General features: G+C 50.7%; 7 protein-coding genes and 1 long non-coding RNA gene across 9 annotated transcripts; 2 read left to right on the top strand and 6 right to left on the bottom strand.

Moving 5' to 3' along the window:
- Window positions 1-9,481: 9,481 nt before the first annotated feature.
- LOC142023747 (CMRF35-like molecule 3) lies at window positions 9,482-11,573 on the bottom strand. Its single transcript, XM_075015021.1, has 2 exons — window positions 11,174-11,573; window positions 9,482-9,606 (listed from the first exon to the last, which is right to left on the bottom strand). Exons 1-2 carry the CDS (start codon window positions 11,571-11,573, stop codon window positions 9,482-9,484), a joined length of 525 nt encoding a protein of 174 aa, XP_074871122.1.
- Window positions 11,574-15,284: 3,711 nt separating this feature from the next.
- Window positions 15,285-29,334, bottom strand: LOC142023746 (CMRF35-like molecule 5). Its single transcript, XM_075015019.1, has 7 exons — window positions 29,295-29,334; window positions 26,905-27,228; window positions 25,566-25,695; window positions 23,947-24,056; window positions 18,522-18,574; window positions 16,494-16,622; window positions 15,285-15,437 (listed from the first exon to the last, which is right to left on the bottom strand). Exons 1-7 carry the CDS (start codon window positions 29,332-29,334, stop codon window positions 15,285-15,287), a joined length of 939 nt encoding a protein of 312 aa, XP_074871120.1.
- Window positions 29,335-37,990: 8,656 nt separating this feature from the next.
- On the bottom strand, window positions 37,991-41,398 carry LOC142023745 (CMRF35-like molecule 2). Its single transcript, XM_075015018.1, has 4 exons — window positions 41,359-41,398; window positions 40,172-40,507; window positions 38,857-39,001; window positions 37,991-38,117 (listed from the first exon to the last, which is right to left on the bottom strand). Exons 1-4 carry the CDS (start codon window positions 41,396-41,398, stop codon window positions 37,991-37,993), a joined length of 648 nt encoding a protein of 215 aa, XP_074871119.1.
- A 24,212-nt stretch (window positions 41,399-65,610) lies between these two features.
- On the bottom strand, window positions 65,611-81,713 carry LOC142023744 (CMRF35-like molecule 7). The gene is made up of 5 exons (XM_075015017.1): window positions 81,674-81,713; window positions 79,504-79,824; window positions 68,955-69,004; window positions 66,789-66,926; window positions 65,611-66,458 (listed from the first exon to the last, which is right to left on the bottom strand). The coding sequence occupies exons 1-5, from the start codon at window positions 81,711-81,713 to the stop codon at window positions 66,309-66,311; spliced, it is 699 nt and encodes a 232-aa protein (XP_074871118.1). The 3' UTR covers window positions 65,611-66,308.
- Window positions 81,714-92,061: 10,348 nt separating this feature from the next.
- LOC142023609 (uncharacterized) lies at window positions 92,062-94,706 on the bottom strand. The gene is made up of 4 exons (XR_012648268.1): window positions 93,977-94,706; window positions 93,571-93,782; window positions 92,956-93,302; window positions 92,062-92,798 (listed from the first exon to the last, which is right to left on the bottom strand). It is a non-coding gene; the product is annotated as an uncharacterized LOC142023609 (long non-coding RNA).
- Window positions 94,707-116,708: 22,002 nt separating this feature from the next.
- On the top strand, window positions 116,709-189,630 carry RAB37 (RAB37, member RAS oncogene family). Of its 2 annotated transcripts, XM_075014428.1 has the most exons (10): window positions 163,992-164,134; window positions 171,932-172,042; window positions 177,292-177,333; window positions 178,498-178,564; window positions 178,713-178,765; window positions 180,383-180,448; window positions 181,692-181,748; window positions 183,090-183,166; window positions 184,386-184,487; window positions 185,469-189,630. In XM_075014428.1, the coding sequence occupies exons 1-10, from the start codon at window positions 164,018-164,020 to the stop codon at window positions 185,476-185,478; spliced, it is 702 nt and encodes a 233-aa protein (XP_074870529.1). In that variant the 5' UTR covers window positions 163,992-164,017; the 3' UTR covers window positions 185,479-189,630. The 2 variants fall into 2 exon arrangements, with proteins under 2 accessions (XP_074870530.1, XP_074870529.1); XM_075014429.1 differs by lacking the exons at window positions 163,992-164,134; window positions 171,932-172,042; window positions 185,469-189,630 and adding exons at window positions 116,709-116,812; window positions 152,432-152,542 and having other exon boundaries at window positions 184,386-184,628.
- On the bottom strand, window positions 137,125-147,840 carry LOC142023730 (CMRF35-like molecule 1). Its single transcript, XM_075014996.1, has 7 exons — window positions 147,792-147,840; window positions 147,046-147,393; window positions 144,532-144,625; window positions 143,203-143,315; window positions 139,057-139,094; window positions 138,297-138,437; window positions 137,125-137,220 (listed from the first exon to the last, which is right to left on the bottom strand). Exons 1-7 carry the CDS (start codon window positions 147,838-147,840, stop codon window positions 137,125-137,127), a joined length of 879 nt encoding a protein of 292 aa, XP_074871097.1.
- Window positions 189,631-195,201: 5,571 nt separating the features above from the next.
- NHERF1 (NHERF family PDZ scaffold protein 1) lies at window positions 195,202-235,831 on the top strand. The gene is made up of 6 exons (XM_075014588.1): window positions 195,202-195,853; window positions 220,670-220,831; window positions 223,761-223,914; window positions 228,560-228,600; window positions 232,060-232,158; window positions 232,703-235,831. Exons 1-6 carry the CDS (start codon window positions 195,395-195,397, stop codon window positions 232,868-232,870), a joined length of 1,083 nt encoding a protein of 360 aa, XP_074870689.1. The 5' UTR covers window positions 195,202-195,394; the 3' UTR covers window positions 232,871-235,831.
- Window positions 235,832-281,916: the final 46,085 nt, after the last annotated feature.

The following is a 281,916-nucleotide window of genomic DNA, read 5'->3' as shown; positions in this document are numbered from 1 at the left end:
AAATGCCTGTGTGGCATAACAGGAGCTGCTGCAAATCTGGACACCCAGTAGCACCTGCCTTCTCCCTGACAGAGCATCCCAGGAAATATGAGGGAGCAAATGCTTCATGGGCACCCAGAGAGAGACTGTAGGGCAGTCCGGTTGTCCCCCTGCGGGCTGGGAGGTCTTTGGTAACCGACTGCAGGTTGGTGCATTACATCTGTGTCTGTACCAACAGGTGATCTCTGCAAAAAACCTCCTATTGAATGAACAGCTACGTAAGCGACATGGCGCCATGCAAATGATACAGGCCCCATCTCAGACACAGGCACTTTGGCAAACATACACAATCCCAGTCCCTGGGGCAGTGCCTGAGCTTCTGGCAGGCTCACTGGAAGCTTCCAGGACCATTCCTGGAATCCCTCTGCCCCTCTCAGCAGCCGCTTTCCAATCACACACACAGGTGCCCAAGAAAGAACAAGCCTGGCCACTTCTGTTGGTGCACACAGAGTTCATTGCCTTCTTACCTCTGAAAAGCAGCCAGCCCAGAAGTGGGAAAACCCTCATTGTTCTGCCTTTTTCCCTCGGCTGGTGAGACTTTGATTGCAGGTCAACGTACCTCCAGGAAAATCTTTTGTGTGTTCCCCAAAAGCCCAGGGATGGTTTCTGCTGTTTGCAGTGAAACTGATGTTCTCTAACTTGTTCTTTTTATCGCAAGGGTTCCCCTTATCTCCGCTGTCTCACTTCCTTCAGAAAGGACGAATAGGAAACTGGCCCATGTCCTACGGAGTGTCTTTGAGGCGATTCGGTGCCTGGTGGTTTCAGTGCTCTTGTTAGGGCATCCTGCTCGTGTTCTGGGATACTTGCACCAGGGAACATGACCTGTTAAGGTCTGGCTGGGCCCAGAGCAATCAGGCCTCAGTTCCACCTGGACTTCATTGCTGGTCCAGCTGTAACCCCTCTCCCTCACATCCATGTGGAGCGGTGGAGCGGTTCTGCCGCCTCATTCCAAAGGTCCCTGTACGTTAATGGATTGAAAATGAACATGAGAACCATTACGGTAACTGCCGCGCTAAGTCTGCACCAAATCTTGTGCGCAGGGGGCCAAGTGAGGCGTCTGTGGGAAGCTGGTGAGTCACTGAACCGGTTTATGCTGCTCATATGTTTGTATCATTTTTGTATGTGACAGTGTAAATACTGGCTCTGTAGTTGAAGTTAGTTCTGGAAGGACACAAAGGAGCCCAGGCCGCCTGCTGTGAAAGAATTCCTAGCCAGGTGAAGCTGTAGGTAACAGAGAAAGGGCCTCATCAGCCGCCAATCCCTATCTCAGGAACTTAGTGGAGTCCTCTGGCTTGTTGCCAATGGCAGAATGCCCCAAAACAGGATGGCCAGGTGCCCCAATCAAGTGGTTCTCCATTGTGTGCATGATCACAGGCAGGGGTTTCCCTCCACATGGACAAGAGTGTAAAGGGGACCCTGGCAGTTACCATTTTGTCTGCAGTCTGCCGTCTTCATCTTGTCTCCAACCTCCAGGCTGCCGTTTGCAGGAACACCTCTGCTATGAGTGGACTGCTGAGCCATCCCGATAAAGGACATATTCCAGAGACTATTAAGATGGCAGCAGATGGAATAGGCTGCATGCCTGCATCAAAGAATTACGATTTATGTATGTAATTTAACCACTTTAACTGTTTTCTTTCTTTCTTTTTTTCTTTCTTGCTTTCAATAAACCTTTAGGCTGCGTCTACGCTAGCCCCCTCCTTTCGGAAGGGGATAGGAAGAAGGCACTTTCAAAGTCTAGGGGGTCCTTTCAAAAGGTCCTACATCTACACAGGTGGCACGTGATTCAAAAGTGGCACTTTTGAATTGTGCATGGCTGCCATTATGCTAATGAGGCACTGCATATTCATGGGAGCGCCTCATTAGCATCTTCCCAACTTGCTCATTACCATGCCCCTTCCGAAAGGAGAGGGCTGGTGTAGATGTAGCGTTAGATTTTAGATTCTAAAGGACTGGCACAACGTGCTGTCTTGAGTAAGATCTAAATTATATATTGTCCTGGGGATGTGGCTGATCCCTCTGGGAACTGGAAAGACCTTTGTGGATTTGGTGAGATTGATTTTCATCTGTGTAAGGAAGGATACTGGTAGGGGCACCAGGGAACCTAGAGAGCCTGAGGGATTTGCTTGTATAACTGCCTGCTGGCCAGGAAGGCCACAGAGGTGCTCTTTGTGACTGGTTTGGCTTGTCCTATGTGCAGGAAGCCTAGGCTGGGCTGTAAGTGGCCTGGTTTTAAGCAATGTGCTCAGGATTGGCTCTCTTAGCAGTGCCTGGGATACCTCTGCATATAATAAGCCCAGAGCTCCAGCTGCCACTGCTGCTAAAGTAGCGGGCTCCTTTGTTCTGCTAGACCCAAGGGCAACTGCCTCTAATAGCCGCCCCCCCATCTGTGGGGCTGTGCAAACCACCGCAGGCTGGAGATCGTTGACACTTCTCTTTTCCTGCAAGAAGTCCAGGGAAGAGATGAAAGCTGGTGGCGTTTGCCTGGTGTGTCAGTGACAAGTTTTGAATCACGGGAAGGATTCACCTCTGCGCAGACGCTGCTGAGTCCACAGGGCCTGGGTCGAACAAGCTCTGTGTCTGTAACGTGGATTTGTTCAGTGTCAGGTTGGGCTCAAGAGTGACGCAGGCTGGGAGAGATGAGGGGGAGGAGACAGGGCTGCAAGGCAGGTCAGGGAGCTTGGGTGGCTTGTGCGTCCAAGCCTTGTCCTTGCGGATAACGTGTTGCGCCCCGGAGAGGACTTTGTCTTCAGTCCTCCTAGCAGGAGAGAAAGACAGATGCACTGGGGGTGAGGAGGGAGTGGTGTTGGAACAAACTGTGCTGAAGAGGGAGATAATGTGTCCAAGTTTAGGTACCCAGCAACTCTGACCCAGTTGAGCAAATATATGATCAAGCCCCAGTAAATTCACCTCCAGGTGCTGAATGGCCCCAGTAGCTGGGCCAGCCAGTGCACTGTCAACCCTCTGACTCTGGTTTTCTCCTTTCTGCTCCTTATTCCTGGGACCGCTGACAGGCCCCTGCTCTGGGGTGGTGCTTTAGCACACACTGTACTGTGGTAATAGAGCTTCCAAGAAACTCCTCTGGAGTCTGGTACACCGTGCCAGCCCTTTGACAGGCAGGGAAGCCTGGCTTCCTTCTTTCTTGGGATCTTTAGAAGTGTTCCATGGTATCTAAGTAAACTTTGGAGGAGAAGGAAGAGGAAATACAGAACTCAGTATAGCAGGTGCCTGGTAGCATTCCCCATAATCAGGGATGCACCTGGGATTTTGTTAAAATGGCCTGTTTTAATATACACATAAGTGTATGTATGTGTGTGCGTGAAAGAGAGAGAATTTCAATGCTTGGTTTCCAGCCTAGAGCTGAATATTTTGTGGACAGCGTAAGTGAAATCATTCAAGTGGTTTTCGAGGTGCACAAAGTAAACTTATCAACCCTCTTGGAGATATACATAGGATGATTCACTGGGCACTGTTCCCTTTCATACTTTGCAACCACCCTGACCCCTCTTCTCACACCCCCAACCTTTCCGAAGAACAAAAAAAATTTATGACGAATGGATTGTTTTCACTCAGAACTGATTTCACATGTGGTAAATTTCCAGTTGCCTGCCATGGACCACAAATCCCAGTGCTTATTTAATACCTTCACTTGCATCTACTATAAATAGGAAGGCTGGAACATAGAAAACTTCCTCTCTGGAGAACCAGATTCTGCCCTCAAATTTTTAGTCTCCTGAAAAATCTTGTAAGTGCCAGAGGTGAAGGCCTTTCTCCCATGCAACTTTTCATCACTGCAAGGATGTATCTGGGGCTTTTTGAGCGCGGATGGAGAAGTTGGCAGAGCTTGTAAACTGAGGAAGGCCAGCAATTTCAGTGTGTTTCTGGGGTTTCCCAAAAAGCCCATGTTCTTGTCGCTGGTGAAAAGGATCCAAAGCAAAACAAGCAAAATGGCTGGGTGACGATTGCTTCCTGTGAAGGCCTTTGAGAAATGAGATTGCTCCATAATAGCACCAGGACTTTCAAAATTTCATTTGATTTTTACAATTTCATATGAAACCCTTGTGGCTGAGTGATCCGGCCTTTACTCTGATATCTTGGACTCCCTCAGCTGCTTCATTTCCTTTGTTGGAGGCTCTTAGCATCATTTGCCTGTGATAAGAATAGAGTTTCTTTTAATAACAGTCGCATTTCCTGTTATGTTCTGCATCATACCACGTTGGTCAGTGGAAACGGAGAGGCACATAATGCAGGGACCCTATCCATTAGCGGTTCCCTGAAATGCTTTGCTGACAACCACAGAGTCAAAACTTCTTCTCCAGCCAGGTTACTCATCTCTTCTGTGGTGCAGAGCCTTGCCAGTGGAACCTGTGCATTGCTGGCCTGTGACTCCTACTGCGCAGTGAACTGCTTTCAGTCATCCAATAGCAACTGTTTTGGCAGGTCTTTGCTAGGGCAAGCAGGATAGCTTCACTCTTTCCTTGAGCAGTCACAGTTGTCTGGGACCTCGCAGGCCGGGTCGACTCCCAACAGGGCATGACACAATATCTGGTATATTTCGAGTGTTACTTTGGTTATATGTGCACACCAGCCATGGAGGAGACATAAACTCAGCAACCCCCTTTGTTGGACTTTTCAGCCCTACAACAGTGCCTGGCTTACAGGGAGCCAATCAGAAGTAGACCAAGGCAGAGAACAATTCTGCTGCTGTTCACGTGTGTGGACACAACTGAGGGTGAGCTTCTGGGTCTGGTTAGAGAAGCTTGGGGCTGTAAGCAAAGAAACAATCTCCTACAGGATGAACCTCTCTCAACCAGCACCCTCGAGACCTGACAGGTTCTGGAAGAGAGAATTTGCCAAACCGCGGGAGGTCAATATTGTCTAGTGCATTATCGACACTTCCACTGCTTGCTGGACTCTTAGTGGCAGTGAAGCAGAAAAGGACGTGGGGATTACAGCAGATGAGAGGCTCGATATGAGTTACCAGTGTGCCCTTGCAGTCAAGAAGGCTAACGGCATATTGGGGTGCATTAGGAGAAGCATTTGCAGGGGATCTAGAAAAGTTATTATTCCCTTCTACTCGGCACCGGTGAAGCCACATATGGAGTATTGCATCTATTTTTGGACCCCCAGTATAGAAAGGATGTGGACACATTGGCATGGGTTCAGTGGAGGGCAAAGAAAATGCTTAAGGGGTTGGGGCACATAAGCTATGAGGAGAGGCCGAGGGATTTGGGCTTATTTAGTTTGCAGAAGAGAAGACTGAGGGGCAATTTGATAGCAGCTTTCAGCTTCCTGAAAGGGGGCTCTAAAGAGGCTGGACAGAGGCTGTTCTCAGTGGTGGCAGACAAAAGAACAAGGACCAATGGCCTGAAGTTACAGAGCGGAAGGTGTAGGTTGGATATTAGGAAAAACTATTTCCCCAGTAGGGTGGTGAAGCACTGGAATGCGTTGCCTGGAGAGGTGGTGAAATCTTCATCCCTGGAGGTTTTTCAGTCTTGTCTTGACGCAGTCATGACTGGGATGACTTAGTGGGGTTGATCCTGCTTGAAGCAGGGGGCTGGACTAGATGAGCTCCTGAGGACCCTTCCAGCCCTAGGATTCTATGATTCTACGAAGACATATAGAGGTCAATTACAGCTAAATAACAGCACAGGACACTGAGAGCCAGGGCTGGCGGCTGTAAACAAATTTTATGGGACCACGGGAAACTTGGCCACACCCTTGATAAGTGGTCATCCAGCTAATTAAACTCATGCCACATTACAGATGTAGCCGGACAAAAGAGACTGGGGAGGTAGCATCAGGGCCATGAGGGAGGATGTTCCAGCCTTTCAGAGCTGTACCTCCCATAGAGTCTTATAAGTTACAAGCTCTGCCAACGCTGCTTACAGAGTGGGGCATTAGAAGGTAGGTGTGATGGTGGGTTGGCAGGTATGGCAATGGCATAGCACAGAGGTGGCCAATAATTTTTGTTGGAGGGCCCATTCCAAGATTTTGGTATGTGGTCAAGGGCCACACTTTTCTATGGAGGAGGTGCAGAGGGAGGTTGAGTGCAGAAGGGAGCTCGGGGGCTGGGGTGCAGGAGAGGGTGTGGCGTCTGAGAGGGCATTTGGATGAAGGGGAGGATTGTGACCTGGGGTGGGTGCAGGATCTGGGAGGGGCAATGGGTGCTGGAGAAGATCCTGGCCTGGGGTCGGGGTGTATGAGGTGGGGCAGGAACTGGGAGGGAGCTGTGATTTGAAGCTAGGGGATGCAGATGGGTTGGGCAGTGAGCTGGGGCAGGGAGTTGGAGTGTGGGAGGGGGTTGCATGCCAGATGCAGGCAGTGGCTGGGAGGTGCTTACAGAGGTGGCTGCTGGCCTGCAGCCCTGCAGGACCCTCAGGCAGGCTCCCTGCCTGCAGCAGCCCCAGGCCGTTCAAAGGAGCCAGATGCTGGAACAATGTGTCTCTCTGTGCTGTGTGCCCCTGGCGAGGAGAGACTTTACGTGCTGCCCCCAGCTGGCCAATGGGAGCAAAGAGGATTGTGCTGGGGGTGGGACCAGAAAGTGAGATCTCCCACCCCCCGCTCATGGTTCCTAGAGGCACAGGGCCCCAGCAGGCAGCTGCTTTGAGTGGACTGGTACTGTGGCAATCGGTGAGGCTGCCTGAGGGGCCTAGTGGGCTGAGGTCCGGATATGGCCCATGGGCCATATTTTGCCTACCCCAGCATAGTGTGGTATTAGAAGGTATTCTATACTGTATTGGATATAGTGAGGTATTGAAAGGTATCAGCTAGGGAATAATACATGTATGGTATTGTTGCATTTTGAAAGCTATTCAATGTATGTATTGAAAACCCACTGACTCCAGTGAGATTAAACCAGGTTGTAGATTTAATTCTTTTTCTGTACTGCTGCAAACATGTCAAATAGCTTATATTGTTCCAGAAGTCCTCAGCAGCCTCTAATTAGTCTTTGTTCTTGCACGCTGGCGTAACTAAAATGAAAACGAAAAGAGAATTGCAAGGCTGAGTCAGGAAGCAGAAAGCATGAAGTGGCAAGTAATTTACAACTCTCCCCCCCCGCACACAGTTTGCTTGGATGCCTGGTTCCTGCCCTGCCACATTCCCTGCTGTTCCAGTTGAGAGCGCCTGTGTAGCTTTTGTGAGCCTGGCTGCACAGCTCTGGCTGTCTCACGCCTGCCACCTCTCTGCCAGTGGTAAGACTTTCTTCTGTCTGTGCAAAATCAAAAGACACTTTCTGAGAAATCTATGAACTCCTGCAGCTTCTGCCCGAGATGTTGGGTCAGTGAGTTCTCCTCAGAGTCCCTCAGCCTCTGACGTACTGAATTAAAATCTGTTGGTCTCCTGGGAGGCCGGCGGGTCCAAGAGTTACGTGACTTGGGGGGGGGCATCTGGGGGGGGCATCTGGGGGGGGGGCTGCAAAGCCAGGAGCTAATGTGGGACAGGGGGAGGGTATTTGGGAGAGGTGGAGCAGTGAGGTCAGAGGTGTTGGGGTGTATGGGTGAAGGGTTGGGGGAGCAGTTGGAACCAGACAGGGGAGATAGAGTATGGAGGATGAGTCTGGTTCATAGTGGGGTTACAGGGCAGTGAGCATGTGGAGGAGGCCAGGGCAGCAATATTCATGTTTGCCCAGGGCACCGTTTTCTTTAAGGTTGGTTTTGAGTGAAAATTAATGGTGCTGGCTTGTTGGGAGACACGGGAGGAGTTGGAATTTATTTCTAAACTTCCAAACCTTAATAACACAATCAACTGGCATCTGATTAAAAATTATTCTCCCATGACTTCAACTTGTTCAATCAGTGTGTGTGCGGCATTTGCAAATATATTCATTAGGCCTTGGGACTGTATGATGTTTTTTACTAGCTCTTCTGAAAAGGACAGTCTGTGATTTGATTTAATAACATACTCATTATTAGCTTTGCAAGGTGGCAAAAAGACAGCTTAGGTTGGAAGTTTTTTATGCGAAGAAGCGGAATCACCAACACCAGCTACACAAGTAATTCCACCTGACTCTTCTGAAGTTCACAATTTTGTGTACAGCAGCAATGGGTTTTACCACAATAGTGTGAAGGGTTAGGGTTAGGGTTAGGGTTAGGATTGTGTTTAGGGGTATATTTATTCACAAGACTAATTCTGGCACTTTATTCTGAGATGGTAGTGAGAATACATCAATGTTCCCTCTATTTTTTCCATTCAACTGTGGAATAAAGTTTGTTATGCGCACTGAAGCATGTACCGATGTGCACCACTGGTAGAAAAACATGCTGCCAGCTGTGGGCACTCTGCTAATGAACTGGGTGACACCCAACTCTCTCCTGGGTAGCTGTCCAAATGCTCAGATTACGGAACGCTGACACACCTCAAAGAAGCACATGACGGGATGCACAAGAATTTCTGCGAGTGCTCTGTTTTTTAAAAGCGTCGGAGCCAGCAACGTACAAATTGCTCTTAGTGCTAGCTGTATATTAGGAGAACTTTCTGAAGATTTTTGATGTACACCCAAAGCACACGATCAAAGTTTTCTTCATGTGTACCTCCCTTTTTTAACAGTCTCCATCTGCTATCACATAGTATTGTAAAACATGACATCAAAAGTAGTGCTGGAAACCAAAACTCCTGTCTCATTAGTACTGCCCGGAGTCCTGCTGCATACCACCAGAACCTTTTAATTGTGCACCCTGGCTCTCAGCAGTTACCAGTTGCCACTGAGATGAGCGAAGGCCATGTGACTGGAAGGCTGGAGGTGGTAGCTGCCACCCAGTATGGACTGGGGCAGAGCAGGGGTGAAGTGGTGCCAGGATTCTCATGCAAGAGCTCTGGGAATGGATCCAGAAAAGGCTTAGCTTGCAGGGAGGCTTAGGAAGGAGCTGGTGGAAGAGACCTGAGGAAGGGCTGGGTTAGAAGTCCAAGAGAAGGGTCAACTGGGCAAGGTATGAGATGGACCTGTGGGGCAGGGCAGAGCAGACAGCTGTCTCATTAGTTAGCTCAGTGCGAGGGGAGGGACCAGGCTCCTGGGTAGAAAGGTGAAGGGTTATTTGTTCATCTAGAGGAGAAAAAGCTCTGGAGGATCCTGCACAGGGGCTGAAGGTATAGGTGAGCCTGAGAACAGGGCTGTAGATTTCTGGGCCCAGTGAAAGCAGTGCACAATTCTAAGGTTTGGATTTTTCCAGTGGTCAGAGCCCGAAAAGGAAGGAAATTAGTTTTAGTCCAGAAGTCACCAGCCTCATGGGCTTGTAGACTTCTGTGAAGGAGCTAGAGGGGGAAGTGAAGCATGAAGCACTGCATGCCCGGCCATGCCCATCCTCTTGCATTTAATTTGATCTCCTGCCTACCACAGGCCATATCTCTTCACCCAGTAATTCCTGCACCGCTGGGCTGAACCAGAGCACGCCTAACAGAGCAGCCAGTTTACTGTGAGCCATGAGTAGTCAGCTGGAAGGGGTCAGCCCACAGTTTGGAAGTTGGTGGCAGTTCTCACCACATCTGCTGGCTGCATCTCCCTGGAGCTCCTCTTGTCACGCATGTTCATCCAGATCCCTGAGCAGACAATGCAAAGCAAGAATGGAACTTTTGAGAGGACCAGGGACCAGAAATAAATGGTGTAGAGATGGCAGCTGTGTGAGGAGAAATACAGGCAGCTCAGTGCATGAGATCAAACCCATTCCATCAAAGCACACCTGTATCTCGCAGTGTTCGCAAAGCTTCACTCCTGAGCAAAGGGACGCAGGGACTCAGCACTGTCCCTCCATGGGAACCAGCCATTTATTTACCCACACGTAGAGGGAACCAACTAGGCCTGAATTTACTGGTCCCAGCCAGGAGCTCGCAGGTATTTCTGCATCAGCTATTGCCAGGTGACCACCCAGTCCACCCAGAAATCCATATTCTCACTGCAGGGGATGGGGCAGTGTGTTTGTTTTGCTAATGATTGTATGGCTCAAAGAACCTGTAGAGGTAGTAAAGCGGGGAAGGACTCTCAGCTTCCTTTTCTCTGGAAGGATGACAAATAGTTTTAAACGTCCCCCAGGAGCGGTACTGAGGGATTCCTGGCAGTGTCATTTTAACAAATCAGGCTCCATTAAGATAATTTGGGTTGGGTTTTCTATTTTAGTGACACAGTCATCGTGATCTGCAGAGATGCAATAGATTCCCCTCAGTGGAAGGAAGAGCTATCCCTGAACGTGCCATGAATAGTCATAAGAATGAAGCCTGCAGACCTTTGGGAATCCAGATCTGATCCCGAGGTGGAGTTACTGCTCGGATGTGCGGGATTCAGCCTCCCCGAGTTCGGTGCAGAAGAAAAAGCTAGAAATGGAAACAGAAGCTCAGCAGAATAGGAAAATTAAGTTGGATGTGGGTATGGAATCCTCAGTATGCCGTCAGCTTTCACTTCCTACTTCTGTAGCACCTTCTGTCCCAGACCTAGACGGTCCTTCCAACCACTAGTCTTACCCACACAGCACTCCTGAAGATAATAAGGGGGTGAGGATGAAGACCACCAAAGCCCTGGGCACCGACAAGCAGCGTCCTTAGGAAAGCTGAGGCTGCCCAGCAGGGGGATCCTAGCACAGGGCTAGGGGGCTGCAAGCTGCTTCAGAATTAGTTGCTGCAGGGCACCTAAGCACCCAATGTGGGCAGAATAGGCAAAGGGGCTAGTTGGCCTGCAGGTCAGAATCTGTGCCCCCTGCAGGCAAAGGCAATGCGTGGTCAGGGGATGCACAGGGGCCCACATGCACCCCCCCAGGTTTCTGACCCCTTCCACTTACCATCAGTGCGCTCCCCTCCCGCAGAGCAGCACGGTCCTAGAACAGCAAGAGCTTCCTAACTCCTGCTACTCGCAGGAGTGGTGGGCACAGCCCCGCACTCACTGGAGGTGGCCGGGTGCTTCTGCAGGAAGAGGTGGGCGGGGGCGGGGGGGCAAAGCCATTCCAGGGCACTGGGCGCATAGAAGGATAAGGGAAAGTTGAGTCAGGAGTGTCCGGCCTCAGTCCGTAGTGGCTGCACCTCCCTCCCCTGGCTGAAGTGAGACTTCCCTCCAGCTTTCTCCTTCCTGCAGAGGTGGTTGTTGCCTTAACAGAGAAAACTAGTTTCTCCCTCTCTCCTCGGCTTCGCTCCCAGCTCCTTCATCCCTTACCAGAAGCAGAGCAGAACAGAGACTTGCCTTTTGCATCTGGAAGAACCGTGATGTTAACAAGGGAAGTAGGATCATTCCCACCTTTATTGATTCCACACCAGTAGGTCCCAGGATCTTCCAGGGTCAGGTTCCCCATGGTCACAGTGAATGTGCTCAGGGTGTGATTGTCTCGGATGGAGACTCTGCCTGATTTCACCTCGGCCTCCATCCCTGCCGTCTCAGCAACTTTGGAGCATGTGCTCCAACCTGCTCCTCTGCACCAGTACTTCTTATACGTCTGATATCCTTCCCGGTACTGGCACGGCACAGACACCGACCCACCCAGGGCCCCTCTCACCTCCCCAGGGGTGATGAGTACAGGGGCAGCCAGTGCAGAGAAACAAGCTGAAAAACAAAGCATAATCCATCGGTTTTCCTTCCAATGAAAGGCAAAGGATACAGGGCAGCACCTCAAGTGACTCCTCTCTCTTAGTGCACGTCCTTCATCTCGCTCTGTATTTTAGAGAGCGTTTGCCTGTCTGCGCTACGTTTGTTTGAGAACTCCTCTGAAACCATAAGGACTACGGCCATGAAATTTGGTTTGCAACTTCCTCTGACCTGACCTTAAACCAAGCTCAGGGTTCGGCAGTGCCTGGAAAGCGGGGCGGGGTGGATAGCCCATGGAAAGGGAGGGGTGCTGAGAGGACGGACCACGTACCTCAGACTCACCTCCAGAGGCAGCAAATGCAGGGAACAGCAATTCTGCAGAGCAACCACTGGGGGCAGCTGCAGAGGGAACATGGGGCTACATGGGGACAGGGTTCTCCACCCTGCCAGCCACCCGCTAGGAAGTGCCCCCTTCCCGCCCTGCATCTGTTCCCCAAGGGACCACCCCTCTCCTCTGGACACAGGGGCCAGGAACCTCGGCCTGCCCTGTGCCTCCCAACCCAGAGTATGGCCCCGTCCATGCTAGGGCCGGGAACCCCAACCTCAAACTGCCCGGCTGGCCCCGACCTCCCCACCCCGCTGCCTCCCCAGAGCTGGGCCTTGTGCTGTGGCCTGGCATCTCCGGCTTCCTTGATCCCCTGGAATTGAGGCCAGGCTCAGGCTCAGGCTCAGCCTGTCTCCCCTTTCCCCTGGCTCGCCCCTGGGGCAGGCCCAGAACTGTGGCTTGGCCCAGCCCCCCACCTCTGAGGCTAGAGCTGGACCTAACACCCTGCCACCCCCCACCCGCCGCCCCCAGCCAAGTCCCAACCTGCCCAGCCTCCCTGCCCCTTGGGAGTCCAGGCCATGACCCAGTCATGGCCTCAGGGCAGAGGCCAGACAGGCTGCTGAGGTCTGACCTGCCCCGCACCCCGTGATGGGGGGGCGCTGGGAGCCATGGCCTGACCACCCTAGAGGTAGGCGGGGTGCTGGGAGCTGCAGCCTCCCCAGCTCTCCTTGCCCCTGAGGACAGGTGTGTGTGTGGGGGTGGGAGCCATGGCCTGACCTGGCCCGCTCCCACCCAGGGACAGGCAGGGGGACTGGGAGACGTGACCCAAATTGCCCCCCCCAGGACAAGTGGGGGGGGTGCAGGAGCCATGCTGCCTGATCTGCCCCCCCGCCCCCGCCGGGACAGATGGATCTGCGAGGTGTGGCCTGACCTAGCCTCCCCTGGGGTGAAGTGAGGGGCGGTCAGGGGTCCATGGTCCCAACCAGCTCCCCAACTCCAAAACAGGGGCAGGGACAGGAGCTGTGGCATGACCCAACCCCCATGTGGACAAGCCGGTGGGAAGGGCGGGTCTGGGAGCCAGGGGCAGGTTTTGGGATCCAGAGCCTGACCTGACCCGGCAATCTGAGCACAGGTGGGCAGGCCAGGAGCCTCAGTCTGTACCTCCCCTCCCCCACCAAAGAACAGGCATGGTGGGGCTGGGAGCAGGAAAAAGCCCCACACAACCGCCGGTAAGTGGTGTACATCAGAGTGCAGAACGCACCAGAGGAACCGTTACTGTGAACTAGATCAGCTGTTTCTCAACCAACAGCACAAGTACCCTTGAGGGATCCCAACTCCTCTAGAGATCTGCCCAGGCTACAGAACAACACTGGTAAAGTCAGTACAGACAAGAAGTTCATTCGGACAGTGACTTGTTCCTACCGCTTCATGTGCCTTACGCTGAAATGTCAGCACACCCACCCCTTGTTTAAAGAGGACTTTACTTATGAGCACTCGCTGAGTTGAGGGACATGTATACCCACTTATGTTCACTAAATGAGTGAACTTCCCCTGCTAATATGAGCAAGCCATTTCAAAACTGACTTTACATATGGGTTTGAAATAGGTTTTGAAAATATCAACATGAAAATGTTTCAGTTGACCTGCAACAGTTTTTGTTTGCAAAAATTCAGTTCTAATAAATGATAAGAATTCAGAAATTTGTGCCTGTCAGAGACAGAGACGTGGGTACCTCTAAGACATTCAAATTCTGGGACAATGGAAACACAGCATCAGAGCAAACCACCGTGGTTCTTTTTTTTTTTGGCATGTATATGGTACAGAAGGAATTGAGCTGATCACTTATTAAGTATTAAAATCTTTTTACATTTTGTGACAATATTTTTCCTGCACATATTGACATCTTTAATAACCTTTCCTCTTCATTTCATTTATTATCACACACTCCAGCTGCTGATCCTAGCTGACAATACACAAATGTCGACAGTCTCCGAATCCCTCCCTTCTCTAACGCCTGAGAGAAGAGATGGGCTTTTACTGGCAGGACGTTTGACTGTTTTTGAGTAAGAAAGGACTGAATTCCAGGGCGAAGGGCCCTTCATAAACACCCTGCCAGAAGCTCCATCTTTAAACAAAGGCCACCGTGAGTATGGGAAGAGTGCAACTGTCTGGGAGGCAGCCTGTCTCTTTCTCCATGACTCCAGTCGAGTTGCACCTATTTATGCAATCTGTAAATCTGGCTCTTTGCTCAACACCTCTGTACCCTGTTTCGTATGTTCATCGCATCTCCTGTCTCACCAGCATGAGTTCACTGGGAAATTTTGATACAAACTAATTGTGAAGACTCAGACACCGCAGAGCATGGGACACAGAGACAAATGCCTGTAAGAACGTCTCAATCCTGGCAGTGTGGAAATGCAGCTTAGTGCAGGCTGCCTTTTATTGGCCTGTCGGCACTACCAAAGCAGTTGAGCTGAGCACTTACTACAGATACAGTTGGACATGAGCCCTTTCCCATTGGAGAGGATCCAGGAGAGGACAGTCAAACGGCTTAGGGGGCTGGAGCACATGACCTATGAGTAGCGGCTGAGGGATTTGTGCTTATTTAGGTTGCAGAAGAGAAGAGCGATGAGTGATTTGATAGCAGCCTTCAACTTTCTAAAGGGGGGATCTAGAGTGGATGGAGAGAGGCAGTTCTCGGTGACGGATGGCAGAACAAGGAGCAGTGATCTCAAGTTACAGAGGGGGAGGTCTAGGTTGGATATTCGGAAAATCTGTTTCACCAGGAGGGTGGCGAAGCCCTGGAATGTGTTAGCTAGAGAAGTAGTGGAATCTCCAACCCTAGAGGTTTTTGAGTCCTGGCTTGACAAAGCCTTGGCTGGGATGATATAGTTGGGGTTGATCCTGCTTTGGGCAGGGGGCTAGACTCAATGACCTCCTGAGGTCTCTTTCATCCCTAGGATTCTTTGACTTTATGATTAATGTTGTCCCTGTTATCCTCTTATTGAGTCATCCCAAGGAACTCTGTCCAGAAGAGAGAAAAGAGGTATTTTTTATTAGCATTTGTCTAACTTTAAGGCAGCAACAGCCTGCTAGGCAGAAACGTTGGAGTGTGCCAGACCTGCAGAACCATACAAGTTCCTTCTCGAAATGATGCCAGTCATTCTGGTGAAGCCACCTGGAATTTGTTCTGTTTCAAGTTTATGGGAACAAGCTGCACTGAGTGGTATGTAAATCTGAAAATATGGGAATGGGACACAATCAGCAGCAATGCTAGCATCTCAGTACAGTGGGGCCTGGCGTAATAGGAAGAGCGGAGGAACAGGAATCTGAACGGTTCTAGGTAACTGTGGGGAAAATGAGAACAAGCTGCAAAAAAGTCCAACAGTCAGAGAGAGAATGTTCCAAGAAAGTTGAGCTTCACCCAGCAGCTTTCTTCTTGTGTGGTGTTTGACGATGAGATGGGGCTGTCCTATTGCACGCTGTTGGTGTCATGTTGGCATAGATAGCCTGCAGCTGTGAGGCTGGACGTGTCAGCACGTCACAAACAACCTCTTCTGTTGATCCTGAAGCCTGAAACAAAAGCACCATGAATTAGAGCAGTGGCGAGCAAAGTATTTATGTCAGGCCCCACTTTTCATCTCCGCAGTTAGCAGGGTCCCCAACCTGTCTAATGTAATCTAAACCGATGGAAATTTTGGTTATGTTCGTATGAAAAAAAACCAAAAAACCTTTCAGCACCTGTAAGAAAATAAGTGTGTAGAATATAAAAACTTTATGAATCATTATAGAAATGTGAATACACAGACACAAAAACAGTAACATAGTTCAATGTTTTTGATGAGATGGATGAGCCTGAGACCCAGCAGCCGATCGTGCTGCGCCCCTCTTACAAAATTTCATGCCCCTCCCGTGAGAAGACCAGCCCCCCACTTTGTGCACCTCTGAATTAGAGGATGCAGATTATTTTCAAGCGGTTGCGGGATCCAATGAAGAATGATCTCCACGAATTCTGTTGCACTTTCCTGTACAGTTCATTAAGACAGAGGCAAAGGCTTTGTGCAGGAAGGGCCAGAGGGGTGAATTTGTTCATAGATTCTTTTAATTACTTAATTACTCCATTAGCCATTGGGAAAATGTCTCTCTTCTGTAGAAAATAAAGATGAGCCCAAATATTTTTGCCATTCTTTAGTTTTCTGTGGAAAACGTGGACTTGTCAGCCAAAAAAATCTGTTTTTCGTTTTCATCAACAAACACCAAAACCAATTGCAGTTCAAAACTGTCCCACACTGCAAAATATTTTGCTTTTTAGAGATCTCTTTTTCCAATGAAAAGTCATAGAATCCTAGGGCTGGAAAGGACCTGAGGAGGTCATCTAATCCAGCCCCCTGCTTCAAAAAGGATCAACCCCAACCAAGTCATCCCAGCCAGGACCAAATCGAGACATTGTGAGGGCCCTGATGCTATGGACATTTTTGTTGCTGAAAACCCAATTTTCTGTGGAAAAGACACTGATGGAAAACATCAGACCAGCTTTAGCCCCTGCTCTGGCCTTGTGAAGAATTCCCCTGCTAGTCTCTTGTGCCAATAGCGCTCAGCGAGTAGGAGCAATCATTGGCATCTTCCTACCTGGAGCTCATTGTCATAGATGGTCTCCTCCGCTCCTGTGTGAGGTGTCTCCTCCAGGGTTTTGCAGACAGCTGCCTCACTACAGGGGGCAGGATCACTTGTGTCGTAGAACTGCATGTTTCCAGGTACCTAGAACAGACATGTGAGGTGTTGAGACCAAACGCTGAACCTTCCTTCCCAAAGCGCCACATGGGGGAGCTGTAGGGCTAGAGAGTGGGGAAACGATTTTTCCTCTGCACCTTTGTTGGAATTATGGAGGTAACACGCACATCTCATAGGGCTGGAATGGGACCTCGGCAGGTCATCAAGTCCAGTCCCCTGCCCTCTTAGCAGGACCAAGCACCATCCCTGACAGATTCTTTTTAATCTATTTGCCCCAGACCCCTAAATGGCCCCCTCAAGGATGGAGCTCACAACCCTGGGTTTAGCAGGCCAGTGCTCAAACCAATTATGGCCCCTAAATGCATCACTGGGGTACTGAGTCTGACGCTGGAGGCATTAAAAGTCTGACAATGGTGGCGCCGGAAGAGTTTTGATAGAGGAGGTGTTGAGAGCCGTTGAACCAAGCTGTAAACCCTGTATAGGCTGGAAACTGCTCCAAGCCAGGGGTGCTGCAGCCACTCCTGCACCGCTAGCTCCAGTGGCTACGAACATCAGCACTTGTGTTCAGGGCCAAGCCGAGGCACACGCAGAGCCCACAGCTGCATGGGGCACCACTTTGCCTCATAATGAGGAGTGGCCTAGGCTGCACTCGGAGATACACTCCAATCCCCAGGCTTCTGCTCTGCCTCCCAGCTGCAGCAGCCCAATCCCTCTGTCCGGACCTTGCCTGCTGCACCTCCCACCACCCGGCCCCAGCAGCTGAATCCCCCACCCCGTGGCTTTGGTGGCCCCCTGCTTTGCCTCCCAGCCCCCAGCTCTGTCGGGCTGCATTGCTCTTCCTTCTGCCTGATTCCCCCCACCAGCCTTCCTGTCCCGCTCCTGCCTCCACTTCCCTCACCCCACAGAACTGCTGCCCAGCTCCCTGGTTGGGGAGTGGGGATACAGGTGCTTGGTCTGCGCAGGTCACCCAATATCATAAGGACAGACAGTCCTGCTTACGCTACAACCATAACTCTACTAATGGCGGACTGGCCACTAGGAGGAGAGACTGTTACACATGGTACCATAGGTGACATCGGCAGTTACTTCAGCACAGGGGAGACACTTGCTTTGCAGGGCTGATAGGCCGTTATAGGCTGGAGACTGACTTGTTAAGCATCAGTACAATGGAAAGGGACCTAGGGGTTATGGTGGATGAAAGGCTGGATATGAGTGAACAGTGGGCCCTTGTAGCCAAGAAGGCTAACGGCATATCAGGGTGCATTAGGAGGAGCATTGTGAGCAGATCTAGAGAAGTGGTTGTTCTCCTCTATTTGGCACTGGTGAGGCCACATCTGGAATATTGTGTCCAGTTTTGGGCCCCCCAGTATAAAAAGGATGTGGATGTGCTGGAGCAGCTCCAGCAGAGGGCAACAAAAATGATTAAGGGGCTGGAGCACATGACCCATGAGGAGAGGCTGAGGGATTTGGGCTTATTTAGTTTACAGACGAGAAGACTGAGGGGTGATTTAATAGCAGCCTTCAACTTCCTGAAAGGGGGCTCTAAAGAAGATGACGGAACAAGGAGCAATGGTCTCAAGTTGCAGAGGGAGAGGAGTAGGTTGGATATTATAAAAAACTACTTTACCAGGAGGGTTGTGAAGCATTGGAATGTGTTGCCTAGAGAGGTGGTGGATTCTCCATCCCTTGAGGTTTTTAAGTTCTGGTTTGACAAGGTCCTGGCTGAGATGACTTAGTTGGGATTGATCCTGCCTGAAGCAGGGGGCTGGACTAGATGACTTCCTGAGGTCCCTTCCAGCCCTATGTTTTCTATGATATTTAGATCAGTCAGAACCAGCTGCCCAATACCGTAATGCTGCTTTTTTCAGTTTTTGAGCAACATATGAAATATTTTAAACTCAGGCACCTGCCACAGGTCTGCCTTACCGGTAGATAGGGATGGGTGTCCTTTTCCCATTGTCCAAGTGCTCCTTGAAGGGCTGAAATAACCAGAAAGAGACAGTGTCAAAATGAAGTCATGCCATTTTTATGTATGGCTAGGTGTTTCCAAGGTCCTCAGCACACCAGTATCTGGGAACCTCAGTGCAAAGGCAGGTAAATGAATATGTCCTCAGAAAATGCACAGTGCTTAGCAGTTTCCATCCTCGAGAGGCTCTCTGAGAATGAATTTGTCAAACACCACACTGGGTGACCCACTGAACTTGAACGCCCCAGTGGTGCTAACATGGACTCAGCCCAGTAGGGCTAAATGAACCAGGTGAACCTCCCACTATGAACGCTACAGGAAGAAGTACTGCAGAAAGGGATCTAGGGGTCATAATGGACCAGATGCTAAATATGAGTCAACAGTGTGACAGTGTTGCAAGAAAAGCAAACTCAGTTCTGGGATGCATGAACAGGAGAGCTGTGAGAAAGACACAAGAAGTGATTCTGCTCTGCTCTGCACTGATCAGGCCTCAGCCGGAGTACGGTGTCCAGTTCTGGGCACTACATTTCAGGAATGATGTGGAGAAATTGGAGAGGGTCCAGAGAAGAGTAACTAAAATGATTAAAGGTCTAGAGAACATGAGCTATAAGAAGATTAAAAGAACTGGGTTTGTTTAGTTTGGAAAAGAGAAGGCCAAGAGGGGACAAGATAGCAGCTTTCAAGTATCAGAAAGGGTATTATGATGGGGAGGGAGAAAAATTATTTCTCTTAGCCTCTGGCAAGAGGACAAGAAGCGATGGGCTTCAGTTGTAGCAATGGAGGTTTAGATTGGAATTAGGAAAAATTTCCTGTCAGGGTGGGTAAATACTGGAATAAATTGCCTAGGTTGGTGATAGAATCTCCACCATTGGAGATATTTAAGAATGGGTTGGTTAAATATCTAACAGGGACGATCTAGATGGTGCCTGGTCCTGCCACAAGGGCAGGTGACTGGACTCGATGACCTTTCAACATCCCTTCCACTTCTACTATTCTCTATCTAGGTCTCTGGATCCTAGACCCACAGGGATGTATGTGCAAAGTGGAAACATTCACTCTACAGTGTGTTTATCCTTCCCTCTTTCCTACTATCAAGAGGTTAGGACTGTGTGGACATGTTTGGTAAAGAGAGAACAGAGCCACTCAATGTGACCTATGGAGGACTTCCCGTGGTTAAGTACAGCAGAAACTGCCCTCAGCTTTACAAGGGACAATCATTATACCCAGCTTTGGGAGCATTGAGCTGGTCATGCTGCTCGAGGACAGTCAGCTGCCACCCACAATGCAGTGATGTTATGACAAGGTGGCCTCAGACCAGAGTTGTCTCTCGTTTTTCCTCTGTCAAGGCTGGGCCACACTGACACTCTGAGTGCAGAAGGTTGGGGTGCGCATGAACCTTAAAAAATTCTATAGTCTTCTTCTTGAAAGTTTCCCAGGGTCACAGGCTCATTGACGTTTGGAGGCAGCTGCCATTACCTAAGTGAGAAAACCCTCCTTTAAAACCCAGGAAGACACACGTGGGATGTCTCCCTGTGGGGTAACCCCAAGCTCTTACCCCTCCCTTAGGAGAGAGCTTGGAAAGAGGAGAAAAGCCAACTCAATTGCTGTTAGCTGAGCCTTCAGTCTTAGGCATGCATTTACCCAGACCTTTCTCCAGGCCACAGGAATCAAATAGCTGCCTTAGAAAAGGTGATTTATTAACAAAAACAAAAAGATATACAGTAGGGCTAAAGCAGACTCGGTTGCTAGGTGTTACAGAGCAACTAATCAAGGTAGGTTAAAGCACAGAGAATTACTTCTCTGGGATTCAGGTTAAAATTTACATTGTATACAGGCGTACAGCAGCCAGCCTGAGAAGTCCTGCACCAAACCAAAAATAAAAAAAAATAGCCTGATTGCATCTGACTAAACATTTTGGCTGCGTCTACGCTACGTTCCCCTTTCGAAAGGGGAATGCACATGAGGGAAATAGAAAATGCAGATGAAGTGCTGATTTAGAAATCTTGTGCATTATTTACCTGATTTTGCACAGCTCTCGCTTCCAAAAGAGACTGCTTTCAAAACAAAAACAGCAGTGTAGAGAGGGTTCTTTCGAACAAAAACCCCGTCTTTGAAAGAAACCTTTTTCTTGAGAAAAGGAGGGTTAGGGTTCTTTTTCAAAAATGGGGTTTTTGTTCGAAAGAACCCCGTCTACACTGCTGTTTTTGTTTTGAAAGCAATCTCTTTTGGAAGCGAGATTGTGCGAGATTATGCAAATGAAGTGTGTGATTTGTAAATCAGTGCTTCATTTGCATTTTTGATTTCCCTCATTTGCATTCACCTTTCGAAAGAGGACTGTAGTGTAGACAAACCTTCCTTTCTATTTACCTATCTGCTGCCCAGATTTCCTTGTGGCCTGGATATTTACTGAATCCTCAAAGCCTGGCTCAGGCTTAAAACGTTGGTCTCTCCCCTTTGGCCACATGAAAGAAAGATCCTCAGCAGGTAACGGCTTCAATGCAGAAATTTCCCTTCTCTCTTCCCATTGGCTTACCTGGCTACTTGCTGATAGAGAACCCACTATCTCTGGGTTTAACCCTTTAGAGGCATTAATTCATGGCACACACACCTGCCCCAAATTACAGTCAGTGCTGAAATGTTGGACCATACTGGCTGTAATTTCCTTCTTGAGGTTTAAGAGAAAACATAGTTAATGATACTTGTGCAGCCTTCAACAGTGCTATGGACTATATGAAGAACCAACAAAATATGCTCACACAGTCCCTCATATATAGGAAGAATCTTTAGCTGAGTTGGGAAAACCCTTTAGGGAGAGTGCATCAGCCACTTTTTTAGAAGCTCCTGAAATGTATTGTATGTCAAAATCAAAGCCCCCTTCTTGCTTCCCATTAGCTCACCTGGCTCCTTGCCAACAGAGAACCTACTACCTCTGGGTTTACAGGTTTTCATTTGAGGCCACCCATGGACAGAATAAAGTTTGTTATGTGCACCAAGGCATGTGCACCACCAACAGAAACACATGCTGCCCAGTGTGGGTGGCTTTGGGTGCTCTGCTAATCATCTGGCAGCACGGTAATCCCCCAAGATACGCGCATTTGAAAAGCATGTATCTCATGTTTGTGTGACAGAGGGGTGGGGGGGCAGTGTCATGTGGTGGGCAGGGATACCCGCAGCCCTGCAGCTGGAAGCCACTGGGCAGTGCCCAGCCAGCAGAGCCAGCCGTGGGGTCCCTGGCAAGGGGGGCGAGGGCCCCCCACTGTCCCTCAGCTGGGAAAGGGCTGAGCTCCCATGAGATGGTCAGTTTCCCAAGTCCCACAAGTGGCTGGGAGATGGGAACCAAGTGCAGCCTGGCTCATGGCTCCCTGCCTCTTGGGGAAACCCAGGAAACTGACCAGCTCATGGCTGATCAGTTTCCCAGGTCCCACCAGTGCTGGTGAGCCATAAACCAGACTGCCTCTTGGTGTCCAGATCCCCATTGCTTGCAGGAACCAGGAAGCTGACCATCTCATGAGCTGGTCAGTTTCTCAGGTCCTGCAAGCAGCAGGGAGACTGGAACCAGGCTGCCCCCTTGTTCCTGGCTCCCCACCACTCTGGGAGCCAGGAAACTCACCAGCCCTGGTGGGTCGGTCAGTTTCCCTGCTCCTGCAAGCCTAGGGGAGCTAGGAACCAGACTGAAGTCTGGTTCCCAGCTCCCCTTGACTTTGTGCAAAAATTTGAGTTACACAGGGGTTGCAGGAATGCAACCCCTGCATAACTCAAGGGTTTACCGCATTCGAATTGCTCCAGGACAGCTGCCCAAGGGCTCAGCTTACAGAGAACACTGCCTCAGACTGTGTACTTGTAACTAGTCTGGGATTCAAATAAAAGGTCTTGGGAGGGTGACTAGAATGAACGTGGGCACAGTGAAATGGGGGAGTGCCCTAATATAAACCCCACCAACATAGTCTAGTTGCTTCCATAGAGGTTTAATATTTTTTTAAATAAGATGCAAGATAAACAGACATGAGACCATCTGTGTGTGGACACAAGGCGTTTTCTGCCAGAACAAAGTGAAGTTAGATGGGTACAGCTTCTGCTTCTTGTGTATGTGATACAAGGCAGGGTAGGAAAAATCATCAACTTTCCTTTTCCTTTCTAAATAGCTGCAGCGTTCCCTCTTAACTGGTGCCAGAGCTGGTAAAAGAGAGCTCCAGGGTTTTGCCCCCATGTATGGGGCTCCTTACAGTCCAGCTGTTGGTCATTGAAATTAGAAGGAAAGATCAGTGTCACCCGTTAAAAGGGAACCTTGCAGAGGCTCTTCTGGGAAGAAAGGAATTGGTCTATTTGTTTTCAGCTGGCTCAGCCGTTGCTAATAAAGTCAGCCATTTAGTGAGTCCCACAGTGGAGAGCTCCAGGCAGTACAGGCCTTTGGAAGTACTGGAAGACTTGTGGCAGCAACTGGGAAACAAGCTTGTGGCTCATCATCAGATGAGTAAGTGATCCCCCTTGCTGGGTTTCTCCATTGGTTTCTTGGGTTTTGTGTTGGGATGTGTGCACTTCAGTAAACTGTGGACTTCTTAGGTATAAACAACTCACCTTGCCCAGTTGGTCTGTGCTGGGTGACTAGGCTTTGATTGGGGCTGGCGATTCTCGGAGTTTGAGCCAGGGGATCCTGTAATTTTTTTATGTATGTTTAGATGTTTCTAAGGCCCTTGGCCCACTGATACCTGGGTACTTTGATACACGGTCAGGTAAATGAAGCTGTGCTCAGAAAAAGGCACAACGCTTATTGACTTCCATTGTCTAAGACAATGGTTCTCAACCTCTTCACTAATGTGGCCCCCAAACCATTTGCGGATGCCTATCAAAGCCAATTCTAGCTGCTATGTGTGTGTCATTAAATGAAAAAGGAAACAACAGCAGAGATTTTTGGACAGCAATGAATGTTATTGGGAGGTATTTAATTTTAAAATAATTAACTAACTTTTCAATTGATTAAAAACATATTTTCTATGGTCAGTTTTCTTACTTTTTCACGGGCCTCCTGCAATACCCCCATGGACCCCCTGGGGTCTGAAGGCACCAGGCTGGGAACCACGGGTCTAAGAATATTTTTTGAGAATGAGTTGGTTAAACACTGGGCTGTGTAACCCACCAAGCTTGGGTGACCTGGTGGTGCTAACATGGACTCAGCTGCCTTTCAGTTTTTGCATGCTCTCTCTGCGTGAGGGGATGCTGGGATGGGGCTGTTTGTGACAAGATGCATGTGGTATACTTAGACTGTTTCCTGTGGCTATACTGGGTGGAAGGAGCCTTGTGGGTCAGATAAGTGAAACTGAACATTCAGGCTGCACTGGCTGAGGAGTGGAATGACTCATTGCTGGGGAAAATGACCGTTTTTTTTACCTTTGTTTCTTCTCATTGACGTCCATCTAAGCACTACACCAGTGAGACAAACCAGAAGCAGAACCAGCAGCAGGCATGGTGTCAGGATATGGAGGACAGGGTTTCCTGTGCTAAAAGCAAGCAGAAAAGAGCCTCTGTTTCCACCTTGCTTTAAAGTTTCAGTTTTAGAGAGCATTCTAAGCCAAGAGTTCATGGCCTTTGACTGAGAGGTAGGAGCATTACCCCCATTTCACAGACAGAGGAACTGAAGTTTAGTGATTATCACCAGTGTGTGAAAGTGAGCTAGTGGAGGTGCTGGGGACAGAACATGGATCTCCTAACTTCCCCACTGTGCAATGACAGAGCAAGTCCCTTGAGTTTAGCAACCGGCTGAGTTTAGAATTAAAACTTAATTGCCCGAAGAAGATGGGGAGGAGGCATTTATATTCTAATACTGGATTCAGATCAGAACTGAGCAGCTAGCAATGTGTGCGCTATGTCTGGTGTCTAGAAAACCTGCAAACGTGGATTGCCCCTAGCCTCAGACCTAGGAATCAGGTGTTGAGGATGGATCCTCTGCTTTCATTTAAAAAAAAATCTCCAGCCTTCGTGGCTGCCAAGGAAAGCTTGACTGGACTGTAACTGGTGAGAGATCTGGACTGCCCTATGCACCTCAATGAAGATCTCTTCTCCAGAACTGCTCTGCAGTGCCCTGCCTACCATGGGCTCCCTAGCGTGGAGCTGTGCATGCTTCAGGAGAAGAGAGCTGTGAGTCTCCCCTGGAGCAGTTGCAACCTACAATGCTGTTCCTCTTGCCTACCTATGGGGAAGGTGACTTCTCTTGCCACCTTGATTCTCCCAAGGGGAGGGGATAAGTGGAGTTCTATGCCCCTTCCCTTGCTGCTCCAACCCAAGGTGTTCCAGGGACAGGTGGGAAGGGGCCAGGCAGCTATGGGATCCAGTGTTGTGGTGTCAATGGAGCTCCGATTGCTTTAATTTAGCTCTGACTTCAGCGCTACTGCTTCAGACCAAAGAGAGGAATTAATGCGTCTCCATTTGGTGCTGCCTTCTGGGTGGCATCTGTCCTAGCATTGGAGTCTGTCGGAGCTGAGCTTGTCTCTAAGCACTATGGGTATTTTCCACAGGGATGGGCCTGCCCTCAGAGGACTATGTAGAAACCTTGACTCTGCCAGACCACTCTGTGAAACAGGGCCTTGTCCCCGTGTCTTCTCTCTCTGCCCTTCAGTCAGGGCTGTAGGTCTCAAACTCTTAAGAGCCACCATGTTTCAACTTGCCACCAGAATGCAAAGTTGTCCTTTGACAGAGGACTCCAGTCCTGAGATCTGACTGGTTCCCTGCTTTTACCTAAATGAGATACAGGCTAATTTTCCAAGTTTCAGCCTGCCTCCCTGGGCTAACAGCTCCTGGTACCTGACTCAGCCAGCCTGACCTGGCACCTGCCTTGAGCCTGGGCTTCTTGTCTTTCTTGGAGTCTGGTCTCTTGGTAACCCCAGACTCTTAGGCTAGAGGGAAGACTAGGTGAAATCTGGGTCTCCTGACTTCCAGACCTGGCCTGGTTCCACTTGTCAAACTGCCCTGGTCCTGGCCATTGTCCCTCTAGAATGTGCCTGGGCACTCACCCTTCAGGAGGGTTGCTATTGTTGACCATGGAAGTGGGTTCAGCTGCTTCAGAGGCAGTCCATGTGAAAGATGCAGTGGAGGCAGCATTAACTGATGGCTCTCTTTCTGGTGCAGGTGAGGTAGGAACGGCTATAAACATAAAGACTTAATAGCATTAACGGCGCTCTGAGATTCATTTTTGCAGAATGTTTTTTGGCTTCATATTCAGCCTTTGTTTTTAGGATATCGAACACTCTGGACCATGACTAGCGGTGGTACCTAGTTCTTGCATATCAGAGATGTCTGGCACTTGGTTTTAAGACTGTGCTAGACTTATGTCTCCTGGGTTATTTCTCATAGGCTGAAACTGCAAATAGACGTTAAGGCTTTAGAAAGCTGAAGCTTGGTTTCCTGTGCGGTAATCACCTCTCTGTTCCATCGCACAAATGTAGCATTAACGACCTGCTGGCCAAGCATGCAAAGCTCTAGTTAACTTGAAATGGGAGTTTTGACTCCTAGCACAAACATCACAACTCTGGGCAGATACAGCCAAGTTTTTCGCTATGCGTGTGTAAGGCCGACAGAGGGAATGAACCTGAGATCTTAAGGCTAAAGCCATATGCTCCAGCCCAGGCTCTAGAGCAGAAACTTCTCTCCCTCATCAGTGGTGTCAGTGCTTCTGGAGTTACACGTGCATAACTGAGACATTCTGTTTTATAAATATTGTTACTTTGCTCTCTGCCAGGAATCTCTGGATCTCCTCTCCTCATGACATCCCAACTGAAGTCTGTATTCTCGTCTCGCGTTCCTCTGGCACTGATTTATACTGGAACATGCAAATTGTCCTAGCAGATCAAACCAGTGGTCCATATAGACATGCCTCTGACACTGGCTACTACTTAGAGGATGGGGCAAAAGTCTCCTAAGTGGGGAATGATCTGCCCACGGGGGACGCTTCACCCACCTCCCCTCAGTTGGTGTTTGCCCTGAAGCATGAGGGTTTGTATTACATCCCTTTTACGCTTCTCTTCAGCTTAAGCCTGGTCGAAACAGAAAGTTGAACTGACTTAACGATGTGTGACTTTAAAGCAGTTTAGTTAAACTGGTACAACGGTGTGCTTGGATGCTGTTTGGGCACTCTTAGAACCCAGGTTTACATTTTTTTTTCATTTATCCATTTAGCTTGCATCTTCAGACTGTTCTACATACAAATGTGCTCTGTAATAAATTATACCTGGCTACAATTCCCATCCCCTTGTTCTAGCACGACTCTGTGTGCAGGCACTTTACAATAAGCTTCCTTTAGTCAAATTTGACATAAGCCAGTGAAAATCAAAGAAAAATCATGCAGGGACTTACCTGGAAGAACATTCACTTGCACAGAGAACATGAGATCGAATACTGGCCTGTCTATCCCACACCAGTAAGTCCCAGAATCTCCTTCGGTGACATTTCTCATGGTCACTAGGAACATGCAGAAAGTGTGAATGTCTCTGATGGAAACTCTGTCACTCTTCATAGCTTCTGATCCTGTCCTAACAACTGTGAGGCAGGATGGCCGTGATGTTCCTCTGCACCAGTATTTAATATAATTCTCATAGCCTTTGCCGTACCAACACTGTACATTGAGCTCTCCACCCACGGGTCCTCTTGCCTCCTGAGGCCCAGTCAAAGCCCAACATCCTACAAAAAAAATCCGGAAAGAAATGGAAATAAGAATGATCCTAGTGGGTCAGATCAATGGTCCCTCTGTCGTGCTTTGGATAGTGGTCAATGCTGAGTGCTTCATAGGGTAATGAACAAACTATGTGGTTATAAACGGCCCAGCAAGTTTGGGCTTGAAATTTCTGATGGCTAGAAACCACCAAAAGACTGAAATTCTAGAACAGCCTTCTAAGGGGATCAGAGGGGCATGAAACCTGACTTACTTTCAGACTGAGACTGTTCATGTTATGGAGGGAATGAAACTGGCTACATGCTGTTCCAGGCAATCTGTGACAGCTATTAGCATGCGTTGTCGACGGCTGGAGAGGGGACACCAGTTGGAGAGGGCTGAGAATTACCACAATGAATTTTTTCCCAGGTGTCCGTCTAGTGGATCTTGCCCACTTACTCCAGGTCTAACTGATTACTCAGAGGTGAGGTTGGGAAGGGTCTGAGTGGCAGAGACACTGGGACTTTCCACTTTCCTGTGCAGAGGGGACACCGATCTCTTGTAGGTTTAAACTAGTGACTGGTGGATTCTCTGTAATTAGGAATCCTTCAATAACTTAGCATGGGTGGGCGGGGTTCTGTGGCCTGCACGTGGCAGGTCACAGAACGACACGATCACTTTCTTCTGGCCGTAGTCGGCCTGGCTCTCAAAGAGAGAGGTTTTTTTTTTGACTGATCCATTCTGCCAGCCTAGGCCAGCTTCTGGCAGTCAGATTTAGGGACACCCAAAGTATTGGGCAGCATCTCTGCCCATCTTGGCTGATAGCAGTAGCTGCACCTGTCCTCCATGAACTCATCTAATTCTTTGAGGAAAATCCTAGTTATCTTTTAGGCCTTCACAACATCCCCTAGCAGTTAGCGCCACAGGTTGACCTGTGCATTGTGTGAAGAAGTATTAACTTGTTGTAAGACAGTTGTCTGTTAATTTCATTGAGTGACCCCAGGTTCTTGCGTGTTTGTATAAAGGAGCACATAATCGTTCCCTGTTCACATCTTCCCCACTGTCATCTCCTTCCTGAGCTGCACAGTCCCAATCTTTTGAATCTCTCCTTGTACAGAAGCTGATCCTTTTTGTTGCTGTTGTTGCCCTTCTCTGTCCTTTCCAAATTATAACACCTGGTATGAGACAGGGTGATCAGATCTGCAAACAGTATTCAGGGGGAGAGTACCAGGGATTGATACAATGGCATTAAGCCATTTTCTGGCTTATTGCCTGTCCCTTTCCTAAAGGTTCCTCACATTCGGCTTGCTTTATTGACTGCTACTGCAGAGTGAGCAGCTGTTTTCAGAGAACTCTCGCAACAGCTGAGATTTCTTTTTTCCTAGATCCTTTTTAGATCCCATCATTCTGTATATACAGTTAAGATTATTTTCCAATGTACATTAACTAGCATTTGTCCACATTTTTGAATTTTTTTTCCCTCCAGTCACCAAGTTTTGTGAGATCTATTTATAATGCTTCACAGTATGCTTTGGATGTAACTATCCTGAATAGTTTTATATCCCCTGCAAATTTTGCTATCTCCCTATTTACCCTTTTATCCAGGTTATTTCTGAAGATGTTGACCAGCACTGATTCCAGTACTAATCCCAGCTCCACTGTAAACTCATCACGTAATAAATTTATTTTGTTAGTCTTTAAAGTGCTACACGACTGCTTTTTTTTCTTTCTTTGTTCCCGCCAGAGTTGTGTTTGCAAAGTTACTTAAGCAGTATTGAAAACGTTACCTTAACGCTTCTGCTGTTAGATTAACAACAGGTTCCAAGCAGATTCTGCAGTTTGGTTTTCTACCTGGAGACTGATTCCTGGGATTAGTCTTTAGCCCAAATTTTCACACTTGTATTCCTAAAATTAGGCATCTACCCAAGGGCTTAAGTTGGGTATGGAGGATTGAATTGGCTTCCCCCGCCCCTACAATCTTCCTAGTAACGTTCTGCTCCTACCAATATTGATGAGGAAAACGCACATTGATTTCTGGGCAGAATTCTTAGGCCTTTGCCCTCATTCCACTGATTTGAAAAGAATTCTTCCTCACCTGGAAAAACGATCCAGCTCCAACCAGGAAAACGTCTCATTGTCCTGGCTCCTTCTCCAGGCACCAGAACGCTAACTGTAAAGTAATGTGGTCTGCAATGAGATGAGTTTTTTTCCCTGTGGTTCTAGGGCACCCAGGGCTACCTTTCTCCTCCAACAGGCTAACATAAAAGTGTGACGCCTTATGGGAAAGTTATTTATTTTTTATTAGATTTCCTGATTCTTAACTGCTTCACTTCCTTTTGAGGCATGGCTGCTGTTCGCTCTGCTCTTTGTGGTTGTGTTATTTTTGGGGAGTGTCTCATCATCCATTTTTAAACTTCTGTTTATATTTTCTTCAGAGGCTATCAGGCCAGGTTTTGAACTGCGTTCTGGTTTTGTAATAGAATATTAAATGATGCCCCCCAAGTATGACCAGTAACTGTGTAGGGGGCTTACATTGGGCTAAAATAAGATTATCATCGATCCTATTCTACATAGGAGTCAAGAGTGTAGCATGGTCATTTTAATAAGAATAATTAAAATAAAAAATTAAAAGCAAGTGCTCCTGGATGCATTAGCAGGCATATAGAAAGCAAGACCCATTTTTTTTTCTGCTGTACTGTGCATTGAGTAGACCTCAGCTGTCCTTTTCTGGGTGCCATCTTTCAGGAAAGAAGTGTACGAATTGGAGAAGAGCAACAAAGCCAGAACCATCTACTCTTATCCTCACAGATTAGATGAGAAGCAATGGGCTTAATTGCAGCAAGGGCCATTTAGGCTGGACTTCAAGAAAAGTCTTTCTCCGCATGGTTAACTGTAACCCGCTTGCCACCTGGGTGTGATTCAGTGTCCAAAGTAGTAGCGCCTAGAACAATTACACAGCAAAAGGATGTCTCCTTTACAGCCCGAGCTGAGAGGCACCGGGCTTTTAGCTGAAACTGAAGAAGCTCCAGAGATACCCTGCTCAAGTCTGCCTGTGGTTACATAACCACGGGGTGAAAAATTGCCTAGGGAAGTTGTGGAATCTCCATCATTTGGGATTTTTAAGAGCAGGTTAGCCAAACACCTGTCAGGGGTTTGTAGATAATATGTAGGCCTGTCATCAGGCCCACTGACCAGAGGGAGGTGGCTGTGGGGCAAGGGAAGCAACTGCGGTGCTACAGGTCTGCTTGTTTATCAAGCTACAGACAAACACGACTACCCCTCTGTGCCTTATCTATTGACCTGTAAATGTGAAAAAGGTAATCAACACAATCATGGACCCATTCAAATGCTTGGACGGCTTGTTTTTACTAGCACACTGTAGACTTCACTGTGCTGTGTAAGAATCAACAAAGAATGAAGATAACCATGGACATCCAGAACAACACGAAGTCCTGTGGCACCTTTTATAGCATAACCTTATAGATACTAATCTGTTACTCTATAAGGTGCCACAGGACTTCTTGTTCTAGAAGATAGACTAACACAGCTACCTCTCTGAGACATGGACATCCCAAAACCAATGGGAGGAGGTGGCCCCACTGAGTAGGGTCAAGTTATGGTTGAGTTGGCTTACATGATTGCTAGAGAGGCTGGTGTCCTGGTAGTTACTGATCTGGTTCAATTTTAGCTGAGCTGTACTTTTTGCACTGAACCTTTTAAGTGAGCGTTTTAAATGGACTTAAAGAGGGTAGGAAAGGTGTTCACAAGTGAGTCCTTGGCCAACCAGTAAGCCTGGGAAGCAACTGGAGCATAAGCCCCTGAACATTATTAGGTGGTGGGGAGGGGGAATCTTTCTTCCTCATTGCTGTTTAAGTGTTCAGATTTTTAATTCTAAAATGCATCTTTCCAACACCTGGCTGGGATGACTTAGTTGGGGTTGATCCTGCTTGAAGCAGGGGGCTGGACTAGATGACCTCCTGAGGTCCCTTCCAGCTCTAGGATTCTATGATCACCAAGGAAAGAACCAAAAAAACCCCCAAGAGTTTCTTTTTTCACCTTACTTGTTGAAAGTGCAAAGGTGAATCCCTCAATAGGAGTCAGTCTTGAAAATTTTGTCTGCTTAAAGTTTTGATGGTCTAAGAGGGGTAGCTGTGCTTAATCTGTAGTTCACAAACTGCAAGTAATCCTGTAGTACCTCTTTTAGAAACTAAGAAATGTTTTAGGTTGAGTTTTTTGTGGGGTAGACCCAGGACTGCTTGTTTTGATGGCCAGTGTTTGCATTTTTGCATGTTTAAATAGAATTTTTCTCATTTTTTTCCCTTGTAACCCATTAAATTTGGACAGTTTAGTGACTCTTCACCAAGCTCCTCTCTGAGCCTTCTGTCCATGTGCAGTGAAAGCAGCAAATCTAACAATAAAACTCCATTGATTCCCTCCCACCCGACCTTACAAATATTTATTTCAGCTTGTCACTCATTGCCCCACACACAACATCCAGTCTTGCACCGAAATCCATAGTTATGGAAGCTCTAGGAGGGACGGCAGTTTTGGTTATTGGAAGGTATTAGTGATTTGAATTTATCTATTAGATGTGCAGAGAATGTTTTTTAAAAACCCCTCCTCTCTGGAGTTCTAGGTGCCTTTGCCATATATTCAACTGGTACAAACGAGTTAGGGCACTAGACCGCTTTTGAAATTATGGTGGAAGTGTCTCTCTCTCCCCCACTGGCCTGTGCAGATTCTGGTTCCCATTCTGGTCTCTGACACTGGGTTTACATCAGTCTAGCTTGATGGATTTCACTGGAGCTGTTCCACATCCTCATTTGTGGGAGGGGAGAATCCCAATCACTGGGCAGCTGGGTAGATACCCAGCTCTACAGTCTGTTAACTTCTGGTTTCAGCTCATCAGAACCAGCAGAAGCCAACAGTTATTGGGTGCTTAGCACCCAGTGCTGGTTGCTTTTTTTTTCTATACCCACTGTGGCGGGACTGCTTCTGTGTGTGCCTCTCTGAACCACTCAGCAGGTCTAAGTGGTAACCTATGGAGGTCTCCTCATTTATAGGCCAGGGAATGAAACGAGACTAGAAGTCATCAGCTGCAGTATAAAAACCCCCATGGTGGAGGTTCTGGCCATGTTCATCTGGCACCAGCTTCTTGGAGTCTCTTGTTCTCTACGCTCTCCCATGGCGCAGCAAAGAATACGCAGAGGAAATTAGTCTTCAGGAGTAGCGGTATCTAGGGAGCTGGCATAGATCAGGCTGGGTTTGGAGAGTGGGACTGACCTATGTGATGCATTCAATCTTTCCATGTTGACCCAAGACTCTTGACTTCTTTTCAAATAGGTCCTCCTGTACCCCATTATCACCATGTAGACAGAGGAGGAGGGCCAGGAACAGCAAATGTTGGCCTCTAACCCTGCCCTCCCCCATCTTGAGACATGTTTGGACTCTGCTTTGCTGTGAGGATATCACTTTGCTTGGAGCACAGCCACACTAACGGGAATTAAAATCACTCTGTATTATCCCACACCAGTGAGTCCCAGGGAGCCCAAGTCCTTCTCTTTTCTGGGATGAATTCAGAACAAAACCAGGAGAATCACCATCATCTCTTATTCCCTCAGCAGGTGAATCTCTTGGTACAAAAACCTGGTTGCTCCACAATAGTGCAGGTGTAACTCACACACCTATGCGTGGGTCACTGTCCCCTGTAGTGGCACCTAGGCCACTTAAGCTGTGTCTACACGTGCACGCTACTTCGAAGTAGCGGCACTAACTTCGAAATAGCGCCCGTCGCGGCTACACGCGTCAGGCGCTATTTCGAAGTTAACTTCGACGTTAGGCGGCGAGACGTTGAAGTCGCTAACCTCATGAGGGGATCGGAATAGCGCCCTACTTCGACGTTCAACGTCGAAGTAGGGACCGTGTAGACGATCCGCATCCCGCAACGTCGAAATTGTGGGGTCCTCCATGGCAGCCATCAGCTGGGGGGTTGAGAGACGCTGTCTCTCCAGCCCGTGTGGGGCTCTATGGTCACTGTGTGCAGCAGCCCTTAGCCCAGGGCTTCTGGCTGCTGCTGCTGCAGCGGGGGATTCATGCTGCATGCACAGGGTCTGCAACTCATTGTCGGCTCTGTGTATCTTGTGCTGTTTAGTGCAAGTGTGTCTGGGAGGGGCCCTTTAAGGGAGCGGCTGGCTGTTAAGTCCGCCCTGTGATCCTGTCTGCAGCTGTGCCTGGCACCCTTATTTCGATGTGTGCTACTGTGGCGTGTAGACGTTCCCTCGCTGCGCCTATTTCGATGTGGTGCTGCGCAACGTCGATGTTGAACATCGACGTTGCCAGCCCTGGAGGACGTGTAGACGTTATTCATCGAAATAGCCTATTTCGATGTCGCCACATCGAAATAGGCTACTTCGATGTAGGCTTCACGTGTAGACGTAGCCTTACAGAGAGACTCTCTGCAGCCTTAGTTAAGAGCCAGCTGGCTTTTAGCTCAAACTGTAGAGGTTCCTGCACTAAGCTCTGGAGGTCCCAGGTTCCATTCCACCTCAAAGTGGTTACACAGGGAACTTCTTTCTTTTGCCACCCTTGAAAATGAAACCCTCACGCCCACAGACAGTTTCCAGAGTTCTCCCCTGCCTCGCTGAGTGTGATCATAAGGGTCTCTGGAAAAATTGGGTATCTGCAGAGGTTTATGGCCATGGGGGTGGGGGTAACACCATTGACGTAGATGCACAGGTACAAACCCCATATTGCCAAACTCTAGTGTTCAAAAAATTAATGTCAGGACCCTACAAATTAAGTGTGAGCGACCTGGACATCCAATGTTGTCAGCTGAGGGTGGTACAGAGTGACATGTCCAGCAAATCCCTGATCACAAACAGGCATATTTCCCCTGAGATCACCATCTTCTAGGTTTCACCCAAGGGGTGTCTGTGCCAAACCCTAAAAACTCTGCAGTTGTTGTGATTATTGCGGGATGGACGTACCAGGAACAGCTTAAGACCCGGTAATGTGTAGAATGTTGAGTTCCAAAACTGCTGGAGGTGTCAGTGGCCCCCTGCGTCCAGGTGGCTTTCAGAGCTTGCTGCATAGAGGGAGGACAACGGATGTCTTCTTCTGTCTCAGTCCAGCCATGCAGTCACATAAGAGGCAAGATACAGACTTGGGTCTTTAAAAAGCACAAAAGAACTTAAGACGATGGCTCGGGGACTGTTGTAGGCAAAAAGTTACCAAGCACCTGGGGTATGAAAGGGGGCTCTCTAGAACTGGATACGAGGGTGAAGGAGGACACAAGGTGGTAGCCACTATAGAGGACACACTTGGCCACAATGAGCGTCTCCTGAAAGGTGGATGCAAGCAAGGGCTGTTCTGAGGGGTTGCAGAGCCTGGGCAACCCCCATGCAGGCTCCTTCTGCTCCAGCCCCACACTCCGCCCGTCTAGCTGGGGAATTACTGGGGGCTGGGCAGCAGCAGGGGTTGCACTGCACACCTCCCACCCCGCCATTCATCACAGCAGTGGGAGCTGGCATGGCCTGGTTCACTCCGCTACCCTGCTGCAGGAGAAGTCAAGCAGAGAGGCTTGGGCGTGCCCTTCAATATCAGCTTTGCTGGTTGCTGCAAAGGCCCTCAACAATCAGAATGTCCACCTTGGTCCTCTGCTTACTTTAAATAGAAGCAGGGACCCCATCAGGACACCCAGAGCTCTACCAGTCAGAGCCCAGGGCTGAAGTCCATTGTCCGAATTAAAAACAACAAGAAGGCCTGTGGCACCTTAGAGACCAACAGATATTTTAAAGACCTGCTTCATCAGATGCAGCTTATGCTCCAAAATGTTAATCTACAGGGAGCCACAGGACTTCTTGTTGGTTTGAAGATTAAGACTGTCGGCTTCATCTCTGATATTTATCAGGATTGAGCTTCAAGTTCTGAGACTGTGAACAGATCACTGGGGAGTGACGCAGCGCCCACACAGGGTTCTTGCCAGCTCTGTGGCTGCGAGCGGTTTTGCAGCATAGGTAAACCACTTTTACTGCAGAAGGATTACTTATGTGAGAGTCTTGTAAAACACTGCACAGGGGTGAATATCTGCAGGGTTGGCCCAGTTCTGCACAGCTTGTTTTTATTGGTGGGGATTCCCCTCTGTGGTTTCCTTCTGCACCAACACTTACCAGATTCACTGATTTGGTGTTTGTTTTTTTAAATATATTTTGCAACTATGGTTCCTTTTTTAAAATGATTTGCTGTTCTCCAGAAATACTGAGCCACTGTTGAGGTTTATGTTCCTCATTCAGAGCCCAGGAGCTTTGGCAGTGAAGATTCCCCTGGTCCTCAACAGTTTCAATATCTCCTCACTTTTCCTTTGCTCAAAAGCTATTGCAGCCTGTAGCTGTGATAACTGTCTCCACCCTAGCCTGGGTTCACAGTAAACCAGCTGTCTCACCTGGGCCACTATCTTTAAAGGGACTTTCCAGAGACTGAACTTCTTTAGATACTCCTCTTGGCATTGATTACCTAGTTATTAGCCACAGTGAAATCCAAATCTGCTCATCCACCAGCTCTGCTTCCTATTGCTCAAATTCTAGAGGCTGTCTTCAAAACCAATTTTCAGGTGGGTTTCCCATGTCCCAATCCCTGTCCCTATTGACACCAGTTAGTTGCTTTTGGAGCCCCCTATTCCTTGGCCTTTTCAGCACATCCAGTGTGATTATGTCTGAATTGGGTTCAGCTATTCCAGTGTGTTTGCAAATGAACAGTCAACAGCCAAACTCCAGTTGTTGGGTGCCCAGGTCTCAACAAAAACTGTGGGGCTGCACATTGTACCTCCAACCTTTGCCTAGCACAGGGTTCTCCTGCTTTCCAACCTGAGAGAGGAGCTCTGGCACTCTGTCTTGGCCTGCTTTAGCCATTAAAAGGACAACTATTATAAATCTTCCACAGAGGCAGCATTTAACTTAGTGGCTTCCTGTAATATTTGCATTATTGATGAATTTCCTTTATGTTCACTTACATTATTTTCCACAGTTGTTCCAATCTTGTCCTCCACTCTAGAATCTCGTCCTCCACCCTACGTGTTAAACACAAAGTTGCACATACAGGGCTGGTGGTAATCCACTTCCTCTTCTGGTGCACTGCTTCAAGGACAGATTCACATTCTGGGCTAAACCCAGAGCCAGCTGGAGTCTCTTTGGCCTTCTTTGGATCGTCTTGACCTGCAAGCCCACCTGAGCATCTATAAACTGACCCATTGCCAATATCCCGGCAGGCCCCCAGTGCTAGCTGAGTATATCAGGACGCATGTCTCTGCAGGCCCTCCACCAGTTCTTGTGGGGTTACTTCATTCCCTCTTCTGTCTCTGAGCTGTGTCCTGGCCAGCTCCAAAGTTCATGTCAAGGGCTTGTGCCAGGTCTGGAGAACTCGGTCTCTTATTTGGGGGGTATCTTCTGCAACACCATCAGAGCTGGGCCACCCAACTGGGCTGCTAAATCACCCACTCCCCTGTCTTCAGGCCAGCTATTCATTGTAACTCTGGTGTTGAACTGAGGCCAGACCTGGGACCCACAGAGACAGGGACCCACAGGACCCCGTCCCGCAAGGATGTGGAGAAAATAGTTTATGAGAGGAGAAAGTCAGGCCCCCGCTGCCAACTTGGGCTGTGCTCGGAGCTGGGGGGATGCTGCCATTTGCCGATTCCAACCCATTCCTAAGCTAGGAGAGGGATAATTCTTGAGCTGCACCAAAACACAGACATCACCAGTTGCTGTAGGCCAAGCATTTTGTGTTTGGATTCTTTGTTTGTACCTGTCAGGGTCGGCGTTCCCTGCAAGCTCAGCACTTGGGCAGCTGCCCAGGAGAGATTCAAGTGCTGCCCAGCTGATTAGCAGAGCATCCACGCTGGGGCAGCATGTGTCTTTTTTTTTAAATTGGTGGTGCATATTGACACATGCCTCAGTGCATGGAAGAAAATTTCTTCCAGCCATGGGCAGAATGAATTAGAGGGATCCCTGTTCAGGCTGCTGAGTCTGTGTGAATGCCTGACAGATGCAGAGCAGTGTGGTTGCAAATATGGAAACCTCCTTACTCCTCATGGCTCTGTACTGAGGCCTTGGGTCAAAGGCCCAGCGAGCGCAGCCCTGCTGTTGGAGGGTGGGCTCTGGATAGTTGTGCAGGAGACCTGGGGGATTCAGCAGAGTTGTTATATTACCCCCTCAGGGCAACTGCCCCCCTTCCCATCCTCTGCCCCTAATTGGCAGACCTGGAGCCTGGAGTTTCAAAGGCGGCTGGAGCTCTGGGCCTCTCTGAAGTGCCACAGCTGTGCGGCTGGGGGTAAGGAAAGGGGGGGGAGGGACAGCGTTGCGGTCCGGGTGTCGCTAAGCGCTGACCACCCGAGGCCCTGCTCCTTTGGGGATGTGGAGCCAGGCACCCCTCCCACCCTGCCCTAGGGCCCTGGTGACTTTTGGCCTTGCTGTGCCTCAGTCACAGGTGGATGCCAGGGCTGGAGAATGGGTGGACCATTGGCTTTGCCTCCCACAATGCACTGGGCAGCAACGCTGACGAGGCACCAGAGGAAGTGCGCTGGGCCAGGTGCAGACCCTGCGCCTTATGCCCCACCTCCAGAAGACCTGGCGGTAGGAGCAGTTGCAGGCTCCCTCCCAGATTGTTCTAGGGCCACGTTAACAACTCACTGCCCCATACCCTGTGGGTCTAGTGAAGCTGTGGCAGCCCTGGCGATCAGGACAGGACAGGGAGCCACCTAGTGAAACCTGCCGGGTGTGAATGTGAGAGACGCTCACCTTATGTGTCTGACACCGTCTCCCTGGAGTTTCTCCTGTACTGTTTACTCACCCAGATCACAACACAGATGATGTACAGGAGGCTGGGGATGACCAGGAACAAGGAATAGAGGGGGTGGGGTTGGAATCTATGCAGTAGAAATACAACAGAGACAATAAAGCTCAGAAGGCTTGATAGGTTCCTCCTGTTAAAATGTTCTCTGCCTGCTCTTGGGGCAAAGGTGCAAACCAAGTTTGACTGGGGAGAAGGAGTGCCCAGGGCCTCAGCACCCTGCCCTGGTACCAGAGCCCAGCACCCACCTGCGGGAGTCATTCATTCAGTCAACAGCAGGCTGATGTAACTGGGCTCAGTCCCTGTCCAGGGCTCCGCTGCATCTTGAGCTGCCAATGACCCTCCTGTGAATCCAGCCCTTTGGGGTGTCACAGAAAAACCAACACTGCTTTTATCAGTAGGATGTCACCACCTGTGGTGCCACCTCTGGGCACCGGGAACTGAGGTGGGAGTCGCGTTTTGTGATCCCTCTTTCTCTGAGCTGCCCATTGGGGTCTGAACTGGGGTGTGGTGTGTGTGTGTGGGTGTGTGTGGGTGCGTGCGCGCATGCACGCTGTGGAGGAGACAATAACAGAGCTGCTTTCAATAGGAGCATGTAAAGGGAGCTGGGTCTCTGCACCAACAAAATACTTTGGGGAGCCAACGGAATGGGAGATCTCCCTGGCATTCACTGGCTGGTACAGATGAGATGCTGCAGAAAGCCTGAGTGGGTGGCATGGGGTAGGAGGGAGCTGAAGGATCTTACACACAACAGTTAACTCTGTGGGGTGGGGCAGGAGCCATAGACTGGCTGGAGGGTGGGCTGTGGTACGCACTGTTCTTGGATGTCCCTGCTCTCCAAGGAGCCATTCCTAGTGGGTGCAAAGGGGCTGGACAGGTAACTTCCAGGGGTGGTGTTGGTGAATGCTGGCTGGTCTGTTGCTTGTGGTGCGTTTTCTGTGGGGATTGACAGAAGAACAGCTGCAGGTAAAAGCAGAAATTCAACACAGTTAGCAATACAACCTGCCCCCCGTGCCCACACACAATGCCACCTCCTGGCCTCCCAAAAGGAGCCTTCAGGCTCGATCCTTATCGAGCAGGTTTGTCACACCTCTGACAAGCCCCAGTGAGCCAGGCCAGCACCCCCCATTCCCCCCCACACACAACAGCAGCCCCAGAAGCAGAGACCACTGATCAGGGAGAGTAGAGCAGAGACTTGATGGCCTTAGACTTCACTCTCCCTGGTCGTTGGTCTCTGCTTCTGGGAAGTCTCTGCTCTACCACCCTCCAGAGCCTTCACTGTCCCTTACTGGGGTGTCTGTACCTCGGGGCTTGCACCCCTCAGCTGAGGACGCATGCCCCAGGCTTCTGAGACCTTCCAGCCATTCATCTTGGTTGAGTCCTCACTTGTGAGGCCAACAGAACCAAGTCATCAGCAGTAGGGATTGAACCTGCGACCTTAGAGGCTAAATAGCAGGTTCATGAGCGAAAAGGCAGGGGGCCTCACAGCTCAGGCCGTAGAGCAGACTTCATTGTTCCTTGTCAGAAGCTTCCATTCCTCTGGGGTTACACATTGTAATCTCAGCAGTGGGGTGATGGTTGTGTGGGTCCCAGGAAGGGGGGAGGTAATGCCTTTTACTGCACCAACTTCTGTTTGAGCAAGACCAGCTCTTGATCTGTAGAGCTCTCCCTCAGCTCTGGGAAAGGTGCTGTGGATCTGAACTGAGACAAGTTGGTCCTCTCCTTTTACATGCTCTGGGTCTCTCTCCCCCAGTTGTCACACTCCTGACACACTCACCCCTTTGGGAATGACTCCCCATTCCCTTTCCCTTCTGCCCTGACTCTTGGGCTGAGGCTGGGGTGGGGGTTGAGCTTAGTTCTGAGGGTTTGATGGCCATAGTGAGTCCTGCTGTGTGAAGGGTGCGGGGAGGCTGGAGAAGAGGAGTGAATTTACCTGTCTATAATTAGATGGCAGTTCTAGCATCCCTGGTCCCTGCAGCTGATGCCCTTTGAAGGAGGCAGCAGCAGGGTCTGACTCTTCCATGTTAAAGGATTATCTTCAGAGCTACAGATGACTCCTGTCCCCACTCTCTCCCTCCTCCAGCTCCCCATCTCCCATCATTGCCTTGGGGGAGTAGAGGCAGGATTTACCTGGGGAGACGATGACTTTGACAGAGTCCCTGGGATTAGGGTGGCCAATCCTGGCGACCCCACAGAGAGAAGTCCCTTCTTCTGCCAGCGTCAGGTTCTCCAGGGTTACTGTGATCACCCGCTGGGTGTGATTGTCACAGAGGGAGACTTTTCCCCACTTCTCCTCATCCTCCGACCCTGTGCTCTCAAAGATGAGGTGACTGTAACACAGCACAACCTTGTGTCTGCAACAGAATTTCGGCTGTACCTCATTGCCTGCCCCATACTGGCAATGCACAGACACCAACCCTCCTGGCAAGCCATGCTCTGCCCCAGGGCCTGTCACTGCCCAGCAGCCTGCAAGAGCCAGAGCCAGAGAGAGAAACGCAGAATCTTTCTAGCTGGGGACAGCAATGAAATTCAGCCAGTGCTGGGGAGCAGCGGGACTGTGGAGGATGCCTGAGCCTGTGTGTGCAGCAGGAGGGGCGGAGCTGGGCGAATTGACAGGGTCCTGCGGGGCCTTGGTGGGGTGAGGGTGACTTTAACTCAAGGGAGAACTTGCTGGAACCCTGCAGGGGCAGGGATTGCAGCTTGTCATTATTACTGGAAGCAGCAGCCTCCAGCCACACAGGTAGCTCTTCTTTGCCTTTATCTTCACTACTGTCCAGTGCAGGGCAGGACACACTGCAACTACCAGAAACTGCAGACATTTAGAAGACATTTAGGGGTAAATTACAGCTAAGTAACAGCACAGAGCACTGAGAGCCAGGACTGGTGGATGGAAACAAACTTTATGGGACTGTGTGAAATTTGGCCACACCCATGATGAGTGGTCATCGGGCTAACTAAATTCATGCTGGATTACAGAGGTTCAACCTGCACCACAAGCCTAGAACCCACAGTCTGTTCTCCTCCAACAGCTTTCTGAAGCTAGGTTTCAAATCTTCCCTGCCCGGTTGATAAGTTTAGCCTCCCATAGGCTGTAACCCTGGCAGGAGCTTATCTGGGGCTTTCCAGCTCCGCCGGTGAAGCTGGCACAGCCACTTATGCTATAATACAATTGTTCAGCTCTTATGGTGCGGGCACATGCCTTGATTTTTTTTTTTTTTAGACTGAAACAGATGAACCCGGCTACGTCTCTGAAAAGGGCCAAGTGTCACAAGGCACTTCCAGCCATCCACACGGAGCACTCCACCCCGCCTTCTCACCTGGGACAAGAATCAAAATCAAAACAGGGCCAGTCTTCATAGTCTGGGTTTCCTCTGCATTTGACTCTCTCCCTGGGAAAATCTGGTTTCTCCAAGCCCTCTGGGACCTCCTCCGTTCAGGCCAGTGGAAGAAGCAGCCTGGAGATGCACTGACGAGTGCAGCAATGTGAAGTTTCTCGCTCAGCTGCTCGCTTCCCGTGGGAGAGGCGGGCGTTTCAGTAGGGAAGGAAGTTGTGTGGTGTCCATTCTCACAGGCTGTGTTTGGGGGGAAGGAAGGGAAAGGAACAGCACAAAATGTGGCCTCTAACAGAGGCTGGTGGAGAAGACTCTAGCCCCAGAATACACGGCTCAGAGGATGGTAGTGCTCTGAAAAATGTTAATTCCTATGCAGCCTAAGGGTGGGGCTCACCCTGAGCCTATGATACCTGTGCCAGCTGAGGGGCCTGGGCTCCAGGCAATGTCAGTGCAGGGTAGATGTGGGCTCAGGCTGCAGCCCAAGCACTGGGCCCCTCCCACCCTTCAGGCTGTAGAACCATGGCTCCAGGCCAAGCTGGAACCCCTACTTAGCTGTTACAGATGCTTAGCCTGGGCCCTGAGAGCCCAAATTTGCTGGCACAGACCAGCTGCAGGATTTTAATTGCAGTGCACACCCCGGCTCTCCTCCTGTGGGTCATTTGTGGCCCAATCAGGACACAGCTGTGGGTTCCATGACATCCTCCGGGTCATAGCGATAGCTTATCTATTGCGTGGATGTGGTCCCCACAACGTACTGGTTGAGAAGTGCTGATGTAAACCTGCCAGATGAGGGTTCAGCTGTTGGGGTGCCTCCATCACTAAGGGTGCATCTACACTTGCATTGCTCTTTTGAAAGAGGTATGCAAATGAGGTATCAATTTGCGTATTTGGCACCTTATTTGCATATTCTAATTTCGAAAGAGCTTCTTTCGAAAGAAGAAAGCCCGTGTAGATGCTGCTCTTTCGAAAGTAAACCTCATCTTTGAAAGACTCCTTCTTTCGAAAGAGCAGCATCTACACGGGCTTTCTTCTTTTGAAATTGGAATAGGCAAATGAGGTGCCAAATATGCAAATTGATACCTCATTTGCATATCTCTTTCAAAAGAGGAATGCAAGTGTAGACACACCCTAATTGTTGCATGGGGCAGCCCTGATGTTTGCCCCCCAACTTCTCCCATTCAAAATCAAGCACAGGTCTGCAACAACCTTGAGGTTAGCTTTAAAATCTCAAGTACTGTAGTTTATTGAAGGATCCCTTGTTGGGGTTCATTTTTTTCGTATTCTATTGTTTTGAAACCTGACAGTACATACAGGTGGCTCATCTTTTCCAAATGTTCTCTGCTGCCAGGTGCCTGGAAACATCCATTTTCTTTCTCTAAGGGTGGTACCCAGAGGCACTGAGGCCTCATACTAGGGCGAGTGAAGTCCCTGCTCTACAGCCTTAGCTGAGAGCTAGGGAGCCTGTAGCTCATGTGGTAGAGCACAGGACTTTAGCTCCTCTGATCTCAGGTTCAGTCCCTCGTGCTGGCAACCTGGGTCTGTCAGTGTTACAGAAGGAATCCTAGAACACTAGGACCAGAAGGGATCTCAAGAGGCCATTGAGTCCTGCCCCAATGGCAGGACCAAGTACTGTCTAAACCATCCCTGATAGACATCTATCTAGCCTGTTCTTAAATATCTCCAGTGATGGAGATTCCACAACCTCCCTTGGCAATTTATTCCATGGTTTGACCACCCTGACACTGAGGAACTTTTTCCTAATGTCCAACCTAAACCTCCCTTGCTGCAGTTTAAGCTGGTTGCCTCTTGTTCTATCCTCAGAGGCCAAGAAGAACAAGTTTTCTCCTTCCTCCTTATGACTCCCTTTTAGATACCTGAAAACCGCTATCATGTCTCCCCTCAATCTTCTCTTTTCCAAACTAAACAAGCCCAAATCTTTCAACCTTTTTTCATAGGTCACATTCTCTAGACCTTTAATCATTCTTGTTGCTCTTCTCTGGACCCTCTCTAGTTTCTCCACATCTTTTTTGAACTGAGGTGCCCAGAACTGGACACAATGCTCCAGCTGAGGCCTAACCAGCGCAGAGTGGAGCGGAAGAATGACTTCTCGTGTCTTGTTCACAACACACCTGTTAATGCATCCCAGAATCATGTTTGCTTTTTTTGCAACAACATCACACCGTTGACTCATATTTAGCTTGTGGTCCACTATAATCCCTAGATCCCTTTCTGCTGTAGTCGTTCCTAGACAGTCTCTCCCCATTCTGTATGTGTGAAACTGATTGTTCCTTCCTAAGTGGAGCACTTTGCATTTGTCCTTATTAAACTTCATCCTGTTTACCTCAGACCATTTCTCCAATTTATCCAGATCATTTTGAATTATGACCCTATCCTCCAAAGTAGTCGCAACACCTCCCAACTTGGTATCATCTGCAACCTTAATAAGTGTACTTTCTATGCCAATATCTAAATCATTGATGAAGACATTGAACAGAACCGATCCTAACACAGACCCCTGCGGGACCCCACTTTTTATACTTTTCCAGCAGGATTGAGAACCATTAAGAACTACTCTCTGGGTACGGTTATCCAGCCAGTTATGCACCCACCTTGTAGTAGCCTCATCTAAATTGTATTTGCCTAGTTTTTTGATAAGAATATCATGAGAGACCGTATCAAATGCTTTACTAAAGTCTAGGTATACCACATCTACCACTTCTCCCCTATCCACAAGGCTTGTTATCCTATCAAAGAAAGCTATCAGATTAGTTTGACACGATTTATTCTTTACAAATCCATGCTGGCTGTTTCCTATCACCTTACCACCTTCCAAGTGCTTGCAGATGAAAAAAATCCTGTCTCCTTTGAGCTGGAATTGAACCAGTGACCTAAGGATTCCCCCAGACACTTCCACTAGAGTCCTCTGCTCTGCCAGCTGAGCTATTGAAGGGACATACAGTAGGAGGTATCATCATGTACATCATCCCAGACTGATGGTCACCTAACCTGCCCCAAAGAACTTGAAAGCTATCATCATGAAATATACTTGAGGCCCCTACAAGGGCTGAACTCACCACTCTTGGTTTACAAGGTCAATATGCTAGCCACCAAGCTATTCCCCACTCAGCTACTCCCTATAAGCCTAAGAATCCAGGAGCTGGGCCTTTAGCATTGAACACTTTGAGACACACATAGAGAATTAGTAACATTGCTGGCAGCTGAGTGGAGCTGGTGGGATCAGGGAACTGGTGGGTGGCAGAGCTTGCAGAGGAAGAAAGGGGCTCTTGTGGGTCAAAGGGGGAGAAGGAGCAGTCCCCCTCTTCTGAAGCATCATCACTTGCAAGGTGGGGTTACTGAAGGTGCTGGAGGGTGGGTGATACTAGGACCTGTAGTGGTGCACAGGGTGGAGATGAGGCCTGGAATGAAAGGCTGGAAAGCAGAAGGGGAAAACATGGGAACAGTGACTGGGAGACTGGATTGTACCACAATGCTTCTTTCCTTCCTAAAGGGGTGTGTGTGTGTGTATGTGTGTGTGTGAGAGAGAGAGGATGAAGTATCTCTGAGTCCAACTGAGACATGAACTGACTCAGGTAAAGTAACAGGTGTGCAGGGAAAACAATGAGTGTCTCCAGCTGGAATGAGGAGAAATCAGCCCAGTGAAGGGCAGATGCTTCATCCTCAAATACCTCTTTCTTGCTCACGAGTTTTTCTTTCTCCTCCAAAGCCCTTTGCCTCCCTCTAGGCCAGTCCCCCATTCCTGACAGGCTTTGTAGATCTTGCAGCTTTTCTGAAAACCTTCATTTTTCTTGCCTGGTGTTTCACTGCCTTTTGCTCTGATCTCTCCATCACATGCTTTATTTACCTGAACATCCTTAGGTAGGGCTGCCTGCAGTTCCTGTTGACAGTGGTTTGCCATTTGTGGCCCATGGGGAGTTGAGAGCAGCCTTATTTATAGCTGCTCAGGTAAATCAAGTGTTTGGGGTCCTGCCCGTTGTGAGCTGTGTCTACCCCTGCACCGTTTATTATCTGCCCCTGCTCCAAGACTGTAACTGCTTGATTCCCATGGGAACTCAGCTTGACTCCCAATTCATCAGTCACATTTCTTTATTGGCATAAAATCAGGCTCAAGGGCAGATGGAGGGTATAGGCTATACCACACCTGCCCTGTACCAGATCATGCATCAGCTTATGTATGCACTATAGTAAACATTGCTTGCAGCATGTGAACAGCTCATGATCTAGACACTGGCTACAAAAATTAGGGAACAAATAAAAAAACGTGTGATCTGATGTGTTAACGAGCAATCACCTGGCTTGCAATCCTGCTGTCTCTTTCCTCCTGGTTGCATCGCTTACATATTTACAAGTCTCTTCTCGTTTCAGGCTTTGTTCATGCCCTTGCCCAGAACAGACTGACATGGTCTACAAGTCGGTGTGTGACAACTCTGGTTAGTGCAACACACCCCTAATTTAACATAAAGAAATAACTATAAAATATTTTATCTAAAACCTTTATTGAGGGCTCCAGGTGCATTTGCCCTAAAATGAAAGTACAACCAGTCGTACAAATGAAAATAAACACAGCCGCCTCCTCAGATCTAGAGAGGTATTAAAAAGAATATGGGACTAGTAGGTATCTGTGCGAACTGTGCATTGTCCTAGCGAGCGGGTGGGGCTGGAGCAGCAAACAGGTGCACCGGATCCGAGCTGTGTGGAGATCTGTCTCTCTATCCAGCTGAGCCTGTTTTCTTTCATAAATGCCTTCGCTTTAGGAAAAACTGTCAATCCATTTAGAGTTAGGCCAACCCATGATGCGCAAGTCCCAGCTCTTGAAAGCCCCGCCTCCTGAGAAACGACAGGGCCTTTGCCGTAGCAACAGATCTGGGACAGCTGGGATGGAGGGAGGGAAGGAATTCCCCAGGAGAACACCTGATGGCTGTTCCCCCAAGTGACCTGGTATCATTATGAATAGGAAGAGTGCACCTGATTCCAGGGCAGCCTCTGTCCTTGCTGGCTCTGACCATGTATTTGGGTAAGTGATTAAGAAGTTGGGGTGCTGAGTTGCATCCGCCATTTACTGCTGTAAGGGTTCCTCACTGCCCCCTAGTGCTTGGACCATGCCCCGGGACTGAGTCAGGCCCAGCAGACAGAGTTCTGGTGGATGAAAGGCTGGATATGAGTGAACAGTGGGCCTTTGTAGCCAAGAAGGCTAATGGCATATTAGGGTGCATTAGAAAGAGCACTGCAAGCAGATCTAGAGAGATGGTTGTTCCCTCTATTCGGCACTGGTGAGGGTTAGGAATATTGTGTCCAGTTTTGGGCCCCCCCAGTATAAAAAGGATGTGGATGTGCTGGAGCAGGTTCAGTGGAGGGCAACAAAAATAATTAAGGGGCTGGAGCACAAGACCTATGAGGAGAGGCTGAGGGATTTGGGCTTATTTAGTTTACAGAAGAGAAGACTGTCTGGTGATTTGATAGCAGCCTTCAGCTCACTGAAAGGGGGCTCTAAAAGGGATGGAGAGATACCGTTCTTAGTGGTGACAGATGGCAGAAGGAGGAGCAATGGCCTGAAGTTACAGAAGGAGAGGAGTAGGTTGGATATTAGGAAAAACTACTTCACCAGGAGGGTAGGGAAGCATTGGAATGCATTGCCTAGAGAGGTGGTGGATTCTCCATCTCTAGAGGTTAAGCCCTGGCTGGACAATGTGCTGGCTGGGATGACTTGGTTGGGGTTGATCCTGCTTGAAGCAGGGGGCTGGACTAGATGACCTCCTGAGGTCCCTTCCAGCCCTATGATTCTATGAACTTTGTACCAGGAACTGGTACCCTGCATGAGGAGCTGGTGGCTGGGATCCTGCAGCCAGGCCAGTTGGCCAGTGTTACCCTGATGCTGTCAGCACAGCCCCTGGGCATGGGGCTTGAGGCCAAACAGGATGTGGAGCCCCTGGACAGCAGCAGGTCCAGCGGCAAGGTCCCTGGGAGGCTGGGACACCAGACAGCAGCAGTGCCTAGCGGGGTTGTCGAAAACCTGAGGGAGCTACAGCACCCTCCGCACCTCCATTTTCCACACCTAGCTGGATGTGCCACTTGAAATGCTCCACACCAGTGACAGATCTGGCAGTTCACGCCACCCCAATGCAGCGGGGAGAGCGGACGAGACATTGTAACTTGGCCCGTCAGTCTCTACCTCCCAGGGAGCTCACAGCCCCAGACTTGCCTTACTGTAAAGCTGGTGCTCAAGAGAGGGCTGAGAAGCGTATGAGTGACAATACCAGAGGGACCCAGTGAGAGTCTCTCTCTCCGTGCAGCTCCGCTGGTACCATATGCTCGCCCAGGTTGCAGCACAGACTATGCCCAGGAGGATGAGACCCTTCGATCTGACCAGGAGCAGGACAAGGAGGGTGACTCTGTGCAGTTGAAACACAATAGAAACACTAAAGCTCTGTAGATTTGACCAGATGCCTCCCAATAAATCATTGTGGAGTGGCTCTTTGGCTGAATGTGTGCCCAGAGCAGGTGCAAAACACAGCCCAACCCCTCTCCCTTCTCTTGTAGGGCACTCCAGCACCCTCCTAGGCATTCATTCACCCAGTTATACAATCCAATGTGAGGGGACCAGACTGGCCCTGGCCAGGGCTACTTTGCTCTAGAATTGCCATTTCCCTACATATGGCTTCAGCCCCACGAGACCTCCGGGTTCTTGCTGATAAAAGCAACATTTGTTTTTCTGTGAGACCTTAACGCCGCTGCTGTAACCACTCGTGGTGGCTCTGGAGATGGCTCTTGCCAGGGCATTGGGAGACGTGAGCAGAACGATGCGGGGCAGGAGCAGTGGCACTTGCCGTGTGAGAGTGGTGTGTGTGCTCATGGAGAAACTGGATTCAGGCTTTGTCTGGGAAGGTGAATCTAGCAGCCATGTTGCTTGTGGCATCCCTTCAGTTGGGCCTGGGGGAGGAACATGTGCAGATAAATGTAGAGAGACAGCCCATCTGGCAGATCAACCCAGCCTGAGGTTTGGCACAAGCCCTTCCAGAACCTTCACACTTAGTCCTGATCTATAGCCATCTTCTCAGCTACCTGTAGCATTTTGTAGGGTGGGTGTCCCTGCTCTTGAGGACTGAGAACTTTATCTTCGCTCTAAGTCTAGGCATGCTGCTTACGCACGTGGGGCTAACGTTGCCAACTCACATGGTACCATTATCTAACAACTCATGTTGCATTACCAATACACGCACGCTCCCTCTCAGGGGCGTCTTCTGGTTTTGAAAGCTCTAATGTGGTAACCCGAATGTGAGTTTTAACAAAGAGCTGGCGGCACCGAAGGCCTCTGTGTCATGGGCCGGGTTCCTGTTTCTTGGGGCAGGTTTCCGTAAGGAAGTGTCAAAAAGTTTCTTCAGCAGGAGACAAAACAAATATTTGCTGCCAGCGGCTGCACCCTTCCCCCATCCCCACAATATTTGCAACAGCGCCAATGCCTCCTGCTGTTCTGCCAAGGGCCTTCTGCACCCCCGGCCTCCTGGTCACTCTTCCCCTTCTTAAGCATTGTCCCTCTGCCTCTCCCCTTGCCCGTAGATGTGTTTTCCCTCCCGCCCTTTGATTCAGGCAGCCACTGGCGAGGCGCTTAACCCCGGGGCCTCAGCTGCGGGGTAATCAGCTGCTGCCTGGAGCACTGCAAGGCTTGGCAGGGGTCAAGTGATGCTGAGCAAAGGACATTGTGGGGCACAGCAGAGGGGCTGTATGGCCCATGTGTAGCAGGACCGTCTCCGACCCCTCTCAGCTCCGGGCTGGGCTCCTGAGCAGAGAGGGAGTTGTGGGGTTTAACATACTTGGGTTCTAGCACATCTGTTCTTATAGATGCCACATCCCCCTTCTACCTCCCTAGGGCATCTCCCACCATACCAGGCCCTGGCAGCCTGATGCTGGGGGTGGTGGTGGGGAATATAGGCTGGGATTTAGCTGGGGAGAGGACGACTTCCACAGTGTGCCTGAGGTCAAGCCAAGTCCTTGTTACCCTGCAGACGTAGGTGCCGGCGTCTGCCAGTGTCAGGTTCTCCACAGTTGCAGTGAATGTGCGCTGGGTGGGGTTGCCTCAGATGGAGACTCTGCCCTGCTTCACCTCGGCCTCTGACCCTGTGGTCTCAACTATGTGACCCTGGTAACAGGACCAATATCTGGTCCGGCACCAGAACTTTGAATAACCCTCATAACCCATCTTGTACTGGCACTGCAGAGCCACCGACCCGCCCACAGGGCCATGCACTGTCCCAGGGCCTGTCATACCCACCATGGTCCAGCAACCTGCAAGAGACAGTGGGACATGGGGCCACATCCTTGCTTCCAGCAGCAATGCCATGGCCCAAAGCCCAAAAAGGGGGGGTGGGTAATTGTGGGTGATATGTCAGTTTTGGGCTGGGGGTGGGGCAATATGTGCAGCCTCTGGGTTTCCATGGTCACCTCTTCACAACCCTGACTTCTTCAACCCATGCAAAGGCCTCAAGAGCAAGTGACACTCTCCCAGGTCTGCCTGGGAGCAGGAGAACGGAGCAGAGTGGCCAGCCAGAGCGTGTGGGCCGCTGGGCTCTCAGTAGATGAATAAATACGTAAAAAAGAGGGGCCTGCAAATTAGGCTTGATTCTCATTGACTCTCATGCCCCTTGGCATCACTCTGGCAGTGCGAGGAGGTGTAAAGGCCATTTCCAGCTAATCTGTTTTCCAGTAGGAACATTTCCTGCAGCAAACCTGTTTCACCACAATGTGGCTTTTCTGGTTGGGACAATTGAACGTGACTTGTTTCGAAATGAAACCTTTGTTTTCATTCTGACCTGAAATGTCAACTAGTTCTCCATTTCCCGTTCATATTTTCGGGTCCTCCCCCACCCCTTTCTTTGTTCAGGTAATGCCCAACATGCAAGAGGCTAGAGAGCTTGTTCTTATAAACCTGACTAGTTCAACACTTTCAGTTGCCGAAAGACAGTTTGGAAGGTGTTATCAGCCAGAAGTAGTTCACTTGATCTAACATAATAGCTGCAAATGCTGGTCTAGACAAGGGATCAGAAAAGAGCAACTGTCCTGCAAGGTTTGCCCCCAGGCTTCCTTTTAAGCACAGGGGCATTCTTGTTGGTTTCACTGGAACTCAGGCTTGGATGGGATTCGCCATGTTCTTAAAATGAAGCACATGAAAATGTTTCCTAGATGAGGCCCGAAATTTGTATTTTTGGTTCGTTTTTGTTACAATTTATTTTATTTTAAAAGGGAGCCTTTGAAAGTTGCTTGAAAGATACTTTAACAATAAGCATCAGAGAGGGAGCCGAGTTAGTCTGTATCTTCGAGAACAACAAGAAGTCCTGTGGCACCTTATAGACTAACAGATATTTTGGAGTATCAGCTTTCGTGGGCAGACTATGCTCCAAAATATGGTAGTCTGTAAGGTGCCACACGACTTGTTGGTGCTTAACAATAAGGACTCAGCAAGTAAGCAGACAAAATACAACTTAAGACTACTTGTGCCATAGTTCCTGATAGAAGGTTTCAGTAGGGCTCAGAGTATGCTGTCCCCTCCTGCTTTCACATTCAGAGCTGGTGAAAGTCTGTTGTGAATAATATTTGTTACAAATGCTAGAATTTTTCCTCAAGTGATGGTAATTTTCTGAAAAACTCTCTTCTTTTGAGCTCAAATTTCCTTACTTTGTCTTCTCAGAAAACTTTCTCAGCAGCCACATTTCTGTGCTGCAATCTTTCCTATCCTGCCTAGTTTGTGCATTCCATCACTTAGGAATTAGAATAATGGCAAAAGTATACCTGAGCCTTTCTGGTAATTAAGCTGGTAAAGTTTGCAACCTGTGCAAATCCAATACTTTCAGTGTATTTCTGGTGATCTACAAAGAACCCGTGTCGTTCTCACCTGCAAAAAGAATCCAAAGTAAAATAGGGAAAATTCTCATGGTCTTCCTTCTCTCAGCAGATGTATCTCTTCTCCTAAAAATCTGGTTTCCAAGTGTTAAACTTCAAAGTGCCGGCTTGCGTGTAGCCACGGCTAACCTGCCGGCACTTCAAAGTTTGCTGCTTCGAAGTTGCCGTGGAGGAGAATTAGCTTAATGAAGTGCTGCATAGGCACCGCAGCATTCGTTAATAATCTCCCGACACCCAACTTCCCATGCTCCCTTCGAAGTTGGGAGCTAGTGTAGACACGGCCTCTGCATTCAGGAGATTCAGGGACAGCCTCTGTCACTGGTGGCTCTGACACAGTGCTTGGTCTGTATGTAGTGGAGTTACACCAGGCATGGGTTTGGCCCCAGGCTTCCCAGCATGTTCTGCATACAATAAGGTTTTTTCACTTGTTTTTCACAGAAGAACTTTTGTCTTACTGGCAAGACTGTTATTCCTGGGGGGCTTTTTCGTTGTTCCTCAGGTGAAAAGAAAGTAGATACTCCGGTGTGGGAAACACAGACAGGCACTGCCAGCAGACTCCATCCTCTGGGAACCTGGGGGAAATGGCTTCACTTGAAGGAAGAAAAGCAGGCCCTTAGAGTGAAATACTTTGCTAAAAAACCAATCTTCTTCTGCTAGTGCCGATCCAGGAGTAAGTGCTCTAAAAGAGGTAATTTGTCAGCTGTAAAAAAAAAAAACAGAAGCCACCATGAGGGAGACATGAACCATTTGAGAGTTGTAGCTCTTTCCTCACACCTGCCGCACAAGTAAGTCCAGTTCTAAGAATCCCTGAGCAGGCCCTAGAGCAGTGATGAAAGCTCCCTCATCACACACAGACGCATCCCAGTTACATGTAAGGGTTCAGGTTAATTCACAGCCCAGCTCATGCTGCAGAGGGGCATAAGGCGGCACAACCCTGGTAGCCATGCAGCAGAGGAAGCCGATTCAGCAGAGCACAGGTAGGAGTTAAGAGTTGGGATTGGCTGGATCACTGGCTCCCCTTCCCACAACGAACCTGATGGCACAGCGGTGCTGATGTGCCCCATTTATAGACCTGGCAATAGGCTTCGTTTCAGAGGGAGTGGGGAGCGTGGAAGGGACCTTGTGACTTGGACAGTCCAGAGCAAGGCCACAACTCACAGTCCCAAACTCAGCTCACCATCAAGCTGTGAATGAGCCCTTGATAGTCAAGAGAGGAGTGAGACGTGTAAGTGTTGAATGCTCTCACCGTGTCTATCTGGCACCATCCCCCTGAAGCTTCTCCAGTACCGTGCCCTCACCCAGGTGGCAGCACAGACAAAGGCCAGGAAGATGAGAACCTTCAACCCGATCAGGAGCAGGACAAGGATGATGACTCTGTGCAGTTGAAATGCAATAGAAAGACTAAAGCTCTGGAGAATTGACCAGATGCCTTCCCATAAATCATTCCAGGGTGACTCTCGGGCTGAACCTGTGCCCAGAGTCTCATTGCAGAAGACACAAAACACAGAGCCCAGCTCCCCTCCGTGCTGTTATATGGAACTCCAGCACCTGCCTAGGGCATTCATTCACCCTCTTATTCAATCCTATGTGACCGGACACAGACAGTCCCTGGCCAGGGCTACTCTGCATCTAGAATTGCCATTTCCCTACACATGGCTCCAGCCCCAGAAGACCTCCAGGTTCTTGCTGCTAAAAGCAACATTTGTTTTTCCATGAGACGTTAACGCTGGCGCTGTCACTACTCGTGGGCTATGTCTACACCGGAGGGTTTTGTCGGCAAGACTGGGGTTTTGTCAACAAAATCTGCAGTGTCCAGATTCTCAAGATGTTCTGTTGGCTGTAGGTCAACAGAACATAGCTCTTTTCTTAACAGCTGTACCGTGCTCACCACCAGGAAGAATGCTTGTGTTGACAGAGATCTGTTTACAGAAAGCCAACCTGAATGTCCGGGAGGTCTTCTGTCGACAGATATGGCTTCTGGGACACGGGGCAGCCCTGTCTGCTGTGCCTCCGGTTGGCCATTTTGTCAAGAGAGCAGCTGGTCAGTCTGACTGCTCTGCCAACAGAGCAGATTGCTCTTGCGATCTGCTTGGAAATGTGTCCGTGATCTGTTGACAGAAGTTTTGTCAGAAGATAACTTCCAACAAAAACTTCTGTCGGCAAATCACTCTACTCTAGCCATGGCCTTGGTGGCTCTGGAAATGGCTCTTGTCAGCGTGTCGGAAGAAGTGACCAGAGCGACATGGGGTGGAAGCATTAGCACTCACCGTGTAGGAGTGGTGTGTTTGCTTTCGGGGAAGTTGGATTCGGTCATTGTTGGAGAACATGAACCTGGATCCTTTGTAGTCCCTGCAGTTGGGAATGGGGTAGGAACAGCTGTAAATAAAAACAGAAAATCCCTCTGCTCAGCAGATCAACCCAGCATGATGCTCAGCACAAGTCTGAGCTGTCCTAGAACCTTCACACAATCCTGGTCTATATTACTCTCCAGCCTTTCCTTTCTAGCCACCTGTAGCATTTTGCAGGGTGGAGTGTTCCTGTTCCTGAGGACTGAGAGCTTTGTCTTCTCCCTAAGTCTGGGCATGCTGTGCAGGCATGTGGGGTAAACACCGTCAAAATAACGAATGTGCATCTCATTAGGTGGGCTTCAAAAGGATGGCTGCAGGCTGCATTGTCCGCTGGGCCAGCATCACTCACTCCATGCACAGAGCGGTAGCCCTATGCGGCTGTATCTTAAGAAAACCAAACAGCAGCCGTGTAGCAATTTAAAAAGTACCAAAATAATTCTCAGGGTAGACACACTTCTTCCGATCTGAAGAAATTATTTTGGTAGCTTTTAAAGGGCGACATGACTGCTTTTCTGTTTTGTCACGGCATTCAGTTTAAAGTCTAGCGCAGGGATCAGCAACGTGACATTTTGCAAAGGGGCCGCAGCCCGATCAGCTGCTGGGTCTCGGGCTCGATTATCTCTTTAAAAATGCTGAACTGTCACTGATTTTATGTGTGTGTTTTCACATTTAAAGGCTGATTAATAAGGGCTTTAACATGCTACAGACTTAATTTCTTGCACTTGCCAAAAGGGTTTTTTTTTTCCGTATCAACATACCTGACATGTCCGTCAGTGTGGATTACGTCACGTGGATTGGAGTGGGGGAGGGGTGTGCCAAAAGGGGGCCCGAAGTAAAAAGTTTGCCACTTCCTGGACATTCCCTCCCCACTGCTGTTGGCGCTGCCTTTTATCCACCTCCTCCGAATACTTGGGGTACCTGGCTATGGCAAACGGGGGGCAGGAGATGTGTATGGGGTCTGTCAGCTCCCACTCCTCCTGCTGTTCTGCCAAGGACCTTCTCCACCCTGGTCCTCCAGCTCTCTCTGCCTCACACCCCTTCTTGGTTACTGTCCCTCTTCCTGTCCCCCATCGCTCCCCCGTTCTGCTCTCTTTGGGGAAAACACTTAACCTTCCCTTGGCTCCAGTTAGCTGTTTTCCCAAACAGGGGTTGTGGGGCTTGATAGGGTCCAGGTGGTGCTGAGCAAAGGGTGATGAGGACCACAGCAAAGAGGCTCAGTGGTTGGTGGCTGCAGGGGCCAGCACCTTCCCTATGACCCCTCTTGGCTCTGGCCCAGGCCCCTGAGCTGAGTGGGCTGTGGGGCTTGGTATCCCCTAAGTTACAACAGATCTGCCTGCCTAGATCCCCCATTTGTCTTCTACTGCCCCAGGGCCCCTCCAACCCCAGTAACCCCTGACTCTGGTGGGGGGCAGTGCAGGAATTTACCTGAGGAGACAATGACTTCCACAGTGTGCCTGAGGTCAAGCCCAGTCCGTGTTACCCCGCAGAGGTAAGTGCCGGCATCTGCCAGTGTCAGGTTCTCCACAGTCACAGTGAATGCGCGCTGGGTGCGATTGTCTTGGATGGAGACTCTGCCCTGCTTCACCTCGGCCTCCGACTCTGTGATGTCCACTCTGTGACCATTGGAACAAAGTCAAATTCCAAGCCAAGTTCCTAACCAAGGTATAGACCGGCACCAGAACTTTGAATAACCCTCATAGCCCATCTCATACTGGCACCGCACAGCCACCGACCCTCCAAGGGGGCTGAGCACTGCTCCGGGACCCGTCAGACCTGCCACTGTCCTGCAGCCTGCAAGAGATAGAGAGAGTGAGACACGGGCTGTAGCCAGACAACCCCGCCAGCTTCTCCTCTCACTGTAACTACTTCAAAGCACAGATGTGCTGAGTCGCTGAGATCATGGGAAGCACAGAAGAATAGACCAAGGGGACGAGCAGGCTGTTCCTGGAGCCGGAGGCCTCGGGTTACCCTTGAACAGTACTGATAGTGATACTCCCACATAATGTTCCAGGAGAGGAATCCTACGCCTGTGTGAAAAGAATGGTCTGTCTTAATGATTCGGCTAACATTTGGCGATCTTCACCTAACAAATGCAAATTCATCTAGTAACCATCTTTTGAGACTGGCGACACTGAGACGTGCCAGCGCAAGTGGTGTTAAGGAAGTTGTGTATGTGACCCAAGGGGTATAAAGTAGGGCCTAGCAGAAGACATGAGCTGAGCTGCAATTGCCTGACCCGCTGGTCAGAACGGGCCTTTGCCTCCTGAGGTAAGGGGACGCCCTCCTTGTACTCTTCTTCCCGAGGGATTGAGTGACAGACGCTGGCAACGCTGGAGTCGGATGATGCAGGGGTGAGAATTATATCTGCTATGTATTGTTGTGCGTGCATTTAATAGGTTAAGTGTCGCTGTTGTTGTGAACTTACAGGTAATTTAGGTTATTAAACTTAACTTTAGTTACCTCTCCTACATGCTAAACTTTTCACTGTAATATATCATAGTAACCATTACGCTAAGCCTGACTCCTCCAGTGATTGCATCGAGCCGTACACAACCAAAGAGCCCTAGCTGGCTTCTGGCTAATTAACCCCTTAGGGTTGGTGGTGCTAGTGTGCTGGAAACTGGGAGTTGAGTTTGGCCGCCTGCTCTGGCTGCTCGCTGCGAAGGGACAGACTGTCCTAGCAGTTAAAGACTTGGATGTAAAAGGGACTCCTTCTGGCACTAAGTACTACCCCGATCAGCCACCCCGTTAGTGTCGGCTAACACGGGTCCCTGCTTTTGGCTGCCAGCAGCAATACTATGCCCCCAAAACCCCAGATAGGGCAGAGGATAATTGTGGGTGATGCTTCAGTATTTGGGGAATGGTTGGTGTGGAGGGGGCAGTGTTGGCAGCATCTGGTCACCTGTCCAAAAATCATGATTCTCATTGACTTCCCTGCCATCTGGCACCGCTCTGGCAGCACACAAGGCTCTGAGGGAAGGCAGGGGTTTCACTGCAGTAGTTGGATTTTTCTGGTGGGAACAATTGATGTAGAATCATAGAATCCTAGGGCTGGAAGGGACCTCAGGAGGCCATCGGGTCCATTCCCCTGCCTAAATCAAGATCAGCCCCAACTAAATCATCCCAGCCGGGACTCTGTCAAGGCAGGACTTTAAAACCTCTAGGAATGGAGATGTCTAGGGATGTCTTCAAGGCTGAAGCCCAGTTAAATCCCCTCTCAATCAAATTTTACTTGTCTGTTGTCATATCTGCTAGTTGTCAAGTTGGCCACAGAGTCTCCAAGGAAAACAGGGAAGGCAAGGGCAGAATGTTTCATGAAAGCCAAGCAGGATTTGTTCTGCAATTCCTTTCAGATCCTCTTTACACATACTAAGTTGAATCGACTAGTTCAATTTCCAATGGACTTTTTAAAATGAAACATTTGTTTTCATTTTGACCTAGTTTCTCTTTGATTGGGGTTTCCATTTCAGGTTCATATTTTGGGTTCCTTCCCACTTTCTTCTCCAAGAAAATGCCCAACATGATACAGCCTGGAGAGCTCATTTCTATAAACCTGTTCAGCACTTCATAGAATACAGGTTGGAAGGTGTTAATTAGGCACAGCTAGCCTGCATGAGCTAACATAAGGTTTATAAGTGCCCTGTTTGCTCAGTCCCTGACTAACGACTGAGCCATAGACTGTTGAAGATTCTGCTGCTTCCACTACTTGTCCTCCCATGGAGCTGGAGGGCGAGGAACCAGGCCGCTGACCCACTACAGGGAGATTAAGTGTAGTCATATCAATGTGTAATCACAAGGCTTGAGTAAGACTAAGATTTAGTCATGGGTATTTTGAGTAAAATACAAGCAATAAAAATTCACACCCCAGGACCTGCCCATGACTTATACTGAAAATACGTGTGATTCAATGTTGGGGGTGGCGCTTGATTATGGGGAGGGGACTGCTGGTTGGTGAGGACTTGGGGCCACTGCTAAGGGTGCACCTGGGGCCAGTGATGCCATTGGCTGGGGGCTGTGGTCTACAGCTGCTCTGATAGACTGCCCATGAGTCACTGCTGGGAGCTGCTCTGACCAGTCAGGTGCCATGACTGTTCCAGCTAGCCAGCCAGGAACTGCTGCAGCCAGTCAGCTGAGGACCACAGCTGCTCTGATGCTGGGGACTGCTTCCCAGGGCCTTGGACTGTGGCTGCTCCACCAGCCAGCTGGGGATCACTGCCCAGGCAGTGGACCATGGCTACTTCAGCCACCCTGGGACCACTGCTAGGGGCCAGTGGAGCAGTGGCTGGTGTAGCTGCTGCAGCAGTAGCAGTCCTGGAGGCCACCAGAGCATCTGACCTCAGAGCCAACAGCTTGGGTGGCCCTGAGGTCAGCTTCACTGGTGCCTACAGAAGCCATGGAGGTTGTGTAAAGTCCTGGAATCCCTGATTTCCACAAATTGTATGGCAGACACAGAGCCCTAGTTAGGAGTGCTGCCTCCTCAAAATCGTTAGCCTGGCTTAAAAAAACCACGAGATTTAAAAAGAAATTGTGGGTGATTTTTTTGCCTTTGGATTTGGAATCTGTAGGTTGCACATGGATCATGTTTTCAAGCTTTTCCTCAACAGTTATGTTGGCCAGAAACATATTTTAAATAAAAGCTGAAACTCTCCAAAATCACAGGTATCTAGGAGCTGGTGCCTTAAGGAGAAACACCCAATATTGGAAGCATTGCAACAAAACCACAAGAAAGAGCAACAATGCAGCCCCCTTAGTATGGACATGGTATGTCAGTGCAAGCTGTGTCTACATCAGGGGTTTGCTCTCTTGAGCTCATTCCTTGTGGCCCTCACCCTGGATCTACAGTTTGATCTTTGTTCTGTGCTGCCTCAGACAAAGGGTCTTCGAAAACCGGGACATCTAGGTTATTCCAATGCTACTGTATGCATGTGAAACCTGGACAACATGCAAGCGTCATTTGAAGGAACTTCGACAATATCATCGATACTGAGTCAGGAGAATCCTAAATATCTCTTGGGAGGATGGGCGCATAAATACTAGTGTCTTGGGTGAGTCAAACATGACCAGCATTGAAGTCATTATCATTCATCAATCATGTCATTGGACTGGTCACAAATGATCACACAAGACTAATGTTCACAACCAGAACTGGTCCTGAATGTCCCCATTGGCCAGGCAGATTGAAGCAGTGTACATCTATGCACTCACTTGGCTAGTTCCTGCTATCATGTGATGCCTCACAATGCATGAGGTTAGGATATCCCTCTTCTTGCAGAATTTATCTTGCGTACGATGTTGTCCCACAGAAAGTCTGAATAGCTTTAAACTTTGCAATCTGCTGCTTTTTGCAAACATTCTGTGAAGGATGCTCAGGCTCTACAGAAGGCTGAAGGCCACATGTTCCCTCTGCATCCAATCAAAGCGCCACTACGGTTCTATCAGCACACCCACAAATTCTAGGTACTCTGGCATAGTTAGCAAAACTATTGTATCCTGGGAGATCGTCTTGGTTATGACAGTCTTGCTACCCCCAGAGATGAAGGAGAGCCACTCATGCAGCCCACTCACTAGAGTAGGGTGCCTCTCATCTCTTTAAAGTGATGAAAGCCATTTTCTATAGAAAGAAAAAACCCACATACTATAGACTTATGTATGACTAGCACATGGGAGCGATCCCTGTAGTCAAGGTTACAATACAACTTTTATCAGAGCTTCCAGTTTTCATATGCTCATGGGGAGATTTCATCTTACAGGAACACTACCAGACTGGACGGGACCAACAGCTGATATTGTATCTCCAACAATAACAAGAGCCACATGACTTAGAGAAAAGTGCAAGAACCCTACAATATTCAGATCTGGGCCAATTTGCCCTCCATATAAGTCTCTCCTAATCTCTAATAGCTCATCTTTACCTGATCTAAAGCTAGAACCATGCAGTTTAATTTCCCTTCCAAAATTTTGTTGGTAGTAATTATGGTAACTGGATATTCTCAACAGCCATGGAAATATCTAATCGCTTTTAGCATCTGGCTACATTCTTAGCTTCACTTTTGGTTGCAAATAACAGTGGTTGCAAATGCTGGCAATTTTATCATCAAATAATTGTAATGAGTATTTCTTTTCTGTTACTTGGGTGGCACTGCTGAGAACTTTCTGGAAAAATTCTCCTTTTTGGCTGAAATGTTTCTTGCTTTGTCTTCCTAGGAAACTTTCTCTGCGGCCACAGTCTGTGCTGAAATCTTTCCTGTTGTGCCCATTTGGCAAGTTCCATCTCTTGTGAGTTAGAACCAGAGTAAAAACATATGTGAACCTTTCTGGTGAAGCTGGCAAAGCTGGTGACCTGTCCAAGCCCAATACTTTCATTGCCTTTCTGGTGAGCTACAAAAACCCCAAGCCATTCTCACCTGGATAAAGAATCCAAAGTAAAACAGGCAGAAGCCTCATGGTTTTGGTTCTCTCAGCGTGTGACTCGTTCCTTCAGAAAAATCTGATTTCTTCAAGAATTCAGTCATTTGTTCCCATTTGTCTTTCTTTTATGGGAGTTGAAAATAAACACCCCAGACTCACTGACCAATGATATGGCATGAAGTTTTTGTAGCTCTCAGCAGCTCCACGTTCCGTTGAAAAGACTAGTGAGTCACTGCAGAAAAAAGTTGCATAATGTAAGTTTTCTGGTGATTGGTGTTTGTGTCTTTTCTTGAAAAAAAAAAAAAAAAAGGTATGTTTAAAGGAAATGTCTCTGTCACCCAGGATGAGAGAAAAGCTGGGCTGCACTGCCCAGAATGTGAAGGCATCGGAAAGGTTTTATTGACTGCTACAGAGTTTGCCCATGCTGAATTTTAGGGGCTGAAATAGTTACAGCAATTATAGTTGAACTGGTGCAAACCTAGTATTGCCAATTTCAAGCACTGAAAAGTCATTAAAAAACAACACATTTGGGGATTTTTGTATTTGTGTTTGGGTTTAGGATGTTTAGGGGATATTGGGGTAATGTCTTCAAACTTTTCTCCACAGCTGTAAGGACTAGACACATGCTTTCAAAGCAAAGCTTAGATTCTATGGTGGTCCCATGGCTCCGGGCACTGGGGGCTTAAGGACAAATAAATATCTCTATGTGGTGCCAGTTGTATAAAAATCACAAGAGGTGGCATCAAATAAACTCCTAGTGTAGATCTGGTGCACCAGAGCAAATCATGTCCGCACAAGGGGTTCTGCTTCTGTAAGTTTGTTTCCAGATCTCTCTTCTCTGGAACCTTTGTATGGGTTTAGGCACAATCTGCAGCAGAGACCTGTTCCCCAGACCAGAGTCTTTGTCTCTTCAAAGCTGAGCTTTCTTTTCTAGACCCGGCTTCCTTAGGGACACTCCTGGCTTGTGGTTTATTCTAGGGCCCAAATCTTTATCTGTTCTAGGCCCTAGTATGGGGCAAGATCCCTCAGATGGTCCTGGGGCGCCATCCTCCTGCTGAGAAAGATCTCAAGGGGAAGGGTGGGGGGAGAACACCCACTATTCTGGGCGCTGGCACAGGGACCCTAAATAAGGGCAGGTTGTCAGGATTATTGTAAATACTCGTGCAAGGGAATGTCTTCATTAACTTGAGCCCCGTGTGTACGGATCAAGTCCAAGGCAAGGCAAAGAAGGCCAGAAACTCAGACACAATCACACGTCCAGTATAGTAACAGCGACCCCAGAAAATCTCAGCAGGGAAGACATGACGGGGAGGTTGAGATCTCATGAAATGCACAGCCTTGCTGTGACTCTTCCACAGCAGGTAATGTGCTGGAGTGTGGGCAGGAGAGAGGTGTAACAAGAGGTACTGGTGGTTGCAGCAGAACGTGACCCTGGAAGTGAGCCAGCTGAGTCATCAGTACTCCAGGGTGTAGCGAGTTCTCTACCGTACATCCACCCACTTCACACCAGAAACAGCCTGGCTGGAGCACAGGGTGGCCTCTCTGAACAGGCTGGGCTAACTACTCATCTGTAATCAGCCGGCTTGACTCACCCGCTCAGCTGCTTTGCTTTCTTTGATTTTAGGCTGGTCCTTCCCCTAGTCCTCCAAGAACTGAGGGTTATATTCCTCACTTCCTGTGGTCTCTTTCTCTGTAACTTGCCTCTGGGAGGCACCCTTCCCTTGGGCTGCACATTGGTCCCCTCTCTAAAGTCATCTTCGTGGACTCATGGAACACTAGAACTGGAAGGGACCTCAAGAGGTCACCACGTCAGGCCTCTGATCTGTATGATTGTGGACTGGACTTTTCATTCCCTGAGATGTAGAAACAGCCTTTCCCCATTTGCATCCCATTTGTCTCTATTTTCCCAGGCTTTCTTCCCCATTCTCCAGCTCCGAGTCCATTCGAGGGCCTGATTCACAACCGCATGGGCTGACCTACACAGTGTTTGTCCTGAGCTGACGAGATCAGTTTAGAAACCAATACAATTACATTGGTGCTGCCCTGGAATGTAGACACAGCTGAAAGCACAGAATGGTGTTCAGGTCAGTATAGCTTGTTTTGGTGACTTCATGGAAATAACCTTTGCTGCTCTGACCACCTTTTACGTCAGGGTAGCTGTATCCCGACCAGGGAGAGACACTGATTTGACCATGTTCTTTGTAAGGCTTAGTCTACTCTGGTAAGTTTTACAGCCATAGGCTAGTTACATTAGTTAGAGCTGCAATTTGTTGCAACTCAGCCAGGCCTGCCGTTGGGGAAAGGGACAGTGGAAAAAGGGGGCTGTTGGCTCCAGGCCCGGCGTTTCAAGGGAGCTCAGAGCTCCAGCGTAGCCGTGGCTGGAACTTCAGGACCCTTGGAAACACCATGAAGCACTGTGTCCGTGCTCCACATGTGGTGGAAGGGGGCCCAGAGCTGACTTCCCCAAGTCCCGCCCCTTTTGTCCTTGGGCCCGCCCCTTCCATGGAAGGGAGCCAGGCGCCCCTTCCACCTTGCCCCCAGCCACGCTGCAGCTGTTGGTGCTGCTGAACGCAGCTATGCCAGTAAAGACCCTAGGGCAGAGAAAGTTACAGCTTTGTAAGAGGGCTTACACATGTATCGCTTATGTGGCTTCCCTGATCCAGACCCTGAACTGGCACGTGTGCTTTTTAGCCATGGAACTGCACTTATCCTAGGATAGCCTTGTCCCTCTAACGATACAAGTGTGTTTAATCAGGCAAAACTTCCATTTGGTAGTTACATTGTCACCAGCACTATGGGTTGACCACCCCAGTTCCTTAAGCAGTAAGATCATCCTCTTCTGGGTCACCAGCTCAGTCAATATATTCCTCAGAGGCAGCTCCAAGGCTGTCTTTGCAGCCTCGGATTTAAATGCCTCAGGCCTGGCTCCACAGAGGGGAATGGAAGTCCTTGAAGTCACCCAGGCCTGATGAAATGCATCCTAGACTACCCGAAGAGCTGATAGAGGAGGTATCCAAGCCACTAGGTATGACCTTTGAAAAGTCATGGAAGTTGGGAGAGATTCCAGATGACCATAAAAGGGCAAATGTAGTGCCTGTCTATTAAAAGAGAAACAAGGATAACACAGGAAATTACAGAGCAGTCAGCTTAACTTCAGTGTCAGGAAAGATAACGGAAAAAATATTTAAGGAACCTATCAGCAAATATCTGGACAATAATAAGGTGCTAAGTAACAGCCTGTGTGGATATGTGAAGAACAAGACACGTCAAACCAATCTGATCGCTTTCTCTGATAGGACAACAAGCCAAGGTTAAAGGAGTAGTAGTGGAGGTCATTTACCTAGACTTTAATAAAGCATTTGATATAGTATCACATCATCTTCCTATCAGAAAACTACAGAAATGCAACTAAATGGGGCTACTATCAGGTTGGTGCGTAACTGGTTGGAGAGCCGTTTGCAGAGAGTAGTTATTAATGGTTCACAGTCGAGCTGGAAGGTTCTGCAGGGGTCAGTTATGGGATCAGTTCTGTTCAATATTTTCATAAATGATTTAGATAATGGCATAGGGGTTACACTTATCAAGTTCGCAGGTGATACCGAGCTAGGAGGGGTTGCAAGTGCATTGAAGGATAGGGTCAAAATTCAAAATGATCTGGACAAACTGGAGGCATGGCCTGAGGCAAATAGGATGAAATTCACTAAAGACAAATGCAAAGTCCTCCTCTTAGGGAGGACATAAAACATGGGAGGTGACTTCCTAGGAAGGAGCACTGCAGAAAGGTATCTAGGGGTCAGAGTGGACCAGAAGCTGAGTATGAGTCAGCAGCATGATACTGTTGCAAAAGAAGCACACGTGATCCTGGGGTGTACTAAGAGGAATGCTGTGAGCAAGCCATGAGAAGTCTCAGAGAGGTAGGCGTATTAGTCTGTTTCTTCACAAAACAAAGCAAGCAGCCCTGTAGCACCTTAAAGACTAACAAACTGATTTCCTAGGTAATGAGCTTTCATGGGACAGACCCACTTCTTCAGATCTGTCTGCTTCAGGGTGCTCCTGGCTGGTGGCAGGGCTCGGTTGCCCTCTCTGTCTCCTCCCCTTTCCATCCCCTTTGCATTCTCTTGGGCAGACGAGAGCAGAGGGGAGATCCGTTCAGCCTCTGTGGCTATTCCAGCTCCACTTCCTCCCTGCAGAGAAGGTCTTACCACTTGGTGATGTGAGGGGAACCTCAGAAGTAGGCCTGGAGCGTTTCTGGCTGCCCTGTGCCTCGGATAACTGGGCTCCCCTCTGGCACTGTCCTACTTCCTGCTATCATGGGCCCCCTAGGGCAGATATGATGCAGCTACTCTCTGTCCCATGAGCCCACCCAGTATCTGAATGTGGAGGCTGGGGAGCTTGGCTGGTCCTCAACCATGTGGGGCAGGGGGTGGCAGCTGCACCTTGTGGACAGATACCCCAGACAGTGGGTGCCTCTTCTCCAGGTAAGTCTCCTTGGCCAGTACCCCACAAAGCATCTGGAGACCCAATTCCCTCTGCTCTGTCCCCACCAGCTCCCCTTGCGGAGACCCACAATTTCCCACATCACCCCTCCCACATCAGCAGCATCCCTGGGGGAGACCCCAAGTTCCCCCTGCCCCATTTCTTCCTCCTCACTGGCCTCCTGGGGGTAGAAACCCAGTTCCTCCTGCCCCGCTTCATTGCTGCTCACCAGCACCTCTTGGGGAGGACCCCCAGTTCCCTCTGCCTGTTCCCCCCTCCCCAGCACCCATGGGAGGGACTGGACTTCCCACAGTTCCTTGTGCCTCATCCCCCCCCCGTCACCGATGCCCCTGATCTAGGGAGGAAAGTGTCTCATGTCCAGCTTGGAGGGTTGGCCTGGTTGTTTGGGGACACAGCAGGCCCTGACCCTGTTCTCTGCTTCTGCCTGCGGGGAAGGACTAGCAAGACAAACATGAATTAAGACCCTGTAAATAAGACAGTAAAAAGTGTTTCAGATTTTTATTTTTAAAATGTTTTCAACCATATTTACATTTGCCCCCAATTTCATACAAAACTTTAATTCAAGCCCTGGTAGTTCCCGGGGGCAACGTGAAGCCTGAGGTAGTGGGACAGTCCCTTTTCCAGCACAGGGCTGGCGTTCGGCTAGCTGGTTTTACTCAAACACAGCCCCTCCCCCCACACACCCGCACATGCACGCACCAGGGTCTCTGCACCCCGGTCGCTCCCCACACCTGGGCTGTGCTGTGAGGCCTCAGGAGTAGCTGCTCTTGCGCCCTCTCCTTACGCATCCTAGGCCGAGAACGTGACCTGGATGCTGGGACCCCTGATGTTGCCCCTTGCTCCCCTCCTCACAGCCTCCAAGAGGGATTTGAGACGGAGGAGGAGCAGTACTGGCAGAGTGGGGGAAGCAGAAATGCCGGCTGCTTGCTGCATCCCAGTCAGTTTCCCCCTGTGGATGCAGTGGGGAGGGATGCAGGGCTAAGGAGTGCAGGGACTAGGGGTGTAGGAGGGGGAATGAACCTGTCTGTGTGTGTGCTGCCAGCCGCCTGTCCATCCCTCCTCCCCATTGCCCCAAGCCAGAAGCGCCACCCCTGCACAAATCAGCTGGCGGCAGGTGGCGGGCGGAGGAGCTGAACTGGGCCGGGAGGGAGTGGAGAGTGGCTGTGCGTCAGGGACACGTTCTGTTCACCTGGCCTTGCTTTCTCTCTGCTTCGGCTGTGGAGAGAGATTCCGTGCAGGTTTTGGCCAGGGTTTGTGCCCCCTTGATGCGCTGGGGTCTGTGTGGCACCATTTTATAACCCTGGGTAGGGCGAGGGCACCGCTTCGGGAGGCCTGCGGGGAGGCAGCAGCCACGCAGACGAGGACACAGCTTGCTCCTCTTCCTGTTCCCCTGCCTGTTAGGGAGCGAGGGGAAAATACACAGCTTGTGTGAATCACTTCTCCGCCCCTCCCCTCACCAGCCGGGAACAAGGGACACAAGGAGCTCCATTGCAATCCCTCCCGCCCGGCAGAGAACGGAGTCGCCGAGTCCTTGAGCTGTTTCAAGCTGAGGTCAAGGAGATGAGAAGGCCGGTGTGGTAACAGCTCTCCTGCCCTGCTCCCCCAGTGCAGCTCTGAGGATGGCTGTGCTGGGAGCAAATGTCCTCACCGCGCCTGGCTGCTGGCAGATTGCTGAAGCAGGGCAATGGGAATGCCCATTTGGAAGCTTTCAAGGGATGGGAGGAAAATCAGAGCGAGCTGTTAAATGGCCGAGGAGGAGGAGGAGGAAGGGCTTCAGCCTGCAGCTTTTCTCCCACACCTTGCTTGGCTATAAGGAGGGTGGGGATGGAGCGTGATTGGGCTCATATCGACGTAGACATCCTGCTGAACTGCAGCTGAGCTGCCCTCTGGGCCAGGAGAAGCTGCTCCTCTCCCTCTGGAAACCTGCCATGAAGACACTGTGAATCAGAGAGAAGCAGCAACAAGAGGAGGAGATGCAAGAACTGGGGGAAGCTCCAGAGAGAGGAAGAGACCCTTGCAAACCACCAGGGATCCCCATCTTTAACTGGGCTGTGCTTTGCTGCAGGGTTCGCAAGCTTCTGCTGCTACAAGGGGCGGGTTATTGGCAAACAAGAGGAAAAAGGCAGAATTTGCCTTTGAGCTAGAACAGACTTCCTTTCTGAACGGCTTCTTCCAGGCCTGGCAGCGAGGGAGTCCCCAAATGTGGGAGTCCAGCCTCCAGCAGCACGGGCGGTCGCTGAGTTTTCTTCCTACCTGTCTCCCCAGCTGCATGTCTGCATACTCAGACTCCGGATGGGCTGAGCTGGATGGGGGCTGCTTGTTCACATAGATTCCCATCTGGCCCGTGGCTGCAGAATGTGGCACGGTGAAGGGCAGGGGGTGCCCAGGGTTCTGAAACAGATGGTGGAGGTGTTCAGAGCAAACAGCAAGCTCGAAGGGACCCCGCTTAGCACAATGCCCTGCTGAGGAGTGACGGGGTGGGGACGGCAGAGTGTGACTCCTTGGCCAGCCTTCAGCTGGTCAACAATGTCACCATAGCTGCCAGTCTAAACAAACGCCCCTCCCACCCCACCCTGGTTAATCAGCAAGGCTGGGACTGTCCTGCTAAAAACACAAGACTCTCATGTGTAACCCAAGGGCCACTGGTAACAGAGGCTGGAGGGGACCAGGGATTATAGGATTTACAAGGATTCCCTGGGTCAGACAGAGGCAGAAGAGTTCATTGATGGGTGGGCTGTGTGGTCCCTGCCAAGAGCCAGTGGCCCCTTGGTCCTCATAATCATAGTGGTAGGTACGCATGGATAATAGCTCAAGAGTTACATGGAAATTATGAATTTAAAGCCAGCAGATGACACACCTCAGATATGTTCTTTGCGGGCAAGAGGTAACAGACACCCAGCTCCCTCTCTGCCTGCTCGGCTGCTGTGTGTCATATGCCTCACGCCGTGTGCTTCTTTGCACCCAGAGCTGGGGAGGACTCGAGGACTGAAATCTACAAGTGAGGAAATCTACAGGAATAAACTAATAGCTGAGCTGGGGTGGGAGGGGGCTCTGTTTATCGAGAAAGACAAAGGATTGTCTCTTGGCTTACAAAGTGACCCAGGGTTCTTCCCCTGGGCAGGAGACTGACAATGTACTTGTCTCATGAAAGGGGAACTCGGCTACGCTGGCTGTAAGGAGTTGTACCGATTTAAGGTGAGCCACACGCTACAAGGAGTGAGAGTGGCTCGTTCATTAAGGCTTTAGCGTGCATGGTATGATCTTGTTCTGTGGGTAACCGTTTGTTTCTGAGGCCTCTGCTTGCTGTTCCTTGAATCCCTGTTAAACAAATGTAACTCCTGTAAGAGCTGGGTGCTCACTGGAGGGGTATCCAGAGGTGGACCTGGCCATCTGGGGCAGGCTGTTCTCTGGAAGTGGTGACTCTGATTGCTGCAAACTTCCAGTGAACCAGGGGCTGGACGCTCCACGGAGATGTGTGGTGACCTCAAGGGGTGGGGTTTACCTATCACTAGCCTGTAGAATAATAACAAGGCCTGCAGGTCTGAGAGGGGAGGGTTAGTGTTGCCTATGGCTGCTAGAACTGGGGAACTGGCCCACGCCAGGGAGACAGGGGTCTTCGTGCCAAGAGCAGGCAGGAGCAGGGTGTCCCAACAATCCTGGCTACCACTGGGAGCATCACACTGAGCTACAATAGGAACTCCCTTAGCTGGCAATGGAAGCAATGGAGGAAATGTTTTAGGTGAACCAGCCCCTAGGGAGAGACAGACACCTTCTGCGCTAGGGTAGCTTGACTCTAGCCAGTGGTGGGCAACCGCATGGCCCACTGGGGTTCCCCATGTGGCCTGTGGACTTCCTGTCTGCCCCCTCCCCCACATGCCTCCCATGCACTGGGGCATCAGCACCCCACACTTCCTCCTCTCCATCCTCCCAGTGCTGTAAATCTGCTGACACACATTCTCCCCCTGCTCCTGCCCTTCCCTTCCTGAGCTGGAACCCAGCGAATCAGCTGGGAGGGTGGAGAGAGAGCAGAGACGGGGCACAACTCGGCAGCTTTGTGGCACTCTGAATGTGCTGGGAGCGAGGGCGAGGAGCAGGTAAGGGTGGGGCTCCGGTAGCTCAGGGTGTGAGAGGCGCAGGGAGAGAGGAGCAGAGAAGGGGGGCCTGGGCTGCAGGTGGCCCTCTGAGATGACGGAGGACCACTCATGGGGCCCACTTCCTATTGCCCATCGCTGCTTTAGCTTATGCCTTGAGGATGCTATTCCTAGGATGAGTCCGTTGCACTAGCTGGTGTGTCCCACTTCCAGGGATTCAGGGGCGTGTGAAATACTCTGACCTCAGGGAGCTGCTGGCAATCTACAGTTGTATCCTGCACTGCAATCACACCATGGCATCTGAGCACCTCCCTGAGAGCTGCCTTACCGTCTTATTGGGGTGGCTGTTCTCCTTCTGCCTCAGCATGTCCTCAAGAGCTGAAAGAGTCAGAAATAGGAAATGCATCAAGCTGATGTACAGCTAGTTTCACTTACAGCTGGGCTTGTCTCAGGCACTTGGAGAAGGAGTACCCTGCAAAGTCAGGGAAATAAAGCCTTCTTAGGACTGAGGCTCAGAACCAGCTCCATTGGGGAGCTTCTGAAAAGGAACCTCTCCCTCCCAGGACCGTGTGTGCCTGTCACTCCCTGGGAGATGGTCCTGCGTCAGTAGGGACTCAAAAGAACTGGGTCAGCTTTTGAAGACACACACAGCCCTCAGGACCAGCTCCGGAGGGGGCTGTGCACAGACCTATAGTACTTTGCAGCACCCAGGGAAAGTGGCAGCTTCAGCTCCTTGGTGGGCCACGCTCCTGCTCCCATGGCTCTCCAAGTCTCTCATCACCAGCACTATGAGGACATGGATGTGCCTGGCAAGGAGAGGACAGAGCCAGGGTGCAGATACCACCCAGAGCACACATCTTCCAGGGAAACTTTCTTCCATGGTTTGCAGAGCTCAGTGCTCACCTCAGCAGAGTCTGTTCCCTGTGGAGGGCGTCCTTGTGCCCAGCCTTGAGCGTGCAGAGCTCACAGAGGCAGCTCTTGGGAGCTGATGCAGAGAGCGGGGCGGGGTGGGGGGTGCCAGCTGGAGACAAGGAGAGCCATTGGGAGCAGTGGCCAGTCAGTTTCAGATGCATCGGAGAGTTCGTCTTCCTTCCCCTTTGCTTTGTTTGGACAAAGGGAGCTCTGGAGATTCCCAGTGCAAGGAATGGGGCTTCTGGCCAAACCTGGTATCTTTTTAGGGGGTCTCCAAGGTTCTGGGGACAGTTTCCCTTTAAGGATTAGTACTGTCATTTGTTTCAGATCCTCAAAGTTATTTAGACACCGAATGTGTTAGAAACCTAAATCTCTTTGAGGTCTGGATCTTTCTGCTTTGAGAATTCTTCTTTCATGCAGCGTGCAAATGAAAGCGAGAGAGAGATACACGTGTGTGTGTGTGTGTGTGTGTGAGACATCTGTAGCATATCTGTCTACCTTGCTGCAGAAGCAGCTTTTTTGCAGGGGACTTCCTGCTTTGGGCAGGGGGCCGGACTCTATGATCTCCTGAGGTCTCTTCCAGGGCTATTATTCTATGATAACAGTCAGAGGTGGAAAAAGTACCCAAAAAGCTGTTTGAGTAAAAGTGCTGGGGAGGGGAGGGAATGTGCTTAAGTACAACTTATCTCTGTCTCTCTGGAAAACAACTCAAGTAAAAGTACACGTGTCACATCTCGATTGTACTCAGAAATGAAAATAACTGCACTTTCATACAAGTAACTTTTTAGGTACTTTCCCCACGTCTCACAATAGGATCAGGAAAAAGAGAAGCAGCTTTCTTGATGATCTCTTTGCAGAATCAGGAAATAAAAAGAGACCACCGTGTATCTGTACACCCCTCCATGCGGGCGCTAACAATGCAATGTGGCAGAGGCTCACTGGAGCTGAGAAGCAAGATCAGCCCCATCCAACAAAATGGGGTCTTTGAGGAATCATCCACATGCAGAAGCTGCATCCGTTTAATTAAATCAGGTCAACACTGGATTTCGAGAAACCAGGGCAGAATTCTGAGTGGACAGACACTTCAGTGTGAGAACAGCTTACTTCAGTTTAGCTTAGGTGAATAAGAAATTGGCTTCCCCTAAATGCACACTAGCCATTCATAAACTGAACTCAATGAAGCGTTGTGTTGTTTGTATTATTGTAGGGCCTAGGGGCACCTGTTGTGGTTGAGAACCCCCTTGTGTTAGGTGCTGTACAAGCACAGAACAAAGAGACCTAAACAGCTGGCCCTGGAAGCAGAAGACAAGGGACAACAGGTGGGTGGAGCAGGTGAGAAGCAGGAAAGCCTGTGGCAATAGCATCAGCCTGATACACAGCGGCAACATACTAAATAAACGGCTGCAGAGACTTTGCTCTGGTTTAACTCAACCATTTCTTGACCCAATTTAAAGGATGCCAGGGCAACTGTCTGGTGCAGCAGCAGCCACAGGGCTGGGTTGGTTCTTTTTGCTGAGGCAGCAGCTGCACTCCAGCCAGCTGAGGCAAGGGAAGAAAAGGCTTTGTCAGCTATTCCCTGGTCTCTCTCAGACTCTGGCAAGCCCAGCTGCTGCTAACTGAGTCACAGAATGATCACACCTGAGGCAGCATGGGGCATGTGGGTTAGGTGGAGAGCTTGGCAGCAGAAACTGGCACTGCCTACAGGCCGCAGGAGGAGTTCCCAGGAGCAGCTGAGGAAATCAGGTAACCCAAGGGAAATTGTTTCTATGATTCTTTTGCTGGATACTAATGAGTCTTATTTAAAGAACTTGCTCAGGACCAGCTGGTTTGTGCTTTTGAACAAGCCAAGTCCTCTATCTAGCCCACTGTTTCCCAAACTGGGGTGTGAGGTGATCAGCCCCCCCCAACCAAAGAAAGAGCTGGCCTTTGCCATTTTACATGGGTGACCCGGCACAGCTGCTATAAAAAGCAGGCAGTTGGTAAAGGCCCACATGCAAAGGTGAATGAATGAAGGTTGGTGGGGAGGAAGAGGGGGTTAGATGCAGGGATGGCGGTGTCTGGCTTGGGTAAGGGGCATAGGGATGGTGTAAGAGCGGAGGCCTGGTGGTGCTTGGCTTTCTGGGAGGGGAGGGGCTCAGGCAAGCAGCTTGTGGGGCTTGGGCAGCTGGCCAGTTTGTAGGATTCATGGGGCTCGGATGGCTGGCCTGGGCATGGCATAGCACGGCAGGGGCTCAGGCTGATGGGCGGGTGGCTGGCCTGGGCATGGCAGGGGCTTGGGTGGGGGGCTCGGGTGGCTGGCCTGGGCACGGCAGGGGCTTGGGTGGGGGGCTCGGGTGGCTGGCCTGCAGCTGGGGTGGGGGGCTGGTGGCTGAGTATGTGGCTGGCCCCAGAAGTGTGGGTCTTGGGCAGGTGGCTCTGCCAGTGCAGGTCTCAGGTGGGCTGGGCAACTCACATGGGCAGCCTTGGCAGCGGGCACAGGGCTCTGGCAGCAGCCAGCTGGGGCTGCAGCTGGTACCCGCAAGGAGCCTAGGGAAACTATTTATTTGTGCTTATTTTTCATTTTAGATGACAATCTTATGTCAAGTTCTTGTGTTTATTGTAAATTCCAAATTGAATCTTTTGTGACAAGGGGGTTTTGATGGTAAAGAAGAGGTGGGAGGGGTGAGAAGGTTTCCCTAAAATCAAAAGGGGGAGGGGTGGCGTGATGCCGAAATGTTTGAGAGCGACTGCTCTAGCCCGAGGTAGGTGCTGGTGCCATTGCTGTGGCTGAGGATGTGGGATGGCTGGGGGTGCAGTGGGCATCTACCATTTCATGGCATGGAGTAATTGACTCAGCATGTGGGGTGAGGTTAGAGATTATCTTTGTGTGCTGTTTACTTTAGTGATAAGCAGAGAGTGGCTTATAGGAGGGAAGCAAATTGGTTCGCTGCACTAGACAGAGAACGAAATGGCTCTAAAGAGCAAAGCTGATGAGAGATTTTTGTTTTTACCTTTGGTCCTCTTCCTCTGGGATGCTTTTCTCAACGTCACAGCTGCCAACAGACTCGAAAGGAGAACCAGACAGATGAGGGGGGCCAGGATAAGCCAGGTGAGGCTTGGTAGACAAGGCAAAGGAGAGAAATATGTGTTTCAACCCCTATCTTAAACGTTCACCCTCTGCAAAATAAAGATGAGAGATGGATCTTGCTCCCATCTCGAGTTGTTCAAGATGGGTGGTAAGTCTTACTCTCTAGCTCCTGTTTACAGATGGGGAAACTGAGGCACGAGTTAAGTAACTTGCTCCAAAGTTGCACATCACAACGTTGCAGAGTTGAGGCTACCACTCTGCTTTCCTGGTATCCCGATGATGGTGGATTTCAGCTGCATGCTGAATAAACCCAAAGCATTTTGCAGAGGAAAACTTGATCTAGCTAGCAGTCCACGCTTTCCCCTCTGCACAACAAGGGCCTAAAGTTTTAAAGGTATCTGGATGTCCAGCTCCCATGGACTTCAATGAGAGTTTAGCACCTAAAGATATCTGAAGGTCTAGGCGCAGGTGCCTCATGGCACAAATTTGTTTGACTCAGCATAGTACCTAACAAAGGTATGATCTCTTCAAAAACTTATTGCACTCTGTATAAGAGTGGGAATCATTGTAGTAACCCTACCAGGGCCGCCAGGATGATTTGACATTTATAAAGCAAACTTTTTAATGATGAAGTAGACTTAAATGACCAGTAAAACCCTCATTCTGTTGAGGGGTGGCAGTGTTATCTAATTGTTAGAGTCCAAACCCCAGCATCCATTGGCCAGGAGTCTATTCCTGGCTCTGCCACTGGCTTCTGGGTGACTCTGGGGAAAGTCAGGTTTCCTCCTGTGCCTGAGTGTTTTTTCCCATCCATGAGCTGGCAATAACAATATTGACCTCCTTTGCAAACCACTGGGAGATCTGTGGATGAAAAGTGCAGACTTGATATTATTCTATTACCTACAGAGGTGGTGGAATCTGCATCCCAAGAAGGTTTTAAGTTCTGGCTTGACAAAGCCCTGGCTGGGATGATTTAGTTGGGGTTGACTGTGCTTTGGCCAGGGGGCTGGACTTAATGACCTACTGAGGTCTCTGTCCTTTGATTCTATGTTTGCATTGGAAAATAGCACTGTGTTTTTTGCCTGAAACTTTGGCTTTTCTGGTCTTAAAAATTATAGACACAGTCACACGGAATTAAATGTCATAAACCCCTTCCAGGCTGGGGTTTGTAAACTGCTTCTGCAAAGTGTGAAGGAAATAAAGGACCATTTCTGCTCTTTTTTTTTTTTCTTCCCAAAAGAAAAGTAGTACAGCTGGCTACTCTCATGTATGGTGCATCCCCCTGCCTGAGAGGACAGCTTGATGGAATGACAAGAATACTTCAACCTTCCACCCTGTCAGGCTGGAACAGTGTTGACTGTCTAGGGTCTATTTTGCTTGTTTGCAGATCTGTGTTTAATACAGGAGCTTGTTGCAATACAGTGGCATTCACCTTCCAAGGCAGGCAAGAGTTTGCTGGACAGGAAGGCTGGTAGAGCAGTAGGACTGCCTGGTTCTGACTTAGATGATAAATGTCCCTAGCTCAGCATATAAACTCAGATCAAAAGCCTTTTCTTCAGTGCCTTTGGTGTGCAGAGACCTGGGAGTTCTAGAAACTTACCTACTACCTGAGCTGCACCTCCAGCAGGGATGGGCAACTGAGGCTGGTGAGTGGACCACAAGATTGTCACGAGATCATGTCATGTGCCCTAGCTCTACATTTATTATTTCAGTGATACTGGGAGTTAAAATCCCTACGCAGCTGGAAGCCAGCAGAATCTGGCAGCGCTGTGCGGGCAGCGGTAAATAGCATATCTTATGGGCCACACATAGGACTCCAGTGGGCTACAAGCTGCCAATGGCTGACTTAATGCCTTAGCATCTGCAGGGATGTGGCCCTGGCTTTGGAGGGCTGTGTAAAACCCCTGAACTTACTGTAGAGGTTTGTGGAAGGAGATCTTATAATGTCGATAGCATAAGCTTCAGCCAGGGGAGCTAACAGATCCACCAGGGCCCTAAATAAGGTGTGGGGAGGTGGTGTCACACTCCTGGAAGGGGCAGAGCCTCAGGCAGAAGAGGCAGTACCAGACAGCACCACACCCCAGTATCGCCTGGGACTCAGGCAGCAATTTAAAGAGCTGGGGCTCTGTCTGATGCCTCCACTGCAGCAACTGGGAGCTCTGGGCCCCGAAGGCAGCTGGCTCCTTTGCCCTCCTTCCCTCTCCCCTCATCAGCAGGTCTGGCTCTGGCACTGACCTGGCATCAATGGGTTCTTCCACTTGAGGAACAGTCCCCGTGAAGGCACTGACTGTCGTCTCTTCTGCTGTTGGTGTAGGAGCAGCTGCCAATGAAAGACAACAGAACTGTATCGCCAACCTCTGTGTGACCGACTTCCTGTCTGAGCCCGTATCTGCCTTCATGTTGGCTGGGCTCTGGGCTCCTTGCCCTGTGTACCAGCTAGGACAGAGGTCAGTGACCCCCACACCCTCCCGCCACATGAGACAGGAGCTCAGCCCCACCTCTCCTCCACTGTGCAGCTGGGTGCTTGGTCAAAGCCAGGCTGCCTGCAGACTAACAGAAGCCCAGCGAATGCTACCAACTAACCCCTGAAACAATAAAGCTCCACAAGTTTATTAATGAAGCTGTTGTAAGTAGAACTATGAGTGACTTTAACGAAAAAAAAAAAAAGTCTCAGGAGTCCCCAGAGGCCAAAATTCATCATTCGCCTTGGAAAGGTTGCTGACCCCTGAGCAAGCAGAAAACTACAGCACGGTTTTATTTGAGCACCTTCGCTGTAATTTTGTGGCCTGCTGATGGCCCCAGGGAGGTGCATGCCCACCAAGCCCATCTGAGGGATGAGACTGGAGTCAGCCTGAGTTCTCAGGGAGCTGAGTGCAACAGGCTGTGAGGGAATCCTAGCACTGCTGGGGGAAAGTGAGCAAGAGTTAGCGTCCTCTACAGGAATCCGTGGGGGCAGCAGAGGTAGGAAATGACAACTATTCTGGCATACGTGTGCAGTACCCAGAGGCACTGAGATGTCATTTGGGGTGAGTGAAGTCCCTGCTCTACAGCCTTGGCTGAGAGCCAGCTGGCCTTTAGCTCACGTGGTAGAGTGCAGGGCTTTAGACCCTCTGCTCGTAGGTTCTATCTCTGGGCCTGGCAACCCGGGTCTGTTGGCGTTACAACTGGTGTGTTGGCTGGGAAGAACTGCTGGAAGGTCTCAAAAGCTTGGGATGTGCTTCCTCAGCCCAGGGAAGCATGTAGTACCCAGAGGCAGTGAGCCCTCATATGGGGTGTGTGAAGTCTCTGTTCTACAGCCTCAGCTGAGAGCCACCTGGCCTTTAGCTCATGTGGTAGAGTGCAGGGGCTTTAGACCCTATGCTTGCAGGTTCTATCCCTGGTGCTGGCAACCTGGGTCTGTCAGCATTACATGTGTGTGGTTTTTAAATGTCTAATCCTGTATATTAGCTAACAAGTGAGTGAGGCTTCTCCCACCTTCCCTCTGCACCTCCATGTTCTTCCCCATGCCATTCAGACATCCCTCTAGCTAGTGGGATGAGCCATGTTCCTGGGGCAAGTAAATGGCCCATCTAGCCAGGTAGCCTGTGTGACATTGGTGGACCCAAGATGCTTTAGAACAAGGTGAAATAACACCTGGGCAACTTCTGCCTAGCTTTCGTCACTTTGTGGCTGAGTTTGTACTTTAAAGCCCTTTGGAAATAATTCTGTCCTTATCCAAAGTGACCAGATGTTTTAATTATCCATAGGACATTCAGATCCACCTAGACTCTGGAATATTATTGGAGTATTATGTAGATGACACTCCTCTTATCAGACATAGATTTGTTGATCTTAACAGGTATTGGCCACCTCCTTGTTCTCCTAGTGATGTTGCTGTATCTATTTTTCCTCTTTGGGGCCGGGGGGGGGCGGTGTTTGAATTCTGGATTGATTTTTATTATGGCCCACTTCTCAATGTCTGCTGAAGGAATTGGGTTAGAAATGAGCTTCTCTGCTTTTTTTTCATTAAGGAAAAGATTCAACGGTGACAGACCCTGCAGAGAGGCCCTGGTTTCTCATCCCCTCCCATTTGCACTTCTGTCTCAGGCTTGGCCTACTTAGGGAGCTAGGTTGATGCAGATAAGCAAGGCTAGCTATGGCAATTGTGTAACTAGAATCAGCTTATCTGCAATCGACTCACCTGGCCACCTCAACAGAAGAGGGGGTCAATAGGAGAAACTCTCCTTGTGATAGCAGGAGTACGAAGGTCAACTGCTGACCCCAGATGGTTCAATTTCACAGGTCTCTACCCAGCATGTGAAATCGAACTCCAGAAGATCGACCCTGACCAAGTTGATCTTCCTGGTAGTAAAGACATATGCCAGGTCCATACCCTTCCCCTCTGCATTCTGATGCCAGTTGACAGAGATGGCACTGATTCACTGCAATGCGATGAATAGCCATGGCTTTATTTTAGTTTTTTATAACCTACCTAATGCAGATAATATCTCTGCCTGTCCCTCCTCCATGGATACCTTTCAAAACTGCAAATGTGAGGCTAATAACAGAGTGAAGAATTCTTGAAAATGTGATGTTTGGGACTAACAAGCATCTCTGCTAAAACTCATGCAACTTTTTTAGGATTGATGCATTTTGCCAGAAATAGCCAGTAGGTGGCCAAATATTTGTGAATGACCCTGTCATTCACAGCAAAATCTCTCCCCTGGCCCCCTTACCTTGCACGAATATTTGCAAATCGGTGACATTTAAAACTATTCACTCATTTGCCATCCAACCCACTTCCCTGGGCCTCTCTTTGTCCTGGGTCTAACTGCTCATATGAGCCTGCAGCCCTTGTTCAGGCAGATGCCCCCTGCATTTCAGTGGGAGTTTTGCCTGAGTGAGGTCTTGCAGTTGTAACATGCTACTTCAGCCTCTAGCAATTGTTCCCTCTCCTGGGGCAGATGGGGAAGAATCAGACCATTGCAAGGGAAAACCAGGGAGGCTGTGAAGGCAGCAGGAGAAGATAAGCTGGGTGGCATGGCTCATGTTTGGAGAAGACCCACGCTGCTCATCAATTAAGGGCCCTTGGCCGAAATGAGACACTTGTGACCCAAGGAACCACTCAGTGCCAGTGGTGGTGGCACCCCATACTTCAACTCATGGCAGGCCTGACTCATTTGCTGCCAACACATACCTGAACAGTCGTCATGGAATCCTATGCAAACTGGTAACATGTTGCTTATTGATAAGGTTCTATGAGGGATGTATGGGCAGTGCATAAAGAATCGCAGATGTGAGCTTGAAAATATGCTCTTAATAGGTGTTTTGCAAAGCCATTTAAATAAGCTGAGCTGGCCAGAGACAAAGGAATGTTGTCTCACCAGTTTTCTTGGGTCTCCAGTATCAACCAAGTACATCTACATGTAAGGTAAGCTGTGTACCATCAGCCTAAATGAGGGGCTGGAGGAGGAGACAGATTAATAATCCAGAGTGAGGATGGACCTTGGACCCTGGAAAGCCTCTGAGAACAGTGACTATCAACATTGGACATATTAGCAGAAGTGGAATGCCATTTTTGGCATCCATTACTCATGGGACACAAGAGGCAGGGCCATCCTGAGGGATGGGGCAGGACCTATGGGGAACCCCCACCTTGTGCACTGCAGGCCCCATCCCTCCCCCACTCAGCCTCCAACCCTGCCCATTTAACTCCTCCCTGACCAACTGGGCTGGGATTACCTGGTGCAGGCAGTCGCCTTCCCTTGCTCCTTTCTGCATTCACCACATGGTTGGCACAAGTGGCAGCCTGCTCTGCTTTGCTTTGCTCTGCTCTGCCCTCCTGGCCACTGAGCCTTCCCCTCCATGGGCAGCAGGATAGTCATCCTGCTGCTATCGGGCCCCCAAAAGCACAGGGACCAGGGAGGGTGGACCACTCTGTCCTAGATAGGACAGACTCTGACAAGAGGCCAGAGCTCTGGTAATCAGCCAAAGGTAGATCCTACAGTGAAGGGGTTTGAAGAGGTGGAAAAGGTACCCTAAAAAGTTACTTGACTAAAAGTGCAGCTGCTTTCACTTCTGGATACTTGAGTACAATTGATGTGGTGGGTGTACTTAAATAGCTTTCCAGAGGGGCACTTGTAGCTTGCACTTAAGTATATCTTTCCCTCCCCCAAAAGCAGCTGTACTTTTACTCAAGTAACTTGTGGGGTACTTTTTCCATCTGGGGTTTGATGTTTCTGGGAACTGACTATAAGTGAGACCTGCTTAGACACAGATTGTAGCTTGCTAAATTGAGTTTGTGTAGTGTGTTTTGTTGGTAACTCTAGCTGTGTCTCTGTCTTGTCTTGACTTCCCTCCCCATCCTCTGCCCTTACTTTGGTTTTGTTACAAAACCATCTCAGAGCTGTGGCTTGCACGGATGGGCTGGTGTGTGGCTTGTCTCTTTGCAGCCAGCAAATTCAATAACTTTTCTGTGCGGCCAATGGGAGGGGCTACCAATGGGCACTGAGCCAAGGGTTATTGATGATGATAAATGGGAGGGGCTGCTGGAGTATTTGGGTGGCCACCCAGGAGAGCTTCAGCTGTTGCCTCACTGATTGTCAGAGTGTCCACAGCTGACAGTGTGTGTCTGTTAGTGGTGCACATTTGCATATAACAGAACTTATCCTGCCCATGGGTGGGAAGAAGGGGAGGGAATGCTGGCTGGCTGGCATAGAGACAAGTCTCTAGGAACTTGGGAACTCCAGCTGTTACTTGCCTGGCAGAGTCAGTGGAGTATACTGGGCAGGCCGACAAGCTGGTTTGTCAGAGCGCTGACCTGTAGCTCAGCCCCAGCCATGTTCACTGATGCTGATAACCCAGTGCCTCACCACGAGGGGTCAGTGGTGCAGCACATCTCGCCACTTCAAGGACTTACCTGAGATGACAACATTGACGGGGAGCATCTTGTCAAATCCACGCTTATTTATCCCACACCAGTAAGTATCCTCATCACCCGGTGCCAGGCTCTTCACGGTCACTGTGAACGTGTGCTGAGCGTGATTGTCTTGGATGGAGACTCTGTCCCCTGCCACCTCTGCCGTGTCGGTTTGAATGACGATGGAGCAGTACAACCAGCTTGTTCCTTTGCACCAGTACTTGATGTGATTTTGGTACTCATCTGAGTACTGACACTGCACAGACACTGACCCTCCCAAAGGGCCGCTCACCTCGCTGGGGCCAGTCAGAGCCCAACAGCCTGCAAAAAGCAGAATTGATTTTGTTCTTCCTGCTAAGCAAGAGACAAAGATGCACCGTTTGGAATTTGTTGGCCACCTCCAATCCTTTGTGCACCGACATTTCTGCGTGGAAGGAGACAGCTGCTTTGTGGTGGATCTAAGATGGCGAAACCCAATAGCTTGAACCTTAGGAGATCTGGGTCCAAGTCCCAGATCTGCCATGGACACTTTGTGTGACCTTGGACAAGTTTCTTTACTTCTTGCTTCCCTCCTGGCTAATGGTGCTTCCCTGCCTCACAGGGCTGCTGGGAAGACAAATACATTAAAGATGGCTACCATCATGTCTCCAGACTCTGTGGAAGTCTCCTTTAAATGTTGGCGTTCGGTACTGAACTGGGGAGTGGTGACCTAGCAACCATAATGTGGGAAGTAGGGGTTAAGATCGATGAGTAAGGCAATTTGTTCCCAGGCTGGTGTAACCAGGAAATGAATTCATCCGTGACATGGCTTTCTCTCTCCTCCTGCCCCCATCGTTCCAAAACCAAGAGGAACAGAAAATCTCTCTGCTGCTTTCTTTGTTTCCCTATGAAAACGCAGAACAGGGAAGCAGAGAATGCCACAGAGGGTTCGTTGGTTCCAGGAGGACAGACAGAATTGCCAGGCTGCTGGATCAAGTAGTGGGGTGGCTCCCCACTCCCAGAAAGGGCAGGGCCTTGGGTGGATGGGGCAGTGCTGGGGGCAGCCAGCCCTCAGAGCCACCGTGAGGATGCTTCCACCTCCAGCCGTCAGACCTGTGCTCACGTACTTGGGCACCACGGTGCTGGACGTGGTGTTAGTCACTTGGTCAGTCTCCTGGGTCCTGCAAGTGGCAAGCAGTGGGGAAACTTGAACTAGGCTGCTCCAGTTCCTGCCTCTCTACCACTCTGGGAGCCAGAAAACTGACCAGTCTTGCTGGGCTGGACAGTTTCCTGGCCCCTGCAAGCCCAGAGGACTCGACCTGCAAAAAACTAGTTATGCAGGGGTTGCAGAACCACAATCCCCTGCATAACTCAAGGGTTTATTGTACAGCACCTAATGCAAATATTTAAAGGAGATTTCTACAGAGACTGAAGTGATTGCTCATTAGACCACCCTCACCTCTTTGACTGGTGGCTGGGGTTGTTCTAATCACAGCGTGCCTGTCTTGGTGGTCATCTCTTTTCTCTCTCTTCCCACCTTCTCCCATCATGCCACTGGTCTCCTTCTGGGGCTTTTCTGATAGAAATCTATATTGGTCAGGTTTGTCAAATGTGTCCAAGTGACTTAGGAACACAAGTCCTGGTGACTTTCAGGCCAGTTCTGCTCCTGGGTCATGTAGGTGACTTTGAAACCCCAGCCTTACAATGCCATTGAACATTCAACAGTTGCATGGGACACTTTGGAGGTCTCCATGCTAGAGATGTTACTGCCATCAGCAGCACACTTCACTGCACTGAAATTCCTTCTCAAGCCAACTGGCTGGATGAGGTTTGAGGGAGAAGAGGAGAATTGTGTTGAGAGCAATCCTGCCGAGCAAGCGGGGGCAGGCAGTACAATTATTACACTTGTGGGTGGTAATTCCTCCCCTTAGCTAAGTGGGGGGAAAAAACAAGGTTCATGGGGGAAATGTCTTGGCTTTTAGGGAGGGTCTTTTCTCCTGGTCCGTGGAGTTACCTGCAGGTTGACTTTAAACCAGGACGTTCCCTCTTGTTCAAACCTGTGTCTAGTGACAGGCGCTTGGGTAGGGGGCTGGAGTATGGAGGGGCTTAGCAGCCCCAGCTCCTAGTACCCTAATAGGAACAGGTCTGCCTCTTGCATCTATTTCTATTGACTTAAAGAATCCTGTCTTACCTGGGGAAAGAATCCAGGCCCAAACCAGAAAACTCCTCATGGTCATGCTTTGTTCTTCAGACAGCGAAGTGTGGCCTGGAGGTGGCTATGTGGATCTCTGGTGTGGTCTCAGACAGGCAGGACTCTGTGTTTAGTCCTAAATGTACTGAGCAAGGGCTTTAGCTTCAGATTTTCTGCCTCGTGGGTGTGTTCACTTCCTCCTGAAGGGGTGACTGGATTGGTCTCATTCTGTGGGCTTTGCTATTTTTGGAAGGCTTGTTTGCAGCTGCCTACATTCATACTGGTCTGGGTTTCACGTAACGTTCTGCTTCATGGTCTGGGCAAAGCCTCATTCCTGGTCCCCCTTTCAAAATGCGCCCCTCCCCCGCCCAAGCACAGATGACCTAGGCCACCCAATGCCAGAAAATGAGGTTCCAAGCAGCTGGATGGTTTTAGATTTAATAACCCCTGCCCCGCCCCAGAGACCTAGAAATATGAGGTTAGCAATCTCGTTTGGGCCTGATCCTGCGGCGTGCTGAGCCTCGGCACCCTCCATTCCTGTTAATTGGTGGGAGTTGAAGGTACCTGTAACAGAGGCTCAGACTTAGTATGATCAGACCTTATATAGGGAGAAGGCAAATGCACTAAAAGTCTAAACAACCCCTAAAAATAGGCTGTCCTCTCTCTAGTCTGAATAGATTGGATTCTGCTTCCTTTTATAACCCATTAGCCAATACATAATGTTTGCCTGGTGCTTAGAGCGTGATCAGCGAATGGGGGTGAATCCCTGCATGCACATATGATATTGCCAGCGGCTTCAGCTCCTCTGAGGCTGGCCTGAGAGGCAGGAGTGCTGAGCAGAGCTGGAGCCCACCGACCAGGGAAGGGGAGAGTTTTCTGGTCAAATATTTTCTATTGCGGGGGCTCAGGCTCAGTTCGCCTTAGGGCAGGGACAGTCTGCCAGTCCTCCTAGTAGGACAGTGGGCATCCTGCTCTGGCAGGGTCCTGGGGTGGGGAAGAGGAGTCTTCCATGTGTCTGAGTCCCCTGTGTATTGCCCCTCATGCTCCCCGGCTACTCCTGCGTGATTTAACACCCCGCCGGTGGCACCTGGGGGCCTCCACCAGTTGGCCTCTGCATGTCTTCGTTGCTTTCTGGCTGCTAGCTCTGCGCCACACCCAGGCGAGGAGTGCACTGAGCTGAACCATCCACAGGAAGATTCAGGAGGCTGGGGCGGCCACACCCTTTTGGGGCCCCAAGCTGCCTGCTCCAGAAATCCTATGGATGGGAGGGTCTCCCATACTCAGGTTAGACTGTGGAGTCCCGGAGGGGCTGGGGCCAGCAGCAGGGTCCCTCCCCAGCATGCACCGTGGTAATGGGAGCCACAAGGAAGTAGGGCTATGCAACAGCCTATTCTGCTGGACCACATCTCCCATGCTGGGGTTGGGGGTACTCCACGTCCAGTCACAACGGTGAAACAAACAGGCTGGCCTGGCAGAGGGCCGTAAAGGGGGCTGGATCCCTGCTGCCACCTCCATGCCAGGCCTCCCCGTAATCTGTGGGGCTGCATCCCTAAGGGGAAAGGGCTTGAAGGAAAGGTGCAATGAGGGGGGAGAGGATGGAGCTGGGGAGGGGAAAAGTGGGGTGTGGGTGGAGCAGGGCCTGTACTTGAGGGAAGGGTACAGAAGCCCCACCCCCCCCAGGACCACAGACACTCAGGTGCCAGCAACTGTGTGTAGCCTCAGTGGAACTGCTCAGGTGCCGATGATCACGGGCCATGAGTTTGAGACCCCTGTTCTAATAGGAAGCCGACTTAAGAGGAAAAGGTTTTCAGAGCCGAGATTTTTTTTTCCCCCCATATGTTTGTTTTCACCACAGTTGGGGTTTTCACCCAAGTAGAGAAACTTTCCAAGTTCAGAAACTGAATTTTAGGGGGCTTTATTTAGGTGAAAGCATTCAAAATAACACACAAATGAGATGTTTCTGGGTTCTTTTTCCATCAGCTTCTGGCCAGGAGGATAATTTTCTGGCCCTCTCTAAGGACAGATCTCTCCCCTGCCTTAAGTTCAGAACTTCATTGTAATGCGACTGCCCTTGTGTGTGTCTCTCGCCCTCTGTAATCAAAGGGAAAGGACACAGGCTGGAGACTGCCTCTTCTTACACCACATCGACCCCAGTAGTACCGTTACCTTTTGCTCTCAACACGTTACAACTAAAGTGCAGGAGCACCGTTGGGTTCCAAAGAGCCATGTGTTTGCTAACCACCTCGCTGCATACAGCACATGCTTCAGTTGCAGAAGACAGGGAGATCCTCTACAGACATCTGACTATTTAAAGGGAAACCTCCTAATTCTTTTAAGCCTACGTGGACCAGCTGCTAGCTTTACATGGTCCTTGTTCCATTATAACTCATGTCAGGTGCTGGGTTAATAACCTGGCTGGATGTGGTCTTGCATATCCACTGTCTTTATAAGAAATCCCCTTTTCTGTGCCATTACCCGAAGCAACCTGGAGGGCTGTGTTCTCCAATCTGGGGTATTTAACACTGCTTGGTTAACTCCTGATTGATCCATACCAAGGCCAGCATGTAACTCCCACCCAACAGCATTGTATTAATGCTATTGCAGCCAAGCGTGACTGTAACAAAGGGCCGCATCAGCCAACCCCCCTTCCCAGACTTTCACCCCCAACATGTGCATCTCACACTGCCCAGTACCCTCCTGGATAAAGCAAGCTCCGATTAAAAGCCATTGTTGATCACAAGACAGTGATATGCACAAATCTTGTTATCCCGGATGAAGCTTACAGAACATTTTTAATCAAAACTATTGTTTTTGGATTGACCAAGTTTATTGACTCCAGAAGAGAAGATCTTAAGTATGCACAAGCAACGAGATACAAAAGTCAGAACTGGTTACAAAGAAAGAAGAGGTAAAATGCAGCTAATGCCATCCTAATGTAATAAGTTAAAAGAATCAAAGTGAAGACTTATTTTTATCACATGCTTTTTTAAGTCTAGCCTGGAAGATTGACCCACTTAGGGTCAATCTTTCAGGGTTCAATTTTGTGCATCTGGTAGGGACATGCAAAATCTGACCTTTCAGGGGTCACAGTCAACCCCTGTACTCCTCACAAGTCATGAGGAGTGAGGGAAGTGGATGGGAGAAACTCTCCTGTGGACCCTCTTGAGTAGGGATGGCCAAGTAAGCAGAACACAGATATGTTTGGTTTTGTTGATAACCGCATAAAGCATCAATGTGCTTTCTGTCGGGCTTGTACCTGCTTTTCTAAACTCAGCGCATAGCTTAATAATATACAGTAACATCTTATAATTTTACATGCAATGTGGCCACACATACTCTACCAGGACAGCGATGATTAGCATATTTGTGCTTTCACGTGGTACCTCACCAGATATACTTTGTACAAAAGTTATCCTCTTGCAGAGGCGCTGATCATAAGGCAGTCACACCTCCCCATTCCCATCAGAGATGTAGCTTGGTAGGATGCGGAAGAAATTACACATTGAGCTAATTATGGTGTTCCAAAGAAGGAACTCATCCTACAAGGAAAGTGTCAAGATTTCTGGAAACCTAGAGCTCTAGCTGTTAATGGGAAGTAGACTGGTTCAAGGCAATGCATGTCAGTACTTTCCGCGTTAGCTGCACCCACAGTAAACTTCCCTTTTCAGAAAGGTTTTGCTTTCGGGTTGTTTTCTAACACAAAGGCATAGTTTTCCCTTTCCCTTCGCCACGGTGCTGAGGTGGAGGTAGTTCTGAGAGGGTGGCAGTGGGGCTGGAGGGAGGAAGTGATACATCTGTATCTCTTTATGTACTGTGCATCCAGGGGAGATGTCACAAATACAGCCCAGCTACCGAGCCCTCTGGAGTTTGTAGAGCAGGAGGCTCTATTCTTGGCAGTGACTAGCTTGAGGGCTAAGGCTGAAGCCTCTGGGAAAACAAAGAGGCAGGGGCAGGGTTTGTCATGGACTGAAACGACCAAATAAGGGAAATGTCCCCACTCACTGGCCGAAGGTCGTAGCACTAGCTGGTTCCTAGAATAATTTTTGCTTGTATGTTGTCACATGGTGTTTGGGAAAGAATTCTTCAATCAGCTGCTCTGTCCGTGTGCCAGTCTCAGCCTCCTCCAATAGGGATGCAGGGCTGGTGTTTCCGCTGATGTAAAGGAGCAATGCGCTGAAGGCAGCAGAGCTGGGCTTCCGTGTGTTACCCGAGATCCCGGCTATAAAAATGTGACACAATGAAGCTGAAGTCTCTCTTGACTAATGCCCCCCATGCAGCCCTAGGTATGTCTACACAGCCAAGTCACTTTGAAATAACTTTGCTATTATCTACATAATGCAGCTGCTATTTTTAAAGAATTTCAAAATAGCGGCGGGCTTTCTTCAAAATAGGTAAACCTCACTGATTGAGGAATGGTGCCTATTTTGAAACAGGGGCTGTGTAACCGGGGGATAGAGCGTATTTCAAAATAAGCCTTAGTGCATCCAGTGGGTCTATTTAAAATATCAGAGGGGTAGCCGTGTTAGTCTGTTTCTGCAAAAACAACAAGAACTCCTGTGGCACCTTATAGGCTAACAGATATTTTGGAGCAGAAGCTTTCGTGGGCAAAGACGCGCTTCGTCAAGATATCTGTTGGTCTATAAGGTGCCACAGGACTTCGTGTTGTTTTAAAATAGGCTCTTTTGTGTGTGGATGCTCTAGTTCGACGCACCTGAATGCTATTTTGAAAGGTATTTGGTGTGTAGCTGCATTATTTTTGAAATAAGCTCTTCTGGGAAATCTCTCAGAATCACTTATTTTTGAAATAGTGCTGCTGTGTAGACATAGCCCTAGTGGAATCAACAAACCTCAGACATCCTTGTCGTGTGGGGAGGATGGAAAATGAGTGTAATGTTCACAGGACCTTGCGCCCAAAGGGATCCCAAAGCCCTTTGAGGGGGTAGGGATGAGCGCTCAAGAAGGACTCAGGAAGCAACAGGCAGGGCACAAGTAGTTCAGGAAGCACATAGGCAAATGGATCCGCATTGAAGGACAGAATTAATTCACCCACTCTTCAGGCAGAAGAGCCTATGGTGGCCCTGTTGGGCTGTGTGGAAAGCTAAGGCCCTGTTTGGGTAAGAGAAATGCTGGTGAACGAACATGCTGGGGAAATGCACTGCCAGCCCCATCACAGGCCCACACTGACGCTGCATGTAGCATGGTCCAATCCTCTTCAGGCTCAGCATCCTGGTCATGGTGGCTTACATGGATAGGGGCACATTCTAATTTGGTGGATGTGCTTGTGGATGGTCACTGAAGTCAAGACTTCAGTGGGAATGACTCAGCAACCCACTGGGAACCAGTCCAGAAGATTCCCACTGCTCCATTGGAAGAGGATGGTAGAGCAGGGCTGGAAGCTTTTCCCAGGAATGGAGGGAGAACATAGAGCTAATCGCTGCACCAGTCAACTCAGACTTGTTCATGCTTGCAAGCTGTGTTCCATCTCAGAATCTGGTCTGCGGTACTGAGAGTTATGTTCTTTGGCTTCAGCTTCACAGCTCCATTACCGCTTGAATCTATTTGGTTTTGCCCATCCTTGTTCTAGGTGGCCAGTGCTCAGAAGTGGTCCAGTGCCATATCCTCAGATGGACTCATTCACGGGGAAGCTCTGCAGCCAGGAGAGAGGAGAAAATCCGTGCAATGTTCAGAATCTTGGGGGGACAATCTGACTCAGGGATTCACACACTTCATTCCACTATGAACCACTTCTGAGAAGAATTATTGCTACACAATCCCAGGAGAGAAGACCAAATCTGGAGTCCACCTGAATCCCACTGCCCTGCACTAGGAGAAGGGTGCAGCAAGACTGAAATCTGAGAGTCTAGCTGCCCTGAGCTGAAGCTAAAGCCTTGGCTTCAGGCCTGGATAGTGGGGCTTGGACTTAAAAATTTGCTACAAGTACTTGAAAACTGCTTTCGTGTCCCCTCTGTCTTCTCTTCTCTAGACTAAGCAAACCCATTTTTTCCAATTTTTCCCACATAGGCCATGTTTTCTAGACCTTTAATCCTTCTTGTTGCTCTTTTCTGGACTTAAATGTATCCACATCTTTCTGAAATATAATGCCCAGACCTGGACACAGTAGTCGGCTACTAACGTTAAAATTTCCTTATGATCTTCTAAATGAATCTCAGCTCTCCCGCTTTCAGCCAGGGATACTAGCTGAAAAGATCTAGGCAGGTAAAGGTGTTTTTCAGACCTCTTCCTTTTTGTTAATTCCCCATTCCTCCCCAGAAAAGGACTGTGGTTGTGCAGTTCAGTGCCTCCTGTCACCTGTAAAGAAATAGTTCCGCTACACTATGTAAAGGCTGAGTTATTAAAATAGGTCTGAAAGTGAGGAAGTGTCTGGCATTCTTACATATGCTGTCACTCTCTCTCTGCCTTGTCTTAGAATCACAGAAAACTAGAACTAGAAGAGACCTCAAGAGGTAAAGTCCAGTCTCCTGCCCTCACAGCAGGACCAAGTACCATCTAGCACATCCTGCTTAGATATTTATCCAACCTCTTCTTAAATATGGATTATGAGGGAGATTGTATGACCACCCTAGGCAATTTATTCCAGTACTTACCCACCTTGACTGTTAAGAAATTTTTCCCAAGTTCCAACCTAAACTTCCCACTGCTTTTTGTCCTACCATCAGAGGTTAAGGAGAATTTTTCTCCCTCCTTCTTGTAACACCCTTTTAGGTACTTGAAATGTGCTATTCTGTCCCCTCTCAGCCTTCTCTTTTCTAAACTAAACAAACCCAATTCTTTTAATCTTCTCTCACGGGTCATGTTTTCTAGACCCTTAATCATTTTATTAGTTGCTCTTCTCTGGACCTTCTCCAGTTTCTCCACATCTTTCCTAAAACGTGGTGCTTAGAACTGGCTGTGGTACTCCAACTGAGGCCTAATCTGCTCGGAGTAGAGCAGAAGAATGACTTCTCATGTCTTGCTCTCAACATTCCTGTTAATGCATCCCAGACTCATGTTTGCTTTTTTTCTGCAGCAGTGTCACACTGCTGGCTCATGTTCAGCTTCTGGGCCACAATGACACCTAGATCCCTTTCTGCAGTGCTCTGACCTAGGGAGTCGCTTCCCATTTTGTGTGTGTGAAACTGATTGTCCCTAAGTGGAGTACTTCACATTTGTCCTTATTGAACTTCATCCTATCTGCCTTAGGTCATTTCTTCAATTTGTCCTGACCTTATCCTCCAACGCACTTGCAACCCCTCCCAGCTTGGCATTATCTGCAAACTTGATAAGCGTACTCTCTCTGCCATTATCCAACTCGCCAATGAAGATAGTGGGGGAAAAAAACTGGCCCCCAAAACAGAACCCTATGGAGCCCACTTGTTGTTTCCCCTCCAGCCTGACTGTGAACCATTAACTACTTTCTGAGAATGGTTGGTTGTCTCACCACTTATGCCCTTATCTGATAGTAGCCCCACCTAGGCTGCGTTTCCCTAGTTTATTGATAAGGTGGTTATGCAATACTGTATCAAATGCTTCACTAAAGTCTAAGTATACTACGCCTACTGCTATCCCTTTATCCACAAGGTTTATTATCTTATCAGAGAAAGCTATCGGGTTGGTTTGACATGATTTGTTCTCGGTAAGTGCCAACTGTTACATATTACCTTATTATCCTCCGGATATTTGCAACTGGGTTCCTTACCTATTTTGCTCCATTATCTTTGCCGGCACTGAATTTAAGCTGTAATTTCCTGAGTTGCTCTTATTTCCCGTTTTATTGATGGGTGCTACATTTGCCCTTTTCCAGTCTTGTGAATTCTCTCCTGACTTCCATGACTTTTCAAAGATGATAGTGGTTTGGATACGTCCTCTATCAGCTCCTCCATCAGGCCATGATGACTTGAAAACATCTAACTAATTTTTAACTTTTTCTTTCCCTATTTTAATTTCTTGACCTACTCCGTTACCACCAGCATTCACTTTGTTAGGCATCCAGTCTTCAATCTTCATGGTGGAAAAAGAAACCAAGAAATCATTAAGTACCTCTGCTACTTTCACATTTTTCCATTATTGTTTCTCCCTCTTCATTGAGGAAAGGACCTACCCTGTCCTTGGCTTTATTCTTGCTTCTAAAATACTTAGAGAATGTTTTCTCATTTTCCTTTATGTCTCAAACTGGTTTTGTGCTTTTTGCCTTTCTAATTTTGCCCCTGCATTCCCATGTTACTTGTTTATAGTCATCCTCTGTCCTTTGACCTTGTTTCCGCTTTTTATACAATTCTTTTCAAATCTCTGGCAAACATCAGGGTGTATTTAAAAAAAAATGTAATGCTTTTCATAAAGTATCTTGTGCATGTTGAGTCTTTGCAATCTGGCACGCAGTGGAAAACTTGTTTGCTTTTCTTTAGAAAGGCATTTTAGAAGAGGGGTTTTTTAAACAAATGCCACTTGCTACATTTGGGTTCAAAGATTTGGCTGGAATGGGTAAGCAAAGAGAAAAAAGCCAGTGGAGAAGGTGTGGGACAGTAGGGATGGGGCAGAGCCCAGAAGGAGGAGGGTTGGAGTATGGGTAGAGGCTACAGGCTGGGGTTCTTGCCTCCCCAAGCAGCAGCTTCTCCCACTGACCATGGTCTTCCCCCATCTTGCTCTTCTCTAGTGTTAGATCCCCTCCTGCACTGTTGTGAGTGACCCCTGCAATTCAGGTGGTATCTTTGGAGGGAGCATCAGGTCTCCTGCAGCCATCCACTTTTCTAAGGTTTGAGTCGCTGCTACTGCTTTCACTGTTGGAGACACTTTCTCCCTGCAGGAAGGACTGGAACCTGGTGGCGTTTGGGAGGCTGGGTTTGCTGATTTTGAGTCTCAAAAATTCTGCAATGCCATCTGCATGCCCTGTAATTCAGGTTTAGCCTGTGGTTGGAAAGTGGATAGGAGAGGGCTGGGAAGTGGAGGATAGCGATAGACAGGCAGTGGGAACCCGAGGTTACGTAGAACTATGCAATTGATGGTTAAATAGAAATGTGCAATTGATATAACATATTGGTGACCTCCCTCCTTTTCTCATCCTCTCCCCCCGTCACATGCTATGAATACTGACCTGTCCCCTTGTCAGAGCGCTCGCAATGGGAGGTGCGGACACCACACCAAGTGACAGGGTGAACGAACTCTTGGGGGCTGAACCAGCCCTTTCCTGAGAGGTGCCCGGCATGGAGAGAGGCAAACACAGCACAGCTAGGGCTGGCTGGAGAGCCGGCTCCAAGTATCCAGCTCCTGAGAAAGGGATTGCTGTGCTCTGTGAGACCTGTCCAAGCGTGCCATGAAATTTCATCGATTTCCCGTCAATGCAGCTCTTTGCAGAGCCACTGTGGGGGTGGGGCATGCTGAAGCTTGAGCAGCAAGGCTGCCTGTGTCCCAGTCGGCAGGGGCTTCATCAATTCCTACCTCACCGCTCTGTGGGAGGCCTTTGCAGAGCCACCATAGGGGAAATGCTGCCCCCACAGGAACCCGTTAACACCTGAGGCAGATGAAAAGATTCTTCCTGGCCCAAACGAGACGGTGGGAAGCCAGACCCCACTCCCTGCTGTGGCAAGGTGGGAGGGATGGAGGACAGGAGCCTGGTGGAGCTGGGACATGGTTTAAATGCTGCATCCTGGCTCCAATGGGTGGCAGGGAGGGGCACCTGCTTTCTGGACCCACATCCCCCACCTGCTAGTAATCGGTAGCCACTGAAATTTTCACCTTTCTACTCATTCCTTTTTTTCCTTTCCTTTTACTAAGTTATTCCACATCCCTAGCATGGCATTGAGCAGATTTAGGAAACGTGTCTGTGCTCGGGGTTAGACGGCACATTCTGCAGTGGGTTTGAAACATGAATGCATATGGTCCTAGTTTAGCTTGTTGCATGCGCTGCTGTGTTGCAAACATCTCCGGGAAGACCATAACTATAATTAATATCAGTAAATGTGATGCTTATGAGCAATCAGTTCAGCTGAAAAAAGTGGGTGTGCCGTGGAATTTCATCCCATTGAAGCGTGCCATGTTACTAAAAAGGATGGGAATCACTGGCCCTAGGGGTGTCCGGGGAGAGGGCAATAGTAACAGTGCCTGCGTTCCTCCTGCATTCCCCTGGCCTGGGGACCTGGCCATTTCTCCTCCATCCCTGGGGGGCCATGCACATGGCTGATCCCTCTCTGGGTATGGCTGGCTCATCTCTCCCATGCTGGGGCCCTGCTGGGGTGGGAGAGCTACATAGAGGAGCAGGGCTGATGCCGGTAAGGGGAGGCGCAGTGCACCCAGGAGGAACTCTCCTCTGCTGCATGGCTGGGAGCCTGGGCGTGGTGGAAAGGCGCAAGGTGGATCTATAGAAAATGCAAAAGAAGAGAGGAGACACGTTCTTTTTGACAGATTTTATTGTGTGTTTCTAAATAGCCCAAAGGGCTGATCCTTGCTCAATGCTCCAGAGGAAGGCGAAAAACCTCCAGGGTCTCTGGCCAATCTGCCCTGGAGGAAAATTCCTTCCTGACCCCAAATGTGGCGATCAGTTTCACCCTGTGCATGCGAGCAAGGACCCAGTGGTTGCTATAGTTACTTACCCTGTCCTAATCAGTCCCTGGAGATATTATTGTCTATGTCCTAGTATTAGCCAATCTCCAGAACTTGTCCCACACAGACCCCTTCTGCTTGCGTCCCAGCAGATGGAGCCAGTTGTTCTTCTTAGCCCAGTAGGTGACCCTCTGCAAGTTCTGAACATTTGTTTCTGGAATACTGTCCACACCAGCTGTGTTCCCAAAACCTCTGAATTGCGCTCAAAAGTGGTGATAAGCAGGTTCCTCACCACCTGAAAAAGATGAATCCCTTCATGTCTGCCATGGCTCTTGGCTCCTCCTAGTCCTGGAGATGTGTGATTACCTGTAACAAACTCTGACACACCATAAGTTAGCAATTTTGCAGAGCTGATTGTAGGCTCATTTGTTAGACTTACCAAATGATCCCCTTACCTCTCCTCGGAGCCAATTCTGCTGGAGTGTCTATAGTTTCGTATCGATCTAAAGAGAGCCAATTGTGATAGGCATTGCCTGGAAAGGAACCATTCAATTTGTACTTGGTAACTCTGGACATTTACAATCCTGATTTCCTGAAAAGGCAAATCAGCGTCATTAGTTGTTGAACACCACAGCCCTGGCTGTAGGGATCAAAGTAGGACAAATAATTTGGTTGCTCGTCAGTTCATAAATGTCACCAAAGGGAATAGATTGTGGTTCTGTTGTACAAGATGCTCCACAAATGCTCACCTGCTATTCAGTCTGCCTGCTGCATTGTGGATTTAAAAACTTGATAACGATAGGTGACTGTTTGTCAATGTCTTCCAATTCTAGTCAGGGTCAGCCACTTTTCTTTCCTTTCTTCAGGTTTGGCCATGTCTGTCTTTATTCATAATGATGTAACTGCTTACACCTTTCAACCCCTGTGAGGTCAGGTCAGCTGCATTTCTGTCACCTGAAGAGGAAACCAGATCTCTTTATTCCTTCTCCATTGTTCTGAGGTGAATTTCTTACCTCTTGGCAGCAGTAAGAGATCTTTTAGGAACATCCTGAAGTCTTCTCACCCTCAAAGTTCAGATCAGCTGCATTTCCCACATCTGAAAGTACGAGAGGATCTGTTAATTTCCACTTCAATGCTTTAAAAATGTTTTTTGGTTTTTCTTACCAACTGATATGCCTGGTTCAGCTAATTTCAATTTGCATTAATCTCTTCTAGAACGCAGTGACCCTCGGGTTTCCTTCCATCTGGAGAGATGTGATCTCTTGTAACAATCAATGTGTGCCAGACTGATTTTGATTTGGCGCTAAAGCAACACTTGCACAAAATCAAATTTGCCCGACAACCAGGGAAACTTAAATACTTGCCTGTCTGTGATGTTCTGCTGGATTGCTTCAAATTCAAATTTACGCCTAGCAGAGCTATTTGAGGTAACTGACTCTCATTTCCTCAATTTCAACTACAAGATGCTGTTATTTCTTCACTGGATTGAGAGTCTGACAAGTCCATGTTGCTTTAAGTTTTGCATCTGCCTTCACACTCTCCCCTTGCCAAGTAAGCTCGACAGCAGTTCTTCAACCTGAAAGTAAAATTGACACAGTTTGAAATTCACCTGGATATCAAGAGTCTGGTATTTACTTCTTGCCAAGGACGGCCACTTTCCCTCACTTCTTCCTTGTAGGAATGGCCACTTAGCCTATTCACATCTTGAATTAGGAAAACCTGCAATCATCAATATTGGACAGAGTTTTATTTATTATTATTACTCATTACCTGCTATGAAGAGTCATCGATGGAGATGGCTCCTTAGCAGCCAGCTCAGTAGGCTTCTAGAGACTTGTCTGTGCTCACTTCCTTGGCCTGGTGTTCTACAGCACAACTTTGATTCTTACAAGTACGGCCAGTGACACAGGTTAAAACGTGAAGCACAAAATTGTCTGTCTTTCTCCTTCTGATCTAGAAGGGAAAGATGCTTCTCTTTCCTCTGGGCAGGTGTAGTTTCCTGTCAATTTTATCCTTCAATTCAGCAGCCTCTTATCTTCATCCCTTGCATGGTAAGACCTTAATTTCTCCTGAAAATAGAAATGGAGACTTTTATTCTTGGCTCTGGGCTATGAGGAGGTGGATTCCTTACCTTTGATGGACATGATCAGCTCCACTTTTTTCCTCTTGACCCTTTGATTAAAAAAGCACCAATGATCAGTCCTGCAAAACTACAATCGGTAGAGTAACTCATCTCTGGAAATGTAACAGAAGGTTAAAGTGCTTCTTCATGCTCAGGTTAGTTTCACTTTGTCTTTGAAATGGCACCCGCTGCTACCTCTTTATAGGCACAACCAACAGCACTGTCTGGAAAGGAAAAATGGGGAGAGAGCATCGTGATCACTGGTTAGAATTACCAGCTGCTTTTTTTGTCTTATGGCCAAACAAGTAGCTCCCAATATTTATTGCTTTATTTAGTATCCTAATTTCTCTTGCTCTTTAGAGAGATGTAGCTTTCATCAGTTACTATTTCTTCCACCTGGGAATGTGACCAGAATCACTGCCTGTTCTGGGAATGTGTATTGTATTTCTTACCTTCTGAAGCGGATGTTTCAGCTAGTTGCTTCCTGCAAACTGTAGCCAGCTGTCATCCTTGCATCTTGAAATATGGCCTGCTGCAAAGAGCTATGTTAGACCGACGGTATTTTGTCAGGCAACAAACGTAAGCGATTTGCCATTGGATTAATTTTTTAACAGAGTAAAAGGCATAATTACTGTGTGATGGACTACTGAGTTGGTTGCTTTTTTTTTTTTTTTTCTCACTATACAATCAGCTGTACTATTTAAAATCTAATAGGTATGAATTATTGACGTTTCCTTATCCTTGACTAGGGCAAGCAGAAAATTCTCTAACCTTTCAGCAGCTTTTTTATGTATTTCTTATTTTTTTAATTAAACTTGCTTGTAACTTTTGACTTACTAGTAGCCACTTCCTTCACCTGAAAGTACAATTGAGTCAGCTAGTTTCCACTCCATTGCTATGAGAAGGTGAATGACCTTGCCTCCTGATTGCTCCACCTTACCTCCACTCCAGTGCTGTGAGAAGGGATTCACATTACCTCCTGATCAGAATGCTCCATTTCTCCTTTAACTCCTTAATAGTTACAATATGAGCTTCTGACAGAGGAGATGCAGTGATCAAATGAGCAGAAATAGATTACTTCACAATGACATATGAAAGCTGATGCCACCCCTCAGCTCTGGCCATCTGTACCTGTGCATCCTATGCATCAAATGGCAAGACTTGGTCCGAAATGAGGAGGTCTGGAACACAGCAGGACAAGAACCACTTGAAGCTCAAATCAAGAGAAGGCAGGAGGGATAGCTAGGCTACACTCTCAGAAAACCATCATCCAGCATCATCTGTCAAGCTCCCCAGTGGAACTCACAAGGAGAACACAAAAGAGGAAGACCGTGGACAAACGCAGAGAAGATCTACAGAGGTTGGAGGACAACAGCTGGGATACTTCTGGGGTCAGTTAGAAGTTTTGTCCTCAGACAGAGTGAAGTGGAGGAGACTTCACCGGGAGTACAAGGGTTTAATTGAAGTCAAGTCTGTTTTGAATTTTACAAATGCCTGTGGTGTTAAGCCCAAATTACAGATGACTGCTTTGTTTGTATCTTGGCTAATTTCTTTAGCATCAGGGAGAATTTGGATTGCCTTTGCCAAGTTTCTCACTCCTCCTCCTCTGCCTCTCCTTCTTTCTTTTCCTCTTTGTAGCCTCTTTGCTCCCTCATTTTTTCCTGATCTTCCTCTTGTTTCTCCTCTCTATCATTTCCTCACTTTCCTAGTGTTTCGTTCTCACTAATTTCAGTTCCCCCACATTCTTCCCTTTGATACCTCACTCTGTTCCCCAGCTTTGTCCCTGCCTTTCCTTCCCCCTTACAAGAATTCTTCCCTTCTGTCCTCTGTGACTCACCTTCCCTTCTTTAGCTTGGAAGCAGGTGTGTCCCAGAAGACTCTACTCCTTCACCCTGATCACTGTCCTCAGACCCAGAGGCAGGAGCCATGTGCTCTGGACAGTGTCCTGGCGTGCAGTGCTGCAGCCCCCGGTGACTGACCCAACAATCACTGCATCACAGCTGAGTCGTGGGTCATTGTCACCATCTCCTCATTTGGGCAGAGTCAGCAGCCCCAAGGGGAGCTGTAGGGGGAGGGATCTGTCTGGCTCTAACATGCTACCAAACGAGTCAAATTACACTTCAGATCTAGAATCGCCCATTGGGCTCTGTCTGTCCCAAGGTCATGGCTGGCTCCTTCCCTGTGACATGGATGCAGTGGGACTTCTGTAGCCCTCACCTGTGAGAGCTGACGTCAGGGCTCCCTCCCCGATCATCACTGTCTCCGTTTGCCTCGGTCGCCGCCCTTCGGGCAGAACGTTCTGCTTCTGTCACAATGAGCCCATTCTGAGCACTGCTGGGTTCCAGCATCTCCCTCAGAAACCAGCAGGAGCTGCAGGGGCCCAGCCCCTCTCAGGGCTAATCACACTGGCTGTGTCTCACAGCTTTGTGCCATCAGTCCCACGCAGTACCCTCCCTCTCAGGTTATAGGCCAACCACTGCAGGATATGCCACCCACCAGGCATTTCACTATCATCAGGACCATCTCACCATCCTTCCGTGGCTGCCGGGGGCGCAGACCCAATGAAGCCTGTGCTTGGGTGGTGGTGTCATGGCTCTGGCCAGCTCATCAGCCCAGCTGATCAGACTGCCCAAAGGATGACCGATTTGGTTAGATGGGCAAAGGCCCTTGGCCAGGTTCATTGCTGACGAAGCACAGACCGAGCACACTTTGCAGGGACGCTACAACTTGTGCGCCCATGGCAACAAACCTGCTCCCTCAGCAGCAGGACTCTGGCTGGGGGGCGCAGTGGAAAACTAGACTTTGTGACCCATCTTATACACCGATATGAAGAAGTTTTATATATTACCCTGTACCACGGTCGACACAAACCAGCTCCAGCCATTTGCCTGCTCCCCAGACCGGCCCTCTAGGAGGGGTCAGTGTGCCCCTTTGCCTTTTTCAGTGTGTGTGTTTTTATACCAACGCTCTGTATCCTCTCATCCTCGTACCACCCTGCTGGCATGTGTTTAGTGAAGTACAGTTCACTCCAGATAGTTTGACTTCTTGGGTCTGTCTACCATGCATGTGAATTTGAATCCCAGAAGCTCAGTCCTGTTTGGGTTGATCTTTGGCACAGTCTAGATGTACCCTAAAGTGTGGCAAAATTCTCCACCTACATCTCTTAAAAAAAATGAAAATGCTGGTTACTCCTTTCATCACTGGCGCACCTTTGTGCGTCCAACGGTGCAGAGCCAAGACAGTGCTGAGATGCAGTAGGTGGTGAGTGAGTTAGACAGGGCCTCAGGGTGATGGAAGTGAGGCTGTCCAAATGATTTCATCACCTCAAAGGAAAGGAAAGAGACTTGTCAGTTCAGAAGAATTAAAGGGTTTTGTCACTGGGAGAACTGAACCATATACAGTAGGGGTATGTGGGTGGGAGAGATTTATGGTTCAGAAATTGGAATGGGTGGAAATTTGGGCTCGGTTAGCTAGAGGCATGACAGACGTTGCAGTGAGCAGCCTGAGTAGTTCAGAGGGAGGATGGAAATGCATGGCCTTTTATCCATACATGGTCTTGCTCAGGTGCCTGGACAAATTGCAGGAGCACATGACTTGCCCCTGCTCCCTTTCTAACCTATGTTCTGTGGTTAATGAATGGGTGAACATCGGACACTTAGTTCACAGGCTGTACATGAAACAGGCTCGTGTCTTCTCCATGCTTTGGGCCTGAAGTGTCCAAAGGCACAGATCCTGCACAGCTCCACTCTTGGCATGTGTTTAATACTAACCACCAATGTGCCAGACACCTGCTGGAAATTGAGTGCATGAAGCAATCTGGGTTGGTGCCGAGAAGGTGATCACATTTGAGTCAACACAGAAAAGGGAATCAAATGAGAGCCACGCTTTCTGGCAGAGTAGCAAATGAGCTCTCAAAAGTGGTGAGGCACGAACTGATGGATAATAAACTGAACAAAGAAGCCCTTGAATGTTGAAACAAGAAGTCCAGGTCCCCAAAGAGCTGTGGATTTTATACCATTTTGTGAAAATATGTCATGCCAGTGCCGACACGTATAAAAAATAGATCAGAGCAAAATAATTCAAATGAAAACATTCCATGGAAACCAGGATTTGAGTCACAGAGCTTGTTCAAATGTCATCCTGTTCTGAAAAATTATACGCGCAACCTACTTCACCTCACCAACCTCATCTGTCTCTCAAACACACACCTCTCTACCCTTCCATCTCCCTCTCTGTATCTTAGCGTGTCACTTAGTTTGCAAGGGTCTTGAGTGTGAGAGTGTCTCTGTTGTATTTGTCTTGAGTTACATACAGCACCAGGCTGCTGCCTGGTGAATTGAAAGTAAGTGAGGCTTTCCATTCCATATGGAGTTCACAAATAATATCTGTGAAGATGAAACTGTGGCTCTTTAATACAAATGTGAAGAGTGCGCTCTTGTATGGATATGAGACCTGCTACGTCTACACGTGCCCCAAACTTCGAAATGGCCATGCAAATGGCCATTTCGAAGTTTACTAATGAAGCGCTGACATGCATATTCAGCGCTTCATTAGCATGCGGGCGGCAGCGGCGCTTCGAAATTGACGAGCCTTGCCGCCGCGCGGCGCTCCTTTTCGAAAGCACGCCACCTACTTCGAAGTCCCCTTATTCCCGTGAGCTCATGGGAATAAGGGGACTTCGAAGAAGGTGGCGTCCTTTCGAAAAGGAGCCCCGTCTGGACGCGCCGCGCGGCGGCAAGGCTCATCAATTTCGAAGCGCCGCTGCCGCCCGCATGCTAATGAAGCGCTGAATATGCATGTCAGCGCTTCATTAGTAAACTTCGAAATGGCCATTTGCATGGCCATTTCGAAGTTTGGGGCACGTGTAGACACAGCTGTGCTAAAAAGTCTTCAAATAGCAAGCTACAGACATTCATAAATGGATGCTTGAGGTACATCTTTCACATCAAATGGCAAAACCTCACTGCAAATGAGGAGCTTTGGAGTAGAGCAGGACCAGAACCAATTAATATAGAAATATAGAAATCAAGAGAAGGAAGTGGGGATGGCTAAGGCCCCACACTCTGAAAACCATCATCCAGCATCGTCCATCAAGCTCTTATTTGCAACCCACAAGGAGAACGCAGAAGAGGACAACCTCGGACAACATGAAGATGATCTACTGAGCTTGGAGGACAAGAGCTGGGGTACTCCTAGGATCAACTAGAAGTTTTGTCCCAAGACAGAGTGAAGTGGAGGAGACTTGAAGATGACCTGTGCTCCATACTGAGTACAAGGGTTTAGTAGTAGTAGTAGTAATCATCAGGGTTCAGGTGGATGATGGTATGTGTTAATGAAGAATAACAAGAAGTCCCGTGGCACCTTATCGACTAACAGATATTTTGGAGCAGAAGCTCTTGTGGCAAAGACCCACTTTGTCAGATGCATCTGACGAAGGAGGTCTTTGCCCATGAAAGCTTCACTTCCAAAATATCTGTTAGTCGATAAGATGACACAGGACTTCGTGTTTTTGAAGATACAGACTAACTCAGCTACCTCTCTGATTCATGAAGAATGACATTCACGCAAGTTGGCCACTAGGGGGCAGCACTGTACTTTGCAGACTCCACCACAGTGCAATCACTGAGGCTGCTTCTGCATATGCCACCTCCCACCCGGAGGTGTATGGTAATGAGGCAATTCGAAGCAGGCTAATGAGGCGCTAATGTGCATATTCAGTGACTCATTAGCATAATAGCAGCCGCTTGAATTTCCAAGTGCAGGCTTCGAATTGCTCATTGGCCGTGTAGACGGGGGAGCGGGGGAGCTTCGAAATAAGCGCCCGATTTCGACATTCCCTTACTCCTTCAAACCTAGGTCACAGCCTGAGGCTGAGCCAGGCACGTGTGTGTCTAGGTTTAGATGCTCTGAGGGGGGGAGGCGGCATTCTTCTGCTTAGCATAGACAGCGCCTGGCTCCTGCCACAGAGGGTCACACTGTAATGTGAGGGGCATGTGACTCCTCCGAGAGGAAATTCCTGCCTCGCCTCCTAAAGCCAGGGCGGCCGGTCTCACTACTACATGCAGGAGTTGGGCCACAGGAGGGTGGATCATGTGCTTCTAGGGCTGACCAGAAACCAGGGGTCCCCAGTGACCCCTTTGCCTTGCATCTAGCCTGGGGACTACTGGGGAGAGGTGGGGTTCTGTCCTCTTCCCATTGCATCTGTCTCCAGCACAACGGCCTCCGGCCGTGGCAGCCGGGCTCAGGTGTGGTGCAGAACCTGCTGCTTCCCCAGCCAGAGTCTCACAAGTAGCTGTTGCACTACACCGAGCAGGTGCCAGGAGAGACTGGCTGCCAGGGCAGGTCCAATGTGCTGAGGAGTAGCCAAGTTGGAAGAAGGATGGAGCTTGTCTCCCATCCCTGCAGGTGAAAGAGAACTTGGTGGAGGGGCACTTCCCCCTTGTGATCCTAATGATGATTAGCTCCCCTGGCCCAGGCAAAGACTGGTAAAGAGCACAATAGAAACATGGATTTGTGCCCAGGGGGAGGCATTGAGAAGCGAGGGTAAAATCTCCAGGTACCACAGGAAAGAATTTTCCTCCACGTCTCCTTTAGTCTAGCCACTCTGGGCTTGAGGAGAGGCTCCCTTTGACTTGGCCTTCCCAGCCAGAGCACAGATCTGCCTTGTTCTAGCACTTAGGGGTTGTCCATAAGTTGCACAACACCTTTTTTAAGTATCGGAGGGGTCGCCGTGTTAGTCTGGATCTGTAACAGCAACGAAGGGTCCTGTGGCACCTTATAGACTAACAGAAGAGTTTTGAGCATGAGCTTTCGTGAGCACAGACTCACTTCATCAGATGCTGGTCTTGGGAATCTGCAGGGCCAGGTATAAATAAGCCAGAGCGAGGCTGGGGATAACAAGGTTAGCTCAGTCAGCAAGTGTGAGGCTGACTACCAGCAGTTGATCTGGAGGTGTGAACACCAAGGGAGGGGAAGCTGCTTCTGTATTTAGCCAGCCATAAGGTCTCTAAGGCCCACCCCCTCTTGTAATTTTTTGTGTGTGTTTGTTTTAATTTAAAGGAGATAAATAACTGACTATTGGACCCAGACATGCTACGAGGAGAGTGTGACCTTGAGCTGGGATCTGTCCTTGGTGTTGGTCTGGTCCTGCTTCTGCTAGACATGGTTGAAATGGGACCTGTCCACTGTGTCAACTCCTTGGGGGTGGTCAACTCTTCTCACATTTAATAAACCTCCTTCCAGTCCCTTCAGGGTCTGCCAACAAATGGCCTTTCAGTTCCCCCAACAAACTGTGGGGGAGGAGGCATTTTAATGATCTGATTGCCCCTGGCAGGCCTCCCTCCCTCCCTCCCAGACCCAGCTGTTGGCTCCACTGTTGGGAAGTGGAAGTGAATTATTGCCCATTCCTGTTGTCATCCTGCCTGTCTCCCTGCAGGGCTGTGTGTACAGGGGTTAGGGAAGGGAAGGAATGAGAGCACTTGGCTGGGTGCTAGTTTCTCAGGATTTATTGCTTCCCTGTCCAAATTAATTGGTTTAAAATAACTATGTTTTGGACACATTTCCTGTGTACTTTTTGTGTGTGTTTATATGAGGACCTTGCTTTAGCATCCAGCCATCCAGGATCTGAGCATGGCGTGCACAGTAATGGATTTGTCCTTGCAACACACTTATGAGGTCAGCACAAATTACTGTCTTCATTTCTACAGCTTTGCCATCAGCTATGCTTATGGAATCTTCTTTTGTAATACAGATATGTAAGGCAGCACCAGAGGTGTTCAGGAGCTCAGTGTGCTGAGCAGTGGACATATATGGACTGTACATTACTCAGGGCATGTACTGTCTTCCTGGGAGACCAAGGATGGGAGAAAGAAAGTACAAGTATCTCAGTTTTACAGTTATCAAAGTCCCATCAGAAGCCAAATCTCTGTCCTAGTCTAGTGAATGCCTTAATTACAAGACCAATCCATCCTTCCTGGTCACCTTGGTCTGAGTTTCTACCAATTCCACCTCCCACATTCTAGGGCAGTGTTTCTCAAACTTGCAGTCAGGATGCCAAAGTGGTGGTTTAGATGTGTTGGGCCCAGGAGCCAATCCTGATCCCCAAAATCTAGGCCTAAAGCCAAACCCTCAGCTTCACCATCTGGGGCTACAGAGAAAGCCACAGGGCTTCAGCCCTGGGTTGGGTGGCGCTCAAATTACAAGTCCCCTTCTTGGGACTGATACTATTGCGCTTTTGCTTTGGTTCCCATCTCACCTGGAGCAGCAGGCCTCACACTTTGACTGCCACTGCACCCCCAGAGTAGCAGGGCTCAGGCTTTGTCCTCTTGCCCACCTGGGGAGGGTGAGGATAGTCACCTTCCTCCCTGTCCCTCCTAGGGTCATGTAGTGATGTCAGAAGGGGGTTCTGCTGCAATGAAGTTTGAGAACTCTGACTGTTGGAGCTGCGGAGAAAGACTATTCCACTCCTATTCTGCACCTCAGAGGGAGAGAAGAAAGCTACCTTTGTCCCTTTTGTAATGTTTGTTCGCAACACGCTGGAGGCTCTGTATGCCCAGCCCTCCTCCTTGAAAACCAATAAACCACAACAGGTGGGGATGACAAATTCAAACCGACGTGGTCAGAGAGGCTTCTCATCAGCTGTACAGTTTTCTCAGCTGCAGAAGCTAACAACCCCGAGCCTTGCAATGGCTACTGTGTAAACACACTTGCTTTGCAGTTAAATGTGTGACAGAGGATAGGGAAGTCTCAGTAGTTTCCTATTTCAGCATTTTGTGATAAAGTAAGAGATTATTTTTATTATTATTAAACATCCCTCAGGCATTTCTTGCTGTTGGATATACCTACTGAAATAACAAACAATCAAGGCTCCAGAGCTTTTGAGTTCAGACAGAGAGAGCTTTATAAACACCCTATCAAATCTGGCAGCCTTTAATCAGTGGTTTTGGACAGACACTGCAAATAATTAGCAGTAATGGTTCCTTTTAGGACAAAAAACCAGAATCTTGGGCATTGAGCACTGGAATGAGAGCTAGAGGCTGCTCCACACCTGTCCTTAAGTTTGTCATATGGACATGATGATAGGACAAGAAGCAATGGGCTTAAATTACAGCAAGAAAGGTTTAGGTTGGACTTTAGGAAAAATTTTCTAACTGTAAGGGTGGTTAAGTTCTGGAATAAGTTGCCTAGGGTGATTGCAGTATCTCCATCATTGGAGATACTTAAGAATATGTTGGATAAATATCGAACAGGGATTATATAGATGGTGCTTGGCCTTGCTGTGAGGGCAGGGGACTGGACTTGATGACCTCTTGAGGTCCCTTCCAGTTCTAGTATTCTATGAGTCTATGTCTACTGTGGAGCTTGGGAGAACCCAAACTTCCAGCTTGAGATGTCACACCCACACCAATGCCCATCAAGCTGGCCTGCTGAAGGTAAGAGTGGAGCCACAATGGCATGATTGGTAGGACACGTTAGGGACAATAGGACAATCCAACCCAAAACCCTAGGTGTGTAGTTAGGTTCCTGGCTGTGTTTGTGCCACAGTGGCTGCACTTCCATTTTTAGTATGCTAGCTTGATTAGTGGGGGCGGGGTTGACTCTTTGAGCTGGAACTTATACCTTCAGCACCTGCTTAGACCTACTCAGAGTCACCTAATCCATCCTTCCAGGGTTGAGGTTTGACCTCTGCTAGGTGAGCATGGGTGGGAATGCTTTGCTTTGCTTTTGGCTGTCTTCTCAGTGGGTTGAGCATTGGTCTGTTAAACCCAGGGTTGTGAGTTCAATCTCTGACGGGGCCATTTAGGGATCTGAGGCAAAATAGATTTTAAAAAACGGGAAGGGGCTTGGTCCTGCCAAGAGGGTAGGGAACTAGACTCCGTGACCTCCCAAGGTCCGTTCCAGCTCTGTGGGATGTGCAATAGTGAGGGCACCATGGTGGGTCCCTTCTAAACTAGTCTCCTGGAAAGAGATTGTTGCCATATACCTGCATGACTCAGCTGGAGGTCTGAGTTATCTCATAGACTTTGGACCCATATCAGCACAGGCACATGCATTTGTTCAGACAAGGACATGTGTGAGAGTTGCCCATTACTGGACCCTGTTTTATTACCAAAAGTACAATTAACATAATTGCCTAACATGCAATTGGCCTGGATTTGTACTAGCCTGAATACAGACGCAGAAGCTCTGTGCAAGTGCAGAGAACAAGCACACAAGGACTCACTACCAGTTCCACAGCCACATGTAAGCGCAGAATTGTGGGGTGAATTGGTTAAAATACACATGTATTTCTCTGCATTAATTAACACCATTAATTACTCACAAGGGGCCGTAATGCAAGTTCACATTAAAGTCTATTATAGCTGCCTGCTTCATTATGCAAATATTATTTCCTGTTTAAAGAAAATGGGGTTTTTTAGTCAATAGCGCTCATGCTACTGAAAAGTAAGTGCATCAAATCACAGTTTGGACCCTGATTCCACAAATACACACGACTTAGTTTTTCCAACAGCAAGAGCCCTATTAAAGTCTACAGAGCTACTTCTATGCTTCAGGTTGGATCTGCAGGATCGGGGGCTTTACCGTTTCACTCGAGAACCAGGCACAGTTGGCAAATGGGCGACCAGCACAAATAACCCTGAGCCTCTCATGAGCTGGACCTAGATCCTGTCACCCCCCCGAGTGATCTTGAAATCAGTGGGAGTTGTCTGGTACACCATTGCATGAAGCTCACGGCTCTACAAAAGCATCCCAGTCCTCATCTCTCCTCTGCAGAGACAATCCATCGTATGAAACTGCTTAGTCGTCTTGTCAACACCACGAGTGCCTGTGGAGATGATCAAAGTCGTCACCACGAGGAGCCTGTTTCGGTGGTAGATGGGCTGTATTCTAACATTCTGTTAAACAAAAGATACGCCACTTAATAGGCTGAGGGGGAAGGCTGCCTAAAGCAAGCAGGTAATACCCTAAAAGAGTGATATGAACACCTAAAACAAAAGAAATAGTTCTTCTGAAATGCTCCATGGAATTAGTGCGCGTGGCTCCAGTTTGCTGCAATTTGATCGTCTTTCTACTGAAAATCGCCTCGTCTCAAGTAAGACAAAACTTTCTTCGTTCTTGACAAGAATATGTGAGCAGAATGTTCGCACTCTGCAAAGTGAAACATCTTTATCTGTCCCCCGGGACCCTGAAACAGACGCACGTTGTGTTGTTGGTGACAAACGAGAACAGTGCCTGTGGAAGATCAGCTCACACCTGCTCATATCCAGCAGCAGCTCCGCTGCCAAGATTTGGGGCCCAGGGAATGAGTGTTACCGGATCATTTTACAATAACAATGATAAAGAAAAGCGAAAGGGTAGAACCACAAGCTGACTCTGCCCTCTTAGCTGCTAAATGCTGGATCTGTGGTCCATCTCATTCAATATCTCGTCTCTGACTGTGGTTAGCACTGGTATCTCACCCTAAGTTTCAAGAAACCCAATCATAGATAAATACTGCATAACCTGGGCATGGAAAGAGCATCTCCCTGCCCCTACCCAACATTTAGGGCCAGATTATGAAGGCTGTTAAGTATCTAAAGGGGAAGGCAAGCCTAGGATTTTCAGAAACAGTGAGGCACCCCACTCCTTGCAATTTCTGTGACAGGTACTTGTGAAAATCCTGATTCCTGTCTGCATCCTTAGGCGTGACTTTCTTAAAATCTGACCCTTAGGGTTATATTCCTTCAGTGGTTTTTTTTAACCCTATCTAATGTAATTCACATCATCCACTGTTTTTCCATTTAAATGCCCAGCCCTTTTCTGAGTGTTTCTGTGCTTCTGGCTTTCAGTGATCCCCGTGGCTATGAATTAACTATGGAGGTTTATGCAAAATAGTATTTTTTTTTCCATTTTTGCCTGTGGTGTTGCTTTTCATCTTCAATTAAATTGTCCTTGTACATACTCTGGATTCTGTTTTGCCCCTTGATTTCCATCTGAAGAAGTGGGTTTTACCCATGAAATCCCATGACCGTATAAGCTTGTTAGTCTCCAAGGTGACACAGTGCTGCTTGTTATTTGTGATGCTACAGACTAACACAGCTGCCCCTCTGAGATGTTTGTGTTGTTCATCTAAGAATGCATCGGTAGAAGTTTCCAGTTTACTTTCAGCAGGACAAACACTTTATTTTCTGATTTTTCTCATCCTACCCCACCACTAACAACGATGATTAATCAGAATGATTTGCTAGACCTTCAGGATGTTTATTTTATGAAATCTGATAAGGCACCCACAACAGTGCAGCTTTTAATTTGTGTTTATATAGTTTGTAAATTGAATTCTGTAGCCAGCAAAGGAAGCATTAGGAATGATGTTGGGGGAAGTATTTAAATATGCAGGTTAAACTCTGGTCCCCATGTAGGCAATACAGTAAACCCTCGACATGCATGATTTCAAGTAGCGCTTAACTTGCATTAACATGAGTTAAGGGCAACTCAAAATCCTGCTCCCCCCTGCCCTGCTTCAACTCCCCGTGGCCCTTTGAGGCTCTGGCTCACACCCTGTGCCCCTCTGTGGCTCACCACCCCTCACGTGTGGCCTTGGTCCAACCCTCCATGGCCTGGCTCACCACCCCTGCTCATGAATCTGGCTCAATCTCTCCTCCTGGTTCAGCTGCCCCCTCACACATGGCTCTGACTCACCTCCACTCCCTGCCTCCACTGCAGCCCTAACCCATCCCAGGCTGAGTCCCACTCCCCCCTTCCCACAGGTAAAATGACCATATCTCCCTGTCCCAAATATGGCACAGGGAGATGGGGGAAGGGGCAGCTCCTCCTGGCTACACCAAGCCCTGGGGAGCTGGCACCCCCCACCCCCAGCCCAGAGCCCTGGGGAAGCAGTGGCCATAGGCACTCCCCACCCAGAGCCCCGGGAAAGCAGCAGCTGTGGGCATGCCACTGGGCGAAAAGCCGCCCCGACCTATGCAAAATCCAGGGTGCGTGAGGTAGCATAGGAGCACAACCCTTGCATAAATGGAGGGTCTACTGTATTCCTGTCGCCATTTACTTCAAATGTGCTAGAATGTCCCCTGTGGAGAGTATGGGGATTTCACCTGCACATTTACCAATATAATTTATGCCATCATGTGCCAGCAATGCCCCTCTGCTACATACATCGGACAAACTGGACAGTCTCTATGTAAAAGAATAAACGCACACAAATCAGATATCAGAAATGGCAATATACAAAAACCCGTAGGAGAGCACTTCAATCTCCCAGGCCACACAGTAGCAGACTTAAAAGTAGCTATCCTACAGCAAAGAAATTTCAGGACCAGACTCCAAAGAGAAATTTCAGAGCTACAATTCATCTGGAAATTCGACACCCTCAGCTCTGGCTTAAACAAAGACTGTGAATGGCTGGCTAAATGCAAAAGCAGCTTCCCCTCCCTTGGCATTCACACCTCCAGATCAACTGCTGGTAGTCAGCCTCACCCTTCTTGACTGAGCTAACCTTGTTAGCCCCACCCTTGCTCTGGCTTATTTATACCTGGCCCTGCAGATTTCCAAGACCAGCATCTGCTGAAGTGCGTCTGTGCTCACGAAAGCTCATGCTCAAAACTTTTCCGTTAGTCTATAAGGTGCCGCAGGACCCTTCGTTGCCATTACAGATCCAGACTAACGGGGCTACCCCTCTGCTACCTAACCCCATTTAGAGATTACAACCCTATTACTCACAGTTTTCTGTGAAGAGTGATCAAAAGAGGACCAGTGAAGAAAATGGACCAGAAACTACTGCCTTAAATGTAGCTTTTCCCTTTTATACCTACAATGCACTGAGTAACCCGCTGAGTAATTAAACTGGTCAGTTTACATTTTGTCAGGCCCATAAAACAAATCTTAATGCAAAGCAAAATGGCAAATAAATGAACTGTGCATACTCTCTCTGCTTGGAGAGAGGACCGAGCAAGGATGTATCCTGTCTTCATCGATTTCAGCTGATCCTTAATTAGGAACATGTGCTGTGCAGTGGGATAGATAGATTTTTTTGTGCTTGAGCCTATGGCTAGCAGGGGGATGTGTGATGTGTTGGGGGGTGGGGCGTTCACTGGTTTGTAATTGGAGGAATGTACTTTGTAGTCCATGTGAGGCAGGCTTCAGGCCGCCTCACTCTGGTACAACCAGCCTGGTGCTGCAATATGTATCTCATGGGCCAGATCCTCCTCTGGGGTCAGCCTGTTTAACTTACTGGAGCTATGTTAATTTACACCAGCTGAAGAGCTGAGTTTTGTATTTGCTTCTCCCTACTAGGGTCTGTCTTTGCCTAGCAAGATAGTATATCTACAAACTGAATGACAGTGGACAATACTGTCCGAGCTGCCTTACTCCAGAGTGCCAGGAAACATACCCCAGCTAGATGTGGTCCGAGACGCCTCCGTGTCATTCTGAGGGTGAAACTAATCTCCCTGTTAGATCCTCAAAGCTTCAAACTGGACAAAAGTCCAAGAAAAAGCTGTTCCTTCTGCCTAAGATATTTTAAAGGGACCCCTCCCTATTTTTAGAGGGCAGCACAGCAAGGGGAGGCTTTTGCACCAAATAAAACCTCTCTGCTGTGCTTGGGAGAGGAAGGCACAAACCCAGGAGAAGATGCCTTCGCAGGTGAACCATCTTACATTATCGGTTGCCCCCTGAGAGTTGATAGCAAAGAGAAGCTTAATATAGCATCACTTACCCTTCAGCACCACAGGAAATGAAGCTAGATGGAGTTCCTGGGAAGGATGCTCATGACTGTGCTAATACAAGGCCTGGGCACCACTTAAATGCATAGAACTAGCTTTAAGTGCTGCCTAGTGCTTGTGTTAGTCCTTCGTGTGGGATTACTGTAATCTTAGTTGATTTTTGAGCATCTGTGATGGGGTGTACCAACTCTGCAATGGCCAGGGGGTTGGGGTCAGGCTTACTGGGCGGAGAAGGCTCCTCCCCCACAGCCCTGCTGGATGTACTCCTGCTGCAGCTCTAGTATAAAGGCCAGAGAATGTGGCCAGTTGGGGCTGGCCACCAGGGGGAAAGGAGCCCTAGCTTTGGAGTAGCCCAACCCTGAGGAGCAGCTTGAGCCTGAGGGAGCAACAGCCTGGACCCGAGGCACCATTCCATGCAGCCAGCCAGCCAGGGGTAGGACGTAGCTCCGGAGCAGGGAGCCAGAAGGCATGCCAGTAAGCTTGGCTTGTTTTGGTGGGATTCCCCACTGAGCTGGTGGTTGGGGGTGCACCCACCACCAACAGGGCCCTAGACTGGGGCCTAGTTGAGAGGGAGGGCCCAGCCACCCCCATCCCATGTGCTGTATCAACTAGACCATTGAGGCCTGATGGGGACTTGGAGTGAGCATCTGGTGTGGGGTGTAAGCCCTCAGAAGAGGCGCAGGGCTGGAGGTCCCACTACTGAGTTGGTAAGGGCAGAATTAGGACACCTATATGTGACTCCCTGTGGCTTCCTTGGGAAATACATAGACATCTCTGAGGCCAACATTTAGCCAGAGATAAACAACATGTTAAATAATGCATTAACATTGTGCCCTCCTGCATTGGTGTAAATCCAGAGCAATGCTATTGACAGCAGTGGACCTGCTGTGCATTCACATTGATAGAACAGACAGTTTTTGGCTCATGTGTTTATAAATATCCTAGTGCACTGAGAATGTTGATGGCAAAATGTGCTGAAGTTTTAATGTCTACCTTGGGAATGATCCAAAAACTAGTGAGGTCAGTGAAAAAACTCAGGTCAACTTCAGTGGGCTTTGGATCAGGCCCTTAAAACATTCCAGGGGAAGGAAAAAGCTCTGTGTATACTCACTCCTGTTGAAATCAATTACATTCTTGTCCTGGGATCAGTTCTATGCTCAAAACGGTCCCTGGCTGGTTTATTTTCTTTGAAATAGCTTGGTAGGATGCAAACTGAGAGATCAGTTCTGTAATTTTTGACAGATCAGCTCCTGGCGCTGTTTTTAAGGCATTGCGTTCTGCCCGTTCTTTTTAGTAGGTGTCGGATTTTCAGATCTGTGTTGGGTGTCAGTTCAGTGTATCCTCCTAAGTTACAGGAGTAAAGTTTTTATGTCCAGCTTCAGTGTTGTTTGTGGAAAACATACAGGTTCTTGCTGTTCTTTTTCTGTTGCAGCTGAGGCTGATCATCTGACCTGGCAGAAACATTTGTGCTGTCAGAAGAATTAATAGAGAGATATAATTAGCATTGTCAGGAACAGGCAGTGAAACAGCAGATTATATGGGTACAGATGGCTTTTGGAATCGGTTTCTGTTTTTCTTGCTTGGGGTCCTGGTGTTGACCTGGAAAGAGCGAGACTTGTAGACTGAAGCCCAATTAAGCGCTGACTTGATTTTAAACAAACTTTTCATTACAGATGCATTTGTTTCAAAGAAGCTTACAACACCAGCTCTCCCCAAAGTGTTTCAGAAAGAAATAAAAGGCTCTGAACAAGAGATCAACTAATTAAAATAAACACTTAAAAAACCAGTTAATCCTCTTTCCAGATGAGTATAGCTTATATATTTTTTCCACTTCAAATGTTCCTCTAACCATGGAATTTAAATAGTGGATTTTAAATGAAACATGACCCCATAAATTAACCCTCCCAGTAGTCTTCTAAGATAATTAGCCATGTGTCTGGCTCCCACCCAGTTGCTACGTGCCACCTTTGCAAAGCAGATGGAGAACTGGCTTGACTCATTACCATAAGGGAAAACTCCAAGTGTCCTACTGCTAGTATGGTGACTCTGTGCAACCACTTCCCCCAGTCAAACAGCCATCCCTGGGGGCAGGGAGGTGGCCATAGTCCTCTGGTCTCTGCCTACCTAAATGGCCAATGCAATCTATGTGTTTAGCTAGAGAAGTGTTAAAGCAACTTCATGGTCTGGGGATAGCAAAGGTGGATTAAAGCCACCTTCAGACCCCCCTATAATCTACGAAGCACAGTTCAACTCGGCCAAAGAATCTGGCTTCAAATGTCCAACTCAATGTGACTTTTTGTGTAATTAAGCGACACATACACAGCTTCTCTCTTTATAAGGCTGCTAGGCCCAGCCTTACAGCGCGGCCTGGGTATTCTTTATTTGTGTCTAACAATAGATTTCCAAGGTTCCCTGTTAGTGAAAGGAAGATAATTGAGGCATCTTGTCCTTGAGGGGACGGAGGGATTTTGTTTATAAAGTGTTCCTTCCTCCCTCAAATACTTGAGGCATTGCACACTAGAAACAAAACCTAGTACAAATATAACTGAAAATCACAGTCTTAATATGTATCAGAGAGGAAGCCGAGTTAGTCTGTATCTTCAAAAACAACAAGAAGTCCTGTGGCACTTTATAGACTAACAGATATTTTGGAGCAGAAGCTTTGGTGGGCAAAGACCCGCTTCATCAGATGCCCATGAAAGCTTATGCTCCAAAACATCTGTTAGTGTGTAAGGTGCCCCAGGATTTCTTGTTGGTTTTGAAGTCTTAACATGCAAGGTGATAATGCCAAGCAAGGGGACCTACAATCCAGAAGGGCCTGGGGAAAGGATGAGGCTAGAAAGGTGACACATATTGGGCCAACCTACTTAAAAGGTGCCTACCAGCTGGGCATTTTTAATGTGGTAGGCTTATGGGAGAAGGAGGAGAAGAATGTTGGGCCTGTTGAGGGTGGAAGACATCCCCATGTGTTGCAGTCCCCCCAACAAAGGTACAATCACCATCCAGCTAAAGGCATGGAGGTGATGTCCATTGCAAGGCAGGTGGCATTAGAGCGCACCTTCCTTTCATACTCGAGGGGAAGGAGGACTCAAAGGCAGCTGGGATGGGACCTCAAAGAGCAAAGATTGGCCATTTGAAATCTCTGTGCCAGTCTCAAAAGGCGAGCAGAGTAAATAACACAAGGCAGGTGCATCATGATGGTAATAACCCAGCAAGATGCTGCATTCTGAACAAGCTGCAAGTGAGGGAGAAGCGCTGCTGGGAGTCCAAAAAGCTGCCGGCTGTGGTTGCTAAATTGTTATAGGATAGGGACCTGTGTCTGTATAGCACTCACTACAGTCTGATCTTGACTGGAGGCCTACCTACCCCTGCTAATAATCAGGTGCAGGTGTATGATAGCATTATAGCCTTCCCCTGAAACAGCTCATCAGATTCATTATACTGACTCAGCTCCACACTCTATGTAGTAGAGTGGCCAACACCACATGCGTCAGAAAATGCAGGAAACTTCTTAATGAATAGTTTGCTCATAGGACAAATTTACTCTCGAGTTCCTATCACATAATAAGCAAGAAGTCCTGTGGCACCTTATAGGCTAACATATTTTGGAGCGTAAGCTTTCGTGGGCAAAGACCCGCTTCATCAGATGCCATGGGTCTTTGCCCACAAAAGCTTATTTTCCAAAACATCTGTTAGTCTATAAGGTGCCACAGGCCTTCTTGTTTTTGAAGATACAGACTAACTCTGTTACCTCTCTGATACTTATCCACTAATAGCTGAGTTTTGCCCTGAAGCAAGTTTATATCAGTGGTGGGCACTTTATGTTAGCTTACACTAGTGGCGTTCCACTTGTGGCCTGTGTGCCCTCTGTCTGCCTCGCACCCACTCCCCCTTGCGTCTTACATACTGGGGCACTGCATCTCAGAACTTCCTATTTTCAGAGTGCCATGAATCTGCTGATTCATACTCCATGTCCGCTCCTTCTCCCTCCAAGAGCTTGAACAGCTGATTTGCAGCATTCCAGCTCTGAGAGGGAGGAAGAGGTGGAGGGACAGAGTGTGAGTCAGCAGATCCATGGTTCTCCAAACGTGCTGAGAGGGAGAGGGAGGAATAGGAAGGGAGCAACTCCAGTGTGCGAGAAGCATGGGGCAGAGAGTGGGTGCATGGGCCACAGGCGGAACCCTAGTGGGCCTCGGGCCAAATGTGGAGGGTCACTCATGCAGTCCGTTCACTAGTCTTAGTTGCCCATTGCTGGTTTATATCCTTTATCATTTCTGACTCTTTAATGGAAATTCAAAATTATTCCTATAAATGTCTAACATTCAGATATTACCCCTATCTATGCAGATGTTCTGAGCTCTCGGCCACAATGCTACCATGTAGCAATGAGTTCTGCAGGTTAATTGCAGAAACAAATAATGGCAAAACCCAGGAATTCCTGATGTATCTTCTTTCCACAAATGATTTTTGGTTTTGTCTTATGTTAGATCATCACCTTTCTTGTTTTCTCTCCAAAGACTTCTAGTCATCTTTATTGAAGGCTGTCCAATCACACTGTTCAGCAATCTGTGAACGTCCTTCCTTAATGAGAAAATAGGTGGGTGGAGAAATAGCTGATAGATAAAGCAGGTGCAGGAAGAAAAGATTCAGGGAACATTATTAAAATGACACAAAGGAACAAAACATCCTCTTCAAAAGATCAGAGGCATGTGGGAAATGGGGAAGCCTAATGAAGTCAAGGAAGGCACAAATTTGCAAAGTAAGAATGAAAATGAAGACCACTTGCAGCCTCAGCAAGATACACCAAGGTCTTGTAGTGAGACAAAATCACCAGCGCTGTTGAGAGAATATTATCAACTACTATGTGATCAAAGAATTAGTCTGAAGTCTGCCTATCTTTTTAGGGACTAACTGGGATCCTACCCAAGAACTGTGAAGTATCTGGTAAAAATCAAAAGACCTCTTTAAAAGCAGGACAGCACCTTTCCTAAAGACAACCATCAGAGAAGCCAAACAGAATTTTTAAATGTGGAACCTGGGTATGTTCCTATAAAAAAACACTGGACCTGATGAACAGGATGCATGACTTGTTTTACCCACACCTTGTATTGTTAACCATTGGCTGTGAAGTGGTTAATTTGCTCCCCTGGGACAGGTTCATGAGGGCTCGGGGAGAGGGGGGATGTCACATATCTGCTTGATTTCACCTAAATGTGCCATTGTGGACCAGATACACATGAACAGAACCCCCGGGGTGAGATAATGGAATTCCCGATGATGGAACAATGACTCAACAGCAGGCAGCTAAGCTGTGTAAAACAGCAGAGCTGCTATGGGGGCAAAGAAGCAGGTGTCAGGTGGCTGTGTTAAGAACTGGGATCCTGAACCACAGAATCGGAGAAAGACTGGATGGACTCCAGAAAACCATGGACAAGTGGGGATAGTTGCTTTTCATTCCTGGCTGTGGCTCTGTGCCACTGCAGATACTTAGTGGGTATGTTATTCCTTGAAGGGCTAAAACTCCAACAGGAACCTGAATTCTTATGGAGTCACTGTCCAGTGCATGGATATATACAGGGAGTGCTGGAGCCTGAAGGCCAGTCTTGAAGGAGAGGAGTTGCAGAAATGGCCCTTGTGAAAAAGCCAAGCTGAGGGCTTGGCCTGAACTAGGCATACTCCAAAGAGTCTGTGCAAAGGCTGGCCTAGCCATGCACAGCTCTGTGGCACACCCCTGTAGCTGGAAAAATCTGTCCTATGGTGCAGGGGTTATGATCAATTTAAATTACAGTGATTACAACACTGCTCTGCTGGAACCTGGCTGTCAAAAATTTTCAGCATATAAAAATGAGACATGACCTATTTCTCTAGTCCAGGTCTTCACAACTTGCAGTTCTGGAGCTGTTTTCAGCTCTTTAAGGACTTCTTTGTGGCTCTTGCTGCTATAATTACAAAGTATATAAAAAGCCCTCCTGATTGTTTCTGATAAATGGTGAACATCTAAAAGCTTTTAAACGAACAATTCATTTCTAAATAACAAAGAATATGTGATCTCAAAATGTTGGATAACTCCCCCTGGAGAGAGAGAGAAGGTTCAGGAATAAAAGTCAGGAAGATAATGGTACAAACACATATGAAAAGTATGAGGAAATAGAATACGTAAAAAGTTCATGAACGTCCTGCAGTAAACATGTATGGCGTTGCAAATCAGTGTGTGGGCGCTGTTCTTAAAATAGGTGTTACAAAAGGTATGGTTTGATGTTATTTATTAAGGACCGTCTCAGATTCACATGGACTGCACTCTTGAGTAACTGAGTTATTTACTGAACTGGGGAAAAATGGCTCTTCTTTCTGGTTTGGTTGCTGACCCTTGCTCTAGTCCAATGGATTCTCTATATTCAGTCACTTCGGGTGACTAAGGCTGGCCTGACTCTTACGGTGCCTGGCCGATCTGTCCTCCTTGCAGGAAGTGATATTTAAAACACACACACCGAGCTAGGACTTTCCATCTTAACTCAGCTCTGAGGCTGCGAGCTCTCCTGATACCAGTCTGCGTTGCCAGAGGCTCTTCTGGCTGCTTTGAGAGATCTGGTTTCTTTTCTCAAGAGTCTTCACGCCCTACCGCAGTCCTTCTCTTCACTGCGACTAAAAATTGAGCGCAAACCCTTCTTCTAGTGCACAGAAGTAAACCTCCCGGCGAGCCCCCTTTGGCTGAGTAAGCCCGAGCTGCAGTAGTTCTCTAACAGGCGGCGATGGCTCCTTTTCCCCTCCTGTCCACCCCCGCTCGCTCATTCGGCGGGGAGGACGATGCATTTTGCCTACGCGAGCCTCTTCCGGAGACCACTGGGGCATCGCGACGCTCAGGATATGAGGAGGAAGCCCCTGGAGGGCAAAACTGCTTCCTTACTGGCCTGCAAACACACAGCTGAGGCCAACGAGCTGCTGGGAGAGACCCCGGAGGGGCGCCGGAGGAGGGGTGGTGTAGAAACATGGGCGCTTTCAAGTTTGGATAATTGCAGCAGCTATTTCTCCTTCCAGCGGCGGGGCTCTAGAGCCTTACCCGGCCGCTGGGGTTGGGAGCGGTCTCTGGGGCCCGGAGCTGCAGCTGCTGGGCGTTGGAGCTGTCCCTGGTGCTCGGGCCGCCTGGCTTGGAAAGCTGGAGCTGTCCCAGGTGCTGAAAGTTGGCACTGGCACTGGCGCTGCGGCGGGGGGGGGGGTGGAAGGAGTTGTCCCTGGTGCTGAAAACTAACGCCGGAGCGGTCCCTGGCGCGCCCTGAGTGGAGAGGTGGAAGGAGTTGTCCCTGGTGCTGAAAACTAGCGCTGGAGCGGTCCCTGGCGCGCCCCACGCAGAGAAACGGAAAGAGCTGTCCCTGGTGCTGAAAGCCTGCCCGTCCTCTGCGGCTCTAGGGTTCTGTAGAGGCTGCCGGGCTCCTCCTCCTCCTCCCCGCGCTGCACTTTGCAGTCCCCTGGAGCTGCTGCGGGTGCTGAAGCGGAAGCTCTCGTCTCGCCCCGCTCCTCCGCGGGTGCTCTCCCAGGAGCTGCGTCTGCCTTGCGGGCATGCTGCGGCCCAGGTAGCGGGATCACCCTGGGAAGCCCCTGGCCCGTCTGCTGCATTGGAGTCAGCTGGGGAGTCGCGCAAGGAAACTGCAGGGGATTCAGCCAGGCGGGGACTGTCAGAGCTGGGCTGGAGGCGCCCGGGCAGCTTCGGAAATGGACGCCCTTGGAGCGGGCAGCGCGGATAGCCCACACTACGATGAGGACCGTCTGCACAAGGTGGGAAACCCTGGCGGGCTGATTTTCCTGCGGGGGGCGGGGCAGGGGAATAAACCCAGATGTGGAATAGAGACAGCGCCGGAAAGCAGAGTTACGGCAAAGGGGACACAGGGTCCTGAGCCTCGTAAGCTAACGGCTGCCATGGGGCGGCTGGGAAGTGTAGGGAACGGGCTACTAACACCCTGAGTCCGAGCACATGCCGGAGGGCGCCTGCCAGGCCAGCAGTTGCGGGGTTAATTCCCGGCGGCAAGCCCAACACCGTGTGTTTGCAGGTTCCCGAAGAGCCTTTAACAGCGCTGCAGCGCGGTTATCGCCGGGGTTCTTAGCCGCGGTGTGGGTCTTGGCTTCCCGGTGAACCCTACTCCGGCTTCCCCCTGCCTCTTGCAGGCTGTAGCTTATTTATAGTCTGCAAACACGGCTCTGCTGGACTCCCTGGGCTTGCCAAGTCACGGGAACTAATGATCTCTCCGCCCTCCCCTCCCCTCCCTGGCAGAGAGTATGCCAGCAAGCTCGACGAGCCTCTGGTAACTCGTGGTTGTTTCCAGGCACTAATGTGGGTAATTTAGGGAAGGAGACAGACACACAGGTTCAACAGAAGCGGCGCGTGTTGCAAAGCCCCAGCCGCTAAGAGGTTCTGGCAGCCCCTGCCAGGTTGCCTGTAGCAGCTGGAAGCTGGTGGAGCTTGGCAAGAGAAAAGACCGAGGGGGGAAGCCTGGCTCCGCTGACCTCCGAGCTGCTTTAACCGCCTGTTTGGCCCTGAGAAAAGAAGACCTGAGGAGAGGGACCTGATAAAGATCTTCAGCCATGTTAAGAGCTGTTCTAGAGGGGATGGGCCTCCGTTGTTCTCCCTGTCCACTGAAGGTAAGGAAATGTGTAATGGGTTTAATCTGCAGCAACGGGGATTTAGCGTAGACGTTAGGGAACACTATTTCTCGTTATAAAGGGAGTTAAGTAGTGCGCTGGGTAGAAAGGGAGGTTGTAAAATCCCCTTCACTGGAGGCTTTTTAAAAGCAGTTGAAACAAAAATGTTAGGGCTGGTCTGGGTCAGAGGTTGTGGTAGGTGGGTCATGCACCTATTCTGGACAGCCAGATGCCTTTGGATGGATTCCTGAATCTATATTGTGCACTTATTACCGTTATTAGGTTTTCTATTTTATCCCGGAAGCCAGATCATAACCAAAAACTTGACTATTGAATATTGAACTCCCTCTGGTCAGAGTGCATTTGATCCTGCATCGGGGAGGGGAGATGGACTATTAAACCTCCCCAGGTCTCTTCCAGCCCCAGCCTTCTATGCTTCAGTGGAGTCAGGATTTGACCCTAAGTCGTTGCTCCCACGTGCTTCCAGTGTGGAGTTTCCAAAAGAGTCTGTGCTCCCCTTCAAAGTAAATAGAAAGGAGCAGAGCAGGTTTTTTGCACTTGTCTTCGGTGAACACTTCTGTATCCCAAAGCGTATGTGTCCTTCCCTCTCTTCTTCAAACTCCCATCTCTTACATACCCTTGGATCATACTTTACAAATGCTCTGAGCATCATCCTTCTCAGGAGCTTACCATTATAAAAAGTGCTGTCCTGATAAGCATTAAGTTCAGCCCTCTTTGGGAGCCTTAGCAAATGGGCCAAGAACAGGTTAGCTGGGGAAAGTGGATTGAAGATGTAGTGACAACCCAGAGCCAGTCAGAGGGGGAGCCGGGAGGCCCACTCAACCTCAAAAGGGGCCTCAATTTTAGATACTTGTTAAGTTTTTGGCATTTGAGAAGTTTCACAACTTGGTTTTATGCACACCCCTCAAAAGTGTGTTTGCACAGGAAAAAAAAGCTCTGGATTATTAGCAGTTAAGTGTCTCACTCTTTTTGGTGTCTTATTTTGTTTGCATTACTGCAAAGGGGCCTCAAAAGCTGGATGTGGCCCTGGACATCTTAGAGGGCCTGGCAACAACAGCAGACTGAGGAGGAAGGCTGCTGCTAGCTGTACTGATCCAGTGTGGCCAAGGGAAGAACTCATAACCAGTGAAAGGAAAATGATGTGGGTGCCATGGTCTGCTCGGCCTCCCAGTTGATGTCACTCCCTTTATTGTTCCCCTGGGATGGCCTTTCTACATCCTTGAAAGCTTCATGCCGGAGTCCTTCATGCCGGACACACTGCTGTGGGCTGACAGCATGCAGGTCTGAGAGCAGATGAGTGTCAGGCTGCTCAGTAGCCTCTCTGTTTGTAGGCAGACATGTAGCATCATGGATCTTGTTGGTTTAGATTCCCCTCCTCAAGGGAACAGTCCTATTAATTGCAATGGGATTACTCACAGCCGTGAGGGTTGTCTGAGTGAGCCTATGATTTGCACGAGAATGTTAATTGCAAACAACTATTTTTTTTTCCTATGGCACAAAGAAAACCCTCCAGGAAAGGACTAAAAATCCTCTGGGTCCTCACTGTGTCTGGTGGCTTCTTTCTTGAGTAATATTTTCCGCTGACAAACCATGTCGGCAGAAGATTGTTCTGTGATCCGATTATGTGATTTCACAGCAGAATAGATGCCCAGGCGAGTGGGGCGGTGGGAGCCTTGGGAATATACAAATGGCTCAGTTAACTTATTTGACAACGTGATGCTCTGCATAGCTTATTTGTTTTTTCCATCAGCAACTTCCTTACTCTCGCCCTAATTACACAAGGTCAGTACTGTGTCCTTGATGGAGCTTCTTGTTTGTATTGTAACATTGCCTGGAAGTCCCAAACGGGGATCAGAGCCCCTTCTTTTAATCCACATACAAACAATTAGATAAAATGGTCCCTACTGCAAAGAAGTTACTGTACCTCAGCAATCAACCAAGACTGTAAGCGAGTGAAACAGCTATAAGAGGAAGAGCAAGGTAAACAGTATGCTGGTGCATACATTATCTGTGGATACAATTGCCACTTGTGTAAGGTCTGCTTTAAAAGTCCTACCAGTATGGCTTGGCCAGCGAAAGCCCCAGTATAGACACAGTTTAACACCAGCATAAAAGCGTTCATACTTGTATGGCTTATTTAGCTTCCTGGACCCAGAATAAGCGCCTCACTTCTGCTGGTACATCTACATTTATACAAAGTGCTGTTTTAACTGTATGACGTGTCCCAACAAAGCTGGGTTGTGTGCATGGAGCAGGGTCCGGTGCCCTTGTGTCAGAACGAGTGAGCTCCAGCCAGCCAGTTAGAGGGTGCTAGCTACACCTGAGCCTATAAATACAGGCAAGGAGCCAGGAAGGGCTGATGGAGACAGGCAATGCCACAGGAAGGGAAGCTGGAGTACAGCAGGCTGTAGCTGTTGGGCAAGCTGCTCTAGGAAAGGAGCAGAGCTGACTGCAACTGCTGCTAGGAGCAGGAATAACAGAGGCCGCTGAGGGTGAGGTCATGGAGCCTGAGTTGAAGTGAGTCAAATGATTGTTTTCTATTGGCTTATTTGCCTGTTTTAAGATAAAGACTGGGACTTTTCAGCTTAGGAGAGAGGAGGCAAAGGAGGGACATGAGAGGTCTATAAAATGTGACTGCTGTTGAGAAAATAAACAAGGGAAAGTTATTTACTTGGTCCCAGAACACAAGATCGAGGGGTCACCAAACAAAATTAATACGGAAGGTGTTTAAACCAAACGGAAGTATTTCTTCATGCAAAGCACAGTCAGTCTGTGGAGCTGCTTGCCAGAGAATGTCGTTAAGACCAGAATTTTAACAGGGTTAAAAAAAGAGCTAGAAACATGCATAAAGCCTGGTTCCGCCAATGTCTATTAGCAAGGATGGCTAGGAATGGTGTCCCTAGCCTATGTTTGTCAGAAGCTGGGAATGGGTGATGGGAGGGATCGTTCAATAATTCCCTGTTCCATCCATTTCTCTGGGTCACCTGGCATTGGCCACAGGGAGAAGATAGGATACTGGGCTAGACAGACCTTTGGTCTGACCCAGTATGACCGTTCTTACGAATGCAACTGGGGTGAGAGTGATTTATGGGGGGCTCTGAAGAAGAGAGGTTCAGTAATTATACTTCTCTGAAGACTAGTATCAGAGAGGTAGCTGTGTTAATCTGTACCTTCAAAAACAACACAGAGACCTGCTTTGCCCACGAAAGCTTATGCTCCAAAATATCTGTTAGTCTATAAGGTGCCACAGGACTTCATGTTACATTTAAAGACTAGTACAACTTCAGAGGAATAAGGGTTCTTTAAAAAATCATGTGCTTTCATGAATAAGCTTTTCTTCTGGTATGTTCATTAGCTTTTACTTGCATAGGAGGGTCCACAGCACTGAATAACCTAGCTTTCGTTTGGTGATGTGCCTTTCGGGTCCCCATGCAAATTGGTCTAAATAAGAAAGGAAGAGGCCCAGGTAGGTGCATAAAACATTTTAAAATGCCAACAAAACCCAGCATTGTAAAGAACTTTTGACAGCTTAAAAGAGAGAAGATTTTCTCCTGCTAAAAATCACCAGGAAGCAACTGAGCAAGATTTTAATTGGGGACAGGGGCCAGAACACAATGACCTTCCTGATTGTCCTTGGAATTAATGCTGATTTCAGGTGAGCTCTAGGTTCGCCAGCATGGTCAGGGTTTCTTCTCCTGTAGAATGCGATTGGGTCCTGGTCCATGGGTGAGGTTTCTGGATGTTACCACAACTCTGATGATAGCTGGTCAGCATAGAAGATTTGTCTGTTGGGGAACCACTCATCTGTCAGTCTGATTCTTTCACTCCCTTGCATTAATATATATAACTTATGAACCGTTATAAGTACTGAGACACATCAGTACTTTCATCCTTTCATCCTTAGTTTACCATTTGATACCTTCGGTAACATACAATGAAGATGGAGCTATTTCTCTTTTTGAGACCTGCATCAAGCTAGCTTTGCCCATTGTTTGAAACTACCCGTAAAATCCTACAGTGAGCGCTCCTTCCTCTCTGTGCCAGGCAGCAATAGAGACAAGAGTTGTGGAGGGGAGCTCCCATAGCAGTAGACTTCTGGGAGGGTATAAAAATGAGTATATGTTTAAAAGTATATAAAATAAAGAACGGTAGATGAGAAGGTTCTGTTCTTGCCTCCTGCCACAAGAGCCAGGGCCAATGCAAGGGAATTAACAGGTGGAAAATTCAAAACTATTTAGGGTTACTGTATTTGACCTTTCAAAAACGAGGATACCCCAGAGCGGGAGTGTATCCGTATCAGGATCTACCAACTTCCCTTGTATTAATGTACCAGATACACTATCACACATTAATACAACTTGAGTTGGTGGATACTGATACACTCCCTCTCAGAGGTATGCTCTTTTTGGAAAGGTCAAGTGTGGTAACCCTAAAACTAAGAAAAGAATTATTTTCCACATGCTGTGAAATTAGACTGTGGAACTTACTCTCTCTGAAGAAGTCAGAGGCCCAAGAACTTAGCATGATCCAAAAAAGAAGCTGGGTGATCATAAGTTTTTCATAATTATCTCAAAATTTTGGAACTTTATGGCTGTTTCTACACTAGCCCCAAACTTTGAAATGGCCATGCAAATAGCCATTTCGAAGTTTACTAATGAAGCGCTGAAATATATATTCAATCCTTCATTAGCATATGGGCGGCCGTGGCACTTCGAAATTGACGTGCCTCGCTGCCATGCGGCTCGTCCCAACAGGGCTCCTTTTCGAAAGGACCCTGCCTACTTTGAAGTCCCCTTATTCCTATGAGCAGATGGGAATAAGGGGACTTCAAAGTAGGCGGGGTCCTTTCAAAAAGGAGCCCCGTCAGGATGAGCCGCGTGACAGTGAGGCGCGTCAATTTCAAAGTGCCACGGCCGCCCACATGCTAATGAAGTGTTGAATATGTATTTCAGCTCTTCATTAGTAAACTTCAAAATGGCCATTTGCATGGTCATTTCGAAGTTTGGGGCTAGTGTACACATGGCATATGTGTCAGGGTTTAAACCGATCTTTAAATTTAGGAGATCGGTGTGAGACCTAGATTCGGGGCAAAATATCACTCATCTCTGCCTCCTATCCAGTTCTTAAACCTTCATCTGAAGCTGCTGGTGCAGGCCAGAGTCTGACACAAGACAAACCTCAGTTTTAGATCTAGTAAGGTGATAGCTATGCTCCTATATAGGCAAAGAACAAAATTTAAAAGCTGTCGGCTGCATCTGCCACCACTTGGTGCTGCTCCAGCTCCCTAAGCATTTGACTGGCTTAAAAAAAAAATTAAATTGCTTTTCTATGCTGCCTAGACAGCCTTGCAAAGCTTTCAGTCTCTGCCCACCTTAGCTCACTAATTTGCTTATTAAGGTTTGTTGGCCATATGCTGGCCCAGTTACAGGAGATCTGACTGCTTGGAATGTCCCTTCTAGTTTGCTCTCACTCCTTGCATGCACACCCTCTACTCCCATCTCATTTTCTTGCCCCATCAGCTCACTGCGGGTGTCTACATGGCAAAGTTATTTCATAGTAATGGCCACGTTCCAAAATAACTTTGCGAGCATCTACACAGCAAAGCCGCTATTTTGAAACAATTTTGAAATAGCAGATGGCTTATTTTGAATTCTGTAAACCTCATTCTGGCTGTGTCTACACTTGCATTCCTCTTTTGAAAGAGGCATGCAAATGAGGGAAACCAAAAATGCAAATGAAGCACAGATTTACATATCTGTAACTTCATTTGCATAGTCTTTCAAAAGAGCTTCTTTTGAAAGAAGAAAAGCAGTGTAGATGCAGTTCTTTTGAAAGTAATCCCCATCTTCCAAATAATCCTTCCTTAAAAAAAAATAGGAAGAAAGGTTCTTTCAAAGACGGGGATTATTTTCAAAAGAGCTGCATCTACACAGCTCCTTCAAAAAAAGAAAAACTCTTTCAAAAGAAGAATTTACAAATAAGGTGCCAGATATGTAAATCTGTACCTTGTTTGCATTTTTATTTCCCTCATTTGCATGCCCATTTCGAAAGAGGGGTGCTAGCGTACACATAGCCATAATGCAACCGCTAACTCAAAATAAATTCTAAATAGCGGTTGACTTATTCTGAAATCGGTAAACCTCATTTTACAAGGAATAGTGCCTATTTCGCCATAAGCTATAGTGCGTCCCAAGGCTCTATTTCAAAATAGGCTCTCTACGTGCAGATGACGTATTTAGAAATAGCAGAGGGCAATGTTGAAATCCATGTTTGTGTGTAACACCGTTATTTCAAAATAAGCTATTCAGGAATAGCTCTTGTGGAACAAGGCTGCTACATAGACAAACCAGTTAAGGTTACTCTAGCACCATCTGTTGACAGAAGCGCCTGTCAGTTTTTCTGACAAAACTTCTGTCGACCAATCACAGCCACACATGAAAGCGGATCGAAAGAGTGCTCCACTCAGTCAAGAGTGGCTGGTCTGCCCAGCCACTCTCTCAACAGATGGGCCAACCAGATGCTCAGCAAACAGGGCTGCCTGGTGAACTGGGAGCCCTGTCTGTTGACAGAAGTCCCCGTGGAGTGTCTACACAGCACTTTTCATGGGCAGAACACAGTCGGCGAAAGTGCTGAGCTTTGTCAACAGACTGTAGACAAAACGCATTTTGTGTATAGACCCTCCCTCAGTTTTGCCAACAAAACTCACTAGTGGAGCCGTAGCCATTCTTAGGTGCCACAGGACTGCTCACTGCTTTTAAAGTTACAAATTCACACCAGTACCCCTCTACAGCTTTTTGGGTGCACAAAATTACCCTTTCTGACCAGAGTAGCTAGGCCCTGAGGCTGTGGAGTAGAAATCAGTGATGGAGTCTAGTGTCTCCTTTGTCCATTCCTGGTGTATCAATACTGTTGCCTCTAAGTCCTGTTTCTCTGAAAGCAGGAGGAGGGAGTAGTATCTTCTCATACAGGCACAAGTTTCTTTTTTAGCCAGTATCCCCAGCCCAGAACCTTACAGTTTTCTGTTTGGGTCTCTTCAGGCATGTAAGAAGTCCTATGGCACCTTATAGACCAACAAATGTTTTGGAGCATAAGCTTTTGTGGGCAAAGACCCACTTCATCAGATGCATGGGGGGAGGGGTTCAGAGGGGTATTTAAAGAGTGGGGTCCCAGTAATAGGGAGGGCCAGAGCTGACAAGATCTATTCAGTCAAGGTGGAAATGGCCCATTATCAGTAGAATGTATCAAAAGAGGAAAGAACAAGTCAGATCAGACAGGGGGATGTGGCCCGTTGTCAGAGTCTAATGTGGAGATGTTAACACCCACAGCAGAGAAACTGCTTTTGTAAGCTGCGAGCCACTCCCAGTCTCTGTTTAATCCTTGGTTGATGGAGTCATATTTGCAAATAAATTGCAGCTCAGAGATTTCTCTCTCCATTTGATTTTTGAAATTTCTTTGTTGTAGGACTGCTACTTTTAAATCTGTTACTGAGTGTCCAGGGAGATTGAAGTGCTCTCCCACAGGTTTCAGACATGCATGCCTTCTTTCTTGTTGTGTGTTCTGTGCATTCTCACCAAAAACCACTCCATAAAGACCCCTCCGTCCCGCCACCTTAGCCTATGGAGAGTTTTCACATCCTCCTCTTATGTTAGGTGGTGCAGTGACACTACGATAACTTATCCTTGCCATTGAGGAACAATTGTTTCAAACACCTCGATCTCAATAAGGCTTTAATGTGACGCAATTAAAAATGTCACGCTGTTTATAAAAATAACACAGAAATATGAAGTCAGTGACTTCACACAACCAGAAAAAGCGAGTCCTTTGTGGGCTGATGTGTAGCATTCTTTTATTTTGCAGAAATTTTGCTATAAATTACTTTCTTTATATGCATGTTTTCCTTGATGAAAATTACTGGTTTGTAGACCAGAGCCAGATATCACAAAACTTTGCAAGCCAGCAAGGGGGCTCATAGGGTGCTGTTACCTCTTTGTTCTTTGGATTGTTATTATTCAAAGTGATGAAACAATGGACAGCTTGTTCATATGTTTATAAATGCCTCATAAATTATTGACATGATTAAGATTGCCGGTCTTTTATAAGTGTCTCTAGATCCTGTGCCTGCAAGGCCTTAATGTTCATTCTGTCTAGCTTTCCTTTCTACATAGTTCATGTAATCTTCCATATGAACTGTTCTCCTGAAGAATGGTATTAAAAGCTGGGAGCAGAAATGAAAGCTATGGACGTTACTATTTATGGGGCTCAGGTCTGAAGGTACTTTCCTTTTGTCAGAGGTGCACTGTTACTGAGTGAAGTGCCTCTGATGACTTAGTGCATTCATTCAAGGAGCTATCAGCTTTTATGGAACATGTCCACTCAAAGCCAGAGTCTAATGTCCATGTGCAGGAATCCCATCATGCACTAGGCACAGTGTGGACCAGCTGTGATAATGGGAGGTTCCAGGGAAGCTGGCTGAGGTCACTCAATTAGGATGCACTGCATGAAAAGAGACAGCCAATCCCCAAAGCTGGTGGTTCATCCGATATTTAGATTTACCAAGCCAGCACAAAACCGATTCTGTACCGCCTTATTGGTCAATCACAGTTCAAACCAGGCAGTTCCCTTGAAGTATCCAGAGTGAGGCTTCCACCCAGACATACCATATAAATAAAATTCTACCAGTGCCAAGGGAATGGGCATGTTACTTGCCAAGTCAATGAATATTTCAGATCTTATCCCAAAAACATGCTTAGAGCCAATTCTTAGTAATTAAACTGAGATATATTTAAAACAAAAGAGAGAGTGAATTGGTTAAAAGACCAAAATACATTACAGACAAGGGTTCCATTATATAACAGAGATGGGATCTTGCCTTTGCAAAAGTTCTTCTAGAATTTAGTCTATGATTATAATCCAAAATTTGTATCCAAAGTGATTCCAGCCAATGAATGGGATCTCAGTCCTTGTGGCTTAGGTTTTAATGTATGAAACTTTGAGCAGCTCATGGATTCCTAGGGCTGGAAGGGACCTCCGGAGGTCATCTAGTTCAGCCTCCTGCCCAAAGCAGGATCAACCCTGACTATATCATCTCAGCCAGGACTTTGTTAAGCTGGGACTTAAAAACTTCTAGGGATGGAAACTCCACTACCTCTTTTGGTAACGCATTCCAGTGCTTCACCACCCTCCTGGTGAAATAGTTTTTCCTAACATCCTACCTACACCTTCCCCTTTGTAACTTCAGACCATTGTTCCATGTTGTGCCATCCTTCACTACTGAGAACAGATCTAAGACCTTATCTCGGTGCCCATTACAGAGGCATCAGAATATCCTGGGATCTCTTTGTTATGGCTTGAAACTTTCCCCAAGAGCATCTAAGCACATATGAGATGAAAAGGGTCCTGTCCATAGGGGCTTTATATGTTTGCGGCAGCTTCTTGGCTTGGAGGAGCACAATAGGCTTTTGAGGCAACCTTCTGTCTCCCAGACATCATGGCACCTAGCACAAGGTAATTGATCCATTGCACAGTTCACATACAGGTTACCGTAACCTTCGTAATTCCTTTCTGATCTTGAATCAAAGCTATAGCAACAGACCAGGATTGTTTGTTCATAGCGTAAGACCTGAGCAAACACCTAACCCTCTACTGCTCTAACAAGGTGAGTTTGTATTTCGAAGTTCTAGTCTAGCCCCCTTATCATCTAGCATCTTCCCAACAAGCGTTTAAAGGTTGACCCTGGGTCATTCAACCCAGGAGCTGGTTAACCGTTTCTGACCATGTGTCCCACTTTAATCAAATGACTAATATTTCAATCTGGTAATGTCCCAACCACAGCTGGAGTCCTGAGGGGGAGCCTCTTCACTTCTTCCAAATTCCTTGCCAGGAATATAAGGCCAGATTCTCAGGTGGTGTAAATCAGCATAGCACCTTTGGAATCAGTGGCACTACAGCAATTCACAGTAGATGAGCATCTGTCCCCCACCCCATTGGGAGTAACACCAGCCAGAGCGTCCCAGTGTTCTACAACATGAGTCAGCTCCCAACCCCCATTCAGCCCTTTCCAGTCCCCAAAGTGGCATTTGATGGACGAGGGAGAATACGGGGGAAGGAGGGGACCCATTAAATTGCTAAATGTGGATTGAGGCTGAGCTGCAGCTCATGCATGATTGTGGATGCAGGGAAGTGACCCATTGTGGCAAGATATTCATTGGCGAGGGGGTGGGGGTCAGGCGGATCTTCACCTGGGTGCACAGGAGGAACAGTCGGACAATGCACCACTTAACACTTTGAGAGCTGAAGTGGGGTTTTGGAGTTGGTCCTGCAAGGCACTGAGCACTATGGCCAGCCCAGTGCTTATCCTCCTCCTTTTAAGCATGTCTGGCTTGGTGGTGCCCCACTGCATCAATGGGGCTAAGGAAGACTGGACTGAGCACCATCTGTAGCCTGTCTCAACTAGGTCTGGAAAGGGAGCTGAGTTGGTGCACCCATCTGATGCTGGCCTCTGCAGAGGGGAGAATTTCACCAGTAGGGATAAATCTTAGTTCGCTTCAGTGGCAGGTTTGCCTGGGCAAGAGCGACTGGGTGTGGCCGCTAAACTACAGAGAAGTATTTACCCTGATGCCACCGAGCTGCCTTGAGTCTGCATTCAAGTTTTTGAAGCAATACATGCACGCCAGTGCCTGAAGAATAGAGATTCCCTCCATGCCCAGCACCGTAGAAACCTCCTAATCTGTGGGGCAATTGCCTTGACGAGAGGAACTTTTGTGGGGTTGTTGGTTCTTATTTAAATGCCTATGCCTACCTTTGCAGGGTCTCACCCTGCTCCAGACCCTTTTGTCCTCTACCCAAGAAGTCACTGGGGCTCCTGCCTGAAAGAGTCACGTCCTGCGTGTGGCCTGCCTAATGACATGTTTACATGCGATTTCTCAGATTTCTCTTCCTTTCTGTCCTCCTCAGTAGCAGTTCACTTTCAGGTTTTTAGAAGTAACAGACAGAAAACCGTGCTAGTCAAAATACCATGAAAACAGAAAAGCTGTCCAGGAGCACTTGAAAGACTAACAAAATAATCTATTAGGTGATGAGCTTTCGTGGGACAGACCCACTTCTTCAGATCATAGCCAGACTTCTGGTCTGGTCTGGTCTGGCCATGGTCTGACGAAGTGGGTCTGTCCCACGAAAGCTCATCACCTAATAGATTATTTTGTTAGTCTTTCAAGTGCTATTGGACCGCTTTTTTGTTCTGATAGTTTTTAGAGGATGGCATTTTGTCTCTATCCAGCTCTTTTACTCTGTTTAGACAAGGGGAAATTTTTTTTGACCATCTTACTGGTTTTTGTTTGGGGCATACGTAGAGTTTGTGCCTCTCTTTTTGGCATTTTGGAAAAGGTTCTGTGAAGTGCAAAGTTGAAATGAATGACTTAACGAGCAAGTAGTAAGGGCACAAGACTGCAGCATTGCGGGAGGGACTAGGGAAGCTGCTCTAATATTGATTCAAGGGTTCTGCTTGTAATTGGCCTGTATGGACTGTCTGTAGATACGTATTGAACAGTATTTCACTCTGAAAACTTAGGCTGGTCAAGTGGACTTGAGGCCTAATGGGAAGGGAACTGGACTGCAAGGCTGTGTCTGCTCTATGAGAAAAATTCAGATTTATTTATTTTCTAATTTTGGAATTTATAAGGTGGATTTTGACCCTCCTCTCTTCACAACTTGCTCCCACAAAGGCGAGTCATTGCTGCCACATGCATAACATCGACTATTGCAGTAGTGCATTGTGGGAAGCTGTCCCACAGTTCCCTCATTCCCATAGCATTCTGGGTATGCTTGCTGGTCTTGCCTTCCTCATCCCCCTCCCAATCCCTGAAAATAGGTCGATCCTTTGGAAGTAATGCAGAAGACCCTCAAAATTAGGATTTTTGGTGTCCCGACACATTACATTGCCGACACGGGTGCAGCGACTGTATTCTCAGCTGGCCGTCCATCCCACCACCCATCATTGCAGAAAAAAGAATTGTTGGTTTTCCCCCTGTGGCAGCAAGGCTGGGTATGGGCCAAGGGTGGGAGCTGTCTCTGGATGACCAGTTGTCGAAATATTCTCTCCTGTTGGCAGCGAGCCCCTTAATCTCTGGGGGGGAGACATTTCCCTGGCTGGGATGACTTAGTGGGGGTTGATCCTGCTTAAAGCAGGGGGCTGGACTAGATGACCTCCTGAGGTCCCTTCCAGCCCTAGGAAAAGCCAGATCTTTAGATCTAATATCTAAGAGTTTATTAATACAAAGGAAAGAATAGGGTTAGAGAGAAGTGTTAAACCAATACTTTACATGCATCAGTCTTAAATACTGATGCAGGCCCGCAATGTTATTTGCTGATTCTTGAAGTCTCTAAAAGTTCATTTCAGGTTACCTAGCTTCAGTCATTGGAGCATCATAAATCGGGCCCGCTGTCGTCCACATGCTGGGACATGGACCTTGGAGACCACAAGACAAAAGATCCAAGATGAACACTGCTAAATCCACATCATCCCTCTCCAGGGTGAGCCCCAGTCCAGACAGGCTTAGCTGGTGGTGGCTGAAGAACAAAGAAAATACGTGCCGGAGCCCATCTTACAGCTTTTCATATGCAGAGGCAAAATTCCATTCTTCTCCATAGGTCTTGGCTTATCACCTGACCTGATGGGTCTCTGTGCTGAGTTTCCATTTGTTGCAGTCCCAGTAGGAAAGCCCCACCATCCCAAAATGGGCGTTTGGCCTTCTGGGCCTTTGCTCAGTCTACTGGTCCAGGCTGGGGTGGAGCCCCACTTCCCATCGTGAACCTCAGCACTGAAACATTTCTCACACAGCTGCAGAGCTAAACATCTCTAACTTTACATGCACACCTCATACAGACACACAAGCAAAATACACAGATTCAGGGCATCAGCAGCTTTCATCTGACACCTCACATGGCACCCCTAGCACAATATTTGGGGCCAATAGCCACGCCGGGCATGTAAATGGTTTCCAGACCCAATATAAAAGTCCAGCCATGTGACAGCATTGTCCCAACATCTGTACAAAATAACACCTTTTAATTTAACCAGGGCATTACGTGCACAGACCCAGCTCCGAGACCCCTGCTCCCATTCAGTTTACAGCAGAAGTTCCTTTTACTAGAATGGCAGCATCTAGCTCGTGCATGGAAATCTTTCATTTAATGATACCGGTAGTGTATGTGGTCGTCCCTGCTACCTCGGGCATGGCTCAGCTGCAGGAAAAGACTTAGATCTTCTCATGCACCAGTGTCCACCAAGGTTCTTGGATTAATGAGGATTTCGCTTTTAAAGTGAGTGCAGAAAAGGGAACTCTAGAGGTTTTTAAGTCCAGGCTTTGAGGGTCCTGGCTGGGATGATCTAGTTAGGGATGATCCTGCTTTAGGCAGGTGGCTGGACTTGGTGACCTCCTGGGGTCTCTTCCAGCCCTAGGATTCCATAGACACTGCTCCCTAGAGCTGAAAGTTTTCTCCAAGGGAACAGACTTTGTTACACCCAGAAAGCAGGTGCCTAAATCCATTGCTCTGCTGCCTGTCTTCTGGCTTAGAGAGAACTGCACTGCACACAGCTTAGGATCATGCCTGGCCTCTTCACGCTCCAGGAGAGTCATGCCTGGGTCATAGTCTGAATCCCTCGGTGGTCAGTGGCCTGGCGTTCACTGTTCCTGGGTAGTATGGGAACTTGGCCCAGGGGCTTGCTGGGCTTGAGAAATGTGGGGGGTTCTGGTGCTTTCTGTGTTTAGGAGGCTACAGCCTGCAGCCTGATTCCCCCTCCCCCCCGACCGTAAAGAAAGAGAGGTGTTGTCCCTGATACAGGAATCCTGAATGCTAAGCCTGGCTCTGACACTGACTCCCTCTGTGCCATGGGGAAGTCACTTAACCTCTCTGTCGCGCCTGCCTCACCAGTGCAGCGTGAGGGCTAATGAATGATTTTCGGGGCGAGGAAGTGGGGAAATGAAGGGCAGCAGGAACTTTCTGTCACAGGGACTTGCAAATATAGCTCCCTCCACAGGATGAAGGAATTGTGAATACGGTGATGTAGTCCGTTGTGAAGATGGCGTTGTGCGCAGGAAGGTTAGTCCCATTAATAACTGATAACAGCTTTACGCATTGTGTGCCTGCACCAGCCTTTTCAGTGCTGGGGACACCATATGAAATATTACCTCGTTTAGGGCCTCCTCCGAAGCCTATTGATTTCTATGGGAAGACTCCAGTGGATGTCTGAGTCTAATCTAATTGCTGTTGAGGGGCTTGGGATTAGGAAGGCAGGCTCTGAAAAAGGGTGAGACCTTTGCTGGAATGGGGGTAGGAGAGCTCAGGACTGGAGCAGCAGGAGGTGGCTGGGGGACCATGTCGAGGTGCTTTGCTGTAATTCAATACATGCTCGGTTTGCCTGGCTCAAACCACCCCTGGAGATAGCACTACCTTTTGTACATGCCTTGCTTGCGCCATAGATCTCACGGTACCCACCATCCTTCACCCTGAGGAAAGTGAGATCCAAAGGGGTGAAGGGGCTTGTCCAAGATAAGACAGAGGGCTAGTTGCCAAGCTGGGAACAGGCCTTAGGGTGCTGTCCTTGGAGCAGGCTGCTGCTTCCAGCCTGGCACCCTCCAAGCGCTATACTTACTCCCAGCCTTGGAGTGCAGCATGCCTCAGTTCCCCCTCCACCCTGGAGAACGTTCGTCTCCAGTGAGTGAATTCCACACGTTGCTTGGCAGCTGTGGCCATCCACCCAGCAGCGTGAAACTCTGTCCCCAGCTAGCAGAGTGTGGGTCACCTCCTGTAATGCCATGACCTACCTAGCTAAAGCAAAAGCCCTGAGAAAATCCAGCACCGCCGGCTTCTTCAGCTTTCTCTTGTGGGCTGACACAGCTCAGGCTGAGGTGATGGGCCCTGCAGGATGTGGTCATGGCAAAGCCATGTGGTTTATCTCAAGGCTGCAGTCCTGCCCTCTGTAGCCATACAGACAACTGGTTCCTGAACAGAGAGATTTCATTAAAAGCATGATCTGTTTCTAGGCTGCTGGGCTCCTGTGCAAGAGCCAGGTCCAAAGCCATTTTGAGGTCAGTGGAAAAACACCCATTCACTTCAGTGGATACAGAGTCAGGTCATAGAATCATCTTAGAGTCCGAGAATCCTGGGGCAGGAAGGGACCTCAGGAGGTCATCAAGTGCAGCCCCCTGCCCAAAGCAGGACCAACTTAACTAAATCATCCCAGTGAGGACTTTGTCAAGCTGGGACTTAAAAACCTCTAAGGATGGAGATTCCACCACCTCTCCAGGTAACACATTCCACTGCTTCACCACCCTCCTGGAGAAATGAGATGATCCTGTGGTACGTCTCCAAAAGCTGAAGGTCATAGAGTTTAAGGCCAGAAGGGACCATTAGATCACCAGGCCTGATCAGTTGTGTCTCCCCTGTCATCCAGTTACCCCTGCACTGAGCCCAGCAGCTTGTGTTTGGTTGAAGTGGACAGGCAGCCAGCTTTGCTCTGAGGGTACCATGTGATAGAAGCTCAGCCTGCGTCATTGTCCTCCAGGTTTTTTGCTACTGATTGCTCTTCTGTAAGTGACAGGCAGACACCTCTGGTGACCTGGGAGCTTGGCTGTGGGAGCTACAGGCAAAGGAGGGAGACTGCTCGGAAGTCAGCCAGCTTCCTAGCTGAACCTCTTACCAGCTCTTAGAGGTATCATAGTAGTGAACTAGAACCTGCATCAGGAAGCTGGCAGGGTATATTCTGTACAAGCAAAGATCAGTCGTTCCCTCTCCCATGGTGCCACTGCCCACGTAGCAACATAACTGGGGGGATGAAAATACTCCCCTCTTCCTCTCTGTCTCATCTGATGTTACTAACCTGCCCCTCCCAAGGCTGCTGCCTTCTCCCCGCTGACCCTGCCGGGCCCTTTCCATGTTGCATTGAGGCTGAGGTCTTTCTCCTTTCTTCCACTGCAGTCCCATCCCAATCAAAGCTCCTGCTGCTTTTGGAGAGGGGGGTAAATGTGCCTGTCTGATTGCTCCCCAACGCCAGCTGCCCCCATTCCATGTCTTTCCACAGTGCTGCCTTATCTTTCTGAGCAACTGGCAAGCGCAGCTGCTTCACTGTCTCGGAAGAGGTGGATGAAGGTGTTCCCACCACCCTGATCTCTGTTCTCTCTCATTTTTTCCATCCACAGGTGGAATAAATTTTGTTATGCGCACCAAAGCATGTGCAGATGTACACCACCAATGGAAACACCCACTGCCAGCTGTGGGCACTCTGATAATCAGCTGGACAGCATCTGAATCTCTCTGGGCAGCTGCCCAAGTACTCAGCTTACAGGGAACCCTGAGCCTGACCCCTAGATCTGTAACCCAGACCCAGCCTCTCTCCCCGGATTTAGAAACTAGAGCAGAACTATGTGTCTTGGACCCGTCTCTGCAGAATCATATTTTCCTCTCTCCCAGTTAACTTGTAGGAACGAGTGCAAATAAGTGCATGTAAATAAGACTGAGGAATTGCTTCTGTCTCTCCAGAGAGAGCTCCCTTTCCCCACGTTGCGTTCAGCTACATTAGACAGTGCTAGTTATGCTCTTCTAGTTCCCAGTACAGCGAAAGCTGCACTAGCCAGCCCTTTGGCAACCAGTAAGCTCTAGTAACCAGCATTTCTGCTATCTCCAGTGCAACCCTTCAGTCTAGCAACGTGAAGGATGACCAGTTTTTCCTGTGCTGAACACAGGGCACCCGTCTGAAGCACTGGATTCAAGCAAGTCCAACACCAGTCAGTCAGAACTATGCAGTACAAAGGTTCAGATGAACATCGTTGGCTGAGCTCCTGTTAAATACAAATACTGCTTCTCTTTTATTTCCTTTCTTTGCTGTAAGGCTTTAGGGTTCACATGAGGAGAGGTGACCCACCCACTCACCTTCCCCTCTTTCACACAGAGGTGGTGACTGCCTGCCCCACCACTCCATGCCTGTTTTTCTCCCGTCCAGGCCTGGCTGGGCCCCGATGACAGACCTGCATCTCCCGGTACCTGGCACCATGACCTCCTGAGGCTACACATTGAGGGATCGTGGGGAGCCGTGTTCCCTGTAAGCTGAGCACTGGGGCAGCCATTCAGGTGCTGCCCAGCTGATCTGTAGAGGGCTTACAGTGGGCAACCTGTTTTTCTGGGTGGTGCACATCTGCACTTGCTTTGGTGCACGTGACAAAATTTATTCTGCACGTGGATGGAAAACATTAGAGGGAACACCGGTGGGGGAATCATAGCCCCCTCCCTTATTTCTGCCACAATTCACAGCAGAAAATGGCTAGCAGCAGCCTTTCGGTGCTGTGTGGAAAGGAAGGGACAGGAGAGGTGGGGTGGGAAGGTGAGGTAGCTGCACTTTTATGCTCTAGTCAGGTGCAAAACAGACAGAAGACAAGTCAGCAAGCTTATCCCCAGGTTGAGCCTGGCGCCGACACCCACTGCAGCTACAATGAGAACTGATGAAAAGGGCAACTAAAATGATGAGGGGTTTGGAAAAGGGCCCATAGCAGAAAAGTTAAAGAGACTGGGACTTTTCAGTTTAGAAAAGAGGAGACTGAGGGGCGATATGATAGAAGTGGATAAAATCATGAGCAGTGTGGAGAGGGTGAATAAAGAAAAAATATTTACTTGTTCCCATAATATAAGAACCACAGGACACCCAACAAAATCAATGGGCAGCAGATTTAAAACTAAGAAAAGAAAGTTCTTTTTCACCCAGCGCACAGTCAACCTGTGGAACTCCTTGCCAGAGGACGTTGTGAAGGCCAGGGCTATGAGAGAGTTCAAAGGAGAGCTAGATAAATTCATGGAGGTTAGGTCCATAAAAGGCTGTTTGCCAGGGGTTAGGAATGGTGTCCCTGGCCTCTGTTTGTCAGAGGCAGGAGATGGATGGCAGGAGACAAGTTTCTTGATCATTGTCTTCGGTCCACCCCCACTGGGGCACCTGGCACTGGCCACAGTCGGCAGACAGGACTCTGGGATAGATGGGCCTTTGGTCTCACCCAGTAATGGCCGTTCTTATGTTCTTATGATGGTGATAATGATGACCCCAAGCACTGCCAGGTCCTGAAGTAACCTCTCTCTCCCCGAAGAAAGATGGAGTCATGTTCAGTCTAGTTTTCATGCTGTGTGTTTTCAGTGGTGTGGGGGGCGTGACAGGGGCAGGCCAGAGGGTTGGTTCAGAAGGGGAGCGAGGCCACGCTACATGAGCAGAGGCAGCCTGGCTGCTGAGCAGAGGGGTACTTCAGGGCAGTGTGGAGTCCTGACCTGGGGAAGCAGCTGAGAAGGGGCAGTTGGAGCCAGCTGGGGCTGTTGAAAAATCCCTTCCTGGCGGGAGAAGGGGAGAGGGGCAGATGGGGAAGTGGGAGTGAGGTGACGACGTGGAGTGAGCTAGAAAGCCGAGGAGAAGAATGCCAGTGTCCCCACGCCGGGTTGCTGCTCTGTGTAGTGGCACCTAGGTCAGGTACCCAGCGAAAGAACAAATCTCCTCTACAGGCTTACCTGAGTGCCATAGCTCGAAGTGTAGAGACCCCACCAGCACAGCCAGGCAGCAGGGGAGGTGATGAGTTCCCACAGGAAGCACTTGGGCTCCCCTCCGCCAGGGACCACATGCAGCATGGCTTATCCAACCCAGGCAGACCGGGGGTCCCTACCCCAGCCCCCCTTCTGCCAAGGGACAGAAGTCCAAACTGTGGCTAGGGCAAGTGGGGCCCATGCCGCAGGACTCGGATTACCCACAGGACGTGAGCTGAACAAGGGGCTGGGGCCCGGGAGCGAGACTGACTCTACCACGAGGGATACCACGAGCTGCCCAAAGTGCCATGGAATATCATAAGAGAATCTTCTGCACAGGAAACTTTAGCTGAAGCCCTTAGGTGTATACAAGAAACCAGCCATTCTGCATTGCTGCCCCGGGACTGGTGAGGACCTGTTTACTACATTCTATTTCTTTTCATTGTATTCTAATTCTTTGGGAACTGGTATTCAACCGGCACTCTGCCCCAAGCCCCTGCAATCCCCAGAGATACTGAGCCTGCATGCCAGGGTGAGTGGAGTCTCTGCTCTGCAGTCTTGGCTGAGAACCAGCTGGACTTTAGCTTGTGCGGTACAGCCCAGGGCTTTAGCCCCTACGATTCCAGGTTCAATCCCTGGTGCCGGCAACCTAGGTTTGTTGGTGTAACAGGCTGGAATAACAAAGCTTTGATTGATTCCCACTGGCATTTGCTGAGTATCCTCCAGCTTATTTTTGGTGATCGTGACTTCTTGGAGCCAGGTTGCAAGGAACAGAATGACCCCAGGGTGAGAGAGTCACTGGAGGAGGGAACTGTTCCAGAGGGACCCGCCTACTTTTTCAGCTCATAGTACTCCATTGGTTCCAGAGGGCTACGCAGGGGGTTTCAGTCCAATGGCCTGTCCACATTGGAATAGACTGGCTGCTCGTCCACAGCTGGATACTCCAGTGTGGCGGAAGAAATAGCTGGCCTTCCTGGAGCCTGCAATGTTAAAAACAGCCTTGATCAGGGAGAGCGAGACAGCGATGAGAACAGATGCACAGTGCCCTTTCCTTAAGGCCTTGCGTGTGCCGCTTTTTCAGCGTGCTGCGGAGCTCCCCTCTAAGAACTGGTACTGCAGCATGTGAACTCAACCCCAGTGGGTGAGCCGGTGAAGTGCCCCTGGAGCAAGTCGCAGGAGATGGCAGCATATATTTGCATTTAACGTCTCGCATTTGCCTCCCAGCTGCCTGTTGCAGTTCCCCAGCCAGCCCATGCGGTTAACCAGCTGCAGGCAAATTTTGTGCACGCAAACAGGAACAAAACAAAACTGGCCCTCTCTCCTCCTAGACTTTGGCTGCCAATCTGAGTGCGAGGGGGAAATATCTCCAGATCTGATAGAGACTGAGCTTTCCTAAAGCCTCCAGAAATGCACTAGAGCCTTTCCAGAACACCTCTCCCTGCTAATTATCTGGTGGACAATCGCAGTAGTCTGCTCACGAAAAGCATATGGCCAAATCAATGCCTTAGTCTTCATTGCGCCACAGGACATCTCTCTGCTCATGAAAACAACAGGATTCATTCGCAAAGAGGCCTTTTTTTCTTTTTTTTTCCAATGTACAGTAAACTCTTTTTCAAATCCAGCACCCTCAGGACTGGGAAGCTGCCAGATAGTCAAATGTTCTGGGTAATAGAGAGGAACACCTAGCAAAGCACAACGCTAAAGGAAAAACCAAGATTAGATACTATGAAACAAACAAATGTATGCAGAGAAGCATTGCATCCCATGAACGTATGCCGTATTCACTGTATTTATTTGTGTTTACTTTCACTGGATTGCACTTATGGAAAATGTAACTAAGATTTACTGATGATGGAAACGCTGCTTATTTGAGAGTTGCGGCTGACAGAATGCTGGATGTGAAAAAGTTTACTGTACAAAAGCAGACATGAAATTGCTGATAAATACTCTTGTTCATGATTCAGCATGGCCTGGACAACCTCAGTGCAAGAATGAAAGGGCCCAGAAGAATCTATTCCAACATCTCTGCATTTTAGAGCCGAATGCGATTCCTTACTACAGCTGAATATTCCACCGTTTCCGGGCTGTGCTCGGCCTGCGCAGAGTGGGATGGTGGAGCTGTGGTGAGGGATTTTCTAGGCTTTGGTTTCACAGTTGTGTAGCAGACATCAGCTTCGGTGCTGGTGCTGGCAGCAGCCTGGAAAGAATAAACATATTGTGGGTTGGGGTCCCAGAGCTGGAGTGCTCGGCCCCTACAGCAGCCAGCAGTGGGGCCTTCCAGGCTTCTACCATTTCTGGGATGGTCCCAGGGCCCTGCCTACCAGAGTTATCTGTCCTGTGAGCTTTTCCTCCCCTCTGATTTCCCACACCCCTAGTGCCAGTCTCATTGCACCCTCCAGCAGTGCTCCTACACTGACTCAGTACTTCTCAGCCAGGGATCTTCAAGCCCCTTGCAAAGGGAAACAATGTTCTGTCCATTTTACAGACTGGAAACTGAGGCACAGAGCCGGTGACTTATACAAGGTCCCACGGTGATTGGCAGATCTGGAAATCCTGACTCTGTCAGGTGCCTTATCCACCAGATCACCTCTCTTCTGACACAAAATCATGGCTGGGGGCCTCTTACTATGGCCAGCATCCCTCCCCAGGATTCAGCTTGCCACTCGCCGTGGGGTCCTCTCTTATTCTAGCTCCAAGGGATGAATAACAGCATTTAGTGCCCACTTACCCAGACTGGACCTGGGCTGTTAAAGCCAGCCATGGGGCTGGACAACGACCCCCTTGTACCAAGCAGAACAACCCTTCCCTTCTCTTACCTCATTCACTCCTGGGCTCGTCCCACTGGCTCCAGCAGCTGAAAGGTAACAGACACTCATTACGCTGCTGACGTTGGGCTGCTGAAAGAGACACTTTACGGGAAAGGAGAGATGAGGCTGGGCCCGGGGAGGGGGGTGGGTTCCTCCAGCCCCTCCAGAAGTGGGGGTAAAACACGGACGTGTTCAGCCCTTGGCCACTAGCCGTGCTATGTTGGTCTCTTCTCAATGGCTGTTTGTTCTGAGCTGGCAGACAGCTGCAGCCTGGCTCTGGTGCTGGCTGTGGGCAGTGGCTTGGAATGAGGCACAAACATGCAACTAGAACTGGTGAGGAACACCCAGATGCAGCCAGACCCTCCTCCTGTCCTTCAAGGGGAGAGAGATGGGTCTCCTCTGGTTCTGCTGCCCCTGGGGCTGAGGCGCATCCTGCCGGCAAGACCCACTGCCTGCTCCCCTGGAGCTTCTGAACCACCCTCAGCTTTCCCAGGTGGAATTAGCACCAGTTTTGCACCCGGTTCCCCCACCCACAAGCAGATGGCAATTGTGCTCTGGCCGTGATTCTCTGGTGTGCACTAGCAGCGTGTCCAGGGAGCGGCTGGAGGCAGGGAAGAGGAAGGAGCTCTGAGGCCCTCCATGCACAGCTGTTCTGTCCATAATAGGGTATGAGCCAGCTGCTTAGGGGGTCCCGGGGGCCATCTCAATCATCCTATGGATGGGACGGTCCCCTATATTGGACTTAGCCCTGGGGCCCAGGCTGGCCAGGGGGAATCCTGGGGGTCTGGTCTGGCAGGGCAGCTTGGGGGGCCCCCTGTATTCACTGTGGTTGCAGGAAGCAGAGCAAAGCGGCAGGGCTCAGGGAAGAAGCTGGGCCCCGGCACTTCGCTTCCCATTGTCCCAGTGAAGCAGAGCAAGTCAGAGTGGCACAGATTGCTGGATCGTTCTGCTTTCTGGGGCTCCCCCGCTGTGGGGACCGACCCCTGCCCCTGCCCCATACCAGGGCCCCCAGTGTTCCTCCTAGTCACATCTGTTGGGGAGGGGACTGCAGGGAAGGGATGAAAGGGGGGAGGCGGAGCAGGGCTGGGCCCGGGGCAGGAGTTGGAGGGGGCAGAGCAGAGGTGGGAAGGGGTGGAGCCTGGGGCAGGGGGTGGAGCAAAGGTGGCAAGGGGCTGGGCGGAGCCGGGAGCACAGGAGTTTGTCCAGAGCATCACAACCCCTAGGGATGGCCTACGTCTGTGGCACTGGGCATTAGCAAGCCACGATCCACAAACACAAATGAAGCGAGGGCAAAGCCACTCGGCCAAATCTCCTCCGCCAGCATCCGGGCCCAACCTGGAGCACTGCAACCTCCTGGGAGAAGCAGGTGGCCGGCTGCCATTGGCTCGCTTTAAATCTCTGTAGCCAGAGGGCAAAGTCTAGCCTGGGGGGTGCAGTCGGCTGCACGGATCCAGGGAATGGGGGTTGTCCCCATACGGCAGGGAAGCTGGTAGCCTCCTCTCTTGCTGAAGTGCATTACGGTGTCTGTCCAATAGGTTTAGCACAACCTTCCCTCTTCCCCTCCTCTCCCCGGCCCCCCAGCCCAGCTTCCTCTTTCTTGACCTAATTACTGAGCTGGCGCCTTGGGTAACTTGGCTGTTGCTATTTCTGGAAACTGCAATAAACCCGACCCTGGCTAATTACTGGCTCGGAGGCAAGGCAGCTCCAAGCAGGAAGAGAGAGCGCGCATGGAAAATAAGCAGGCTCCCTGATTGGGCTAGAACTGTGCCTGTACTGAGGCATGAAACTGGCAGCTTGGCCTCTTGGAGGTTTGTGCAGGGAATTCAATACCCATCAGAAAAGGAGGGAGTTGCTTAGAGTTTCCATGATGCTCATCGCTGTAATAACCAAGGGCTTCCCCAGTGCGAATGGACTAAGCCTTGGGAAGGATTAATATTCCCATGTTGACCAGGACAGAGCCCAGATCTCTCCAGCCGCTAACAGGAAGGAAGAAGTGTGGGTAAATTCAAACACAGGAGAGACTGAAACCAAAATCAGATGAAAGAAACAGCACAGACTCCCAGCTCCTACCCTGTGCCTGGGTGGTGTTGCCTGACACCGAAAGCCCTTCACTCTAGGACCCCTGTCCTGTCGTGTCTCTCTCTGGTGCTTAGCCTGGCTCACTGCAGTTATTTACACCACCACCAGCATTAAACCACCTCCCTTGCACTGAATGCCGAAATGGGAAAACAGAACCCCTGCGAGCTACTTAGGAAACTCCATGTGTTACTGATGCAAAACTCCTGATTTCCGGGGGCTTGTTTGGCTGCTTGGCCCATCCAGGTTCTACGCATGATCCTTGAGACATTTTGTTTACAGTTGACTGCATGCAGACTTGCCAGATCCCACTGGTTTCTGCTGCATTTTTTAAGAGCATGTCTTACTGCTTCTGTATAAATCCATGATACGCCCACATCTTGAATATTGTGTGCAGATGCGGTCGCCTCGTCTCAGAAAGAAATGTCTATTGGTATTGGAAAAGGTTCAGAAAAGCCAACAGAAATGGTTAGGTGTTTGAAGCCAGTGCCATATGAGGAAAGATTAAAAAGCCTGGGAGGCCGCATCTTAGGGAAAAAGGCGAGTAAGGGGGGATTTGATAGAGGTCTATAAAATCATGACTTGTGTGGGAAAAAGTGAATAAGGAAAAGTTATTTACTTTTTCACATAACAAAAGAACTTGGGGTCACCAAATGGAATTATTGGGCAGCAGGTTTCAAACCAACCAAAGGAAGGTTTTCTTCACACAGCGCATGGTCGGCCTTGCCGGAGGAGGTTGTGAAGTCCAGGACTTTAGTTCTTTTTTGAATCCTGGTAGATACATTCATGGAGGTTAGGTGCGTCCATGGCTGTGGGCCCGGCTGGGTAGAAATGGTGTCCCTAGCCTCTATGAGTCAGAGGTTGGAATGGATGACAGGAGAGGGACCACTCAATGACCACCTGTTCTGTTTACTCCCTCTGGGGCATCTGGCATTGGCCGCTGTCAGAAGACAGGCTCCTGGGCTAGATGGACCTTTGGTCTGACCCAGTGTGGTTGTTCTCATGTTTCCCTAAGGGTATTACTGAAGTGACATGCACATGAAATGAGGTGTAGTAACAGAGAGGGAGCTGTGCTAGTCTATATACAATCAAAACAAAAAAGCAGTCAAGTAGCACTTTAAAGACTAACAAAATAATGTCTTGAGTGATGAGCTTTCATGGGACAGACCCACTTCTTCAGACCATAGCTGTACCAAAACAGATGCAATATTTAAGGCACAGAGAACCAAAAATAGTAATCAAGGTAGACAGATCAGAAAAATTATTATTAAGGTGAGCAAATCAGAGAGCAGAGGGGCAGCAGGAGTGGGGGGAAATCAAGAATTAAATAAAAGTTGAAAGTCTGTATTTTACTGAGAAGGAACTTTCACAGCCATTTGGAAATAGAGGCTGCTGAACTCTCTTTTATCTTCAAATTTGACACATTAACACGTGGTTTGAACCAAGATGGCAATTTTCTAGCTCATTAAAGGGGCTCTTTTACAAACTTGGCTTTATCTAATTCTTGACTCCCCCCCCCCCCGCCCCTTTACTCTCTGATTTGCTCACCTTGATAATTATTTTCTGATTTGTCAGCTTTGATTACTGTTTTTGGTTCTCTGTGCCTTAAATATTGAGTCTGTTCTGGTCTGGCTCTGGTCTGAAGAAGTGGGTCTGTCCCATGAAAGCTCGTCACCTAATAAATTATTTTATTGGTCTTTAAAGTGCTACTGGGCTGCTTTTTTGTTGTGAAACAAGGTGTGTGCTATTGCAGGCAACATTGTGCAAGCCGTGTGCTCCCTCCGAACCACAGCAGTGCAACCAGCACACCCAGTACGTTCTAGGCACACAAGCGAAGTTAGCAAAACTACCTTATCCTGTGTGACTCCCTTGGTCATAACAATCTTGCGACCCAGTGAGACAAAGAAGGCCCATTCATGCGGCCCACTCACTAGGCTTGGTTGCCCATCACTGACTTGGAAATAATGGCTTGAGCAAATGTTCATTGACCAAGGGAGTAAGCGCCATGTGCGAGAGAATCAAAAGGGAGGAAAAGAAGAGAAAGAGAAGACCAGGCAGACCCCACCTTCATCCTCTCACCCTCTTTCCTCTTCAGCATCATTTCTCTTGCCAGAAGCATGGCTCCAATCAGGAATATCACGAGGCCCACCAGGATAAGCGGCAACAGAAGCACAACCCCGGTGAAGGAAGAACTGGAAGAAAAAGGAAAAATCTGTCCCTGAGGCACTTCCCACCTACCCATGAAGGGTGCAGTGGAAATCCAGTTGAGGCACCAAACAGCCCTGCTCAATGGTTCTGCACGCACACCCGTGTTTGTCAACACACCACCCAATGCCAGGAGCCTCTCTGCTGCAGGGATGCTCACCTTGTCCCCAGGGACCTGCAGCTGCTGCTGACCTAGAGCATCGCCATTCCAACCAAGCCAGCTCCAGAGGCCCTCCCAGAGCCAGACCTGGTATTGTCCAAATTCAGCCCAGCTGGCATTTTGTCAGGTTAGAAAAAGTGACTGTATCCAACGTGTCTTCTCATCTCCTAAAGCCCTACCCCTGTCTGCTGTAGAATGAGACCTCTGCAAGGTCTGGCTCAGGCAGTGGTGGGACACCTTGGAGCAGGGCTCAGAATTAGCCAGTCAAGGGTATTCTGTGTGCAGGAGCTGCACACCTTCACTGAAATCCATTCAAAACTTCAAGCTGATGAACCACTGCATGCGCCTGTGGGATGGCACCACTATCAGTTTCTCCAGCTGGTGCTGCTGGGTTTAGCGTGGAGCTGGTAATGTACTGACCAAGCTGCACTGCTCTAATCCAGCTTTCAAGCCATGTAAACGTCCACACATGCAGCTGCACCGGTTTAATTGAACTGGTATAGAAATGACACACTCTGGGCTTGCCGACGCTGTCTGGGCGGCAGCTGTACCACTGTTGTGTAGACACTTGCTACAGGCTGGACGGGGATTTTCTCTGGTTGGAGTCAGTCCACCCTGAGAGCTGGTGGCTAAGCAGACCGAATTTTACCCTTGCTTGATTAATGTCTATATTGAGGCTTTGGGCAGCTTAACTGCATTCTAGAAGGGTGAATTTTTCACACCCCAGAGCAAAGTTGCAAGGCTGCCACCGCAGGACACATTACCCCCACCCCCCGCTGTCACCCCTACACTCGCTGGCAGTGCCAGGCTGCTTCTGGGGCATGCAAGGACAGTCCTGCCTCTCCCCCAGAGTGACGGGGCCCAACAGCAGTGCTGCTCTCAGGCTGCGCTGTTCCAGGGATGGGGGAACTGCCACACCCTCCCTGGAAGCACTTTGCAGGTGGGGCATGGGCAGGAGGAGGCAGGGCAGGGGCATGTGATCAGTGCCCCCCCAGAGTCCCCGCACTGGTCATCTGTTTTTACATGTGCGCGACGGCCCTTACCTTTGGGGGTACTCAGCTGTGTTTGCAGGGGGGCTTACGGTGCTGCTCGCTGTGGAGAGAGATGCTGTAGTTACCGTTGCTGTAGTGGAGACAGCTGAAAATATAAGCCAGAAAACACAGGGCTCTGATGTGTTCCTACTGTCTCCAGGCTGCAGGGTTCTTATTCCCACCTTCCAGGGGAGAGACTCCAGCCTGCCAGCGCTGCAGAGGGAGCCCTGTTTTCACCGCATGCTCCCCCACTGCCCTGCTAGCAGGGAATGGGCCGCTTAGTTTCCAGGGCCAGTTCAGTTCTGGGCCTCTCCGCTGAGGATGAGTGCAGAGCGTGACTGATAGCAGAGGGGTGCCTGATGGGGCCTGGACTGTCTAGCAAACGCTTTGCAAAAGGCTGACCACCCAACCAGCCTGGGGTAGCCACTGTCGGTCCGTGAACGGCAGGGCTCTGTAACCGAATACAGGCGAGGAGCGAGGTGAGCTCACGGCGGTGGCAGTATGGGGAGAGGATGCCTCAGGAGGTGGATATTCGGGAGCACCCTCGCACTCCAGCGTGAAGGTTGCGCTCAGGGCTTGACACAATGTGCACTGAAGTGAGAGGAGTGAAGCTATGGCCGCGATGGGCAACGCAGGCTGGCGTGTGGGTCTCAGGAGCGGCGCTCCTTCATCTTACTGGGCCGCAAGACCGTCGTAACCAAGACGGTCCCCCGGGCTAGGGGATTCTGCTGACTGCGCTGGCGTCCCTAGAATTTGCGGGCTGTGTCGATTAAACTGGAGCTCTTTGACTGGCTGCAGAGGGAGCGCATGACCCTCACAGTCAGCGTTGTGGGCAGCCAGTGCTCAGGTTACTTCGTGCACCCTGGTTTATGCGCTCGTCACTTTCGCAGTCGGGCCAACAACCAAGCTGGGCCTTTGGGCAAGGTGGGGCAGGGGGGTCTGCATCCCTGGAAGGGCAGGGCTGGGCTTAACCTCCCACAAGCAGCCCTCGGCGCTGCCTGCACAGTGCTGCACGGGGCTTTGGCACCATCGCTGCTGTATTAGCGGGGACAGTGGTCAAAAGCCCCGGGCCCTTTTGAATTGCCGAGCCCCAGAGAGACTGCCCCCTTGTGCCCCCCTATTCTCACTGGTGGGCCTGGTGTTTAGTAATACCATCAGGGAATAAAACCCACGCAGATGGAATAAAATGGAATCTGGCAACCCTGGATCCAGGCAACGGCCAACCAACTATCTTGTGGGCCAGGTACAGAGCCACACACAGCCTGCGGGCTGCCAAAAGGCTTTGGAGCAGGGCCTCAGAGCAGCGCTACTAGTCCTCTATGCTGTACTCAAAGCACTGCTGGGAGGGGTAGTTTGGTGGCCTGAGTGTTGGCCTGCTGAGCCCCTAGTTGTGAGTTCAATTCTTGCAGGGGCCATTTAGGGCTCTGGGGCAAATAGATTTAAAAAAAAAAAAAAAAAGGGTGCTTGGTCCTGCCAAGAGGGCAGGGGACCGGACTCCATGGCCCTTTCCAGCTCTATGAGATGTGCATCTCCTTATTTAAAACCCATGAGGCTGTGGGTTGAAGACACTGGCCCCCACGGGCTCCTTGGTTTGCTAGAATAGATCTTGGTCAGATATTCACTCACGTTAGCAGAGACGCCACTCAAACCTGAGCCACTTAGTGGCTTTCCCCTGAGCTCACCCAGGCTTCTCCCCCTTGCTCCAGGCCCAGATTCTGTCCCAGGCAGGCGCTGTGTGACTGTTAAATGGCGACACCCCGAGCTCTTCCCTTTTATTTCATCCTCCATAGTCTATGCAGACTGAAGGATGCCCACAAGAGGCAACGGCGACAGAAAGGGGCAGCACTGCTGGCGGCTGCTGTTCCCAGCAATGGCAGCTGAGCCAGGGCTAGCCCTGCTGCTGGGGGGCATGCAGGCAATGGAGCAAGGCGTGCTGAGCGAGGTCCCCACAGCTGAGCTCACCCCAAGCCTTACTACTTCCTGCTCCATCCCCCCACAGCTGTGGCCTGCTGCTTCTCCCCATCCAAGTCCAGCCTGCATTCTGCGCGTCTCCCCTATGGCCAGGAGTCCCTGCTCCCCCCTGCACCTCCCCGTCCCTCTGCTCCGGCCTCCGGTCAGCAGGGGCAGGATTGCCCTAACATGTTACATCAGTGCCTTGCAGCCCACTGCAGCTGCTCTCGTGCTATGGCCCTTGGAGATCCCCAGCAGCTTCCTGCTCCTCCAAGCACGAGGAGCTGCTGCAGGAATGGGGCGTATGGGGCTGTATGGGGATGTTGTGTGCACGTGCGTGCACGCACACACACACACACACACACACACACACACACACACACACACACACACACACACTGGCCTCCAAGCACCCTCCTCTGCAGGCTCTGCTTGCCCTCCAGATTCAAACCTGGCCCCTGCTGTACACGAGGGGTGAGTGAGCAGGATGCTGGCTGGGGACTGTCTGAGTGTCTCACCAACGCACCCCAATCAAAGACAGGGAGGCTCCAGGTTGCCATCCAAGCAGAGACTCACCTGGGAGAACTGTCACGTTCGCAAGGGAATGAGGATCACTTCCACCTTTATTAATTCCACACCAGTAGGTCCCAGCATCTTCCAGGGTCAGGTTCCCCATGGTCACAGTGAATGTGCTCAGGGTGCGATTGTCTCGGATGGAGACTCTGCCTGATTTCACCTCGGCCTCCGTCCCTGCCGTCTCAGCAACTTTGGAGCATGTGCTCCAACCTGCTCCTCTGCACCAGTACTTCTTATACCTCTGATATCCTTCCCGGTACTGGCACGGCACAGACACCGACCCACCCAGGGCCCCTCTCGCCTCCCCAGGGGCTCTCAGTACAGGGGCAGCCAGTGCAGAGAAACAGCCTGAAAAATAAAGCAAAACTCACAACACCTTTCTCAACACCCCAAGGAAATGGAGTGAGGGACACAAGTCACCAGCCCCCAATCAGCATGATGGCTCCAAGGGACACATTCCTCCTGCTCACAGGCTGAGCTGTGCCCTGGCGGGCTGATGCTAGAGAGCTCAGCAAGCCCTGCTAATCAGCTTTTCTCAGTTGCTGCTGGGGGATCATCCACAGGCTACCGAGCAGGTTACAGCTGAGTCACTCAGAGCAAACGCCCTGCTGGAGAATGGGAAGTACCCCCTTAATTTCTCTCCGGCCTCTTTGGAGGGGAGAGCGAGCAGGAGAACTCCAGTGTTGGTTGACTGACCATTTGGGCCCAGTACTTCCTGTGAGAATGAAGGAACAAAAGCCTCTCACCTGGAAGGAGGAGCATCGCCCAGGTGAAGGGCAGCTGCATCAGCCCCATACCTGCCCCTTTCTCCCCTACTCTGAGCCTCGAGGCTTCTGTAACTGGCAACAACAAGCAAGTTCTGCTTTGCCAGGGGACTGTGAGGGTTCCTTCTGAGGCTTGCAACCAGCACTGCTGTGCTCACCCCAACACTTCTGCTTCCTTTTGCTTAACAGAAACCGCATTTCCTTTTTCTCTTTGCTCCCCTGCCACACTCCACCTCCCCCTTCTGTATCTCACACACACACACACACACCCACACACACACACACACACACACACCCCCGTTCACAAGCAAGGTGGCAGACAGAAGAGGCAGACAGGCAACTGGCTTTGTAATGAAAGTTCCTCTAGCATATTGGCTTTGGTTGCTGGGATGTCAGAGTGGTTCAATACCGTGTTTCTCAACCTTTTTTTTTTTTAAAAGCACCCCCAGGACCTACAATTTTCAGACACGATTTTTTTTCCTACCCTGGCAACACAGTTGTTTAAACAACTTAATCATAACAGGTTGGTTTGGGAAGAAGTTGCTGACAGGCAGAGGTAGAAAAAGTACCCAAGAAGTTACTTGAGCAAAAGTGCAGCTGCTTTCACGTCTGGATACTTGAGTGCAATCAAGATGTGATGTGTGTGTGCGTCTACTCAAGTAGTTTTCCAGAGGGAAACCGACGACCTGTACCTAAGTACATTCCTCCTCAAGCAGCTGTAGTTTTACTCAAGTAACTTTTTGGGTACTTTTCCCACCTCTGTCTAGAGGCAGTAAACTTGCTATCATACTCATGGTGGTGTGAAAAGGGTCAATAACAAAATTAGATGAACATAAATTAAGTCCAAACTTTTTGTTCATAGACAGGTTGAGAAACACTGACTTAATGTAGCTTCTGGAAGAGCTCCGTGTACCCCAGGGGTATGTGTACCCTTGGTTGAGACTAGCTGGTTAACCACATACCACATGCATGTTTTCTGGCAACATAATAGAACTTCCCTTACAACTGTGGCGCTAGGGATCAGAGCACAGAAAAAGGAGTCAGGAATTCCTGAGCTCTAATCCTGATGCTGTCTTGACTCTGGGATCTGGGACAGATCACTTTAGCGGGAGAATGGGAGAATGGGAGAATGGCAGATTTACCCATCTCTCCACGGGGCTAAGACAATAAGCCAGTTCATGTCTTGGGGGACGAGCTTTCATGGGGCAGACCCACTACCTCCAGATCTGAACAAGTGGGTCTGCCCCACAAAAGCTCATCACCTTATAAATTAACAAATTAGTTTGCTAGCCTTTAAAGTGCTGCATGACTGTCTTTTTGTTGTGTTAGGATACAGACTAACACAGCTACTTCTCTGTTACTGTTAACCTCTGTGCAGGGCTGCTGAGCAGAAAGTTAACACCATACAGATAGATGTGAAGTATGATAATGAGTTGCTTTTCCTGTGTCTCATTCCAGGCCATCACACCTGAAACTGTAGCTTTGCTGTGAACCGTTCATATTTATTATGTATAAGTGACTTTGAAAAGTAGCTGTAGTGATTTGAAAACAACTTCTATGCAGCCTCCTTTCAAAGGAGGCGTGGGTTCAAACAAATACAAGCTCCTTCCCTATCCCAAACATTGGAGTGTGTGCTGGAGCAAGAAAATTCTGAATTTTGTAGTTGGCCCCTAGGCCTGTACAAGGGCTGAACCAAAACATTCAATCTTACAAACACACCCCAAACCTGGATCCACAAAATCTGGATTCACATTTCGTGGCTTGGGTCTTTTCCTAAATAGATGCTACCAAGAGACTAAATGGCCCAAGTGAGATTTAGACTATGTCTACACTAGCCCGGAAGATTGGGGTTCAATTTTCTGGGTTTCAATTTCATGCGTCTGGTCGGAATGCACCAAATCGACCTCTCAGGGGTTGCAGTCAACCCTTGCACTCCGCATGAAATGTGAGGAGTAAGGGAGGTTGACGGGAGAAACTCTCCTGTTGACCTTCTTCAGTAAGGACAGCCAAGTAAGCCGAGCGCAGATACATTGATTCTAGCTACGCAGTTGCCATTGACTTTCATATCTGTAGTCGACTTACTTTGCTTAGTGTCGACATAGCCTTATGCTGTCCCACTGCCCTATGGAGAATGTCACGTGAATGAGAAGTTGATAACTACCTTTTGTAACAAGGGTAAGTTATGAACAGCCAGCTGAGTCCCAGCAAGAGTTTGTCTCCATTCACTGATTGGATCTTGTGTGAGCTCTTCCAGCAGAAATACAAAACACATGTAAATGTAAAAATTTCCTTTGAAAATAATTTCCTGTGTGTGACTGCCCCTGGAAAGTAAGCAGATCAGGAGCATGACCATGGCTGGTGTGAGCTCATTAAAAGTGGGGGATGAATATTCCTGGCCTATTGTTTAGCAGGTTTAATTTGTCCCCTAGAATTCTTTTTCCTGGTGAAGATGAGCTGGCAGGAAGAAGCCCAGTTTGGCGCTCAGAGCCCAGTTTTGCAGTGGGTCATCAGCTGGAAAACAGACACCTTAGGACTTGGAAGGGGAGCTCAATCTAATTCTTGACCTTCCCGCCTCCACCCCTCCACTCTCTGATTTGCTCACCTTGATTATCTTTTTCTGATTTGTCCTCCTTGATTACTGTTTTTGGTTCTCTGTGCCTTAAATATTGAGTCTGTTCTGGTCTGGCTATGGGCTGAAGAAGTGGGTCTGTCCCACGAAAGCTCACCTAATAAACTATTTTGCTAGTCTTTAAAGTGCTACTTGACTGCTTTTCGTTTTGATAGATCTAGAGAAGTTATTATTCCCCTCTATTCAGCACTGGTGAGGCCACATCTGGGCTCCCTAGTATAGAAAGAACGTGAATGCATTGGAGTGGCTCCAGCAGAGGGCAATGAAAATGATTAAGGGGCTGGAGCACATGATCTGTGAGGAGAGGCTGAGGGATTTGGGCTTATTTAGTCTGGAGAAGAGAAGACTGAAGGGTGATTTGACAGCAGCCTTCAACTTCCAAAAGGGGAACTCTAAAGAGGATGCAGAGAGGCTGCTCCCATGCGTGATGGATGGCAGAACAAGGAGCAGTGGTCTGAAGTTACAGTGGGGGGAGGTCCAGGTTCGATATTAGGAAAAACTATTTCAGCAGGAGGGTGATGAAGCAGTGGAATGTGTTACCTAGATAGGTGATGGAATCTCCATCCCTTGAGGTTTTTAAGTCCCAGCTTGACAAAGTCCTGGCCGGGATGATTTAGATGGGGTTGGTCCTGCTTTGGGCAGGGGGCTGGAATCAATGACCTTCTGCGGTATCTTCCAGCCCTAGGATTCCATGATTCTATGCCAAAAGAGTCCTCCACCTCTAGGGATGGTTTCTGGGTAACTCTGCTCTGCGATCAATATACAGGACTGGAGGGCTTTCATGTCCGCGCTGTTACCCAGCTCATAGAGAACTCATCGGGTAAGCCATCTGGAATAGGCTTCTCCATGGAGACCAAGAAAGAGGAAGTTGGGTTGACCAGCCCCTCTGAAGGGCTTCTGCCTTAGCAAGAGCCATTGTTTCCGCATGAAAGGTGTTGCCCAGATGCTGTGACCACACAGCTAGATGTGGTTGGGGAATTTTCATGTGAAGCGAAGGGAAAGAGGAAGCTTGGACATACGAGGGCAGCTCTTGCCTGGTTTCAGAGTCTGTTGCTTTGTGAGCCCTCTTCATCTCTTCCCTTCCATCAGGAGCAAAGGAGAGCTCTGGACACTCTACGCAGTGCTGGCGTCAGACCTGAGGGGGTAATGACACATTTCAATGGGGGGAAGCAGGCTGCCCGGTGGACATTAGGATGTGATGATGATGCCCAGAGACCCAAATGCTCCCTAGTTCTGCGCACACCTCTGTATTTCCTGGCAGCTGTAATGCTCCAGCTCCCCCTCAAGCTCCCTTTGACTCCCATGGGCTGCCACCCAGAGGGTCTGACCCTGCCGCGTGGAAGCCAATGGGACTCTTCTCCTGTACTTCATTGTCACTAGCTCAGCCCCTGCACATGCCTAACGCACTCACGGTATTGGTGCTGGGAGGCCCAAGGCATCTCCTGCCATACACTGTCAGGGCTGGGCTGAGCTGAGCTCCATGGGGGCAGAGGGTGCTGAGGCCCTGGTTTCTATGGGTGCTGAGGCATTGCACTGCAAGTCTTGGGTGCTTTGGAGACCCAAGTCCCAAACACAGAGATTTGGGATGCCACCTGCAAATGACTTGCAGTGAATCTCCTGACCCCAGTGATTCCAGCTGCGTTCTGGCCCCAGAGCTCTGACTAAGGGCTCTGGACAGGGCTTACCAGTTCCCTGGTGCTTACAGGGACTGATTCTAACCTCACTACACTGGTGTAGATCAGGAGTAACTCTAAAGGCATTATTGGAGTTAAGCTTTGAGGCGGAATCAAACGCTCAGCGCTAGCCCTTGAGCTTGGGGAAATCAGCATCGTCACCCGGACTTCCATAGAGCTGCAGCAACTGAGAGCCGCTCAGGATGTGTTCGGTGGGCTCCAGGCATGCAGCAAAAAGAACCCAGCTGTAGGTACATGGGGAAATGGGACTTCCTGGGTCGGTGACCGGGTGATGCTCATGACTCTCTTGATTCCTACAGACTATCCTGGTTGGTGACAGTGGAGTGGGGAAGACATCACTGCTGGTGCAGTTTGACCAGGGCAAGTTCATTCCAGGCTCTTTCTCTGCCACCGTGGGCATCGGCTTTACGGTAAGGCCCAAACCTCTGGCGACGCTGCTCTTCTCCCACAGATGTTTCGTTGCGGATTGGGCGAGGGGGCCGGACTAGTCTGAAAAAAGACCTACGGGGCTGAACATGGTAGCGTATAAATCTGAGCGCAGAAACCACTGAGTTGCGCCACCTGAAAAATGTGGCTTATTCAGATAACTCCAATGTTACAGGTTGAAGCTCGCTTGTCTGGCAACATCTGTGGTCTGGCATGAATTTAGTTATGCAGATGTCCACTGATCATGGATGTGGCCAATTTTCCCATGGTCCTGTCAAGTCTGTTTCCAGCCACCCATCCTGGCTCTCAGTGCTCTGTGCTGTTATGTAGCTGTAATTTACCCCTAAATGTCTCCTAAGAGTCTAGGAAGCAGTGGAGGTGTTGGTGATGTGCTAGCCAATACTGACCTCCATGGTTCTGGAAATTCTCTCGTCCAGCACTCGTCAGGTCCCAAGGTGCTGGATTAGAGAGTTTCAACCTGTATATGGTATTGAAATCATATGTAAACCACAGAGGCAATGGGCTCAAATTGCAGCAAGGGAGGTTTAGGTTGGACATTAGGAAAAGCTTCCTGTCTGGGTGGTTAAACACCAGAATAAATTGCTTAGGGAGGTTGTGTAATCTCTGTCTTTAGAGATACAGTAAACCATCGAGTTATGCAGGGATTCCATTCTTGCAACCCCGCGTAACTCAAATTTTTTTGCAAGTTGCAGGGGAGAGGGAACCAGGCTGCAGTCTGGTTCCCAGCTCCCCCGGGCTGCAGAAGCCAGGAAACTGACAAACTGCTAGGGCTGGTCAGTTTCCTGGCTCCCAGAGTGGTGGAGAGCCAGAAATCAGGGGGCTGGTCAGTTTCCTGGTTCCCCCAGTGCAGGGCAGGCTGCGTTTGGTTCCCAGCTCCCCTCTGCTTGCAGGACCGAGAAACTGAACAGCTGGTCAGTGTCCTGACTGCTTGTCTCTGCCTCCCTCCAGCCACACAGCTGTCAGGCTGACATCCACAGAGCTAGGGGATGGCAAGGGGAAGAGGTCACAGAGCAGCTTCCGATTGTGCTTAACTCACGTTGAAGTGATATGCATGCAGCTTGAAGCTGTGTATTTCGAGGGTTTACTGTATTTAAGAGTGGGTTAGACAGGCATTTGTTGGGGGTGATTGAGATCAGGGTGAGGAACCCCAGCCTGAAGTCTAGAACTGGACATGGCTCACCTCCATCCCCCTCCTGCTCAGCCTTCCCCAATCCACAACCTGCTCTTTCGCCCCCTTCTGGCCAGCCTCCACACCTCAGACCCACTTCTTGGCAGCTCCCTTCCACACTGAACCCCTCATTTTTGGCCCCACCCCAGTGCCAAGAAGGGTGCACAAGATATCCTATCCCCGCTCCCTGCCCCCAGGCTGTGGGGCTGGTGTGCGATGGGAGTGATGGGAATGACTCCTTTTTTATTTGTTTGTTTTTCAGTAGGGGCTTTTATTTCCTCTCTACACTAGTCAATCCCAGATATGTATCAGAGAGGGAGCCGAGTTAGTCTGTATCTTCAAAAACAACAAGAAGTCCTGTGGCACCTTATAGACTAACGGGTATTTTGGAGCATAAGATGATGAAGCGGGTCTTTGCCCACGAAAGTTTATGCTCCAAAATATCTGTTAGTCCATAAGGTGCCACAGAATCCCAGAAACACAATTCGAGCCACACCATTAGCACAGCTAGAATCAATGTATCTGGGTCGATTTTGTTCCCTGGTATAGATCAGGGCTCTTCAGGCTTGCAGCAGTGTCCCTCACTCCATGCAGCAGTACGGAGTACCAGGGTCGAGGGCCAAGTCCAGAGAGATCGATTTTGCTGGGTCTTCACTGACGCAACAAAATCGAACTCCTGCAGATGGATCAGTGTGTGTTGAACCTGCAGTAAGTATACACATCCCTCACTTGTGTGGGCCTTGATCATGAAAAGGTTCCCCATCCTGATCTAGAAGGCACTTGGTCCTGCCATGGACCCCTTGAAGGCTGTCCCAGTTCTAGTACTCTGTGGCTGGGTCTACACTACAAAAATAATTTGGAAGTTGCTTACGTCGAAGTACAACTTCAAAGCAAGCAAGTTCCAAGCTGAGTGTCTACACACACCGTACTTCAAAGTTAAACTTCCAAGTAGGGCACTATTCTATTCCCGGGAATAGAGCAAGGAATTTGAAGTTGGGCTTCAAAGTTAACTTTGAAGTATGGGAAAATGTGTGTAGACTCTCTGCTGGCTACTTTGATGTAGTGCGTAACTTCGAAGTTAACTTTGAACTGAGTTCCGAGTGTAGAGGCACCCCATGAGTCTGTGATTAAATACTCCAAGTAAAGCCATTTTTTTATTTACCTTTGCTTCGTCTAACAGCAGGGATGTGCTGGTTGCAGAAATTTACACTCAAAGTCAGAGAGAGATGTGACACAGGCTTAGGATCTGGCCTGCCATCTAAAACCAGGGCTGAGGGAAACATGAGGATGCATCAGAACAGGATTTTGGTTCTTTACTGGAGTCCATGAAATAGAGAAAAATGGCATACCAGTGAAATTCAATCAACACGGACAACATATTTATTAAGTAGGCAGATGTTCCAGCCTCTGTGTCTTTAGAGAGCAACAGTGCATATATACTGTGGAGAAACCTAGTTGTGGCCTATAAAGCTATACAATGTACAGCAACACAGATAAGCTTCAGAGAGGTAGCTGGGTTAGTCTGTAGCTTCGAGAACAACAAGAAGTCTTGTGGCACCTTATAGACTAACAGATATTTTGAAGCATCAGCTTTCGTGGGCAAAGACCCGCTTCAACAGAGGCATGAGTGAGGGGGTGGTTTCAGAGGGGTATTTAAAGAGTGGGGTCCCAGTAAGAGGGAGGGCCAGAGCTGACAAGGTCTATTCAGCAAGTTGGAAATGGCCCAGTATCAACGGTACTTATCAAAGGAGGAAAAAACAAGTCAGATCAGACAAGGGGATGTGAGCCTTTGTCAGAGTCTAATGGGGAGCTATTAGCATCCAAAGCAGAGAAACTGCCTTTGTAAGATGCGAGCCACTCCCAGTCTCTGCTTACAGATTAAGCTGTACTGCATCTTGGAGTGGCACAAAGCTGTCATGAAAAATCCAAACCACTTGATGTGACTGCATGCAGGTGGCACTTTAAAACCGCATATTAACTTTTTTCCTCCAACCTCCCCAGTAACAGCCTCCCTGAGAACTCACCGTCCACTAAGGTTCAATGCGTTCCGTTCAGGCATTTTGTGACCTATCAAGATAAAAATCAATATACAGAATTGGGAGAAAAAGCATCATGTCACTGGTGCATGGTGTTCAAAACTGATAAATCAGATTCAATTCAATACAATTCCCCCAAGGGCTGAAACTTGTCAAAAAGTTTCAGCCCAAAAGGTAAATGGACATCAAAGTTTTCTAAACTGGTGAAAACACAGGGTTAGAGTGGATGTCTAGCTGCATGTGCCTTTGCAGTGCTAGCTTCCAAGAACCTTATCATAATCGTGCATTTATAGGATGGTATCAGGCACAGTGGGACCAACTCTGCTCCCAGTTTTATCTCTGCAACTCCACTGAGCGTGTGACTCTATCCAATTGCTTTTGTTCTGTCTTTGTACAATACCCAGCACCACAGGATCCTGATCTGACTTGGGCTCCTGCGTACTATGATACTACAGATAAATTAAATAATAATAGTTGTGCTCTCTAGTTCATATCTAGGGCCTTGTTTACACTAACGTGGGTGACCAGCCTAAGTTAAGCAACTTCAGCTATGTGAATAACAAAGCCAAAGTTGCCGAACGTAGGTCTGCTCACCACAGTGTCTTCACTGTGGACAGTCAACAGATGGTGCCCTTCCGTCACCTCCACGTCTCACTTTGGTGGAGCACCGGAGTCAATGGGAGTCGGCAGTTGATCTACCTTGTCTGTATTAGACATGATAAATCAACCCCTGCTGGACCGATCGCTGACCATCGATATAGCCCATAGCAAAGATAAGCCCTATGTTATGCTTCTATCAGGATGGTGTGCCAATGGAAGTAAATTGATCCAGATTGACCAGTAGCTCTGCACGGCTCTGGGAAAATAAACCCAGCGTTGGCATTTCCTGGGCCCAGGCTGTAAACACAGTGCGCATGCTCTACCCTGTCTTGGGGACGGTCCTTTCCATGTTCATATTTACAACCTCAACATGTCATGGCTGTGTCAACACTCTCTGATGGCCAGGCCTGACCCAGCCTTTCTTCTAGCCCAAGGACGCAGGCTAAGGCTTTCTGGGACCATGTGGGAATGCCATGAGATTCTTGGAAATACCCAGGAGCTGGAAGTGGTTTTGAAGATACGCCTGTCAGGACCCATGGGAGATATGGCTGTTGGCCTGTCAGCCGCTCTGTACATACAGAATAGACTCTAGTGCTGGTTTTCTCTACGGGGCAGAGGCCTCAAGACAGCCCCTCTGGATTAGAAACGTGTTAAGGGAGAGCTCAATCCTACTGTGGCCTACTTCTGTTTCCAGAGGGACTTTCTTTGGGTCTATCACCTGCAGCTTTGCTACACCTGCAACTAGGAGAGTATTGCTTGCACAGGCTGCTTAATACCTTGTGCATCAGAGAGTCCTGGGCACTTCCACTCAAGGCCCCAGAAACCTGAATTGCTTCTAATACATTTAAAGCCTGGCGTCTCCCCGATGGTTGGGTTCTCATCTGGAAGCATGAGCGGTCCGATCCCTTATTCCCCTTCCGTGAGGAGCGGATGAAGCTGTCTTGGTGTCAGGGAGCAATTAATAACAAGGCTTTCCTTGGCCAAATTGGGTTGAGGAGCCCAGGGAATCCTGGTAATTGGCTCCTAACAACCTCCTCGTCAGCTGGGTGTCTGAGATGGATGATTTAGGAGCACAGGAAAGGTCTGCAGGCTGAATGGAGAACGAGCGCCCTCTTGTGGCGGTATGCGGTGTTGCAGCTGTGTCAGTCATTATTAACCGAAGTCTGCACTTAAGTGGATGGACAAAACTTAAAGCATTCGCAGGTGGTTCCTCTCCCCTCCGCCTACGACAAACGTTTTCAAGTGCAAGTGTGAACACTTCCTCTGCCAGCGATGCAAAAGCGGCCAGCAGGAGCCCGAAGACTTTGGCGGGAAGTATTTTGTCAGCACAGCTTTGTCACTAAAACCTGCAGTGTAGACATAGAAGTGGCTGTCGGCACTGCTTATTTTTTGCTGAAACAGACTAATGCAAACTCCTTGGTCTCCCTGTAGCAGCGTTTGTGAGAACTAGGCACAAATCCTTTCACAGGGGCCTTGCGGAGCCAGCGACTTACCTGCTTACCATTTTGTTTCCTGGCAAGACTATGGAGCGATTTCAGTGGCCTGCCACACTTTTCCAAATCCAAATCAGAAGAGCAGAGAGGTTTGGCTAATAACATGTTCTCCTTTAGCCCAGCCAGGGAGCATAACAGCTGTGTAAATTCTCCACCCTGTGTTCCTTTGTTGCAATGGAGCAAAGACAAACATCCCTCCTTCCTGCAAGAGGCTGTGTGTGTTCCTTTCTTCACCACAAAGGGCACGTACTTGGTATCAGACTAGCTGTCTCCCTGATCCAGGAAACTGAGTTCTAGAATTCCAGCCACATCAACATACCTGCTAACTCTGAGTCGGTGGGGGGGTTAGAATACATTAATTATAGACCTGGGCGGGTCATTCAGATGTGGCTGTAGATCGAAACGGCTGCAGAGTTTCGGGAGACAGCTCTTCTTTTCAGTGCATCTGACCACCCTGAGCCTCCCTTTCCAGCACCCCCAGAATAACTCGGAGAACTGATGTGCAAAATGCACCGCTCTGTTCTCGGCTCCCTCCGCCTCCCCACTGCAGCGTGGAGCCACCCCCGTGAGGACACCAGTGTGCCGTACAAGAGGTGTACTTCACCCACCCCGGAAATGCAGCCCTTTCTGGGGTGGCATGTGGCAGCTGTAATAGCAACTACCAGTTCAGGACCTCCTGTTGAGAACAGCCTATTCACTTGACCCTGCAGGAGGATTTCAGGCCTCCAGGGTGTAATTATCACCCAGAGTTGTGAATAGAATAATTTTTCCTGGTACTATTAAATCCTCACTTATAACAGCAGTTAGCAGGAGCTGTTAGATCATTTGAAATACAGCCCCCCCCCAAAAAAAGACCCCAGCTGTGTTCAGTTTCCTGGCCAATGTGTACCTATTTCATGTGCACAGTTAGCAATCTGGGGCAGATAGATTTGAGGAAAAAGAAAAGGGAGTGTGCTTGGTCCTGCCAAGAGGGCAGAGGACTGGACTCAATGACCTCCTGAGGTCCCTTTCAGTTCTCCGAGATGTGTATCTCCATACAGTCTTCTGTACAGTGACAAAGATTGGAAATCCAGGTTCTTAAGCTGTTCTACCCTGAGAAGTAGAGGAAAGTCTTGACGAAAGGAAAACTGTGAGACCAGGGAGAGCCTGGTAAGTGAAAAACCTGCCTGGAGCATATTTCTGCCATCTCCCCAGGCGTTTGCACACACCATTGGTTTTGCAGACCGGTGAAACAACCACCATAGAATCACAGAGCTGGAAGGGACCTCAAGAGGTCGTCGAGTCCAGCTCCTTGCCCCAAGCAGGGTCAACCCCAACTAAGTCATCCCGGCCATGACTATGTCAAGCAGGGACTTAAAAACCTCTAGGGATGGAGATTCCACCACCTCCCTTGGCAACGCATTCCAATGCTTCACCACCCGCCTGGTGAAGTAGTTTTTCCTAATATCCAACCTACACCTCTCCTGCTGTAACTTCAGACCATTGCTCCTTGCTCTGCTCTGCCTGTTGGAGACAAATTCTGCTTTTGGTCTCAGTCCTACTAGTTTTACATGTGTGGAAATCCGTTGGCTTCAGATGTGCGCTGGGGCAGTGTCAGGCTGTAGAGGGATGGACACCCTGCTCCAGGAGGTCAAAGAGTTAAACTCAGCTCTGGGAGAGAGCTGAGGCACGGAGCCAAAAGCTGAGGCAATTAGAGCCCAACTGGGACTGTATAAATAGAGGTTTGGGGGAGAGGAGACTCTTGCTCCAGCTGTTGAGAAGGCAGGACCTGGCTGCTAGGGAAGCTACAGAAGCTTCCTGAGACTGAGTAGTGCTAGGAAACTCCAGCCTGATCCTCCTTCCAGGCTGCAGGGCCTGAGATGAGGCCTGAGGGCACTAGGGCTGCAGGGAAGCAGGCAAGGAAGGGCAGAGCAGGGCAGGAGAAGGCAGGAGGTCCAACCCCTTGCCAATGACGAGTGGCCATTTCAGACTGCAGTTTACTCTCGAGCTAAGGAGCTAGATGATGACTGGCAGTAGGTCACTGAGGCAAGGTGGGAGTAGGGTGTTGGGGTTCCCTGGGAGGGGAGAACCCCTGAGCCTGGAGCACTGCCATGGGGCAGGATCCTGAGGGAAGGGCACCGTGGTCTGGGAGGAATGTGAGTCCTGATAAAAGGTGGTGGCCAATGAACAGGTAGGTCACAGTGGGCGAGACACCAGCTGGAAGAGGGTGCTCTGGAGGCGGGACTGAGCTAATTCAGGAGTGACCAGCAGGAGGAGCTGTGCTGATGAGTTACACAAGCCTGTTTCCTGTGGATTCCCCAGCACTGCTGAGGGCAGAACCTGGCCCTAGATTTGTCCTCACTGTGGTATAAATTAACTTAAGTGGAAAGATACCAATTTACACCATCTGAGGCTCCGGCCCTGAGTGCCTGCAGCAGTGTTCTAGTGAGGGCCAGTACTTAATAATTACTGCGCTGGTGATTCTGTACAAAGGGCGTCCCCTGAAATCCATCCCTAGCACAGTGGCAAGTAACATAACGCTCTGCTGTGGTGCAAAGAGGGAGACTTTCCTGGCTGTCACGCTACTGCTCCAGGGAGAGCATTTCTGCTGCTCCCAGGCTCCCTCCCCCTCCCTCCTGATTCGATGAGATCTGAATTAGACCCAAGAGGTGTTATATAGGATCATATTCACCCTTTTCAGTTTGAGTGTGACTGTCTTGCTAAACTCTCCAATCAGTTTCTTAATCTGCAGTGGCCAGGGCTCAGCTGAAGGAGATACGCCCTGCCTGATGGGTGTGGAGGGAGGAAATCCTTGATCTTGGCAACACCCAGCCTTTAGTTTAGAAGAGTGGAACAGTCAGAACACAAAAGAGGAAGTCAGGAGACCTGGCATGCGTTGTAGGCTCTGTCAAAGAATGTGTGTAGCCTCAGACAAGTCACTGACTTCACTGTGACTGCTTCCCCGGTTGTAAAATTCTGAATCTCTGGTAATTAACGTTTGTATTGCAAATGCCCCGGGCGGTGCTAGGTGCTGTACAAATGTTAGACTTGCATGGTCACTGCTCCAAAGATCCTGCAGCATAATCAGACAAGAGGGATCAAGAGTGAGAGGAAGGGACGTGAGCCAGAAAAAGTGTGATTGGAGGACAGATGGCAAGTGTCATGGAACATTGGAAGTCACCGGATGCAACTCCTCACATGCTAGCGTGGTTTCATTGGAACTTTATTCTAATAAATATATTTAACCCCGACTGGGGCACGCTTACCGTTCAGTCGTTTGTGAACATAGCACACATGGCCAACAGTTGTTGGTCTAATTATCTGGGAAAGCTCTCAATCCAACGGATCTCTATATACTCCTTTCCCACAACTGACGCTGTGAAGCCCTGGACATATGGTATTGTCCTTGACTATGACAAAGGCGTCCCGGATTCGAATCACCCTCTAGGCAGCAGTTTACACGTCTGATGAGTTCTAATAAAAATGAAACCAGTCATGCCCTAACGTGGTTTCATCAGAGCCTCATCCTAACTGGAGGTCACATTTGGCAGCTTTACCCTTCAATCCTAGAGATTTTTCTGTATTTTTTTTTCCCCTGGTGGCTTGAAGAGGGCCAGATTCCTGGTTGCTCCCATACCAGATTTCCACCCAGTGAGAGAACTTGCCGGGAATCTCTCCCGTTCAGGTGAGGAACAAGCAGCCCCATCTAGAACTCACTGATGGGCAAAGTCCTCTGAGTTCCCAGCAACGGGAGATAGCCGGAATCCTTGATGCACATGATGTGAGAAGTTGCTCCTTTGTTAGTGGTTTTCACTCCCAAAATGATGAGTCCAGTGGGACACGTTACCACCCTTTCTCTGCATAAGTGCTTCACTGCTGATTGATGGAGGCAATGAAAGCACTTTTTGCTGATATGATGATACAACCGGAGGGAACAGCAAGAGAGAAGGTTAATGCATCAACTGATGTTCTCATGACCTTCCCTTTCCTTCAGTGTCCTGCCAGGATATGGCCGGGAGGTTTCCCTCTGTGACAAAATGGGGTGTGTGAGGATTTTGTTCCCCCTAGTTAAGTTGCAAGTGTTTTGTACTGTCCTATAGTAACGCAAGAGGGATACCTGAGTTTCCTTAGGCACAGCACCAGTGCGTGGTTGTTGATGGGCGTTTTGGTGTGATGACTTCTCACATGTACCCAATGGGCCTCCCTGCCATTTGTAACCTAGGCAACCAGGTGACACCTTTCTTCCCAGGGGAAACAGGACAAAGGAGGGTGCAGCCTGGCTGGTTTGGATTGGAACTGAGCAGTTGAATGGGGTGGGGGGATCTTAGCTGACTTGAGAGGGAGGAAAGAAGTCCAGGCACCTGGCTTGGGGGCCCCCCCTCACTAAGATGGGTTGTACTGCTTCCAGTTTCTGAGCTGATGTCTGTTCCTCTCTGCATCAATGTCACCTAATAAACCTCCATTCAGCAGGTAGAACAGAGTCACATCTGACTGTAGATGGGGGGGCAGGGCCCGGTGACCCCCTCCCACTCCATGACCCCCTCCCATTCACGCTTTTCTATCAGATCTTCATCTTTCTTCATATGCTTGAAAATGAGTTTGAGGTTGACTGGAGGCAATAGGATTAGAAGACGGGGGTAAGAGTGTTCCATCTTTCCTGTTACACCAGGCAGAGCTCAGACAGCTAGGGAGCATGGGGCATATGGGCTCTGGCCTAAATCAATGGCGGTGGCGATTTCACTGGGCTCCTCTGGCTTGGGGATGATGTTTGCTAGCCAGAGTGGTGTGATGTACTTCCTGGCTCTCTGCTTGCTGCCTCTGTTGGAGGTCCCCTTGGAGGGAAGGCGGCAGATCACCTTCAGCTTCAAGCACTCTAATTCTTTGGGGTCCATTTTCCCCAGTGCTGGGGGAAGTTCTGCCGTTTTACTAGGGCCTCGAATGCCACGGTCGTGGCATTTCCCACAAAATTCATTGTGTGGTGCTCGGGTGAGGTGGGACAATCGTACGATCATGGAGAAAGGTGAGCGGGTTACTATCTTCAGTGCTAAACCCATTGGTGGCACTTTAGAAACAGAGTTCGGGCAGGCCTCTCCCCTACCCCAGGCTGCAGGAGAAGGAGCAGGGCTCCCCCTAAGCTGAGTGTGTGGGTGGCTGCCCAGGGGAGACCGCAGTGCTGCCCAGCTGGTTACCAGAGCGGAGCTCCCACAGTGTGGTTCTATGGCTGGTGCATGTGACAAAATTTATTCTGCCCAGGGACGGAAAAAGTTAGAGGGAACCCTGGCAGGGCAGGGGGCTGAGCTGGAGGGGGGAGGGAGCACTTGAGTGGGGGGAACTGACCTGGACCAGCCAGAGGCCTGGCTCCCTCACCCGAACCCGGGGAAGGGAGGGCTGGGTTTGGCTAGATGTGCTCGGAGGGTGTAGGGGTCCAGTCCAGGCTGCTGCAGTGGGGGGGCTCCCCTCGAGCTGGACCCTGGGGTGGCTGGTGGGGGGGGGGCTCCCCTCGGGCTGGACCCTGGGGAGGCTGGTGCGTGCAGGGGGGGCTCCCCTCGGGCTGGATCCTGGGGAGGCTGGTGTGTGTGGGGGGGCTCCCCTCGGGCTGGACCCTGGGGAGGCTGGTGTGGGGGGGAGCTCCCCTCGGGCTGGATCCTGGGGAGGCTGGTGCGTGCAGGGGGGGCTCCCCTCGGGCTGGATCCTGGGGAGGCTGGTGTGTGGGGGGGGGCTCCCCTCGGGCTGGACCCTGGGGAGGCTGGTGTGGGGGGGGGCTCCCCTCGGGCTGGATCCTGGGGAGGCTGGTGCGTGCAGGGGGGGCTCCCCTCGGGCTGGACCCTGGGGAGGCTGGTGGGGGGGGCTCCCCTCGGGCTGGACCCCGGGCTGCCCGGGCGGGCAGGGGCAGGGGCAGGGCAAGGGAAGCGGCTCACTCCGCGCCGGGGGCCCTGGGTGGGTTCGGCCCGTAGAACGCGCGGGCGGGTGGGTTCGGCGCCGCCCGCAGAGCAACGGCCGGGGCTGCGGTTCCGGCTTCGGCCCGGCCCGGTCCGGGGCGCGGGGAGCAGCGGGGCCGCGAAGGGGGCGGGCCGCGCGGAGGAGGAGCGGAGCGGCGCGGCGCGGCGCGGCCTCCCTCAGTTCCTGTTCGCGGCCCCCTGCCGGGCCACCGGGCTCCAGATCATGAGCGGCCGGGCCGGGGCGGCGGCGGCGGCGGCGGCGGCCCCCGCCCAGAACGGCGGCCCCGCGGCGCTGCCGGAGCGCTGCTCGCTGCGCCAGGGCTGCGATCTCGCCGGCAAGGTGGGAGCCCGGCCCGGCCCGGCCCGCGCGCAGGTGGAGGGCGCCGGGTGCGCGCAGCCAGCGGGGGAGGTGGAGCCGCCCAGCGCTGCGGGCGCCCCGGGGCAGGGGCCGAGCGGGCGGGAGGAGCTCACCCGGGGTCCCCTGGCGGCGCTCGGGGGCGCTGCCCCGGAGCCTGGGTCCCGCCGGGCCCCGCCAATGGGGCCAGTTTTCGGCAGCTGCCGCCCCGGGCCCGCTCGGCAGGAAGGCGGCGGCGGCTTCGTGGGCAGCCGCTTGAGAGCCCTCCTGCGGGGGCCCTGAGCGGAGAGGAGCCGAGGGCGGGAGCCGGCGCCGGCCCAGCGAGCCCCGGGAGCCCCTGCAGCAGGGGGCGGCTCCCTGCGCCGAGCACCAGGGGAGGGAGCCCGCTCCCGCCCACTGGGGTAGCCCTAGCCCGCCTGGGGCCAGAGGTTGGCCGCCCAGGGACCCCCTCCCGCAGCGGGGCGGCTGTGGCCCCGCATGGGATGCAGCCGGGGGGGCCTATCCACAGGGGCAGAGTGGCTGCAAAGCGCCTGCTGGAGGGGCCTGGGACCTGCCTCAGTGGGCCGGGAGCCTGACAAGGGCCCACGGGACTTCAGGTGGCGGCGGAAGCAGGGGTGCCAGGTAGGGCCCAGGGTGCAGCGCTGCCCCTCCGCTGGCTGCTGGTCGCCTTCAGGCGCCTTCACTTGCCAGGCACTGAGCCCAGTTGCCCCCAGCAATGGTTCCCTGCAGGGGTCTCTGCCACCAGCCAGAGCAGGAGGTTCTCGCCTGCCCCACGGGATGTGGTGGTGTAGGGAGTTCTGGTGTCATCTCCAAAAGGGTCTCTGCCCCGACCCCTGTCTGTGCACAGAGGCGAGGCCAGGCCCTGGCCAGTGGGAATCTGTGAGCATGGCTTGAGCCCCACTGAGCCTGGGGACGGCAGGAGGCTCACAGCCTGCCTCAGAACAATGCTTGTCACCCTCAGCTCAGTGAGGATCTGCCGGCAAAGGCGGATTTCCCTTTCTGGCCCTCTCTGCGCTCCCAGAGCTCTGCATTCGCACCCCGAGCCGTGAAACCAGCTCATCACGGAGCTTGCCTGGCTCACTCCTAGGCCCCTCTCCCGCTCCCAGAGCACCCACTGTCGGGGTTGTATTTAGCTCACGGTACTCCCATGAGGTAGGGCTGTTAAAACCCCATTGCATGGCTGGGGGAGCTGAGGCACTGAGAGGCAAAGTGAATTGCCCAAGGTCACACGGGAAGTCAGTGCTAGAGCAAGGAATTGCATTGGGGCAGGGGAGGGGTCTCATTTCTGAGTCTCACCTGTTTCCCTGAGCCCTGTACTAGGCTGCACCTAGCAGCTACCCTGCCTGCAATTGCTGGGAAAGCTTATTCTGCTTTGCCTTGGTTAGTCAGAGAAGCTGCTTTTGCTTCCATTTTTTTTCTTGGCCACTTCCTTCCTTATTAACGCTCGCACTTCTGTCCTCCTCTTTTTATTCTGAGTCCTCTGCTGACCTGCTGAGCTTTTCACAAAAGCAACCTGGAGGCTTAAGCTAGAGCCAGAATAAAGTGCTGTTCCCAATGCCTGCCTCTGCTCAGGACTGCCCACAGCCTGCAGCAAAGGATATGGGCACACCAGTTACGGTGAATTTGCCAGCAGAAGGGTCCTTTGGGGGCTCAGCATCTTTTACATTACTACAGATCTGCTGGCCCGACAGGAATGATTGGGCGCTCTGCCTTTCCTCCAGGACGGATGTGGACAAATGCCTTATTTGCATGTCTGGACAGGGACAGTTAGCATGTTGAGTTCCAGAAGTACAAAGCACCTGCAGTTTCCATTGATTTCAGCAGGAAGAGCGTGGCAGGGTTCCCTCTAATTATTTCCATCGGTGGAATAAATTTTGTTATGTGCACCAACAGTAGAAATACAGGCTGCCGGCTGTGGGCACTCTGCTAATCAGCTGGACAGCACCTGACTCTCTCCTGGGCAGCTGCCCAAGTGATCAGCTTCCAGGGAACGCTGCTGTGGGCAGAGGTGGAAAAAGTACCCAGAAAGTTACTTAAGTAAAAGTACAGCTGATCTGGGGGGAGAGGAGTGGGATGTACTTAAGTACAAGTCACTGGTGTCCCTCGGGAAGATTCTTAAGTACACATGCCCCCAAACAGAGCTCACACCTTTATTGTGCTCACATATCTAGAAGTGAAAGCAGCTGCACTTTTTACTCAAGAAACTTTTGGGTACTTTTTCCACCTCTGGTTGTGGGGGCTCAGCTCTGGGGATAGGGAGCATCTGACGCTCTTTCATTGGCAGTAGGTCACTTGCTTCCTTCTCACTTAGTGTTCGGTTGTTAACGGGCGGTGGGGGCTGCCCACGGGCCTGATGAATCATCGTGCGGTGAGAGCCAGGAAATTACTGTCCCCGCAGAGCAGGCAGGAGGGGAAGTATGCTTGATGGGCAGCTGGGCGCTTGGTAATAAAGCACCATGTTTCTCTCAGGAGCTGGCACCACCTTGCCCTCCCAGGTGGCAGTGCCAATGGTACTGGGGACTTCAGGATGAGCTCTGTTTGCTTAGGAGGAGTGGATGGTGCACTGGGTGTTTGTTTTAGTGTCCGGGCTGGGTGAGGCAGTTGGAGCAGGGGAGTCCTAGGGCTGACAGTTTGCTCAAGGAAACAAGGTGGGTGAGCTAAGATCTTCTATTGGACCAGCTTCTGCTGGTGAGAGAGCTGGGGGTGAAAGTAACTTCAGCTTCTCGCAGGTGCTGTCTCATCAGGCAGGGCAGGGGTGCAGGAGTTGCGATAGGACAATACCTGTAAAAAAAATTAAGCGTGGAAGGGCTCAGGGCAAAGGGTTGGCGTGAGGGCAGTGCAGGAGTCAGGGCTGGGGACTGATGCATGTGTGGAAGTTGGGGGAATTCAGGCTGGGGGCAAAGGGAGCGTCAGGGAGTCAGGGCTGGGTGTGTGGGGCTGGTAGGGCTGAGGGTTGGTGGAGAGGAGTCAAGAGCTTGGGATGGGGGTGGGCGAAAATGCTGGGGGAACCCTGTAGCCCAGGGTGCTTGCCGCTGCTGACGGTCTTTGTCTTCAGGAGTACATCCTAGGTACAGTAGTCCTAGACAGTGGATTCCTACGGAGAAGTTTTCCATACTCTACACAGGGCAGCAACAGAAGTCTGGTCTCCCAAACTCACTGCAGTGGCAGGAGCTGCAACGAGTGTGTGGGGCCCGATTCTGACTGCTGTCCTGTGCCAAGCCTCACTGGTAATCCCTGAGACCACATCTCTTGGGAGGATGGGGTTGGGGGGAGGGGTGCAATGGGAGAGGATCGGGTGGGGCAGAGCTTGGCTAATGGAGACGGACAGGCTGCAAAGTCTCCTGGATTGGATTGCAATAATGAACTGGCTGTGGATGGCCCACAGGCCGTGAGTTTAAAAACCCTGGTTTCCACAAAGCTCTTTTCAGGACTGGGAGAGGTTCTCCAAGCAGTGCAGCTAAATACCAGGTGGAACAGATCGTTCAGCATAAGCAGTTCAGACATATGTGGATACAGAGTGACCTTCTAAAGCTTGTGGACGATGCCAAGCTGGGAAGGGTTGCAAGGGTTTTGGAGGATAGCATTGTAATTCAAAATGATCTGGACAGACTGGAGATAAATAGGATGAAACTGGAGATAAATAGGATGAAATTTAATAAGGACAAAGGCAAAGGGCTCCGCTTAGGAAGGAATAACCGGCTGCGCGCATACAACATGGGAAGGGACTGTCAAGGAAGAAGTACTGCAGAAAAGGGTCGTTGGTGGACCACCAGCTAAATGTGAGTCAACAATGTGACACTTGCAAAAAAAAGCAAACGTGAGTCTGGGACATGTTAACAAGTGTTGTGAACGAGACATGAGAAGTGACAGAGAGATAGCCACCTTAGGCTGTATTCTATCTAGGGCGACCATATCTCCCTGTCCCAAATATGGGCCAGGGAGAAATGTGGGGTGGAGAGTAGCTCCTCCTGGTTGCACCAAGCCCCGGGGAGGTGGTGCTGCCCCCCACCTGCCTCCCCAGCCCCAGGGAAGCAGCAGGTGCGGGCACGGAGCCCTGTGGAAGTAGTGGCTGCAGGTGCTTCCGGCCCCAGCCCCTGAGGGCCTAAATATGGGACAAGTTGTCCCTTTCGGGTTGCCCTTTTGGCATCCCAAATATGGGACCATCCCACCCAGTACAGGACAGTTGGTCCCCTTAATTCTATTGAAACAAAAAACCAGTCATGGAGCACTTTAAAGACTAACAAAATAATTTATTAGGTGAGGAGCTTTTGTAGGACAGACCCACTTGTTCAGATCATGGCCAGACCAGAACGATGATCTGAAGAAGTGGGTCGATCCCACAAAGACATGAGAAGTCATTCTGTTCTACTCAGTGCTGTTTCGACCTCAGCAGGAGTATTGTATCGGAGGGGTTGCCGTGTTAGTCTGGATCTGTAACAGCAACGAAGGGTCCTGTGGCACCTTATAGACTAACAGAAAAGTTTTGAGCATGAGCTTTCGTGAGCACAGACTCACTTCAGCAGATGCTGGTCTTGGAAATCTGCAGAGCCAGGTATAAATAAGCCAGAGCAAGGGTGGGGATAACAAGGTTAGCTCAGTCAGCAAGGGTGAGGCTGACTACCAGCAGTTGATCTGGAGGCGTGAACACCAAGGGAGGGGAAGCTGCTTTTGTATTTAGCCAGCCATTCGCAGTACAGTACAGTAGGAGTATTGTGTCCAGTTCTGGGCACCACGTCTCAAGAAAGACGTGGCGAATTTGGAGATGGTCCAAAGAAGAGCAACAAGAATAATTAAAGGTCTAGAGAACATGAGCTATGAAGAAAGGCTGAAAGAAATGGGCTTGTTTAGTTTGGAAAAGAGAAAGCTAAGAGGGGACATGATAACAGCTTTCAAGTACCTGAAAGCGTGTTACAAGGAGGAGGGAGAAAACTTGCTCTCCTTAGCCTCTGAGGGGAGGACAAGAAGCAACGGGTTTACATTGCAGCAAGGGAGGGTTAGGCTGGATGTTAGGAAGCACTTCCTAACTGTCAGGGTGGTCAAACACTGGATCAGGGGTCTGCAACCTGCGGCTATGGAACTGCCTGCAGCTCTTTAAGGATTTTCTTGGGGCTCCCAACATTATATTGTCAAACTTTTTAAAAAAAAAAAAAAGTGAACATCTGAAAGTCCCAAACTGGGCAACTCATATGAAAATAGCAAATGATCTGTGATCTCGAAACGTTGGATAACTCCCTCTCTCGCCCTCCAGAGAGGGAGAAGGTGCGGGAGTGAAAGTCAGGAAAACAGAGGTACAAACACATGCACAAAGTGTGAGGAAATAGACTGCGTAAAAGTTTGTGAACATCCTGCAGTGAACATGCATCACATTACAAATCACCGTGTGCGCGGCTGGTCTTCACATAGGGCTTACGAAAGGTCTAGTTTGCTCTTGTGCGTTAAGGACTGTCTCGTATCCGCGTGCGTCGCGGCTCTTCAATTACTGAGCTTTTCGCTGAATTGGAGGGAAAAAAAAATGTCTCTTCTTGCTATTTTGGTTGCCAACCTCTGCACTGGGTAAGTTGCCAAAGGAGGTTGTGGAATCTCCACCACTGCAGATATTTAAGAGCAGGTTAGGTGCATCCCTGTGGGGGATGATCTAGATGGTACTTGGTCCTGCCAGGAGGGCAGAGGCTGGAAGTGCTGACAACTCTCTCCCAGGTCTAGTATTCTGTCTATGACTCTGTCTGCAGAGCCGGCCCTAGGTGAGGGTGAGCCAGGCAGTCTCCCGGGGCTGCCAAAAAGGACTGGCCCATGTGGGGCTGGAGCCAATGGGGTGCTTGCTGTGTAGGGCTGTGGGAGAGGGAGGGCTGCAGCTGAGCAGCCTGGTGGGCAGGGTGCTCTGCAGGAGCCAGGGTTGCAGTAGGGCCTGGCGGGAAGTCACAGCAGCTGAAAGGGTGCAACCACTACCACCACTACCACCACCACCCAGTGGCCCCCTTTTGCCCGGGGCCACCAATTACTTAGAACTAACCCTGTCTATCTGTACAATGGACCCCTGACATACACGCACTCGAGTTGTGCGTATCGGGTTGACACAACTTGAATGGTGGGGAGCTGGCACCTGGCTGCTGCGCTGGGCAGTTCCCTGGCTCCTGTCGGGGTGGCAGCCAACAGTCACAGCCACCCCTGAGAGGAGCAGGGAAACCACTCCTGCCAGGAGCAGCAGCCTGACTCTTCAGCTATCACTCCTGAGAGGAGTGGGGAAACTGACTAGCTCATCAACGCTGGTCAGTTTCTCCGGTCAGTTTCCCCTGTCCTGCGAGCAGGCAGACCAGAGCCAGGCTCTTTGTGGCCTGCCACTCATAGGAGACAAGAAACAGACCAGCACTGGACAGTTTCCTGGCTCCGCCAAGTTGCATGAAATGTGACTTCTGCAGGGTTGCACACAAATGCAACTCCTGCATAAGTCAGGGTTCTACTGTATTTCATAGTGAAGGGATCTGTTAACAGCCCTTTAGTTATGGGGGAAAGGAAGAGGGAGAAGACAGTTGAGGAAGGTTGGGAGTGGGATATAGTGTTTTGTAAATAAGCCTTACGCCCAGAGTCTCTCTTCAGTCCACAGTTTTTAGTGCCTCGCAAACCTATAAGCTTCAGGGTTTCCCTGTTAAAGGTGCTGTGCAGGTTTGTTTCCTTTGAGGGTGAGGACTGATTGGTCAGATATGGAGTGATTGCTTGGCTGGAAGTTTTCACCCACAGCTGGTACGGTGAAAATGCACATTGATGTCTGGTTGAGGTGCACCGCATGCTGGTGTGGAGGAGTGTATAAGGAGTAGATAAGATCCACAGATCATAGGAGCAGAGGACATATGGCTGCAAGTTTTGCATCTGTTGTTCTGGGAGGGTCTGGAGCTGCTCTGAGCTGGTGTGTCCTGGTTAGTGGGGAGTCTGCTTCTGAAGTGAGGGCTCAGAAAGATTCCTTTCTGGCTGGAGTCCCCATTGCCTTTGGCTGTAGCTGTTTGATGATACCCTGCGGGAGTTCCAGTGCAGAGTGGCAGGCAAAGATGAAACTAAGCCGAGACTGGCCATCTTGGGGCTGCGCTTTGAATGATGCGGACGCCCTCGGGTGCTCAGTCCCAGAGCACACGGGCTCCAGCCCTGATTCTAGTGCCAGACCCCATGCCTGCCTGTCTCCTCTCCTCTCCTCTCCTCTTGTTCCTTTCTTTTTGCCACAGCACAGGTGACTTTTGTCCCCCCTGCTCCAACAAAGCCCCTTGCCGCCCCACAGAGGCTGGGGGGAGAGAGAGCAAGGCATCCCTTGGAAGCTCCATGGAGTCAGGTCACATGCTGAGCGCTGTGGGAGCAGAGAAGAGAAGGGAGCCCAGAGCTGGGAAGATGCTGCACCCACCTGGGCCCTAAAGCTGTCAGCTGCTCCTGACAGTGGCTGGATTGGAGGCCACCCCAGGAGCAGGGAGGGAGGGAAGGAAGGGAAATTTCGTGGACTCACCTGCAGCGACAGGAGCATTTCCCAGTCTGGGGAGTGGCTGGCATCGCCAACGGCTGGGGATACCCTGCTTGGAGGGCAGCTGTATCTGAGACATACGCTGGAGGGGCTCTGTGAATATGAAGAAACACCCAAGGGCTTTCCAGGGCGGTGTCACTCACCGCCTCAGCCAGAGCTCCTCCTCAGCCGGGCTGCCCCCCTCCACTCCCCCAGGCACATAACCCCTGTGAATGGGTTCTGCCCTGCCCCTGGGTCCCTCTATCCCCCTGCACTATTAATGGGCTTTTGCACCCATGTTGCAGGTGATGCTGCTGGGAGATTCAGGCGTGGGAAAAACCTGCTTCCTGGTGCAGTTCAAAGACGGGGCCTTCCTCTCGGGGACCTTCATAGCCACTGTCGGCATTGACTTCCGGGTGAGACCGCGGCAGCTTTCTGCACCTAGGGAGCGCCTGTGGCTGCAGCACAGGGGGTGAGGGTGAAACACCCCCCCGCTCCTCTGCCCCTGCATCTTCCATTGCAGGAGCTGCTGCACTGAGGGGCCTTCTCCCTTCCCAGAGGGTATGATGTGGATGGCCGATGTGATCCACAGGCAGGGGGAGCAGGGGCTGCAACAGCTGCCAGGAGCATCTACCTCTCCAGCCCAGTGCATTCAGAAGGCACCAGTCCCTACGGCACACAGGCCCTGACAGCGCATCAGAATAAGGGGAGCGTAACATTCAGAACTAAAGCAGGCTCAGTCCTTGCTGTCCTGAGCTCTGCTGTGTAGATCCCGGCTCTTTCCTCTTTGTCTGCTATTTCCAGCCTTCCGTTTGCACTCAGGGGCTGAGTCTGCTCTTGACTGCACTGGGGCGAATTGGGAGTTATTCCACTCGGGCTACACGTTCTCTTCTGGAGTTCAATTTGGCATGTCTAGCAAGGAGGTGTGAAATCGACTCCTCAGGGGTCACAGTCGACCCCTGTGCTCCTTGCGAGAGGTGAGGAGTAAGGCAGGGCGAGGGGAGAGCTTCTCCCATCGACCTTCTGAGTATGGACAGCCAAGCTAGCCAAGCACAGATATGTCGATTTTAGCTACGCAATTGCTGTAGCTAAAATTGCGTACCTGTGATTGACTTACTTTGCCTGGTGTAGGCGTAGCCTCGGTTAAGCAGAGTTCCAAAGAGATCAGTGTCGGACCCTTTGAATGGAAAACACGTTTTCCCAAAGGGTGTGCAGTAGATGGGGTCAGTGTGGCGTGTGCTGCGATGCCAGATGCTTATCAGCAGCGAGGGGCGAACTTGAGAGGTTTGAGGCAGATAAACGCCCTAACGTCTGGGCTCTTATTCCATTATCTGAACCTCCTTAGCGCCTGCAGACCGGAGCAGCACTCTGACAATGAGAGAATTCCTGGGGAATCATAGAATCCTAAGGCTGGAAGGGATCTCAAGAGGTTATCAAGTCCAGCCCCCTGCCTAAAGCAGGATTAACCCCAACTAAATCATCCCAGCCAGGACTTTTGTCAAGCCGGGACTTAAAAACCTCCAGGGATGGAGAGTCCATCACCTCTCTAGGCAGTGCATTCCAGTGCTTCACCACCCTCCTGGTGAAGTAGTTTTTCCTAATATCCAGCCTTGACCTCCCCGACTGTTAACTCCAGACCATTGCTCCTTGTTCTGCCATCCACCATTACTGAGAGCAGCCTCTCTCCATCTTCTTTAGAGCCACCCTTCAGGAAGTTGAAGGCTGCTATCAAATCGCCCCTCACTCTTCTCTTCTGCAAACTAAATAAGCCCAAATCCCTCAGCCTCTCCTCACAGGTCATGTGCTCCAGCCCCCTAATCATTTTCATTGCCCTCCACTGGAGCCACTCCAATGCATCCATGTTCTTTCTATATTGGGGGCCCAGAACTGGATGCAATACTCCAGATGTACCCGCACCAGTGCTGAATAGAGGGGAGTAATAACTTCTCTAGATCTGCTGGAAATGCTTCTACTAAGGTACCCCAATATGCCATTAGCCTTCTTGACTACAAGGGCACATTGTTGACTCATATCCAGCCTCTCATCCACTGTAATCCCCAGGTCCTTTTCCACTGGACTGCTACTTAACAAGTCCGTCCCCAGCCTGTAACAATGCTTGGGATTCTTCCTTCCCAAGTGCAGGACTCTGCACTTGTCCGTGTTGAACTTCTTCATCAGATGATTTTTGGCCCAATCCTCCAGTTCATCTAGGTTACTCTGGAGCCTACTTCTACCCTCCAGCTTATCTACCTGTCCCCCTAGTTCAGTGTCACCTGCGAATTTGCTGAGGGTGCAATCCTTCCGCTCGTCCAGGTCATTAATAAAGATGTTTAACTGTACCAGCCCCAGAACTGATCCCTGGGACACTCCCCGTGAAACCAACTGCCAACCAGACATTGAGCCATTGATCACTACCCATTGGGTCTGACCATCCAGCCAGCTTTCTACCCAGCTTAAGGTGCATGTATCCAATCCACACTTCCTTAACTTATGGGCAAGAATATTGTGGGAAACTGTATCAAAAGCTTTGCTAAAATTGAGCTATAATCACATCCATTGACTTCCCCATGTCGACGGAGCTAATTAGCTCATCATAGAAGCTAATCAGATTATTCAGGCATGACCTTGGTGAGTCCGTCTTGACTACTCTTCATCATGTTCCCCTCTTCCAAGTGCTTCAGAATGGATTTCTTCAGGATCCCCAAGGGAAGGAGGGGGAGGTTTTGTTATTCCTTTGAATAGCCCTGAACCCCGCAGTGCTAGGTGCTGTACAAGCAGAACAAAAAGATATTCTGTGTTCCACAAGGCTTCATGATCATCCTCGTTGGCAGCTGGGCCAGGATCCATCTGTTCTCAGCATCTGTAGCTGCAGCTGGGTAAGGCACTAGACTGCAAGTGTTGGGCTCAGTGTGTCCTGTGATGTGGACATGTGCCCTCGTAGTGCTGCAGAGGGTGGTTTGTGCTGGTGGGAGCACAGGTGTGTATTGCCTGTGGTAGCTCTGTGCTGCATTGCTGAGACAGCACTTTACTGCACACACAAAGATGGGGAGGCAGGTGCTGTCCCCTCTCTTAGCTCCTATGTACTGCTTTCTTTTAACCCCCAGAGCAGCCCAGAAATGAATGCCACCTTTCACTGCATTCGCCTGCCCTGAGCTTTGTTTTATAGCCAGTCCTATATCCGTAGCGTCTAAGAGCCCCACTTGACCAGGACCCTGCGTGCTCAGCGCTGTACAAACACAGAACAAAAAGACAGTCCCTCCCCCAAGGAACTTCCATCTCAGTATAAGACAGGAGACAACAGCTGGATACAGACAGCAGGGACTGTACAAAGGAACCGCAAGGCCGGGTTGGTTCGCATGCTGGCAGTGCACTCTGCACCCCAAGAGCCTAACTGATGCTGTCAGGGGTGCTTCTCCTGGGCGGTGGCGTGGTCACAGCCGTCTGCTGTGTTCCAAAGCTGAGATCAGCCTGAAGACAGGAACCGCAGGGCTCCCCTTCTTGTCTCACCACGCGTGTGGCGTTGGATGTTCTTGCACTGTTGCAGCAGCACCATGCCAGGCACCACCCGGAGACGCCAGCCGGACATCACTGTGAATGGAGAGTGTTACTTGGGCCTCTCTGTTGAGTGTCACGTCAGTGCTCTGGTGTCAAGTGCTCAAGGCTGGTGTGCATCTCTTGATGACAGATGACCTGTTGTGTTTCGCCTGCTCATTGGATGCCTTTTTAAGGCCCCATTGCAGGGTTTCAATAACTTTAGCATCTGTAGCCAGAGGAGGGTTTGGCAGCATCTTCCCATGCTGGTGCTCCCTCCTCTCACTCATTCAGGGTCCGGCACCACTACATAAACATCCGTTGTCAAGAGGTAGCCAATCAAAGCAACCAGAGTACCCCGGGGCACACAATAGGCAGGCAGCCAGCCAGCCAGAGAATGCACTGGCAAGTGACACCCACCCCTACCAATCACAGCAACCCTCCTAAAAAGAGTATCTAATGACATTGGTAAGAAACACCCAGACAGCCAATCAAAACATGGTATCAAGAACCTGGGACTTCCAAGTCCAGTAGACCCCTGATTTATGCGGAGGTTGCGTTCTTGGCAACCCCATGTAAGTTGAATTTTCATGTAACTCAGGGATCTGGGAAATTGACCAGTGCAGCAGCACAGGTCAGTTTCCCATGACCTCTGAGCAGTGGGGAGCTGAGAGCCTGCCTCCAGCTTCCCCCACTTACAGGATCCAGGAAACTGACCAGCACCAGTGCTGGTCAGTTTCCTGGCTCCTACAGTGAGGCAGGGAGCTGGGAACCACTTGGCAGCCTGGCTCCTGGCTACCTTCCATTGGCCGGAGCTGGGAAACTGACCAGCACATCGCTGGTCAGTTTTCTGGCTCCCACCAGCCAAGGGGAGCTGGGATCCAGGCTGCTGCCTGGTTCCCCAGGACCAGGAAACCACTCCTGTCTCGGGCAGCAGCCAAGAGTCAGGCTGCCACCCCTGACAGGAGCAGTTTCCCCACTCCTGTCAGGGGCAGCAGTCACGTTAACCCGAGATATGCTCAACTCGAATATGCATGTCTCGGGGTTTTATTGTACTCATAAAATGCAAACATCCCCAGCAAGACTTCTTGCTTGCACAGGTGGGTGTCTGAGCTGGTGGAACAGGGGTCTGGATTACGGGCTCTTGCTGCTCCACCAGTATGTAACTAGTTGCGGTTTACAGACCTTTACTCCTCTTCCCTATTGCCATCACATGAGCCCCTTAGCTGGACAGGGCCATGCTAAATTCTGTCCCTGGATGCACTGAATTTTCCCATTGATCTCTGCTTGGGTTTCCTTTTGTTCATGAATCTGGAACAACCTTGGAAATAACCCAGACCAAAGCAGTGTCACTCACATGTTAGGCCCAATCCTGCAAAGTATGCAGAGCACCTCCTTCAGTTTTGCAGCAGGCTGGAGGAGAGAGAATATTGCACCTTGATGTAAGGTGCCCTGCAGGGCTGGATCTCTGGAACTATGGGTAGCCAGTGTTCCCTGTGGGCTGAGCACTTGGGCCTCTGCCCAGGAGAGAGTCAGGTGCCACCCAGCTGGTTAACAGAGCACCCGCAGCATGTGTTTCGTGGTGCACATCCCCTTACTCCTTGGTGCACAAAACAGAATGTATTCCATCCATGGCTGGAAAAAATTAACACTCTGCTGGTAACAAACACCTGCTGTGGGTTGCTTGGTCTGAGCTGTGAAGGGGGATTCAGGAGAGATGATGTTAGAAGCCTTTATTCCATGCATTATTATTTCCAGATGTCTCTGTTTTTTTGCTTCTGCCTGTGGCCACAGTGTGTGAGCACCAGCTCCCGGTCTCTCCAGATGGATGTTTAAATTCTAGAAAAATGCATCTTGAGTCTTCTCCAGAGCTGCCAGCTTTACTCTTCTCCATGAGCTCTCACCATGCGTCCGAGTCCTTGAGAGCCTTAACATCTCTCTCTCTTACTATCCTGCCTTGCTGTTTAGCTGCCAGGGCGAAGCAGTTGCAGAGGAAAGAGACAGACCTAGAAGTCTATCCTGACTCATGCCGTATGACCTGGGTACCATGCAATGCAGTATGGGACAGGCAGCTCCTGAAAGATCGCCGTGGCTGTCCCTCTATAAACCACTGTGGTTTTCTTTTCTCTTCCAGAATAAAGTGGTGGTGGTGGACGGTGTGAAAGTAAAATTGCAGGTAAGTCTGGGATTGGCGCCGATGCAGCATGTGCCATTAATACTTTGTCTGAGGGCGTCTGTGCAAACGGGCGGTGATGCTGGGGCTGTGTACATACTCCCTACTAAGGGCTGGGCAGAGTGGAAGGGAAGCTGCTCTAGTCTCTCCCAGTTTGACACTTAGAGAGCAGAGAGAGTGGCCAAACACACGCTGCTCCCTTTGCGCAGGGAAGATGGTGTGTTGTGAAGGGCAAAGGCTGCCTCGGTGTGAGAAGGTGTGGTGTATCGCATGGGTGCATGATACACAACACCTTCCACACCACTCCTTCCTAATGACCTAGCACAAAGGCTTTGTTTCTGCCCTTAGTTTTGTGCATTTGTCGCACATAACCTTGGCCACTCCCAGCCTGAGATCTGGCTTGGAACCTGAGAGATCATTTCCATCCAGAGCTCTGGAGCTACTTCAGAAGCGTTTTTGTAACCTGGAAATCCCCTCCTACGGAGGGAGCAGCATCTCCAAGCTGCGGGTTTCTTCAGTGCTCCCAACCCTTGCACAGACTCTGAGGTCTTGGTCAATGTTCCCGGTGGTTCCCAACCTTTTCTCTAGTTCAGAGTCATCCCCCCAAACCTGTTTGTAGCCCCTCCAGTCACCCCTCCACGCAGTTTGCCGACCTCCATCAAAGCCAGTTCTAGCCCCTATGTACAGGTCATTAGCTGAAAAAGGAAACCACAATGTAGATTTTCAAACAGCAGTTAAGGACGTTATTGGAAAATATTTAATTTAAAAATAATAATTGATTGTAACTTTGCAATTTATTTCGAACTTATTGTCTATGTTCATTTTTATTTCTTCCATTTTTTTCATGGACCCCCTGCAATACCCTCGCAGACCCCCAGGGGTCCTCAGACCCCAGGATGGGAATCACTGCTTAAGGTTTCCCATCTATGCGCAGAATAAATTTTGTTATATGCACCAAAGCTGTGAGCGCTCGGCTAATCAGCTGGGCAGCACCTGAATCTCTCCTGGACGGCTGCCCAACAGCTCAGCTTGCTGGGAACACTGGTCTTGGTTCGTTACCTTCCGTGACACTCTGATGCCAGTGCTTCCTTGGGACCGGAGAGCTGGGAATGGGATGGGGGCAGTGAAGCTTTTTCCATGGTTTTCATCGGGGCTGTTCTTTTGCAGATCTGGGACACAGCGGGGCAGGAGAGATTCCGTAGCGTGACCCACGCATACTACAGGGATGCCCAGGGTAGGTTCTCGGGCGGGTTTGTATATTGCCTGATTCAGGGTCCGACAGGAGCTGGAATTCACAGACTTAGTGGAGCAGCTCTTGCCACTAATCCATAGGAATCGAATCATCATTAAACACCCACTTTCTCTCTTTTCTTTTCTTCCAGCTTTGCTCCTCTTTTATGACATCACCAACAAAATGTCCTTTGACAATATTCGGGTCAGTATCTATCCCCTGGGCCTCCCTGGAAGAATCGTTAGCACCTACCCCCGCACTGAGAGAGGCAGCAGATTCTCCTCACCCCCTTATTCCTGGAGGGATGGGCCCTGGGCACACTCAGCCAGCTTGATACACAAACTCCTACACCCAGAGGGGGAGGCTGTATTTGGCTTTAAACACATTACACCTCAGCTTGCAAGCAGGGGACTCTCCTTCCAGAGCCATTCAATGCAGCCACTCCATCCCCAAAGCAGTGCAACCCGACTACCATGGGAGCCTCCCCATGTCTCTCTACCTACATCCCTCCATCTAGCTGGCTTTCTTGTGGGATCAGATGACTGGAGTCTCAGGGGAAAGAGCTGTTGCTGGCTTCTAACCCCCTGGCTCTGGCAGACTGGTACAAGGGCAGAACCTGCCCCAGTTCTTGGCATCTGGCAAGGCAGAACGACTTTCTCTCTGTCAGTCCAGCTCGCTCAGGATACCACATGAGGGATGACCTTTCCCTGAGTCTCAGAGGGCATAAAAGAACAGCTGTGCTCAAGGTCTATATCCTGGGATGCTGGACCCTATCCCTGCAGAACACTGAGCATCCTTAAATCTCCGTGAAATCAGCAGGGCACTTTTATCATGGGCCATCAGCAAGACATGAACCCGGGGGCTTTTGGCAGTGCAAGAAGCACCTCTGCTGCCTGATCCAGAGGAGAAACTCTATTCGCTGCCACCTGTCAGAGGCTAGTGTCCTCTCCCACCCAGCAGGCTGGTGATGCAGCTGCACTGGATAGCAGTGACACGGGTTAAGTCAGATGGGTTTGCAAGTATTAGCCAGTGCTAGAACGCATTGAAAGCCATGCACAGTCGATAGCACTGAAGTCAATGGCACCCGTACTAAACCAGGGCACATCCTGCTGCTTGACAGGTGACTTTCAGAGGCGCAGAGCTGGGCACATCGTGGTCCAGGCTGGCAGACTCTAGACGGGCCCTTTAGAGGTCAAGGACAAAGCACTGACTGAGGTGCCCAGAGATGAGAGCTGGCTGGGGGAATTTATAGTGAAACATCTTTTTTTCCCATCAGAAGATGGAGGTTGGTGAAAACCAAAGCATTTGGTGGCGTGGGATCTGTTTGACAGCACCTTGGTCGAGAAGGTTTCTCAAGGCCTGGATGGCGCTGCTGGTGCAGAGGCAGAGATACCCCACTGCACCACCCCGGGGTAGCAAATAGCCCCGGTTCCGATTTTCCCCGGGATGTGAATGCTCCGGGTTTTAGTCTCTGCTCTGAGCTGGGCCAGCCGGGGGTCTCTTTCTGTCTCTGCTTTTTCCATGAACCACGTTGAAAGGCCTCGGGTTCGTTCCGTGGCAGAACAAAGGCAGATTTGGAATCCTTGGATTTTTTGCACCACCCCTTATTCATGTTGTCCAGAGACCTCTGGGCACAAGTGTTACATAAACTGCATGGAAATAGCAGACCAGCACGCCCCCCGCCCTCCCACACACACCTTTCTTCTGGCTGTTCTTATGCAGATCTGCCCCACCCTTCCCCACACACTTACAACTGCACAGAAACCTGCTTGTCTCCTCTCTTCATCTCTAACCCCACGTGACCCTCTTCCTCTCTTTCAGGCCTGGCTCGCCGAGATACACGAGTATGCCCAAAAGGATGTGGTCATTATGTTGTTAGGCAACAAAGTGAGTGTCACTTCCGGGTGTGTTATTTACAGCTCCTCTCCTTATTTTGTGCTGTCTCCCCACACCTCAAACTAAGGGCGTCCCTTAATTCACGCAGACTTGCCTCTGTCACTCCCCCTTTTCATTCACTGGCGCTAGCTTAGGTGGGGCTTTGCCTGCCCTGTTTCAGAAGAACATAATCTCCAACCACTGTTGACCACACAGGGCATCTTCCAAGCTTCTCCGCTTTCCAGCTTCACCAGCCTCCATGGCCTGGTGCGGGTTTCCTCGCGCCATCTCCCAAGTTACCAGGAAACTCAGCCACGCCTGGAGTGGTCCAGTAGACACAGGTGGGAGCTCAACAAGAGCGATGTCCCACGGACATCATCAGAGCTGTAACCTGGGGTCCATTGTTTGAGGGACCTACAGTAAGTGGACTCACTGCCCCAGCCAAAGAGCCGGGCTCCATTTTAAATTCTGTAATTCCTGGAACTGGTTTGGTCAGCCCAGTGCTGGACAACCTGTGGCTCCAGAACTGCTTGGGGCCAGCTGGGGTTCTGTGTGCGAAACAGTTCGTTCCCCGTCGCCCACGGGCAGGGTTGCCAGATTCTGCTGGCTTTCGTCTGCAGAGCTCTTTCCCTGCTGGCATCACAAAAGCGACACGCGCTTGAAGCAAGGGAACGTGAGGTGAGATGCGTAGGGACTGAACTCCCCATTGCAAGAGCCGTGTGCTCCCTCTGCATGCAATCACAGCTACGGTTCAGCTGGCACAACCTGAAAAGTCTAGGTTCCCAAGTGCCGTTAACAAAACGACCCCACCCTGGGAGACCGGCTTGGTTATAATAACCTTGCGGCCCACTGAGATGAAGGAGGGCCCCTCATGTGGCCCACTCACTGGCCCAGGTTGCCCCGCACTGGGTTAGCCTATAGAGAGCACTTTTTCTTCCAACCTTAATTACCCTTTGCGGTCCCAGGGGGCCCTGCGGTAAGAGAGTTCCTCAGTTCCAAGCTCGCGTGGCTGTGCTCCAGCTGCTGGCCCCAGTCCCTCCGTGTTCTGCTCACAGACGTTTGCCCGGCTTCGAAACTTGGATGCCAGAACCATCTGAGTTGTTTAAATGCTGCAAAGTGGCTGTGAGGTGAGGCCATGCGCACTGCCGCCAGTAGAGGGAAACCCAAGGCTGAGTCTTCGGCACGTGCAGGATGACCTGCTGGCACCAGGCTGATCTGTGCGTCTCCAGTAACTGCTCTTCCCCTCTGTTTGCAGGCCGATGTGAGCAGCGAGAGAGTCATCAGGACAGAGGATGGAGAGTCACTAGCCAGGGTGAGCCGCCCCAGGGGTTTGCAGGGTTTCTACCATTGCTGAAGGTATCGAGTGCCTCCCTCCATCAGCTTCTGTCCCACGTGGGCTGGGATTGCCTTTGCTTGCTAGACAGGCCTTAGCTAGGCTCCTCCTCGGGGTCACTCACAGAGCTGCTTCTCTGAGTCAAACGTCCGTCAATCACTGCAGCTCATCCAGCTCTTAAACCACTTTCAGGCTTACACATAGTCAGGGCAGTGCTTAATTTGTGTCAGAAGTGAACCCGGCTCCGCTGGGGCCTGGCGGCTCGCGGGTCCCCGGCTCCGCTGGGACCTGGCGGCTCGCGGGTCCCCGGCTCCTCTGGGGCCTGGCAGTTCACGGGTCCCTGGCTCCTCTGGGGCTTGAGGGGTCACATGCACATGCCCCCACGCTCACCGTCTCTGCTGCACCTCTGGTGAGCCTGGGGCGGTCCCACCCCTCCCTCAGAGTGGTGCAGCCTGAGCATAGCAGGAGCCACAGCAGCTCACGCCGTTCCTGGCACTCTGCTCCGAGGGAGAGGCAGGACCACCCTGTGCTCATGGGAGGCAGCGGGCAGGTGTGGGTGGGAGCAGGGCAGCAGTGGTGAGGGAGTGGGGCAGGAGGTGAGCAAGGGAGGAGAGAGGCTTGAGACGGGGGGGCATATGGCCAGTGCTTCCCCCTTCCTGGACCCCCTCTCACCAGCCACCACTGGACCTGGCTGAGGGACTGGCTGGACTGGAGGGCTGGAAGTGAGGAGGTGAGAGGTCGGGGAGGAGGCTGGAAGGGGTGCGGGGCAGGGAGAGTTTGGGTGGGGGGTGAAGACAATGGGTGGGGTGGGAGAGCGATGGAACTGGAGTGCGAGGGGGCCATGTTGTGGGAACGGTGAGAAAGATCAGAGCAGCTGGTGGTAGGAGGATGAACCTCTCCCTCACCCTGCCAAGCCCCAGGAGAGTCCATTAACCCATCTGCTCCAGGGGGTGGACTGCAGTTACCTGAGGCTCTGCTGAAACGATAATCTCCTCCTGCCCAGAGAGACCCCTGCTCCCCTTCCCCGCCGGGGGCCTGGGATCTGCTCTCCATCTTCTGGAATGATCTTTGAGCTTCCTTCCAAACAAGACCAACCAGGAGGTGGGCAAGTTCATAGCACTGCCTCCCGGTGGTTCTGCCTCAGGCCACTGCTCTCCCTGGGGCCTCCTCTGGCCAAGGGCCCAGGCCCACGGAACCAGCTTTCCTTGCTGAGCTTGGCTTTGCTGGCAGGTTGGCAAGGGCTGTGTCAGAGCAGGATGGGGCTAGGGAAGGGATCGGAACCAGCCATGCCATGGCTAAGGCGCTATGCCTCCTCTACAGGAATACGGAGTGCCTTTCATGGAGACCAGCGCCAAGACCGGCATGAATGTGGAGTTGGCCTTTCTGGCCATTGCCAAGTGAGTGATGGAGGGGCTGCAGGGCAGCTGCCCGTACCGGGGCGGCCGTCCTTACCAAGCGGCATTGATTAATGTGCGCGTACAACGTTGGGAACGTGGGCCCCCGGTGGAGCGGGATAGCTCTGCCTTCAAAGCGGAAGTGTTCTCTAGTGGTTAGAACAGGACTCTTGGGTTCTACCCACTATGGGCAAGAGGCTTAACCTCCCAGAGCTGTAAAATTGCTCTTTCTTATTATGAAGTTTAACTCATCTGAGTTTGTGACACATGCACACCGAAGGCGTTGGATGCTTTCTTCTGAAGCAGCTGGCATTCACCCAGGGCAGAGACAGGTGGCAGGTCTGCATGGGCTGCCGGTCCGTTCCAGACCAGCTCTTCCTCTGGGCAAAGTCTATAACACAGAGGGGCAGGAAAGCAGCAGGATCCCTGCAAAGCCTTGGACCAGAGCCACGGATGGTGCAAAGGAGCAGAGCTCCTCTGATTTCCAGGGAGATTTTGCTTTTTCTCCTTTGTTCTGGGGAGCCAAGTTCTAGCCCAGAGTTAATTTTTGACAGTCAGCACACAAGTTCGTGAATTGCCACCTAACGTCCGAGGGAGGTGGGTTAAGTTCCCAGCAGCACTTCAAAACTACCCCCCGCACCTCCGCTTTCCACCCCCGACATGCCAGCAGCAGACAGGCCAGCGCCCAGTGGCAGAAAGTGGAGAGGCTGCTGGTGGTGACTGATTCACAGAGGTACAGTCCAGCTCCGCCATCAAATAGAAAGATCAAAGGACCGTTTCATGTTCTTCCAGTGCTGCATGATACAGGGGTATTGTCAGCCAGTGAGATTTACCCTGTGGTAACGCATCTGTCCCAGGCCTGCAAGATACAGTTCTTCCTAGTGTTTTATTTCCTCTTCCCCTGCACTGAAGCTGCTTCCCTGGCTGGAGCTCAGGGTCTCCCCAGCTGTGTGGCTCTTGGCCTCCCACACGCTGGCTAAGACGCAGCCTGTGGGCTGGCAGAGTGGACTGGGGTGGGGGGGTTGTCGCCTCTGTCTGCTGCTGGAGGAAGTAGCATGGGCCCTGATCCTCTGCAGGAGACATGTGTTCCACCCCTCAGGGCCATCCCCCTGGAAGAAAGGGAGATGGAGCACATCACCTCTGCCTTCCTCCAGAGAGGCGCAGCTGCCTTGGCCATGCGTGGGGTGGCCGGTGCGATGTGTCACCGTTGTGCTTCTTCCAGAGAACTCAAGCAGCGAGCGGAGCAGCAGCCGGACAAGCCCAGGTTCCAGATTCAGGACTACATAGAGTCACAGAAGAAAAAGGCCAGCTGCTGTTCCTTCATGTGAGAAAGGAGGATGCTGGGGCTGGAAGGAGGACTCAGGGCGCAGGGGCCTGGTACGGTGCAAGAGCAAGGCCGGGCTGGAGAGGAAACTAGCCAGATTCCTGTCCGCAAGAGACGCTCTAAAAATATGTATTTCTGGCCATAAATTACCAATCAGAAGCAGACAACACCCCGGGGGGGGTGGTCTATACATGTGTGGGGGCGGGGGTGGCTATGGGGAAGTTACAACAGAAGCCAAATAAAGGCCAGTTCTGGGTTTCACCTGGCTAGTAAATCTTCATGCGAGAATCCAGCCATGAGGAATCGCTCCTGGCAGCGCAACCAAGGCCCTGTGTCTTGGAGTGGTTTGTGTCAGCCTTGGCTGAATAGCCAGGCGCTCAGCAGCCAAGACCTGGCTGGTTTGACCTCAGAAGAAGCCAGGGCCGAGTGTGGATCTGAAGTGGGCCAAGTCAAATATTGGCTGTGTGGCCAGAGCCCTGGGCTTTCAGGATGGGACCAAGTCCTCCTCAGCAGCAATCTATCGGTCTGGATTGGATCAGATCAGCTCGGCTGCACAGTTCAGAGTCACTGCCTTGCTGTTCAGTTTCCATGGGACATCTCTGCTCTGGTGTCTGCCGGGCTATGGCAGCAAACAGAAACCATTTCTCTCTCTTGCACTAGAAACTGACTGTTTTTCTGCAATGAGTGAAGTCAGCAGGAGCATTTGCTCCAGAAAGGGGAACCTGAGACCTTCTCTTTATGACGTCTGCTCGCTCCCACTCCCCTCACCTGCCCCCAGGCCTCTGCAGCTGGCTTCTCTCCTTTGCTCAATCTCCTTCTGCCAGGAAGCACCTCCCAAGCACAGAGCCAAGTGTTACGACAGTGCCTGTGAGGTGGGAAGAGAGCTGCTGATCCCAGCGTGAGCTGAGAGAGAGGCGTGTGCGCTGTGTTCTTCCGACTTGAAAAAGAAACGTTTCAAACCTGCTGTTTGTTTATATGCAGCTCCGGCTAAATGGCCAGTTAACCCTTTCCGAGACACCGTCCGGCATGCCAGTGACACACCCTGGAGCCCTGTTCTGAACCGGTGGCGCCCGCACAGCCAAGCGTGAGCACGGAGCCACCGTTGCCGGCCTGTTTGGAGAAGGTTTCTAGCCTCTTGCTGTAGAACTGACCTCCTGGCAGCCGCCAAGGCAGGGGAGATCTTTTCACAGCTCCTTGCACTCCACTGCTGCCGTCGCTTTCCTCCAGCCGGCATCAGGATCCGCCACCTCTCTCCTTGCTGCTCAGATCCAACTGCTGAAAACTTGGGGCGTGAGCCAAAGCCCTTTGCCTTTGAGGAGAGTTTCTCCGTTGATTTCCCTGGGCTCTGGATCAGGCCCTAACTGCTGGATGACCTGATGTTTCCTGCTCTCAAATGCAACCCCCTGCTGCCCCTCACCAGGGAAGTTCAAACAATCCCGCAGGTGTTACAAACATTGGCCAGAGCTCCAGAACAAGAGGGAACTGCCCCCACCCACTTATCCCAGTGAGGCTAAGCCATTGCAACACACACAGTGCCTTGCAGCATTCCGAAAGTCCTGGAGTTCAGGGAAACACAAGGAGCATGATATGGGTCCTGCCTTTGGTGTGGATTTCTCCAGGAGCCTGGAGGGCTCAGGGAGCTGCTCATAGGGCACAGAGCCTTTGACATCCAGGCACCAGCTCAGATATAACCGAAATCCCTGCCAAAGGCCAGGGAAAGATTCCCACTGGTTCAAGTGCGAGTCAGATCCCGTCCAATGTCACCACCCTCCGGCCTCTGTGAAATGAGTCTCTGGCTGGTTCCTAAGAGACAGGGGTGCATGCGGCAGAAGCTGCTCTTGCTTTTGTCACCGACAGGCTCCTTTGTTGCCTGTGACAGCAAGCAGCCAAGCTCTAAACTGGCAGGGAAAGCAAGCTCCCCTTTCACCTCCAGGTGTAAGGAGGGCAGATAACCGGAGCGGGTCTGCTGCCAACTGCCCATAAAATGCAGGTTGAACCTCTGTAATCCGGCACCCTGGGGACCTGACTGGTGCTGGATGAGAATTTGCCAGAGCAGGGAGGTCAGTATTGCCTAGCAGCATTACCAACACCTGCGCTGCTTACTGGGATCTTAGGAGACATTTAGGGGTAAAATATAGCTAAATAAAGCCCAGAACACTGAGAGCCAGGACTGGTGGCTGTCAGGAAACTTGACGGGACCATGGGAAACTTGGCCACATCCCTGATAAGTGGTCACCTCACTCAGTGTTTCTTAACCTTTTTTTTTTATAAAGTACCCCTTTGAAAGAAAATTATAAGTACCTCCAGACGTCTCTCGTGTACCCTTAAGAAGACACGTACCGCCAGTTGGAAACATGGTCCTTTGGTAATCGGAGGTCTTGAAACAAGTGTCATTCAACCTTTCCAGATGACTGTATCCTTTGCAGGAGTCAGATTTGTTTTGCAAACGACCAAGTCACTGTCTCAGTGAACTTTTAAAGTACACTGGCTTTACTAGTGGTTTTTATGCAACCTGTTGTAAAATGAGGCAAATTTCTGGATGAGTTGATGTGCCCCCTGGAAGACCTTGGTGTACCCCCAGGGGTACACGTACCCCCAGGGGTACACATACCCTGGATTGAGAAACACTGATCTAGCTAACTAAAATTATGCCAGATTCCTGATGTTGCTGGGCGAGAGCGGTCTGGATTAGAGAGATTCAACCTGCACCACCTTTGTCAATAGCTACAGACCCTCAGCAACAGCTCTTTCTTTTTAGAGTTCAGCTCTCCCAGTGGTGACCCATTTGTTGCCTTCACTAGGATTTTACCTTGGGTCTAGTTTTCATTTTCTTTTCTCTGCTTAACGTTGCAAACCCCCAGTGAGTCCCCTGCCCCATTCAGCAAGGCACTGGAGCACACCCTTTATTGAAGTCCCATTGATTTTGTGAGCCTGGGGCCCTGAAAGCGACTGTGTGTTAGTCTTACTTTAGGTACCTGTCTCATGCATGTTATACGGATCTGGAACAATATATGTTAGAGTCCCTGGGCCAGTATATTTTTTTTTTTGGAGCTGTGCTTAGAAAACCAAAAAGGCCGATCCCTGCAGGAACTGGGATTTTGAAGGAAAGTCAATTCAGTTAACCCCCAAGTGCAAAAGTTGAGTCTACACTACAGACTTCTGCCAGCACCGCAATAGAGGGAAGAGGTGTGATCCCCGACCAGCCTAGCTACGATGGCCACGGTCTGGCGTGTAGACGCAGCAACACTGGCAAAGCTGTGCAGATGCCTGTTTCATTTGCACAGTGTGGTTTCACTATGCTGATACAGAGCCCAGTTTTGCTGGTTGAGCTGAGTCCATGCTTTGAGTGTATTTCTGATATAGCACACCCATTTTCCTACACCAGTAAAGTGCCCTAGTGTAGATAAGGCTGACCTCACGCTGAGGCCAGTAGGACCAATGGAGTGAGAGAGGCTAGCAGGACCTGGCTCTCACTTGTTAACGCTCTGTCAGATGAGAAGAGACTTTGGTAGGAATAAATATTTCAGCAGTATGAGCCTCGTCACAGCAGCGCCCTGTAATTAGTAATATCTTGTAGGGCAGTGCCCTGACGATGCTTAAGAAGACAACAGCTGGGAGGACTGACAACACTGAACTGCTTTAACTAATTAAATGCACAAGGAGAAAGCACAAAGGTTGTTTGCCAAACTGATGCTGGAGTGTGACCGTGGGACAGAGGCATCGGGGAGTCTTTCAGGACTGTATCACTCTCTGATCGGTCTGTTATTTGCATGTGGTATTTTTTATTACTACTGCTGAATTTGCTGTCTCCTGTGCGCGGTGCTCAGAGCTTCACGCGAGCCTGAGCCGGTCTCAGGGTGCAGGTTTGTTTCCCGTTGGCCCTGGTTTGTTTGCAATCTCAGGACCGCTCTCTTCATGGGCTGCACGTTTGTTAGCTTGCCCTGTGCTTTGCCAGAGATTGGCATTCCCCACTTCACCCGTAGCTCTGTACCTGTGCCCCATGCTCAGAGCAAGAAGGAAAGATCTTGTGGGGACTTGAAACTGTACCAAATCATCATGGGCGCTGGACTCAAGGGCCTTCTGCGGTCTCTTCCAGCCCTAGGAGTCTATGATCATATTAGTCTATGTAACATGCTGCTGGGCTGGCTCACCAGGGAGTGCGCTATCTTGGAAGCTAAGGTCCAGGCTTTGAATCAGAGCAGAGGTGATAACCCAGGAGATTTACAAACTCCCAGCTTTGACTGTTGTTTGCATTTCCTTTTTGTCCGTGTATATAACGCATATCTTTTTGGTTTTCCCCACCTGTTGTCAGGTATCTGATTAAACCCACTTTGCAAAGACATGATACCTCAGTCCCCTCCATCAGCAAACGCTTGGTGTTTGCTTATGAATTTTGTGGCTCCACCAAAATCAACAGCAGTTTTGCCACTCAGCTTAATGGGAGCAGGAGCAGGGCCGGTGTGTTCTAAAATCAACATTGCTGCACATATGCTTCATTTTACCCTTTCTTTACACCTGTTTCTATTGCCTTCCATGTCAAAACTCCCATTACATGTGATGAGAGTAGAATCAAATCATTTTGTCAATGAAATCAAAGCCACTGTACTGTCCTATATTATCACACTAGCCAAGATCCTCGAAAGCAGTGACCGAGGGAAAAAAACCAAAGTACTTTTGTTGACTATCGTCTTATTCACGGAAGTGGGAAAAGTACCCCAAAAGTTACTTGAGTAGAAGTGCAGCTGCTTTGCCATCTGGATACTTGAGTACAATAAAGATGTGATGTGTGTGTACTTTTACACAAGTAATTTTCTAGCGGGGCACTGTCAACTTAAGTACATCCCCACCCCCCAAAAGCAGCCATACTTTTACTCAAGTTACTTTTGGGGTACTTTCCCCACCTCTGCTTGTTTACATAGTTCATGAAGAGCTACCAAATCTAGTTCCACCATGAATGCAATGGAACGACACTGTGCTGAACCATTCCATAGGGGAATCTCTTAGCAGTGGCAGCATCATGCCCAGCGAGCCTATTCCCTGGCACATGTAGCTTCTTTCTGTTATCAGGGTGACTTCTTTGCCTCAGCTTTTGCTCACAGCTTGTTGTTTGCAGGCGTACAGAATTAAATCTCGGTATTTTGAAGCGTGAATGTGTCTGTTTAGTTCTTGCCCCTCGCAATCTCCAAGTCAGATCTTTAGAAGCGAGATATGGGCTGGGATCAATGCAATATTTGCAGGGCATTAAAGAACTATGGTGCGCAGCGCACGCCCCAGAACTTGTGGCATACATCTGCCTAGCCCCCGTGATTTCACTGCACATTTCAGAGTCCAAAGGTGATCGGGAAGAGTAAACATGGTCTGTTAAATTAAAACCAACCTCCTCCCCCTGCTGTTCTCATGGTGCAGAGGCTAGCATTCCCCAAATACCTTTGTCTTCCCACCAATGGAACTGCTTCTGTAGCTGGGCTGATGCTAGCAAAAAAGAAAGTTGGTTGGCTATTGTTTTTTTAAATTCTTTTCTGTTTTTCGTCCTAAATTTTGGTCTTTTATAACCTAACAACCAGCTGCTGGAACACAAAAAACCTGACCTGGGGAGAGTGCAAAAAGGTGAAGATACAAAAGCAGCTGTGGCCACTGCCACCATCCAAATAAACATTGGCACAGAGACCTGCCACATTCTGCTTTGTCATCAGGGCTCACAGTTCCTGTACTGCAGGGTATGTGGTGTGTTTCTTTCCTTTGCTCTGGTGAATTTCACCTCCCTTTCTCTGCACAGGGCTAAAGCCTTTCCTGCCAGAACTGACTCGTATTTCTTGGCTTATAGAAGTATTCCTGAGAAGCACAGTTTTTGCTTGACGAACACACCAAATTGCCCTGCTTTATAGGGAGAGTATAAGTGTCATGCCTTCAAAGCATGTGCTGTGTTTCCATCAAAGGTGGCTGTATCTTTGATGGGTCGGGCCCTACCTAATTCACAGCCATGGAAAACATCACTGTCAGGCCCGCCGACATCGGGGGGCCAGGGAAGGGGCAGTTGCCGCCAGGTCCAGCATTTCAAAGGGGCCCAGAGCTCCAGCTGCCACTGCCGAAGTAGTAGAGGTGGCAGCAGGAGCTCCAGGCCCCTTTGAAAGACTGGGAAATTCTGTGCTGCCTTGTAGTGCGGCTCTGAGGGAGCATGGGGGGCCAGGGCTGACTGCCCTAATCCCTGCCCCTTCCTCCCTTGGTTCCACCCATTCTAGGAACAGGTAGCCAGGCCCTCCTGAGCCTGCAGCAGCTATCGGCACCCATGATCACAGACCATGAAACCTGGTCTTTCTTGTACTTTTTACTATATGATGCCATGGGGAGAGCAGCATTTCTCAAATTGGGATCCTGTCCCCAAAGGGCATTGCATGATTATTTTAAAGCAGTGCCACCATTACCTCTGTGCCGCCTTCCAGGTTAGGCAACTGAATAGCAGTGGCTGTTGGCCAAGCACCCAACTCTGAAGGCAGAGCCCTGCTTTGCCAGCATCAGTGCAAAAGTAAGTGTAGCAATACCATACCATGCCACCCTTCCTCCTGTGCTGCTGCTGCTGGTGGGTCTGCCTTTAGAGCTGGGTTTCTGGCCAGTAACCATCTTTCTTCCACTGCCCAGCTCTGAAGGCAGTGTCATTTCCAGCAGTAGCACAGAAATAAGGGTAGCATTACCGCAACCTCTTACCATAGCCTTGTGACCAACCCCAGCTTCTTTGTGCGTCAGGACCTCCATAATAAACATGGTGAAATTTCAGATGTAAAAAACCAAAATCGTGATGTATGATTTTTAAAATCCAATGGCCATGAAATTGACCAAAAGGGACCACGAATTCAGTAGGACCCTATTGATAGCCTACTGGGGCTGCCAGTTAATTGAGTTAGTCACCCAACTGTAGCGCTCTGTTCTACAGTATTGGCATCCTAGGTTTAAACCCTGCCGATAACCATTAAATGAGATAGTTACAGATGTGTTTCCCAAGTCCCCTCATAAGGCATTGATATCTACTCTGCAAATTCATGAAGGGTTCTCCCTAGAATCAAATTGGCACTTCAGTCCTTAACCTGCCTTGTTGCAGTGAAAGGCAAGGAGAAGTGATCCACTTCCTTCAGGACATTCAGTTCATCCTGTTTGAATTTTAACAGGCAGTGGTAGGGTGCAGGCAACTCTGATGAAATCCACTTTGCTGGAGTTCCCAGCTAACATTGTCACTGCAGCGCTATGATTCTGTTAACCATATTAAGTAATTAATTACTTAATTAATACAATTAAGTAATTGTATCAACCAACAGGACGGAGCATCATAAAAGCTCCCAACTATTCCACAGGAGCATGTACCCTTGAATTGTGTCCATAGAGCTGAAGTTGTGGCAGTACTCCTCTCAGTCTACAGATGATGATGATGTTTGAAGATGATGGAAAAGAAAGGGGGGGCCCAAAAACAAACAAACCCACTGAGATTTAATTTGCATTTTCAATTATTTAAAAAAACGTCATGGGTTTTTCTGCCCAGAGAGATTTTTGGCCAGGCCTCAGAGCGAAATCAAAACCACCAGAAGTACTTAGACTGTTCACTTTTGTTTTTAGCTCAACTGCGTCTGGACAGGGCAGGGGTTGGCTCGGGAGTGGGGAGGAAGTCTGTACCATCAGCAAACCAGTTACCCAGACCACACACAACTGGTGTCAAATGCATAAACGTATCTTGCAGGCAAATGTCTAACTTGATTCTTGTTACATGTGATCACCAGGGTTACAAGCGCAGCATTTTCAGACTTGAGTGGCATTCTTCAATGTGAGTGTGTCCCTTCAAATGTCCTCTTTTAAAATAAAACAGCGGAAATGTAGCACTTTAAAGCCTAACAAATGATTTATTCGGTGACAAGCTTTCATGGGACAGACCCACTTCATCAAATTGTGGGTCTGTCCCACGAAAGCTCGTCACCGAATAAATCATTTTGTTATGCTTTAAAGTGCTACATTTCTGCTGTTTTGTTTTGTTGGAGTACAGACTAACACGGCGACCTTTCTGTTACTCTTTTAAAATGTTAGGCTCAAATTACAGTAATAGGGAATAGTGAGCAGGCAAAGGCACCTGGAGGGAGGATGCTGAGAAATGCCGTGGTCCGTTATTTCAGGATTTCTGTGGGCCATTACCTTCTTGGTTAAGGAGAGAGTAAAAGAAGTCTTATGGGACATAGTGAGGAAGGGCCGCTCCATAGTAGATTTTTAAACGTATGCTCTGACAACTAGTACAGTCTCTTGAGTAACAAAAAGTTGCTGCTCCTTTCTATCCTGCAAAATAGCTCCTAGACTCGTTATTCTTAGGCTCGGGTTACACTAGTGAGTTTTGCCAACAAAACTGGTGGAAATTTCACACACAAAATGCATTTTGTTGACAGTTTGTTGACAAAACTTAACACTTTTACCAGCAGCGTTCTGCCTCTCAGCCATAACGCTGCTGTCAATAGATTCCGTTGACAAAAAATCTATGTGGATGCTGGGGGGGGAGGTGCGGGGGGGAGGACTGCTCTCCGCAGACAAGGCAGCCAGACAATGGGCAGCCCTGTCTGCTGTGCTTCTGGGTGCCTGTTTGTTGGGAGAGCAGCCAGGCAGTCCCGAGGCTCTGTCGACAGAGCGGAGCACTCTTCCAGTTGGCTTTTGTGTGTGGCCACACTCCTTCAACAGAAGTTTTGTTGGGAAATCTCTTTCAACAGGGACTTCGATTGACAGATCACTGTAGCCATAGTAATTATTTTGTCAGTCTTTAAAGTGCTACATGACTGTTTTTTGTTTTGATAGAATACAGACTAATGTGGCTATTTCTCTGTTAATGTAGCTATAGTAACAGAGAGAAAGCCGTGCTAGTCTATATACTATCAAAACAAAAAAGCAGTCCAGTAGCACTTTAAAGACTAACAAAATAATTTATTTGGTGAGCTTTCGTTTCTTCAGACCATAGCCAGACCAGAACAGACTCAATATTTAAGGCACAGAGAACCAAAAACAGTTTACCAAAAAGATGGTGATAAATTCCTGAAGGCAAAATGGCTCTCTCGCATTGCTATCCGGAGTGGGACAGCCCAAAAAGCTTTGCTGTTTCTATAAAGCCACATTATGGATGAATAGACAGTCTCATTGGCAGAGTTGCAAAGGGAAATTCAGGGGAAACCAACCTGGAATTTGGAGTAAGAGAAGTGTCTCCATCCACAAGAAGAAAACAACACGAGGCTAACTATCCCAGCCTCATCTGCCTGCTCCACGGAAAACAACCTCCCATCAGCCCTTGCCACTGCACTAGTACAAACTTTACCAAACGGGGAAAAGTCCGGCGTGGTGATCTGTAAAGCTGCAACTCCACATGCAGAAACCAGCTCGTGCCCTCAGCAGCTCAGAATCTATTGTGTAACATCATGGTCACTCCCCAATTTTACTAAGGAATTGAGCATCTGTTTCAACTCACATGCTTGTTGCTATGATAATTACACAATCCAATTGCTTCTGGAGGCCAAGATTCAAACCCACCTAAAGAGATAGCAAGTTCCTCTGAGTTTGGTACCATCAGCCATCGCTGATGGATATTAGGCCGCATCAAAATGCGAACAGCACTGAAAGGACTGGCATAGCAAGAGTTTCTAGCATAGTTTAGAGATGCAACTGACCGGTTGTGTGTATCCCTTATCTAGACAAGGAGGTGTGTTGGAGTTCAGCAGTGGGACAAATGAAGGTTATTCCCTGAGTGAGTCTGTTTGTTCACAAACGAACAAACAAAAATCACAAGTTTTATAAATTTAAAACTGGGTGATTATTGTCAGGCCTAACGCCTGTTGTTACACCCCATTGTACTCCTGTTCAAAAGATTCAGACATCCAATCAGAGAGCAACAGCAATACCATGTGACTGAAGGACGGACACACACACACACACACACACACACACACACACACACACACACACACACACACACACACACACACACACACACACACACACACACACACACACACACACACACACACGAGTGATCTGCCGAAACCAGAAGCTGCACAAGAGCCCCCTGAAACCGAAATGGTGGTTGCAAGTGCAATTAATACGACTACCAATGAGAAATTCAAGCAGTCCTTAATGCACGTGAAGCCCCTAACTGCCAAACAACCGGGTCACCATGACCCTGGGCAGATGCGCTCACACACATCTCCCTGTTAGCAGACGCTGTCGAGACAAAGTCATTGCCGAACTACCAGGGAGCAATCAGGGTGTGTCGCTGAAAAATGAGGGTCAGTCAATCCAGCCAACAGCCCGGCCTCCCTCCCGGGGAGGTGTGTCTCCCGCGGTCAGTCCCTCCCGCCAGGCTGCAGGGGGGCGTTCCTCAAGGTGCCCCACGCCCGCTCCTCTCAGCCTCCTCGTCTCCGGGGGAAGGAAGTGCCCCAGCCCTGCAGCATCTTCACTCTGCGACTTTGTAACACTTCTGCTTCCGGAGAACTTTCCTGCCGGCGGGGACCCGAGCGACCAGCCAAAATGCGAGGTGGGGGTGGGGAGAGGAGCTAGGTTCTCTTATTTGCATAATCCCGCCTTCTCTCGATCCGGATTCGTTCCGAACGTATGAGGCGGGAGCAGCGCGCCGCTACCTGACTCCGATTGGCCCGGCTTCGCCCCGCGGCCCGCCCGTCCCCGCCCCCTGCTATAAAGGGCTGTGACAGGCTCTAGAACGCGGAGTTGAGTGTTGATTGGCGTGGCCGGTTCGTTGCGTTCCAGGCCTTGGTGCGCGGCCCCGTCGCGTGAGACCCCTCCCGGGGGACACCTGCTGCCCGGGACTTCCCTGGGCTCTCTGCGTGCGTTCTCTCGGCGCTGGAGCGGGCCTAGCGGGGCGGCCCCGGGCTCCCGCCGCCGGGAACATGAGTGACGGGGCGGGGAGCGAGCGGCAGCTGCTGCCCCGGCTCTGCTGCCTGGAGAAGGGGCCGAACGGCTACGGCTTCCACCTGCACGGGGAGAAGGGCAAGATGGGCCAGTTCATCCGCCTGGTGGAGCCCGGCTCCCCGGCCGAGGCATCCGGGCTGCGGGCCGGGGACCGGCTGGTGGAGGTGAACGGCGAGAACGTGGAGAAGGAGAGCCACCAGCAGGTGGTGAGCCGCATCCGAGCCGCGCCGGGCGCCGTGCGCCTGCTGGTGGTGGACCCGGAGACCGAGCGGCAGCTGCAGAAGCTGGGCATCCAGTGCCGGGAGGAGCTGGTCCACGGGCTGCCCGCCGCGGGGCAGGAGAAGCCGGAGGAGAAGAGTGACGAGGAGCCCCGGGAGGCACCGAAGGAGCAGACGGAACCCCCAGCTGGAGGGGAGGAGAGCCCCCCTGCGGAGCGGGTAAATCTGGGTCATTCCCGGGGCGGAGGGGGGAGGGGACCGAAGCGCCGGGACTGAGGGCGAGCTGGAGAGGGGAGGGAAAGGACCGGGCGAGGCAGCAGGGGGCCAAGCCCACGTGGGGTGGGAATGGTGCAGAAGCAGGGGAGAGCTCGTGCAGGTCTGGGGCCTGTGAGGGAGTCCCAGGGTCTGGGGGAGGGTGACCCACTCCGCTGAGCCTCCTACTCTGGGGTTTCTTGCCGAGGGTGACTTGCTCTGCTCCCTTCCAGTCTTGTGGGCTGCTCTCTGAAGACAGGCTACTGGGCTGGATGGGTCATTGTTCTGAGCAAGTGTTGGCATCCTTATGATACAGTCTTTTTAAGTGTTTGTGTTGGGGGCGTGATTTCCCCTCTGCCCCAAGTACTTTTCAGGAGCCTATAGGCCTTTTGGGGGTTAGCCAGTTTAACACAGTGGCCCTGTTGAGCTTTAGCTGTGATAACTGGATGCTCCCCTTTGCTTATAAAGTGTGGCCTGTCTGGGAAGTCAGTCTGCTTTCACTACCTCTCTGCAGCCTTGTGCTGGAAGGAGAGCCAGGGACAAGTGTCTTTTTTTTGGTCTGTGCTTAAAAGTTCCCTGATCTGTCGTACTGGGAGTGATACTTTTTAAAAAAAAAAAAAACAGTTTCTATGAAGTTGGATTTTAGACTGTCGCACTTCTCTCAAGTTTAGACTGGTTGATTTCATCTTCATGACTGTCACTGTCTCTTTTTTTCTTTCAATAACAAAAATGCTGCAATATTTGGTCTGTAAATACTGCAAGGATATGGGGAGGGGTGGGTGGAGGGAAATAACTTAACATTCATTTTGTTGTAACATTATTAAAATTCCATGTGTGTTTAAAAGTTCTCAAGTTTATAGTTTTGCCCACAGTTTAACTTGAGTGCCCCTTTTTAAAAAGAGACCATCAACTCAGAATCGATCCTGTTAAATATCAAACATTATATTTGCCCATAAAGCATCTTTGTGCAGTTTTTCCAAGCAAATGTTGTGTATTTTGTTTAGTTAAATGTAACTTCTCCCAAAAATCGGGGGGTAAGAGGAGGACGGAAGTTGTAGATATGTTGTCCAAAGGTGAGAGAGAAAAACAGATTCTTCTTCTGCTAAGTTAGATAACACTTCTAGTTCCTTTTCGGAGATAGGGAGAGGTTCAAAACTAAAATTTGAGGAATTCTCTCCCCTGCAGCCACATGAAAGAGTGACAGAAGTGGGGGTGGGGGACAGAATGTGACTATTCAGAGTTGGTAGGAATATTTGGGGGCCCTGGGCTGTGCCTGGGTCCCTTGTTGCGTTAGGTGCTGCATAAAGAGGATATGGGGTGTAGAAACTCCCCCTACTCACAATTAAATGTTACTTTTTTTTTTGCTTGCTATAGTTACATCTCACAGAAGAGTGGGGCTTCAGTCTGTCCTTTTTAAGCAGCTTCTCCTGCCGCCGAGTAACTCTGAGGCCTGCATCTTGCTATGTTGCTCTAGGTGGGATATTTGAAAAAAGGTTACTTCATAAAAGACTCCAAGTGTTGCAATGAGTGTGGTGTAGTTACTCTTAAAGGTCTGGATATGGGTCACGGCAATATGCCTCTCCATGTAATTCAACCTTCTCAGTGCTTATGGGACAAAAATGCCACCCTTGCCTGTGTAAAGCCCACAGACCCGGCTCATGTCGGGTGGGATTGAACCTGTAACCTTAGGGCCCAAAGCCATGTGCTGCTACTACATGAGCTAAAAGGCAGCTGCCACTTGACCTAGGCTGCAGAACAGGCTTCACTCTCTTGTCAATGGACTCAGTGCCTCTAGACTACCTATATGTCAATATAAGATTGAATGTTTCTCCCACTTTTCTGTATTTGTGTAGCTCTTAGTGAGGGGAGAAGAAATTAAGGCCTCTGTTAGGAGGAGATGAGTCTCAAAGTAAGTGTCTAGGGTCCTTTAACTCTGTGTAGCAGAGGATCTAGTTCTTAATTCAAATTGCTGTGGACTTAGAGTCCTAGAAGATTAGGGTTGGAGGAGACCTCAAAGGTCATCTAGTCCAATCCCCTGTTCAAAGCAGGGCCAACCCCAATTAAATCATGCCCTCTTACAACACTCAACAGAGGGAACCAGCAGCTGATAGCTACTTAAGAGATGGTATAGTGGGGACACTAGAACTTCACTGTCCTCCTTGTAAATCCCTCTTTAATTTTTTTTCTGCTGAGATGTGGGTTTTTGTTTTTCCTCTTAAAAACATGCAACTGGTCCCAAAAAAAGCCTTTGACAGTGGTCAAGCTGCTGGTGGTGTGCTGTTACCACAGTCTTTCATACTGACCAGTATCTTGTCACTCTCTGTTCTGCTTGACTGATTAAAGGCTTATATTATTCTTGCTCTGAAGAGCTTACCTTGCTTTTGCCAGGCCTCAAACAATGGGAACCAGGTCTTTGGGTGGTACCAACAGAAAACAACTAAAATCTAAATAAGAGAAGGGAAATTTTGATCCATGTTGGTTATAAGTCTTGAGAAGATGTGGAGGGGAGAAGGGACTTTGGAACCAAGAATAATTGTTCCTTACCTACATGAAATAGAATTCTAATGGATGCTCTACCTTCATGACCTACTTATGTGATGAAAAATATGTACCTCGTTGTGAAGAGTACATGTTGCCACAAAATGGTGGTCCTCATCAGTAATTCTGGTTAATCCAGCTTTATTATTTATCTTCCCACTGGCGAGATGAGAGAAGCATCTCACCGCTCTTGAAAGTGGGGTCCCTCTTTCTAATCAGTGTAAATATACCTTGTACAATCTATAGCTGCTATAGCAGGAGCGTTACTAACCAGAGCTCAAGGGTGTGAGGAGAGCCACCTGGCTCACTGACCTATGAGGTACCTGCTTCTGCGCTCTCAGGCCAAGGAAGAAAGCCAAGAGCATTTGATATCAAACAGGTGAGGATGTAAATAGGCCAAAATGGCTCACAAAGTGAAGGCTGAACTGTCACTATATCACTCTGTTGGTCACTCAGCTTTCCAAGAAGCTCCACTCCAACTTTGAGTTCAGCTCAGGTGCTAATGCCGATTTTTGAGTTCCAGCTCTGAACCCCTAAACGCTCTAGCGCATGATTTGAGTGGGGCGGCAGTTCGTCTTTCAGAAGTTTTCTTGAATAGTAGAATGCAAACCTCCCTGTGTGTTGCATGGTGGTAGTGGGGGATCTAGAGAGGCTCTGTGGAGTGCTGTCCTGATTACTGGCTACAACAGGGTGCCCTTAAGATCATTGGCACTGGCTGGACTTTGGTGCCTGTGCTGAGCCAACATTCTTACTGTTTTCCCTACTGAGTGTTCCTCCCATTGGACTTTACTCTGGAGCCAGAATACAGGCTTCTTTTCAGGGCACAGCAACCGTTGCTGGGGCAGGGGGGGGGGTATACAATTTCCATAAATTGATGGACATTGGAGCAGACAGATCTTGCTCAGATGCGCCCATAGCAAGATTCTGTGCTACTGGATATCTTACAAATGGGATTCTTACAGGGGTCAAATAGCTTTGGCTAGTCCCTCCTGCTGGGCTTGAGAATCACTTCCCCTCGCTCCCTGCAGCCTGGTCAGAGGGTAGGGTAAAAGCTGTGGTTCATCTCACCCTGTTGAAAAGAGAGGAACCGTCTCATGGTGTTGCTGGGAGAGTTAGAAAGAAATGCCCTGACACAGTTTGTAGGGGCCAGAAATCTGGCGTTCCCTACCACTGATCTTTAATATGTTGTAGGCATATCAGTTCAAGGTCCTGACAACAAGATATTGACAACATGGCAATGTGCCCAGAGCCTTAGGGAGCTCTGAGTCCTGTTTGCTTTGGGACAAACATCTCGTACCCTCCTTCATGCAGCTGCAACTCTAGCTTCAGATCCATGATCTGGGGGGAAGGATAGCTCAGAGGTTAGAGCATGGGCTTTGTAATTGTGAGTTCAGCCCTTTCAAGGGTACGGGGCAGGTTATATTAAAAATACAAACAAAATATCTGTCCGGGATGGTAACGGGTCCTGCTGTGAGTGCGGAGGACGGGACTGATTTCTCCAGGTCCCTTCCAGTTCTATGAGAGGTGTCTATCTCTGTTTTGACAGTTCAAGCCCCATGTCAAAACGAATGATAAGAATGGAAAAACTGGCAGTGCTGCCAGATGCCATCAGTGGGGTCTGCCAAATGGCTTTGCTGCCTTGCACATGTGCTGGTGTAAAGATTTTCTGACATGCGTTCCAGCCTATTGCAAAAACAGCTTATTTCGTGGACGGCTTGCAACTGTGCTTGGCTCTTTGACCGAAGTAACGGGCTGAAAATCGATGAAAAAATGTAGGTGCTTTTGATCAGTGATTGTAATTTTTCAAAAATGAAGGCGAGAGTGAGGCTTCGGGGTGGAGGGGAGAGCAGAGTGTGGCAGGAGTTAAGGCAGGGGTCTCAGGACAGGGGCCTGGGAGGCTGTAAGGGTTATTGGGGGTGGGGGGGTCACCTGTGGCAGTGAGGGTGATGGTGCTGGTGCTATGGCAGTAGCTCCTCCTGAGAATGCTGACGCTGCGCTCCCCTGCCAGCGGCTCCTTCTGGGAGGGGGCTGGGGCTGTGCAGGTTGGCACTGGCCTCCAGCTATCCCCCTTGGGCCTGTGGGAGCAGCCCCCAAGCTGCTGCTGCCCCCCCCCCGTACCCCCACAGGCCTGCAGGTTCTCCAGGGAGATTTGGCTTTGGGTAGTGACTGCCCTGTCCTGCAGCCTGCTGGGTCAGCCAACAGAATGCTGCCTTGCACGCTGGTCTCTAACTGCCCCCATTGCCAGCCCTGCACGGGTCTGGAGTCGGTGCTGGTGGTTTGGGAGCTGCCTCCAGTGGCCCCCTCTGTCCTGCAGCCTGTGTGCTGGGATGCTCCCTGGGCTGGCCAGGCTCTGGGTGTTGCCCCCTGCCCAGCTCCAGTGCCGCCTGTGGCCTACTGGCTGTCTGGGGGGTATCAGGCCTTGGAGGCTGCCCCTCCCTCTTGGAGACCCCTTCTTTCCCTGTAGGCTACTGAAGTGGGAGCAAGGCTGTGGGGGTTGCCTGCAGGCTCCCTCTCCCCCAAAGCTTGCAGGCTGTTGGGGGGGAGGGGGGCAGCCTCCCAGCCACTTCTCCCCACATGGCTTCCAGGCTGTTTGGCGGGAGTAGGCTCTGAGGGCTGGCTCCCCTCCGGCTGTCCCTCCCCCAACTTCCCCATGGCCTGCAAGCTCTCTGGGTGGGGTGAGGTTCTGGGGGATGTTCCCCATCGTCCAGCAGCGCTCCTTTCCGTATTCTGGGAAACCCTGGGATTTTAGGCACTTTCCAGGCACTTCCCACTTTCCAGGCACAAGCAAACCCTGACCTTGGTTTAAGTTAGGGTAGGAGAAAACTGCGTAACAAACTTTACGGTCATAGCTCTTGTGATTTAGGAGGCGTTCTTGAACAAACATAGCACAGCCAGACACACTGTAAAACCTCTCTCTACATAGATATGAAGTCGCACTGTCATCAGGACTAAGATAGGAACTTATCAGGAGGAATGAAGACTCTAAGTGGGGGTGTACTGTCCTTGTTCTCTACCACACCTTTGAATGCCTTGGGTGGAGGAGCAGGTACATTGCCACGTTTGGATAGTGATAACTAGGCTGTGATGTCTCGGGCAGGGAGAGATTGGATCCGTTGCCTCTGTGCTTCAAACTAAGGTCCTTGTGCGGGGCAGTTGTCCTTCTGGCAGTATTGAAATCCTCTTCTTTGATGCGTCAGGGCCGTTCTGACCGGCTCTGGTTTCATGCAGCCCTTTACAGAAGAGCCTCTGTCTTTCTCAAAATCCCCCCAGATTTTCCTCGGCGGGGCATGATTCTTCCTTGGAGCAAATCCCAGTCTACTTGTCAAAACAAAAAGCAGTCAAGTAGCACTTTAAAGACTAGCAAAATAGTGGGGGGGACTATTTCATGGTGCTCGATTCCAAAGGCAGCCTGCTCCGCATGTGGTGGTATCTGATAATCCCTACCTCTTGTAGGGCCTGATCTTTCTGCAGTGTAACCAAAGCTCCCTCTGAATGCTTGTTTCAGGGTGTGTGGAGGGGGCGGGGGCAATTCAGCACCTCCTGTGTTCCTTCACGCCAACAGAGAAATGGACAAACAATTGTGCTGTATGTGATCTCCCCGCCCATGGCTCGGAGTACCCTGAAGGTCTCGATAGGGCTGAGCTATCTCTAGAGCTTTGAGGCCTTTGGATGAAAATGCTGTGTAAGTGTCAAGACCACACAGAACCTCCAGATTTTCTGTAACACCCAGCTGTGGTTCAGAAAGCTCAGCTCTCCGTAGGAACAACAACCTGACCAGACACAAGGGGGCGGTCAGAAGATACTTGATCTACATTGCACAAGGCAGATGGACGTTAGCAAGTGATAGGGGAATATACGTTGGGGAGATGGAATCCCTGATCGGTCACTATGTGCACAGCCAGCATAGTCGTTACAAGGCTCTCGTATCTGGCATCACCTTTCCTTGTTCAGACCACGAGGCTCCAAGTATATTTGCCTGCTCTGCCCAGTCTCTTCGACCCGGCTGTGTCTTGTGGAAATGAGTCTACTCTCGTCACCAGGACAGAGGATGCTTGGTTGATGCTGGAGCCTCATCGGGCTCTGCCCTAGTGTTGCAAGCCTGGTGTAGGCAGTTAACCCCAGGACAGTTTCTCTTCCTTCCCAGAAGCGGGAAGTACATGTCTCCCATTTTGCAAGCCACAGCCAGTCTCTTGCAAGTCACAACCCATCCCCTGTGTCTCAACAGGTAGCAATAACTCGCCATAGGTTGGAACTGACACCTGCTGGCCCCTGAGGCCCGAGGGGGTGATGGTGAAGTGAAGAACTACTTGAGGATGTTCCCCTAATATGAGGAGCTCTTTCTCCCAGAGCTGCATGGGAGGGATTGGAAGGATCAGTGTAGGCCTGGAGACCAGCAGCAATTTTTTTAGGCCTGGTGGGAGGATCTCAGCCAAAAATCTGGTTTCTGAAGGTTGGACTGGTCACATGGTCCAGGTGTCCAATCAGCACCTCCCAAAGCAGAGTGGTTTTTTTGGAGTTGCAGGAAGGACAAAGGAGTGGGGTGGGGGGGCAGAGGAAGTGATATAAGGACGTGATGCAAGCACACATGAAAAAGTTGGCACTTGGGAGAACCTTGCCCAGGACTGTCCCCAGTGGAGACTGATAATCCATAAAGGGGTGGCACAATTTGAGGTCCCGTTGCAATGCTGGTGAGGAAAGGCAGAAGAGTGTCAAACTGCACGGTCCCCTTCCAACAGCTACCACCACCTGCTCCTTCTGGAATGAGACCTGCAGCTCCACAACCGGGCTGATCAGCCTTCAACAGACTCCCAGATAGGAGGGTGACCTGAAGATGTCCTGGTTATTGAGTGACCACCAAGAAGGAATCTTGCAATGTTGGTTCTGTGCTGATTAGCGACTGGCCACAGGAGGTGTCTGGGCAATCCCCACTATATCTCCTCCAGTCGAAGGCCAGGAACCTCCTATTGCCTTATTTGCTGCAGCAGGAAAGATAAAACCCTGTCCAGGACCAGACTTCCCCTGGTCCATTTTCCCCTCCCCTCCATCCCCCTTGAACAAGGGGAGCTGCTGAGTTCTGCTGAAGTTCTCAGCACTCCTACCAGGTTCCTTGGTGGGAGCTGAGGGGCCGTGGCATTCTGTCCCCTTGTGGTACAAGTGGCTTTGGGTGGGACACAGTGTAATGGCTGGTGGCACCCGCACCTAAGTTGGGCGTTGCTCAGTCCTTTCTGCAGAGGGGGCAGCTCAAGGCTCAGACCCTGGGGGAAGAAGAATCCGCTAACTGTCCTAACTCCTCAGCTGATCGCCCTCTCCACAGCGAGCGTCCTGGGGCGGGCGGTAGGAGGGTGGGGAGCCCTCTGGGTCCTGTCGGGGTTAATAATGTTGTGTCCAGGTAGCGCTCGCCAGATTTGCATGTGTCAGAGTCCTATTTGCTTTATCGGGCTGGACTTGACTTTATTTGCTTAACGAGCTCAGGGTCCTGTCCTGGCAGGAGGACAAGCTGTCATGCAGTGACAAGCCAGTACTCAGCTTTGTTCTGAAGAATGGAGGAAAAAAATCTGCTTGCTCGCCTGGTGCAGTCCAGAGAGCCGGGCTCTGCGCCTGAGCCCCTGTCCACAAACGCAAGTGGTTGTGCTTCATTCTGGCTCCCCTCCAATTCCCCTACACTGACTCCTTGGAAGGCAGGCGCTGTTCCTTCCTGTGTTTGGTTTTTTTTAAAAGAAACATTTGTCTCAGCCCTGAGTTCATAGTGCAAGGTCTGGGGACCCCAAAGATCGCAGGTGTGGAGCAAGAGCTGAGCTCCAATCCGGTGTTCCCTCTAAGCTGAATGCTTGGGCGGCCACCCAAGAGCTATTTGGCTGCACCCAGCTGACTAGCAGAGTGCCCACGCTGGGCAGCACGTGTTCAATGGGTGGTGCACGTCTGCACATAAAAACTGATTCCACACATGGATGGAAAAGTTAGAGGGAACACTGCTCTGTTCCCTTGTCCCTTGAAGCACCGGTCTGATTTTTCCTTCAGCTGGATCTGAAAGGAAAATCTTTGTGTATTTATGATTAAGCTTTGCATAATTATGACTGGGCATTTCTATGGTATTCCTCTCTCTCTTCTTCATTTGTATTTGCAAATCTGCTGGAAGGCCCAGGTGTGGGCAGGGACTCTGTTATACTCAGTGGGCTACAAATGCAGCATAAAGATGGTCCCTACTTTTATGGTAGAACAAGTAATGACGGATGGTCTGTAGCATCTGAATGTACAACCCTCTTCAGATCGGGTGTAAATATCCAGGGGGGAGAGGTATGAAGGGGACGCATTCAGGAGTAAGGCAATTGTACTTAGGGAACATTTTAGGGTAAATGTGTGCAGGGAGGGAAGGGGGGGGACCCAGCTAATGAACTAGTGGCTTATTCTGCAGAGACATAAGACCCGTTGCTTGGAATATGCCCAATGTGACCGCACAAAGGCCAAGACCAGTGGTTCCCAACCTTTTTGCTAGTATAGCCCCCCAGTCACATCCCCAAACCATCCATGACCCCCATGAAAGCAAGTTCTAGCAGCTATATACACTTCATTAAATGAAAAAGGAAATGACAGTTGGACAACGAGTAAATAATGTTGTTGGAAGATATTTAATCTAATAACTGATTGTAGCTTTACAGTTGATTAAACCACTTTTTTTCATGGACCCCGCCCCCCCGCAATACCCTTGCAGACCTCTGGGGGTTTGCAGACCCCAGGTTGCAAACCACTGGCCTAGGCCATAGGCCTAGGGGAGGGATTAGTCAACTCAGTGGCCAGAGTTGGTGCCTCTTGTGCAGCAAATCTAGGTGTACTCTTTGGACTGATGCTTTTTGGAATCTTTCAAATTCGGTTTGCCCCGAACAAAACTCCTATTTCTTGGACCTGCCGGTGAACTGAGAGCCTCATTTGTTCCCCCAGCCCCACTGATGCACCTCGTCGTAGGCTACTGACAGGCAACCACTGTCCGAGTGATGCTGTGGAGCAGAAAGCAAAGAATGCAGGATCAAAATTACAGGGGGAACAGACCCAAATTAGGAGTCGGTCCCAGTGACCTGAATGTACTTTTATCCTTAAGGCACAGAGCAGTTCTCTCAAGACCAGTGCTCAGAGCTGATAAATATAGAAGTGGAGATACACATCTCCTAGAGCTGGAAGGGACCTCAGGAGGTCATCTAGTCCAGTCCCCTGCCCTCTTGGCAGGACCATGCACCATCTCTGACCTCTATTTGCCCCAATCCCTAAACGGCCTCATCCAGGACTGAGCTCACAGCCCTGGGTTTAGCAGGCCAATGCTCAAACCACTGAGCTATCCCTCACCCACTGTTAATTAATATTTAACTTGAAGCAGAACTCAGACCTCGCAGCTCAGGCTGGTTAAGAGAACACACACAAAGGCTCCTCCATCACTTGGAGGCAAGGTCCTGTCTGTTTACCAAAGTGACTTAGGAGCCCAAGTCTTGCTGAAAGTCCAAGGCACTCAAGTGCTTTAGAACACTCTTTTTTCTCAAAACCCTGCTCTGACTTGTTCAGACTGGGACAGTAAAAGGTGATACATGACGCACTCTGAAGAGCTGAATGCTTTTTTTCGTTTGTTGCCTGGTGCTTTTTTTGGGGGCGGGGGGAGGAGAGGGGAGGGAAAAAACTCCAGCCATCACACTCTGATCGTATCCCAGAGGACTAGCTTATCCCTGTCAGTAACTTTGCCTGTAAACTTAAGGCATGTCCATACCACATGGACGATTGACCCCATCAGCGCTGATCTTCTTGGGTGCAGTTTCATGTGTCCTAGAGAAATCTAACTATTGCTGGGGGAGGGGTGGGTCAGCAATCAATCCCCGTACTCAATACTGTGATGAATAAGGTAGGTTGACAGTTTCTCCCATGGACTCCCCCTCTGAGGACAGCCAGGTGAGGCACTTACAGATGAGTGGGTTCTAGCCATGCAATTGCCACAGCTAGAATTGACTTACCTGCATTCGAAGCTAATGCCTAGTGTAGACCCGGGCTTGCATTTGCTACTTGGTTAGCACAACTGCACCAGAGGGGTCACCCATCCCCTCTGGGAAAAATGATGAACTGTCTCTTTAAATAAGCACAAATGGCCTTGAACTTGACCCTCTGTTTCCTGCAGCTAGAACTACTGGGCAGGTCTCCACCACCAAGCTTCTTAAGGGCAGTGTCCTGGTTGATAATCCGCATGATAAACACTAAAAATACCAGTGTAAGCTCCATATCGTAGAACTAGAAACTCTTGTCCTATGCATGGTGCAAGATTTCACCCATCCACAAACTACTCTGAAACCAAGGGAGGCTGCAGGCCCTCAGCACCTTTGAAGCTGAAGCATCAGGGAAGACAGGCTGGGGGAGCTGTGAAATGGCCCAGGGTCCCTGGCGTTGTGGAGCAGAGACTGCAGCCAGTCACGAAGCAGGACCGGCACTTCCGCTTTGGCCACTGCGGTTCCCGAGGGAGCAGCCGGTTAGTCACATAATGATAACGTTGTTCAGCGGCATTCTGCTGACTCAGCAAAGCGAACAGTAAAACTGGCAGGGTGAGAACTTGGGGGCAGGAGGTTTTTATTGCAGAACGACTGACTAGCCTGAGCCAAACTTGGGCCCCCACTATGTATGCGTAGGGTCAGGGAGAATGTACCTTCCCTGGTCCTGCCTCCGCTGCAGCCGTAGGAGCAGCTGCTTGAGAAACAGTCTGCTCACAGGAAGCGTGAGCATTGTCAAGTGCTGAAGCAATAGGTGGGTGTCTGGCAACCATGTGGCTTTTTTCTTTTCCTGAGCAAGCGGCAGGTGCTAATGCTGCGTCTGAACCTCTTGTTGGCTTTTGACGGCGGTCGGCTTTTAACAGCAGCAAACCGTAACACCACCGACTTGCCCAGCCAGCTTCCTGGGACCTGCCTCGCTCAAGCGAGTGTTAAACGGCAATCTTTGTGCCATGTGTGATCACCCTAGGTAACAGAATAATGAGTTTCTCGTGAGTTTAAGGGGCAGGATGTCTGGGACTGAGGGGGGGTTGCTACTGACTTCCCAGCTGGGTTTTGAAACCGAGAAGCAGAGAGACTGAAGCAAAAATCTCTGCCAAGAAGGCTAAAACGCTATCCAGAGCGGACCTGGAGAAGTGAAAATGCATGTTGCAAAGAGGATGTATCCAGCACCCATCTGCATGCCACTGTTCATGAGGCCCAAGCCAAACTGGAGGCCGGACCCCTTGAAGTACACCTGCATTACAAAATTGACTGAGTGAACTGCGAAGGGCCAGCTTTCCAGCAGAGTGCCAGCTAGCCCGATTGCAGTGGAGGTAAAGCCTCTTCAAAATGATAGCAGAAGCCCTGCTTGGGACTACCCTTGGCCAAGGCATTGCTTGAGTTTGGTACTTCATGAAGTGGCAAATTCTCTGGTCTTAAGTCATGGGAAATGGTTTAAATGTGGCCGGAAGCTTTAGCGGGCACAAGTGCGCCTTGTCGTCGTTCGAGGTGCTTGCTTGCTGGAAATGAATGGCCTCCTCCTGGGTGGCCCCCTGGCCCTCAGAGCATCTCTGCCAGTGATCCTGTGCCTCAGTTTCCCCTCTTGCTTCCCGAGGAAATTCCAAGAATCTCTTCTTACAAATCGAATACCAGCAACGCTCTGGTAGGGTCTAGTTCATTAACTGGCTTTCCTTTGCCTTTAAGGTGGGCGCTGTCTTGAATATTGCCAGCGTCTCAGGGCTTTCCTTCGTTAGCAGGCTATTTCCCTCCCTCCTGGGTGTGGGGGCAGCTCTCCTCATCTACGGGTCCTCCCTGCAGGAGCCTTTCCTTGGTCTCAGCCACAGCTTCCTGATCTCCCCTCTTTACAGCTGCCTCCTGCCTCTCTCCATAAGGAAATCACCTGATGCACACCCAGGTGAGGGTTCTTAGTTATCAGGGCTGGGTAGGCTCCTGTCCAGAGCCAGCCTGTTACTCGCTTCGGTGTGTATCCCTGATCCTATTTAGACCAGCACCTAGTTTCTGTGGTGCTCCCAGGGAGGCCCTGTTCTGCAGGGAGAAAGGAGATGGAGAGTTTAATGGGCCTTGCACGCAGATGTCTCTTGCTGATAGTTTGCCCTGTTCAGGAAGGAACAGCCTGTGCTGGTTTCGGAGCGTGGGGGAGGGTTCATCAGCGCTTCCTTTGCACCACTGTCGGCAGGAAGGTCAGGCTGAGCTGCGGGACAGACGCAGGGTTGAGTCTCTCCTTGCCCTTGCTCTAAAGAACTTGTGCAGGTGTGGGCACAGGTGGCAAGTGCTGGAGTCGGGCCAGGGTGCCGCCTTTTGGCTGAGATTTATCACTTACTGCAATCCAACCCCCAGCCTCAGACCAGGAAGAATGAGAAGCGCCCAACTCTTGTTTCAAAAGCAAATGTTATTGTTGAAGGAACTTGTTCTGCTTGTTTGTTCTCTGTCCTGGTACGTTCTGCGTGGAGCACGCATGCACTGTGTGAAATTTTAATGTGCAGGGCAAGAAGCCAGAGCATCCTGCTCCTTAAGGCAGTGGGGCGCAACCTGCGTTGTGAGGCCCACGTGCGGTCCGCTGGGGTTCTGTGAGGCCCGGGAGACCTTTTGTTTACCGTTACCTGTGCACAGCGTTGCCAGATTCTGCTGCTTTTTGTCTGGATAGATTTTTCCCCGCCCCACCCGCCCCTCAGTATTACAAAAGCGGCACACGCTTAAAAGGAGGGTATATGAAAGGAGGTGCACATTGATTGTATACAACAGTGTGAGAGCTGTTTAATCCCTCTGCATCTAGTCTAAATGCTGCTACAGATGGGCATACCCCCCACATTCTAGGTATGCAAGCACAGTTAGCAAAGACCCTGTAAATAATATATGGAACTACACATCTCAGAGCTGGAAGGGACCTCAGAAAGTCAAGTCCAGTCCCCTGCCCTCTTGGTAGGGCCGAGCACCATCCTTTTTGCCCCAGATCCCTAAACGGCCCCCTTAAGGATTGAACTCGCAACCCTTGGAGACCATTTTGTTTACGACAGGCTCAATAAGGTGGAGGGCCACTCACGCAGCCCACTCACTAGCTTAGGTTGCCCTTCAGTGTCTTAAGAGGTCTTGTCAAGTCATGTGCACGTAGTCTATCAAGTGCCACGGGACTTCTTGTTTTTGACGACTGAAGGAAACACCTTCAGCCAAGAGACTAACAGGCATTTTGGAGCATAAGCTTTCGTGGGGAAAGACCCGCTTTGGCAGATGCCAAAGCGGGTCTTTCCCCACGAAAGCTTATGCTCCAAAATGCCTGTTAGTCTATCAAGTGCCACGGGACTTCTTGTTGTTTTTGAAGATACAGACTAACTCGGCTCCTTCCCCTTCAGTGTTGTCTGTCTCAGGGTGTTGGAGAGCCAAGATGGGTGAAGTGACCCCTTTTTACTGTTTTCTGATGAGACAAGCAAACGTTTTTGAACTGCACAGACAAGTGACAGCTTCCTGCGTTCCTGGGGAGTCCCAACTGCCACTCTGTCCTGCCTCTTGCTGTCCCTCCTGTATGCCACTGCACAGCTGATTTCAGCAGGCTGGGCTGCAGGGCTGCCTGTGGGTGCTGAGCACCCATTATTTCTTTTCCAATGGGTGCTCCAGGGCTGGAGCACCCACAGTTGATGCCAGCATGCAGAGAACTCTGCCCCTCAGAAGTGGATTCAATAAACCACCTTCTCTCTCAAGGTGTTTCCTTGTGCAGGTTTTCTGAACGTGAAGATGGTAGCCCTGCCCCAAGTTACCCCAGGTTTGTGGGTCCCCCTCCAGTGTTCCCTCTCATTTTTTCCCATCTGTGTGTGACAAAGTTTCTGCGTATACCTTGGTGCGCATATCTGCAACAGAAACACATGCTGCCTGCTGTGGGGACTCTGCTAATCAGGGCAGCAGCTGAGTCTCTCTCAAAGCATTCAGCTTAGCAGCAACACTGGTCCCCTCCTGGTCTGGGATCTCTGGATTTTGCATTAACCTATCCTGCCATGGCCGCCTCTGGGGATCCAGCTGTGTGTGTCCACAGGCATGCGAGGGAAGTGGTGACAGAAGGTAGATTGTTTTCTGACGCTGCTGCGGAAACTCCGTGTTCTCCTGGGAACAGATTTGCACAGAGAGCGGCAGCTAGAGAATCGCCAGAACGACAGGGGTGCTCAGATTGGTTCTTGGCCTCACAATTGTGGCTGGGTGGGCTGAGCCTTCAGAGGCGGTGGTTGGGTTTAGCATCCTTATGGGGCGGGGGCAGGGTCCTCTCTTGCCTTCCTGCCTTCAAAAGGCCCCAGGCTTTTCAGTGCTGAAGCTGAATGGAGCCAGTCGGAGGTGCAGCTCCTGCCTGGGAGGGGAGGAACCACTGTCGACCTGGCACTGCGGGATACATTCCCTGGCCCGGGGGAGGAGGTGGAATGAGGTTTTTTTTTCAGTGAATCATAAAGATCTTTTCACACACACCCTTGGACAAATTCTTGTCTTGGAATTCATCTCCTTCAAAGGCCCTGCCCGGCTCCGACCTCCTGCAGGCCAGGCTTGCTGTGAAGCCTGAGTTAATGAGGGATCCTGCCATTCGCAGGATGCAGTGTAATGAATATATTGATTTATTTATAACGCCCCCCCCCCACCCCCCGGACTCTGCTGCACCAGCCATTCCTGTGCAAAGGCCTCGCCTCCCTGCTCTTGGCCGAGTCCAGGCTCCAGGCACTCCCTTGGAGGGGAGAACCGGGCCCCCCAGCTTGGTTGGGTGTAAGGGACCTTGCTGCCTGTGTCCGGAAAGCAGCAGGGGTGTGCACAGGGAGTGGAATGAGCTCTCTCTCTCCGGGGCAGAGACCCGATTAATGCAACATCTCGCTCCAGGCTCTGCTCGGACTGGTCCTCACTGATGTTTTTGCGTCACCCATTCTATTCCACGGGGAACTGCCCTGGTGAGCTCTGTGCCAGCTGGTGTGACAAAGGGAGAGGCTCTTTTCCCTCAATCCTGCACGAATCCCAGGCCGGCTGCAGTGGTAGCACAAGGCTAGACTCTGAGGCATACATGGGTCTGGATCTTTAGGCTTTCAGGGAACTGGCCTCCATACGGCTGGGTTTTTAAGGTGACCACATTGCCCTGTGGCAAATAAGGGATCCCAGCCTCCAAGGAAGTGGGGCCGTCATCCTGTGTCAGGGCCCCTCAGAGACAGGGGGCTGCTGCCCCACGGTGAGGCACCTGGAAAGGGAGCTCCACAACCTCCTGGCAGGGAATGCTGTGAATCGGGGCTTTGCAGCTGCTTGGCAGGGGTGGCGAATTTGGCAGCCACACTGTGGCTGTGGTCCCTGGCAGGAGGGACTGGCATGCCGGGGAATGGGGCAGCTGCCTCCCCAAGGTGTGGGATACCAGGGAACAGGGCAGCTGTTTCATGGCAAAGCTTCCCAGCAGCGGGGCCTGCCACCATGGGGTGCCAGGGAATGGGGCAGCTGCCCTGCGGAGGAGTTTCCTGGCAGTGGGGAAACTGGCGTGCTGCAAAATACGGGATAGTTTGCCCATTTTCTTTAAAACTGTCAGGGCACCTGTAAGACAGCTTAAAAATTGGACAGCTGGTCAGTTCTGGAAGCCAGGGCACTGCTCGTTCAGGCCACGTGCTAGAAGGAATAAGTGTCCCCACGGCAGAAATTCATGGCTCAGTGTTAAAAAGAGCACCTGATCTAGGGGAAACTGGGCAGCCCTGCAGCTTGCAATGATAAACACCAATGCAAATCTTAACGGTGGGTGGCGACAGCTGGGTGCTACCAGGAGGGAATGCTCACAAGTAGGTAAGTAGGTCAGGGATTTACCAGTCTGCCCTGGGCCAAAGTGTCCCAGCTGCTAGTGCTGGGAAACACTGCTGAAACCTCCAAACCAGCGTGGGTGCCAGCCCAGAGTGTGTGATCCTATCAGCCGTCACGGGTGGGGAAGGAGGGTTCTGCAAGGTGCTGTTCAGCTAAGAACTTTTGCAGACACTGAGCTGCTTACGTTGGAGCCTAGGGACTGGGATGCTGCGCAGGGTTTGCGTTATGCCTTCTGGATCCCGCTCTAAATCCAACGGTGCTGTTACAGTTACAGGGCTTGCTGCACCTCTTTGAGGATGCCCCCGTTGGCATTGGGCCTTGTCCTTACATGGGTGGGACCACAGGAATAGCTCCGTGGTTAGTACGTTGGTCTCGTAAATGCAGGGTTGTGAGCTCAGCCCAGGAGGAGCCTCTTTAAGGGTCTGGGGCAGGTTTGACTTAACATCTGAGGGATGATGGTAGGCCCAGCTGTGAGTGCAGGGGAGTTGATGACCTCAAGGACCCTTCCACTTCTGACCTGATCTCATACAGGCACTGAGGCACCTTGCTGCTGCCTGCTCCAGTGTGAGGGAGCCTCATCTGCCTGTCACAGGCCAGCTCCTGGACTTGGCTGGTCCTATCCAACGCACGCCCTGCTGTCCCTCTGCAGGTTAGCGATAGGCGCCATGTGTCCAGCCTGCGTTCTGCTGGGCAGTCACTGACGCTCTGCTCCCATTGAAACCCTCTCTCCCAGCTGACCGGTTGCACCCCAGATCACCTCCCCACTGAAAAAAGTGCCCAAACAAGCAAGTGAACCTTTAACAAAGAGGAGACTCAAATGGAAGTGGAAATAGTGGAGACCTGCGATGGTGTAACCAGTCCAGCGTAGGCCTGAAGGGACCTCGAGAGCTTCCAGTCCTGTGCCTTGCACCCAGGGCGGATTAAACCTGCCTAGACCAGTGGTTCTGGTGCTTATTTGATTGGGCCCCATTGTCATTTACACCCCCGACCCCCCTCTGCGGCAGAGCAGACGTACGAGTGGTAACCTGCAAAGTGGTATTTATCAAAATCGCTTTCTGCAGCCGATTTGGTGACTCATTGCAGCTCTAACATCTATGCTGCTGCTGCCACCGTCACCACCCTGGGTCTGACAGCTGGAGCCCTGCCCCCCTGGGGGAGAGGGATTAGAGCAGGAGAGCCCAAGTTTGGGTAGCAGGGTTCTACCTGTCCATTCCAGGGTGGCAGGGCTTCAACTGTCTCCTCTCCTATGCAAGCCTCAGGGCTGACAGCCTGAGTTCTTGAAAAATAGCATGCAGCTTGTGCCTCCCTTGGGGTGGGGCGCCCCACGGCTGGATCAGCATTTCTCAGCACCATCCGTTGCCTAAACTGCTCTGAGACGTCCAGCGACAGATTCCACGACCTCCCGGTAAAAGAAAATCCAACTCCCGGTCTAGAACCCAGACTTATTTCGCTAAACCCCTTCGTGTCTTGTAGAACCGGGATGACTCCACAGTCCTTTCAGTGCCTTTCAGCCAGGCAGCAGGCTGTGATCTTTTTTTTTTTTTTTCCCCTGACGCTGTCTCCCTGCAACCCAGTGTGTCCAAAGGATATTTATAAGCTGGTCACCAATGCTCCCTCTTTTTATTAAAAAAACAGCCATGTGTGGAATAAATTTTCGATGCACAAAGGCACGTGCAGATGTACACCATCAACAGAAACAAATGCAACTGGCTGTGGGCAGCTGCCCAAGGGCCCAGCTTACAGGGAACGCCGCTGGTGACCCTCCTGCTCTGTGTTCCTGGCGGTAGATTCTGCCGTCTCATGCTGGTCTTGCAGTCCTGGTTAGCTGGTGACTCTGGGTGCTAATCAACTGCCATTATGAGGGGCACAAAGGCCAGAGGAACAAGCATCTGTACTCCCAGCACACCAGAACCTGTCAGAGGCACATCACTTTCTGGTGACCTGCCTCCCTGGAAGCCAACAGACTTGCTGGGCCCCTGGGCAAGGTGTGTGTGGGTAGGCAGGGGGGCGATGGAATGGCTCTGTGCTCCAAGAAGGGGCAGGGCCTTGGTGGGGAAAGGGCAGAGCTAGAGAAGCCAGCCCTCAGTGCTGTCCGGCTCAGTGTGCACACACTCACCCTCAGAGCTGCCCAGCTCAAGTCGTGCAGCAATTTAAAGGGCTCAGCTTTGGCCCCTGCTGCAGTAGCAGCAGCCAGGAGCTCTGGGCCCTTTTGTATTTCAGGGCCTGGGGGCAGTTGGCCATTTGCTCCCCCCATCAGCGGGCCTGCCTGCCTTCAGCTCAGTGCTTCCGTTTCCAGTGTAGACCCCTAGCTTCCTCCCTAGTCACCTTCTCAGCAAAGGTTCTGCTGCCGAGCGAGCTCTTGGCACCAAGCTTACACACCGGCCTTCGGTGACTTATGCATACGCCTGCCTTGCCCTCTGCCAGGCAGCACAAGGGGGTCCTGGATCACAGTGGAGCCTTCTGAGAAGCGTGCATCTGGTTCCACCGCCCCATACCACGCTTGCTGGGTGTGTTTTGTGGCAATGCTGCTGTTGCTCTAGGTACAGGGAGCAGGCAGTCGCCAGGCCAAGACATGGTGCTCACGGCTTGCGCTGAGCCGCTCCAAATCTGTCTGTTGCCCTGTGGCATTTTGGGCCAGCGCCAGCAGGCGTAGCTAGAGTCTGTTCCACGCTGCAACTGCTCCAGCAGCTGGTTTAGATCTGGGCGGGCAGTCGAGGAAGGCTGTGGGCTCGGCAACAGTCAGGAGCTGGATGTGCTTTGTCTCCTGAGAAACTTTCTGTTTCAACGCTCGTGTTAACTACCCCATAGTCGGGCCTCTTCTCAATTGTGTAGTTACTGGGAATGTTGCCCAACAGAGCAGGGACTTGGCCTTGTTGGGACAGATGCTGGTGTTCAGCTGGAGGCCCAACGAGTTTCAACTCCCAAGCTGTCTGCTTTGCTTACCATCTCAACAGGGGCATCGGGGAAGGGGCAGGGCCTTACCTTACCTTACCTGGGTGTTAGTGTAACTCAGTGTTTCTGAACCAGAGGTACATGGAAGTCTTTGGCGGGGGTGATATCAGCTCACCTAGCTGTCTGCTTAATTTTGCAACAGGCTACATAAACACTAGTCAAGTCAGTAGAGTGGGGAAAGTTCATTGAGACAATGATTTATTCCTGTTCCGTCATGTGGGTTGCACTGAAAAGGGCAGAGGGATAGCTCGGTGGTTTGAGCTTTGGCCCGCTAAAACCAGGGTTGTGAGCTCAATCCTTGAGGGTAGCATTTCGAGATCTGGGGCAAAACAGATTAAGTGGCGGGGCAGGAGATCGTACTTGGTCCTGCCAAGAGGACAGTGGACTGGGCTTCATGACCTCCTGAGGTCCCTTCCAGCTCTATGAGAGTGCAACATTTTTACTCCAATTCACTGATTTGATAAGGTAGAAAGTCAGCAAGTTTTCAGTCATTGTCTTTGATATTTGTGCGTGGTTTTTGTAAGTGAGGTGTAACTTGGTGATTTGCAAAACAAACCTGACTTCTGCAAAGGGTACAGTAATCTGGGCAGGTTGAATGGCACTTGTTTCAAGACCTCAGATTACCTTAGGACCGTGTTTCTGAGCTGGTGGTACGTGTCCCCTTAGGGACATGGGAGAGAAGTCTGGGAGTACTTAAACACTTTTTTTAAAAACCTTTATAGAAGGTTGAGGAAACAACTATTTTGGTCTTCAAGACCCTGTAGGAAAGCCATCGCTGATCTGTACTTGCAGCAGTGCTGCTGGGAAGTTTCAAGACAGGTAACTGGCCTGCTTGGTTTGCGGGGTAAAGAATGAGGCTTGATCTTGATGTCATTCTATGTCACCACTCCCCACCCATGAGCTGGACTGTAAATATAACCCTGATGTCAGTAAACAGACTTAGCTGTGACCCACGTGCCCATCCGGTTGGGCCACTAAATTCTGTTGTAGCCGATGGCAGGAGGGGAAGTTGAGTTTCCAGCACCTCTGGAGACTAATGTCTGTCCTTTAACAAAGGTCTGAGAGCTCTTGAGGAGTCTAGGTCCAAGGATGAGCTTGCTTCAGCTCCATTAGATGTCTGGCAGGCGGACGTCATCTGGGCCAGGGGATGTTGCGAGGCCCTTCCGACTTCTGCGTGGTTACAGTACTCTCCGGGCCAAGGTACCAAAGGGGGTGCTTGCCAGGAGCCGGCTGGAAGTGTCACAAGGTACCTGTGGAGCTCCACAGCTGTCAGGTCTGAGCACCTCCCAGATATTGGAAAGAGGGCTAACTTTAACCTCCTTGCCTCTCGGCCGCCGGAGAAACCATCTTGTCCATGTGTAAAGAGCTCATGAAAGGAAAGCGAAGTCAAGGGAATGAGTGTTGTAGTTTGTTCTGAAAGGGTGCTGGTCTGTGGGGCCCTTCTCGGAGGGGAAGAGCTTTGGCCTGCGTCCAGATCCTGGGGCAGTTTTGCCTTCTGCGTTCCTCAGGGTTGGTCAGTAGTTCTGCTGTTCTGAGGAAGGGTACCTCCTGGGAGCCAGGGCTGATTCCATGGAGGGCTTTGGCAATGAGATGAAAGACCAGGAGGTGGATACTGGTGACATGGTGGTGTTTGTGGTGACCTGAGTACAGGGTCATCCTTAGGCATACTCAGAGCATGTGGCTGTGAAGGGCACCCAAAAATGTGGGGCACCAAATTTCAGGTGCCCCTATGCAACAGCTTGTGCTCATGTGCCTACAGATGGCCCTAAACACTGCCTCTGGTCTCTGTCCCAGCCTTCTCCCTGCTTCCTCTCCCACCTTTACCCTATGGTCCCATCGGCCAGCCGGCCACTCAGCTGAGGACTCCCGCCTACCATACTGGGGGTGGAGAGGAGCCCTGAAGCTCTGAGCCAGACCCTGGGAAGTCCAAAACCCCAGCAGGAGCCATGGGGTCGAGGGAGGAATGGGGTCAGCCTCAGGTAAGTTTCACAGGGCCCCATAAATTGTAAGGCCAGCCTTGCCCGTGTACCGAGCAGGTGGGTTGATGTTCCATTGTAGCTTTTCAGGCCGAGGTCCTACCTGTAAGTTGGCAATAATGAAATCCAGCCGTTACACGGGTGCGTCTCTAGCCAGGCCTCCTTGATGGCATGGGGGATAAACACCTGGCTGGCTGGGACGACGTGGGTGTCTTTCTGGCATGGCTCTTTGGGAATCCTCAAATACCACTGAAGCCCCTGTGGGCTGCCTGATCCAGAGCATCTGCCGTGGTCTGGCAGTTGTCAGGACGAGCTAAGAAGGGCTCTCCTTCCTCTGTGGAAACAGAGGGCTGGCCTACTCTAGGAGGTGAAGTCGAATTTAAGTCTCTGTGGCTGATTTTTTTAATAAACTCGCCATCTACACCCCAGCAGTCAATACGCTGATTTCCAAGCAGCTGTAACGCCGGCTTCTGTTCTACCAACTTCCCCACAAAGTTACTCAACCAATCAAATTCGCAATTTCGAGCTAAAACGGTGTAGATTAACCAGGGGTCAAATCGGTTTTATTAACCCTGGAAGCTGTCCCACAGTACCCCTCAGTGTCCTTTCACGTCATCGCTGCAGGTGAGCAGGAGGTAGGAATGCGGAAGCCTGACACTTGGAATTCATCTGTTTGTCGTCGGTGTCGATCGCGTGCAGCTACTTTACAGAGCTCCAGCATGGAGCCAGGGACTCCTTTAGTCTCGCAGGCTAGCCCCTGCCCAACACAGTACCTGGCGGCTGGGCCGTTGGGGGTCATGCTTATATAAGAGGCCAAGAAACCTTTTTTTGCAGGTCACGTTTGTACAGGGGCAGCCCTGCCCTAACAAGCACCATGTAGTCGAGGGTCTATTCCCTGCCCAACCACAGCATCTGGCTAGCCCGATTAGAAACATGTCTGCTGCACATTGTGGTCCATGTGTCCAGACCACAACATGTCCTGGCTTGCACACGGTGAAGGCTTCAAAAAAGGAAAAAAATTGGGGGTTGGCTGTCACTGGGAGACGTCTCCCCCATAAAGATTTTCGGGGGCTGGCCATAGCTGCATTGTGGGCTGGGCCCCCTAAGCCCTGGTGCCTGATGCTAACAGGAGCCTCAAAGGGACCCAGTTTTCAGAGGTTTGCGGGACCAGCCCTGCAAGTAGCTGTATTGTGGGCTGGCCGTCCACTGCTCCCCAAAGCATGAGGCTCAGGGGAACCACATAATCTCTGCAGTGTGGTGTTGGCTGCATTATCACAGAGGAAAAGAGCCACCTGACCTGCTGCCCTGCACCCCATATAATGTGTTTTCACCAGGGGAGAACTAGGTACCTGTTAGCATGGCACAGTCAGAACTGGGAAAGGCTCATAAATTATGGTAGCTGGAGCATCTTTGCTCATCTGCTTAGGTGCTGATGTGAATTCAAGGTGGCTGTTCAACACACTGGTGTTCTTTCCACTGGGGACCAGTGAGGTTCTTGTTAGCATGGCACAGAACAGGGAAAGGCACCATTGCTATTTGCAGGCAAAATGCTCCTTCGGGGGGGAAACACAGGTGCACAGCTGCAGTAAATGCAGAAAACTTACAGGTGCTCTTTCACCAGAGGGAACCAGTGAGCGACTGTCTAGGAAGGAGTATGGCAGAAAGGGACGTAGGGGTCGTAGTGGACCACAAGTTGAGTCAACAGTGTGGTGCTATTACAAAAAAAGCAAACATGATTCTGGGATGCATTAGCAGGCGTGTTTTGAACAAGACACGAGAAGTCATTCTTCCGCTCTACTCTGCGCTGGTTAGGCCTCAGTTGGAGTACTGTGTCCTCAAAACAAGTCAGAGCCATCAGTCCCACCTATCTGGGTGTCTGTTCTCCAGGTGTCTGTGCCATAGAATCATACAATACTAGGACTGGAAGGAATCTCGAGAGGCCATCAGGTCCAGCCCCCTGCCCTCATGGCAGGACCAAGTACTGTCTAAACCATCCCTGATAGACATCTATCTAACCTGTTCTTAAATATCTCCAGCGATGGAGATTCCACAACCTCCCTTGGCAATTTAGTCCACTGTTTGACCACCCTGGCAGTTAGGAACTTTTTCCTAATGTCCAGCCTAAACCTCCCTTGCTGCAGTTTAAGTCCACTGCCTCTTGTTCTATCCTCAGAGGCCAAGAACAACAAGTTTTCTCCTTCCTCCTTATGACAACCTTTTAGATACCTGAAAACCGCTATCATGTCTCCCCTCAATCTTCTCTTTTCTAAGCTAAACAAGCCCAATTCTTTCAACCTTTTTTCATAGGTCACATTCTCTAGACCTTTAATCATTCTTGTTGCACTTTTCTGGACCCACTGTAATTTCTCCACATCTTTCTTGAACTCCGGTGCCCAGAACTGGACACAATACTCCAGCTGAAGCCAGCCTGTCCGGACAACCAGCTGCCAACAGTACCTTGATGGCCAGGAAATAAGAGCAGCTGAGCCCTGCAAAAGAATCCACCCAAAAAGGAGAGAGAAGCCCCATCAAGTGAAGTTCAAAGTCCCATCTGCTGTTAGCTGAAGACTCATGGTCATGCAGAGTCCCGATCATAGTGTCTTGGGGCAGTGGGACTGGACTGAAGCATATTAAAGATGGTTGTAAAGCTATAGGGCATCTCTTCTTGCCATCACCGCTCTGCAGGAGTGCGTCTTGGCTGGCTGGGGAGGCAGGAGGGGCCTGGCCCCGGTGGGAGAGGCTGACAAGGGGGTTGTGCAATCGGCTTGCTCCCTTGGATTCATGACTGCAGCCAGACCTGCTGGACCCTCTATGCCTTGAATTCCTCCATGGTCCCTGTGCAGCTCTTCGCCTGTGTACGCGTATGCGTGCAGGAGGCTGTGTGTGTGTGGATGTGGGCTTAAAAGCTAGTTCCCCTTTTTCCTTTCATCCGAAGGTGGCATTTAATAAAACGCATCCTAATGTAACCCCAGGCTGGTCTCTCGTGTAAAATGAGGTGACCCTAGCCTGCTCCTAAGATGGGGCCCCTGTAGCCCTTTGAGGTGGTGTGTGGTGGAAGACCTGGCTGTCCAGAGGACTGCCACCCTTTGGGATTGTGGGATGCTTTTGGCAAACTCCCAGAGCACAAGTCAGTGGAGCTGGAGTTAAATTACAAAGCAATGGGGCTTGACTCCTGGGTCCTGGTCTGGCTCAGGCTCTCACCTTCCAACCCCAGGGGCTCCTGGGAGTTTGGGTCCAAGCCCTGGGTTAGGGCAATTTGTGTGTAGGTGGAAGGGGGATTGGCATTGGTATGTGTTTGCAATGTCAGCACAGCGCGCAGCGTGGTTGTTCCATGGGAGATGGAAACGGGCTGAATATTGGGGCTGTGTCCCTGGCTGGTGGCTAGATGACTTGCAGCTGGATGTGGAAACTAGCTGGCAGGCCTGGGCCGAGTCTCTCTGAGCTTGGGCTGGTAGCCCCAGGCCGGGACGGTAAGTAGCTACTAACAACCCCTGTCGTGTCTTGCTTCACCCCAGAAAGAGCTGCGGCCTCGTCTCTGTCAGATGAAGAAGGGCTCCGATGGCTACGGATTCAACCTCCACAGCGACAAAACCAAGCCAGGGCAGTACGTCCGGGCTGTGGACCCAGACTCGCCAGCCGAAGCAGCAGGGCTACGTCCCCAAGACCGTATCATTGAGGTGGGTTCAGGAGGCAGGGGCAGGATGGCTGGGGAGGACGGGGGTGGCGTGGGACCATTGGGCGGAGCGACAGGGCAGGAAAGGGCCTTGAAGGATGCTGTTCGGGGGGAGGTGCTGCATCCCGCACCTTGCAAGCATCAGCTCTGAACTGGGCCTGGACTCCTCCTCTGGGTTTAGTAACATGGGCCGTTTGTCCTCGTCCCATGGAAGCGAAGGGAAGCTGAGGGAAACCTGCAGTCCCTTCACTTGGTGCTGGTTCTGATCCGTCACAAACCCAATAGTTGGAGCCTCTGTGGGGTGGTCTGTCTGTCTGTGACAGAGTCCCGGCCCTGGTCCCACTGCCAAAGTCTATGGGACAGACAGACACGCCCACCCTCACCTGTGTCGTCGTTCAGGGCTGGGAAATGAACAGGAATCCCTTTGCTCCTGGCCGCAGGAGGCTGACTCTGCAGGGGACTTGGCTGTGACTGATGCGCTGCGCTCTAGGGCTCGGTACCCTGGGTGTGTTCCGGCCCTGCAAGTATGTCAGGAGGGGGCAGGGGAGCTTTTTTTGGCCTCCTGAGCATAGGAGCCCTTGTTAAAGTTGGATCCCAGCCTGTGTACACAATGTCTCATGCTCTTGCCACAGGTCTGTTGCCCAACCCTAGTGCATGTCCTGCACTCCTGGCAGCTTTGCTCTGTAGCCTAATCGTTCAGAAAAAAATCTGATTTTAATGAGATTTTGCTGCCTGCTGTGCTAATCCGCCCCAAGGCCGGTGCTGGGGAGACCTGCTGGAGGGTGGCAGAGCTCTGGCTGCCACCCGTGCCAGGACAGCACATAAACCCTTCTCCAGGCTCTCCCGCCTTCTGGGTTCCAGAGTTGCCAATAGGTATGAACCCCAGCAAGCTCTCCAAAGATTTCCTGTCCCTCCGTCTCGAAGCTACGGCACCCGTCTTCAGGCCACTCCCAAGGGAGAGTCCGTGCAGCCCTGTTCTGACTCAGCCTGATGGAATCCCACCAGTGCAGGGATGGGACATCACCACCGAATCACTCCAGCCTTTCTGTCTTTCCCCCATCAGGACTTAACCTGCCTGTGTGCGGAGCACAAGCTAAATGTTCCTGGTTGGACATGCTGCCTTGGAGTCAGCCGAGAGGCTGTGTCGATTGGTTCCATTAAAAAGCCTTTGTCTCCAGGTGGTCAAATCACTTGTCCTACCCTAGCAATCCAAATGCCTGTTGTTAGCGAAGGGCTGTGAAGTGGTGAGTTACGGGGTAGCCTTGTATGGCTGCCCACAAGGCTCAAACTTGGGACCTCTGGAGCTTAGTGCTGGCGCCTCTCTGGTTGGAACTAAAAGCCAGCCGGCTCTCAGCTCGAGAGCATTCTTCCTCTGTGTCGGTCGTCCCCTTACTCCACAAGGGACTGTGAACCACGCTACTAGGCCTGTGGGTTACACTGGCTCCCCCACAGACATGGTTGCTGCTGTGGCTGAGTGGGGTGGGCAGCAGGAGAGAAGGGTAGGTTTTTGTGTGAACGCCTTCTGGGCTTGCGAAGCAGCACTGGGGGCTGAGTTACTAGTCTCAAGTTCTTGAATGCCAGGTAGATGAGCTGGTTTTTCAGGTGTATTAGGGACCGCTTTCCTCCTTTTGTCTTTCCAGTCTAAACACTGTAGTGTCTCGTAGCTAGGGCCTGGTCTGCACTAGAAACTTCTGCTAGTGTAATGGGGTTGGTTAGAGGTGTTGTGACTGTTGGTGTGTGGGTGACACTTCCACACCACCACAAGCCCTACTGTAGAGGCAGCTGTACCACTATGAAAGCGTTTGTTGCTGGGCTAGGTGGTTATGCTCGCCAAACTGGTGCAAGCTACAGTGGGAAAACACTCTGGCTGGTGTCAGCTGTGCCTGTGCAGGAGGGTTGGATGGGAGACCTGCGTTGGCACAGCCTTTCTAGTGCGGACTTAGCCCTGGTTGCTTTCCCGCTGCAGGCATTCTTCAGGGCCCAAGTAAAGATGCCAAGGAATGAGACTTATGAAAAGCCTCTGTATTCCGAGCGCCCAGATGCGCCCTCCTGCCGTCAGCTGCGGATCTGATCAGCTGCAGCCCCAACACAGCTGTGTAGGAAGGGGCAAGGGTCAGCTGAGTTACGTATTCAATGGCCCATTCAGAAACAGGGCATGCGGCTCAGAGCTGGTAATGCTGAGCAGATTCCGGTGGCTGATCAGATGGCGCTAATAGACTTGTGCAAAACAGGGGATGTTTGTAGGAGAGAGTCTGGAATGAGACTAACCTGCAAGACTAGAGTCCTGGTCTTGGTGTCTGATCTGGCCTCTGGCTTGGCCAACTCTTCTTCTGGGACAAGCTTTGCCATTGGTGGTGTTGGAACCAAGTCCTCCTCCTTTGCTGCCCCGATGTTGCATTTTTTCCTCCACTTGTAAATCCAGCTGAGGGCTTCCCCACCTCTCATGGGGCCAGAAGATTTTTGTGGGGGCTTGTCTGAGGGCAGCCTGGATCCTAAGCTTGCTAGTGAGATGGGAAAAGCGGTCACCATCTTGGGGCCATGTTCCCTCTTTCTGAAGTGTTGAGGTTGGTGTGGAATTGGCCACGGGGAGCAGAGAGGAACGTCATGACAGATAAAAGCACCACATGGTCAGAGGAATGGATGGCTCTCAGCGACCCAGGTGAGGGGTTTGACTATTCCAGGCTTCCGCACAGCAGCGGTCTGACACAGGCAAGAATGTGTGTGTGTGTCTGTTGCTTGGAGGTGAGGTGGGGAATCGTGACAACGTGTAGCCTGGCCTGTTCCCGTACCAACCAGAACTCAATGGAATAATAGGCAGCATGTGACTGGTATTGGCATTTCTGTCTAACGTACAGCCGGCTTTGTAATGCATTACAAATCTCCTCCTTTAATGGTTTTTTTTTGTCTAACCCCGGCCATTTCCCTTCTGACAGGTGAATGGGCAGTGCATGGAAGGGAAACAGCACTCTGATGTGGTGACGGCAATCAAAGCTGGGGGTGATGAGACCAAGCTGCTGGTGGTGGATGTCCTAACAGATGAGTTCTTCAAGAAGTGCAAAGTCATTCCTTCGGAGGAGCACTTGGCAGGTGACACAGTAGCAGACGTGGTGCTGGGACTGGTGCGTGGTGCTAGAGAGGGGTGGTTTTACCTAGTTTCTGCCAATGAATTCTAGACCAGGCACCAAGGTTCTCTGGATAATGGCTGGTGACTGTCTTTTTTAATGGGGGACATGGGTTCCTGGTCTTGGGTGGTGTTTCTTGGCCTCCACAATATGAGACAGGGTAGAGATCTGTCCTGGTGAGAAGTAGCCTCTTAACATCTCTGCTCAGCCATTTGTTCCAACTGCTCTTGTCCCCTGGGTTCCTCTTCCTCCGTACCAGGTAACGGGTTTCCAAGGTGTGCTCTGGTTTGCCAGCTCCTCTGGTTTGCTAGTTCCATGGGAAGCTGAGAAGAAAAATAGGTCCAACTTCATCCTGAAGGGAGGCGATGTACCAGTGTCGCACAGCCAAGTCCAAGCCTTTCTGCATGCAAAGCTGGAAGCTGCCTCCAAGCCAAAGGCCTTGCAGGCTTCATTGGTGTCTTGTATGCCAGCAGGAAACTGTATGATGCTGTCCCTCTGCTTAGCCTGCACTCAGTTACTCCACCCCCTTACTGTGGGCTTCTGCTCATGGTTGTGGGGGTTCTATAGCTGAAGCGGTTAAGCTTTGACAGGGTTTGAAATCTCCCTGGTCGGAGCGCAGGCCTGGTCAATACTGTGACAAGCTAGCTCATAATCCATGTCCTGCCATTATCCTGGAGTCCTCAGGACACCACTCTGTCCTCTTCAGACTTACGTCGGACTTGACTTAAACCCTTGCTCTCCGGGTGGAGCATAGGTCATCTGCAAGTCTCCTCCACTTCACTCTGTCTCTGGACAGAACTTCTAGCTGACTCCAGGACTTCCCCAGTTGTTGTCCTTCTATCTCGGACCTTCTCCGTGTTGTCCAAGGTCGTCCTCTTTTGCATTTCCCTTGCACGCCAGTAATTGTATCAAATGTCATTCTGCTGTTGGGGAGCCTTCATGGTCAGAACTCCAGGGCCCTACCACTCTCGTGAGAAGCCACCTCTTCTAGAACATGAGGATCTTGTCTAGAACCCCAGGGCTGCAAGAGACTGGGAAGCCTGCTGAGGGGGATCACAGCACCCTGAAAGACTTATGTTAATCATCAAACAAAATAGCAGCCAAGTGTGTTAAGGGGGGCGTAGGTGCCAGGGGACCCTTCTATCTGGCCTGAAGAATTCTTGTTCCAACAGTCAGACTTCCGCTATCAGCTGGGAACCCTAAGATGCCAAACTAGAATGGAGGCTGACCACACTGCAGGAGTCAGGAGGGGTTGACACCACAGCAGTTCCAATATCCTGACTAGACCCTGATTAGGCAATTCTCTGCCCTGCAACCCTCAGTCTCTAAGATTCTGGGACACTTTGGTGGAACTGGCTCTTTTTTGCAGGGAGAGCTGGGCTTTTCTGGGTGTCCCTGTTTCAGGGCAGGGAATGCTTGCTGAGGATCTGAGCTCGCCTTCTGGAGAACCAGGATTTGGTTCTGCGCTTGTGCCTACGTGGGGAGAGGGAGGGAGAAAATCCAGCCCTTCGCTGCCCGACTCTGATCTGGGAGCAGCGTGGCTCAAAACCACTGAGCAAAGAGACGGTTTTGGTGGAAACGTGTCCCTGGTAGATGACTCCCCAGATCCCCAACCTGCCTCTGAGGAAGGATAAATCTTCCTTAGTAGCAGAGAACTGCACGGCTGGCTGGGCCAGCAGAGCGCAGGTGGGCGTTCCATAGCAGCTGACTCTCCAGTGCTGCGCTCTTAGGGGAGGTGGTCAGTGATGTGAGTTACGGGCCAATGTGAACCCTCAGGAATTAGATGGAGGCATAAATGGGGGACACCTCTGAGCTTTCCCCCCGCCCCCGAGGCTGAGCCTGAGCTGACAAGGCAGTCAGGGTCTCTTCAAGCTGTCAGTTCTGCAGGAGAGAAGGGCATAAATGGCCCCTCCTGGCTCTGTTGTTTTGACTCTTTTGATGTGCCTCTGTGGGGGAGGGGGAAGCCTTTAATTTCTTAATTAATCCTGTTAACCTCCTCCTTCCCCTACCCCGCAGGAGTCTGGCCCTGTGTGGGACTCCATACTGAGGTGTTGTAAGAGGCCCCTCGGAATAGCATCGCCCGGAACCAAGGCTCAGCTTGTGTTCTGCACCTTGCCATGATGCCTTGAGATCCTGATCTGAGGAAGGTTAGGGGAGTTGTGCTTTGTGTGGCTTAGCATCTCTCTAAAGCCAGGAGGAGGGCAGGGTGGGCTAGTTTAGCTTAAAAAAAAACTCCTTCTCCTTCCTGCTCTTTGCCATCTATCCTACACCTCCTACAGCCAATCTTCCTTCACTCTGGGGTTTCCCATCAGCTCTCCTGCCGCCTGAGTTCCTCATGCAATAACACTAGGAGAAGGGGCCTGCTGCCCAGTGGCTAGAGCAAGGGCCAGGCCTGCTGGGGTCTGTCCCTGGATCCGCCACTACCTTGTGGCCTGGCCTCGAAGAAAGTCATTTGGTTTCTGCACCGTACGCTCCACCAATGAAGCGTATCGCACATAAGAGGTGTTAGGAGGTGCTTAGATGGAAGACACCCACAGGAACATCGTGTCCATGTCAGCGGCCACTTCCTTGCATTGGTCACTTGCCCCCAGTAATGTAGACTCTGGAACTAACCTGCTGTAGAGGCTCTGGCTATGTGGGACAGGGAGGATGTGGTCTCCCTGCACCAGTTCCTGTTCTCAGCATTTGTGCAGCCTGCACCTGCTTCTTTGGGAGAAGATCAGTGTGATGGGGTGGGCTGAGCCCTGCAGAAGGCTTATGGCCTTATCGAAGGTCTTGGGACAGGGCAAGTCCTCCAGGGAGGCGAGAGCGACCTCCAGGACACGTGGCCAAAGAGGAGCGAGGAAGGCCTGTAAAAAGGAGCTGCAACACCAGGGCCGGCACAGGGTGGCTGAAGACGTCGCTGAGGGAAGACCTGCTTCTGGGAGTCTGCAGCAGGTCCTAATGGACTGTAGGCAGAGCCCTGAGACGGGCAGGACTCCAAAGAGGGCCATGTAGCCCTGAGGAAAGGGCAAAGACTCTGCGGGCCTATGGGGCAGTGGCTCAGGAAAGTAGCAGCTATAAAGTTGAACTTGGCATGTAGCTGCTATTTGTAGGGTCCCTGGGCTGGGGTCCGGAGCTGAGGGCAGAGGAGCAGCTCAAGCCAGCCAGAGGGCCGGAGTTAGAAGGGTCGGGCAGTGAACGCCACCCTGCCTCCAGGAGAAGTAGCTCAGGAGATCCCGCTCTGAGTGGGGACAGGGACCATAAGACTAGCAGAGGCACCAGGATGGGCCCCTCTCAGACGTGGGTTGGCTTCTTTGACACCCCACCTGTGACTCGGCCAGAGGGTTGAGTGGCTGAAAGGCAAAAGGACGGAGCTAGTGCGGGCCCAGGGTGGGGGGCTTGCAAGAGGTGAGGGCCACCCCATTGCAATCGGTTTTAACCCTCCCCCACCCCATGCACCCAGCCTAGGCAGACATGACGCAGGGTGTTTGGGTGGGGAGGGCGAAGGCGTCGCAACCGGATAACTGACCGGCAGCGGTTTCCCCGCTGCTCAGTCTTAGTGAAGACCAAGCACTGGCATCCCTGCAGTCGTGCTGTGATGTTAATGCTCTGTCCCTCCATCTCGCTGCGCGGCGGAGCGGAGACGCTCTGCAGCGCTCAAGGAGGGTTAAAGCGCCCCTTTTTGGGGAGGGAAGCTGCAGCGTGTCCGAGTGGCAGGTAGAGGGGCTGGGTCTCGAGTAAATGGACCTTTGTCCCTGGTTCCAGTGCCAGGAGGGGAGCAGCGATCCCATGGATGTCTGTCTGCTCGTTGGTCGCTAGCAATCTGGCTTTGGGGGCTTTCGCTCTCTGGAAAACTGACCGTCCCACAGGAAGGGGGAGGGGACACGAGGCGTGAGCCAGCTTCTTAACTCCAGGCAGAAAGAGCTGCATTCCTGGGGCGCAGGGGTAGGAAAGAGAGGTCTGCCCTGCAGCCCTGGCTGGGGGCGAATGCGATAATAACGAGGTTTAGAGCAGTGGCTGGTGCGTTTTGATTCTGGGCTGCCTGCAGATGTGGTTTTGGTCATGCTTCCTCCTGGTCCGTCGTGGTTCTGTGGAGCCATTTCCAGGCTGACAGGAGGGGGGTGAATTTTTTCGGCCACCCCATAGTGGCGAGTGATGTTCCAGGCAAGAGCTGGGAACTTGCAGCTGACATTAGGAGCAAGTAGGAGCTGGTTTCTTCCCCTGGCCCTGCCCCCATGAGCTAACCTCTGATCCCAGCGTGCCAGCAGTAAGGAAGTACCCGACCATTGGATCTGTCTGGGGAGCTGGGAGTGGCCCGCTGGGCTGCTGCTGAGCTGGCACAGGGAGGTGGCAGTGGCATTTCTCTTCTGCCTTCTGGAAGCTCTCCACCTTTACAGGGTAATTCTGCAGGGAGTGATGTCTCTGACTTGACTCTCTCAGTGCAAGGGCAGTCTTATGGCACGGCCTGTTTACCCCTAGCTCTGTGGCTTTGGGGCTGAGCTGGGAGGCTTCTGATGAATCAGCCAGTATCCAGGTGCATAGATGTAACAGCTGATCAAGACAGTGGGTGCTGGTTAAGTGAGGGTATTGCTGGCTCTTTGTAACTGCATGTGTCTCTCTTCCCCCAGGTCCCTTGCCAGAGCCGGTTGCCAACGGCGAGGTAGAGAAGGTAAAGATCGTGCCAAGTTTAAACTTTTATACATGGCATCTAAAGGCCACGCTTGCAGGCTGCTGGGCTGTCCCTGCAGCACCACCGCCCGCTTCTCTGTCCTCCTGCCTCTCCCCGAAGCCGAGTGGCCCTTGCCGCCTGTCGCGTTCCCAGCCAACGCCCAGGGCAGGGCAGAGCTCAGCTTTGCAAAGGAAGGGAGAGCTGATTCCTCCAGTGTCGCTCACTGAGCGCTTTAAGCCGAGCTCCTCTCTGCCTGGCTCCACCCCTTCCCCAAAGAATGGGCCATTCTCTTCCTAATCAGGCCATTTGTCCAAAGGCCTCGTTACTTCCAGTCTGGTTTGGAAAAACAAAACCTCATTAACTGTGGGTGCAGCAGAAAGGAAGGCGTCTGCCGGGAAATCGTAATAGACATCAAGGAAAGGAGGGAGAGGAGACGGGCTGGTGTTCCAGGGCGGGGAAAAATGCCACGGGCGAGGAATAGGCAAATCGGCCCTGGAATTGCTCCATCAGGCTTCCTGAGGGGTAGAGCCAGTGGGTGGAGGCGGCCTGTGTACCGGAGAGAGGCCCGGGATCAGGGACGGACTTGGATCTTTATGCGAGTCTCAAATGAGACTTTTTCATGTCGGAGAACCAGCCGGGAAGGGTGTGAGCATGTGCACCCCACAGCTGTTGCAAAGGGCATATCAGCTCTGTTGCAGAATTGTCTAGGTGTTGGGGGCATCCAGAGCTTTTCTGCTTCTCCTCTCCTCCTCCATGGCTGCGTTTTGTGGCTTGCCAACCTTCCTGGGCGCTCTTCTGGTGTGCTCCCCATCCTGCAGACCCTCCAGGTCGTCTCTGCAGACGCTCACCAGTGCTGTGTTTGCCTCAGGCCCTCACGGCCTGTTTGGCCCTGCCTCGGCGTGGGTGGGAGGGAAGTCCCAGCCCTCTGTGGTTCCAGCAGCACCCCTCAGCGAGAATGGGGTTCTAGCAGCACAGACTTGCCAAGCGGACAGGGAACAAGCCACAGCGATGAGAACCCAGTAGAACTCTGCCACCCTGAGGGTGTGAAGCTTTAACAACGGTGGGCTCGGGAGCTGACGCTGCTCTCCAGCGCAGAGGATGGAGCTTGTTGCTTTGGGGCCTGGTGCTTAGACCTGAGCTCTGGAGTTGCAGTGAGGCCAGTTTCTCTGAGGGGCTGGAGGAGGGAAGGGGTCTCCACTTGCCACCTCGCCCCACCCCTTGCCGGAGAAGCTGAGGCCGTGCAGCTGCTGTTTTAATCCTCGGCAGTGCTGAAGCCTGACCACAAGATGCTTATTAAGCTGCAGCCTGTCAGCAGCTTATGTGCTCAGAAGATTTTCCTCAACCCCCCCCCAACTTACTGGTCCCTCTGAGGGAGGGGCTGTTAATCAGCCATCAGGCCGCTCCACAGGGAGCCGCAAGGCCCTTCCAGATATTGTTGGCATGTCCCTGCCGAGGGCAGCACATTGTCCCTGCAATCCACAGCAGAGCCCGGAGCCTTCCTGGAGGGGATCTCACTTGGAGCGAGATCCCAGCCCAGGCTGGAACTCTGGCATTTGGGCTAATCTTGGCTTCCCTTCTGGCACCCGCTAAGTGGAGCTGAGCAGCTGCCAGCCCCTCTGATCCCTGGGGGAGCACAAAGCCGAGGGCAGGCAGCAGCATGCGATTGCTGAAAGCAGGGCTCCCATGTTGCGGAAGTCTCTAGGGCTCTGCCCTGTCGTGCCTGATGTTGTCAGAGGAGGAGATTTGGTGAAATCTGCAGATAGTGTTGGTTCCACGTTAAAAATTACTTGCAGATCTGCCTGGGCCTTGCCCATAGCACCCGCCCTTGCTCTGGACCAACTGGAGACGTGCTCTGAGGTAAGCCAGATGAAGTTTAATAAGGACAAATGCAAAGTACTCTACTTAGGAAGGAACCATCAGCTTCATGCATAGAGAATGGGAAACAACTGTCGAGGAAGAAGCACTGCGGAGAGGAATTTAGAGGTCATAGCGGACCACAAGCTAAGTATGAGTCAACAATGTGATGCTGTTGCAAGAAAAAAAAAACAAACAAGATTCTGGGAGGCATTAGCAGGAGTGTTGAGAGCAAGACACAAGAAGTCGTTCTTCCGCTCTACTCTGCGCTGGTTAGACCTCAGCTGGAGTATTGTGTCCAGTTCTGGGCACCACATTTCAAGAAAGATGTGGAGAAATTGGAGAAGGTCCAGAGAAGAGCAACAAGAATGATCAAAGGTCTCAAGAACATGAGCTACGAGGGAACTGGGTTTGTAAAGTTTAGAAATGAGAAGACAAAGGGGACATGATGGCGGTTTTCAAGTACCTCAAAGAGGGTTACAAGGAAGAGGGAGAAAAATTGTTGTCCTTGGCCTCTGAGGATAGGACAAGGCGCAATGGGCTTAAACTGCCACAAGGAAGGTTTACATTAGACCTGAGGAAAATCTTCCCAACTGTCAGAGTGGTTAAACACTGGAATAAGGTACCTCGGGAGGTTATGGAATCTCCATCACTAGAGATGCTTAAGAGCAGGTTAGATAGACATCTATTGGGTGAGGTCTACATGGTGCTTGGCCCTGCCAAGAAGGCAGGGGACTGGACTCGATGGCCTCTTGAGGTGCCTTCCAGTTCTAGTATTCTATCATCTCCCCACGATACTGCCTGTGTAAGCGAGCCCAGCGCAGCAGAGCTCTGGACCTACTGGCTTTTGACACTTCCTCAGCAGCTGTTCTCCTCCCAGATGGTCTCTGTGTACAGGCTGTAGCATTTCAGGGCCTGGGACACTGTCCCATGCTGAAACCTGCCTTCCTCTGGCTGTGACCTTGCGGGGAGCGTAGCCCTCATACATGGGATCTGTTGCGCAGAGGGGAGAGGTGAGAAGAATGGCTGGGAAGTGGTGGGCATGTGCCGGCTGTATGGCTCCCCTCTGGCTGGGGGAGGCAGGAGGTGAGTTCAAGGGATCATGTCCACCCCCTTCCAATGCCGTGGGCAGAAGGGCCCGGCCAGCAGTTGGCAGGAGGACTAGTGGGGATGTGGGATCTGGCATTTGTAGCAAGGATCTGGGTCCCCCATTCTCACTGGCAGCTGCCGGGGAAGCAGAGCACAGTAGCCCCAGCTCTGTGTTCTCCTGGTTCTCTGCTCCAGAGCAGGACTGGCCCCACATTCCCTGGCAGGAAGGAGAACAGGGCAGTGAGCTGGACCCACATTGCTCCACTTTCCCTGCCTGTGAGTGCAGGGAGTGGCAGGATCCCAGCCCCGCCCCCGACCATCCTCTGGGCCATCTTGGTTGGGGGAAGAGGTGTGGCTCGAGCAAGGGCTGGGAGCAGGTGGGACCTGGGTTGGAGGGGGTTGATCCTAGCCCTTCTCTGGGCAGGAGGTGGGGATCATGTGGCCAGTGCCCCCTGCGAGGTCCCTTCTCACCGGTCCTTCTGGGCCAACGGTTCCTTTTCCCTTCACGCCTTGCAGGAGGACAGCAGAGAGCAGCGACCAGAGTCTGTGTCGGAAAGTCCATCGAGCCCCGGGCCAGCGTCTGTGTCTTTCTCATTGAAAGAGACCCACACTGAGGTACAAGGGGGCGCCCAGGTGGGCGGGCTTGAGGTTGCACCTGGGGAAGCTGGCTGATCTGACACAGGAGCAGAGAGAGGGCTCCTTGGCTTGCAGGTTGGGAGGAAATTGGGGACAGAGCACCCCTGGTACATGGGAAGAGACCTTTTGCCTTGGAAACTCATCACTTCACGTGTAGCAATGGGCTCCTCCCTTTCTCTGGTGAGTTCTGGCAAAGCGCCAGCCATGCCAGCACCAGCCCTGCAGGCACAGCTCCATGTCATCTTAGACACATAAATAAAAATGCCCTGATGCCCAAAGGGGCTGAGTGCAGGCTGCCCGGCTCCTCTAGATCAGCCTGTTCCTGCCTAGACTTCAGGAGCCGTTCAGATGGTCATTGTAAGCCTTTGGCTCTACAGGTGGTGGCCTAATGACATCAACTGGACTTGAGGCAAGGGGAGAAGGCTCAGGATAGCGGGGGGATAAAGGCAGACCATCTGCTCACGTGGATGAGATGAGGGTGGATTGCTTTAACGCTCACTTGGCCTTATGGTCCCCTTTGCAGGCTGACTCTCGAGAGGAGGAGGAGAAGCGCAACTCCACACCAGATCCGCTCCTGGACCTCAATGTCCCCCTGGCCGTGGCCAAGGAGCGCGCCCACCAGAAACGCACCAACAAGAAGGCGCCGCAGATGGACTGGAGCAAGAAAAATGAACTGTTCAGCAATCTCTGAAAGTCCCCTCCGCCCCATCCCTGGGGAGGCGAGGAGAGGTACCCGCTCTCCAGCGTCTGACCCAAATCTCCACCAGCATCTTGCTTTCTTCCCAATCCTCCAGTTGCGCTAGGGAGCGGAGTCCTTCCCCCACATTCAGATTGCACAGTTGAGCTTTCTCTGCTGTAATCTAAAGGAAAACAAAGCACAATGGCGCCTCTTTGCAGTTCCAGAGCAGTGTTAACATTCAAAATGACAAGGTGATTGTGTCTCCCTAGCTTAGGGTTCGCCTGTGGGAAGGGGTTGGACCATATGGGCCTGAAAACAGCCCTGTGTGGTTGCAATGGGCACTCCTTTCACTCTTCCACTGGCTTTTCACCGAAAGCTTCAATCCACCTAAACAGAGCAAATTCATTCAGCCGCGATCTGGGATTTTGAGTGCCTGACTTGAGACCCCCCCCAGAAAGGGCCTGGTTTGAGGCTCGGCTCTTTAAAAGGGATTAGAAGTATTTTTGGGGTGTCTCCAGCTGAGTGCCCAAAGTCTCTTGGCACAGCTGAATATCTCAGCCTTGGGATTCAGGGTATTTGAAACTCCAGCTTGGCCAGGGACCAAACATTCCGTCCAAGAGTGCTTTGTTTGGGTTTTTAACCTCTGACCTGGGGTTTCCATTCCCTCGTCTGGAGGTACCCAGAAGGCACCTCAGCTGAATCGGTTCAGCTAAGCACTTGTGTGAATGCCATGAAACAGGTGTCATGACCACCCCTGCACATCACTCAGTCACTTGTCCCAGGCCAACTGGAAGTGAACTTTCGAAAGGACCCAGCTCCCCAAGGTTGCCGAGGCCTGAAAGCAGCAGGGCTTCCCTTGCAATGTCATACCCCTGGGGTTTGTTTCCACAGCGGAGAAGGTGTTTGGACCGAGTACAGTGACCAATAAACTGCAGATGAGGATCTCCTTGGGTGTCTGGTTACTCCTGGAGACAGAACCAGTCAGGGTTTTTTAATGGACTCTGTTTCCTGCAAGGAGATGTTTCCACAATCACAAGTTTTAGAGGAAAAAAATGTATTCTGTGGCAATTTTTTTTCTCCCTGTGGATGTTTTATTTCTGTGCACGTGATCAGGGTATTATTGTACTGTCGAGCTCAAGAAAAATTCTCTTTACCAGGAAAAAAAAAAAATCCCTCTTGACTTTGTGTTCATTGCATGGCTAAATCCTTCCAAGGCTGGTCGCCTGGGGCCTCTGAGCAATCCCCTGCTTGGCTGCTTGATGGAGAGAGCCCTATTCTTGTAGCTGCCAATGGCTGCTTGCAGCAACTGTGTCAGCACCTCCCCCAGGGCCTGTCGTGGAACAACGCTCTGTCAGGTGCCCTAACATGCTGCCCCACTACGCTAATATATTGAGGAGAAAACCTGAACAGTGCCCTGGGGCTGGCTGTGCTGGTGGTGCAAAGCATTATGGGCTATCCTCCCCCCTCAAGGGCTATCCTCTTGCCTGGTTTGGCCAGCCTGCCCTCATAACAGAAGGAGCCACGTTAAAACACTGCCGCAGCCCTGTTCCTGAACGTGTTCCCACCCATGATAAAGGGCAGTCAGCCTTGTACTGAGCTCAGAACAATGGTGTAGACAGGGCCCTGAGGCGGAGGCAAGTGCATTCCAGGAACTGTCGGTCTGGTAATGGGGGTTTGTGGGCTAAAGTGGCTGCCTGGGTGGTAATCCTGCGTGGGGATGGGATAAAAGCCAGCAGCCATACTGCTGTGTAGTCCCTAAGTCTCCTCCACTTCGCTCCGTCTCGGGACAAAACTCCTAGCTGGCTCCTGGTGTATCCCCAATTGCTGTCCTTAGAACATAAGAACGGCCATGCTGGGTCAGACCAAAGGTCCATCTCGCCCAGTATCCTGTCTGCCGACAGTAGCCAATGCCTGGTGCCCCAGAGGAGGTGAACCAAAGACAATGATCAAGCGATTTGTCTCCTGCCATCCATCTCCTGCCTTTGACAAAAGGCACCATACCTTACCCCTTGCTGATAGCCAGCTATGGACCTAACCTCCAAATATTTATCAAGCTCTTTTTTAAACTCAGTTAGTGTCCTGGTCTTCACAGCGTCCTCTGTCAAGGAGTTCCACAGGTTGACTGTGTGCCTTGTGAAGAAAACTTTATTAGTTTTGAACCTGCTACCCATTAATTTCATTTGGTGTCCTCTAGTTCTTATATTATGGGAACAATAAATAACTCTTCTGTATTCACTTTCTCCACACCATTCATGACTTTATATCTCTATCATATTGCCCCTCAGTCTCCTCTTTTCTAGACTGAAAAGTCCCAGTCTCTCTAGCCTCCCCTCATATGGGACTCAGTCCAAACCCTTAATCATTTTAGCTGCCCTTTTCTGAACCTTTTCTAATGCCAATATATCTTTTTTGAGGCGAGGAGACCACATCTGCACGCAGTACTCAAGATGTGGGCGTACCATAGTTTTATATAGGGGAAGTAAGATATTCTTCCTCTTATTTTCTGTCCCTTTTTTAATTATTCCTAACATGCTATTTGCTTTACTGACTTCCTTCTTTCTCAATAGATCTCCATGTTGTCTGAGGTCCATGTGAGAGCTTGACAGCCATACTCTGCCCCCTGTTTTCAGAGTCAGAATATGTGCCTGGCTTGTGGCTCTGTTTAAGCCCCTCCATCCACCAGAGCCTGGGCAAATCCAGCCCTGCTGAAGCGGAAGAGGCAGTTGTAATCCATCTCTTCAAACAGGCAAAGGACACCAGCCCTGCCCAGTCTGACTAGGGGCCAGTGAGGGACCCATCCTCCTTGAACTTAGTGTTCTTGTTGGAAGCTTGTTGTGGTTTGGGCCTTTCCACCATCCTCTTGCAAAGAGTTCCACAGGTTGACTATGAAGAAACAATTTGTTTTTAAATGTGCTGCCTATGCATTTCACTGGGTGAGCTGCTTGTGCTGTTAGTGAAGGAATAAATAACATTTCCTTTCTCTATTTTCCCATATGCTTCGTGATTTGCTAGACCTCTACCATATCGTCGTCCATCCCCAACTCCTTTGTCATTTCAGCTTTGAAAAGAAATGGCTGTCCTGCTAATTCCTCGCGTGGAAGCTGTTCCTTATCCTTATCACTTCTGCTGTCCCTTCAGTACCTTTTCCAAGTCCAATCCATCTTTTTTTAAGAGGGAATGACCAGGTCTGCAAACAAGTATGTAAGATGTAGTCATGCCATGACTTCATAGAGGTAATATATCTCTTCTCTTAGCTATTCCTGTCCTAATGAGTCCCCATGTCCTGTTTAACAGCATCCACCTGCAAAGCTCAGCAGCACACTGCTCACCTGACAATATTTTCATGAAGATCTCATAGTCCTTCAATTGCTTGAAAGCCTTTGGCTATTTTTAATCACCTCTGTTTGGTATACAACTCCCTATAGTCTGAAGACAAATCTACAAGCTGCTCCAATTCTGTTGCAGTTAAGAGCTGCCTCTGGAGTTGGGGCTTGTGCTTTAAGCAGACCAAGCATGAAATCCAGGGGTTCAGACTTTGTTGGGGGTAGGAGGGCATTATAAATAAATATATAGTGGTGACACAATCTGGGCCAATAGGCCTGCTTCTTGAGCAGCATGGGAAGAGAGCAGCTGGCCCCTCTTGCAGGTTAATGTTGGATTATTAAAATGCTCTAATGCCTGCTGTTCAGGCGGGTGGGAGATGGATGTATGTGCCAGCAATAAGCTGCAGGAAAGGATTCCCAGGGAAGGATCACAGCAAGCAAGAGGCATGGTCTTATCTGGGTGTTTACTGACCTGATTAGAGGGCAACAGCTCCTAAACTTGCTGCTGAAAACAAACATATAGACCATCACCACTTCACAAGACCACGCACGTTCCAAAACAAGCTCCCAAGTGTCCCAGTCTGCTAACTGGGGGTTCCTTCATTAGCATCTTTGTTAAACGGCAGAGGGGAATTGGTTAACAGCAGAGAACAGGCCTGCTCTTGAGCTGGGCAGCAGTGGGTCAGAGAGGGCTGTGCCACTCTGCTCTCAGGTAGGGCTGCCGCAGAGGGGTAAACTCCATGACTTGACCTAGCCAAAGGCTGAGGAAGGAGCCCTTTGCCTACAGGGGACCTACCCTGGAGCATGCTGGTAAGCGTGGAGCTGCAGGCCATGGGCAAGAGGAGACGAAGCTTTGTTCTGACTCCACAGCCTGCCCCAGTGGTGCTGCAATGAGTTTTCTAAGGAAGCTGAGTTAGTGCCATGTTGTGGAGTTGGTGAACAGTGAGATGTCACTTAGAGCAGGCGTGAGCAAACTTTCTATGCCAGGCCTCACTTTTCATCCCTGCAATAAGCAGGGTCCCCGCAGTCTAATGTAATCCAAACCGGTGGGTGTTTTGGTTTTGTCCCTATGGGGTGGGACAGGGGAAAGTACGTAGAATGGAAAAACTTAATGACTCGGTGTATAAATGTGAATATGAAGACACAAAAACAGTCACAGTTCTCAATCTTCAATGCAATGGCCCAGTCTGAAACTCAGCAGCTGATTGTGCTGCACCCCCGGCCCCCATGAAATTTCATGGTGGTTCTCCCCCAACTTTGCACACCGCTGACTTGGAGGGTTGTTGTGGAGTAAATAGGCGCTGGAGGGGAAGGTGCCCAGAGAAGTAGGTGATGCACAGTCTGGCTGCAGGTAGAGATTGGTCCATGGTTTCCAGTGCCCCCTTGTGGCTTTGGCTTAGCAGCAAAATCCGTGTTTGCAGCACTATTTCCGTATGCACGCAGGTCGCTTACGGGGGCTAAATGGATAATCCTTTGCCTGCAGAATACATCATTGAAGGGCATCGGTGAGTCCTCACAAAACAGCCCCAGGCAGCCGTTGGAGCAGAACTGCAGCACCTCACAGGGCAGGACTATTTTTCTAAAGCACGAGAAACTTTCTAGGGCTCAGTAATAGCATAACTTCAATGTTATAAACACCAGCGTTCTGAACCTACCAGTCAACCACGTGCTTCATTTGGAACTGGGTGTAAGCATTCAGGCAGCAGCAGAAACACCCACCAAATGCATACAATGCTGTGTTTAAACGTAAGCTACGTAAAGAACTTTTAAAAGAGAAACGATTTGACCAGGCAATGGTTTCTGTGCTTGACAGAGTACTGTCGACAGAAGCACAGTGTAGACGCAGCTGTGGGCAGAGAGAGCTTCCAGTTGTTGGGCGGCCTTTCCATTCTGCTTTCTATCAGAGAGGTATTCATGTTAGTCTGTAGCTTCGAGAACAAGGAGGAGTCCTGTGGCACCTCATAGACTAACAGATAGTTTGGAGCATAAGCTTTCGTGGGCAAAGACCCACTTCATCAGATGCATGAGTGTGGGGGTAGTTTCAGAGGGGTATTTAAAGAGTGGGGTCCCAGTAATAGGGCGGGCCAGAGCTGACAAGGTCTATTCAGTCAAGGTGGAAATGGCCCAGTGTCAGTAGTTTGTATCAAAAGAGAAAAAGACAAGTCTGATCAGACAAGGGGACGTGACCCATTGTCAGAGTCTAGTGGGGAGATATTAACACCCCGGGCAGAGAAGCTGCTTTTGTAAGGGGCCAGCCACTCCCAGTCTCTGTTTAATCCTTGGTTGATGGAGTCAAATATGCAAATAAAATGCAACTCAGGGATTTCTCTCTCCATTTGATTTTTGAAATTTCCTTGTTTTAGGACTGCTACTTTTAAATCTATAACAGAGTGTCCAGGGAGATTGCAGTGCTCTCCCACAGGTTTCCATACGTTACTGTTCCTGATGTCTGATTTATGTCCATTTATTTTTTTACGGAGAGACTGTCCAGTTTGGCCAATGTCAATTGTAGTGGGGCATTGCTGGCACATGATGGCATATATTATATTAGTAGATGTGCAGGTAAGGGAGCCCTGATCTTATGGTTGTTGTTAGGTCCTGTGATGATATCCCTGGTGTAGATCCGTGAACAGAGTTGACAGCGAGGTTTGTTGCAGGGATTGGTTTCAGGTTTAGAGTTCTTGTTGTGATCTGTAGTTGCTGGTGACAATTTAAGGTTGGCAGGCTGTCTGTAGGCGAGGACAGGCCTGCATCCCAATGTCTGTGAGAGTGAAGGATCGTTGTCCAGGATAGGTTGCAGATCACTGATGATGCGTTGGCGAGGCCTTAGGTAGGGACGGTGTGTAATGGCCAGTGGTCTTCTCTTGGTTTCCTTGCGAGGCCTGTCTTGTCGGAGGTGACTTCTGGGTACCTGTCTGGCTCTGTCAATCTGTTTCCTCACTTCCTAAGGGGGGTATTGTAGTTTGAAGAAAAGGAGATGTTTGTCTCTGTCTGATGGATCAGAGCAAATACAGTTGTACCTTTAGTGCCTGGCTGCATACAATGGATTGTGTATTGTGCCCTGGATGTCAGCAGTGCAATCTGGTAGCTCTCTGCCGACAGAGCAAGTGGTGTGTAGCAGCAATCTGTTGACAGTAACCTCTGGCGGCAGGTGCTTCTAGTGTAGACGTAGCTGTAAAATTAACTGCTGCATTAAGGGTCAGTTTTTGTAAGAAAAACTACAACGTTTTGTTCAGCATTACAAACTGATTTCATTCCTGAGGGGTTCCTAATGCTGAGGTTCTCCTGTACAGTGGTGACCGCCCTGCTCCAGCCTTTGCATTCATGGCGGTGGCAGAACCCTAAAAAGCAGGGTCTGCTCCATGGTCTTTGCTGTATTAATATGTCATCTGGTTGGTCATCCTAAGGGAACCTGTCCCCCAGCCATTCTGAGAATGGCAGCCTCAGGCAATTGGGGGTGTTTTCTAGATGGGCTCCTGCTCTCCCCACGTTGGGCACTTTGACCTTTTCACTTTGGAAGATGGAACGTCACATGATGCAACGGTTATTTAAAACAAAAATTAAAGCCCAAGTGCCAGAAACTGCTGCTTAACAACCTACTGCTCCCAACCAAAAAAACCAAAAAAAAAGCCTCCATCCCTTCCAGGGCTGAGCAGGTAATGGAGAGTTTCTCGCTCTTGGGTGTTTTGTTTTCCACCCCAATCTTCATTCTGCTCACTGTGTCACCTGGGTGGGAAGAGATCTGGCTTGTCTCTTGTCTTGCCTACTCATTTGTGAGATTGGGTAGAGAGCCCTGCTAGTCCCCTCCTTCCCACACCTGTAGCTAAGTTCTATGTGAGGAAGTAAATAGGACAATGGTGCCCATTGGGTAGTAATTTATGACACAACCTATTGTGGTGGGGAGGTGTTGGATCTTAACTGTGGGAAAATTGGCTTGAATCTCACCTGCACATGAGCTTCAACTTTTGCATGGTTGGTACATTTGCACTATCAGGAGCTGGGGATGATGATCTCTGGTTTCATAAGGGAGTGAGAAGAGCTCTTGTTCCTTGAGGATCCCTGGTATACTACAGTACCTGAAGCTAGTTGGCTGGCCTTGCAGAGGACTTGGGGGTCAGGTGGGTGAGCATTGCTGTTCAATGCTTTTAGCCCAGAACAGCAGGGTTAGCTAGTCTTTCAACTGGTTTTAAATTGTGCAGGTTCAACTTCAGTGTGAGGAAAAAAAGCTCATTAAGGTGAAGGAAAAGAACAAAGAGGAAGTTACAGCAGGGGGTGTTTCTACGCAGAGCTTTACAAACACTCAACTGATGGTGGCGTCTCGAAAGGGGGAAGGAAAAACAGACAGATGAAGGTATACTCAGCCACAGGCAAAGATGCTCTCCTGCCTCGGGATGACTGGCTGTCTCCTGAGGAGCTACTTCTGGGGGTGGCGGGGGACAGCTATCACTGACCAGGTCAGAGTCAGGTTAGGGTTGAGTGAGGACTGGAAAATCATGAGTGGTGTGGAGAAAGCAAATAAGGAAATGTTATTGACTTCTTCATGTAAGACAGGGTGACTCAGAGAAATCAATAGGCAGCAGGTTTCTAATAAATGACAGGAAAGTAGTTCTTCACCCAACACTCAGCCTATGTACAGAATGTGTTGCCAGGGATGTTGTGAATAAGGTGAGGGAGCAGCAGAGATGTTGGCATGTCAATGTATGTTAAAAATTTGGTGGAAAAGGCAGGCAAAAGTTCCCCAGAAGTGCCATCTCCTCCTTACCTCCTGGTTCTGAGTTAAGGCTTCCCTGCAGTGGCTTGGATGAGTCCCAGGGAAATGAAGTACTTGTACACCTGGGATATTAATGGCAGGTTGTTTCAGTAGCCCTCTAGGGGGGTAGTTGAGGAGCAGAGCAAGTGTGTGATGCAAGCAAACAGGCAGAGTAATCTGCAGGTCAGAATATGTGCCTCCCTCTGAGCTACTCAGGGAATCCAGGAATATAATGCAAACACTTTGCAGGCTGCTCATGGTTTCTAAACACAGCATTGAGGCTGGCTTGCAATATTAGCTGTGCCCAAAGGCTCTTCATTCTGCCAGTAAATTCTAACAGCCTGAACTAAGACACTCTCTCTCTCGGGTAGAAAGTCCACACCTTCCTGAGCTAGACCAGGTAGTTCCCAGCTCTCTGCCCTTTCCTCCCCTCCACTACCCCTGTTTTTATGCCCACAGCTCCAGGGTGGTAATTTTAGGCAGCCTCTGGCATTTGCACCTAGGACTTAAGGCATTGCAGGCAAGAGCTGTGCGACAAGGATGTGCAGCCCAGGTCAACAGATGATAGATGTTCAGGAAGACACCATGTCTTTTGGGAGGCCACTGCAAGCAGCCTCTGGGGCTTAGAGTGCTCCTGCCATGACAGACCAGAGCAAAGGCCTGCTCCTTAAACCAGTGTCACTCTCAGGAAGGTGCTACCGGGTTGGAAATAGAGGCACTAAGTGAGGGGAGCATCCACAAAGAAGCAGCATCCTGGGGGGGAAAAACTAGCTTATTTAAAATCAAAGTTAAGCAGAGCATCCGGGCATGGCTATGCAGGGCAATACCCTCCCCCCTGGAAACCGATAAACCCTGAGTTTGTGGAGCTCGTGACTGGCAGAAGCAGATTCTGCTGAATGCACATCGATGCTGCTGAAGATTTCGCATTTCACAGGTCATATGTTCATCCAAGGAGCAAAATTCCCCAAACCACCCAGCTTCAGCATTCTTCTGCTCGCCAAGCAGCTGGGGAATGTGTTTGTTTACTCACTGCAGCAGAAGGCTAAGAGGGCAGGTTTCTTTAGGAGCTACTGCTGGTGAGGCATCTGGAAGGAGCTGGTGGACGAAGCCCAGATGAGATTCTCAGGAGTCCTGCTTGGCCAGCGGGGTGGGGTGGATAGATGTAAATTAGCTAGCAGCTGGGTTCAGAGAACTCTTGGCCACAGAGACCGAATTGCTCCCAAATGCCAAGGTGGAATCAAAGGGCACAACCGCAACACCACATTGGGAAATGGCAAATGGTTCCCAGGGCCAGCTGCAAATGCCAGATCCAACAGGTCTGCTCTCTTGACCCACATCAACTGGGAGGCACCGGCCGGGTTTTGTAAACTCTTCCGAGTCCTGTTTTCCATCTTCTTAGCAGTGGATGGAGGTGCTGCTGGGGGAGGGAGGGGTGTTGGATGCCGGGAGCAGGGATGGGCAGGAGCTGGTGCTATGAGCTGGAGAGATGCTTGAGGAAGTTAACCAAGGTCCTGTGTTGCTCAGAAGGGAGCAGCGCAGGAAGAGCTGGAGAGTTTCAGGCTGGTACCTTAGGAGATGCTGAGCTGGGCGCTTGTAACTGAGCCTCCCTAGTTCCTATGCATGACTGGGAAAACCTCTGGGGAATGGATGAGTTTTTTTCCAAATTAATGAGTAAGCAAACAAGCCTGACAGCCAATAATCTGGGGCGGGGGGGGCGGGGGGGCTTCTGTGCCTTTGTTTTGGCAACTGCTGTTCCATTTTATTTCTTTCAGCTCCTAGCGCACAAGCCGACGTCGGGAAAGGTGCCTTCCAGAAAGCAGCAAAGTTGTCAATAACGGGGGGCAGGAGCCGGGGCCTGTCTCTGCTCTTACTCCACTCCATCGCAGCAGTGATTTGTTGTGATTGCTGGGGAGTGGGTGAAACTTTTTGGGTCAGAGATTTATGTAGGAACTGCCAATGGGTTGGTGGAAAGTGCTTGACTGAGGCATTTCACGCTGCTTGTGATCATCTCCTCGCAACTTTACATGCTGCCTGTTTGCTGGGTCTTGTCTTAGGCTTGAATGTTTGACTCGAGGCAGGGAACTTCTTGGGAGCGTACAACATCCAGCACTGCGATCCCTGCTTGGGATCGCTGAGCACTCCCTTGCTACAAGGCGCCGCCACGGTCTGTAATGAGCTGGCTGGGGCTGCCCCCGTACAAATCCACACCTGCGTGTTTGACTGTTTCCCCTCCATTGGCATTGCAAACCTGGCAGTTTACCCAGTTGGAGAGAAATGTGCAATCTCTTTTTTACTTCCTGTCTAGAGTCTGGAGAATGAAAGTCAGCTGGTTGGCATCACCTCTGTTATCTCGCCAGTTTCACTCCTGAACTCAGGGCTGCAATGTAAAAGCAGCAGCCGGGGGCTGGTTTGTTTACTTGGGGCTCCCACCTCAGTGCCAGCTTGTAAAGATGGGACCGTTTGCAAGGGGAGAACCAGCAGCTTTGCTTTAGTGACCGGCTTCTCGGGGCCGGTCATGGAAACCACAGCTCCCTTCCCTTCCTGGGTGACGCAGGGGCGCCAGTCTGCCCCTAGGGGTGCCTGCAGGTCTATGGCTCTCCTCTTTGGGTCGCTGTTGCTGTGCTGCCTCAGCACAAGGGCTGTGACAGTGAACCCAACAAAGACAGGGCTGAGGGCAGCACCTCCAAAGCAATGGGGCGCTGGAAGGTGCGGGGCCGATTTGGAGCCTGGCAAAGACTGGGGTTTAGCCTACAATAAGGGAGGGGCAGGAGCCCAGGCCCCAGAAGGAGCAGGAACAGAGGAACATGGAAGTGAGGAGCGTCTGTCCACAGCAGCCAGAGCCAGGCGCTGCAAGGAGATCCCAGCGCTGGAAGAAGCCCATGGCCGCCCAGCCAGCTGTGTCTGCACTTCCCTGGCAGTCACCTGCTCTGGCTCAGGGCTGGCCGAGGTTCCTCTGGGACATCCCTGCTCCTGGGGAGTGACGGTCCTGTGAGTACCTTGCCGCAGTGGGATCCCTGCCCGGAAGGGGTGCTGCTTTCGGACAGGCTGCGAGTCCAGCCTGCGCTGGTAGGGGTGGGGTGGGGGTTGCGGCCTAAGGAGGGAGAGGGCTGCAGCGTGTTTACAGGCGCTCTGCAATGCTGGCCCCATGAGGCGGGGGAGAGGCCGTCCTGGGCGAAGGCTGCCTTGGTGGAATGTTAATGAAATCCCAGGGCTCTGCACAGCTGAGTCTGCCAAGGAATGCCTACTCCCCCGCTGGCTCCTTTGGGCCTGCAAACGCTGGAGACAGCAGCACTTTAGCCATGTCTGTGGCAGCCTCTTCCTCGGCAGAAGCTGCATCCACAGACGCCTCTGAGAGGAGGCCTGGGAATTACCACATTGCACAATGAATCCCATGGGCATGCACCACAATATCTGTCCTTGGCCCAGGGATGCCCTCCTAGCCCCTGGGGCCTAGTGGCTAGAGCATAAGACTGGGGCACAGGAAACCGGAACTGGAGGGACCGAGAAGAGTTCTGAATTGCTCAATGCCTCTGCTGCTGTGGCTGTAAAACTGGGATAAGAAAGCTACACCTACCTTTACTGGCATACAGGATTCCTAAGAGAGTTTTGTTAACACTGGTGCTAGTGAAACTACCTTCCAGATCAATGTAGTTTTTGAGCAGACAGGGCCATGTCAGTGGCTGTAAGTGGTTCAGTCATTTCCCCTCCCGAGAGACCCTGCCCTCTCGGATGCCTCTTACGTGGCCAATGAACATCAAAGGCAGGGCAATTCGGGGAGAAGGATTCTCCTTCGGTTCCAGCTGGGAACGTGGCCTAGGCTGAGCACCAAAGGGCAAGAGAGACTCAAGCTGTCCTTACCTCAGCCACTGTCTCCTGACAGGCAAGTCACTTAGCTGCCTGGTGCCTCAGTTTGTCTGAATGTTATACGATCCCTCATCTCCAGGGCAGGACTGTGAGACTTCACTGGTGTGTCCTGATGTGCAGGTGCTACAGGAGGAGGGGGAAAAAGAAATCTTTATTTCTTACCATAGCTGGGCACTTCCTTCTGCCATGAGCTGAAGGGGTGTGTGGGGCTGGTTTAGGAGAGGGGCTGCCCTCTGGGGGACCCTGTCAGGAGAGATGGTGCTGTGGCATGCATCCTCAAGGAGCTGCAGCCAGTGACCCTCCAGACTCATTGGCTCCTCAGGCTCTGTCCTTGTGAGAGGATGAAACCCATAAGACAATATTTATCTCCTCATTCCCATCAGTTACCACAGTTATGAGGCCTGCAGGCCCAAAGCGGCATCCTGGGACACCAGAACAGGCTGTTCACGCCCCTGCTGGCGTGGGGCCTTGGTAGCTCTGGTTACTGACACCCTGCAGAAGGTAGCTGGGCAGGCCTGGAATACCCTTGCATGGAAATGAGCCTTCCAGAGCGTTCCTCTCCACCCAGTCGAGTTGGCCTCACCTCACTGAATGACCTTAGAGTGTAAGCGCCCCACCTGCTTCCGGGGGTTTCCCATTAAAGCTCCCTCCAGTGAAGTCAACAAAGAGGGGGAGGACAAGCCATAAACTATAGACCCAAATATTTCCCCAGTGTTGGGTGAGGCCAGATTGTGCAAATGGCTCCTTCTTATAATGGGCCAAACCAACCGCTTGTCTCTTCCTCTGGGCCCTATGGCCTGCTGGAGCCCCGGGTCTGAATATTGCCAGTCTGTATCCTTCCAGTATGCCCCAGTGGCGACCCAGTAATCTGCTGGCACAGTCCCCCACCTCCTGCCAGTGGAACCAGGTTGGGCCCACTTCAGGGACCCCCAGGCAGAGATAGAGAGAGAGAGACTGGAGGGCCCTGTTGCAGCCCCAGTACGTACCTGTGGCCTAGTGACTTGAACTGTGAGGAGCTTTAATTTAGTTAAAGTTCCTCCTATTGTAATCATGGCTTCCCTCCCGCTTAGACACTCGCCTTGTGGATTCTGAGGGGAGCGTCTCCTGCCCCGGGGATGGGTGTGTTACTGCAAAGGAATGTGGACTTTATTAAAAACATCTCGCTAAGCTGCGATACACAACTCCGGCCCCTTGCTGCCCCTGTCCGCCACATGGGTGAGGTGCCTGGCATGGCTGGGCGTAAACACTCAGACGGCAGGCTCCCAGGGAAACACGCATGGAGACTAGTTAAGCTCCTTCCTCAGGCTTCCCTCATGGGTTAGCTTCTGGATCGGACTAAAAGGCAGGCCGGGAATCCTGGAGAACCCAGGGCGGGTGTCCCACTGCAGCCCGCTCGCCTGCCTGTGGCTGTTGCAGAGAATCCAGGGAGGGGTTCTCAAGCCCGAGTCAGAAAATGGAGGCACGGCCAAGTTGAATGGCCCACCCAAGGCCTCATGGCAAGTCAGTGGCAGAGCAGAGACCAGCCCTCCCAACTCCCCATCCGGCATTTAACCTATTAGTGTACTGCCCCTCGGGTGAGGGCCACATGGGGTTTTCCTGTCTGGTTCCTCCTGCCCGTCGCTATGGCGCAGTGCTAGAGCCTGTGCTGGGTGGAAATAACCCTTTGCTTTCAGTGCAGTGACCTGTCCCACAACCACCTGAGCAAAGTCCAAGCGGCGGAGCTTGCAGCATAGCCCGGCCTCCAGGTGCTGTAAGTAACTCCCTAGCCAAACCCCTGCCCCCTTTCCCATCGGCTTGGCGCTCACTTCGCAGTCTGAGCTTGGTGGCAAGAACAGGCCCAGACGCTCAACAGCGCATGAGGCTAATGCTACCGGCACCTGTGGCTGGGCACAGCGGAGCCCCTAATAAAGCTCGCTGCTATGTTATCCTGGAGCCATGCTCCTCCTGAGCTCTGCAGCAGCTCATCACATGCTGCGCGCTAGCCCTGAGCTTTTCAGCAGCCTCCCCTCCCTCACTGGGGTCCCCTCTCTGTTCTCTCCTTGGCAGGGATTTGAGCTTCAACTGGATCCGCACCATAGAGGAAGGAGGCTTCCGCCCCTTGGGCAGGCTGCAATCTCTGTACGGTTCTGGGCCTCCTCTCCGACTTCTCTGCCTGTTCCTTCTGCCTCCCTGCCTCGGTGTATTGGTTCCTGTCCCTCCTCTCTTAGCCCCCTGGTCCCTTCCCCCATTTTGGTGTCATGAGCATTTCTCCCCTTTGGAGATGGGGCTCTCTAAACCACCAAGGGGTTTAGATGTGCCTGACTCCCCCTCCTCTGTTCTTCTCCCACAGCAAACTCGTCCCTAACCGCTTCGTATGTGGCTGCTCCTTGCACTGGCTTGTGGCCTGGCTGCGAGAGAAGGGCCTGCTTGTGAGTGACGTAGAGATGCTCCACTGCTTCCAGCCAGCAGCCTCCAGCAGCAGCCGGCTACTGAGGGCAGATTTCTCAACTCTGATCTGTGGTGAGTGACCGGTCCCTTGGCTGTGGCCTCTCCTGCACTGACAGAGAGGCTGGGCTGGGGAGAAGGGAACAGAAGGTCTCTGACTGGTGATGGAATTCCAGGCACGGAACTTCTCTGTGGCTGTCCCATGTGAGACTTCCCAGGCATGTCTTCCGAATGCAGCGGGGTGGAAGAATTCCTCATGTAAACACAGTGGTTTGACTGTCCCCTCTGGTGCTTGGTGGTAGTGGTGGGGCTGCCTTCATCCAGCCCCTCCTTTTACCTCTGGACACTCTGACGTCACTTGGCAACTGGGTTACTCCTGGACTGGCAAAGCCTGCATCCTCTCATGTGCTCATCAGTCCAGTTCTTGGGCTGCTTTGTCTGTCTCTGTTGCGGTTTTGAAAAAACACTGGGAGTCTTCAATATGTGAGGTTAGGATGCCCCTCCCCATAGCAACCACCCCGCTACCAGAGCCATGCACAGATGTCCAGACTCTGCAAAGCAAAATCACAGAAGTGGGGGGCCTGCCTTGGCAGGCCGGCCATGCAGACACAGGATTCTGATTCACATCAGCTGAAGAAGAGTAACAAGGACGGATGAATGGGAGAGCAGCCGTACGGAAAGCTGAGTCAGAGGAGGAGGACCTAGATAGGAGAGAGAGAAACTGTGTGAAAGAATAAGGTCAGGTCAGAAAACCTGCTTCAGGGTTAAAGCACAAGCAGGTGACCCAGGACGTCACCTAAGGTTCCCAACAGCAGAAACTTCACCAAGGCCTCATTCAACTGAGAGCGCTCCAGCTAGCCTATGTCCATTTGCCAACTGTTGTGTAGTGAGAGGTGGCTTATCGTAGATGTAGGGTGATGTAGTAAGCTCCACTTACGCCAACAGGAGTTTTGCTGTGGAGGTCAGTAGAGCTAGGATTTCCTCTTTTCCCAGAGTCTACAAGTGTAGAAAGGAAAGTTCTCAGAGAACCAGGGAACTAAGAGTGTAACAAAGCCGGTGCAGTTGTAGAGTATTCCTGGGAGCTGAGCTCAGTTTCCCAAATGTGCCAAAGGCAGCAAGTCTATGGCTAGTTTGAGGTTACCCAAAGAACAGCTCACCAGATTGTGCTGAAACTGTCATTTAAAAGAAAAAAAAATCACCTTTGGCGTGAGAAGAAGCATGAGAAATTTCAGCCATAAGGGAACCTTTGGAGGAAGTTTTCAAAGGAGGGGAACCAGTGGTTTGGAACAGTGATGGGTCTGAGCTGCAGGATCTGACCTTCACCAGGAGTTCTAATACCCTGGAACCGGGGTGGCCAGGATTTGGACTTGTCCTATCTAGAGTTTCAAAGGGAATGGCAGCAGGACCAATTCACCAGTGCTGGTACTTTGCAGTGGTCTTTACATCTGTGCCAAAGAAGCAGATACTCAAGGGCACCATTTTGGGAGGGAGGGCGAGGGAGTTGGGGCGGCTGTGTGTACCACCCACTGTTTGCTTTTTGTTCTGGTACCCTGACTATTGGGGCACAAGGAGAAAGTGTGAATCGCTCCTTTTCCCCCTGCCCCTCACCCGCCAGGAGTGAGGGACATCTACAGAAGCTGCATCCTTTCCCCTCACGCTCTGATACTCAAGGGAACAGGAGCAAGAGCAAGCAGCCTCCTGTTACACACGGCTGCTGCCCTGCCCCACGCAGAACTGGCACCCTTGTAGATATCACTACAGCCAAATTCACCAAGTGGGCGCAATTCACTCCCCACACTTGGAGCAGCTGTAAATGGAAACACACAATTCCAGGCAGCACAAAGCCAAATATTAGTCCCCAGAAAAGCCCTAGCAATTAGCTCCCCTTTGAAGTTTTGGTTAGTGCCTCTGGATAGAGTTTGCATTTGGGCTCGACTTTCATCACTCAATCTCAGGGATGTCTCATCTTGCACCCTCTGCATCTGTGCCTATAACAGGCCACCCGAGAGCTCCCTGAGCTCTGCTTCCCTTTCAGCGGATGACTTTATCTCCTGTGTGAAGGACCTAGAGACTACGAAGGACACAGTCCTGCACTACTCCGACCTCCACCCTGGCACACAGAGTCAGGCCTTTTGCCGTGCGCTCTGCTACCAAAAAGCACACACCCATTATGGCCTGGCCTTCAAGGACCACTGCCTGTGTGGGTCACTAGGCAGCAAAGTGGCTATGGAGTGTGGGAAAGTCTGCTCCAATGAAATCCAGAGCCAAGCATGCAACAAAACAGTTGTCCATGCTGTGTATCCTGTACAGGTAACTGCACCATGAGTTAGGGCAGGATTTTGTCTGAAGGTTTATCAATGCAGCAAAAGCTGGGCAGGGCCTGGTCTGCCTGAGTTAGCTGGAATCCAGCAGGCACAGATACCAACAACAGTGAAGATAGTCCATCACAGATGTTGGGGCTGCCTCCCTACTCTGACACTCCGAGTGCAGAAAGTGGGGGGCCTGCAAAATCCTTAACACCTTGCCTCTATAGGCTCTGCTTAAAAAAGTTCCCAAAGGTCGCCGATTCCCTGACCCTGGGGGTAATTGGCGCTGCCACCACCAAGTGAAAAAGCCCCCCTTTAAACCCAGAAAGACACACTTTCATATCTCCCTGTGGGGTAATCCCCAAGCTTCAACCTTTGCTTAGGAGACAGTTTGGAAACAAAGAGCTGTAATCTGATAGCAGACTATTTGGTCTAGGCATATACAGAGACACTCCTCTAGGACGCAGGAATCTAATCATTGCCTGAAAAGAGTAACTTATTCGCAAAACAAAAGATGGAAAAATACCATGAAAGTAAATAAGCATACTTGGTTGCTAGATGTAATTAAAATAACTCAAGATTATCAATATGAGAGCGCAGAGAATTACTTCTCTGGGATTCAGCTTAGAAGTTACAGAGTACAGGGAAAAAATCATCAACCAGCCTAAGAAGTTCCACACCAAATGCAAAATAAAAATAACCTGATTGCATCTAACTAAACATTTCCTTCATCAGCATTTTTGGTCTCTCCCTGCTCCAGTCACAGAACCCAGAAAAAGACCCCTTAGCCTGCAATTGTATCCATTGAAAAAAGATCCCTCTTTCCGCACTGGTTTATGTGACTGCCCCCAACACACATTCAGTGCCCCTCTGGGTTTAACCCTTTATTCATTCATGACAGCAGGTTTGTGAGCTGAGGAAGTACTCGGGGGTCTGTGTCAGGCTTGTCCTTCCCACACTGGATCCAAGATGTGCAGACGGCCCCATTTTGTTACCCACGCCAGTGGAGCAGGCTTTGGTTGTGTAGGCAGTCCCTGAGTGGGAAAAATTTCTCTTCCACAGCCTGTTGGGACAGGTGGCTGCTTTGTGACAGCTGGTGCTGGGAGAGGTTTTCAGCTGCAACCTGTGCTTGCTGGATGTGGGATTATGGGACCCAATGAGAGACTAAATGAAAAAGTGGTTGAGGGTGCTCCGGGTGGGGGTTAGAGTGTTGGATGGAGTCATCCCCTGATAGGGGGTTGGAGACAGAGCCTGTCTGCATGGAGGGTTGGGGACAGAGAGTCCGTGGGAGTGAGAGACATGGAAAAGGCCCTCCCCATGGCATGCTGGGAGTTTGGCAACCTCCGTTCAGACTGCTCTCAGTACCTGCGTACTTGTGCATCTCTCCCTCTCTCCCCTTTGCCAGATGAGTTGCTTGCTCTCGGCTCGGTCCCGTTACAGCCTCCATGAGATGATTGAATTCACTGCTGAGACTCCGATGCCTGGGGCCTCGTACACCTGCGACTTTGGAGATGGGGGGGCAGCAGTTCTCCAGAAGCAGTCCGAGAGCTCGGCACATGTACACCCTCCCTGGCATCTATGTGGTGACTGTCCAAGTGCATGTTGGTGGGAGGTCCTTGCTACACAGACCTGCTGTCAGCTTGATCCTGCCTGTGGGGCCGGTGGGTATGGAGTGCCCCTGGGCTGTGGGAAGAGGAGAGAGCACCCCCATCTGGATCCACACCCAGCAGGGCACCGACCTCTCCATCCTCTGGAGGATGCAGACGCCAAGTGGACAAGAGATGCTGGGTGAGCTATTGCAAGGCGTTTTTCTGCTCAGTCAGGTTTCCCTGCTCCCTGTCTGGGGAGTTTCCAGGGCATGTGGCAGTGCTGAATATTGGAAGAAGAATGACAGGTTGTGACCCTGTCTGTCCTGTTCCCGTCCTTTCTTCTGCTCCCTCCCCCCCTCGATATGACACCTTAGAAAAAGGAGTAGATAGCAGAAGCACACACAGTGGGGACACCAGACCAGGACAGCACAGTCTGGAGGAGATGTGGAAGCAGGGAGCATGGCAGGGCTGTCTGGAGGGGGGGCGGTGGCAGCAGGGCATGGCACGACAGTGGAGGGTGAGTCGCAGCAGGGTGTGGCAGAGTTGTCTGGAGGGGGTGTGGCAGGACAGTGGAGGGGGAGTAGCAGCAGGGAATGTGGCAGAGCTGTCTGGACGGGGTGTGGCAGCAGGAGGCGTGGAGGGGAAGTGGCAGCAGGGGGCATGGATGGGGAGTGGCAGCAGGGCATGGCAGGACAGTGCAGGGGGTGTGGCAGCAGGGGGTGTGGCAGGACAGTGCAGGGGGTGTGGTGGCAGGGGGCGTGGCAGGGCTGTCTGGCGGGGACATGGCAGGACAGTGCGGGGGGGGTGGCAGAGCTGTCTGGAGGGGGCGTGGCAGGACAGTGCAGGAGGTGTGGTGGCATGGGGCGTGGCAGGGCTGTCTGGCGGGGACATGGCAGGACAGTGCGGGGGATGGCAGAGCTGTCTGGAGGGGGCGTGGCAGGACAGTGCAGGAGGTGTGGCGGCAGGGGGCGTGGCAGGGCTGTCTGGAGGGGGCGTGGCAGGGCAGTGCAGGAGCTGTGGCAGCAGGGGGCGTGGCAGGACAGAGCAGGGGGCATGGCAGGGCTATCTGGAGGGGACGTGGCAGGGCAGTGCAGGAGGTGTGGCGGCAGGGGATGCGGCAGGGCTGTCTGGCGGGGACGTGGCAGGACAGTGCAGGGGGCGTAGCAGGGCTGTCTGGAGAGGGAACGTCCATCTCAGGAGATGAAGAAATGCCAGGTGCATCCTGGACAAGTGCTGTGCTCTTAGCAGCAGGGGAGAGAGGCAACAGGAGGCTGACAGAAACAGCTTGGAAACAGGTGCTGCAAAGCCCAGGAGAGGAGGGAAATTGCCGAGGGAGCTCCCTGTTCTCAGTGAGTCCCAGAGCACAGCGGGGCCTGCGGAGCAGGGTGAGGGGAGAGGATCAGTGAAAACCAGCCGTCTGTCCGAGAGAGGAAAGCTCCCTCCACGCAGACCTTTAGAGAAGGGAGGGCTGCAGCTGCGTATCCAGGGAGACTCGAGGCAGCCACAGAGAGAGCTTTAAAAAAAAATAGTTACCGAGTCAAGTCCTCTAAAAGCAAACACCTTGCCAGAGCAGAAAACGAAGTTGGTGAGGCGAGAGAGCTGAGCGCACCGGGGGCAGCTCCACAGCACAGGATAGAGAGAAAAGGCTCAGAGCGATATTGAAGGGGCAGATCCCCCCTCACATGCAGAGAATGCAGCTCTGTGCCGCCTTAGCCCAGATGCTATGGTGATGGGCATGGTACGATACCTTAGATGGATCCGTTCCCTGGCCTTCTGTGGAGCTGCGTGGCAGGTATGATGCTGAGCCAGGACTTGCAGCTGGGCTGGCTGCTGCTCCTCATGTTGAGCGGAAGGACTGCTGGTACATGGGGTGTCTTCTGTGGAGAGTGACTGGGGCAGAGGGCTGTGGGGAAGCGAGAGGATGGCCTGTGTCCACTCCCTAGCCACTTCCCTGCTGGTGCAGAATTCTTATTATGCAGCTTCTGCTGCTGTGTGGCTGATCTCCAGCAGGAGCGCAGCAGAGATTCTGGTGTGCCCGATGGCCCCGGAGGGCTTCTGGGTGGAGGCACCTGGCATGGTGAAGCTTAAATGTTGGTTCATGTGACAGCAAATGGAAGGGGGAATGTGAGAGCTTAGATTGACTTTGCCGTGTGGTCTCGTAGCTGAAGGCTGCCCTGCAGCATCTCATAAGAACGGCCACACTGGGTCAGACCAAAGGTCCATCTAGCCCAGCGTCCTGTCTTCTGACAGAGGCCAATGCCAGGTGCCCCAGAGGGAGTGAACAGAACAGGTAATAATCAAAGGGATCCCTCTCCTGAGATCCATTTCCAGCCTCTGACAAACAGAGGCTGGGGACACCATTCCTACCCAGCGTGGCTAATAACCATTGATGGACCTGCCCCCATGAACTTATCTAGTCCTTTTTTAAACGCTGTTGAAGTCTTGGTCTTCACAACCTCTTCTGGCCTGGAGTTCCACAGGCCGACCATGTGCTGTGTGAAGAAAAAAATCTCTGACCTCAACCCCTTGTGGTGTTCTCCATAAAACCAGAGCAAGTGAGGACATCTTGGGTGTGTAGCCTGCAGGAGACAGTCTGCAGTGCAAGCAGCTGGGATGAGGCAATAGGATCTTTGTGGAAAGTGATGTCCATTTGGTATTTCCTCTTGGAGCAGTGTGATTGTCCATCTTCTCTAATGTCCTTTCTTCAGGAGTGGCCAACACTAGGCACTTCAAAGAAAGAGAGAAACCTTGCACAAAGCATTCCGTAGGGCTGGTCTTTGGCATGGAGCAAAGTTCCTCCTGACTTTCCCTGGGGATCAGGTCACGCCCTGAAGGGTGAGGTCTGATAGCCTATGATTGAGTCTTATCTAGGATAATTGCAGGTGGCTTCTTAATCATCTACCTCCTCTGGTTTTGAAATGCCCAAAGCTCTTTGTTCCCACCAGCTCCAGAGTAGCTGGCAAATGTCTGGTTCTGCAGCCCAAGCTGTGGAGGGTCAAAGTGGCTCTTTCTTGCTTGAGTCTTCCTCATAACGCACCAAGCTCTGTCCTTTCCCTTAGCTCAATGCTGTCAGATGTAGATGGTCCACTGGGTTCTCGCCTTGGTGATTGGCTCCTGGCCATGCCTTAGGCAGTGGGGCTTCTCTAGGTTCTTGGTCAGGACTGGCAGCATAGTTCAAGCCTATGGAGCAAGACCATTGTGTACATGATTGATAGGCCTGGCCAGCTTGCATCACATTTACTATTGGAGCGTCCACACTGCAGTGTCCTGGAGATGGGAAGTCCTGGGTGGGGAACACCGAATGTGCCCGTACCCTCAGCTCTCTGTACTTTGCAAGACAAGTTGCAGTGTGTGTGTGTGTGTGTGTGTGTGTTGGTTTTTGTGTGTCTTGTGATTGCAGCTTCATGGTGGATGGGGAGGCCAGACCCCATGTCAGGAGGTTAGTGAGATCTGGAGAAAAGGAATATCTAGTCACCTATCCCAGCAGCTCCTTACTGGAATGGAAGGAAACAGAGGACATGAGTGTGGAGGGGAGTCCATGTGGCTACAGCTGATTGCAGCAGCCTTTGCTGTGTCCTGCCCAGCCCCACTGGGACGTCTTTCACCAGAGTCAGAGTAGGGCCAAATGCAGCCCTGACATAAGTAGACATCGCTGTTATTACCTCCAGTGGGAAGCTGCACCAGCTTATACCAGGGCCGCATCTGGCCCTACGTCTCACCAACGAAAACCCAACCCTCCGAGCCTTTCTCTGTCCCCCATACCACTACTTGAACTCGCAAGGTTTGGGGTGTTCACGGCCCCTGTGAGCTACTTGCCCTGTGAACGCGGCTCTGGCCGGACTCCCTCTCCCTGGGCTTTGTCACACCAGAAAGTCCTGGGAGACGTCCCTTATGCGTAGTGCGCCCAGAGGGGGAAACTGGTGTGCCACTCTGCTAGGGAGCAAATGGAACTGACTCTCCATGCCCATGGGTATATGGATGGAGATGCTGCCCAGTCCCTACAGATGTTATGAGGCAAGGGAAGCTTGCCCTGGAAATTGACCTTTTGCCCTTACACCAGGTACAGGGCAAAAGAAGTGCTTTGTGTAAGGCAGGGGAGCCCCGAACCACAGGTTATTAGCTCGTGCCTGGCGGGTGGGCCTGTGCCATGTTTCCAAGCCAAGAGAGGGTGAGCCGGTGGAGTGAGGGCAGTCTGGGTTGCTGTCTGCCCGGTGAGCTAGTGCGGGGAACTCTGCAGCCTGCCGAAAGACCCAGGTAGCATCAGCTGCAGCTTGGAGGCTGAGCAAGCCCACCACGTCAGTCTTTCAACTGGGGCTTCCCTGACAGCCACAAAACCTGCAGCAAGGAGTGGCCTGGACTCCTCTGTCCTCTCTCTGCCTCTCAGCTGCAAGGAGTCTCCTGATCAGACTGTGGGTGTGGCGGACGTGTGTGGTGGGGAGAGGGGTGTACTGAAGACAGCCTCCATGGAGAATGGGGCAGGAGAGTCCCTGGACTGAGTCCAAGCAGGTGCGTTACTTACACATGGCGGGAGATGTGCAGAAAGGACAAAGGCTGAAATCCTGGCCCTGGCAACCTCCGTGGAATATTTGTCATTGGTTTGGTGGGGCTGGGATGTCCCCCCACCAGTCTCAGTCATGAAGAGACAACAGCTGACTACAGCCAAGACAAACTACAGGACAAATATCCAGTTTGGGGAGTGCACAGAGAGCTGACTGTGAAGGTGGCCAGCCCAGAAAGGTTTCCCGAGGCAATAGGCTCTGGGGAAGGAATTAGAACGAGGCGAGAGAGGGCACTTGACCCAGAGAAAGGCGAACCTTGTGGTCAAAGCAGTGGACTGGGCTAGAGGAGACACCAGGAGTGACGGCGCAGAGCAGAAGTTGCGTGTGGAAGGAAGAAATGAATGTTAAGGGAGGAGTAGGATTTTTGCATTTGCCTGGAACCGAGGAGGGAGCTGCGTCTGGGGGAGTGGGTCACTGGAGGGTTTTTTTGATCCCAATATTATAGGTGCAGGCAGCACTATCAAAGTCACCCTCCATCCCACACCCCTCGTGTCCGTGAGGCGTGGGAGACGGAGCTGAAACCACCGGGGCAATCCAAAAACAAGCCCTCCCCCTCCTCCCAAACTGTATCCGACTTTTCAAGGCGGCTTGGCCTGTCAGAAAGGCCGGGTCAAAATGCTGCCAGTAGCTTGGGGCTGCAGCTCCTCCAGTCGGGGGGAGCCAGGAAAGGCTTCTCCCTGCTAGAAGGATTGATGAGGGCCTGGAACAGATGAAACTTTGTTTCAGGTTGCTGTGGCGATGGATTTTAATGGCTTCCTTTGGAAGGAGCGTTTTGGTGGTTGCCGGGAGACCCAGGAATGCCAGACAGGGCGCTTGCGGGTGCCCCGGCAACCATGCTGGATACTGTGACGGTGTCATTGATTGGACTGGATTTTTCTCATTATCTTGCAAGTGTTCTCATCAGAGGGATGGGGGGGCTCAGTAAGCCAGCGCTGCCGCGCTTAGGCCGGCCACCCGTTGCTTAGGTTCCAGACAATGGGGCGATAGCACTCGGCAGCTCCTACCCTTACAATGCAGCACTTTAAATCCGAACTTCCATTTCTCCCAGCCCTGCTTGGCCCGGTTCTCTCCAGGTGCCATCTGTCCTTTGGTCGAGAGCGCCAAGGGCTCTGGCCGTGGAAAATGCAGGGCCTGGAGTTTCGGTGAGATGAGTTGTGGGGTTCTTAGCAGCAGAACGGGTTACAAAGCCGAGGAAGTGGGAAAATTGCACAGTGGGGCAAGAAATCAGAGGGAAAGGTGGCGGGAGAGCGGCCGACTCCTTCCGAATCCTGAACCCAGGATTTCTCCTTTGGGCTACCACCTGCTCCCCACCTCAGAGTTCTTTTGTAATGAACCCTCATACTGACCATCTATCACCACATAAAGCTCCAGTGTCTTGGCCTGCCCTTCTGCTCATGCAATGACCATCCCCAGGCAGTCGCCCTTGTTTTCCCCAATTTTCTGCCCAAGTTACTCCTGTGTGCTTTTGAGCAGCACTCATGTTCCATCCCAGACGTGGCTGCATTTCCGGGGCAGATGAAGTGATTTGCTGGATCTGAAATCTGTAAAGTGCTTAAGGATCCTTCAGGATGGCAGATGGTAACTCAGTGCAGCACTGTCATTTGATTTTCCTTCCTCCTAAGTCCAGGATTTTGTGCCCTAAAAATTCTCACATCCTATTCCAGGGCAGGTCATTTCTTACAGATTCGTGGTCCTTCTCTTTTCTCCTGACGAGCAGCTGGGTGGGATCTCCTGAAGATGAGGCTCTGTTCCTGTCTCTCCCTGAACAGTCCCCACTGGACCTGCCATTTGCATTTCCTTTGTTTCCTACATGAGGTGAGTAGGTTTGTCACCTGAAGAGCTTCATCCCAGGCCTCTATTTACTCCTGAGAGATAGGAAGAGCCAGGGCAGTAACAGCTCCAGCCCTTCTCGGTGCTCCTACGTCAGCACTGGGGCAACTACCGCTAATGGGATGGTGACGGGAAGGAGCTCCCACAATGCTCCTTCAGGGCTTGGTGCTGCTTGTGCAGGTGGGTCATCGCTGGGAATGGAAGAGGCTCGTGCCTCTGTGCAGATCTCTCCTTGACGTATGTTACCCCAGAGATAGTGGCGTGGTACTAGGTAAAGGATGGCCAACCTGCTAGAAATGAAGAGCCAACATAGCAGTGGATAGAGCACGAAGAGCCACATATTAAATATTTATATGTATTATCGGTAGAGATCACATATGGCGCTATGAAAATAGATATCTAATATGTGGCTTAATGCCCTCCCCTTCCCACAGAGCCAGGCACACCCGTCTCTAATTCCCTGCCGGCAACTCACCAGAGCCACTGCCACCACGCTTTTCTCCCACCAAGCTGTGGGGCACCTGGGCAGAGCAGGGGGTGGCACTCCCTGCATGCGGCTTGGAGGAGGAGCTGCCGCCGCCACTGCCATGTGCTTCACCCACTAAGTGGTGGGGTGCATGTGTGGAGCAGGAGCGGCGCTCCTGGCATGCAGCTTGAAGGCTCAAAGAGCTGCATGCGGATCGGAGCCATGGGTTGGCCACTCCAGTGCTAGGACATAGTGCTGGGACGGAAACCCAAGAGGTGGAGTGGCTGTCTTCCTACCTCCTGACACATTCCACCAGCCAAGTGCTCTGGAGAGGAACAAGGATCTGTAGGAGCAGACCACCAAAGCCATTGGCAGCCTTCTTCAAGCCATGGCACAGCCATGGAGAAGGTCCCCTCTGCCTCCATCCAGCAGTCTGGAGGAGCTGACGTGCTGGGCTCTCTGGAACGTGACTCATCTCCCCCGGGAGTGTTTTGTCAGCCTGAGCCTGGTTGCCCTGGCAGCACAGGGACCCTTCCCACCTGCTCTTCTTCCTCTCCAGATGAAACCTCTTGCCCGCAAGGTGGCTGGATCCATATACCGCATCTGAACTGCTACTGGCTCAGCCACGCCAAGGAGACCTGGCAGGTGCAAGGAGGCTCTGCCTAGGGACCCCCGGTGGAGACCCGGCAGTTGTAAGAACTCAGGAGGTGCAGAGCTTTCTGCAGGAGACCTCCTCTGGGTGCGTATCCTGCTCCAGCCCCAGTGTCCTTGCTTCGATTGCAGGGGTGATGTCTCTACAGGCCATCAAACAGACCAACTCCTTGTCTCACCCAGCCTCTTTGCCCAGAGGTAGCGTTGCTCTCACTCTGCCTCCTCAGCCGGGGGTCCCTTACAACGTGTGCTGCCTTTACCTGGGCAGCACGGGGGCGGTTGTTTGAGCCCCTAAATGGCTCTCACTCCCACCCTCAAACAGCAGGGGTGGGGCCTAGTGAAGGATCGATCCACTCAAAGGAGGCAACAGAACAAGTGCAGTAGTTGTTCTGAGCCATAGACCTGGTGGGCTCTGTTTGAAATCCCTGGGAGGGGGCTGCAGGGGCTCAGCAGTGCACCTCTGGGAACCAAGCCTTATTCAAGGGGTCACCATATGTGACCTTTCAAAGAAGAGGATGCCCCTGAGAGGGAGTACGTGGCATTAGTGTTCTATATAGACTGTAATGCGTTGATGCAACGTGAGGTGGTAGATACAGACGCTGATAGGGATACGCTCCCCCTCTGGGGTGTCCTCTTTTTTATATGTTAACCCTGCTCATGCATGAGCTTCAGGGCATGGCGAGGCGGCAGTGCTGGGCATTGTGGGATAGTTCTGTGTCATGACTTGGCTTTTGGGTCAACCCCAAACAAGGTGGCCCTGTCTTTTGGGGGTATCCCTGGTGGAGATGGAAGTACACCCACTCCTTCTGACCTCACACATTTACCAGGGTGCTGGTTTGGGGGTGCTGTTCCTCTACTGATGAGAATCAAAAGCTCTCTCACCACCACCACCTACTCCAGGCCCCGCTGCCCTTCCCAGCTGCTCCCTGTGTTTGGTGCTGAATGGCTGATGCTCTTGCTCTTTAAGCAGGGGTTCATTCTGTCTTTCTCCCTGGCAGAGCTGGCGCGGTTTGGATTGGCCTCAGCTCTGTGGGTTCCTTGCGCTGGGTCGATGGTAGCCTTGTGGACACCTTCCAGAACTGGGCCCCCTTTGGTCAGCCCAAGGGCCAGGAGAGCTGTGTCCAGATGCACCTCCTTGCCGCAGGAGCGGTTTGGAGCCGTGTCCCTTGCTCTGCCAAGGCCTCGTTCCTCTGCGAGAGGAGAGCTGGAGGTACCGTACCTGCAGGTGGCACCTGGGAGTGGGATGGTATTCACTGGCTGGATGAGGAGGTGGTGCAGCTGCTACTGAGCTGGAGTCCTGCCCATTGCTACCAGGAATAAAGAGGGGTCTCTTGGCAGCCCTGAGAGGAGCCGAGTGCTACCGGGGGTGGGGGACTGCCAGTATAACCACCGTTGCTTTATGTTGCTCTTCCTTCCTGGAGGACCCCAATGGTCTCCTCACACTCAGGTCCCCACGCTGTGAGATGCTGAGTGCTCTCCCAGTCCTTAACCTGAATGTGCACTGCAGCCATGCCTATAATGCCACCGCAGTGCAGACACGTAGCAAGAGGCAGCCTCTGCCTCACAGAGCTTACAGGGCGGACGAAGGGTGGGAGGAAGGAAGTGCTGTTATCCCTGAGGCACAGAGGGATTGAATGATGGGCCCAAGGCTACCCAGAGAGCCTCTGGGGGAGCCAGGTACAGGACCTCAAGCCCCTCACGGCCAGGGCAGTCCCTGAACCTCAAGGCCATCTTTCCTGCCCAGAGCGAGCTTCTGAGAGTCAGCTCATTGTAGTGCTCTGCCCGGACCGAGGCAGACTCCAGGTTAAGATACTGGTGGGTGTGTGCCAGGACCAGGAGTGATTCGAAATATACACATGGGTTTTTGTGTGTGTTCAGCCCATTCTCTCTCTCTCACACTCACACACTCTCACACACACACACACACACACACACACACACACACACACACACACACACACTTGCTCCCTTCCCTTCCCATCTCTCATTTCACTAGCTCTGTCTGTGCTGGCAGATCTAGGCCCCCAACCCAGCTAAAGCACATGCTTATGGGTTTGCTGAGTCCAGCCCTGGTGCTGCTGGGTGGCTCTCCCACAAGCCGGCCACTCCATCCATGTGGCCAGCCTGCAGCAGGGCCTGGCTGGTCTGTAAGCCAGGCAGTGACTGTCCGTGTGCTGTAATGTTTGCAGTGCCCCTGCCCAGCCCAGACGTGCTCCTGACAGGCGTGCCGGTGTTCAGCGGTGCCTACAATGTGAGGAACGTCACCACGGAGCATCTGCCTCCTCTCCGGCTGCCTGACAGCATTGAGGTAGAGCCAGTGTGTGTGAATGTCAGAAGGATCTGTATGAAACTTCTGTTCCCTTCCCTCTCGAGGCGAGGTACCCTGCTGAGCAGCCTTTGGGAAAGGGCAAACCCATGGGAAGAGACCACAAATCAATCCAGAAGCTTCCCACTCGATAAAGAGTAGGACGTCTTCATCTGACCCTCCGATTTGTGAGTCCATTGATTAGCTGCTCAGTCCAACTCTGGAGCCACAGGCCTTATCACAGAAGAAGGGGCAGATGATGGTAGGTGTTGGAGGGGTGCGGGGCATCACCACCACCAGAAGCATCACCACATCAGATGAGGCTTTTGTGTCAGTATTTACAGCCCCAGGGACATGGGAATCATTAGACAGAGCCTGCCTGTGTATTCCCAAACCAGGTCACTGTGGCCATGCATTAGGCCAAGGGCTGACCTTTAGGAAGCTCATCTGAACCACACAGGGACATCACAACAGCAGAAGTCCCTGCATTGCCACCTCACCCCATCATCCCTGGCCAGCTCCTACCAGGAGGCCTCCCTGGACCTTCCTCTTCCAAACGATTATTTCACGGTCTTGTGTCTTGTAGCTGATGCCCTTTCAAGGCCTATGGTTCAGCCAAGCTGGTACTCTAGTGTCCATAGACTTCGGGGGAAAAGGGACACAGAAGCCTGTACTGGTCCGGTTCCAGATCCTCTGCCCTCATTGTGACCCCAGCCAGCACTTGATTCCCTCACGGTAAGAGTTCAGCATTCATACCCCTGTCTCTTCCTCTCTGATCCTTACAGGCCCATCTGCCTAGATCACACAGCTGTGCTGGTGAACATAGTTAGGGAGAGGTTATAACTGCTTGACTCTCTATGCTGAGAGCCTCTGGCTCTGCCTCTTGGCAGGATGCTGAAATAGACTGGTAAGCTCACCCCACACTTCCCTCCAGAGCTCATCCTTGTACGTTGTTCTTCTTGGCTGTATGGCTGGAGCAGAACCACCCAGGAAAGCAAGTGTCATGCAGCTATGTAACTTTTCGAGGTGCTTGGGAATTTTTCAATGAACTGTCTCTTTTTTTTTTTCTTTTCCACTGAAAAAATCCAGTTCCTCAAAACTAGACCTGCTTGGGAAACAAGATTGGGTTAAAAAAAATAATCTGCTGACACAAAAAACTGGTTGCGGAGAGGAGCTTTGAAGTTGTCTAACCTTCCCATTTCAGGTTTTTCAAAACGGAAGTATTGGGGTTTTGAGCGGATACAATTGTCCCTTGGATAAATTAGGGAATTGAGACTAGAAAAGGTTTAAAAAGAGAAAAGGTCCAACACAAGATGAAGCACTTTGTAAGTTTCAAAAGTTTCAATTTTTTTTAATGGTGTTTTGGTTCATGGAAGTTTTCAAAACTTGGAGCCATATATGGAAATTTTTTGCATGACAGGAAGATAATTTCCTTCCCCAGTGGTCTATATTTCATGTGGGGGGCCATATGTTGTGATTCATTGACCTGTTCTCCTCTCTACTCCTTTTCCATCCCTAATATTTGGGGTTCAGCCTCTCCTTTTCACACCAATTTCTTTCCCTCTTTCTCTGCCTCTGCCCCTGTCCCACTATATCTGCATTGTGAGCTCAGTAAGGGCAGGTCTAGACTAGAAAAGGTCTGTTAGCTTTGCTCTGCCATGAACCCTCTTAGTGGAGACACAGGTTATGTCAGGGGCTCCTTCCCCACTCCACACTTGAGCTACGTCTACACGGGTATGCTACATCAAAATAGCTTATTTTGATGTAGCGAAATCAAAATAAGCTATTTCGATGAATAGCATTTACACATCCTCCAGGGCTGGTGCCGTTGACGTTCAACGTCGACGTTGGGCAGCACTACATCGAAGTAGACGCTGCAGGGGAGCGTCTACACGCCAAAGTGGCCCACATTGAAATAAGGGTGCCAGGAACAGCTGCAGACAGGGTCACAGGGCGGACTAGCACTTCCAAGGCAACAGCTAGCTGCTCCCTTAAAGGGCCCCTCTTAGACACACTTGCACTAAACAGCACAAGATCCACAGAGCTGACAACTGGTTGCAGACCCTGTGCATGCAGCATGGATCCCCAGCTGCAGCAGCAGCAGCCAGAAGCCCTGGGCTAAGGGCTGCTGTACAAGGTGACCATAGACCCCCACAGGGGCTGGAGAGAAAGCGTCTCTCAACCCCTCAGCTGATGGCCGCCATGGCGGACCCCGCTATTTCGATGTTGCGGGATGCGGATCATCTACACGTGCCCTACTTCGACATTGAATGTCGAAGTAAGGCGCTATTCCCATCTCCTGTTGGGGATAGAGACTTCGACGTCTCACCGCCTTACGTTGATTTCAACTTCAAAATAGCACTCGCCACGTGTAGATGTGGCGGGCGCTATTTCGAAGTTGGCACGGCTACTTCGAAGTAGGCGGCTCGTGTAGACACGGCTTTGGAGTGCAGAAAGTGGAGCCCCGCAGAGACTTAAATACCTTGCCTGTAGTAGTAGGCATCCTTCAGTCTGCATAGACTATGGATCGTGCCCTTTAAAGTTTCAATTGAGGACTTCATTTACAGCGTCTATTGTGACTATGAAGACCCACACGAGAGTGACAGTCCTTGGTGCATCTCTTGCAGATGTAGTGGGTGTCTGGCAAGTCCTTATTGTGTTTTCTGTGCGCTCGCTTCTCCTCTGCTAGCTGTCTGATCTTCATCTCGCCCTTCTGAAGGCCCTTGTGTAACCCCTGCCTCCATCTGCTGCGGTCATCTGCTAGTTCTTCCCAGTTGTCCAGCTCGATGTCTACCTCTCTGAGGTCTCTCTTGCAGACATCTTTGTAGCACAACTGGGGGCATCCGGGAGGTCTTTTGCCAGAGGCTAGCTCACCCTACAGGATGTCTTTTGGAATCCTTCCATCATTCATCCTGTGGACGTGGCCAAGCCAGCGGAGTCAACGCTGCCTGAGGAGGGTGTGCATGGTTGGGATTCCAGCTTGCTCGAGGACGGTGGTGTTGGTCACTCTGTCCTTCCATGATATTCCAAGGATGCGCCTGAGGCAGCGCAAGTGGAAGACGTTCAGCCTCTTTTCCTGGCGGGCATACAGGGTCCAAGTCTCGCTGCCATAAAGGAGGGTGCTGAGGATGCAGGCTCTGTAGACTTGCATTTTGGTGTGAGTGTACAGCTTGTTGTTATTCCACACTCTCTTGCTGAGTCTGGACAGAGTTGTGGCTGCTTTTCCAAACCTCCTATTTAGCTCAGTGTCCAACGACAGGGTGTCAGTGATGGTGGACCCGAGGTGAACGAACTCGTGGACGACCTCTAACGTATAGTTGTCAATGCTGATTGATGGGGATTCAGCAACATCCTGACCGAGTACGTTTGTCTTCTTTAGGCTGATGGTAAGCCCAAAGTCCTTGCACGCTTTGGAGAACTGATCCAGTAGTTTTTGAAGCTGGTGGTCTGTGTGAGACACTACAGCAGCATCGTCTGCGAACAGCATGTCTCTGATGAGGACTTCTTGCACCTTAGACTTAGCTTTCAGCCTTGCAAGGTTAAACAGTTTCCCATCAGATCTTGTGTGCAGCAAGATGCCCTCTGTTGAAGATCCAAAGGCATGCTTCAGGAGGAGTGCGAAGAAGATCCCGAACAATGTCGGAGCAAGCACGCATCCTTGTTTGACGCCGCTTCTGATTCTGAAAGCATCCGATAATGCGCCGTCATATTGGATGGTTCCTCTCATGTCTTCGTGGAACGACTGGATCATCTTGAGTAACCATGGAGGACAGCCTATCTTGTGAAGCAGTTTGAACAGACCATCCCTGCTGACCAAGTCAAAGGCCTTGGTCAGGCCTATGAAGGCTATGTAGAGTGGCTTTCTCTGCTTCCTGCACTTCTCCTGCAGCTGCCTTAGAGAGAAGACCATGTCAACGGTAGACCTCTCTGCGCGGAATCCACACTGCGATTTGGGCTACACCCTCTCAGCAATCTTCTGGTGTCTGCCAAGGATGACGCGAGCGAACAGTTTACCAGTGAGGCTTAGGAGGGAGATTCCACGGTAGTTGTTGCAGTCACTTCTGTCTCCTTTGTTCTTATACAATGTTATAATGTTAGCGTCGTGCATATCCTGTGGAACCTCACCCTCTTTCCAGCACAGGCACAGTAGCTCATGTAGGGGTTCCAGGAGTGTGTCCGCGGCACACTTGATTACCTCTGGTGGTATACCATCCTGGCCAGGGGCCTTTCCTGCTGCAATGCTGTCGATGGCTCTCTTCAGTTCATCCACAGTCGGTTCTTGATCCAGTTCGTCCATTACTGGTAGGAGCTCAACGGCATCGAGGGCTGCGTCAACCACAACGTTCTCGCGTGAGTACAGCTCGGAGTAGTGCTCAACACAGCGCTCCATCTGTTTGGCTTTGTCAGCAATGACTTCACCAGATTTGGATTTCAGAGGTGCCATCTTGTTCTGGGTGGGTCCTAATGCCTTCCTCATACCCTCATACGTTCCTCTGAGATTACCAAAGTCGGCACAGGTCTGGATGCTGCTGCATAGCTGGAGCCAGTGGTTGTTGGCACAGCGCCTGGCTGTCTGCTGTACTGTTCTTCTGGCCTCTCTAAGTGCTTCCTGGGTACTCTGGCTCGGTGAGCGTTTGTACTCCAGGAGTGCAGCGTGCTTCTTTTCAATGACTGGAATCATCTCATCGGAGTTAGCTTCGAACCAGTCGTTCGTGTTTCTAGCTCTTCTTCCAAACACCGACAAGGCCGTGTTGTAAACTGTATCCCTCAGATGTTGCCATTTGGATGTCACATCGGCGCCCCCAGGGCTGCTGCGCAGATTTTCCTGGAGGGTCTCTCTGAACTTTTCAGCTTTCTCCGAGTTTGCCATCTTTCTGGCATCAATGCGGGGCCTTCCAGCAGGTTTAGAGCAGTACAGCTTCTTGGGTCTCACCTTGAGCTTGGAGCAAACTAGCGAGTGATCTGTATCACAGTCAGCACTATGATAGCTGCGTGTCAGAAGGACGTTTTTGAGGTTATTACGCCTAGTGATGACCACGTCTAGTTGATGCCAGTGCTTCGAGCGTGGGTGTCTCCATGACACTCTGTGCTGTGGCTTCGTTTGGAAGAATGTGTTTGTGATGCACAGATTGTGGTACGTGCACAGTTCAAGGAGACGCTGTCCATTGTCATTCATTTTTCCCACACCGAAGTGTCCTAAGCAGGAAGGCCATGAGGCCCAATCAGCTCCAACTCTTGCATTGAAGTCACCCAAGATGTACAGTTGTTCACAAGCAGGTATTTGCACTACAGCAGCACTAAGCACGTCATAGAACTTGTCTTTTACTTCTGGTGTGGCGTACAGGGTTGGAGCATAAGCACTGATCAGGTGGACAGGACTGGCTCAAGTTTGAAGCGTGATCTGAAGAAGTCTTTCTGATCTGCCCATGACTAAATCGACCATTTGTAGAAGGGTGTTTCTGACAGCAAAGCCAACACCATGCTCTCTGGGTTCTTCTTGGGCTTTATCCTGCCAGAAAAAGGTGTAGTCCTTTTCCTTTAGAGATCCCGAATCTGCGAGTCGCGTCTCTTGCAGTGCAGCGATATCAACTCTGAGCCTCTTCAGTTCCTCGTTGATGACAGCAGTCTTGCGGGTGTCACTGATGGCCTGAAGATCTTCAGTCAAGCCGGTCAGCATGGTCCGCACATTCCAGCAAGCAAGCTTAAATCCTCCTCATGCTTGTCCGTTGTCTTTGTTTGAATCCCTGCTGGCTACTGACTCACTTCTTACCTGGGGCAAGCCACTGGCCCGCTCCAGGCCTTAGTTTCCCAGTCTGTCTGGTGTGGGGGTGTGATGGGGTGGACTAAGCCCTGATGCCCTCTAGAGGAGGCCAGAGGCCTTGCCCCACCCCATCCCAGTGAGACAGGAGGTCCTCCAGGGAGGTTGGCTGCCACAGAGACAGCCGCTCTAATCAGGGCCCAGCAGACCAATCTAAAAGAAGCTGCTAGGCTAGGGCCAGGCAGTCCCCTTCAGGCGCTTGACTCAGGCAGATCCCTCTGCTGCTGGGAGTCCAGCAGCACTCGGATGGCCCCAAGGGTGAGCAGAGCTTAGACCTTGGCAAGACCTAACAAAGGGCTGGAGACTGGCTGCAAACCTACAAAAGGGCGGGGTGAGTCTGAGCATGACCTCGGAGCCCAGAGGACGATGAACAAGACTGGACACGGTAACCTCGGCCGCAGAGGGGCGCTCCAGAACGGGTGGGCCCTGTTACAGGGGGCGATGTTGTTCCATTTACCCCAGGAGGCGAGACGGCAGCTGCTGCCCGCCCTGCTGGAAACATGCTGGGGGCAATCAATGGAGTTTGGAGTTGTTTGCTCTCCTCCACGGAGGATTTATTCAACACCCCTCCCCCTTCACCCATGGGGCTGTGGCCTGGGGTAGACTGCCACTCCCTGGGGCTCTGGAAAGGTGGCAGCCTCTTGCCCAGCGGAGCTGGGGCTCACACGGTCTTCACTGTCCTGTCGTGGCAGGTGGTGCTGGAGGCCCTGCGTGCTGCTCTCCTCACCCAGCCGGTGGACACCGAAGGCGAGGGGCTGGTGGAGAAGCCGCTGGTAAAGCCAGTGCCCGAGTGCATCGGGAAGGTGCGAGTGCCTTGTAGCTATGGGCTTCTCCAGGCCAAGGAGGAGGCCAGGAAAGTGCGGGCACTGCAGGAGATGATGAGGGTAATGTGTTCTCCTGGGACTTGCCCCACCTCCCTCAGCTACTGCTAAGCAGCCTGAGGGGAACCCCCATTGCTCAGCTACTAGAGAGTCACTGGGATGCTGAGGGAGATACAGGACGTTCGTGGAGAGCCACACTGTGCTCTGAGAAGGGCGTTTAACCTGGACCTCCTGTTCCGCTGTCCTCATTCTCCATAGATAGTGGCATAGAAAGTACACGTATGAAGTTTGGGGGTGATCCCAAGCTGGGAGGGGTTGCGAGTGCTTTGGGGGACAGGGTCAGAATTCAAAATGATCTGGACACGCTGGAGATGTGGTCTGAGGTAAATAGGATGAAGTTCAAGAGGGACAAATACAAAGTCCTCCACTTCGGGACAATCAGTTTCACACATACAAAACAGGAAGTGACCGTCTAGGAAGGAGTACTGCAGAAAGGGACCTTGGGGTCAGAGTGCACCACAAGCTAAATGAGTCAACAGTGTGACACTGTTGTGAAAAAAGCAAACCTTGTTCTGAAATGTCTTAACAGGAGCGTCATGGGCAAGACACAAGAAGTAATTCTTTTGTGCTGATTGAGCTTCAACTGGATATTGTCTCCAGGTCTGGGTACCACATTTCAGGAAAGATCTGGACAAATTTGGCGGGGGGGGCGGGGAAGTTCAGAGAAGACCAACAGAAATTATTAAAGCTCTAGAAAATATGATCTAAGAAGGAAAAGTGAAATAAATTAGTTTAATTTGGACAAGAGACAACTGAGAGGAGACGTGATAGCAGCTTTCATGTACCTAAGAGGGTATTACAAGACAGAGGGGCAAAATTATTTTTCTTAACCTCTGAGGACAGGACAAGGAGCAATGGGCTTAAATTGCAGCAAGGGGGAGGTTCAGGTTGGACATGAGGAAAAACTTCCTAATTGTCAGGATGGTTATGCACTGGAATAAATTACCTAGAGAAGTTGTGGAATCTCCGTCATTGAAGTGTAAGACCAGTTTAGATAAATATTTGTCAGGGATGATCTAGATGGTGCCTGGTCCTGCCATGAGGGTAGGGGACTGGACTTGACGACCTCTCAAGGACTCTTCCAATTCTCATGTTTATGGTTTCTGCTCCTGGCTGCAACCCTTATGTCCCAGCTGGGCAGTGAACCCAGTCCAAGGACACTGGCTCTCTAGCTACAGCCTAAGAATGTACAGATGGACATATACATATGCTTGGATTTTTGTCCACTCCTGAGGTCCAGCCCCAAGCAGCCTTGGCTGTGTTTTGTACCAGGCTCCAAAGGGGTGTGGGGGTGTGAGATTATTGAAAGGGCGAATCACAGCTGTGAAAGATAACACTGGCCACTAGATGTCAGTGTGAGTTCAAATTTATGACTATTTAGCTGCACCTGAAGACAGCTGGGCCCTATCCAAACTCCTGGTGTTTCTCCAGACTTGTGATGCTGCAGGGCTCTGGCACTGATGGCTGGGCAGTGAAAAGCTTCCCACTTCCCCAAGATTGTCCATGATGGAGTTTGTAGCATCTTCCCCTGAAGCATCAGGCTCTGGACCCTCTTGGAGACAGCACATGAGCTTGAATGACTCTTGGCTTGCCCTCACATGGCAGTTCCCATCCCCTTTCTCAGCCCATGATCCAGCTTTCCTGGATTCCTGAACTGAATGCCTTCATTTTCTCCTCTCCCCAGAGCCATCTCACCCAGATGCTTTTCCTCCTGGTGGTTCTGATGGTCAACTACCAGAGCTGCTTCCACAACCACAATCGCCATCTCCTGCATGCTGCTGTCAGACAGGCAATATCCACCCCAAACAACAGGGGACTCAACTTCTCTTCTGTGAGCAGGTAAGCACCCCAGGCAGGGTAGCAGATGGAGCAGCCGTTTGTTGTTGTTGTGGTCTGTTAGCTGTTGATTTATGCCCTGCAGTGTATGTGAGGTTGTGCTGTATGGCAAATCCCACACATTCATAGTTCAGGGCATAAAGCAGCAGTTGCCTCATAGGCCTCTGGAAGAAAATTTCTCCCTGTGCAGGTTATGACAAGCCTGCAGTGATGCTTGTCTCTGGAGATGGGTAAATGGGCTAGTTAGACCAGTGTTTCTTGAACTGTGTTTCGCGTGCACTTCTCCTCGCACCTTCTGATCTTGGCACACCCCATCCACGGCCCCACAAAGTCGTGGGACCTCCTCATCAGCCTCCTCCTGGCCACGGCCACCTCTCAGACCAGGTAGAGGAGGCTGGCCAAGGGCAGGGGAAGCCTGATTGTGGGGCCTACTTCCATTCCGCCATCCGCTCATGAATCTGGGCAGAGTTCCCCTGGGCAGCCTCCACTGGCTCCCTTGACACCTTCGAGGCGCAGTGGGCGCTGTCCAGGCTCTCTGCTCGGTATCCCCCTCCAGCTCCCTTATTTTAGCCCTTTGACCCTCACACCCATTCCTGTTCTTTCTTTAGTTGTCCCCTGTATTCATTTGGGAACCGTGTTATTTTAATGGATCCCCCTCTTAAAGGGGACCTTTCAGTTGTGGGTGGGTTGCCCCGGCTTACTCCCCCAGTTATCCCAGTAGGAACACTGGTGTTTTGTGAACAACTCACGAGTGTGCTCTGAGCCTTTGGAAAAATAATTCAAAGTATATATTTTCTATTGTTAAAACCAGATACAATGTTACTTCTTCGTTGCTGTGATACCTGATTAAATGACTTCATTTTGGTTTTGCTGGATATTTTGTTGCTTTTTTTTTTAATGGTCTGACAAGAACTTTTGAAGATCTTTTCATAGGTGTTCCGCATAAATAATAATCTTGTTTGATGTTCCGTGGTCTCAAAAATTTTAAGAAACACTGAGCTAGACCATGGGGCTTGTCTAAGGCAATGTCTCTGTCCCTGCGGTGAGATCACCTGGAACACATGAAATTTTCAGGTACCAGGCTGGAAATTTGGCAGGAGCTTGATTTCCAATTTAAATAGGGAACTCGTTTTGACATGAGTTACCGTGAAACGAGCATTGACCCCAGTGCAGCATCCCCTCTGTATTTACAGTGATATTGCAGGTTGAACCTCTCTAGTCCAGCACCCTCAGGTCCTGATCAGTGCTGGATGAGAGAATTTGCCGGACGATGGGAGGTCAATATTTTCTAGCACACGATGAACACTTTCACTGCTTACTGGGTTCTTAGAAGACATGTAGGGGTAAATTACAACTAAATAACAGCACGGAACGCTGAGAGGCAGGACTGGTGGCTGTAAACAAACTTTATGGGACCATGGGAAAGTTGGCCATACCGATGATAAGTGGTTGTCGGGCTGACGAAAATCACGTTGGATTACGGCAGTTGCCAGATGAGAGAGGTTCAACCTGTACTTGTAATTCTTTTTACACCACCCACACACTGTTCGCTTTCTCTGTGCTGCGGGTTTTGAATGGCTGGTGCAAAACTTGTAAATTGTTTGGAGCACAGGTCTGTGGTATGCAGTAAATTTGTACTGAATCAGCACAAACAGGGCCACCGGGCACTGCGTAATATAAAATAATTGCGCTATAGAAGTAACAAGGGGGAAGCTGAGGGACGGGACAGCTTGGGAGGGGTGGGAGGCAGAAGGGGATTGTGGAATAATCTCATTCAAATTGGATGTGTTCTGAGCTTGCACAGTGCCTGATCAACTACAATCGCTGCCCTTAGGCGCTGCCACACTACAAACACTAAAGACTAACAGCAGTGATCCGCAGTGAAATGGTTAACGGTGTTGACATTGAAATGGCCTCCTTAGGGTTTAGAGTGAGCCCTCTGAAACGAATGGGGCAGTTCACCCCTTTCAGAGCAAGTGTCTCACGCTCTCTGCAGACTCAGGCAAGATGACGCTCAATTGGGTTCATGCTCAGTTCTCATCTTCACAGTTATCTTCACAACCGTACAGAAGGAAATCTACAAAGGCTTCACAACAGGACCCCACGATGCAGGGGAGGGCTGGCCGGAGGGGGCATGGTGCCAGCCAGTTACGCTGTACTGGGATGAAGTGCACCTGTTGTGGCCTCTTTGTTTTGCAGTTACTGACATGTGGGTGTGGATGGACTCTGTGTTATTGAGCTACCTCTACAACAATCCCCACCTGATCCTGGTAGGGGTGCCTCGTCTCCAGCAGGAGCGATCGGCTGGGAATGTACCACTGGATCTGGGTGCGTGCTGGTAAAATCACCCCCTCTATCTTCGGGCTGGAGAAGGAGGGATTTGTGGGGTACAAACTGGCACCAAACAGAATAAGTCAACTGACCCAATTTCAGCTAGGCTGGAGTATAGATCTGAAAGGAAACATCATCCCACATTTGACAAGTAGGGAAACTGAGGCACGGGAGGCTTGTGACATGCTCAAGGTCATGCAGTGTTACCAATGGAATACAAGGGCTCAGGTTCATGGTTCCCTGTTCTAGCCATGAGAGAGAGTTTCTAGGGTCCTGCTGTTTGGAACTGTTTTTTCTCGATAGTGTCAAGGGTTGAAGCCAAACTGGATTGCGGCTGAGAGTCGCAGCCACCATCAGTGCATTGGTGAAGAAGGGAAGGGGCTGTGATCAGGGAGGCCGGGCTAAAACTGAGAACCTGAAGGGTGGCATGCGTAGGAACAGCAAGCCAGAGATGAGGGGAAAGCACACAGGTCCAGACGTGGAGCAGAGGAGGCAAAGTTACCAAGAAGATGGGGACTAAGGGTCATCCTGGTGGCTGTGGGATAGCACCAGACACATCCAGGCCCTGAAGCTCAGCTCTGGGTTGGAGGGGAGCTTCCTGAGCCGAGGGAAGCTGAGCATGACATGAAGGAAGCAGGTGGGAGGGATAGCTCAGTGGTTGGAGCATTGGCCTGCTAAAAGCAAGGGGTGTGCGTTCAATGCTTGAGGGGGCCATTTAGGGATCGGGTCTGTGGGGAGAAGGGATGGTGCTCAGTCCTGCCAAGAGGGCAGAGGACTGGACTTGATGACTTCCAAAGCTCTACAAGATGTGTATCTTCAAATATATTAAGCACATGCAGCTCCTGCAGGAAGAGGGTGCAGGCAGGATGGGGATCACTGCATTCCTGACCCCCATTCCTGGGGGGTTGGTCTGAGTTAGAACTCAGGCCCTTCTCTTGATGCAGAGGGGAGGTGCTTGGGGTAATCCAGATCTGGAGAGCAGAATAAGGAGTATGGTTTCTGAATGGGCATCTAGTTAACATGCAACTCAAAATCCCCACCCTTCCCTACTGCTTTTCTGAACCCTAACTGCTCCCTGAACCTAGGCATGGTCCCTCCTGACATGCCCCATCACTAACAGAACCTGTTCCCTTTGCCATTTGTCAGAGCCCAAAGCAGAGGTCTCCACGCCTGGCCAAATGGACAGAGACGCATGCTCTGACGACAGCTTCCACAATGCATCCCGTGACTCTATTGGGTGAGAATGCGGGCACAGGGCAGAGGGGGGCACCAACTGGCAGCTGAAAGCAGGAATGGGGCAGTTATGCAATCAGGAATTTTGGCACTCTGGACTTCCACCTTTAGGTGTCATGAGATTCCACATTCCACGGTTAGCTCAGGAGTCCCCAGTCTGGTGGCCCCAGGCTGCTTCACACCAAACCAGCAGGAAGGGTTCACTTTTTTGCCTTCACAAGAAACTCCTCCAGAGGAGCATCACAACCCTGCAGAGACTCCATGGGGATGTGATTTACCCCACTTCTTGCCCCTTTCTCCACCCTGGGCCATGGTGTCTCCAATTTCCCTGAGTGTTAGCTGAGAATCGGCAATAACATTCCTTCTGTTCTGACAACTGTTGTTCACGGAATCATAGCAACATATGACACCTTGATGGGTCATCTAGTCCCGTCCCTTCCCCTGAGGTAGGACTAAATATTCCAAAGGATCCCGAAGCATTTCATGAGAACGCCCACACTGGCTCAGACCAAAGGTCCATCTAGCCCAGTAGACAGACGCCAATGGCAGGTGCCTCAAAGGGAGTGAACAGAGCAGGTGGTCACTGAGTGATCCCTCTCCTGTCATCCACTTCCAACCTCTGACAAACAGAGGCTGGGGACACCATTCCCACCCAGCCTGGCTAATAGCCATTGATGGACCTGCCCCCATGAATTTATCTAGTTCTTTTTATCTAGTGCTGGTTTTCAAAATCTCCCCTGGCCATGAGTTCCACAGGCCTACTATGTGTTGCGTGAAGAAAAACTTCTTTTTGTTAGGTGAATAACTGTGTTAGTCTGTGTCTTCTTTTTGTTAGTTTTAAACCTGCTACCCAATAATTTCACTTGTTGACGCCTAGTTCTTTTGTTTTGAGAACAAGTAAATAACTTTTCCTTATTCACTTTTTCCACACCAGTCATGATTTTATAGACCTCTCATATCCCCCCCGTGTCTTCTTTTTTCTAAGCTGAAAAGTCCCAGTCTTTTTTTAATCTTTCTTCATATGGCATCTGCTCCAAAACCCCTAATCACAAACTATGGACCTGGTCCTGCCAGCTGCTGGGCACCTGCAGCTCCCATCAACTTCAGTGAGTGGGAAAGATGCTCAGTAACATCCAGGAGGTGCTCAGCAGTTTGCAGAAGCGGACACTAGGGTGGATGGATGGATAGATAGATGTGTGTATATATAAGAAAAGCTGGAACAGAACATCTGTGTCATAGCTCATAGCAACCACTATCCAACAGAAGTGAAGAAGACTACGCCAGCTGGAAATAGAGCAAGTCCAAGGTGGTGGGGGGCAGAATGGAGACATCCCAGGTTGGAATCTGGCCATGACACAGGGACTGAAGATCTCTTCTCTCACTGAACAGGCCATTCAGTCTTTAATGACATGTAAACATGAAGTTAAATTCATGTGTTGCCCTAAGGTCTCCGAGCTAGGTCCATGCAGAAGCAATGGGTCATGACAGACTCCAGTAAAAGGACCACCCCCGGATCCCTACCTCTACTGTCTGCAGCACCCTGGGTTTCCCCTGGGCATATCCCATCAAATATGAGCTGGCTCATCCCTGTTCTAGCAGGGACTCCCAGACCACAGCCCAAGTGAGGGCTCCAAATCCAGCCATTTGCCCACGCTGCGCTTCACAGCTACATGTCCGGGTCCCCCATTTGCCTTTCTTCTGACAGGCTTTGGGTCTGGGGTCGAGTTGGAGTTTACCACAGTAACACTGGCTGCTGGAGGGAGCTTGGAAACAGCTCCACCGAAGCCCAAAGGACACTGGCTGATCTGCAGGCTCGCAAGTGGATCGACAAAAGGCAAGTCGCTGCTTGGGGCCTCCCCTAGCTCCTTGAGACCTGGGCTGGGAAGCGGAAATTGAGATGAACGCACTGTCGGCTGTAAGTGCTCACCTGTGGGGGGGGGCGTATTTCACAGATCGTTCTCCCCAGAAGTAGCTCTGTCTGTTCATCTAGGACATGCGCATCCTCAGACTGCAGGGTGACATCCGTTATTCTCTCCTGTTGTGCTACAGCTGTTGTTCCACTTCCCCTGAGTGCTGAGCCACTGACAGGCTGCACAGGTCAGAGTGCAGCCTGCTCGTCCACGTCCCACACCCCACTTTGGGGCATGTTCTCATCAGTAGCCGCATGGAATAAGTCAGCAAAGCCCTGGGAAAGTGGGACCTCCAGATGGGAAAATCAGGGTTTGAATGGATAAAATCCACAATTGTTTCTATTGCTTCCCTTGGAACCTATTAAGTGCATCTGGCTCACACACTGTATCTACACCATTGGCTGGGGCCAGCATCATTTTGGGGGTCCCTTACTTTAAGTCTAGCTGCCAGGGCCAATAAGGCAGCAGGCTGAGACCCTGCTATGAGGGGGTGCTCAAGGCTTCTCTGCATCATGTGCCTGAGATCACCCCTAAATGGCTCAGCTCAGCCTTCCATATCTGAATGGCCAGACAGCGGCTGAGAAACACAGCTGAAGAAGGTGTTGGGAGTTCCTGGGGTCATTTTACACACAGCAGATTTGCCCCAGCTGTGAGTAGCTGACGTGCCACTGAATATCTGTGCCTTCCCAAGCACCATGACTGCCTCTAGTGGAATCTGATGGCTAGTGAGCTGCTGGGGGCATCCCAACTTCATCCCTGCAAGGAGCAATCGGACTGAAATAGTCCCCTGCACAGCGTCAGGAATCAGCTCAATTACTCGGCATTCCAGAATAGTTCTTTTCAGCCCGGTGTTCTCGGCTCCCTCCTGGCACGACAGGAGCAGAGAGTTTACCCAATACACCGTTGATGTCAACCTGTACACGGCTGTAGTGCTTCTGCTCGAGTTCCCATCAGTCAGACCGGCTGTTCCTTCCATCTTCATCCTCCCTTACCAAATGCTGCGCTTGGGCACGGGGCTAGACCTTCCACTTGCCTTAGTGGTACGTACCTGTGTTGGGAGATGCATTCAAGGCTCAGGGCTGGCTCCCAGCAGAATGGAGAAGAGATTTAACCCGACCCAGGTCTTTCCAGAGATTGTGCCACAAACAGTCTCTGTTGGAGTTGGTTGCTGGATAATATTACAGTATCTGTAGGGAAACCTTAGCTCCACAGCAGTAGCTAATGACAGTGCAAATATGTACCTGCCTGGCCGCATGCTGGTCTGTGGCAGATAGTCACAGAGCGGTAGCTGTGTTAGTCTGTATCTTCACAAGACAAAAAAGCAGTCCTGTAGCACCTTTCAGACTAACAAAGTTAGTTACAGTCTATGGTTCAAAGAGCGCATTCCCAATGGATATCTATCCAAAGCTTTGCCTCCTAAGGACAGTGGTGTAACCTGGCTCTCTAGTTCCTTGGGATGTGGCACATAACAGTAATTCCTGGGTGGAAGAGCTTCTCCGTGTCAGTTGGGATGATGCGAGTTATCTGCTCTATGTATGCGCAGAGCTACTGTGTCCCAGCTGAAACCGTCTTTGTCCTAGTTGCCAAACCCAACCTACAGCACATAGTCTCGTCTCATGTGCTCTGGCTTCTTTCAGAGCTCCCTGCTGCTCTTCGGCCTGGCCTTTCTGCTGCCGGAGCTGTCGCTGCTGTCTCAGGAAGGGGCCTCCTATTTGGGTCAGAGCCGCTGTTGGCTCCAGCTGCTCCTGTCCCTGCTCTCCCTGGCCGTTGGCGCCTTGCACTTCGCAAACCTCTGGCTGGCAGATGTGCAGCTGGAGCATTACAGGGGACACCGCCAGGCCTTCACCAGCTTCTATGAGTTGGCACTGCTGGCTCGGTTGGAAGTCTGCGTCTCGGTGCTGTTGCTGGCTGCCACCACGCTGAAGGTGAGCGAGCGCACGCACTGGGAGTTCCAAGATGTCCCAGTGTTGCGTGTCAGGTTAGTTGCAGCGCTAGGGATGGAACCCAGGAGCCCTGATGTTCACTTCCCGGCTTTAACATCACCAAGTCCCTTGGGGTATGTCTGGAAGCCCGTTCCCAATATCCCATCATGGCTGATTGACAGCCTGACCCACCGAAATCCCAGTGGGAGCCTTCCCGTTGGCTTTCTCTTCAGTCTGAACCCGAGTTAACATGTTGTAGAAAACATTTTATCTACTCAATGGCTATCGTGACAAAGCCACAGAAGTGTTCTGCACAGGAATAATCAGGGCCATCCTGCTCTCCATTACATCAGTGTCTCAGTTTTAACGTCTGGAATGTGTTCAAACCATATAGTCTGGCAGAGTGTCGTTTGCCATCACCAGCATGGGAGGGGATCTGGAAATGGGAGAAGGTAGATGGTTGTGAGTTTGTAGAGAGAGAACATCAGAACTACCCTACTGGGTGAGATCCATGGGCCAGCAAGCCTAGTATTCTTTCTTTGACGGTGGCAGGGTCAGATACTTCAGAGGGAATGGACAGTATAGGGCAACTTTGAGTGATCCATCCTGTCATCTAGTCCAGCTTCTGTCAGTCGGAGGTTTAGGGACAACCACAGTGTAGGGTTGTGTCTCTGACTGACTGTAATTGCCACCAATTGGGCCTATCCTCCGTGAAATTAACTATCTCTGCTTTGAGCTCCTTTATGCTTTTGGATTTCACAACATCCCTGGGCAACAAGTTCCACAAGTTGACCGTGTCCTGTGTAAGGAAAGAGTTCTGTTTGTTTGAAACCTGCTGCCTGTTAATTTCATTGGGTGCCCCCGGGTCCTGTTGTGCAAAAGGAGTATGTGATCTGACACAACGCCTTCAGAAATCACAGCCTTTCAGTCCGCTGTACCTAGCTCGCTGGGGCAACAGTTCCCACCTCTCACCCCAGGGAGCGTTATAAGGGAGGGCGATTGAATCCCAGATGGTTTCTCTCATAAATACATCGGGTGACTGACTGCCCAGACACAGGGAGGCACTAATGGCTGATCCCCCAACCTGCCTCTGCAGCAGACTGCTCTCCCCATTACTCCGAGTCCCAGCTGCTCTGGCCCCATCTGGGCTCTCTGTAATACTGTCTTCACCGCCACATGGAAGTGGGGGCATCCTTCATCCATCTGCCCTTGTTGCATGGTGGCGAGCGGTGTGCGATCATGACAGGTTTGAGCTGCTCACAGCCTGGGTGATTTGTACCTTCCCGTTAGCATATGCAGATTAAATTATGCTACAATGCCCTTATAATTGTCACCGGGGCTGCGGTGGAGATGCAAAATCATCTTTGTTCCTTTTTCTTGCTTCCTAATGAGTTAGCCAAGTGGCCCAGCTGCCCTCTCCCAGGCCTGCTGTATTGATGGGTCTCCGGCAGCCCTTATTTGCCTACCCAACAGACACTAAAAGAACAAGCCAACAGATTGACAGCAGGGAGCCAAAGCTGGAGCAAAAGGAAGCCTCCGGCAGAGCTGAGAGAATGGGGTTTCTGACGCAGGAGATCCCATCCAGAGAGCTGGCCACTCCTACGGTGCTGTTTTGATGGAGCGTGCACACCAGATAAGCACGTGCCGGCTAGCTTGTGTGTGCCGGGATAATCCATTGAGGGAGTGCTGCCCCCACCTGCAGCACAGCTGCCCTCTTATCTGGCTGCAACCGGGCTAAAATGTCATGTAGATGGGACCTAACCCCAGAGCCAGGTTAAAACGCTCAATGGCTGCTTTTTGTTGGCTCCACGCCTGGGTTCCGCCCGGGCTACAGCTGGGCCCCTGACCAAGTCATGGCCACAGTGAAGGCCAGGCCTACGAGAAAGATGGTGCCCTTGCTCGGCTGGGCTTCCTTCCCCCAATACCTGAGGCAGCTACATGGCCGCACAGGTGCCTCTTGTGAGACAGAGCACAGCAAATGAACTTGCAACTCCGCTTTGTTGATAACATCTAACCAGCTTCCTGCTCCCCCTAGACTGCGTGGCAGCTGCGCTTTGTCCGGAGCTGGTCTGCATTTGGGAAGACGATCCAGCATGCATGGGGAGACCTACTGTCTGCCACGCTCCTCTTCCTCCTGCTGCTCCTTATCGATGCCCAGTGTGGCTGTCTGGTAGGGCGTGCGGCCGGCTCTCAGCCACGGGTTGTGTGGGGCGAGTAGGAAAGGCTCTGCACAGTCTTGACTCTGACCTGTAGCCATGCACTTGTGTGGTTACCCATAGGCCTGACACAAGACAGTGTAATATGTTCGTCGTGGCTGCTAGTCTGCAGCTGAGCATCAGCCCTGTCAGAGGAGGACCACCCTTCCCAAGAGCTCCTCAGCCCCTCCCTCCAGTGGAAGCCCAAGAGGGAGCCACCCACAGCTCAGATGACAAAAGAGTCTACTGCTCATCTGCGCTCATGACCCCTTCTTTGCCCCGCTCCCTCAGCGAGTGACCCACCTGACCCCACCCCTGCAGGCTAAAGGGGGTTTGTGCGACTGCTCAGGGTGGAATAACCCCTACGCTGTCTCTCTCATTGCCAGGCCTTCTCTGCCACGGTAGCTGAGTTCAGAACATTCCAATGTGCCTTCTACAAGCTGCTTTCGGCCCTCCATGGGCAAGGGGCTTTCCAGGCCGTGATCCAGGAATTTCCCACCCTTGGTGCTGCGTACGTCCTCAGCTTCAGGGCCAGCTTGCTCTGCGTTGGCAGCCGCCTCCTTTGTGCTGTCGTCCTTCACAGTTACTGCACCGTCCAAGCTGGCATGTACCGCCCCCACCACTGAACCGCAGGGCGACGAGATGATCGAATTCTTCGTGAAGAGGTTCAAGCTGTGGATGGGGCTCAGCAAAACCCAGGAGCTAAGAAAGGGAAGAGCCTGGTTGTAGAGCAGCCAGTGAGCCAGATTCTTGGGCTGCAGGGGCCAAATGGGATGAATTGAATTCAGGGAGTGCTAGGATGGCGCCCCAGCAGCTCCGGCCTGCTGCATCAGTTACAAATGTTGCCTGAGCGCCAGCCCATCTTTGATTACAAATTGTAACCCACACGTCTCCTGTGGGTAGGGCTCTGTCCCATGTGGCAGCACCGTGCCCACTTAGACAGAGTGTGCTGCAGCCTTAGGTCAGAGCTGGCTGACTGCATGGCACGGTGGGGGAGGCGACGGCTCAGTGGTTTGAGCAGCAGCCTGCTAAACCCAGGGTTATGAGCTCAATCCTTGAGGGGGCCGTTTAGGGATCTGGGGCAAATAGATTTAAAAAAAAACAAATGTGCCAGGGTTGGTGGTCAGGCCTGCTGGGAGGGCAGGGACTGGACTTGATGACCAGTTGCATGGGAGAGGTATAAGTGCCCTGGCTGGGGCAATCGTACTGCCTGGAGAGGTTTTACCCCAGTGGAGGGTGGTGCTTGGCAGGGGGACAGTATATGTATCCTTGGGGTGCTGCACAGTTAAGTGGCACTCTCTGCTGCCCAGACCTCCACCCTGGCCTGCTGCTGTACTGCCCAGGCCCCCATCACTAGCTCACTTCTCCCTCTCACCAAGAGCCCCCTCCCACGCTGCACCCTTCACTTTGGTGGGTGAGGGGAATGAGCAGTGTGTCTTCAGTTTTTGAGTCAGGAGCCACATCAGCGCAGGGTTTTCCCCTCTCACTTGTGCAGCCCCTGACTGACTTTTCTGTGCTCAGTGGCTCCTCACCCCTGCAGGAGAGGCTCTCACATTTAGCTCCAGAAGTCCCCAGGTTACATCCCATCTGCCAGTTGGGGGCTGTTGGCATTACAAGTGAGGCACCCGCTGAATCCAAAGGCCAGATTTGCTCTTGAGCTCTCATGTAATCCTGTTCATGGGGCCCCAACCCCGACGTAGGGAGCGACCCTCAGCTCGCAGGCTGGGGAAGAGTCTGATCATCCAGCAGGCTCAGTGGTGTCATCAGAGAGGCCTGTTGCACTGGGGCAAGTGGAAGTGGGACCTGGCTGCTTGCCTCCCTGCTCCCCATTGATAGGCCTGAGCAGCGTACATCTGGATCAGCTCCTTCTGTGGGGGTCCCTCGGCTTTACACCAGCATGACTAAGATCACCCCTTATCCCTTCCCTATGCTCTGTCCTGTGACCAGCCTTTTAGAAACAGAAGGAAATCTGCCTTCCCAGTAAGAGGCCTTGCTTCCCCCGCCCACCCCTCTATTTCTGGGTAAGGAGGCTCAGCTTTCACCCAGCAGCTGGAGCACATAATGCAAAGCTATCTATCAGCACTGCTCTCTATGGTGAGGGGACAGGTGGCCCTGTGCCCCAGGGAGATGGGGGTCAGTTCCCTGTGCTGGCTTCTTGCGTGTCCTTTGGAAAGTCACTTGCCGTTGTGTCCCCAGCTGGAGAAGAGGCTAATGCATCGCAAACTTGTTGTAAGACTACGTTCTGTCATGGCGGTGAGGGGCTCAGCTGTGACAGGAAGGAGAGCTGCAGGAAAGCCAGTCACGGTTTGTAAGAAGGTCTGCAGTGTTGTAGCCCCATTGGTGCCAGGATATTAGAGACTCCAGATGGCGGAGGTGGCATCTCAGGTTGGTAAAGGACAAGGGGGGCAAAGAACGGCTCTGTGCAGCTCAAAAGCTTCTCTCTCACCGGCAGAAGTTGGTCTAATAACAGACACAGCCCCAGCCGCCTTGTAGCTCTAGTGATATACCAAAGAGAGAGCTGTGGGCAACCTGGTCCACTTGGTAATGGTTTAACCCCTTGACTATTCCTTGCTAAGACATTTAGCAATGGAACTGTACTACCACATATGATGGAAAAGACCTTAACGCACACTGCAGGAAACGAGCACACCACCTGTGGCTCATGGGCAGGACTGTACTAAGTGAGGGGCCAGGCCTAGGACAACCCACCTGCCTATCATGGACCCCTCCCCTTCCCTAGGTTCCACCCCTGCACTGCCAATGATCCCCTTCCCCAAGCAACACAGCCCAGAGGATTATGCGGGTCTAGGGGGCAGCAGCAAGGTTTGCCTCCCTTCCCGACTCACTGTGTGGGTGGCAGGAGCT

Source organism: Carettochelys insculpta, chromosome 20, assembly GCF_033958435.1.
Source record: "Carettochelys insculpta isolate YL-2023 chromosome 20, ASM3395843v1, whole genome shotgun sequence".
In the NCBI taxonomy this organism is placed as follows: Eukaryota; Metazoa; Chordata; order Testudines; family Carettochelyidae; genus Carettochelys; species Carettochelys insculpta.
This window is presented reverse-complemented; position numbering and strand designations above follow the sequence as displayed.

What these genes read in the sequence shown, in the direction of transcription:
- LOC142023747 (XM_075015021.1), bottom strand. Translation starts at nt 11,573, where the DNA reads ATGCTTTGTTTTTCAGCTTGTTTCTCTGCACTGGCTGCCCCTGTACTC. An exon ending in TCTGTTCTGCTCTGCTTCTG is followed by an intron (nt 9,607 to 11,173) that starts GTAAGGGATGAA and finishes TCCTCTCAAAAG; the next exon opens with TTCCATTCTTGCTTTGCATT.
- LOC142023746 (XM_075015019.1), bottom strand. Translation starts at nt 29,334, where the DNA reads ATGAGACGTTTTCCTGGTTGGAGCTGGATCGTTTTTCCAG. An exon ending in GCAAGTGAATGTTCTTCCAG is followed by an intron (nt 25,696 to 26,904) that starts GTAAGTCCCTGC and finishes TTATGTTTATAG; the next exon opens with CCGTTCCTACCTCACCTGCA. An exon ending in ACACCCATCCCTATCTACCG is followed by an intron (nt 16,623 to 18,521) that starts GTAAGGCAGACC and finishes TGTCTGTTCTAG; the next exon opens with GTACCTGGAAACATGCAGTT.
- LOC142023745 (XM_075015018.1), bottom strand. Translation starts at nt 41,398, where the DNA reads ATGAAGACTGGCCCTGTTTTGATTTTGATTCTTGTCCCAG. An exon ending in GATTTTGATTCTTGTCCCAG is followed by an intron (nt 40,508 to 41,358) that starts GTGAGAAGGCGG and finishes TGGCTCTTGCAG; the next exon opens with GCTGCTGGGCAGTGACAGGC. An exon ending in AGCAGGGACATCCAAGAACA is followed by an intron (nt 38,118 to 38,856) that starts GTGCGTACCACA and finishes TCTACTGCATAG; the next exon opens with ATTCCAACCCCACCCCCTCT.
- LOC142023744 (XM_075015017.1), bottom strand. Translation starts at nt 81,713, where the DNA reads ATGAGGAGTTTTCTGGTTTGGGCCTGGATTCTTTCCCCAG. An exon ending in GGCCTGGATTCTTTCCCCAG is followed by an intron (nt 79,825 to 81,673) that starts GTAAGACAGGAT and finishes TGCTTTTTGCAG; the next exon opens with GCTGTTGGGCTCTGACTGGC. An exon ending in ACAGCCACCCCAATAAGACG is followed by an intron (nt 66,927 to 68,954) that starts GTAAGGCAGCTC and finishes CATCTGTTTCAG; the next exon opens with AACCCTGGGCACCCCCTGCC.
- LOC142023730 (XM_075014996.1), bottom strand. Translation starts at nt 147,840, where the DNA reads ATGGGGCTGATGCAGCTGCCCTTCACCTGGGCGATGCTCCTCCTTCCA. An exon ending in GGCGATGCTCCTCCTTCCAG is followed by an intron (nt 147,394 to 147,791) that starts GTGAGAGGCTTT and finishes TTTATTTTTCAG; the next exon opens with GCTGTTTCTCTGCACTGGCT. An exon ending in ACAGCTGAGTACCCCCAAAG is followed by an intron (nt 143,316 to 144,531) that starts GTAAGGGCCGTC and finishes TTTTTCTTCCAG; the next exon opens with TTCTTCCTTCACCGGGGTTG.
- NHERF1 (XM_075014588.1), top strand. Translation starts at nt 195,395, where the DNA reads ATGAGTGACGGGGCGGGGAGCGAGCGGCAGCTGCTGCCCCGGCTCTGC. An exon ending in AGAGCCCCCCTGCGGAGCGG is followed by an intron (nt 195,854 to 220,669) that starts GTAAATCTGGGT and finishes GCTTCACCCCAG; the next exon opens with AAAGAGCTGCGGCCTCGTCT. An exon ending in CCCAAGACCGTATCATTGAG is followed by an intron (nt 220,832 to 223,760) that starts GTGGGTTCAGGA and finishes CCCTTCTGACAG; the next exon opens with GTGAATGGGCAGTGCATGGA.
- RAB37 (XM_075014428.1), top strand. Translation starts at nt 164,018, where the DNA reads ATGAGCGGCCGGGCCGGGGCGGCGGCGGCGGCGGCGGCGGCCCCCGCC. An exon ending in GTGTGAAAGTAAAATTGCAG is followed by an intron (nt 177,334 to 178,497) that starts GTAAGTCTGGGA and finishes GTTCTTTTGCAG; the next exon opens with ATCTGGGACACAGCGGGGCA. An exon ending in ATGGAGAGTCACTAGCCAGG is followed by an intron (nt 181,749 to 183,089) that starts GTGAGCCGCCCC and finishes CCTCCTCTACAG; the next exon opens with GAATACGGAGTGCCTTTCAT.